Below are 225,111 nucleotides of genomic sequence, written 5' to 3'. Positions count from 1 at the left end.
CTCCCCAGCCTTAGATTAACTCCCACTATATCACCAAGGTTACAAATAGGCCTGGAGAAAAGTGTTCTTAGTATAGCGTTAATGTGTGCAAATGGGAAGCTGCTTTTCATGACATGGAGGTAATCAACATTAGGTAAAGGTAGTCCCCTGCGCAAGCACCGAGTCATTACTGACCCATGGGGGGGACGTCGCATCACGATGTTTTCTTGGCAGACTTTTTACGGGGTGGTTTTGTCATTGCCTTCCCCAGTCATCTACATCTAACACCAGGAAACTGGGTACTCATTTTACTGACCTTGGAAGGATGGAAGGCTGAGTCAGCCTTGAGTCGGGGAACATTACCTGATAAATAACATCCCATTAAGCCTTTTTTAAAGGGACAGGTCTTTTTTCTTCAGGAAGCTATTTTTTATGTACGTATTTACAATCTACCTTTCTGAGACTCGAGACAGATTACACAACATAAGTCGATGTAATCAACAGGATGGGACATCCAATAAGCAATATAAATGACATAAATAAAATAAACAAATAAAAATAAGTAATAGGATTAGAATTGCCGAAATCTGAAACCAAGCAGAAATCTGAGATAAAGCTGAAACAAAGACTATTAATATGATATGTTAAATGATGCAGAAACTATAGTAGGAAAAATATACAACAGATAGCATGTATGTACTATACTCAGTGGCACAGTCTACATCCCCCCCCCTTAACGTAGCTTTCTGAACCATTTGTTACAGTATAGCCCTTTTACCTGTGTAAGAATGCCCTCCTGAATAAATCAATTTTGCAGTTTGAGAAATGCCTTCATGACTTTGTCAGGAAGTCATTCCATAAGGTGGGGGCCACAACAGAGAAAGCATGTATATGGGCAGTTGTTGATCTTGCCCATTTGCAATATGGCAGAAGACCCTGCTCGAAAGAGAAAAGCTGTCACGGTGGAGCATAGGAGGAGAGGCGGTCCCAGAGATATGATATTCCAAGGCCATCAAGTGCTCTGCATGTGATATAACCTTATACACCACAGGCTCTCTACAGATTGCTAAGCAAATTTTGAGCTGTAAGTTGCTACAAATTTTTAATGCTGTTTTTTCCACACCATGCACCATTGGTTCTTAGGTCTTGCTATGGACTCTCTTTAAATAAACCACACAAGAGGGTTTTTTTTTATAATGTGCTTTTAATACTGCAAGAAAAAGAATATATTAATTGAATATTTTCTTCATTCTTTTATTTTTTTAAAAAAGACATGGATACATGATCAAGGACTGTATTATAATATCATACAATACATTAGGAAAAAAGCTGCTTTGCAAAGAAGAATACAGGCGTGTACTAAACTAATCAAAATGTTTTGGACTTCCACATAATATTGACAGCCAGAATTATATCTCCATATATTAAGCAAAAAGCATTCTTGTAAGAAAAACATTCTCATGTTCTACAGAAAAGGGTTCACAGATGAAGGCTTGTATCAAATTCAAATGTGGACAGCCTCCTTCGTAACTATTCTGGGCATCTGCCTTGTGCTGTAGCTGAGAGGTCATCCAGAACCTAGCCAGACAGATCTCGATCCCTCCTCTTCTCACCAGCTTTGTCTCATCTGCCTTTATAAATCCACTCCTGGTGTCTTGGCTGTGCTAAGTTGCCACAGTAAGAGCCAAGCTACAAATGACGCCTTACACAGGTTGGACAGTTGTCAGCTTCCCTCAAGTTTTGATGGGAAATGTAGGCATCCTGGTTTTACAGCTCGGCTCTCCATTACAGCTGCAAGACCAGGACGCCTACATTTCCCATCAAAACTTGAGGGAAGCTGACCAGTGTACAACCTGTGCCAGGCGTCACTTGTAGCTTGGCTCTGAGTTCACATCATCATAGGGGTTAAAGAGTCCTTCTCATATAATTCTAGGGTTGCCAAGAGCCTAGAGGAAAAAAAGATCTATCCTTTTAATGGAGGCTAAATGTGTGGAAATGGTCAAGTGAAGCTTCTTATGGCATGGAGGTGAAAAACATCACCTGGTAAATAACATCCCATAAAGACTCTATTAAGGAAACAGGACATATTTTTCCCCTCCAGGTTGTTGGCAGCCCTACTTAAAGCACTGGAACCAGGAGCAGGAGTGGTCAGGAAACCCACAGAGGGATCCTGTGCTCTGCCACTTCCCTGATGACAGAGCAGATAAAACCAGCAATTATTCCATTTACACAGACTCAAATTTATTTTGTTTCTAATTAAGCAAATGACTTGCCTCAATCTTTCCAATTATGCATAATGGGAGCATCTACTGGTGCATTTTCATGGACAGAAGGATTTCTGTCTCATCTCTACAGCATGACGTTCTTGCCCCTTTCCACTGTAGCTCAAAATGCTCCCTGAAATACTGTTCAAGGGGCCCTCTGTTCCCCAGCAGTAGCATTCCCTGGAGGGAATCAGTGGAAGGAACTTCCATGCATGGAAATGCGCCTGGGGATCCAAGATATTATATTTTCGTTGGGGGAAGAGGAAGGGGGGGGCGGATGCTCTCAGAGGTACCAAAATTAATTTCTATACCAAAGTCTATACTACAAATAGCTGACGCTCCTACAATATTGAAAAAATATTCTTGCATAAGAGACTCTCAGTTCCTCCCACTATTTGTTTTTAAATTAGGCCATTAAAGTTTGGTTGGTGCTCTCTCTCAGTCTCTGGCATAGTACATTCAGTCTGGTGCACAGTCTTTTTATCTGCATCTCAAGTCTCACGGCTCGTTCACTCATCCCTCGTGTGGTTTTTCATACATCTTCAGTCCCAGCCTCCCAACCATCAGCAAGCTTTAAAGAAAAAGGGCATCAGTTCATGGCCTTACCAGGAAAGTACAAAGCAACCTCCTACATATCAACTGCATTCAAACGTCACAAGCAAATCTCAGTTCATGTGTGTCAGGAATGAGTCACAAACTCCTCAGGCTCACATACATCCTCTCCTCACTGTCCTCTCTCACGTACAATATAGAGGCTGAACAAACAAATCTGGCTTGACAGACCAATCTGGTACAGCGACAACTTATGGTTTGTTCTGTTGGCTACAAACCAGGATTCAACCAATTTAGAATTGGTTGGTGAGCAACTGAACAAAACATAATGAGCTTTTGTGAGCCACAGCTCTCTTCTTCAGATAGTGAGCTGTGGCTCATGAAAGCTCATACCCTACCACCAATTTTGTTAGTCTTATAGGTGCTATTGGACTCTTACTCTTTTCTACTGCTACAGACAGTCTAACACGGCTACCCATCTTGATCTAAAACAATTTTGACATTTCTTCCAAATCAGGTGTCATGACAGGCTTGGATCCTAACCTTCCATTCTAAAGGTACTTCCATTCACAAATAAGGGAGAGGGCAAACTTTTGCCAGACCTCCCCCCCCAGCCATGTCAACACCCATAGTATTCCTGGGTGCCCACTGTTTCATGCAGGCACAATTTCAGGTTTCACAGAAGACTAAACTGAGATGATTGAGGCAGAAAACTTGCTAATAGTAGGATCGAAGCCACAATCGTCACACTTCCCAAGCCACAAAGCAAACTGAATAACCTTTGGTCAGCCACTCAGCCTCACAGATAATTGTGAGGATGAAATGAGGAGGGAAAGGGGAAAAGTAAAAGTACACATGAGCCCAAGGATTCCTGGCTCATTCCAATCACAAACAAAATGGTCACATACCATCTCTGTTAGTTCAGATGACCCATACCACAATAAATACTTGCCTCACACTTCAACAGTGCTAAAACACTCCATGTCCTCCTCTGTCCCACTGACTAAGCCACCTTGTATTGTGCAAGAATATGACTATGGGCTGATCCTACAAAGCAGCTGAGTGGCTGAAGATTCAAACGGGGCGGGGAGTTATGCTAGGAAACAGTTTTTTCATGAGCAAAGATGCTAAAGAGGAAAGGAGAACATTTTGGGAGGTGGCCCTGGCACCTCAGACTTCAAAGACAAAGGAATGAGCAAAGCAAACCTAATATTATTTAATACAAAATCTCATATACTACAAGATCACTAATCCAAACGTTATTCATATAAATGATCAAAATGCAATTTTCAAAAAGCAAAATTGTAACTGTCTATATAGAAGCCTCATTTACTCCCAAGTAGGTGGTGCCTAGGGTTTCACCTGAAAATATGAGAAGCACAAAACATGCAACATAATACCTGACACCAGCAATCAATCCTGCAGGCATGAATTTTCCTGAGTTGTAGAACCGCATGCCCATAATGCCAGCTAAAGTTCCAGAAGTAACTAGTTGAAAGATAAAAGCCAAGACAGGATTAGCTGCCGGGTGTTTTGAGAGAATGGAAATTGCAGAGAAGATTACTATCAAATATGAAGATTACTATTTTCCTGAAAGAAAGAAAGAAAGAAAGAAAGAAAGAAAGAAAGAAAGAAAGAAAGAAAGAAAGAAAGAAAGAAAGAAAGAAAGAAAGAAAGAAAGAAAGGAAGGAAGGAAGGAAGGAAGGAAGGAAGGAAGGAAGGAAGGAAGGAAGGAAGGAAGGAAGGAAGGAAGGAAGGAAGGAAGGAAGGAGGGGTCAGAAATGCGACCCCTGTGAACATTTCAAATCACTTAACAATCTTTTTCAACTGAACTATTCTTTAAAATGTTTTAACCCATCTTTTAAAAAATTATGTGTATGAAAGACAAATTCTAAAAAGTTTCTTTCTGAAAAACACCATCCTAACTACAGCTTTCATACAATTTCACTTCTATTTTGCATCTAACTTCTGAGAAAACTGAAGGCATCACGCTTGGAAGAGTTATTGGGATACCATCAGGAATCTGAATTCAACTTCTAGAACACATTCTTAGGCCTGTCTAAATAGCAGCTTCTTACATTTCTTTCTTTCTTTCTCTCTCTCTCTCTCTGATAGTGTATAAATGAGAACATGGGAAACATCCTAGGGCAGGGGGCCCCAACCTTTTTGAGCCTTTGGTCACCTTTGGAATTCTGACACACTGAGGTGAGCATAAGCACAAAATGTCAGAGAGTGATGTTATGTATAACTCTAACGGTTATACCATAAGGGCAAAATCCCCAATGGTCCTGCCCACTTTCTAAAAACACTTGGTGGTGCCAGGATAAGTGTCAATAGGCACCATAATGCCCACAGGCACCATGTTAGGGACCCTTATACTAGGGAAAGCACCCACCCAAAATAAGCTGACATTCGCTGAGGAGAGTAAATTTAGTGTTGCATTCTCTAGTTCCTCACAACTCACTGCCCGCTGTGTGAAGCAGTGAGCAACACACACAAGCCTGGATTGCAAGAGGCCGCAGAGGCCCCAAACATATTTCTAATCTGAAGGGTAACACCAGCCTGGCCTTCTTGCTTGGAATCCTGACTAATTTTTATAAATAGAGGCACAAAGCCTCTCACACCCAAGTCAGGTTAGCTGTCCATGTTACAACTGTTTTTAATATCGCATAGTAAAAATCCAACAGCCACTCATTTGTTGTGCGGACTCCAGAACTCTTCCCTCAATAAGAGCTTCCATTTGAGGACATATGAGGTGCACCTGATATTTATTAATTGTATGCCACCTTTCTGACTAATCAAGGCCACCAAGGAGGCTAACAGTTAAAACAAATATAAACAATAGAGGCATTCAAAACATAGTAATAAGATTCTTATCTGTTCCATGCATGCACATTTTCAAGGCACACTTACTCAGGGATATCCAAATTTTCTTTGGGTCTTGAGAGAGTTGGTAAGCACCTAGTCCAGCTAACCCACCAAAGAGAAGTCCTGCAGCTAAAGATGGAACACTGCCTTGAATAAACAAAATATTTATTAAACAGAAGGCATACACTGGATAGATGCACTGAATTAACAGACAACATGTTCATAGACAAACTGATGACAAAGCTTTAATTGTGGCTTTTAAGATTTCAGTGTATTTCACTATAGGATACTTGCTCTCTGTGACTTTTTAATTTTGCCACCATACCCAATTTAAAGCTCTAATAAATGAGGGGTAAAATTATCAATTGCTTTGGTGTCTTTTAAGTCTTCAGTATCTTATTAGTGTAGAGAATAATCCTGCACTACATTAGGAAGGTGGCCTCAGAAAACTGCTTCTAGTCCCATTATCAGTTTATACACAGAGAGGTTACCTGCACATTGAACTTAGAAAGCATTGTCACCTTTGGTTACTGTGCAATGGTCCCATTAAGTAGGCTTAAGGGGGCACTCAATTATCTGCAGCTACTGCTGCCTATTCCATCTGCAGGTCAAACTTAACAGGACTGGAAGCATCGGGCATAGTTAAAGGTACCGAATGCTGACTACTTAGCCCCATATTCCTGCTACACCATAGGACTGATGCAAAACTATTGGTCATTTTCATAATAAATGCTCTACATAATGACCTTGTAAGTAAATGCCAGTACTAGGATTCAAAGGAGCAAGTTCCTTTCTTCTTGAAAGGCCTTGAAATCCTGTTTCCCTCCCTTTCTATTGTTCTGCTTGTACTCTAATCATAGGCAAGTGCCAGATAGAGAAGTTCAGATGAAGGACACAATAAACTCCAAACTGTCCTCTTGGGTGTATCTCCTCCACTACCAAACAGGATCCTTCTTGACACTTATTCTCAAGGGACAAGTGTCCAGCCAGCATTTTCCCTTCCTAAAGTGCTTCAAGAGGCTCACATGGGAGCCCCCACAACATGAAAGTGTTATTGTAAATCTATATACAGATTTTCCTTTGAGGTTAATGGGACTCCTACATGCAAGGTCAGAGAAGTATGTGTGCTTTAAAATGTTTTCCCCCCTTGCAATATTTTGATCTCCATCACTGCTAATGCCAGTTCTTTTCATGCTAAATTATTCATTTGTAGAAAGAGGAAAAAATCTTATTGGGTGGGAAAATGCAGTTATTTTTCTCCACAAACATAAACAAAAGCATTACTAGATGTATGGATCTAGTGTGTGGGAATTTTTAGCAGACTGAAAAGTATTTCATGTGTGACAGGCAGGGTTGCCATCCCCCAGGTGGGGCCTGGAATTCTCCTAGAATTACAGCTGATCTCCCTACTAGAGAGAACAGGTTCCAGGTAGGAAATGACATCTTCAGAGGGAAGACTCTACAAAATCACATCTCCACTGAGCTCTCTCATTTCACCAGAATGCAATCCCGAATCTCCAGAAATTTCTCAAGCCAGAGTTGGCAACCCTAGGATATATACAGGTAGTTCTCTCAATCAGTGTTAATAGAGGAAGGTTGCTTCATTACAGTCTTGGAAACAGTATGGCTGCAGCTGTATCTGCAGATTCGCCAAGTTACATGCCAGGTTCTCTGTGCGAGCTGTCATCCCTGACCCCTGGGGCACATCTGCACAGAGACCCTAATGTGTGATCCAGCAGCTCCACATTGTCGGAAAGATAGGGACTAGCAATGTTATTTACACTAGACCAAAAGCAGGGTGTAGCAACCAAATATCAGTACGCAGGAACCGATAGTAACTTGTAAGTTTATCATGTTAAAGCACATCTTCAAATGGAAGACAGTCCATTCGTTGTGACAGTGAATCAGCATCTTACAGCAAGAAGTAATAAAGGCAGTTTATATCTATATACATATTGACAGTTATTTTCTTTTTTACAAGAAAGGTTTCCATTTCAGTCCTCATTAAAAAGAGAGACAGAGGGGAGAAAAAAGATGATTAATCAGTAGCATACCTGCTTTCGCATAGCCAATTATTCCACCAGAGGCCACCAAAACTGCATAGCTATAGCCAATCCAGTCCACTGCCATTCTTGAATATAAACAAGATATTCCTAATTACAATTTTTTAATAATCAAAAATTGCTGATACAACATCCCCTTGGTTGAAAACCAAGGCTGTATTCCTAAAAGTATTTCCCTGAGAGTTAGCCCCACTAAATAACATCGTACTTATATGTGAGTAGATGTGTTTAGGATTGCTCCAGCTCCTGGGCTAAATTATACAGGACAACCCCTATAGTTTCTATGATGCCCCCTTTTACAACTCATATCCCCTGGTTGCCTAAGGGCAGTTTTTACTCACTGCGTAGGCCAGGCAGCTATTTACAAGCCAGCATATTCTTGTTCGTTTTGAGTTCTCTTTTAGCTTATTTTGACTGTGCTCAACAAAATTGTCACATCTGATTTTTGTCACATTTGATGTTTTGAAGCTAACATCTACTTTAAACAGAAAGCTTAGCTTAGCCTCAGATTGACTGATGAGTTTTGTGTACATATATGTTATTTTGTCACTTTCCATTATATACCTATGAGGAAAATAGTAAGCATCTCCCAGGAAGAAGTGTACTTCTTTTTCAGCATTCAACTTATTACATGTTTTATTGAAGTACCTCGGGGAGAAACAGATGAAAGTAAAAACAAGCAGACATCATTCTTCAGAACTACCCTTGAACAAGTCAGCAATCTCTCTCACAGGGCTGTTGTGAAAATAAAACACTACGAGCTCCTGAAGAAAGGATGCAACATAAAATGAAATAAACACACTCTTTAACTTCAAACCAAACTGTAAAAAGAGCCAAATGCTTATTTTATACAATAAATAGCATCATGACAGGAATTATAATCCCAGGGGGGCAACTATGCTAGTCTGTAACCGCAAAATAATACAGGAGTCCAGCGGCACCTTAACGACTAACAAAATATAGCGCAACGCAAGCGTTCACAAGTTAGAGCTTTTTCCATCAAACACGCCGCAGTAATTTTTATTTAATCTTTAAGGTGCTGCTGGACTCCTGTTCTATCCATTCATTAAATGAATTGCACAGTTGTTATTCAGGGTGATCCAAACGTTTTCATTCATCAGCCATGCAATAGGATTGATCTCTCTTTCAAAAAAAATTCCTCTTGGGAGATTAAAAACAAAACTGAACATCCAGGATAAGGAGCAGTTCTGTGTAACTCAAAAGTTCACATACCACACTGCAAGCACATGTTGGTGAGATGAACTCGGCCAGATTCTAAAAAGACCTCATTCAAGTATTTTACTAACCCTGTGAATGCTTCCTTGTGCACGGAGAAAACGGCTACTTAAACAGTAGCGGTCCCGCAGCACTACCAATCCCTCTCTCCTTTATGGCTAAACTTTATATCCGTGCACCAAACATCCAATGCAGAGTTTGCTCGCTGGGCAGCATCATGTGCAGTCTATGTTTTCAGATATTTTTGAGAAAGGGGGAAAAAAGGGTTACGGAAATGGCCTTTCAGCAACGGGCAGGCTTCTCCCGTTATGCAATTACTTACTCTGCACCAGCCAGTGGAACGTTCGCGGCGCACAGAGAACGACGCCGCTAAGCCCGGCCTTCCAATAGCGAAGCCTCCCGAACGTGGAGGAAGAACTACAAAGGGACTCCGTCACGTGACAAAGGAAGCTCTGGCATGTTGCGATACCGCGGCGGAGCAACGCATTGCCCAGAGTTTTCTAGAAGAGGTGACGTCAAACTTTAGAATAAATTTTCCTGGAAGTTTTCACGAGCCCCAAACCATTTAAATCCCCAAACCGTAAGATTTTTAGACATCTCGCTTAAAAATATCACCCTTTTTTTTCGATTCTGAGAAGTTTTAAAAGAGGTGTTTTTTAATGCCGTTTTGCTTTGCAATTTTATAATCTAGGGGTCAGCGACCGTTCATAATTCAAAAAGATCCAAAATTCTGAGCAAGCAATCAACAAACAGCTATGTAATTTGTTCGCCTAGTTGTAACTATGAAACAAAACAGTACTGATGATTGACACATCGACTAATCTATAAAGTTTCTCATATCCAAACACCGGTTGTTGCAAGCCTTTCATTAGGAAGCGACGCAATAAAGAATGAATATACACAACTTTAGTGCACCTGCATACATTTGTGCATGGTTTGCTCTTGCATTACCAGCAGCGATCTATATTGGTTCCCATCCTGTAAACCAGCGGTCCCCAACCTTTTTGGTACAAGGGACCAGTTTTGTGGAAGACAATTTTTCCACAGACCAGGGGCGGGGCGGGGGGCGGGGGTGAGGAATGGATTCGGGATGATACAATTGTGCACTTTATTTCTATTATTACACTATAATATATAATGAAATAATTATACAACTCACCACAATGCAGAATCAGTGGGAGCCCTGAGCTTGTTTTCCTGCAACTAGATGCCCACCACTCACCTCCTATGCGGCCTGGTTGCTAACAGGCCACGGACCGGTACCAGTCCGCAGCCCGGAGGTTGGGACCCCTGCTGTAAACTATCTCTAAGAAGCCCTCTGGTCCCACAAAAATCATTTCCTGAATTTTCCTTCACACCCAGATTCTTCGCTAGCATCTCTTGCCTAATATAAACCTTAACTCGCACATTTCATTTTCGTTTTTTAAACAGCCACGTTTGGCTCTAGAGACATACATTGCTGCAGCAGGCCCTTACTAGACTTTCGCCATTGTTACATGTCCAGAAAGTTACAAACTAGTTATCTCTAGATCCAGATTTTGGACCTGGCTTCAGGGATGGATAAGACAGGCTGCATTCAATAGCTGTTTGGTCTGTATTGTATTGTTAAGGGAAACTCCAACAAGATAATTATGGAAAAAGTAAGACTTGTAAGTTTATTATTAAAAACATTCAGTTGCTGCTGGAGTTCCTTCCTTTGTGAGGGTGAACTACTTGAATCAAGTTTCAACACAGATTTTATAGGGAAAAATTCAGCAGCAAATACCTTCTTGTCATGAGCAAAAAATACAAAAGCTGTGTTATACTGAAACTTCTATACTTGGTAAGAACAGCAACTTCTAGGGACAGGGGAGGTGAAATTGAGAGAGCCTTTGGGGAGGCAAAGATGAATTTAACATGCCTTCTGAGGAGCAATCTCTGCAGGCTCTGTCTTTTAAAATTACCCTTGCGCAGAGAGGTGAAATTAATGGAGCCTTTGGCTCTGTCTTTTAAAACTATGTTCTGGCTAACATTGTGTCTCCCTACACTTGAGGGTCCCGTGTAAAATGTCTCATGTAGAGAGACTCAGGAAGCTGCTTTCACATAAGAACATAAGAACATAAGCAAAGCCATGTTGGATCAGGCCAGTGGCCCATCCAGTCCAACATTCTGTCACACACAGTGGCTAGAAATCCAGTGCCATCTAAAGGACTGTCAGTGAGGCCAGGACACCAGAAGCCCTCCCACTGCCTTCCTTCCAGCATCAAGACAACAGCGCACCACCTCCCCACATGACAACTGCCAAGTTCATAATTATTTCACTTAAGCCTAGGGGCAGATATTATCCTCAGAATTCTTTTCGGTATTCCCTCCCCAGCATTTCAGCCAAAAATTTATTCTCACTGCAGCTTGTAATGGTAAAAAAACAATTATAACAAATTAAAAATATATTATTTAAAATGTTCTGAAAGAGTACTCAGTGAGGTCTGGACAGAGGCACCAAGAAGGGGGTACCTGGTTGCTGCTGCTGCTTCATCCTCCCTCCCTCCCTCCCTCCCTCTCTTTCTGCTGTAAGGAATAAATCCTATATAGCCATGGGCACACGCATGGCACCACAATATGCTAACATATTCATGGCAGACTTAGAGCAACGCTTCCTCAGCTCCCATCCACTGGAACCACTACTATACTTAAGATTCCTGGATGACATCTTCATCATTTGGACCCATGGGAAGGAAGCCCTTGAGAGATTTCATCAGGACTTCAATAACTTTCACCCTACTATCAACCTAAGCCTGGACCACTCTACACAACAGGTACACTTCCTGGACACCACTGTACAACTACATAATGGACGAATAAATACCACCTTATACCGGAAACCAACAGACCGATACTCATATCTACATGCCTCCAGCTTCCACCTTAAACATACCACTCGGTCTATTGTCTACAGCCAAGCCTTACGTTACAACCGTATCTGCTCCAATGCTCTCGACCGAGACTCACACTTAAGAGATTTACAACAAGCATTTTTGAGACTACAGTACCCACCAAATGAAGTGAAGAAACAAATCAACAGGGCCAGACTAGTACCCAGAAACAGTCTGCTCCAGGACAAACCTAAAGGAACTAACAACAGAACACCACTGGTTGTCACCTATAGCTCCCAGCTCAAACCCATCCAACGTATCATCAGTGAGCTACAACCCATCCTGGAAAATGATACCTCTCTCTCAGAAGTCCTGGGTGGAAGACCTTTCCTTGCCTACAGACAGCCCCCCAATCTTAAACGACTTCTCACTTACAATCATGAATCGGCCAGCAGAGTCACCAGCACAGGTACCAGGCCCTGCAACAGACCCAGATGCCAGCTCTGCCCCTATATCTACCCAGGGAATACAATTACAGGACCCAATGGCATCAACTACACTGTCTCTGGCTCTTACAGCTGCTCATCCTCCAATCTGATATATGCCCTCATGTGCCAACAATGTCCTTCTGCTCTGTACATTGGACAAACCAGCCAAACTCTACGCAAAAGAATAAATGGACACAAATCTGACATTAGAAATGGAAACGTCCAAAAACCGGTGGGAGAACACTTCAATCTACCAGGACATTCCACCAAAGACTTAAAGGTCGCTGTGGTTCAACAGAAACCTTTCAAAAACAAAATCCAACGGGAGGCTGCTGAATTGGAATTCATATGCAAATTTGACTCTGTCAAGCTGGGACTGAATAGAGACTATGAATGGTTATCACATTATCACAGGTAACAGATTCCCTTTACAGAGGCGTGGTCTGGGGGAGCCCAGTGACGCCTGGTGTGGGCTTTCGGGGACCACAGTTCTCTTTGTCAGATGCAGCTGGCAGGGAGAGCTGTGGTCATCGAAGGCTTATACTACATAGGAATTGGATACCTTCACTGCTACAAACTAATAGGGCAAACTGACTGCACACCAAAAGGAGATGTTTACATTTCCAAGCAAAGGAACGTTTTGACTGCCTCCATGCTAATTGCATTCTGTCTCCTTGTGATATATGTCCCCTTCTTTCTCCCCTCTCTCCCCTCCTCTTCTGTATTTGACCAGTTCGGATCATGCATCTGAAGAAGAGAACTTGATTCTCGAAAGCTTATGCTACAATAAAATTGGTTAGTCTTAAAGGTGCTACTGGACTCTTTTTGACAGTGTTTATTTACTACCTTTATATACCCTTATGTCAAAAATGTTTAAAGAAATTTACCGTCTGAAAAGACAACTTCCAGTCTCATCCCAATTGAAATGATCTTTCCCTCCTTGATTATTGGAACTATCAGTTGGAAATTTTAAAATAGTCAGGAATATTTTTCTTTACTGTGTTAGGTAGGGGGAAGTGCTCTTTATTATTTGATTTGTTTACATGCTGCATATAATAACAAAAAAAAACCACTACAACCACTACAATTTCAGGCTTTCAGGACCAGAGGATATGAATGCTCTGATCTGGGCTGATTTATTGACCAACTGGCATTTCTGTTCCACATATCAAGAAAAAATGCTGTTTACAGCTGTTTACAAAGCATAAAATCTACAAAATACAAAAAAGCCAAAAATAAACTAATACATTTCTAGCCCTCCCCTTCATCCCAGTTTGAATCCTACCGGTTAACATCTATGTTGGAAAAACGGGGCAAATTTCTTGCATTTCCTCCTCAGCACACACCACCCAAAAAGCTGAGCCTGAGAATTATATCAGCTCAGATCTAGGTATGGGCATTGACCAGATGGCTCAGTGCTGAGACAATAGGTTGAGCTGAACCACTACATACTGCAGGTGAGGTTTTTCAAAATTTCTAATTGTTAATCATTCTATGTAAGCTGAAAACTAGCACAGCATGCCAATAGCTAGTCTTAGAACCTTCTCTCTAATGTATTGATATTTTATCAGGAGAATTTTTTTACACAAGAGAGCAATCTGTAACAACCCATTCTAACTCTTCAGGCCAGGCCTCAGGTGGAGATATTCCCAGGAGCTAATAGTATGAGTTCCTTGCCCTGCAATTACCTCTAAGTAAAAAAAAAAAAAAAAGCAAGAAATCAGCCTTTTGTACCTCTAAGTAAACATGCTTTGGAATGTACAGTAAGATGGGTACATGTTTGTGCATGTGTTGCACAGTAATACATTTCTAAACTCCACAGAGATCTCTCTGTACCCTTACCTGTTTCCCTATTCCATAAACTTTGTCCCCATGTCACCCACACCCTTTCTCCACCCCACAGGCTACTCACATGCAGTTTTCTTACTTGCCACTGCTGTACAGTCGGAAACACTCTCATGTTTTGATGAGCATGGGTTGGCTTTACCTGTCCTCACAAAGATATGGAAAGGGTTGCAAGTAATGGGCATTTGGAATTCCTCCAAAAGCCGTAATTAGGCTGCAGGCCTATGTTGTACAATAATGGTTTAGAAGTACCATATGTGTTCAAAAGTGTCCGTAAAGAGCATTATGAATGGCATCTTGCAAACTGTGTTGAATTAAATAGATTCTTTAAGAAAAAGCCTGTCTTCATTGTTATTTGCAAAATCTAGTTTTTGTGTTGACTTTTGAGAGATTCTTTTATTGTACAGATAATATTTCAAGGTACTCTTTCCTCATGACTCATAAAATAATCTATGCATTTAGAACCAGTGCATAAAACTTTTTAAAAGCCCACACTTGCACCTCAGGACACAGTCCTCTGATTTAAACAACAGAGTTGCACTTACCATAACTGCTGTTAATTGACGTCTTCTGTGCAGGCATGCATGGGGACTACACACACGTAGGCCTGTCAATCGGTAGTTTTTTGAAGCTAAAGTCCACTAGGGAGCGCTCGCCTCCCCAGTGCGCATACATGGCTTTTCCCACTGAAATGGCACTGGGAGGCAGCGCTCCCCACCCTCCAGTTTCTCCTGAGCCGCCAACCCCTCAACAGGTAAGTATTGAAGAGCACGGCGGGGTAGGAGGGAGGGGGTGTGTGCCTGCACAGAAGTCAATGAACAGCAGTTACGGTAAGTGCAACTTTGTTTTCGTTGTCCTTCTTCTGTGCAGTCCCACATGGGAGACTACCAAGCTTCTTACCTGGAGGTGGGTGTGATCTTTATTGAAACAATGAATGGAGTACAGCCTGTCCCACAGCTGATTCTCGTCTCTCCATCACATCAAGGGCATAGTGCACGTGGCTGCACTGCAGATGTTGCGCAAGGGGACTCCAGGATCACAACAGAGGATGCCTGGGCCCTTGTTGAAAGAGCCTTCACTTCTAGAGGACAGGGTAAGTGAGCCATAACGTAGCATTGTCTAATGAATCTACCTCTGAATCTTGCTGACCATCCTGGCAATTAATGGAATGAGGGGAAACACGTAAAAGTGTTTTGGCTGAGAATAACATTGCCCTTTTGAATGGGAGATCTTCAATTTTATTTCTTGTCTCCAAGGGTAGGGCTGAGGTACGTAGCCAAGCAGGCCTTCTCAAGACCACAGAGGATGCCAAAGCCCTAGCAGATGTGTCGGCTGAGTTGCGTCCCGCATTAATCTGCTGCTTGGAGAGCTTCAAGGCATCTTCCTGGATGACCTTGGCCAATATTCTTTGATCATTCAGGTAATTTTTCAAGGAAAGATGTCAGTCGATTCCATAGAAAGATTTGATAGGCTCCCATAATAGCTGTATAATTTGCTATTTTCACATTGAGATCTGCAGAGGAATACAACTTCTTTCCCAACGAGTCCAGCTTTCTGCTTTCTTTATTGGCTGGAGCGGTATGGATTCCTGTCTCTGGCATTCTTGCATCTCTTCTGTCACCAGCGATGACAGAGGGGGGTGACTGAACAAAAAAGTGCAAATGTCCTCCCTGGTCTTATAAAGACCTCCTGACTTTTTTGAAATCGGATGGGTCAAAGCCAGCTTCTCACCTACAGTATTGATTAACTCCACCAGATCCTCGATGATAGACAAGGCCACGTTAAACGGGTTCCCTGAGTAGAGATGTTGAAGAATCTTGTCCTTCGGTTTGTGGTCTATAGCTGAAACTTCAATCTCCAGTGAACGCGCCATCCGCAACATCTATTCCAAATATAGGTGATAGTCCTCATTAGGAGAGATTTGGCCAGTTCCCATGACCGCTTCATCGGGGGAAGGGTCTGACTCTGGTCTGGGACTCCATTCCCTACCCTTCTCTGAAAGCTGGTAAGACAGCGCAGATTCAGGAATCTCATAGTGGTATTTGGACTCTTTGTATTCCTCAAATGTGTTGAAGCCCAACACTATTGAATGTATGCAATAGGGCTCTCCAAGATCCAGACCAAATTTTGAAGGAGCTTGATGTGACCAAGTTTGCCTATGGGAATAATAGGACTGCTGGTCCTCGGGGTCCAATTGCCATGGCTGTTCAGGAGCAAAGCCCTCTTGCAGTTCCCCCTCCTCAGCCAAGGAGTGATATGATGGGGATCTTGAATGAAAAGATAGTGTCCGAGGTCTGTCCCCCCCACAACTGTTGTTGGTTCGGTGTAAGTCTGCAGATGCTTAGCCTTCTTGCAAGGAGGCTATACAAACTGATGCTGTTGCAGATCGATCTACGTTCTTCGGATCCATGTTCTTCGGATCCGTACCTTTCGGATCCGTACTTCTCGGATCCATATCCTTCGGATTCGAGTTCTTTGGATCCGAACCTTTCAGAGCTGGTCTCTTCATTTCTCATCCCTTTGACTCTGTGTGCCTTGGATCTGAGCGTTTCTTCTTAGACTTCATCACCATTGTTGGCATCGGTTTGGATCTCAGTGGTAACTTTGACAGTGGCCTGTGGTCACAGGAAACCTCAGTGAGACTGAGTCTCGAGTGCCTGGAGCCAAGGTCGGTTCTGAGATGGATCTGATGACAGAACCAATGTTGTCGAGTGGGCAGACAGGCAATGGATCCGAGTCGGCTCCATGGCCAGAATAGAGGCTTGGATCAAGGTCGGGCGGTCTCCTCTCTTCGGTGAAGGTGCAGATGAGGTCTTAGGAATATCTGATGCCTTCATCGCCCTCTCCCACAACAGAGCTTTGAGCCTCTTGGCCCTTTCTGCTCTGGCCTTGGGGGTGAAGTTCCGGCAGTGCTCACAACTTTGCACATTATGCCCTTCCCCTAGGCACTTGAAACAGATGGAGTGGCCATCTGTTCTAGTCATTTTCGTGACGCAAGTCATGCACCTCTTAAAGAGAGCTTTATCAGCCATAATAAAAATGATCTCACACAATTCTTTCTCCTTCCTCCTTCCTTCTAGGCACCAGCGGAACAAGTAAAACCTTCCCGTTTGGCGGCAAAGAAGGAACTGGAGGGTGGGAGCTGCCACCTCCCAGTGCTGTTTCAGCAGGAAAAGCCACACATGTGAACTGGGGAGGTGAGTGCCCCCTAGTAGACTTTAGCTTAAGAAACCTACCGATTGGCAGGCCTGCACATGCACAGCCCCCATGTGGGACTGCACAGAAGATGGACAATGAAAATAAAATTGTTTTTATTCCCTTCAACATTTACTGCCATGGAAGCTGGCTACAAATGCTATCAAGGACCCCCTTGTGAGGACATTATGACTTTAAGTTGGTAGTGCTTGGTTCTACACATCCCAGAGGGCTTAGGCTGGAGTAACTCTTCTTAGGCTTGCACTGTAAGTAATCGAGAATCACAGGTGCTACTGGACTCTTTTTGATTTTGCCACTACAGACTAACACGGCTAACTCCTCTGGAACTGTAAGTAATGTAGTTAATACAAGTTCATCTTATGTTGTACTGCATCCTGGATCCAGAAAAGTCATTCATAAAGAATGTAATATGGTACCAGAAGTGTCTGATTGCATATTGCAGTACAGGATCTGAGAAACAAGGGAAGCTGGAAGAAACTATAAGAAACAACAAATAGAAGAAGATGGTCTAAGAGCAACAGTATTACAGAAATATGGCGATCACTGGAGACCCGTAGTGTATGCTTCCGGAGCCTTAAAAAAAACTGAATGTCAATATGCTCAAACCAAAAAAGAGACTGTAGCAAAACAATTAATGTTTTTGTATGGGGAAGGCTAACATTGGCAGAAAACAGACCACAAACCAATTGGAACATAGCAGACACACCTCCTAGACTACAGAAACTGTTTTTTTGTATTACAGCTATATGATTTGCAATTGGAATATAGCCTTGGCAAGCACTTAGTTATTACAGATACTTTGTCCAAAGCGTATAAGAAGACTGTTGAAGCAAATTCTGAATCTGGCATTGGATATGTAAATCTGCTGAAAAAACATTTCCAGTCTCTGACCAGATGTGGTCAGTAATTGCAAAAGTTACTGCTTGGGATGTTACCTTGCAACAAATCATGCACATCATTAATTCTGATGGACCCACAAAAAACTTACCACATCCTTATGACCATTTGAAGGAGACCTATATGTGCTAGATGGAATTCTGTTTAAATGTACCATGTTGGTGGTTCTAAATCTCTAAAGGAAGAGATGGTTAATCAAGTGCATGAAAGACATGTAGACATGGAGAAATGCAAGCAGCATGCTAGGAGCATCTTACATTGGCCAAACATTAATTCAGACACAGAAAAGCTTATCCAGAAGTGTACAATGTGTCAAAAATACAAAGACTATCGGCAAAAGCAACCCATGCTGTTGATTCTAGAGACCTGTGAGCCATGGTCTAAATTGGGCATTGATTTGTTCTTTTATGCTGGACAAAACTATGTATTGGTTCTGGATTACTATTCCCATTTTCCAGAGATTGCATTGTTATACAACATCACTGCAAGTATGTTATTTCATGTCTCAAATCTATGTTTGCACGACATGGTGTACATACTGTAATCATGTCTGATAATGTGCCCCAGTTTGACTGCTATGATCTCAAAGAGTTTGCACACCATTATAGTTTTTCGAGTGCATTACTTCAAAGAATTCACAGTCTAACGAGCTGGTGGAAAATGGTGTTAAAATTATTAAAAGAATGAGTAAGAAAGCAAAGGATTCAAACACAGATCCTTATTTAGTTTTGCTGTTATAGGGCTGCACCTTTGAAAATAGGGCTATCTCCTGCTGAATTGTTGAGAGAAAACTCATAATCAGATTGCCTGATTACATGGACACACACTTGAAGCACAAAAATTTGGTAAATGCATGGAAGAAAGAGTTGGCTACAGATGCAGCAAAATCTGAATCAAGAGAGCTTAGCAGTGATCAAGTGCATCTGACAATAGGTGTGGACAGAAATTACCAAAAAGAAGCAGAGGCTGAAATGCTAGAAATGCCCCATAGATCTACAAAGCTGAGGAAGCCAATCCAGGACTAATAGAGAATTGGTGTGTGTGGAGAATGCTGTCAAGTCATAGTTGACTTATGGTGATCCTTAGTAGAGTTTTCATGGCAAGAGACTAACAGAAGTGGTTTGCCATTGTCTGGCTGTGCAACCCTGATCTTCATTGGAAGAATTCCATCCAATTATTAACCAAGACCAACCCTGCTTAGCTTCTGAGATCTGATGAGATCAGGCTCACCTGGGCCATCCAGGTCAGGGCAGAGAATTGTTGAGTGATGAACTATTTTCCTTTGTGAAAGGGAAAGATGTTAGGACGTGAGGACTTCAAGTGGGTGGTGCTTAACCGGTTCTACACATCCCAGAGGGCTTTAAAAATGAGCAGAAAGATCTGGCTGGGGTAGCAAGTTACTTGTTCTAAGTTATCTAGATATTTAATAAAAGTTCATCTTATGGTGTACTGCATCCTGGATCCAGAAAAATAATGTTACACCCTTCCTGGACATGTGCTGTTACCCACAACTCTTGGTTCAGCTCACACCATGGCAGCCATTTTAGAAGTTAACAATGCCTCACTTTGAAGGTGAACTCATGGGTCTCCTTAATTAGGCTTTGCTGTTCCCTTGTGTTATGCTAATGAGCAGTCAATACCTTGAACAAGGCATACAGCCGGGGTTTCATCTTGAGTCTATCAATCTGATCATGTCAGCAAATGCACATCCTCCTGACTGGAAAATCAGTTTACTTCAAGCCACCAGGTGGGCTTGATAGCTCTTACTGACTTTGCCTGAACATCTTCTACCAGGCTACCTCAGGCTTGGGTGAAGTCTCCACCATCAGGCCCTTTTGTCTACCAAGGATATACCCCCTACCTGAGTACAATCTCCTTTCCTTGCCTTTCTAGGAAGATATTCCCCCTCCAGGAAATCCATAGATGTTCATCCTGAGCTCACCCCAAATTTATTTTCCCAATAATTTCTGAGATATTCCTTTTTGTGCTCACTCATATGGCCATCACTGCTCCACCAGCAAACATTTGGTAGGCTGCCAATTCTACCTCCAATGACTTTACCTTTCATTATTTTCTCAGAGCCTTTGGGAGCATCTACCTACTTCCAGATTAGGTCTGGGAGGTTTGAATCCCCATTCTGCCATGGAAGTTCACTGGGCCAGCTACACACCCTCAGCCTGATCTATTGCATTGGGCTGTTGTGAAGATAAAATGGAAGAGAATGATGTAAGCTGCTTTAAGTCCCCATTGGGTGAAAGGGGGTATAAAATAAATGAAAAGTCTGCTTTCTGGATCATTCTAGTGGCTCACCCTCATGACAGCCTTCACAGGGGTGGTTGGAGCTCACTCGAGTTTCTAGATCATTGCCCTTTGGTTCAGCAGACATGTGTGTTATGTGCCGTCATGTCGCCTCTGACCTGTGGGGACCCTATGAATTAAAGACCTCCAAATGACTGATAGGCAAGCTCTTTCTCTTTTGCTGGATATGGACCTTTCTTTTCTTGCAAAACTCTCTCCTTTCCCCTGCTTTCTCCCTCCTCCTTGTGGCTGTTTCCTAGAGCAAAAATCTTGCTCAGCTGGCAGCTTGGCTTTCACTTTCTCTTCTCCCCTTGAACTCTTAATTTGCATATTCATTACACCTAAGCACTTGTACTCCTGCATTTTCCTAAATAAAATCTGAAACTTGTTTTGGAAAAGGACTGGTTGGTTTCAATGTTACTAGTAGCTTAATAGAGGCATTTTGAGTTTGCTTGCCCACATTGTGCTCCCTGCAACTGTCAAGTGTGTATTTTCCAAGCTAGCCAGGCTGTGTAAGTAGGAAGCAGTTTCCCCTAACCCTAACATTGAGCTTAAATTTCCCCAACTTGTTTGCAGTTCTGGGTGAATTATCCTAACCCAAACCCAAATTAGAGAGTTGACATGTGTCTAATGAGACATATGAAAGGGACGGGAGCACGTGGTAACAAATGTAAGCTTCGTTGTGTCCCCACTGAGGAGAAAAATAGAGTATAAATGAAGTCTATAAATAAACCCTGTAATATATTGTAAGTAGCTGTGCTGGTCAGCAGCAAATTTCCAAAAATAAAAGTAACGTAGTACCATTCATGAGGTCCAAACAAAATAGCACAAAACAATCTGCAAGCCTTCAATGTCTACAGAACTCTTCATCAGGGTGGATGTTGACAAATAAAGGAGGGGAGGGGAGAAAAAATTTTCAGGGTGGTGGAAAGGCCAGGGCCTGCTATTTCTAGTCTTAAAAAGGAGATCAGGATGTGTTGCACAGTTAATTGGATTAGATAGTGCTGGGTGAAAACAGGGTTTCGCGTTGCACAAATACACGTAGAACAGAAAGGAAAAAAATCAGCATTCTCCCTTTAAAAATGTAGCAGTTAATCGAATTAAAGGATTTGTATAACTTCTGGTTTTGAAATTGTATGAGCTAGTTCAGCTATTTCCTACAGAAGCTCTGCTGTATACTCAAGAAGTTAGAATTGACCCATCTGGAAGATCTTCCCCATTAATTTCAAAAGGGGAAACAGATTTGCATGTGCCAGCAGTCTCAGAACACACATGGAACTGTTATCGGTACGACAAATTAAAATGAAAGTTTTGTTATAAATAGCTGCTTTGGGGGACTCAAATAACCAATAGACCCTGTGGAGAATTCTAGATTTTAATCATCTCTCAGGAAAAAAGAATAGATTTTAGAAATACGATAAATAAAACATCTATCCTATGCAGGAATGTGAAAATCTGTAAACTTGCAAACAAATGTGAATACTTCTGTATGAACTTTTTATTTGAAATGTAATTATTTGCCCCTTAAAAAAATCTGAAGTTATAAGATCTCAAACTATTAACGAGAACTATGATTTAAATAAAGAGACTATTTCATATCATAGTTTCTGTAATTGTCATAAATGCTGACCAAAAAGATTACATGTAAATGGAAAAATTGCTTTAGAAACAAAGTGGAAAACATGGTTAATGATAAATTAGTAAGATCAAATGATAACAAATATGCATTCATTTCAATCTCTGCAATATCTTTTTCTTCTTTTGCTGTAAATTTGTAGATTTTAGTTTCTTGGAGGCTCCTTGGCCATCTCCCTCTGCTGTCTTATCACTGTTGGTCCAGCATATCTTCTTTTTTTTAATCAGTGGTTCTTCACCTACTGAAAAAAAAATCACATTATTACTAGCTAAAGTTAGAAGTCTAATGCTTTAAATGCTCTCATGTGAGAAATGTCATTTCTCTTACCTTTTACAAAATAAAAATGATTTTAAAAGCTTATTTCAATTTTTAATTGCTTGAATTTCAATACACCTGGTCATATTTATCTAAATCAAAATTTAAATACCATTAACTTGTGTGTTTCTGATCTCTGTAGAGTTCATCAACTGCATTTGTTTGCTCAGGGCAGAAAATTGCCCATTTCAGAAAATATGCAGTCCCCTGAAAGAAACCAGTTAGTTACCTTTGGCCTTCTGTACTGCAAGATAATGTTTATGCCGGAATCTGACTAAGATAGATCTTTCAAACTTCTCATCAATGTGTTACATACAGTTGTAAATTAACAGAAGAAAGTAAATAAAAACCTTCTATGGTACTTTGAGATGAAGATGCTTTGACTTCAGTAGAGGTCTGTTTAGCTTCTGAATCACTTTTGAGCCACACTGCAAGACAAGTGAGCCTGGCTTTGGTATTGACTTCACATAGCAGTGATGGAGAGCTCTTAATCTGAAAAAAATACAGATAAGTAACCATGTTTTTCTGTAGCACAGAATACAACAACTTCTGGTGGCATATTATCTGTTTGCTGTATGTATGGTCTTGCTCTCACTCCATTGTTATCTACCTAAGTAATTCCACATTTTGGCACTATTAACATATCATGTCTAGTATTTATGCTTTGTTTACAGATTTCTGTAATCCTAGTCCTATTACTTATCAGATGTCTTAATTCTATTGACAGTACTGACTTCCCTTGTGTAATCTGCCTTGATTCTTAGTGAGAAAGGTGGACTATAAATAACAGAAAAATAAAATAATAAAGACTAAGGATCTATCTAGAAGAGATGCTGGGAAATCCATGGTCAGATCTCCAGCATGATTTTAATTGCTAAGGAGCAGTAATCCCCACCCATTTCCCTATTTTGTAAGGCAAAAAGCCATAAATCAATTATAACAAGTAATCCATGTTTAGTACGAAAGTCCCACTGATGTAAATTGTTCACTGCCAGAAAAGCATGCATAAGTGTCAGGGGATTTCTTATATCCACATTTGTAGTTTAAGTACAGTTTTGAAGTTGCTATGTTCAGGCAGACTTTGGCTCTCCCAGAGCATGCTGGGATGAGTCTTAGCTGCCTCCCTCCCTTTGCCCCTCACTTCACCTACATGTAATGGCCTTGCTGAATTAGCAATTTGGCTGGAGATAGTGGGAGAAGGGGATGTTCTGGAGTGCCATGATTTACAACAGAAGATGGCCTCGAGACTGTGCAGATGTTGTGACTTTGATTCCCCTTATTGTCTCTTGAATGTACCCCTGTTGGTATGCAAAATGATAACAAGAGGTGCCATAAGAGGGTTAAATGAAACACTTAACAGATCCTTGCTGGCTCTAAGTCTTTTAATTATTTTGAATAGATACATTTGCATTTCAGTAGAAGTAACCTGATACTTCTTTCTCTTTGATAGTTTGTAAGAGGGTATATAAGATAGTGGACTTGCCTTGGGTGGCATGCACTATCAGAGGGATCTGTGGTGCATCAGTTTATTTGTGTCCTCTATTCTAATAAACTTTCTATAGTTTGCCAGAATTACTTCCCTTGGGTGTTGATTCCTGTTAACAGGGCCTCCCAGTATTGGAATAGGGGTGAGTCCCCTCAAGAGTGTCATTGAAATTGCTTAATAAGACTAAGTGCTCTTCTTAGAATGAAGTACTCTTTTCCACTGGTGTTGCAGTTACCAACCTTATCAGGATCAAGACTCCACATCTTAATGTAGCCATCACTTGAAGCAGTCACCAGAACATGTAAGCCTTCCCTTTCAAAACTGTGGATATCTTTTATTCTATGACATAATAGTTGACATTTAATACCACAACAAAATCAGTAAAAAATTTTAAAAAAATATCATTAGGAAATAAATGAACAGGCTAATATACCACTTATGGTTTCAAAATAGTTTGGTAACCTGTTGTAATGCTCTTTTTATAGATAATACACATATTAAATAGGAACAGGAAAACATATGCTTAAGTATCTTGCACTGAAATAAGTTAAATTTTCAAGCACTTAACATGCACATTTTCATTATAAAAAGTTCTTGCATTAAACAAGGGCTCAAGGAATATTTAACGAGTTAATTACAACATTAAGCCAAAACATACCAAGAAAAACAAGAAGGTGCCCTTGAGTTGCAAATGATTCATGGCAACCACATCCACACAGAGCGTTCCAGGCAAGAGGTAAACAGAGCTAGTTTGCCATTGCCCCAGTCTTCCTTGGTGATCTAATCATGGCCAACCCTGCTTAATGAAGTTGAGCTATTGGGCTGCTAAAATATACCAATACTCTTCCTGTGCTATAGTAAATAGAACGTACCTGTTTTCATGAGCTTTATATTCACAAAGACAGTTCTGTGATTCACAGTCAAATAATCGTACGAATTCTTCATCTCCAGCAATAGCAAGTATGCAATCCTTTAAGAATAGGTAACAGAAAAAAAAGTCAGAGATCAAAATGGATTTATTCTTAATGCTTTTGCTATTTCCAGCACCGGATCTAGGGTTGCCTGCACCTGGGGCAACCCTAGGCTGCACGCGCGCGCTCCCTGCGCTGTGTGATGACGTCACTTTGGTGATGTCATCGTGCAGGGCGGAATGGCAGAGGCAGCATGCGGGGCTGGGAAGCCGCCCGCGCCATTCAGCTCCTCGCTTGCCATACACCCCCTGCCCTGCAGGGCAGGCAAAAGGCAGTGCAGCCACTCGCGCCATTTGCCTTCCCTGCAGGACAGGGGGCGGCTGGCCGCCCCCTGTCCTGCGGGGCAGGCGAATGGCGCGGGCGGCCCCACAGCCCCCCGCGCTGCCTTTTGCCTGCCCTGCAGGACAGGGGGTGCGTGGCAAGCCGGCCGCCCCCTGTCCTGCGGGGCAGGTGCAAGGCAGTGCGGGGGGCTGCGAGGCTGCCCGCGCTGCTGCCTGCACCCTCTGGCTGCTGGCACCTGCTCCCGGCACCCCCTCCCTGGTGGCGCCCGAGGCAGACTACCCCCCCTGTCCCCCCCCCTCGATCCAGCCCTGGCTATTTCAGCACCATTTTCTACTTACTGTAATAAATCTTACTGAGGATACTCTCTTTTCTGTAACAATGGTGCCAGAGACAGCAGCAGTTTCAAGTTTGTATATATCCACTTTGTTTGCTATAACCACCACATACAATTCTCCACTAGGTGACCATTTAACAAGATGTGCATCTAAGTAATCAAAGGAAAATGAGATTGGATTTGTAAAAGAAAGCTTTTAAAGGACAAAATAATCACTTACTGCAGAAGAGAAAGGAAATTCTAAATACTGGTTCTTATCAATAGGCTAGACTAAGTTTTTCATAACTCCTCAAAGATAACTTGATGTTTAGTCCCCCCAACTTTATAATGTCTAATTTAAGAGTTCCCTATCAAAGCTATTAACCTATGTCAGTTTTATTCATAACAGGACTTGAATATTATCTCTCAAGCAAATTTTTCTCTATGTACTTGATATATTGCAAATAATGAAAATAATTTAATATATTCAAATCTGATTTGGTTCACACATGAAGGAAAAAACATGGTCTCTTCCATGCTTTAATTCTCTCCCTTACTTCCTTCTCCTTGGCCAACCACAGTTTGCCATGAAGTGTGAACTGATGAACTAACAATAGTTTAGTGATAGAAAGTAAGGAAGGGAATCCTATCATATGAAGAGTGGGATGAAGGAACAGGGGTGTGTGTGTAAGCCTATCACGGTTTGGAAGATCAGGAACACTGGATCAGAACCAACCCTATATTACACATTGTTTTTATTTTTTACATTAGATTTGGCTAAGGCAATGGAAAAGAGAAAGGTTTTCTGGGGATTCTATATGTACATTGGCTTGGATCCAGAGATGTGCAAGTGGAAACATAAATGGACAGCGAAGTTCTGGTTTTGCAGTATCTTCCAGAAGACCAAGTGTTTCCTCCTTTATATATTATGGTGGAAAGTGCTATCAAGTTGCAGCTATTTACAGGAACCCTGTAGGGTTTTCAAGGCAATAGGTGGTTTGTCATTGCCTGCCTCTGCGTAACGACAATGGAATCCCTTGGTGGTTTTCTATCCAAGTACTAACCAGGCAGAGCCTGCTTAGCTTCTAAGAGCTGATGAGACTGGGATAGTCTGGACCAAGCTGCTATTGTGAGAGGGTTTTGTTTTCATTTTGCATGTCTGCTTGTGCAAGAGCTCCTGGATCCAAGCCATCCTCTGGAAAATACACTGAACTTCTCCAAGATAGCCTTTATTTTTCCAACAGTGACAATGTTGGTCCAGTTAAGAATGATGAAAACTGACTTTAAATGATATGCAATTTACCAGCCACCTCCCATGTAAATGAAGATTTTATACAGAGGGTAAATATATTTGATCTCAGCTTTCACGTTAAAAAAAAATTCACTGCTGATTGCAGGTTTTGTTTGTTTGCTTTTAATTAAATTATTTGCCCAGCGCCGAGTTGTCACAAATGCAACCACTGAAGAAGCATATAATTGCCAGGAACACTCCTCCTAACAGAAGCACCAATCTTAGCTATAATGGGAGAAGAAATGGGAGATGCCTCTGCAAGTGATGCTCCAAGGGATGTAGCAAAAGGTTGGGTGTGGGAGACTAACAGTGCAATCCTAAACAGAGTTACTGTAGCCTAAGCCCATTGAAACCAGGATGGCATTGTAAGAACCAAGGACTTAAACGGACATGGATGGAGACTTCATGCAGGAGTCAGAAGAGAAATATGATTTAGGAATACAATGATATTTACACCTAGAATATTGCCAGTCAGAAAGCTAGAGGTTTATAAAAAGCATTTACTGAACATTTTGGCATTAGTAAAGAATAGTCTAATAAACTTCTGAATGGACGAGCAGAGATTTTCACTGTTTGTATTTGCGTTACAAATGTAACAGCAATAACCGTGGTATCGTTTAATGATGTGAGACATTATCTACAATGTCTACCCTGTTCTATACTGCGGCACACATTTAAATGCATACAGCAACAACAATTTGATAAATATAGCAAAGCAAAAGCAACACACTTACTTTGTTTTAGATTTTTTATGAAGGCTGATCTTCCTTCTACAAGGTTCCAAGTTCTGAAAAAGACCAAGGGGCTGAATAGACACACGTCTTTTTGGAGCGGAAATAAGAGCCTAATTCTTTAAAGATCAACAATTTAAAAAATGAGGCAGGGGAGAGTAATTTGGGGGGGAAATTGAAATATACGAAATTCTCACTTTCCTAGCAAATCTAAACTACTTTCATTGATTGAATAATGTAAAATGAATCATTTATTACATAGTTAGCATATAAAATTGTACTATTTGGCACATTTATGGAATTTAAAAGAATAAAATATGAAATTGTCCTTGATACTGACTGTACTAATCTCACACTGTGTAATCCGCCTTGAGTCTCAGTGAGAACGGGAGTCTATAAATGATATAAATAAATAGATCTTCATTTTCTATAAGAAAAATTGCAAATATATCCAAATGCATAAGAAAGTGGTTCAAACTGCTGCACTCTCTGCTACCATAGTACATACAACTTTAAGTTTTGCCATGTGAAAGGTAGGAAAAAATAAAAGTTGAAGGCAGAAAAATTCTGTAGCAGTCAAAAGAAAGTATTAGTTGAACAGAAATTCTCTCATGGCCTTGCTGGCAAGTTTTGATATTAAGCTAAACTCACTGGAAACACTAAACTGTTTAACAATATATTATCATTAACCACATTTACTGTTGATCAAATTATTTACATTTAACAAAAACATTCTTGAACATGTATATATCTACAGAATAAGTTTTTCAGTTTCCCCCCAAATTTCCTCCTGTTTCCACTGAAAAAAAAGAAAGTCCTCAAACTTTTTATACTGTACATTTGGAATGAGTAAAGTACTTTGTAAGACAAGGTTTTTCTCACTCAAAAAGAAAAACACTTCATAGGAGTTTTTTTTTCAGTGCTCCCCTAAATTTCCCAATTTTTAAACTAGAAAAATTGAAAAACTCCTCTATCCATTTTGATAGTGAAAAATAGTTGCCAATTACAAGTGATCTTCAGACAACCAAAACCGGTCCCTGTGGAGAAAATGGCAACTTTGGAGGGCAGACTCTACCATATTATACCCCACTGAGCCCCCTCTCCTCCGCAAAACTCCAGGCTGTACCCCCAAAATCTCCAGGAATTTTCCAACCCAGAGCTGGCAACCCTACCACCTTGCCTTAAGAAGCATTTACTCATTCTAAAAGATGAAATATTTCATAGGAGTTATTTTTCAGTCGTCCACTGAATTTTACCAATTTTTTCTGTTGGAAAAATGGGGAGACCTAAAAAATGGAGGGAGAGGGGAACAGTCCTCCCCCCCCCCCCCACACACCTGATTTTTTCTGGGCCTTCACATCTCTAGTGTCACAGAACATTTTTTCCAATGAAAAGCAAGCTACCAGCCTCTGCATTTTTTCGTTGTAACTATACCAAGGATCATCAGGGGGAAAATCAGAACTTTTTGGTGCAAAGCAAATAAGGTGGTAGACTAGAAGCATGGGAAATAATGACACCATAGCTCATGCTTTCCCTTTACCTAATTCTAGGGAAACATGGCTGAACGGATGAGAAAAGGCTACAGCGGGACAAACAAACAAACTATAGCACCTTCTCTTTCCTGGCACTTCCATTTTGTCTCTTTTAAAATGTGCACTCACAATATTCAAAGGTATTATAAAGTCAGACTCTGGCTCCTGTTTCACTGGAATGTGATAAGAGACACAGGAAGCAGCGTGATTCTGTGTCAGCTTGAACAACCCACAAGGATCGAAGTCCTGCCTCTGCCTTTCCTAGTGATTGCGGTCTTTTCAGCTGGTGTTTTGGACCCAATCCTGGCCATTCAGGGCCAAAATTGGGCCCAAAATGGCAAAAAGGGGCTGAAAATGGCTGAAAAGGGGCCCAAAATGGTCAGGATCGGGCCACTGAAGAGTGTGAGAGTGATCTACCATCCATCAGAGGCCTGATCCGGGTCGCTTCAGCCCCAATCCAGGCCGAAACGGGCCCAAAATGGCTGAGAGTCAGGTGAGCAGGGCCACCTGACATGTGACCTCTTTAGGGAACTGCCGGAACTGCGTTCCTGTGCATTCCCCCTCGAAATGAGCCCTGGTCCTGATCAAAGGCAAGTACAACCAATGGCATCACCATAATTTCTTCTTTTAGTTGGTTTAGCTGGTTTTAAGAGGAAGAAGGCAGAGAGAAGGAGATTAGTGACTAGCTTTAGGGGAAGATTTAGCTCCTTTATCTTTAATTCCAATATAGAAGCAAGATTTTCAGAAAGTGCAGCTTTTGTTACCACTGCACAAGCTCCACCACAATTCCCTCTTCTTCAGAGCTGTTAACAGACACAGCTCTGTCCACATTAAGCCATGTTTGTATCTTATTGATCAGTGAAAAAATTGGACATAAATATTTTAAACAAATGTAAATAAAGCACCTGGAGATGGCAAAATGTAGACTACACAGCTAAAACATATTAAAAGTAGCTGCAGGCAGGGCTGTGGGTGGATAGTGGACATGAAAACATTTGAAGACAACTGGTCTAGCTGATGAGCCCTCTACTGAGTGCAGGATGGTTCTTTAATCATTGGCTCCAACAGCCAAGGGCTAGCCGGCACAAGGAGAGCAAAAACTGTACAATGGGACATGGCTACCACCTGAGTTCTGAAAATCTGGAGAACCCCATAATTTGCCAAAAAGAATCTAAAATTGTTAAAAAGGGGGGGGGATTCCCCCCTGCCCAAGACACACAGTTAGTTATACTGCCTTGTGTGCAGACATTTAAAAAACAAGCTGGCTGGGCTTCAGCTTCTATTGTGGCTTACAGTAGCAGCCACAGCGCGTGCCAAGGCATGCGCCTGATAAAATTGAGGTGGGCCTTTGGAAGGGGCTGGAACAAAGAAAACAACACAGAGATGGTGATCAGGGGCAGGGGAGAAGCGAGAGGAGAGGGAGGGATGAAATTCAGACACCTCCCCACTATGGGTCCCCCTTCTTGTCGTACATAAAGATTAACCCAGCTGAAATGTTCTGGTTTAGCCTGAAAGACCACAGCAGGTGAAAAGCCTAGACTACACTGTGTTTGTTCTTCAGACTATGCTGTGTTTATTCTTTGCCACTGCCAAAAATATCCCTCACGTTGTTAATGTCCTGGTTTACAAAGTAGAAAAAGCAGATTGTTAAGGTGGATTTTTCTTTTTAATTACACACTGTCACAAAAATCACCCCTTAAAACCTGTTTGCCCAGTGCTCTCTTTAACAACATTCTATATTTCATTTTTAACTTTGCAACCAGAGATTTAATCTGCATAGCTGGAAAGTGTATTAACAATGTATTTTTTTACACAAAGTTCTAATCACACAGTACTTAGAAAGCTAGAATGAATGCTTTTCATGGAAGGAAATGGGTGAGCATTCTTAAGCAGCCCAAACTCTGGAGAGGCAAAACCTCTGCTCAACATCTAACTGCAGTGGAAGTCCATTAAATAACCATCTCCTGAATGCCTGGCTGTCACCAGCTACAGTATAGCTTCCTGACTGGCATTCTGTCCTTTCCACAGCCCAGAGCTTTTGTTCAGCAGGAATGCAGTGGAACGGAGTTCCGGAACCTCTTGAAAATGGTCACATGGCTGGTGGCCCCGCCCCCTGATCTCCAGACAGAGGGGAATTTCGATTGCCCTCCACGCCATGTGGCGCAGAGGGCAATCTAAACTCCCCTCTGTCTGGAGATCTGGGGCCGAGGCCACCAGCCATGTGACCATTTTCTCCGAGGGCAACCCACTGAGTTCCACCACCTCTTTTCCCAGAAAAAAAGCCCTGCCACAGCCTCTTTTCCAGTTGCTTTGCCCAGTCTTTCAGCAAACCAGGAGAAAGCATGCATGTGTTCTGCTTTTGCTAAGTGAGGATACAGTGGAAGACAGTGCAGGCACAGAGGGATAAGCATGGTGTGAAACAAAGGGGCAAAAGCAAAGGACATGCATAGTTGGGGTTGATCCAAAGTTGCCCATGTCTCCAGAAGTGTCCTGAAATAAATTCACAAGGTTTATATGGACATTAGTTATGAATAAGCTCGTTGTTATACCTTATTTAGCCAATTAAATTAAGATCCCAAGGAACAAATTTCTTCCAATTAAACATACCATATTGCACTGCAGTATTTTTTTCTCCTGATATTTGCAACTTTTAAGACTTACCGTAATGTCCTGTCTGTTCCTACTGACAAAGCCAATCTTCCAGAAGGATGAATAGAAAGAGATGTCACATGTCCCCTAATAAAAAGGGGGGAAATTGGCTGTTATCCATTGCTCCCGTGGACAAAGAAACACTATCTTCATTCATAATATGAAGTTCCCCACACTTTGAGATCTGCTGTCTTGCTTTTGATCACTATGAAGGTCTAGAGCAGAGCAACTTCATTTGCCACTACTTCAGTAGAGCCCCATGGTGCAGAGTGGTAAACTGCAGTACTGTAGCCCAAGCTCTGCTCACGACCTGAGTTCGATCCTGGTGGAAGCTGGGTTCAGGTAGCCAGCCAAAGATTGACTCAGCCTTCTATCCTTCCGAGGTCGGTAAAATGAGTACCCAGTTTCCTGGGGGTAAAGTGTAGATGACTGGGGAAGGCAATGGCAAACCAACCCGTAACAAGTCTGCCAAGAAAACGTTGTGATGCGATGTCTCCCATGGATCAGTAATGACTCAGTGCTTGCAAAGGGGACTACCTTTACCTTTACCAGTAAGACTCACTGCCTGAAAAAAAAACCATAATGGGTTCCCACAGTGGTAGTTTCAGGTCATATGAGTAACTTTGGGATTTATCAATTGCTTGATTTCAATAAATTAATGTTTGGGTATTATTTATTTATTGCAGCATCAGTTTTCTTATTTTAATTACTGCACGTTATTATATAATATATATATATATATATATATATAATATAAAATTATATTATATAATAATATAATATATAAAATTATATTATATAATAATATAATATTTTATAATAACAGTAAAAAGAAGGGAAGAAAGCAAAAAAGAGGTGTGTTTACATTGGTTCACAAAAAAACCCAGGAGGATGTCTTATCTATAACGTTTTAATTCCCATACAATAATACAAATTGCCCAGGCTCAATTCAAGGTGCTGATATTGACCTTTAAAGCACCATACAGCTTGGGGCCAGCATACCTTAAGGACCACCTTCTCCCATATGAACCTATCCACCATTCCAGTCATCTTTGGAGGTCTTGCCTTGAATGCCCCTGACATCAGAACGTAGACAGGTACCAACCTGAGAAAGGACCTTTCTCAGTCGTGGCGCTGAAACTTGGGAACTCTGTCACCAGGGAAAATCGTCCGCTTCCTTCTAGCATATTCTTCTGCCAGTGGCTGAGGACTTTTTTGTTTGTTCTGGCATTCCCTTAGTGATTCTCATTAACCCTTCCTCCCATGTATGTATTGTTTTGTGTGTGTACACGCACACATATTTGTTTTTAATCTTTTGATTGCTTGCTGCCTGGGATCCCTACGTTGGGTGGAAAGGAGGCTTAAAACTTAATCCCTACAAGACAGGTTCTCTGGGTTAGTAGAAAGGCTGACCAGTGATCTAAAATCTCCCATCTTGGATGGGGTAACACTCCCCCTGAAAAGTCAGCTTAAGAATACTGCTTGACACAGCGGTCAGCTTAGATGCCTAGATTTGGCCAGTGTGTCAGCTGCATCCATTTCTGGTTCTGACAGATCTAGCCACAGTGATCCATGCCTTAGTTACATCTCAATTGGATTACTGCAATATACTCTATTTGGGGCTGCCCTTGGAGATGGTTTGGAAGCTGCAGCTAGTGCAGAATGTTGCGGCTAGACTGCCAGTCAGGGCCAGCTATCGGAAACATGTGACCTTGATATTACAGCAACTACACTGGCTACTGATTCACTGCCAAGCCCAATTCAAGGTACTGGTTCTACCCTTTTAAGTACTGTAGGCCGGAGTAGGCATGCCACACAGCCTCCATTAATTGCTCTTTACATTTCTACATTCCTGATCTCCTGGTCAGTTGGCACACCACAACAGTAATCAGGAAGTAGTTGTAATATGTTTTATCTTGTTCTCTCACCCTTCACAGAGCACAACATTCCCATACACTCTAAGTAATATTCTTCTACGCTCAGAGGCTCATGATGTACCTTTCTTTCCGTTATGCTTCCTAGATAAGACAAAAGTCTGATCGCAGCATATTTTGCTTAGTTGGCTGAGAATGGAATGTGTAACTTGTAACTGTTGCTATAACCATATTTGGGCATCCGGGACTTCTTGAATACAAGCTAATAAAACTCTCGCCTCCATCTTTGGAGGGACAGACTTTGCATCCAGATCCTGTCTCGTGTCGTTACTACAAAGTCCAACATGGCTTGGGACCAGGGTATCTGAGGGACCATCTCCCATATATTCCTGCCCAGGAGTTAAGAGCACAGGGAGAGGCCCTCCTGACTGTTTCATCAACCAAAGAAGCTTGGTTGGTGGGTACACAGGAGACACTCTTTTTGGTGGCAGTCCCACAATTCTGGAACAACCTGTCCAGGGAGATGCGCCTGGCCCACTTACTTTCTAGCTTCAGAAGGCAGCAGAAGACTGTTTTATTTAGGACAGCTTTTTAATGCAGGTTGGATTTTAACTCTGTTTTTAACTGTTTTAACTCTGTTTTTAACTTTTTTGATATATTTATGTAAGCCACCTTGAGCACCTTTGGAGAAAAGATGGCTAATAAAAACTTTAAGTAAATACATTTTTAAAAGTGTTTTAAAATAATAATAAATTAAAAATTAAAAAATGTATTTGTACATCATCAATGGTATTATTCATTTAGTATATATTTATTTTGCCCTTCCTCCAAAAAGCTCAGGGTACATAATTCTCACCATTATACTTTTACAACAACCCTGCCCAACAGGTTAAGCTGAGAAAAAGTGGCTCAGTTACCCAGCAACTTTCACAGCGCAGTGGTAATTTGAACCAGGGTCTCCTAGATTCTAGTTCAAACACTGTATTTTTACAATTGTTTCATGCTCTTTATTATTATTATATATGCTTACAGCATATTTGAAAAAGTTATGTAGATACAATATTTTTAATAAAGAAAAGAGCACCTACCTGTGTGCTTTAATTGATTTCAGACATTCCCATTTTTTGGTGTTCCAAATGCATATCAAACCATCCTCAGCACCACTCAGTAAGTGTGTCTTGCCATAAAATTCCAAGCAGCTGATGGTGCCTGAAGATTAAAACAATTAGCTCTATTTCATACACTGCAGACCTTCTGAACATAAATGCATTAGATATTTTCAATATGCTTATTTAAAGTCAATAGCTGGCCTATATATTCCCAGAAAATGTGCGCACACTAAACTAGTTTGGAAGATTATGGTTTTCATTCAGTTCTTTTAGATGTTCTGTTTAGAAGTTCTAAATACCTGTTAATTTCACTGGAATCCATGAAGTTTATTTCCAATAATTTTATCAAGTATTGGAAATAAATTGGAAATAAATAATTGAAATAAATAAATAAACTGTATGTGCTGAATTACAGACAGTGCACTGGCTGTTAAGTATGTATAATCCTACTATGTAATTTCTGTATCATTTAATGCAGGGGTTCCCAACGTTGTGCATGTGGGCACCTGTCAACACCTTTCCTGGCACCCACCAAATATTTTTAGAAAGTAGATGGGGTGTGTGCACCTCTTGTCTAGAAGCGCTTCTGATCAGCTGTGCAAATTTTAAAAAGGTTGTTTCAGCTGCAGCTGCCAGCACAGTGTTGCTTTTATTCGCTTTCAATCCTCTTTTCCAGTGTATTTTTAAAATTACCTCTCTTCTCCCTTACACTTGGCCTTCCTTTGCATGTGTGGCTCCACTTCCTGTGGCTGCCATTTTGTAGTTGCACCCACCATCCCATGTCAGAATTCCAAACGTGCCCCCAGGCTCAAAAAGGTTTAAACCTTTGATTTAATGTGTCATGTTAAAGTTTATGCTTTATTTCAGCTGTTTAAGATTTCTGCAATCCAAATCATATTGCATTGTTTAACAAATGTCCCAATCTGTTGATTCTATTGACCTACACTGTGTAATGAGTGTTGAGTCTCAGTGAGAAAGGCGAAGAATTAATATTATATATAAAATAAATAAAATTCAGAGTTACATTGTGTGCATACAAGTGATCCAGTCTGAGCTGGCACCAGCATTCTCTTTAATGGAAGTTATTATTTTCATCTGTAGTCTACTGTTCTCACTGGGACTCAAGATAAAAAAAAACCTTTTCAGTCAATCAGTAAGCAGATTATAAAATATGGTAACATTTGAACCTAGTAGCAAAGTAATACAACATTATGCAGCTGATCTGGGAAAGTATTGTTTTCTTCTCCATTGAAATGAATGAAAAAGCTAGAGGTGCGTCATGCGCACACTGGTGGTTCAACATACACAATGAGCCTTGGGATCAGGGCAAGTCTTTTCTATCCGGTGACCTCCTACTGGGGGCCAACATTGATACCCAGTTCATTCCCACCACATGCAGCTAATTCAGGAAGAATAAATTCCTCACCATTGTGTTGAAGCAATGCCCCATGTTCTACCCTCTTCTTCAGGTCATAGATCTGCATGGTTTCATCCCTGCTGCCAGTGACGACGTATCTGTCATTCACAGCAACTGCTGACAATGAAGCACTGTGGGCATGGTGGGTGAAATCAGGAACAACTGCCCAGTTCTGAAAATAAACAAAAAAGCAAACAAACTTTTCTGGTGGCTCCATCACAAAAATATTTGTAGGGATTTGCCTGTTACATTGCATAGGCGCTGCTGGCCTGGGGCTCAGCTTCAACCAGGCTTCAGGAGCAGGAAGCAACAGGGTAGACTTTGCCTACAATCTTCCACACAGGCCAGGAGCAAACCAGACCTGGCAACACTGCAGGCTATGGTTCAGACTATGGTTGCCCGCTCCTAGTGCGGTCTGACAATCTGATCTCCCGACGACTGGCATCAATTCTCCTGGCTGTTTTAGAGGGAGGACTTTATGGCAATCTCCTCTTTAAATCCTGCCCTCCCACCCTGCACCCCTATGGTGCTAGGAGCCACCCAAGCCCCAGGAAGGAGCCAGGCCAAAGTGAGGTAGAGGAAATGCAGCAGCTCTGTCTTCTCATCTCCTTTTCCTGCTCTTGGGAGGATGGGACATAGAGCCTTTTCTCCTTACTCTCCAGAAGTTTTAAGCCTCTTGAATCACCAGTGATAGTAAGTCAATGCGATCAACTGGATGAGACATCGAATAAGCAATGTAATAGAACTACATAGTTCTTTTGAGTGTTTCAAGACCTTCACTTAACCTTATGTGGTTATAATCCTTTCAAAAGATCTGTATGGTTATAATTACCCGTGTTTTGCAGATGGCATCCTGGGGCTTAAAGGAAGAATGGCTTGCCTAAGTTCACCCAGTTCATGTTTGAGACAAAATTCAAACTGGGGATTTCCCGATAAGTCATTTACTCTATACTTCTTCAGTTCTGATACAAGTACCTGCTCCCAAATAAGAGGCACACGAATAATCAAACACATACCTAAAAAGGCAACTTCAAGATGACACAGAATACATCTCACTGAGGCCAAAGAAGCTTACTCTCAGATATTCATGCTCAGAATTGTAGCTTGCTCTTAAGGCAACAAAACTTGGCCCAAGAATTCTGCCCCTATTTTGCGTCTTGTGTTTTTTGTAGCAAACATGCTACTGTCTTATCACAACACTATTCTGTTTCTGTACAAGCAGGTACACAGAGGCAACACCTTCTTGTGACATGTCCCCAGTACCTGATGTTCAAAAGTACAGTGCCTTTGAACACAGAGGCTCCACACAGTTCCTGCAACTCGTATTTGATGGATCCATTTCCCACAAATTCCTTATTAAAAAGGAATGATTTACTTATTTATGATTTACTTCTCTGATTTACTTATCAGTTCTGGGGCTAAATAAAGGTTGGGCAGTAGTAACAGAAAGGCTTGAAAAGCTGGACTAGCAAATGCAAGTAGCTGATGCTAAGCAAGTCTGATCACCTATTTATCTGGGTTGCTGCCTCTGCATCCCACTTGGGCCTGGGATACTCACACAACCTAAGAGGCTGCCAACTCTGGGTTGATTTAGGTGGGGTAACTGTGTCGGTCTGCAGTAGAAGAGTAACATTTGAGTCCTAGTTGGTCTCTTAAGGTACTACTGGACTTGGAATCTTGCTCAACGCTGGGCAAGTTCTAGGGATTTGGGGAGTGTGTAAAGGGGGTGGAGGTTGGAAAGGGTTTCGGGAGGGAGCTCAGTGGGGTATAACGCCACAGCCTCCACCACGCCATTCTTCCAGAGAAACTGATCTCTGTCGACTGAGAGCCGTTTTAATTTCAAGAGATCTCCAGGTCCCATCTGGAGGCTGGTGTAACTAGAATCGCATGAGTTTTTCAATTCCGAAGCAGTAGAATAGACAGTGCCATTGAAAGCACATACGAGGACAGCAGTTGTGAAAATATTAAGACAACCCCAGCAGGTAGAAAACTAGCACATCAGGAAAAGGATGACAGGGACAGAACCGTTTCTTCCTTACATGCTAGTTTTCTACTTGCGCGAATTAAAAAAAAAAACTCCACAATTCACACACACACACACACCCCGCAGTCAGCAGTGGTGCGGTCCACTCCACCCCCGCTTCCCGCCTGGTTGAGTAGCGCGAGGCCTCGGGCTGTACGCCGCTCCCGCCCCTCAGCAACCGCGCAGAGAGCCCACAGGGCGGGGCTGCGCGCGAGAGGGTGCCGCAGAGGCTTCTGGGGAAAAGGCGTTCGACCAGACGCCCTCGGACTAGTCGCCTGTTTGTCTCGCTCTCACGCACGTTGCTAGCGCGCGCGCCCGCTTGCCTGTCTGCGGAAGGAGCCGAGAGTTGCTAGCGCCGCGTGGTAAGTTCGTCTTAATCATGATCTCCGCTTTGGTAACTTCGTCCTTCCCCCAGTATTATAAATTACCTCAGCCGGCCGTACGGCGAACCCGAATAGAATCTGTTCGTAGCAGCCCCCTATCAGCTCCATAGTTCGGCCTCGAGGCGGCGCCTTGATCCTGTAGGGGTCCTTCGTTCCCTCCCTCCTTTTTCCACCTCCCTCCGCTTAGTGAAGGAGGGTGTCTACTTTGCCGCCTGAGTCGGGAGCGTTCGTTGCTCACCGCGGCTGTGTCTTGATCAGGATCCGAATGGGTGAATCCGGTCTCGCATTCTCGTCCCCTTCTCCGAAGTTCGACGTGTCGAGTTGCAGGGAGGCAAACCAGTTCTGACGTACACCAAACAGGCAATCTCTAGGGCGGCCTTAGACGGAAGTCCCTTCGAGGAGAAGGGGGGGAAGGGAGCGTTGCGAGATCCGAAAGGCCCCGTATGGCGACGCTCGTGAGGGCAGGAGACGTTGGTGACGGCGGATTTAGCAGCGGCCGGTAAGGAAAACGGCTTTCGCCGGCCCCCCTCCCCACCAATGGACGGGGGAGGGGGGTGTCCGTCGGTTCGCCTCCTCGCAGATTCCCCGTACCTCCCCCCCCCCCTCCGGGGAGGCCTTGGCGCGCTCTGGATCCTCCCCTTTCCTTAACGCCTCATGGCTGCAATCCTGCACGATCTCGGGTTTAGTCGCGGGCGTGCCTACAATGGGGTTGTTAATGGCCGCGATTTCTAAAAAAGAAAGACGAGAGGAAAACCCAGCTGTAGTAAAACCCAAGAACGAAAAGACGTGTAATCCCATTATGATGACCAGCCAACCACAACTTCTTGCACGCTGCTCGGTGGTATTTTTGGTTTGTCGTAATAAAGGGATTACTGAGCTTTGTTTTTGGATTTTACTAGGGATCAGCCGAGTTGCTTAGTATTTGTCTGCGCGCACTGTAGGGCCCATTGTTTCCTAATGGTTTCGTCATAGATGCGGTAGAATTGCATTCTGAAGTATAGCTATTTTGAAGCAAGTCTCAGTTTTTGAAAAAGAGAACCTGTGAATATGTCGAAGCTGCTAAGGTGAACCTGATGTTGAGGGGGAAATCAAAGGTGACAGGATAAAAATTAAGGCAAATAATGTGAAAATTGAATGTTAGAGACATTGAAGAATTCTTGTAAAAATTGGCATATGTGTGTAGTTTTAAGTATAAAAAATGAAAGGCTTGGAAAAGGAGGGGGCTTGCCTTTTTCCCATCCAGATTTTTAAAAAAAAAGATATAAAGAAATCTGATTGTAAAGTACATTCTACTTGCATGAGGTTAATTAATTTAAAATGATTCCACTACCTCTGAGAAGGAAGAACCATTGCTAAGTAGTACAACAGATGTTTTGCGTGTACAGAATCTAGGCACAATTCCTGATATCTCCAGTCAATGAATCTCGGGTAGCAGTACTGGAAACAACATAGTAGTAGTATCTGCTTGAAAGTTCAGACCAGCTTTTAGTAGCCTCCCATCTACCTGTTTAGCTCCATTAATGCTAGAGTAACCGATGTTCCCTCAGCTCAGATTACAAGGATTATTATATGTCAGCAATGGGTAGAGATATGAAGGTCCAGAAAGAGAAGGATGTGTGGGTTTTTCCCAAGCCATCACATTTCTGGGTTTGTGGGGGATTTCATACTGCTGTGGTCTGCTTTTTTATGAGAGCACCTCTTGTTTGTTAATGTGTTTTGTACTCTAAAGGCATAGGTCATCTCTTACTGCACTCTTAATAAGACTACAAGTAGTGCTTTGATGCATCAGACCAGGGTCTGTTTATTGATTTTTTTTTTGCAAGAACCCCAGCAATTGGAAGGTGCTAGGTGGTCCACCACAGATTGGACATAATGGTCTGTAATTTTCTGCCTCTTTCTGCTATAAAGAATTCCAGGAATTCTGGGAACAGATGGTTACTTGCCCTTAGTCTTTGTAGTAGGCCAACAATTTAAATACAGTATAAAAGGAGGTGCTTAGTTTACTGAGTGGCTAATGTTACAATATTCAAATACTTATTAGCAGTAACCAAATAGCAAAGCTCTCCTCTCCCCCAGTTAATATAAGCCGTATTGTTATAAATGATGATTTGTATGACTCTGATTTGTATTTTGTTTATTTGTATTGCAGTGAAAACATAGGTTGCTGAATGACCGTGGAGGGAAAAGCACCAAAAATACTCCTGTGCAAATAGTTATAGTAACTGTAGCCAGAGATATATTGGATCACATTTTGTTCTGGTACTCATCGTCTTCTGCAGCCTCATTTCTCTTAATTCGGCAGTTTTTGTAGTACATTGTGACTGGTAAGTTGCATAAACAGCAGAAATTGAAATTCAATCTGAAGATGTAGCTCTGCAACAAGTCTTTTTTTAAAAAGATTATTATGTGTCTGGCAGTATTTTGAAAATGGAGCAGTGTAGTACCTCTACTAAAATATATTTTATCAGAGCTAATATGTTTGGCTGTCTGTACTGAAGAAAGAAAACCACCATGTTTAGTCATTGTAACTTTCTCTGGCATGGTGGTACAGCTTGTTTTACCACATTGGTGTGGTAATATAACAGATTTTGGTATAGCAGTTGTGTTCCATCTGAAACTCCACCAGGCTTTTTGTATTTGGTGGTGAAGGTTTGCTACACTGGTAGAAAACTTCAAAATTACAATAGTTTTTTAAAGATTAAATAAAACATAGTTGTTGGTTTTGTTATGGAGCAACTTTATTTCATGATAGTTTATCAGCCATTGTTTCTTGACAGTTGTCTAAATTGAAGAAACCAAGTTATCAGAGTAGATACCTTGCCAGATGAGAAATGGCTTAGCAGAATCCTTTTTCTCTCCCTTTTCAACCACTTCATAACAGCTTTTACTGTAGTCTCTACTGTTTATGTAGATGATATATGGCTTGTTATGTAAGATGAGCTAGAATAATACTGAAATGCTGGCAAGGTTGATGTACAGTAGAAGCCCTGCCATAAACAGTCATGACAGACTTTGCCTATAAAGGAAAATGGGAGTGGGGGAGTCACATCTGCCATGCCAGCTAATGCCAAGGGAATTGCCATTCTGGCAGTAGAAGTGCCTTTTTCCTTCATACATGTGAGTAACTTACTAGGGATGAGGCATCAGAAAGTGACAGCTATTATGTAGACTTGTTATTAATTTTAATCTGGAGAGCCGGGTTTGATTTCCCACTCCTCCACTTGAAGCCACCTGGGTGACTTTGGGCTAGTCACAGTTCTCTGGAGCTCTCTCAGCCCCACCCACCTCACAGGGTGTTTTGTTGTGGGGATAATAATGGCGTACTTTGTAAACCGCTCTGAGTGGGCATTAAGTTGTCCTGCGGTATATAAATCGAATGTTGTTGTTGTTGTTATATACCTTAGTTAATCTACCAAATCAGACAAAATGTCCCATCACCAAAAAATCTGGGACAAGTGGCATGACGACGTTGCCACAAAAAAATCCTGGTGCAGTACTGAAAACTGGCTAATCTTGGTAATGGGAGAAAACGTTGGGCCATTCTGAGGAATCATGTGATACTGACAAAGAATGACATAATAAGATCTGGCAGGATGCAGTGGTTGAGAGTCTTGCGCTAGGATCTGGGACACTCAGGTTCAGATCCCTATAGCACCGTGGAAGCTCACTGAGTGACCTTGGGCCACTCACACACTCAGGTTAACATGACCCACAGGGTTGTTGTGAGGATGAATTGGAGGCAAGGAGAAAAATTATGTAAGCTGGTTTGGGTCACCGTTGGGGAGAAAGATGGAGTATAAATACAGTAAACAATGAACTGAAAGGCAGACTCTTGCCAATTGTATTTAAGTGAAACTTTTGCACAAGATTTCTGGAGTCTTTTAAAAAGCTGAGCATATAGATTAAACTTACAATATTGGAATTAACGTGTAGATATATCTGTCTTTCATAAAAGTTTACTTTCTTCTCTTTTAAAAAAGAGCACCAGAAAGGAAAGCTGCTGGTGTTTCCTGTGAAGAAAGCTTTTAACAATGGCTAGCCAGGTAAGATCATTTGGTGAGAATGAGCCCACTGTCTTTAACTCCTGTGAGGAAAAGGCATAACCATGCCCAGAGCTGTTGGCAGATGTCAAGCTTAAAACTGTGTATGTGTGGGGTGAGGGTTGCCCTATGCTTTCTTCAGATACATTTCTGACAAGCCGCCTTTCCCCTGCTGTGGAAATCTTAAATTAAGCAGCTAGGGGCTGGGATGTGGGGTGGGGGTCATGAAGCATTGCTTTCTGTGCTGTTTAAGAGTTAAGTTCTTGTGGTGGGACTTTCCTATAACACTCACTATTTAGGATGCTACACTCGTGCACTAGAAGTGAAATGCCACTATCCATGTAAGTAATTATAATGTTGTTTCTGTATCCCTAAGGTGAGGGATATTATCTGTGTTACCTTGGCTACTGCCCCCTACTCTCCTTTTCCTTGCCATACAACAGCCTCTGCTGGCTTCTTTCTTTTTTAAAATGCAACTTTTTTTGTTGCATGTTGCTGTCATGAAAACTGGAGGAGAGTTCTCCATGGCTCTGTCCTGCCCCTGATAGTTGACCTGGAGTAATCTCACATCTTGTAGTGTGGAAAACCTTCTTGGAGAAGAAGGGCTCCTTGCAAGGAGGAGGCCAAAGCCTCTTGTAGGTAAAATTTGTGTTCTGGCTCTGCCTCTCATTTATAGGGCCTCTTTGCTCTACAGTGTCTCTGAGCAAATCTCAGAACGCTTAAGCAAGGTCCTTTTGTAAAGCAACTCTTAAACTACATGCTTGGTCAGCCTCTAATGGTTAATTTTTTTTTTAAATTAAGGAAACCGAGGGAGTCAAAATGTTGGCGTGAAAAGCAGTCACTCCTTTAGCCAGCTTGACCAAGTCAGGGGAATATGGCTTTTCATACAATCCTTTGGCTCTGTTATTTTTGCCAGGCATTTTCCCCAGAGGCTGCTTTCCCTCATGGGAGGCGGAGGGAGAGATGGGACCCCAGGCTTCTGTCAAGGGAAAGGTGAATATGGGGAAATCACCGAGGTGGTGATCGGGAGAGGGAGGGAGGCATTTAATTGTGATGAAATACTGTATAACTGTTTTTCATTCTAGCAGGATACAGTGGGAAAGGCCAAAAAAGAAAGCCTGCCTCTGTGGTGGAGATCCCCCCACAAAAAACGGAAGAAAAAGAGTAAAGCAAGAGCAGGAAGACCAGATTTTTCTAGTATTCCAAGCAGGTGAAGAAACCTTGAAAAACTGACAAGAAAAAAGCTGGCTCTTGTCCATATAATAATCTCTAAATCAAATAGCGACAAGTTAATCAAAACCAACACATTGGGTTACTCTGAAAAATCCTTTTGTAAAGTAGAATGAGTAGAAATTTAAGATAGAAGTCTACTTAACAGAGCTGCTAAATATAGTTAGTAAATTTCAGAGGCTCATTTGATACGAATGTGATCTAAAATAATCAGGCAAGAGGCTTCAATAGACAATGGCTCCTGGACTGTTGGAAGAATACTGTATTCAGCATGAAGAATGATGCATCTGATGGTAGACATCCAGAACATACAAGAGCATTCTATCCTCTTGGGTTGGTCACTGCTTCCCAGAAGGTTTTCTGATTATGCCTTCCTCTGTGTCAATATGCGCTTTGTCCTTTGAACTCTTAATCTTTAAGATGTTTAATGTTTTCCCATGTACAGTGTTATATCTACTTCACCTTGGAGGACACACGCTGAAAACACAACAGCCATGCCAGTGTCTAGGAAGTGAAAAAACATACTTCAGCAATAGAAACCATTTGTAGTAGCTTACACAGTTGAGATTGGTATTAGGTTTCCTTCAGTAGTCACACACTATATTTCCATGCACCCTCAGTTCCCCAAATCAGTTTGTTTTTTAATACTGCCATAGAGTAAAAAGCAATTGCTTTGTGTTTAGAGGAAAATTCGCTTTTAAAAATTGGTGAAATGTTTTAATTTGTCTCTATTCTTAATTATTCATCAGGTTAATGATTACAGTAAGCTTTTAACTATTATAATACAGAATGTATGTACTGAAATTGTTCATGTTAGGGTATTTTCTTTAACATTTACTGATAGTAAAAGTTACTGGTTATGAGCTGCTTTCAAAGAAAAAACTATGCCCTTGCTTGAAGCAACGAACATAATATTTTGGACGGTTGCTTCTTAAATCGGATATGTTGGTTTATTGAGACCTATTAAGTTCCATCTTCTATTCCTTGCTTCTGTTTCAGTAAATAAATAAACTGGGGGAATAGAGATGGATTTTAGGGCTGGGTGCAACAAAGTCATACAGTAGAAATAATTGGGTCTAGAATGTTTCAGTCCTGTGCACTCATAGCTCACATTGCCATGTGCTGAGAGCTAGGGTAAGCAGATTGCATCACACAAAAGATGCTTCTAAATTAGATTCTTTCAAATTATCAGATTGCATGCTAACATAGGAAATAAAAAAGCTGTAACTGTTAGCTGATTTGGGGTAAAGCTTCTGTTCTAATATGGGTTCTCCCCCTCCCCGTCAAGTTACATATATGGTGGCCCTGATTTTTGGTAGTGAATGAAGCTGGGGATTGGTGACAGATGTAGTACAGAAAAAATGTTTGAGCATTGTTTCTTTGCTTTGAAGATTGCTGTCAGGAATCACAGAGGAGGCACAGATGGCAAAGTGAGTTTGCAGATCTCTTAAATTTATATTTAGATTAACTTTGTTCAATTGACTTCCATAGGACTAAGCAAATTAAATAGCACTTATGGCTTGGGTGGTAACAATAGCTCATGCTGAGGCAGCATCCCTCATGTAGTTTGGTCCAAAGTAGATTTTCAGAACAAGTGTTTTGTGGATTGTTGCTCAAACATGATCAGAGACACTGTTTTCTTCTGTGCATGGTGCCAGTGAATGCACCATGGACAAGGACAAACAAGTATTGGCTGGATCAATCCTAGGTAGGTATTTGAGTGGTTCACTGTGGAAGGTAACCTAGTGGATACAGGGCCCTGAGGGTTATGTTGCAGCAAGACTGATGTGTGTTTTTTTCCCCCTCTCTCTTCTAGGCCAGAATTTCCTAGACAAGAATTTGTTAGGGCAGAATTTTCCAGGCCAGAATTTGCAATATTTGTAGGAGAGATAACTCCTGAAGTGGATGATTTTTTGCTCTATGACTACTTTTTCAAAAGATATCCATCTTGCGTAGACTGTAAAGTGGCCACAGATCTGCTAGGATATTCCAGGTAATCATTGCAAATTCAAAATGTTAGTAGTTAGAATTGGATGCAACTGTGGTTCTCTATGCCTGTCCTAGTAAACTTCTTTATATCCAGAAACAAATGGTTTAAGCCTTCCCTTACCAAGGGTGACTGAAGGTAACTGAACTAGCAGTGTTCACTCTTGTCTTGGCTACAAGCCTGGTGACTCAATGGATGAAGATACAGCAGGACCACATAAGCCCTTAGCAGATATGAAGGAGTGTAAGGGAGAGACCTCAAGGAACAAAATGAACCCTGCAGGAAATCCCTTAGTCCTAACGTGGCTGCTTGACGAGGATTTCAATGAGTTGTGGAATGGGAGGAGAAAACAGAGATGAGATTGCATTCAATCTCTTGAACCAATTAAAACCTAAAACTTGAGGTTTGTGAGGGAAATCATATAATGGATACTTTGGAACTAATTATAACTTCATATAGAAGCCCCCTTGAGTTTTTGGGAGCTCTAATAAAATACTGATTTTTTTTAGAAGTCGCTTACTGACCTGGTCCTAAGTGTGTCAACAGGTAGATGCATGCATGTCCATTGTTTCAAGGAGCCATTGTAAAACACAATGATAAATGTTTAAATACTGTTGGTTGTGTTTGTGAAGTGCTGTCAAGTTAGGGACATGGTATTGGTCACATTAGGATTGCACTGTACTTTTGCAGGCCTCAGTGTGACTTCAGAAAAAAATGCTTGGTAGTATAGAGTTGTACTCACATTATTGAAAAGATTCTTGATCTGTTTTTGGTAGCAGTCATTAAAGAACCTGCAGTGGACAAATTGAATTCAATGCAGAAAGTGTGTTAACCAATACTAAATATAAGGAGTAAAATACAAATCATAAAGTTTTAGTATGTTAGAGCACTTACTCTTTAATGGATGGAAATTAATTCCCTTGATTAGCAAACATTTGAACAGGCAACTTTAGAGTTTACCAACATGACAGTGATGAACGTTTAGTGTGTCATGTATTGCCACCCTATTTGGTTTGTTCTGGTTTCAGTAGGCAATTAAATCCACTGTGGAAAATCTGAAAATTGTGAGGATTAATATGTGTAAAGCTCATGCTGGGATAGGATTTGATGAGTAAATCTGAGTATAAGCTCCAGGTCCTTTCACTTGTTAGATGTTTGCTAAAATGGCAAGGGAAACAAATGATAAACGTGATCTGCTAGCATGCTAAACTTGATGGCAAATTAAAATGTTTGCTGATTTTAACCAAACCCTGTGTGTGTGTGTGTGTGTGTGTGTGTGCCAATGGTCTAGGGGTTATGGCTTTGTGAGATTCTCTGATGAAGGTGATATGATGAGAGCCTTGCAAGATTGTCAGAATGCACCTGGTCTAGGTGGAAGACGAATCCGGTTGACTTTAGGAATTTCTAAAAGGTAATAAATGACAAACTGCCCATAAATATTAACTGATGTCTTAAGATCTTGTTGTTTATATCAGATTAGTTTTAGACTTGTCATATTGCCACTTTTAATACCAAAGGGTGATGGTACTTGAATTTCCTCACTTTGTTTTTTGTTGGTATAGCAGAAAAGCCTCATACTTACAATTGTATGATTTTCAAATATTCTTATCTCTATCCATGTTTTGTGCATTCATAGATTTTATTAATATTTTTAAACAGCATAAAAACTAAACTAAAAAATAGAAAATTGGATAAAACAGTTATAAGGAAATGTTTTCCCTGTGACAGAAACATATGGATTACATAGTGCACATTCATTCTTAATTTTACCATAAACAACATCTTTCCCCTGTACTTTTCTTTTTTACCTCTTAATTTTCAAAAGCATAAATCATCAGTTCATTTTTTTCCATTTTGCCCAAAAAGTCTAGAAGGGGTTTCCAAGTAGCCATGAATTTAGATAATGTCTTTTCCCTAATCAAAGAAGTAAGTTTGGCCATCTCTGCAAGCTCTTATCATCTTCACCAACCATTCCTATGTTGTAAGAAATGTCGAAGTTTTCCATTTTTGAGCATATAACAGCCTTGCAGCTGTTGTCATATACAAAAATAAAGTTTCATGAGTAATTTCTGTTTGTCCATTAGTCCCAGCATAAAACCCCCTCTGGTTTCATTTGTATATTCATCTTTAAAATTTTCTGAATAAATGAATGCTTTTGTATTCAAAACCTTTTGATTTTGTTACACATCCACCATAAATGATAAATGTCCCCTCATGCTTTCTTATTTCCAACATCTGTTGAAATAATTTATACATTTTAATTAATTTATCTGGTGACATACCAACGATGCATCATTTTATAAAATTTCTCTTTCAAACTAGAACTTAATGTAAGATCCTTCAACTACATATTTTCTCATTGTTCAATTTGTATATTATATCCCAACGTTTTTTGCCCGTTCCGTAACCTGTTCCTCTTTCTTCCAATTTCAACAAAAATTTATACATTTTAGCAATAACATATTCATCATTCATACATAATTCTGTTTCAGATATTGTCATAGATTGATCAAATCCGTACAGCCTTTTATCAGCTTTAAACCTTTCTAATAATTGTGTGTCAATGAACGATTGAAAACTGTATCCATGTGCAATCAAATCTCTTGATTTCATTTCACATTCTCCTTGTAAAAAATCAAATAAGTCACAGTATGTAAACCACGTGTTTGGTTATCCTTTCCTGTCTTAAAAAGGCTTCCTCTGTTGAGATCCACAAAGATGTTTTCAGACACAGCCTACATTTGTATTTGTTTCATACTCAGAATGGTATGCCTAATATAATGATTTTTAAAATCCACATTAACTTTAACTTTGTCATACAATAAATAGGTATGCCATCCAAACCTTAAATTGTCATAATTCTAATAGCCTTTTATTTCTCAACAGCACCCATTCTTTAAGCCATACCAAACAACAGGCAGCAAAATATGCTTTCAAATCAGATAGCCCTAAACCACCTCTTTCTCTTACATCTTGTAATATTTTAACATGTGGTTACTTCCCTTGCTTCACAAATCTTGATATATCTCTGTCATTGTTTAAATGGTTCATCATATGTCAATACTGGTATTGTCTAAAACAAAAATAGCATTCTGGGTAAAACATACATCTATTTGTCCATGTTTTGTATCTAAATTTTCCCCTTTCCCAGTGGTATTGTCTGATTAGTAACATAATCTACCTAAGAAGCAAGTTTTGTACTTCTGAAAAAATGACTCTCCTTCCTTTTGGTGTTTCGTGAATAAGGTTATCCACTTGTTTTTTTTTTCTTCCTATTCATAGTCTTACTAAAGTTAACAAAAAATAAATACTGTAATCTCCCACATTCCTACATAGAACAGGAAAAAACACATTTCTATGGGCTCACTTAAATTTGTAGTCTGTCTCTGATCAATTAAGCAAAGGCATTTGGTTCAGTCATTTGAATATATTTTTGAGAATGTGACAAATGGCGTACATAAATGAAGTCCCCATTTATGTCTTTAAAGACCTGTGCCTTTAAAGCAATAACAAAAGCTTGCAATTTCTGTTTATCAATAGACCTACCTATGTAGTTTATTTTTCTGTATCTTCCTTTTTAGGAAGGTGACTTTTATTTATCCTCCTGTCTATGTTGATTCAGTCTGTTTAGATTTGTACATCTGAACCTGTCAAATTTTTATCTAGCCCTCCCTAAAGAATCATATATGATTCTCCTCTCTACCATTTGATCCCCATAGCAACCTCTTGAGGTTGGTTAGGTTGAGAGAGACTAACTAGTTCGAGGATACCTAGTAAGTTCCTAATTAGAGATGGGCACGAACCTGAATATGAACCAAAAAAACCCCACGAACCAGCTCGGTTCATGGTTTGTGGAAGCTCGTTTCCACGAACTGGTCTACTGGTTCATTTGGTTCGTTTTAAAACAGCAATACCCCTTTCTCTGCCGCTGCAAAGCAGCAGGGAAAGGGGCATCTAAATACGTGGATCAGCTGCTTGTCTGGGAGATCCCCAACAAGCAGTTGATCATTTAAACAGCGGGGCTTGGCTGGCTGCGAGTTCCCAGCCAGCCAAGCCTCACCTGCAGTTTAAATGGCCATTTCCCCGCTGCTGGGAGTGGCCATTTAAACAGCCCGTTTAAATGATCAGCTGCTTGTTGGAGATCTCCCGACAAGCAGCTGATCCGTGGGATTAAATGTCTGCTGCTGCTGAGTGGCTGGAAAGGGGCTTTTAAACCCAACGAACCATGAACTGGTTTGTGAACTTGCCCCAGTTCGTGGGAGTTTGTGGTTCCTGGTTTGTGAAAATGCCACGAACGATGAACCGCTTGGTTCGGTTTTTTTGTGGTTCGTGCCCATGTCTATTCCTAATTGAGGGAGTACAGGAATTCGGAACTCTCAAGTCTTAGCTTATAACTTAATCCAAATGGCCACAACTCAGCACCAATTGTTTCTACACAGGAAAAGAGGAATGTGGTGTGCTACTTCTTCACCTCATGTTTTCTGCCATGAATAGAGAACCCTGTGATTAGTTCTGTCATGTACAGTGTGTGCGCTTTGGAGAAAGCAGAAGCACCATGAGTCTTTTGTTCCTGCATTTTTTTTTAAAGCTCAGTCAGTGAACTTTGAGACCACCTGCTTCTTCAACAAGTCCTGTACATGTGCCAGGAACTCAGGCAGAGAGTGAGGGTCTAAGTTAAATGAGAGCTTGCAGATCCACTTTTAAATCAGTTTAAATCCCATTGATTTGGGGAATGTTTCCCATTTTAGGGAAAACACAGTGATTACCAGCCCTTGTTTTTTGAGAATTCTGGACCCTTAGTCTGAAGTTAACACCTTGCTTAGTATTTTTATGGTCTTATGTCCTGTTTTTGAGAAATACTAACTTGATTTTTTTGTCATGTGCTTCAGATTAAAAGCAGAATTTCAGCGGTACCAGCCCTATAGCTATAATGACTATTACCAAGACTATCAGAACTACTATCGCCAGTATAATTATGATAGAAATGAACGCTTTGATCGCTATGAACGCTTTGAACGATTCGATCGAGGCAGCCGTTTTGGTGATCGTTTTCCAGACCGCTACCCTGAGCAGTTTAATGACCGTTTTCCTGAACGTTATGCTGAGCGCTTTGGTCCCCGTTTTGGTGACCGCTATGGCGACTATGCCGATTATGGTGATTATCCCGAATATGGAGAGTACGCCGATTATGGTGACTACAATTACAGTTATGCCTCTTATGAGAGGATGCAACAGACTGGAAATATGGGACAACAGTCTATGAATCCAGCTGTATTTCAGGTACTCACAAACTTAAAATCAAGGGGTGTTTTCAGGACTTAAATAAGGAGAATGTAAATCTTAAACATGATTGTTCACTGGTTTTTGATGTTTAAAGCCTCTGCTGATGTTTTAAAGGGAGGCACTGAACGGACAGGAAGAAACTGTATCTGAGTGCCCTAATTCCAAATCATTATCATAGTGTAGGGTCTCCAGCCTGATCCTCTGCAGGTTTGCAGGAAGCAACAGCTGGGGCTTAGTCCCAAGCAAGCGTGTATAGAATTACAGTGAAATAATTTTGTTACTACTTTGAAGTTCATGCAATTATTTAACTGATTGCAGATGATTTTTTTAGTAGTCGTGTTTCTAAACATTGGCTTCTTTGGATATTTTATTCTTACAATAACACATTCAAAATGTAACTCAATTTTAGTTAAGTTAAATCAGAAGTTTTGTAACAATTCACTTAAAAGAGAGAAGAGCCCAGGGATCTAGACTTTTCTTTTTAAAAGTAGAAGGATTTAAAAAAGAGAAATAACATATTTTGTGCTTTTTTCAGGAGGCTTCTGCTATGGTTATGAATGATGATTTAATAACAGAAGGTAATTTTTTTTAATATTAATAGTACTTTTGTGGAATTTGCTTATGTTGTTGCATTTGGGGCCCCTCTTGAAAAGGTAGTAGTCTGTACAAATGCTTTTGAAGTGTTACTTTAGGATAGCCAAGCCAGTATTATACGAAGAGTAACAAAGGTAGGTGTATTAAGATGAAGGCATATAGCATAGGATTCCAGAAGAGCATAGTATACAAACAGCATTCTTTAATATTAAAATACTACTTAGCTGTCCCACTTCCTGTTCTTGCTGCATAATCTTTCCATTAATCTACAAGTTAGTATAAAAATGGCCACACAGCCCAAAAACGATATCCTTAGCTCTCCTAATCAGATATTGTCTCTTTTGGATTGCAGTCTTAAGAGGTAGGTAGTTGGTGATAGTGTGTGGTGAGAGGCCTATAGGTACTTCTTTAAAAAAAATATCTTGGCAAGTGTTTTTGTTATGCAATATTTAATGTTTTCCATTTGTTGAAAACTACAATACTCAGCCTTTCAGCTTTCCTCCATATAGCAGCTTTCTTAACAGGTATTTGCTTACTCACTTTTTGTTGTTTGAACAGATCCACAGCTTCATGTAGATGTTCACAGAATGAACAGAGAATTTATGGTGAGAAGTGAAGAACTCTTTGACACACTGATGAGCTGTCATTGGCAACCCCTGGATACAGTCACATCTGAGATACCTACTGCTTTCTAAAAGTGTCTTACGTTAACACCATAGCATGACCGTTAAGACGAAGGTGCTAAATTAACATTTCTTTGACATTACTTTAGAATCTAAGTTTTAAAGCACAGTGATGGATTTTTTTTTGCTATGCTTTGATGGCCTTTGTAATTTTTGTTCATCACTCAGTATCTTGAAATCATGTAAATATTCTAGAAATGTAAAGAGTTACAAAGTCTAAAAATAGACTTGTCTATGTAAATAATAAAACTTTGTTTCTGCAAACATGTAATTTGGAATCTCTTCATCTTTCTGGCAAAGTATGTAATACTTCTAAACATCTGTGGCTGGATCTTCTGTCAGTTGAGTCCTTGAATACTAGCTAGCCTTGTCTATAGTTAGAAGTGTGTAAGAGATGAGACAAAAGATTGAGCACTCTCCTTTCTTTTGCTTTCTGTGGTCAACCAAATTCCACTGGGAAATATATAGAAGGACATAACAGCGATAGCTGTGCCTTGTCCCACGTTTAGTAACCAGATGTTGATTGGCTTCAGGGTTAATTTTTTTAGCTATTTAAACAAGTACATGATGTAATCCTCAATTTTCAGTAATTTAATCTAACTAGTATTCCGGAGTGAAATCTGGAACTGGACATCTGTTTAAAACCAGGATGATGGAATGGGGTATGCACAAATAATCCTACAGAACACCACATAACAAATACTGCAAGGAGTGGGACCTGCAGGAGGCATCTCATTTTCTTCTCTACCACTGTTTCCTCTTTCTTGAAAACTCCCATGGTTTTCCTTTCCTTCCTTCTCTCCTTCCCATTCATCTACCAATATATCTTTTTTGTGCCACCATGTCTTTAGTTTTCCATCTTTCCCTCTAACAGCCTCTTTCCTGGAAACGTCTGGCCCAGTTGCACAGTGCCCCCATCTTCAGCTATATTTCTCTCTCACTCACCCACACTGTCTTTGACCACAATAGGAAACCAGAGCAACATGTTTCTTTCTCTCCATTTTATCTTTGCAACAACCCTGTGAGGCAGGTAAAGCCTAAGGGTTACCTGGCCAAAGGGTTACCCCGTGAGCTACCACAGCAGAGTGGGGATTCAAACCTGTCTCCCCCAGATCTTCATTTGATAATCACTGCACTACACTTGCTTTTGTGGGTTGTCTGCTGTTGAACAATAGGACACAGCTTCCCTGGGGGAGTCATGCAGGCTGCACTGCATGGTAGCAGGTTGTGTGGTGGTCGCTACTCAGCCTGATTAGTTCTTCAAAGACTAAACCAGGCCTGGAAAGGGGCCCTATCCCCTCTCTCTGCCTTTAACTGACAAAAACCAAGACTTGAAAGCTAATGATAATGTTTTGCCTAGCGAAAGCTGCTGAGGACATTAGTTTCTTGACCACCCTCCATGTATTGCTTGTTAAATTTCAGGGTGGTTTTTTTTTTTTTGGCAGCCTTGGGGATTTGAAGAAAGATCTGTCTTGTCTGTTTATACCCCCGTTTCCAGATTTAAGTTTTCAGATAAGTCCATGTTGAGAACTATATAAGTTGATAAGGCGATAGTTCTCGAGTCTAAATCCTTTACACTTAAGTGGTGTAATATTTCATAGGACTGACTATATTAAGCAGCACAGCTAGTTTTGAGGGATATCTTTATATACAACTTGAGTTCTTTAAAAACAAGGCTTTATTCTAGTGAGAAAATGTCCCAACAAATGGAGGTAGTGATGCAGAGCTATAAAATAGCTCATGTAACCCTACTAGATATTTTAATGTGAAGTGCTAGTTTGATTTCCTCAGAGGGTTGACTGACATCTAATAAAGTACTGCTTGTAAGGGGGAGAGGGAGAAAATGTAAATTGATGAAATTTTCGTTGAAGAGAATCTGCTTTCTGTATATTAGCAGAATGTGTCTAAAGATTGTTCTTTGACCTCATATATTTTATTCAATTAAAACATATGCTACCTTTCTAACCAAAGTAGGGTTCCCAAGTCAGCAGATAATTAAAACATTAAAATATATAAACACAATAAAATAGGTATATAAACAAACACCAGCGTGAAGTATATGGAAGACCATGACAGAGGGAGACAGTCAAATTGCCCTATGGAGGGAGTTCCATAGTTTTGGCACCACAACAGACTCTCTCAGGTTGACACCTGTCCATCTTTAGATGGTGGGAGTGGCCTGCAGGAAGGCCTCCAAAGCTGTCCAGAGTTGCTGGATAGGTTCATATGGGAGAAGGCAGTTTTTAAGGTATGCTGGTCCCAAGCTGTATCAAGGTCAATACCAGCACCTTGACTTGGACCCAGAAGCAAATTTGGAGCCAGTCTAAATGGAGTAAGATGAGTGATATGGGACGTGTGACTCCAGTCAACTCTGGCTGCAGCTTCCAGTCTTCAAGGGTAGCCATGTTGCAGTAATCTTTGTAAGAGGCCAAGGAGTGGAGCAACAAACAGCCTGGTACAGCAGAACCACAATGGAGTTTTGTGGCACCCTGATCTAACGGTAATACCTCTTTTTGTCAGGTCCATCCAAAACATCAGACTGGGGTTTGAAAGCTCTTTAAATGATACCATGGAGAGGAAAATTATGTAAGCTACCTTAGATATCCCTTGGAGAGAAGGTATAAATGAAGTAAATAATATTTTTTTTAAAAGCATGCGTGCATGATAATGTAATTTTTAAAAATCCCAACTTTTCAGTGGTTCAATCCAGCTGCCTCCATTTTGTCTTGGGGCTTTCGTTGTTTACAGATAACTCCATAACTTGAAGCAGCTTTGTTTACCTAACAGGCACAAACTTAGACTCCAATTTTGTCCCCATGACCACTTGTAGTAATATTAGACGATTCTAATATCAGCCCATACCATCATAAAGATACTACTATACTAGAACCTTGCTCACTTAGCATGATTTGCTCATTCTCCACCCTAATATGATCCATAGCTTCAGCTGTCATAGGGCCTTTTGCTTCTCATGCAGATTGGTCTGTTTGTCTTATGTAAAGAGTGAATTGTTACTAATCTGACAATGGCAGTTTCAGAAACTAGTGGGGAGATATTTCAATCTCAACTTTCTGGTGCTGATCTAAAGGTCCTCATTCTTTAATAAAACAAGAAAGGGAGACTCCAGTATGAAAATTTATTATGAAATCTTATCGATCCTGAGGATTTAATAGTTTTCTCACTCGCTATAGCTTTTAAATCAGCTTTAGCGGTTTAATTAGATATGTATATCCCAGTTTTCTCCCTAAAGCATCTCACAATATCATATACCGCCTCCACTTCATCCTCCCATGCATGCTGCATGGTAAGCTTAGGATGACAGAGGGGGGATTTGAACCTGTCTCCCTGATCTTCATCTAACATTAACTGAACCATGCTGGTGTAATTGTGAATGGTCACTATGTTTTAACACATTTGAATTTTACATTAGAATGTCACTCAGTACCTGACTTTGTTTTTTCTATAGCCAGCTGTGTGTGCATTCATTTTATTAAATATATTATACCTTTCCTCATGTCTATATGTGCCATCACAGATTACCACTTAAAACATAACGGTTTCAAACCCTCTTTTGAAAAGATGATGGCAGTCTATATCCTATATACATAGCATGATCTTTAGGGTGCCACAAAAACATGCCTACTTGGTTAACCAAGTAGAGTGCATGCAAGATATAGTCCTGTCAAAAGTTAAGCACTTTTAAGTTCAAAAGCGTGCTTAATTTTGTCAAGATGTTCCACATTACAATGACAGTAATCACATGAATGAGTTTAAATTACAAAAAGCGTATGCTGAAATAAACTGTTTAAGTCTTTAAAGTATCACAGCTCTCTTATTTTACTTGATCGGTTTGCTTGATTTGTTTTGTCAACCACATATCTGGCTAGAATACATGGGAAAGCATTTATCTTTATTCTCCCACTGAAATCTATAGCAGTTAATAATGTGCTAGGTAAATTATTTCCTTACTTTATTGGGTTAGCAAAGATTTCAGGAGGATTCAACCCCCAAACTAAAACGCAGTAAATCTGGAATCAGATATAATTGACCACATTTCCAATCTCAAGGGCTCCCAGTATCAGACGAGGATGGCCAGCTGTTCCCTTTCTCAGACCTCTTTTTTTGAAACCTGCCCTCTAAAATATTCAGGTTGTTCTGGATATCTCTGGTCGGGCCTCATTTAGCTAGAGGCATGCACTTAAGAAGCGCCCCCCCTCCCCATTCATAGATGCCTTTCCCCCAACTCCTCCCTTTCCTCTATTCCCTTTGGTAATTTCCCCTATAAAAACGTGGGATCTTGTTTCCTCTTCGCAGCATCTGCGCACACGAAAGCTCAGATTAAAGATTAAATGTTGTTCATCTCTAAAGCGCCACTGGTCTTCGCTTTTTATTTTGTGACGTTTATACATGTCCGCCGCACGCCTCAGATACAGAAATTTGAATGTCAGACTACAGGCCCTTCGCGCGTCTCCTCCTCTCTCACCTTACCCGCGCTTTCATTTTAGAATAGAGAAGTATGTTCTTTGCTATCGCGAGATTCTGTCACATTTCGTATAGAGGCCTTCAGGCCTAGGCTCTTCCCAGCAATTCTTTTCGGAACTACATCTCCCATGAGCGCTATCAAGGGAGAGGGTGGCGAGGGGACGAGGGTGTTGGCGCGATGTCGGGTCGCGGTTTAGTGATGCAATCCTGTGTTGGGCGGGTGCCTTGTGGTTGGTCGGAAAGGAGGGCGCTCGCGCGGGCTGGACGGCGACAGAAGCTGGCGGGGGGGAGAGGGAGGGAAGGAGCAGAGCCCTGGGGGCCGGCTCAGTGCGCGCGCTCGAGACACTGAGGGAGAAGCGGGCCATCCCGTGAGGGGGGCGCGAGGCAGGCCGCGCGGCGCGGAGCATCGCCATAGAGACCGTGACAGCACAGAGCGGGGCTGGGGGCGAGAGGAGGGAGAAGCAGCAGCGGCGGCGTGAGAGGAGAGCGCGCGGGCGCGGGGCAGGGAGGCCGGGTCAGGCCGGGGCCGGGCCTCGGTCTACGCCGCGCGCTCGTGGCGGTGAGAGCCAGTGAAGGCTGAGGAGGGCCTGAGATGGATCCGGGGGAAAGCGGCGGCGGCGGCGGCGGAGATGGTGGGAGCGGCGGCGGGAAGATCCGGACGCGGCGGTACCATCTGGCCGCGGCCTCCTCGAAGCCTTACCCCAGAAACAAGCAGGTGAGAGGCCGCCGCGAGTCCGCAGGGGGCGGCGGAGAGCGAGCGAGCGAGAGGAAGTCGCGCCGCCAGAGCCCCGGAACTGGCAGGGGGCTCCCAGGTGGGAGTCGCGGTGGGCGGCCTGAGAAGGAGCCGCGCAGGCCACGTTCCGGGTGAAGGGCCGGGGCGAAGGGGGGGGGCTCCTATTTTCCATGTGAGGAGAACGAGAAATTGTCTAGGGATGGAAGTCTGTGAGGGAGGGAAGGAAGGAAAGCGGAGAGGTTTTTCCAGGGGAGTCCCCATTGGATTCGATGTTTCAAGGGGGCGGGGAAGGTTACGGGAATGGGATTCCCCATCCTCCCTTTCCGGACGCGAACGTGGTTGTGGTTTCTACCGTCTTCCTCTAATCTTAATTTCTATTGAGGAAAGAGGGAAGAAAAACGGCTTTCTCGGCATCGGCCTTTTATTCGCGATGGAAGGTACTCCCATCGGTTTTTAGTGGGAAAGATCATCGGTGTTTAGAGTGGTGGTAGAAGAGCAACATTTACGTTCAGTGGCGCCTGAAAGACCAACCAGAGTTCCCGGGTATGAGCTTTCGAGAGTCAAAGCTCTCTTCGTATGACTCGAAAACTTGTACCCTGGAAATCTACTTGGTTTCTAAGATGCTACTGGACCCGAATCTTGCTCTTCTGCTACAGACCAAAACGGCTACTCACCTGAAACTACAATAGGAGTTTTCTCGGCACAGATCAGGAGAAAACTGTTCCCTCTATTTAGGGTTGACATTTGGGTGTGTGTCTACATGCATGAAGTGCCATCTAATTTTTCAGAAGCTGTGACTTGATTATATGTCATTAAGCACTTTATTTTTGAATATATGATTTTAAATAAATTTTAGCAAGACTAGAAAAGGGCCTGAGCTGCAGTGATTTTAAAGCTGCATGTGATATGACTGAAGACTTAAATGTTTTCATCTCATCCTTAAATAACAGTTAAGATGTTAATTGCAGACATGTGGTCTTGCCAAAAGTTCAAGGCATGGATGTGTGTATATAGTATTACAGTTATGTTGAATGACTGGTAAATAGCGATTTGTTATGAATTGACGCTCTTACTAAAACTGATTCATAAATAAACACTATTAAGTTGTGTGAAGATGGTTACTGTTCCAATATGGGCTGCAGTTAGCAATTTTTTAGTGTGTGGGGGGGGGGGGCGGTAATATGCATTTTTAAAGGACCTGTTACTTTTCTATTCTGTGATGAGGATCCCCAAATTACTTTATATAGCTAAATTTTTCTCAGTCTTTTCATCCCTTAAATCGTAATTAGTTCTGCTGCTTAAGAACATTGACTCATGGAGCTTCAGTGGGAGAAAGGAAAGTACAGGATAGGGCAAGACCTTGTGGATTTAATCAATGATGTAACATTATCTAAATCAGAAAATGTAATTTATATATATTGGCATATTAATTGGCTGAAAATATGTTATAGATAAAATAAAAGTTTAAAGAACATAAGCTGAAATTACACAATAAAAAGCTACTCTTTAAAGAGTTTTCAAGTGTTATGTATATTTTAAAAAATTCTTGTAATAATGTTACATTATGGAAAGCAGCTTTCCGTAAGGTACTTTAAAAGTACTGTGCATTTACAATGAAATTTTAATGGTTCTTTAATTTTTTAAAAAGTTTACAATATTTATATCCCACTTTTTGCACAGTCAGGGCCTCTATGGCTGCCAGTGACTAAATAAGCACTGGAAGGTTAAAGCCCCTGGTGTGATCAAGGCTTCTTCATGTCTTTATATATAAAATTGGGGGGGGGGGGTGGCGGCAGGTGTCACTGGCATCTACACTTTGAAGTATTCAATAGTTAGGCTTCAATTCTTATATATACTCATAACTCGAGGGGCATAGTTTTACTGTCATTATACTGTTTGGATTATATAGGCAAACAGTTTATCAATCAACTTTATGATCACCATACAATTATATATTCAATTTGAGAAGTTTATATTCAGTTTATATTCAATTGAGAAGCTGTTTCAAAAAGGCAGATTAATTGAACAGTTGATTAGTATATAGATCTGTGTATAATTGTGCAAATCTCAACTCAAGTAGTTACCTTTTGACAGTAGAACATGTAAATCTTGAAAGTCTAAATCCTTGTAAGATTAATCTGAGACCTTAAGTATTTTACAAGTCAGTTGTGTGAGAAAGAAATGTAACAGCGCCAACACGTTATGTTCCTAAAACACATTAACTTCATGTATCACCCTCAGGTAAAGACCATGTAATGCAGGTGAATTGGCAACTGCATACAATTTCCTTGATGGTTGTTTATTCCCCAGAGTTTTTATCTCTAACAAATCCTTTCTGTATATAAACAGATTCTTCCCTGATTTAAACATTTTCTTTAAGTTTTTTTGTGAAACTGAGTAAAGTTTTTAATGTTCACCAAAAAAAACCCCCTGATTGTATGAAAGTAATATTAATCTAAACAGTGTTTTTGTGGAACAATCATTAAAGTGTCTCCCCAAGTAAATTTGTGGAAGTTGTGTGTCATCAAATGGGGAAACCATTCTTAGTAACTTGTTCTTGATGAGTAGTGTACTGGGACACCTTTGCATCTTGCGTATGATCTGTTCATTTAATTTACTATATGTGGTTTTTATGGAGTGAATACCAGTCTCAACAACTTAGAGCATGTGGTTCCCAAACTGTATTTACGGTAGAGTTGCTTTTCAGCAGATTGTATCTGAGGAATTTGTGGCTTGTTAAAACAAAAAACAAACATAAGTATTTATGTCTTTGGTGGCAAAGGTATAAATTTGTTGTCATTTTTAACTTTTGTTTCTCAGATCTGTTCTTTTATTAATGTATTTTTCAAGAAATTGTTTTTAGAACCTTACAGAATTTTATAAATAAAAGAGAGAACAATATGCTTCAGTCCACTGCTTAACCTTCCCCTAACACCCCCAATATATATCTGTTGCATTAGAAACTATTATATTCTTTATTGTGATATATATATTCAATCTTTTGTGTATGATAATTGATGCAAATACCAGAATAGTGGTGTCAAATAAGCCTGCTCCACCAGGAAAGTTGGGAACTTTCTGTCATTGATCTGTTGCCACACTGGCATTGTTCAGACATAACGCATGATTTGGCACTATATTTGCTTGTTCCTTCATCCCTAGGACATCTGAATTTTTAGCAATTCATAGTTTATTTTATCTGAACTAGGAAACTATATTTTGTGCTTACCCTACAAACCTTGTTTGTAATCTTAGACCTGTCATCTGAGCACCATTGAAAACATTTGATTTCTGAGAACTCCCTTTTATGGTTCTGACTATTACAGGATTGTATAAAATAACAGTCAGTGGGCCAGTTGTGGTACTATTTATTTGTAGCTTCAGATTTCCATTGTTTTCAGCCTTTTCCTGTATCTTTGTGGATACACAGAGCTTGCCCATGCCCATCAAAAGGTAAAGTGGGGAACGGGGGAGTATCTGTGTCACTTCATTTGCATTGTTCCTTACCTTCTTGGTTTTGGAGACATTTATGAAGTTTGAGTCAGTTTTTCCAGCCCGTTTCACCCAACCAGCCAGCTATGCTGCATAGTTAATCAACTGTATCACTTGGTATTTGGGTTGCTGGTAGAATGAAAACCTTGTGCAGTATTGATGCTGAACTCAGTGAGAAGGGGTAACATGGGCAGCGCAATCCTGAGGCCCACTGGGCTGCCAGTGGCTGCTCACCAGTGTAACTGTGGTGCTGCCAGTCTGCTTCCTAGGGACTTTGCGCTGTGGGCTGAACCTGGCAAGGCGTGGCCAGAAGAGAATGCTCCCCAGTTGTCTTGGCAATGCTGGCAGAATCCACTAATCACAGAATGGCTGCAGTTGATGGTGCCGTGTGTGGCAGGGAAAAGTAGCCAGTTTGCGAGCTGGACTGTGTTTACCGTTGCTATCTCTGCCAATGCTACTCCTCCCCTCTACAAAGAGTAGATGCACATGGCAGAAAGACCCCCATGATCAGGCTTGCCACATTCCAGCAGAGGCACCTGCCTCGAGAGGAGCCCTACCCCATAAAGGAGTGTACCACTAAAAGTGCAGACAGGGCACCTGCCCACCCCCTCACCCAACCCCCATTACTGACGGCCAGGCTAGCGGTTGAAGCACCACTTGCTTGCAAACCACCACCACCACCACCACCCGCTTTGGCTAGAGGTTATATAGGGTGCCCAAGGAACTGATTGGGTGCAGTGGAGAGGGTGGGCCACCACAGGGGCACACACAGATTTGTCCCAACGGTAGTTAGCATCCTATGCTTTGCTGAGCTGCTTGGGCAGTGGAGGGTGCAGTGGGAGGGCAGTCGACTTTTCCCATACATAGCCTATGGGCTATGCTGTCGTTTTTCATTGTGTAACTTTCTGCCGCTGCTTGAGGCATTCTTGGGCCCTTAAAGAGCAGACTAGCTCGCCACCCACCGCATGGCACACCTGCGTAGGGATGTATGTGGCCGGGTGCCAGTGGAAGGCCCTGGTGGAGCAGTGATGGACCACTGTGCCAGCAGGAAAGGGAGATTATGCTAGTGTAAATCCAGGATATGCTGGCGTAACTCCCAATCTTTATAGAAAGGGATTCTTCTGCACCGCCCCAGTATGCTGCAAAACCAATGTAGTGGCTGTCCCTAGAATTAAGACTAACCCAATATCTGAAGCAGCTACCAATCCTTTTAAATATCCTAGTAGGTTTGTCTTAGGATCTGGTGGTATATTACTGATAAACATTCTTTGCCAAAATAGATTGTTTTCAGTATGTCAAAATCAATCTGCATGTCCCTGACCAAGTTTTCGAGACACATCTGATACATTTCTGTATATAATCACTAATTTGTGTAGGATACCTCAGCAAAAACATTTAAAAGAAATTTGTTGTGAAACTCATCCAGATTAGTTTTTGAGGCAACGTATCTTTTTTGTAGTCAAAGGATCCTCCCTCCCTCTTTTATTTATTTTTTAAAAATCTATGCTGCCTTTCCACCCAAATAGGGTCCCCAAGGTGGCAAATACCAAAACAGTTCCACATTAAAATATTTGAGACATTAAAACAGCATTTAATATAAACTACATATAAGAAATTTAAATTCAGTACAATATATAAACACCCATAGGGAGGAGGGCCAGTAACAGTTAGTGGGGAGAATGGCAAACAAAACAAACACGTTTTCACCTGCTAGCAGAAGATAACAGTAGGAGGAGTTCCAGAGTTTGAGTGCCATGACCAAGAAGGCCCTTCCTTGGGTTGCCACTCATCTAGCCTCAGCTGGTCTGGACAACCGAAGCAGTGCCTCTGAAGATGACCGGAATGAATGGGTAGTATTACAGCTCTTCCTTACGTTACCTTAAACTTACACCTCAGGAGTGCCCTGGTCACAACCAGCACTCCTCCTTCTTTACCCAGTCTTACATCTCGAGAACTCATTCCCCTTTGGGGTTTGAATCCCACTGCTCACGCCACCTGTGGCTTTTGCCTTGTGTGTGTGACATATATTGCTGCATGCCAAAAGTTTCCTAAAAGGTTTTCACTGCCACCAAAAGCTTTTGCCTTCAGACCTCCTTTTTAACTAGTATTATAGGAAGGCTTAGTTGTAGATAGGAGTATGGCAGAGAGGTCAGTGTGTGGAGGTGACTGTGTTATAAAAAAGGGAACCTTTTTTTGCTTAATCTTAAGTATAGACTTTATAAGTACATAAACATGATAATTGCAGAGTATTGATAAGTGTATAGGTTTCATAATAGATTCATAAGCTTGCTGATTTCAAAAATAGTTATATATTTGCAGACCCAGTCACAAAGACTAATTTTCCACACATATCTTCACCAACAGAATAAACACATCTCTCATCCACGTAGACAGATTCACTCAGGCTTTTACCCGCAGTTTGCTTGACCTAGAAAGAATAAACCCACTCTGATGCATACTGACTGACCCAGGATCATGTACAGTTTGCCTGACTTAGGTAGAATTTCTCAGAACTCCACACAGATTAACTAAACTTGATTGAATGAACACTTTTTCTCAGCTCTCTAACTATAAATGCAGTTCACTGCCCCAGGGTACAGCTACTGTCCAATCTTAGCATATTCCATTCACCAATCCAGCTCCCCTCCTTACTTCAGAGACCAGCATTTAAATGCGCAGTAACCAATATTTTTTTAAAAAACTCTTTAATACACACAATTTATATGCAAAACATTACAGGTAGGTTCATAAAGGATTAGTGGTGGAGAGTACCCTCAAGTCATAGTTGATTTATGGTGACCCCTAGTGGGATTTTCATGGCAAGAAACTAATGTTTTTGCCATTGCTTGCCTCTGCAACCCTGGTCTTCATTGGAGGTCTGCCTTCCAATTAATAACCAGGGCCAACTCTGCTTAGTTTCTGAGATCTGACAAGATCAGGCTCACCTGGCTTATCCAGGTCAGGGTCATAAAGGATTAGGTGATCGTTAAGGTAGGTAGTGGTACATAGTGAAAAAGAAATGTGTCCTGTAGATGCAGGAGGAAAGATGGTTAGTAGAATGGACTGAAGAGGACAACACTGAAGCTATATTTAGATGTAATGATAAATCATGGTTGTTGCAACACATTCCGATTTATATACCAGATGTAAATAACACATCCCAATTTGTGTTTTAATATTGTCACCTTTGTGCTTACGTAGCTACAAGGGGTATTGCTACTAATCAGACTGGTGTTTGTGAATTCAGATGCCAGAACAAACTTCAGTTAATACAAACAGATTAACAAACCAACTAAAATCTCTAGCTTGCAGTCCCAGTTTGTTACCAACCAGCCATCTCTGGTTTGTTGAATCATCTGCATCCAGATGGCAAAGTAGTTTATTTAAATATTTATACCACTTTTCCACACAGTGAAGACTTGGACAAGTTTATAAGTATGTATAAAACAAAAATGTGTACCCATATGATCAGAACAACTAATACCAGTTTAAAATTATCACAAACTAATGGGTTTGCTCTAAACATGGGAATATAAATTATGGGTTATTGTAGTGCCTGAATGCAGCTTAAGTTAAAATTAGAGCTAAATGCTTTCCTGTGGTAGTTATAGTATTGTATCCTCTTTTTAGTTAGTGAAAAAATAACCCTCCGAGCGATTTGAGTTGTACATTCCTAATCTGTTATGTAACAGGGCACCTCATTTTGAGCATAGATGAAAATCAGAAAATATTCATGGTAGTTCTTTCTACCTTTCAGAGTTATCTTATAGTGTGAGCTACAAACTGCTTTGGAGAACTGATGGTTATCATGACGAATTCATTACCATTTTAGAGGCGAGTTTCATAAACTGCTACATAAGTGGTACAGATATGTGACTCTTGGTGCAAGGACCAAGTTGGTACAACATTTGAGTTGGTCTAGGTTGTTGTGTTGGCCTGATTGAATGAATTGATATTGCTGGTTGACAAGAAGAATTGCTAGAAACTATAAGCAAAAATCTTACTTAGCAGGAATCCAGGGAAATGGGATGTGATTATTTAGATGTCATATAATCTTATTACATGGTTTCTCTGCTTATGTGATCTTAAATTAAAGCTGTTCTGTGGTCATTTCTCTTGTTCTAATCTTTACCTACTAGTAGAGGTAAAGGTAGTTCCCTGTGCAAGCACCAAGTCATTACTCATCCATGGGGGGACGTCGCATCATGATGTTTTCTTGGCAGACTTTTTACAGGGTGGTTTGCCATTGCCTTCCCCAGTCATTTACACTTTACCCCCAGGAAACTGGGTACACATTTTACCGACCTTGGAAGGATGGAAGGCTGAGTCAACCTTGAGCCAGCTATCTGAACCTGACTTTCTCCAGGATCAAACTCAGGTCGTGAGCAGAGACTGGGCTGCAGTACTGAAGCTTCCCACTCTGCGCCACGGGGCTCTTCAAAAGGCCAAAAAAGTATACTTTGTATATATTCTAGTACTTTCCTCCAACATTTGGAAATAGTCATAGTATGAATGAGTCATTCGTCTGATGTTCTTTGTCCAAATCTTTGTTGGTAGTTTTTTATACCATTATTTTGGCTGTCTTGTAAAGTCAGTGATAGAAAACTACATTTGTTAAGACTTACGATGGTGAATTTGAAACAGCTTACTTCAGTAAATCCAATCAGTTTGCTATAGATATCATTGGGAATCTCTGACAGAGAGCGGATGGGATTTTAGGTTCATATAGTGCTGTCCTATACAGATTTCTAGCCCAGCAGACTATCAGCAGTTTTTCAAGGCCACATCAAAAGAGCTTTTCCAACTCTGACTACCTGACATCCTATAACATGCAGTAGTGGAGCTGTACTTGAAAACTTATGAATAAGAAGCATGAATATAACATCTGGCTAATTCTAGGGACAAATTAGGATATGCTCTTAATGACTCTGGAACTCTGAGGGGTGTGCGTGTGTTTGCTTGGCACCATGACTACAAACATCAAAGTATAAGCCACCCATGAGGCAAAGGAAAATTTAAGATGTACAGTGCATTGTGCTGCAAAATTTTTGTCTGGCTTGTACATTCCCCACCCTTGTTTAAGGGTGTAGCCTGAATTAATTTTGTTTCTTACAATGCTGAAAGTCCTAATACTCAACACGAGTAACTCCTTTTGAATTATTAGAATTTGAGTAGTCATGTTTAAAACCACATTGTAGGATACATTTGGTACCCTTTGCTGTGATCTGTTTGTTATATTTTAACCTTCCAAATCTCTGCAAAGGTATGTTTCATTTTAAACTTCTACCCTTTTTAAGATACTGTTTTTCTTAAAGTATGAGAAACTTATAGTATACGCTCTCTCTCTCTCTCTGTCTCTCTCTGTCTGTCTGTCTGTCTGTCTGTCTCTCTCTCTCTCTCTCTCTCACTCACACACACACACACACACACACACACACAGAAAGAGAGAGAGAGAGAGAGAGAGAGAGAGAGAGAAATTCCCTGTAATATAAAGACAGTGTGGTACATTTGGTTTTGAACTCCCATGGATTCTTCAGTCTTTTTGAGAAACTCAAATGACTTCAGAGGGTTAAAGAGGCTTTACTATGTTAAGCTACATAAGGTACCAACTCTAAGGGATAATTCATGCCACTATTTACAGTATAGCAATATCTATAAAAATTGTAAGCTGGTTGTCCTAAAAATTAATGAAATGTAAGAAAATTTTACTTTCTTAAATATATCTACTGATCAGATGCTTAACTTGAAGATCTTAAAATATTTGTTTTATTTAGGATATTTTAATGCTGCCTCTTCAGAGACCAGATCACAATATTAAAATCAAGCCATAAGTAGATTAAAAACTCCATAAAACAGAAGCAGAACTTTTAAAAGCTAATAAGATAAAACAAGCCTGGGTAAAAGATGTATTTGGTCCTAAAGGAAAGTAAAGTCGGTGCGTTCCAAAGGCAAGGTACTGCCACAACAGATGCCCTGTGTCTACTCACCACCTGCCTCACCTCTGAAGCCAGAAGCAGAGATAGCAAGGTTGGAGAGGCATATCTTAACTGGTGGGTAGGATAGTATGTGAGATGATGTCCTTTAGGTGCTCTGGTCCCAAGCTATTTAGGAGATTTAAGAAATACAGTTTTAATTCATAAAATATAAGCATTGCTACGTGAGACTAGTGTGATCTGTAAAGGATGTTTTAGATGTTTTGTCTGGTCATCACTGCTGGCCTTGCATGCTCCACTCATGCTATCCAATTACATCATAATGTTTGTTGTGTGGGACAGGCTGTCTGGTTTGAAGCCACAAAGATTGAAGGAGCAATTTCTGGGTAACACTGTACTTCATGCCCTTGTAAGTCTACTTTCAGCAGATTTTTCCCCCTTTAGACATGTCTGCATGACAACTAAAGTTTAAAAGTTGGCATTCTGGTATTGATCATGCCTTTGGGCCATGCTCAACTTAAAGAGCTATTGCTGTTCTTGACTAGTGTGCTACGTGGTAGTGAGATGCTGTGTGAGATTTATGTGGGTGTTGGAAAACTACTACCTGTACTTGTCTTCTGTATATCCCATTCTTAATTAAAACAAAATATGTGTGTACTCCTCTCCACTGGCATCTTAAATTGTTGAAATGTTGTGAAATAAAATGTATAGTTCATAATTAGTCTGAAAAGAGCATTGTGGCAGGAGAAGAGCTATACAGGATAACAATCGATGTATCCTCATTTTCATTGTACCCTTGTTAAGGTAGTTTTGGTAAGCATAGCATAGCTAAGTTTGTTTTATGTTTTTCTCAAGTTTGTATGTATGGAAGTTTGAAAAAAAAAAGATTTTTACAATTCATGCTACTACTGCACTTTTTTAATATTTTAAATTGTCATTTAGTGTTAGCTATAGCTTACAACAATAATGATCATTTGCTATAGGGAGGGTCAAGGGAAAAGAGCTTCTCATGGTCATCTTTGTAGTTGATGGAATGTAAACTGTTGAAGAAAGGTTTTTCTTTATGTATATTAAAAGATCACCATTATTAAAATTAAAATATTCCAAAAAAAGATCTTTTTCACCATTATATTGATCAAAAGTGCTTCTTTGCATGTGTTTGATATGTATAAAATCCGTTCCTTAGACGCTTAAATATACCTGATATCTAATACAGCCTTCAGTATATGGGTTGTACCTTAGTGGTTAAGTGGTTGGGTTGTGAATCTGTACTCTGCTAGTTTGAATCCCACTATTGCCATGAGCGCAATAAGTGGCCTTGGGTAAGCCACTCCTCTGAGCCCCAGCTGTATTGTGGGGATAATAATAACGCTGATTTTGAGTGGGGACCAATTTGTCTAGAAGAGTGGTATATAAGCACATTTGTTATTCAGTATACTAGGGCCTCCCAGATGACTGATGTGTAGTTGCCAGTTACTCAAAGAACAAAAGAGAGTTTACAGTTTGTACAGGTTAGATTTCAGTCCAGAAGTTATGGATAATTTTGTGTTTCCAGAGCATGTAGATCCGGGTAGTCAGCTTTACCACATTGCTAACTATTGGTATTATTAGAGCAATGACCAGCTGTGATAGACCAGTTGCATTCTTAATAGTTCTTCTTGCCAAATGCACCTTAAGTCGGGTGCTGAAGTCCTTGGTGAGTTACAGGCCTGTTTACATTGTTATGGCCTTACAGCGAATCCTTATCCTGTATTCCACATCAAAAGCCATATGCTTAAATCAGATGCAACACTTTCTGTGTTTATGTTGATAGGCAGAACCAACAAGATTAGCTTGCCATTTTGGCCAGAATATGGAAGCAGCTATCTAGGCCTTTTCTGTATTAAGAACAATCAGAATGAAGTACAAATAACTATTTCCCATACAGCTGGGGTAACATAGCAACAACCTGCTTAAAACTTTTTTTAAAAAGATCAAGTATCAACAGATATTCTAATGTTATTTCATATAGTATAGTTTTATTTATTTTTTCCTTTTTATCTGCTGGCTGTTTTTCATGGCGTTTTACTGTATGTTTGTACAAATTTTGACTTTATGATTTTGTCAAAAATTGGGCATAAATATTTAAATAACAGCATATATGAGGCCCTGATATTCGGGCTATTCACGTCTGGAGTGTCAGAGTTAAAATCCCAGTTCATTCTAAGCCAAGCTACAAATGTTGTAAAAACAGGCTGTAAAGGGTTACATTATTTGATTCATTTCAACCTGTAATTCTAAATTTAAAGGTGTGAGTTTATTGCCAGTTGGGGTTTGGAAGATGATCAGTTAACACTGACTAGCTTAATACTACAGAATATTTTAGCATACCAAATAAGCACTGTAGCAGCATTTAAAGAGCTTGCTGCTTTGTCAAGTGCATCTCTCCCCTCCCCCATTGAAGATTACCTCCAGAGCCCTCCCCATTACTGTCATACCTATGACACCCCCTTACTATGCATATGTGAACTGGAAAGGTTGCTTTGATCATCCATGAAATAACATTTTACTATTCCCACCCTTTAAAAAAGTTGTGTCGATTTATTTGGATAGAAACATAAAATCAGGCTTTAATCTCTCAAAACCAGAATTTGATAAGTCATCATAAACATTTTTAAACTTAAAAATTTGGTACCTATTTCCAAGATTTGGGGGCCATCATGTATTTTTTTTTTATTTCAGTTCTCTGTAACTTACTTTCATTTTGATTGTTATATCTGTCGTGTGTTAAACATCAGTAAAAAAATTGGTAAGAGGAAAAAAGAAACAGGATTGGTTCCAACATTTCTGTGAGAAAAGAGAGTGATATTTACAGCTTTCCCTGCGCAACCCGCCGTTTCCCTCTGACAAGCTGTTCCTGAGGTTTTTCACATTAGTGAAAACTTTTTTCTTTTCCTCATAAGTGAATATATTGGCAAATGTTTTACCATAACTTGAGGTAAAAAACTGCCATCCATGCCATAGTGTTACATCTCTTCAGAATTTAGTATATAATGCTCCAGCTTTTTTTGTAGCTCATTTGCCCCCATTATTGTGCAGGAAAATATAATTCTGATTCCCAGACCACTGTTTGGGAAATACTACAGCAGTCAAGCAGGCTATCCTTAATTTATGGAGCAGTTCTAAGCAAGTCTATTCAAAAGCAATATTGTTCAATGGGGCTTACTCCCAGGAAAGCACATTTAGGATTGCACCCTTAATCTGTTAAACAAGCAAGTGTGCTCTTAAATTTGAACAAATACTCTTTAAGATGATCTTGCTTCTTTCATGTTACTAGTTTGGAATTGTTGGATGGCTGCCAAGATTTATGCATTACGTTTAATCTTCTGATTAATTATGTTGAAATCATGAGATTTATTAGGTGTATGCTTAGAGAAGGATAGAAAAAATGAGCATGACTATTTTAGACATGTATGAGGATTCTGAACTTGCTGAAAGTAACAAAACTTCAGGCAACAGAAGACTGTATTACCGATATATCAGGTTAGCTCATCTGCTTTTACAGAGCTGAACTTTGAAAGGGAAACATGGCTGAAATTTAACACCTAACAAATAAAAAAGAGGAAACTAGGCTGAAGAAAGTTCAAGAAGGGCCTTGGCTCATTGATAGAATACTTGTTTTGTATGAAAAAAGTCCTTAATTCAGTCCCCTGGCATCTCCAGTTAAAGGATTAGATCAATGGCGATATGAAGAAGATACTTGAAACTTAGAAGAGCTAGATGGGCCAGTAGTGTTTTCATGTGAGTGGCCTCATCTTTCATACTCTTCTCCCCCACCAAAAAAAATTAGAAATTATTCTGCACTAGATGACTGCACTGATAAACTACTATTGAATTAATATGTTGTTTGTAAATTGCAAACATTAATTTAGCTGGAGCGCAGTATACAACAGATTATTAGCAAAAAAAAAATTGGAAAAAAAATCAGGTGATTTCAGGCTGTTTAATACCACTGCAAATAGCTTCTGTAACAGTTCCAGTACATAGGAGGCAGGTTTATAGCTTAGTTAAATTGGACTTTTATGGAACTTCCAAACAGAAATAATGGGTTTGATTTTTTTAAAAAACCAGGGAATTATTAATATTGTGAAGGAATCTGTGAAGAGCATCGTGCCAACTTGGCTTCAGAGATACTTCAGACAAAGTGAAGAGGCATCCCCAAATGAACAAAGGAGTCAGGAGGAGAATGTAAACTGTCATACTGCCTTTGCTGGAAACATCACTGAAGATAACTTGGAAATTGATGGTCGAATCACTCCTGAACCAACCAGAATTAATTTAGAAGGTCAGCTGAAGAGTCTTTACAAGCTTACAGCTTTCTTCTATAAATTTTGTTATTTTTTAAATGAATCGCAAATATATGCCTATGTGTTGATTAATTGGAAACTGAGGAATACTGTTTTACATATTTTGGTACATTCCATTAAAAGTGACTTTTAGATGCTTTAGTTTTTCATGTTTGTCTCCTGGGCGTTATTCTGAAATGTTGGGTTAACGTTTCAGCTAACTCAGTTTTGCCCGCCAACAGCTTTTGGGGCATCATCACAGATACTAAGACAGCTTTGTTTTCTTAATAAGTCTTGTATATCTAGGTCTTCCACCCTTACATTGCAATCCTAAATAGAGTTACCCTAGTCTAAGCCCATTGACTTCAGTGGGCTTAGACTGGAGTAACTCTTCTTATGATTGCACTGTTAATAATCACTGGGTTGATTTTGTTCTAGTTTCTTTAGTACCTATAATCTTCCAAGAGCTGAACTATGAACCAACAAGATCTGTGCCCTGGAAGGCTTGTATTTAAGTTCAGTGTAATATGTATTGTCTCAGCTCCAAATATTTTGCTACGTGAGCAGTCGGCACTTACGCTTCTGTAGGGAATGGTTGACACCAGTTCTCCCCATCCTTGTTTGCAGCCTCCTGAAAAACCACTCTGGATAGTCTCTGACCCTCTCAAACTAGGTAGCTGGGAGAAGAGGCAATCTGAAAACCTTTCTGCTCTTCCTTGCTCAGTAGGCTGTTCGCATCAAAGCCAGAATGCATAATTAGTTCTCATTGCTAGGTCTCATACAGTGATTTAGGAAGCTGTTGCAGCATTAAGTTTAAAAGGAATAACAGTGATAAGTTTATTATTGCCTTCTACCAATGCCAATATACTTACTACACTTGGAAGAAATGTGGTAAGTACTCCCAGACAGATAAATGAAATCTTACATGTATCTTTGAGTGGCTGGTCTTAATATCTTCTATCTGACCAGAATCCTTATATCACTAATAAAGTTGCTGGGTCCTTCTTAACTGTGAGATCTGTGGGTTGTTTGTTAAATAATCATGTGTTATTTCCTTCTAATTACTTGTAAGATAATGATAATTTACTACTGTTACTTTGATACGATTTTTTAATGTCTTCTAGCCATTTAGTATTTGGGGTTTTTTTTTGCTTGTTGTAACAAAGGTTTTAATTTGACTTGATTTACGTGAATGTTGTTCCATGGCAATAACTGCCTGGTGTTCACTTGAAGCTTGGCAATAGAGCTAATGTTGATAGAAAATATCTTTGCTGTTCACACACTCTTTGCTTCAGAGAATGCTAATTTAATTGCTTTGTTCATCTTTAGGTCCCTCAACAAGTAGGTCTGGTTTAAACTTCACAGATATTTTAACAAGACCCTCTCTCCATCGGAGTCACCTTAACTGCACCGTCTTAGATTCCCCACTTCCATTTTGTCAACCCTCCACATCATCTGCATTTCCAATTAGTAATTCTGGACTTTCACTTGGAAAGGAAATAAAAGATTCTACCTCTCAGCATGATGATGACAACATCTCAACTACTAGTGGCTTCTCTTCAAGGGCATCTGATAAAGGTAACAAACTTCATCACAATTTATGTTGGTTGTTGGCTTGTTGTTTATACTCATACATTTTAGTACTTTATCTTATTCCAACAATAATAGTTCATGTGTGAACAAGGACACAGATTAGGTGGTCTAGTTTGGATTTTTAATTTAACGTTCATTTTTCTTACACTTTTAATTCATAGTGTTAGCTCTTATTTTTAAGGTCCTTAGTGTCTTGGGGCCAAGGTAGCTAAAGGACTGCCTTCTCCCGTAATGTCTGCCACCTGCTACTTAGGTCTCCTTCCCTCCTCTCTGTGCCCACATTGATAGAGGTGAGGTGGGTGGCAACTGGAGATGGGGCTTTCTTAATGGTGATACCACACCTTTGAATACTTATTCCCCCTTGAGGCTTTCGTGGCATCTACTTTACTTTCTTTTAGGCATCTGGCCAAGACATTTCTTTTTATGCAAGCTTTCAGCTGAGGGGAACTATCTTTTAAGCTGTTTTTATGGCTTGCTTCTAGAATGAGCGCTGTTTTAAGAATATAATTTAAGCTGCTGAGTTTTATGCCATTGTGTTGTTTTTACCTTGTGAGCACCTAGAGCAGGTCTCTGGAAAGGCAGCATATTTATTTTGTGGTGACCTTTGGTGAGTCTGATATGGTGGTTTAGTTATAATTGCCTTCAGCTTGTGCCAGGAGCTATGGGTTTAAATTTCACGTTCCTCACATTAGGAGTCAGCAAGGGGCCTCTACATTTAACAGAAACATTGGAGGACACGTACACCAGTGGCTGTTAGCCATGATGGCTAAATGGAACTCCCATGTTATACCTCGGTATCAGGTGCCAAGGACAAATGATGTTGGAGGCATGTTGCATTCATGTCTAGATTGCTGGCTCGGCTGTTCATTGTTTTAAACGGTGCTGGGCTAGCTAGATTCTTGGTCTGATCTACCAGGCCTGATCTTATGAATTAGTGTTCATGGGCCTAAAGGTAACCTCTTGTAATCCCAGTAATATGGGCAGAATGAGAAGGAAGAGTGAAAGAGCCTTTTACTGCCCTTCATTGTCCTTTACAGATAGAAGCTGGAATTTAGTTTATTATGAGTGGTTTGAGAAGGTTAATTTTTTTCACAAGGGTTGTCTTAAATGAGCTTTTGCTGCCTGTTGGCAGATCATAAGTGCTCAGGATAAAAAACTTGTCCTAGAGACATGAGTGATGAAATTCCAGGTGGCTGAAATGTCAAATATTCTCATCCCAGCTCTCTGGTCCTGCTCCTGTTGTATTGCTGTCTTCCCTAGATCATTGAGAATCAGTGTGATATAGTGGATTGTTGGACTAGGATAGGAGAGAGACACGTTGAAATCCCCTTCAGCCATGAAGCTCTCTGAGGTGACGTTGGATGCTGTTCTGTTCATGGTTATCCTGTATCAATAAATGCCAGTGAATTTTCTTGGGACAGGATGTTTCCTAGGTCTGATAGGGAAAGATAGACATATGAGTATCTGTATCTCATCATAAATGCCTACATGCATTGAATGTAGGCTCCCTCCCTGTGGAAACATTCTGCGTAGATTACTAAATCTTCCATTTTCCCTTCTTCTCAAACTTAGAAAGGCAGTATGAAGATGTTCTGAATTCACAGCTAATATTAAGACTTTGTAGAAGGCTTTATATTGTGCATAACTTCATACTAATTTCGTTCAAGTTTTCTTGATTTTTCAAAAACATGGTTTATAATACAAATGAAAGACACATTCTTATTTTATTATAGATATAGCTGTTTCAAAAAGTGTTTCTGTACCACCAGTCTGGTCTACAGAAGCTGAAAGACCCATCTCTCAGCACACAGCTACCAGCTCGAAAAAGCCTGGATTTAATCTCTCTGCCTTTGGAGCCCTCTCCCCTGTAAGTACAACACAATGTTTGCTTCAGTCATGCCACTTTATTGTCCACTTTGCTAATTAACTATCTCTGCTTGTCCACAGTCACTTGGTAATACATCTGTTCTTAAGACAAGTCAGCTTGGGAATTCTCCATTTTATCCTGGAAAAACCACGTACGGAGGTGCAGCTGCAGCAGCAAGGCAATCCAAAGCACGGATTACTCCTTATCAGGTAAGAGAGATGCTAGAGAACTGGGGCTAGGAGAATGGGGGAGATTATGCATAGTGATCGTATTTGTAAAACTCCCCTGTTTGTACTATCCATGGCATGCTCAGTTGTGTGCCATATCGATTGTAATAACAGTAATTTTTTGAGTGGCTTGTAGATGGATACGTCTGGAATACAGGCTTGCTTTTTAACTATACAGTAATTGCTATTTTTGTGTTTTTAATGGTGTTTTCACCAATGAACTTGACAGTATTTCTGAAGTCAAATAAATGTAATGAAAGGGAAGGAGTTTTGTTCTATCCAGTATATTTTTATCCAGACCCTTCTTCAAGGAACTCAGGGCAGTGTATGTAGTTTCACTCTAAACTGGCTCAAATGAGCTTTGTGGCAGAGTGGGGATCTGGATATCCCAGATCCTTGTATGACATTTGATTGCTGGGCTGGATCCCCCAGAAACATTCCTTGCTCAAGCAATAAAATTACTCCTCACTATCTCCTTGTCCAAAATGAAAGCAATTGTATCCCTACTATCTTTTCCCTATGAGTTGAAAAAGCATATGTAGCACATAGCACAAAGTATTTCATCTGATACAATTTCAAAAAGAAATTGAAATAAAATCATGCACACCAGCAGTTGGACATTCCATATGGTCATAGTTATTTCATTTAAAATTTATATATATATATATATAATTATATAATTACATATAATTAAAATTATATCAAAGTGCTAAGTGTTGCTGCAGCTCTTGAGCCATTATTTCCACAAGCAGGACTGTACTAGGTACTTTTTCATTTCTTCTTATGGATTGTTGGATTCAAGCCACTATTCTACACTGACTTTAATGTTGTATGTAAACAGGCAGGTTATATTCACAAAAATCCCAAATAGTTAGTGGGGGTGAACAGTCCCCAATGTCCTGTCCATTATCTTTAAAGTCAGTGTCTGTCCAATGACAATGTCGTGATAAGTTTGCCACAGATGATGTATGCAATAGAAGGTGTAATCATCACAAGCTCCCACTTGTCCATGGGCTTATCCTCAACAATAACTTTAATTAATTTAGGGCAGCAAATATGTTAATACATTAAAAACATTAAAACATCATAGGGATTAAAAAACAGTGCCACGTAGCAAGGAAACCTAAACCCTAATATGCCAATTAACCAACCATTCATACACCTGTTCCAACAAGCCGGAATACAACTGTAATCAGTCCAAAAACCAACAAAAGCCACAGGAGACCTCAAGACTACTACCTTGGACATTCACACCTCCTCATGGGTGCTGTAGAGTAGGGGTCCCCAGGCCGCATACCAGTACCGGTCCGTGGCCTGTTAGTAACCGGGCCACACAGGAGGTGAGTGGCGGGTGAGCACAGAGCCGTCTCCAGGGAGCAAGCGAGGTAGGCGGTCGCCATCTTGGGAGGGGCGACTGCGCCTCACCTGGCCGTCCCTGCACTTTTCATTAGAATCACCTTGCCTGGCTGGTGGACTCCCATCATGCCTCTGGGGGATCTCCTCCCGCTCCCAGCCGGCACACACGCAGTTGCTGCCCTGTGCTGTGGTTGGTGTGGCTGCACTTGCTGGAGCTGCTGCCCTGCCTTGCCCTCGTGCCTTTGTGTGCAGGGTCACTGCCGGGCAGCCAGCCGCCCTGAGCGCCGCTTGCCCCAGTCTGCCTCCTCAGGTCACCACTAGGCCTGCTGGGCAGCCAGCCACCCTGAGCATTGCCTGCCGTCTGTCCTAGTCTGCCTCTGCCTGCCTTTTCCTCTCCTCCAGTGGCATGGCCGCTGATGGAGAGTGGAGAAGTGCCATTGGCCTCCTGCCTGCACAGTTACGCTAAAAAATATAGACCTCGTGTCATTGCGGCTGCTGGGCAGCTCTATGTGCTGCGGCCGTCTGCTGGCTGCTGCTGCCCTCTCCAATGACCGGTCCGTGAGTACTGGCCTTATACTGTGTCTGCCACCGCCCGCCATCTCCTATCGCCCCCAGATGGGACCGTCTAGTTGCAGGAAAACAAGTTCAGGGCTCCCACTGATTCTGCATTGTGGTGAGTTGTATAATTTCATTATATAATGTCATAATAGAAATAAAGTGCACAATTGTATCATCCTGAAACCATTCCCACCCACCCCCAATCCATGGAAAAATTGTCTTCCATGAAACCTGGTCCCTGGTGCCAAAAAGGTTGGGGACCGCTGCTAGAGCTAAGCTCAATACCTGCTGCTTTCAGATGTTGGTTCCTTAATGAAGGATAAAGGACAAATCCTGTTAAATACATGACTAATCATACTGGGGCATTTTTCACACCCATCTAACTAGTGGGTTAACCCCTATCTACTGGATCACTTCTTAAGTAACAGTGCCATAGCTAGTGTCAAGACAACGAGGTTGCTGGCCAGATTGGCATGGCTTGGCTCAGCACGCCAAGGTCTGGGCACCTCCAGCTGTAGACGGGACTGTTTAGTCCTTTGTTGGCAGAAATCTTTGCCATTTGATACCTGCCATTTGGCAGGATAAGATTTTCATGCTGATCTACAAGGAGATGGTAGGCCCACGGTTACTGTCTCCATAACCAGATCCATAGAGAGTCATTTCTTACACTTTATTTGTGCTGTTATTTTCCTTTGTGGGACAGAACTGAAAGCTACCTGTGATTTTTGAGAAAATAATGGCCTTAAAATTATTTAACTAAGTCCCATATTAATTTAACCAAAATATTATTTTATTTTTAAAAGTCTCTTTGAGTGTACTTTGGAAATATCCATACTACCTTCCTCAGTTGTAGTCCCCTCTATAAAAATGTAAATTGTAAAATTGGGGAGGAGGGGTTCATAGGGTAACACTCTAGAAAAATGCAATGTACTCTGGTGTTGAATAAATAAAAAGTTTGAATACACATGAAGTCAGGAAATAAACCTGTCTGATTACCTGGGCTACAAAACATACAGTAGATCCTTGCCATTCACAGGAGATCCATCTATAGCATCACCATGAATGGTGAAATTCGCTGATACTAGGAAGCATCCCTGAAGGAAAGCATCCACTTTTCTTACAAAATTTAACAATGTAATGATTGCAATGATAGCTCAGAGGAGTAAAAACAGGCTGGAGGCTGCATCATGAGATCAGACTGTGGACTGCGAATAAGTGAAGTCACAAATCCATGAATGGTGAAGGTCTGTTATATATGACTTGTCCCTTTAAATCTCTTCTAAAACTTGGGGCACCAGTGTAAGAATGTATGATAATTATGTTTGCATACAGGCTGAAATTCAGCATTATAATCATTTGCAATGTTAATGTTTCAGATGCCAATAAGAAGGCAAATGAAAGCCAAGCAGGTGAATGCACAGTCCTATGGAGTGACAAGTTCCACTGCACGGCGTATTTTACAGTCTCTGGAGAAGATGTCAAGTCCACTAGCAGTAAATTGCTCTCTTTGAAAAGCTATTTTTCAGTACATCATATGAATACTTTTTAAGTATTGTATACTGTTAAAAATTTGCTTTGTATGCCTATAGATTAACTTGCTCTAATGCTTATTCAACAGGATGCTAAAAGAATTCCTTCTTCTATTTCTTCATCATTGTCTTCTGTAAGTTAGTCTTCAAACTTTTTTAAAGCAAAGAAACCTTATTTTAAAAATCATGCTGCTTAATTTTGTGTTTTGTTTTCCAGCCTGCAGAAAGAAGTATGCTGAATGTCACGGACTTTCATTCTCCAAGAAAAAAGGTTAATTAATTTTCAGCTAAAATCTAATTAGTGGTGCAAACTTTATTTATCCTTGATATACATGACATGTAACAACCACATATAGATACAGTACTAAAATAGAGGACTTTGGCGCTTGTCTTTTCTGGGTTTGCATGCTTGTTCTCGAAACCTGTAGCCTAGAGCAAATATTCTTGAGAACAGTACAGCAAGCTTTTATAAAACAAAAATGGAATACACAGCAGTTCCTGGAGCCACTTACATCCCATGCTGAGCCTGTATCCATCACAAATTAGCCTGTGTCATCTAGATTAAAGTACAAGATGAAGAAATCAGTAGAGATGTGAGTTTACATGCTAGAGGTGTTATGTGTTAAGCAGTTGAGCTATACTGCACATTATAGGAGAAAGCAAAACCTCCAACATAGTTTTACTAGCTCCCCTGTCTCCTAATGAGTCATTGGCATATCCTGTGGAAGAAAATACAGGATACAGCTCCTCCCTCTAATGTTGTCATCATTCTTTTTTATGTGGCTTGCTTTGTAATATGCAAAGTATAGGTACTCTAGGCTTTAGGAAATACATACTTTTGGAAAGTAGGTTCCTAGAAAATGGTAACTATGTTATGTCAAAATAAAGAATCGTGTAACACCTTAAAGGCTAAAATGTATTGTAGCATGAGTTTCTGGCTACATCTGATGAAGTGGACTTGAGCCAACAAAAACTCCTGCTACTATAAATATGTTAATCTTCAAGGTACCACAGAATTCTTTTTTTGGGGGGGGGGCTTTTGCTGCAGCAGACCAGCATGGTTGCTCCACTGGAATATGTTATGTCAAAATCTGTATTCCAAGACTCACACCTCCCAAATGTTTATACTTCTCACGACACAGAAAAGATAGAATGAAAATTAAGTAATAGAATGTTTCATAACGGTTGTTTCCCTTTGAGATTTCAAATGCTAAGTGGAAAGTATTAACAAAAAAAGCACCATAGAATCCCCCCTCCATTTTCATTCATAGATATTTTTTTGTTTGAAAATAAATTGGAAAAGCAGCCCATGCTGTGCCAATTTAAGAAGGTGTGACTTTGCCTTATTTGCAGGAGTTTATAATGCATTAATGTTTGTGCTGTAGTCAGTTTAGTGATCTGTTGCATTGTTCCCATCTGTTAACCAGCTTTCCTTTAAAGTATAGGACTTCTCTCTTTTTTTGGAAGCAGAGGCCTCAAGTAGAAAAAATAATACTTGGTATAAGTGTTTAGGCTGCTGAGTAACATCTGTGCTGAAATGGTAAATAGTATCTAACAGGCCATACATACTAGATGTGTCAAAGAGAAAACTAATGCTGTACCCAGCTGTTACTTAGTAAAGATAGAGAGATTGTCTATTCATAGTGCAGAAAATGGTTGGCAGCAGTAATTATTGGCCAAGAAGGTTTGTTCGTAGTTTGCTGCCAAAGTAAGAGGACAGACAATAACATACTGAGAAAAAGTTCGATTAGCGTAGTGCAGCTTGCATTCTAAAGTCCTGGCTGTGCTGATTTGCCACTTTCCCACTATAACCAAATCACTTGTTCTTTTATGCTTCGAATTGTTTCATCAAATTTCATAGTGAATGTTGTTTTGGAAGTAGCTTGCTGCTGCTCACTTGCAAATTACATTGAATTCTCAAGAGGCTGTAATCAAGAAAGACCCTTTCAACAAAGCAGCCTCAGTTCTTGTTACTACAGTACGCTTGCAGGTTATACTGTACACATTGGTTTCATTTTAAATAGTTGATAGGGCATAAATATTTTTTCCCAAGTAGCCTAAGTAGCTGCTTACTACTAAATACACACTGACTGTGCAGACATTGATGCCATCCATTTCAGTTCTTTTTAGTGCAAAAGTCTGTTGATTTGCCAAAAAATATAAGGGTGGGGGGCACGCTGGCAGATTATAGTTTGCCAAACTGAACAAATTTGAGGTCAGAAAAAATAACTTTAGGAAGTTGCATTGTATATCACATGTGCAAGCAACTACAGATAACAGTTGTTCAAAAGATGAAGTCTAGGAGCACACTGGGATAGATGAAGATAATGCACAACCCCCAGTTCACTTCCTCTATATCTGCTCCAAAGAAGACAACTGAAAGGGAGAAAGGTCTGGTCTCTAGTCCTGGCTTTAGCAAGATCTGAAACTGAGCCTGATGTTAGCCTCCTGCATCCACTTCTGTATTTGAAAGCAGTGGCTGAGCTGTGAACCTGCTTGCAAGTCTGTTACACCTAATGCACATCCCCTGTTTTCCTTCCTTGTCACCAGTTGCCATTTGTGGGAGAGGGAATTTTTGTTTTTTATAAAGCACATGTGATTTTAGGGTTGCCCGTTGGAATGTTATTGTTAGAATTTTCTATTCTCTAGAAATAACGACTTTAAGATTTTCTATCTGTTCCTGAAGTTGATGTAAAAATGTCATCTAAAATCTGTAAATTATTAATGAAGCTGATTGGAATGGTCATCTCAGACGATCAAGTAAATTGTTAAATCTAGTTGAGATGTATACCTAACTTCTTTTTTTGAGTACAATAGGCTGGATCCGACCATTTCATTCCAGTGGCCTACACGCAGGGCTTTATAGCAAAGACCTTTCCATGCTCTCGCATCAGTGAAAGAGTCCTTGTGATGCATGAACATAACAAGCATCAAAGGAATGACATGATACGCTCCAGTCCATGAATTCAGACTCATTTATTTACTTCATTTGTACCCTGCCTTTCTCCCCAGTGTGGGTACCCGAAGTGGTTTACATTGTCCTCTCCTCCATTTTATCTTCCCAAGCTAATGAGGTGATTTAGGCTGAGAAAGTATGACTGGCTAAAGGTCACCCAGCCAGTTTCCATGGCAGAAGAGGGACGTAAACCTGGGTCTCCCAGATCCTAGCCCACCACTCCAACCATGTACACCCTGGGTCCCCAGGTCACGTGTTTCATTTTGTTGTGTATAAGATATGAGAATACTGTGTTAGTTGCAAATTTGATTAATATTAAGGGGTTTTGTTTTAAGACTGTATTTAGAGCCAATTATGGAATTAAGAGTTATTCAGCGTTGAATAGCTAGGGTTGTATGCTCAATGCTTTCCATTAAAAGGGTTTGTGTAATAACCTGTTTTATTCAAATTGGTTTTGATTCTTCAAATGCTACTTCTTTTAAAGACTGAATCCCATTTTCCTCCGGTCCAGAAGCTTGTGACACCCAAGGCTGTTTCACTGTCAATGAGTCGATCACAATATTTTAAACCATCTCTAACGTCTGCTGCTGAATCAGGCAGGATTCGACAGAGAATAGAGATGAACCATAAAGTATGTATATTTGAAAACATTACACCTTCCTTTACCTCAGAAATTCCTAGATAAATTTGATGCAGAGGCTAGTTTCTACATGTTTTGCTTCATTTTTAATTAATTGGTGTATTGGGTACTTAGAGCAATCTTAGATCCTGACTGTTTTTTTAAGCTGTATGTTGTAAAAATATGCAAAAGTGAAATAAACATAATATATTATACAATGTACTAAATGTCTTGTAAGTGGTTTGTGGGAGAAAAAGGTGTACATATTAAACATTATGAACTTGTTTTCCCTATTGAAAATAATAGAGCAGCTTTCAGTACTGAATATGTAATATAGCATAATGTTCTTTCCTTGGTAGTCTCAAGTTGCAGTTAACAGTGGACTGGAAAATCAGGTTAATTGGTATAGGCAAGAAAAGGATCACATGGCATTGCTGATATGAAGAAATACAGTTTATAATTGGAGTGGTTTATTTTGATGACTTCAGACAGCAGGGGGCAGCCAAGGAGTTCCACTACAGAACCCATTGAAAAAAAAAATGGGGGGGGGTGACCTTAGGGAGACATTTAGGTAAACAAGGATCTGTGGCTTCTTGTTACTTACTCCCATCTAGTCATTCTTCCTAGGAATAACAAATGGGAAGGTGGAGGGAGTGGAGAATAAGATTAATAAATTTGAAGCATATTTTTTTCAGCATATTTTTTTCTTTACAGGGAGTGAAGGAGAAAAATCTGTCAGAACAGAAAAGAGATCTGTCAGAAAGGTATGTGAAGTCTTGACCTAAATCTAAAGAAGCTACTGTGAATGTGTATATCATGGCTTTTTAATTGGTATCCTGTATGATGTTTGTCCTCCTTTTAAAGCCAATTAATGAACATATGCACAATCCTGAAACTTAATATTAATTGAAAAAAGTTAATATAAAACAAGCAACAACTTTGAATTACAGATACAGGATTTGAAATGTATAAGGTGCAGTTCTGAACAGGAGAATTAGAGGGTGGTATTGTGATTTATGGTGTCCAAGACTATTAGGTCATCAAATTTAAAAAAAAAAGAGTTCTAAACAGGTGATAATAAGCAGGTATCGGTTAGTGTTGCTCTAAAAATGAATTAGGATGAGTTTAGCACTGTAGTAAAACCTGGTGATGAACGATCAATTATTACACGGAATATTCAAAAACAGGATGAAGGGGTAGCCACATTTTCCTTTCCATAGAGGAATGGCATAGAAGTCTACACCCTGACCCAGTCACAGCTAGAGAAGCAGATGACTGATTACACAAGCTTACCCTGTAATATTTAATGTTTTTAAATGTATTATTTAATGTTTTTAAATGTTTTTAATGGTGTTTGTATTTGTTATCCGCCCTGAGCCTGCGAAAGCGGGGAGGGCGGAATATAAATATAATAAATTAAATTAAATTATCATTCTCGCAGTTGGCGTAAAAGAATATGAACCACTGAATCTCTCAGGTATCTAAAATGTTAAGAGACATTTCCTTGTAAAAACTTGCTGCATCAAAGAAAAGAGATTTTGCAACTTTTTTCTTACCAAATTAAGTAGCTGCTGACCACTTTGCCGTTGTAGGCAATCTTTAGATTCTTTTTCAGTTGTGTGCAGCCCAAAAAGATTCAGGTTTCCTGCTTCGGGTTTACCCGAAGCGGGGGGGAAATTCGGAAATACCATAATTCCAAAGGGGCAAGCTGCTTCAGAATTATGGTATTTTACTCGCTTTGGTATGCTCCGTAAATATTCAGAACATACCTAAGTGAGAGGGAGCAAGTCTGTGAAGCTGTATAATATGCGGTGAAGCTATATAATATGTATTGGTTCTCTACTAGGAGTGTTTCAAGCCCTAAGTTCAGTACTGCTGCATCCAATGGATTACCTCCAGCAGCGGGAGGTGGTGGTGGCAAAATGAGGCGGGAAAGAGGTGTCCACTATGTATCAAAATCTGCACAAGAGGAGGAGGTAAAAATATTTCTTACTTTGCAAGGGTGGATTGTTTTTGAAGCACAGAAGCGGTGAGATGGAAAAACCTCTTAATAGACTGTGGGCACAAAGCTTTGTACCCCAACATGGTTAATATTGGAATTTGTTGAATGTTGAGCAAAGTTGTATTTCACATTCCTCCCCAACAATGTGATAGTCATTAGAATGAAGTAGTTCAGAGCCTGAATGCACTGTTTTGCTGCAGGAGAATAGAGCACAGAATTTGAGTGCAGGGTTTCCAAGACAAGTAGGATTCCTACTCGGGGGAAGGAGGCAACCTGCTGTCTGAATTGGAATCGGAGCCATCATTGCAACTGGGGAATTCATTTCTTGGTGCTGTAGTGAGAGCAGCATATGACTCCTATTGCTACATTTAATGCTGCTTTGTACAAATGTACTCCAGCTAAGCCATCTCTCGAAGTCTGTATGGGAGGCAAGCACCTTGCTTGACATTGCTGTGGTTGCTCAAAAGAAGCCTCTACTTGTGCTACAGCAGCCAGAACAGGAGACATGAGTAGTAAAGTAATAAAGTCATGTGATATCCAAAGTTTCATCCACTCTGACATTTTTCTTTTCCTGTTCTTTTTTTTTTTTAAAAATGGGGGGTGGGGGGATCCTAATCCTATCCCACTATTCCACTGAGCAGTGTTAATTAATTAATTATATTTATCCCCACATTTTCTTTTGTTTCAATTTTGTAGCCTTCCTCCAATCTAAGGAGCCTTCTTCCAATTTAAGTGACTCTCCCACTGGAGAAGCAGCTTCTTAAGTTGGAGGAAAGCTCTTTAGACAGGAGAAGACTACTTGGAGGATGGTTTTATCGTCCACAGTATTTCATTGATTATGTTAAGAAATTTTTCAAAACTGGCTGAGTTGCTTTCATCTTTTCTATAGAAGTGGGCTGGGTGGGACTATAATATCCATTTTAATGGAACCTGAAAAATAATCCTACAACTGTGTAATTTTAGGAGATGGAGGTGCCAGCACTACCAGAAATATCTTTACCCATCAGTACATCCTCACTGCCAAACTTCAGCTTTGGCCCTCTTGCTAGTACAACTGCTTCTTCATCACCTGTCAGTTCTGCACAATCAGTGGCTAAAAAGGTAATTTCTTTTTGAAGGTTTTGCTTGCTTACTCTCTTACTTCATCCCAATCACTCTGTCAACAAGCTTGAGCCTCATTCTTCATGCTTTCTCTGTCTAGTTGATTAAAATTGTCAACTCTGTGAGTTCAGATGCCAAGTTATATTTGAGTGTGTTACACAGACCTGTGTAATCATGCGAGGAAGTTCACCTTGTTCCATGCAATAGTTTTATAAACGTTACTTTTCTTTCCATACCCAGCAAGCTTTATTATCTTGTTTCCACAACTGCAAATTAAAAGTACCAAGGATACAAGCTGAATTTTCTTAAGTGCTACAGTGTTTGTGTAAGGAAGTTGCAGAATTATTTCTTTATAGTTTTGAACTGCTGTGTGAGGGGAGGAAAGCTGTCAGCAGATGCTTTTTTCCACTTTGGCAATCTCTGACAGTTGCAGTGGCTGAGGAATTAGCAGCTCAAAAATAGAGTGGGTATGGATGACAACTATTTTCATACTGCTGTAAACATGAGTGCGTGTGGCTTGACTCTGCTGAAAGAGACCTGGGATTTAAAGACGTGTGTCATCATATCACAGACTGCCTTTTGCATTTAAAATTTTTATTACAATAGCTAGAAATCCAGTCATTCAAATCAAAGAAAGTAATACAACTGGTTGTACTTGATCCAGCAATCATTCATTCCAACATACTCAACAAATTTATCTTGTTTAGTATTTTCTAACAATTGGCTAAAGCATGTTATTTTTTTTTAAAGAAAAAACAGCTGTCTAATTCCTCTATACAAAAGAACATGAGGAGCAAAACCAGAGGTCCACCTAGTCTAGCATCCTGTTTTACCCAGCAGCCAACTAGTTGTCCTGGGGAACCCAAAAAACAGGGCATTGAGGTCAAGGCCTTCCCCTGATGCTGCCTCCTGGTACTGGCTGCTTCTGTATATGGAGGTTCTCTTTAGTCACCATGGCTAGTAGTCACGGATAGGCCTATCCTCTGTAAACCTGTCTTATCCTCTTTTAACGCTGCATATGCTTGTGGCCATCACTTCCTCCTCTGGCAGTGAATTCCACTGTTTAATTATTTGTTGAGTAAAGAAATTTTCTTTTGTCTGTTCTGAATTTGTTTCCCAGCCGCTTCGCCGGGCTCCCAAGTTCTCGTATTAACCACTCTAACAGAGTTGAAGTTCTGCTTTTGAAAATCTCAAGCAAGTGCTGGGGTGGGGGATGTGGCAGTAAAAAAAAATTCAAGCTACGTTGGGCATGCAGAAATCATCCAGGCCACTTCTAAACTTTAATGTATATGTTTCCTGCATTTGTTAACCAGCAGCTAATACACCCCTTCCATAGAACTATTTAAAATCTTAATTCTTTTGAAAAAATCAGGTGCAACCAGCCAGTAATGCTAGCAGTCCTGTGTTCAGATTTTCATCTCCAATTGTAAAATCCACTGAAGCAGAAGTTTTACCACCTCTGTCTGTAAGTAAATAATGCATGTGTAAACTTATTATAAAAGAAGATAGTGATAATGTAGAGAGAAAAAGACATACATTAATATTGAAAGTCATTGTGTTGAATCCTATGGAAGAGCTCTTGGAGAAGAGTTGGGGATCAGATCTTTCCCCTAGCATTTCTCTGTGTGCCCCTGAATTCTCTTTTGTAGCATGGAAGATCCTTATGAACAAAACGGGGAAAATCACAATGGAAATCACCTTCCATTTCAGTTAGCAGACTGCTGGCAAAATTAGAAGGCGATTTTGTCCGCTTTCCTCTCCTTGCTGCAGCCCCTCCGCCAGAGCAGTTCACGTTGTTTATGAGAATCCCTTGATCCTCAACAGGAAGGGAAAAGAAGACCCACTCTACCAACTCCATGAACGTTTCTCATAGGATCCAACCCTTTGATATCTTGGCAGACTGGCCTGACTGTCTTTTCACATTGATCTTTTATTTTTTGCCAGATCAGCGGCTTTAAATTTAGTGTTCCTGTTGCAAAATCATCTGAGCCTTCAGGATCCAAGGATACTCCAGTTATGTCTGTGGTTAATGCAGGTAATTAAGTTGACCGTTTAAGGGGAAAAAATTTGGCAGAGAAGTAAGATCACCTCTAATATTAAAGCAACATGTTGATGTAATATATTGTAATTTTTTACTTGGGCTCAGTTGGTTCTGATCTTGGTACTGGCCAAACCCACGGTAAAAATTACAATACGATTTCTGCAAATCACAGAATGTCTAAGTAACAACACCTGCAAAGTTTAACATGCTTAGACTAAAAACTGCCTTTAGCATCTACTCTATTGAAAGTCTTCAAAACCGAAAGATCTTGCTAGACGAAGCTTAGGCAGCATGTCTCACAGTTCTGCAATTAATACATCACTAATAAAAAGCTTTGCATGTTTCACCTCCATCATTGATTAGATAATACTTGAAGAAAAGTCTTGGCTGAAGGTTTTAATACATCGGGGATAAAAGAACAACTTGTGAGAACTCACAGTGGAGAGGAAAATCCTATTTTCCTCCAAATCCCTTAGCAGACAACTCTCCTTTAGCATCAGCTTCTCTTCCTTCTCCATGTGGCTGCCTCCTGTGCCTCATCATGATTTGAGCCCCTGCCAGTGACCATGTGCCATTTTGGATTGCTAAGGCAACCAACAATACCATTTGACTGTCAGCACTTTGGTTTATGCAATGTTTTGGCATGTGTAAATATCACAAGTAACCTTTGGGAAGTTTCTTGAGGGGGTGTTTAACCAATTCAGATTTTTCTCATGCTTTCCCTGGGTTTGCAGAACCTTAAGTGAGTACAAATCAATCACAAATGTGGAAGACGTTCCCTCAAGTACTCCCAATCCAGACCATAAAGCCTACTAAAACAAACATTTTCTTCAAATCCACAGCAGTCAATAACATTAGCAATAAGAGAGAAAATGAAGAGTATGATGGTCCCTTTAAGCCTGCAAAAGTCCTGAAACAAGGAAGTGTTCTGGATATTTTAAAGAGTCCTGGTAAGTCAAGTTGATGAAGCGTAATTGTTAACTAGTAGGCAATGTTGCATTTATATGATTTTTCAAGAAAACAACTGTATTGAAAGCTAGCTTATAATTGATGTCAAAGCAGTCCAGAGGTGTAATGATAATTGTTAACAAAGTCAGCAGTGACTTATGCTTATCCTGTTTTATGGAGAAGTATATACTTCAAGTTCCCCCCATTTCCTTTCCCAAGTATGTAAATCAACAAAGACATGAAAAACCCCTGTGGCTCTCTCTCTTCCAAAGGACAAAGGGCAAAAAGACTTCTGTGGCTCTGTTTTATTTGAAACATTGGGTTGGATCCAGGGCAAAAGTTTCTGCTTGTTCTAAGGCTGTAGCACAAGCAGAATTATTTATTTATTTGTTTCAATTTATATTCCGTCCTCCCTGCACCAGCAGGCTCAGGGAGGATTACACTTTATAGAATTCTAATAAAACTTGCATTTAAGAAAGATTTAAAACCACAAATAGATACAATATAAATATTTAAAAATTACAAAAGCAGCACAGAAATCCATCAGTCTCTCACCTAACCGTCACTGAAAAGTACTTAAACAGATAAAAGCACAATCTGGTGGTGGATACTTCTGATAGGGAGGGCCAAGTTCTTCTCCAAAACGGCTGGCGGGGCCCGGCTCAGCCTCGACCTTACGCTTGGTGGAATAGCTCCATTTTACAGGCCTGACGGAAAGATAGCAGATTCTGTTGGGCCCTGGTCTCATTAGACAGAGAATTCCACCAGGTTGGAGCCAGAACCAAAAAGTCCTTGGCTCTGGTTGAGGCCAGGCAGACCTCCCTGGGGCCAGGGACCATTAGTAGATGTTTATCACCAGATCGAAGCGCCCTCTGGGGCACATATAGGAAGAGGCGGTCCTGCAGATACACCGGTCCCTCTCATTACCAAATTGAATCTGATTCAGTACTCTGCTGGCAGCCAATGCAGCTGGTGCAGTACCAGTGTTATATGTGCAGTGCTAGGCACCCTGGTGATGATGTGCGACACTGCATTTTGGATCAGCTGCAATTGCCAGATCAGACCCAAGGGAAGCCCTGCATAGAGTGTGTTACAGTAGTCTAGCCTAGAGGTAACCATTGCCTGGATCACTGTAGTTAAATCGCAGGTCGAAAGATAGGGAGCAAGCTGCCTGGCCTGACATAGATGGAAAAAAGAAGACCTGGCAACTGCAGTGACCTGAGCCTCCATTTTCAAGAAGGCATCTAGGATCATCCCCAGGTTTCTAACCCACGGAACTGGCGTAAGCACCGCCCCATTGAGGGTAGGAAGCCGGGGTCCCGAAACCACATACCCACGATTCAAGTACAGGATCTCTGTCTTTGTGGGGTTTAACTTCAGCTGACTCTGCTTCAACCATCCAGTCACGGCTTCAAAAGCATGCCTTAGGACATCTGGTGCTGAGCCAAGCCGTCCGTCCATCAGCAGATATGACTGGGTGTCATCAGCGTACTGGTGACACCCAAGACCGACACTTCGCACCAGCTGTGCGAGGGGGCGCATATAGACGTTAAACAATAATGGGGCGAGTATTGCCCCCTGCGGTACCCCGCATACCAGCAGGCGGCGGGATGACAGCTTCTTCCCCAGTGCCACCCTTTGTCCCCAACTGTGCTGAAAAGAGACAAGCCACTGCAGTGCTGTCCCCTGTATCCCCACATCAGCGAATAAGAGACGGTAAGGAAGTGCAAGAAAGAGACTGCAGCAGCTACTTGTGCTGAGTCAAACTTATTGTATCCCCAGTTGTGTTTCCACTAGTGCAAGATACTGTGCAACCTACTCCTGAGTTTCAGGAAGTGAACCTAGCAGCTTCTCCATTCTCAATAAGACTCCTCCAGTATAATATAGGACAGGCGGGAGTTTGTTGCACAAGAGCTTGTGTGTGTATGTCATTGTTTATTTATTTATTTGATTTGATTTATACCCCGCCTTCCCCACAAACAAACTTAGATGGGAGCAACAGATGTTGCACAATAGATTATGCAATCCCTTCCACAAGCAGAACTATATTAAAGTAGATTTCTTTTTTTCCATTTACGCATTACTGAGTCTAACGTTTACAGAACCTAAGGGAAACGTTCTTCATGTGTTTTGTTGTTGTGCCCCATTTTCTTAAAATTCTTCATAGCTTCCTACTGGCCACTAATTTATTCAGGTGCAGTTAAAACCGCTTGTTATCACCATTCTTGCAATCCAGTTATAGATTTTTTTTCATGAGATGCACTACTGGGCAATTAACAGAACTGTGTCACTGTACAGCTATTGATTTTGAAATCTATTTTATTCACATTTGTTGCAAGCTACTCAAAGCCTATAAAATTAGAAAGACAAGGTACAAAACCAATCAGTAAAACAGCAAAGTTCTCTTATGCTTTTGGTCTTTTCTGAAGCTGTGCCTTGAACGTCCTGGTCTCGATTTTTTTCCCTCTCTCACCTCACCCTTCATGTCATGCCCTTAGTCCAAGTAAATGTGCTTCGGTTAAAGGCTTATCTTTTTTTTTCATTTATACATAAGTTGTTAAAACTGCTTTTGGAGTAGTGTTTTGAAAATGCCTGAGTAAATGTCTGTTGACAGCTCCAAATTTGCTAGTGGGAACTCTTGAGCAGTGCTTTGCAGTGCAGCTTTTGTGCTCTTGCCGGGGCTCGCACTGCTTCCTCCTTCCCTCCTTTTAAACATCAGTCCTTGCAAGAATATGCAGAATTTTATGAACACCTAAATATTACAATTATAATAAACGGTTTTTGTATGTTATAAACTAACCCGGACTGCTATAAACAGTTTGAAAACAGCTTCAGAAATCATCGTATATAAGAAGATACTAAGTTAATTTGGTTCAATGATTGTTGTATGCTGCTAGCATATGTTGATCTGGCAACGATATCTCCAGTTTTGTTTGGTCATCCTATAAGAGAAGGTGCTTGTTAGAAATTCAGGCTGCCTTTTCTGTTCCTTTTCTTAGGTTTTGCCTCTCCAACCACTTACTCCTCATCAGCAACTCCACCTGTCACAACAAGCACAGTAGTTTATACAAGGCCAGCCCTAAGTAGCTTCTCTGCAGCTGTTTCAGGACTTGGAGATACTTCGAAACAAACGTCAATGTGTTGGCAGTGTGAGGCATGTCTGGTAGAAAACAAGGTGACGGATAACAAATGCATAGCCTGTCAAACTGTTAAAGTGCCGACATCAGATGGTACTAAACATTCTGGTATTTTGACTCCCAATACCACCACCAAATCAACTGTCTCTACGACAGGGACGCAGGGCTTTGGAGACAAGTTTAAGGCAGCAGCTGGAACTTGGGATTGTGACACTTGCTTGGTTCAGAACAAGCCAGAAGTTTCAAAATGTGTGGCCTGTGAAACACCAAAACCTGGAACAGGAGTAAAACCAGCTCTTGTTTTGCCTGTGGTCACAGAAAGTACAACGGCAGTATCTTCCTCTTCTAGCTACACTGATACGACAGTCACTTTGGGATTTGGGGACAAATTTAAGAAGCCAAAAGGTGCTTGGGAGTGTTCTGTGTGCTTAGTGTCAAATAAGGCGGAGGACAGCAAATGTGTGGCCTGTCAGTCTGACAAACCAGGTGAGCTTGCAACATTTGAAAAAACTATCACACTCTTGGTTTAAGTATTTTATCTTGAACTGAAAAAGTGTAGGACACCTCTGAACGTATACTGGCATTTTAAAGTGTAAAAGCAAATTGTGACATCTTGTCCAGCATCCCCTCATTGCCGCACACCCCCAAGACAAGGTTTACAGCCCCCCCCCAGTCCTGCCCCACCAGCCTTAGCACTCACCCAGCAACAAGGGGACAGGCAACTGAGGCACTAACAAAGGTCAGGAACGCCAAGGGAGCCACAGATGCAGGAAGCCCAGGCAAGGCCCTGGCAGCAGGAGGCAGGCTGGGCAGCGGCTCCTGGGTCCTAGCTACCGCCAGGTTCCCAGCTGTGGCTCCAGGGTAGCCCCTTCCCTTGGCCCGTGGGAAGCTCAACAGACCAGCCAGAGGAAGATGGTGCAGGAAGCAGGGACAACCGGCCAGCAACACTGCAAGCAGCAGATCGGCGGTGATGAAGGCGGAGCCAGGCCACTTCCCAGCACAGATGCAGGTGGAGGAAGAACAGCAGCATAGCAAACCAGCAGGCAGGCTAGAAAGGGTTAGAATGGAAATAGCCAGGAGAGGCTGGCAGCAGAGCAGCCACAGGTCTGGCTACCTAAGGCAGCCGGGACAGCTGCTAGGTTGTTGAGGGCAGGACTAGGAACGGAGACTGGGAATGGTGAAGGGATAAAAGGGAAGTCCTACCACAAGCAGGGGTGGAGAGTTTTGAGGAGAGCACAGAGTGAGACCAGAACCTATCCAAGAGCAGTGAGGAATGCCTGCTCTTCTGAGACTCAGGTCACTCAGCTGGGACCCCCCAGTCAACAACACTACGGCTGAACCAGATAAGGTAGGACCAGAGCAGGGGAGAGCCTCACACATCTGTTTTGCAGTATTTCGAATTAAATTCCCTGTTGTCGGCTGTCCTTTCTTGCCAGTATTATAGTGTCCAAGCTACCACTATATGGATGGTGAGCAAATTAGTAAATATTCTCCTTGACTAGTTGTACATCTTTGGGAGTGTCAGTTAACCACCAAAGGCAAAGAGAGAGAATGTAATATTAATCATATAATAACATAATTTATTATGTGATTATATTACATAATATATTACATAATTACGTAATGTATGTTACATAATACATTATTTTTTAAAATTTCTATATTGTGCTACATTATTCCATAAATCTATTTCCCTTATTGGTATTCCTAATAAGTTGCTGAGATGTCTTTTAGCTTGCCACTTATTCTGCCAGTTTATATCTCTGCCTTGGTAAGGGAAGAATTCAAGGATAATTTTGTTTGGTTTAAAAACCAAAGTTTGTTGGCTCCTCTTAGTTCCCAGTTGTGAATACTTATATAGATATTTAGGTGGATGAGAATTCAAGGGACCACTGGTTACTCCCTTCTCTTACTTCTTATTATGAAGGATATAAGAAGTTAATACGTCTAATTTTTCGTAACTTTTATCAAGAGATTTGGCAATAAGATATGTTTCTCTCGAAAAGGAATTTAGGGAGCCAAAACAGCAAATGCCAACAACCAACTCCCTTCTCAGCAATGTGACCACAAGCCAGCAAAGTCTAGCAATTAAAAACTGAAACTGAAAATAAGATAAAATACTCCAAACAGGAGTAACTGCATAGCTACTTTGAAATAACAGAATCACAAAACAAAAACAGAAAAACCAAGGGGAGAAGAAAGGGAGGGGAGAAAAAACAAAACACAAATGTTTAAAAGCCTCTGAAAGTTAAAGATTTGCAGCCTCTAAACAGCACAAAGTATGAGTATCCTACGCTTGCTGCGTTATTCCTATATCTTCTAGAAATCAAACTCATGGTACTGTAAGAATAACAGTTAATGTCCTGACCTAAAACTCTAGGCGGTCTCTGCCCTCTCCAGATAGTGCCCCAGAATCTCCAGGAATTTCTCAAGTGGAGTTGGCATCTCTGTGTCTTGGAGACATTGGAAACAGTTGGTAAAGTGTGTTGGAAATGTAAAAAATCCCACATTCATCAGGGTTGAGGAGTTTAGAATTATGTCTGCCAGTTTTATCATCAAGTCATATATGTGACTTCTCCCATTGAAAAAGCAGCTGTTGATTATGGTTGTTGTGGGTTTTCCGGGCCGTGGAAGCCTTCGACAATACAGCTGTTGATTATGTTTACTTTTTATTTAGACTGGCAGTTACATGACGTGGTGTTTTGACTTGATGATTACTTTATAAATTAAGAGAATTTTTTCACATACTGTTTCGTTAATCAGGAGGTTCAGTGCCTGTGGTGAGTAGCAGTGCTTCCTGTTCACCCAGTCTTTCTGGCGGTTTTCTGGGCTTTGACAAGTTCAAGAAACCAGAAGGGAGTTGGGACTGTGAGACCTGCTTAGTACAGAACAAAGCAGATGCCACAAAGTGTGTAGCTTGTGAGAGTGCAAAACCGGGCAGCACAACAGAACTAAAAAGTAAGTAAAACAGATAAAGTTTCCCAAACAACATTCACTGTATGTGCTGTTTGTACTGTTTGTTTTGTTAAGTCCTCTCCACAAAGAATAGAAAGGGCAGGGTAAAAGAAGCTGGATTTTTATTTCTCTTTATCCTCCCTTCCTGGTTCTTCCTTGGCCAGTCCATCTACAGAAATTAGAATCAAGCCTTTTGTGCATGTTAGCTGCATGAGGAACCTAAATGAGATTTGTTGGCACGCCACCACTTCCAGCAGAATGCACCTTCAATGGAATGAGAGATGCTTCCAGGAATGTACATATAGTGCACATCTTCTATCGAAAATTGATGGGTGGTTTAAAAGATACGTTGTGGAGGATTAATTGGTCTTTGGATGCACACTTCTGCCAAAGCCAGTTTCCATCTTCCACTTTCCATCTCTACGTGCAATTCTCCCCCTGCCCTTAGACCCCAAGCTACTTGCGTCCCTTCATGCTAACTCTAGAGATGATTCTTGCTCCTTCATGTTGATTTCTGCTGGCTGTGAACATTGGCACTATAAGAGTGATGCATATATGCACCCCTTGGTCCCTGCTGGTGGGGGTGTAAGACTTTTTTGGTGCCCAGCATGCTAGTATACAGATCCCTAGTTTGCCCCCGTTAGTCATTCTATTCCAGTGAAATTCATTTTCCAGTCATTACAAACGATTGTTCTTGCATGCTTTTAAAAACAGCCTTTCAGAGAAGATATGAGTAAATCACATTCTTTCTGTTGTGCTTCTATATGCATGTAGATACATTTTCAAAACGATTCTTCCAATGAGCTTTTTCATATCAGTGGTGCTTATCCCATCATTGTACATTCAGACGATGTTTTCTCCCAGTGGAGAGAAAAGTGGGATAGAAATACTGGAATGAATGAATACATTTAGCTTACTGCCAACTTTATGTTCCTTATGTGTTTTTGACTTGGGCTTATTGGCAATCTGTTATCTAGAATGCATTATTCATAAATACAGCAGTTTGTTCTAGTGATGGACGTGGGGAGGGTACACTCTTATGAAGTTAGGACTGACCTGGGAAAGTTTTGCAATATAAAGGCTTCAGTTATGTTTGTAGTACAAACTTGGCATGCAGTTTTGTTTTATAATTTTCAGGTCTTAGTACTGCTACACAAGCTGCTGCTTCCTCGGCCCCATCTGCGCCTTCATTTAAATTTGGTATTCAGTCATCCTCTTCAGAATCGCCTCAGATATTGGGAGGCACAGGGAAAGAATTCAAGTTTGGAGAGCAAACAGGATTTAAATTTGGTATTACTTCAGATCTGGGATACTCAATGAACACTACGACAGGAGGATTTAAGGTCTCTAAAACTGAAGGCTCCAAGCTGGGAACCTTTCCACTGGAGTCTAAATCAGAGGACAGCTTGAAAGAGACCAAGAGTAACAGCACCTTCAACTTTGGGCTTCCCTCTGGTGCTACCAGTACATCCAGCACAGGGTTTCAGTTTGGAATAGCTAACCTTGGGCAGCAAGAGAAGAAAGAAGGACTTAACAAGCCTGCTGTCGGAGGTTTCGGTTTTGGCACAGTCTCTACAACTTCATCAGAGAATACAACTGGAATAAGTGGCTTCAAATTTGGAAATACAGAGGAAAAGGAAGGTTCAGTGACTCCCTTTTCCTTTAAGAAGCCAGAAGGGAAGAAAGATGAGATTTCCTCAGCAAAAGGTGGCTTTGCTTTTGGTAGTGTGGAATCTGTGACTGCCCCACAGCTTGTTTTGGGAAGGACAGATGACAAACAGGAGTCTGTGGCCCCTTCAAATCCACTAGTGTTCGGAAAGAAAGCAGAGAATGAAGAGACAAAGGCACAACCCATCTTTGCATTCAGGAAGGTGGAGCAAACCAAAGATCACAGCACAGCAAAACCTGCTTTTAGTTTCAACCTGGCAAAACCAGCAGAAAAAGAAACTGAGCAAGCAACAAAGACAAGTTTTACATTTGGGGCACAAGCCAACGCTGCAGGTAAGTGCAGAAAATTCCCTACATTTTCAGATTTGAGTTTCCTGTTTGCATGAACAGTAAGGGGTCAATTATTTGGTGAGATGATTTAAGGGACATGCTATTACATGGAGGCCTTCCAAATCCTTATGCGTACTCATAAAATAACTAGCAACAAAGCCTGTTGTGGGGAAAAAATACAACGGGCTCTAGAAAGGGGAGGGTGGGCGGGCAGGTATTCGCTCCTCCTCTGTCACTGATTCCAGCTGGTGAAGGAGGGGGTGGGCATTGTCATCTGCTCCACGCCTGATCTGCCTGATCTCGGCCATGTGAAGGGGTGGTGTGCTTTGCTACCTGCTCTATGCCTGATACATGCCGGGTAAAGGGGGGGGGGCATTGCCTCCTGTTCTGCATCTGACTACGGCTGGGTGAAGGGGGGCAGGCGTTGCCTCCTGCTCCGTACCTGATCCTGACAGGCGAAGGTGGGCAGCGGGCTTTACTACCTGCTCTGCTCCTGATCCCAGCTGGGTGAAGGGGGGGTGGGCATTGCCTCCTGCTTTTGCGCCTGATCCTGACAGGCGAAGGTGGGCGGCGAGCTTTACTACCTGCTCTGCTCCTGATCCCAGCTGGGTGAAGGGGGTGTGGACGTTGCCACCTGCTCTGCTCCTGATTCTAGCAGGTTGAAGGGAATGCAGGCATTGCTGCATGCTTGGCTCCTGACTCCAGCAGGGTGAAGACAGGGTGGGCATTGCCACCTGCTCAGTGGCTTATTCCAGTAGGTTGAAGAGGGCGGGCATTGCTGCCTGCTCTGCTCCTTATCCCAGCTTGGTGAAGGGAAGAAGGGCATTGCCTCCAGCTCTGCACCTGATCCCAGCCAGGTGAAGGCTCAAGGTGGGCATTGCCACCTGCTCCACTTCTGATCTCAAATGGGTGATGGTGGGAGGTGGGCATTGCCAACTGCTGCATCACTAATACCAGCTGGGTTAAGGCAGGAGAGGGCATTGCCACCTGCTCCGCTTTTAATAGCTGCTGGGTTAAGGCGGTAGGTGGGCAAAGCCACCTGCTCCTCTCCTAATCCCAGCTGGCTGAAGGGGGGCATTGCCACCTGCTCTGCTCCTAATACCAGCTGGGTTAAGGCAGGGGCTGGGCATTGACATCTGCTCCGCTCCTAATACCAGCTGGGTTAAGGCGGGGTGTGTGCGTTGCCACCTGCTCCACTCCTGATCCCAGCTGGTTCAAAGGGGAGGCAGGCATTGCCACCTGCTCCGCTGTTGATACCAGCTGAGTTAAGGCAGGGGTTAGGCATTGCCACCTACTCCGCTCCTAATACCAACTGAGTTAAAGTGGGGGGGGCATTGCCACCTGCTCTGCTCCTAATACCAGCTGGATGAAGGCAGGGGGTGGGCATTGCCACCTGTCTCACTCCTAATACCAGCGGGGTGAAGGCGGAAGGCGGGCATTGCCACCTGTCTCACTCCTAATACCAGCGGGGTGAAGGCAGAAGGTGGGCATTGCCACCTGCTCCCATCCTGCTCCAAGCCTGGGCTTGCCACCATGGCACATTTTCTGCAGGGACATGGTGCCTTGCCTAGGCTTCCCTCCATGGCAGCGACCTCTGGTGATGCACCAGGGTATAAAGTGAGTTGTCTGAAATATGCTTACTCAATTATATAGTAAGATCTGTTATTCTCTCTTGCTTTCTGGATGATTGCCCATTTGTTGAAAGCTATGCAAGAAAATGTTTTGTGATGAGCTTGCATCATTTAGAGTATACTGACGTTAACAATTCACAATGACAGGAAATTTCTTCACATTCATGGCAGTATTTTGCCAAGAAGTAGGGGATGTGCTTATGGCAAGGTTTTTGAGCTTTGGTTTGGTGTCACAGCACACAACCAAAGGTTTTTGAAGTGTTTCTGAATAGCCAGATAATCCTGCCAAAAGTGATCAGAGACTGCCCGCTCCGTGCATTCTGTAGTATGAGCTTAGTTATACTGTGGGAATCAAATGCATTTAGACGAGCTATGTTGTCCTCTAGATTAGAGCTTTAGCTGCAGTTTTGCATCTGAAGTAAATAATATATTTGTTTCAATTGCAGAACAGAAGGTTTTTTAAAACTTCCACTTACTTTAGGATAAATGTAATAGCTAGAAATCACCACTGGGCTTGAGATTCTGGTCTGCTGACAAACTTGTTTGACCTTGGTCACGTATTCCCGAAGTCATGAATGTCATTATAGTTGTTAAGTGCACTTTCGTTATTTACATGTTAAATTTGATGGGGCCTGAATAAAAAAAAACCCTACTCAGTTTGTTGGTAATACATATTTACATTTCCAAGCAAATATCTCTAAAATAACTAATATATAATATTTTATAATTAATTTTTGTCAGTAGTCACAAGTCACTGTCTTTGTTCTAATTCTATTAAATTAATACTTTAAATAGTTTTGGCTATTTTTGATCATTTAGTTGGAGAAGTATCTTTTGACTGGTAAAATAGCCATCTCTTAAAGAAATCCTTGCATAGAAAGAGGCAGGAAAACTAGAACAGGAATGGAAACTCAAACATGTAAAGAATTGTATATAGCAAATTTTCACTTATGAGTATTTATGGATCAATGATTTTATAGGAACTAGGTGACTTCTAATTAAGCAATTACAGTCAAGAAATAATCACAGATCATTGAGGCGATGCAGTTACTGTTTTATTTATTGCAAGGTAAGCAAGATAGCAAGGAGCAAGAAAACGAAGATGCAAACTAAAATATTTTATAATGGATACAAGATGGAAAAGAAAGCCAATATAAAAACCTGGAGAAATTGGAAAATGGGAGAACAGGGCAGAGTGTGTGTGTATGTGTTTTTTTAAAGCAACATCAGAAGACCAGAAATTCATTGCAGTGACCGAGTCTGGAATAAGAGAATGAATGAGACTGGATTTGAAGAAGGGGAGATAAATTGAAAACCACTCCAGAATAAAAATGTGAGGAAAGGGAAAGCTAACCTTGAACAAAGATAATGAAAAGGCAGTACAAGGAAGGCCCAGGAATTCAGGTTTAGATCAAATTTAATCTCATGGGAGGATATCCTGAGAGGCAAATAAATATTAAGATGAAGACACATTATAAGCAGAGAAGTAGTTTTAGGTTATTGAGATAACAGTGGCAGCTCAGTCCAAAGAAATAGACAATAGAAGCAATAGGGAAGAATATATATGGTAAAGAAAGATACTATTACTACTCAGAGTTCCTTAAAGATGTAGGAAAGGAAGAAAAATAGAGTACTAAGAGTGACAGAGACACCTTAATCAGGTGATGGAATCAAGCAATCATGGAAACAAAAGAGAACAGAAAGATCTGCAAGAGAAGAATGAGATACTTAGCATTTATATATTGTACTTCTTAGTGTCCAAAACACTTTGCATGCAACATTTGAAAATCTCTTTGAGAATTATTTTGAGAAGAAGTAACGAAGCTAGACTGAAGAGGCAGATTGAAAAGGCAGAATTGGTGGGAAAGAGACAATACTAGAACTACCTACCAAAAAAGTCTGGAAAAATAAAGTTGAGAGAAGTCTCTAAAATAATAAGGGCTCTTTCAAAGAAAATTTCATGAGGAAGATCTGGATGAAGTCAAAAGAACTTCAGTATAAGGGGCCAAGAGAACTAATTGTGTTTCAAGGTGAACATAAACGCAAGGAAAGATCAGAATGTGGCACAGTTAAGACATATTGTGAAAGAATGTTTAATTAAACTGACAGCAGTTGGTGTGATTATCTGAATTTGGGCAATCACTGTGATTGCTTAGGTCCATCAAGCCAAGGTCTGAAGTTCATTCATTAGCCACAGTTAATGGCTATGATTTGATGAACACAGACATCCTGGTTGAATCCTGGCTTGTTCCCCAGTGATGTCCTCCCAAACTACAAAGAGAAGATCATGAAAAACATTTTTGAAGCAAACCAGGATTTGTGTGATCATCTGTGAGCCAAATCCTGATTTCATAAACTAACAGTAGTTAAAATAAACTGTGGTTTTGTGTGATATCTGAACTGAATCAGTAAAGGAAAGAAAATAACAATACAAAGAATTGGAAATGTAAGGGAGCAGAAAGAAGAGTACAGGGGAACAAAAAAAGGCCAAGTTGAAAAAAGCATTAGCATCTACCTTTGGGGGTGGAGTGGAGGAGAGGAATAACAATAATAATAACAACAACATTCAATTTATTTACTGCCCTTCAGAATGACTTATCACCCACTCAGAGTGGTTTACAAAGTATGTTGTTATTATCCCCACAACAAAACACCCTGTGAGGTGGGTGGGGCTGAGAGAGCTAGAAGCTGTGACTGACCCAAGGTCACCCAGCTGGCTTCAGGTGGAGGAGTGAGGAATCATACCCAGTTCTCCAGATTAGAGTCCTGTGCTCTTAACCACTACACCAAACTGGCTCTAATAGCATTAGTGGGAAAGTATTCGGAAGAAGAATATGATTAACCAGTACAAATATGAGAGGTAGAATAAGTTTGCTTGTCACCTAATGCAGTTCTCAAAAAGTATCTTGCATTTGTTGATAGAGCCACTGGAGAACTCTATCAAGACTTCACTTTTTTGATCATGTCCTGCACTGTTGACATGGTCTTGATCTCTGATGCCTGACAAGTTTATTTATTTATTTATTTTAATTTATATCATATTTGTATTCTGCCCTCCCCGCAAGCGGGCTCAGGGTGGATAACAACCTTAAAATCATTTTAAAACGTTCCATATTAAAACATTAAAACATCGTATAAAAATAGCAGCACTCTTTGCCTGGCGGCAGCAATACAACTATTAACAAACAATACAGTAGTACAACTAGATATAGCAGCACAGTAACAGCAGCTGAAAAACAAACAGTGGTGGGCAGCTTTCACAGGGAGGAGGGTAGATGTTGCATCCTCCGGCCAGCAGAGGCCCAACCTCAGCCATGAGCCTGGTGGAACAACTCTGTCTTACAGGCTTGGCAGAAAGGTAGTAAATCCTGCCGGGCCCTGGTCTCAGTAGACAGAGCGTTCCACCAGGTAGGAGCCAGGACTGAGAAAGCCCTGGCTCTAGTCGAGGCGAGGCGGGCCTCCTTGGGGCCAGGGACCAATAACATTTGTTTTTCTCCTGATCGGAGGGTCCTCTGGGGAATATATGGAAAGAGACGGTCCCTCAAGTATGCTGGCCCCAGTCCACACAAGGCCTTATAGGTCAATACCAGAACCTTGAACCTTTTACATGTGTTCGGGCAGGAGTATTCACTCCCTGTCTTTGTATCTTCAGTTCTTGTTTCTAAAATAATGTAATTACTTTTCCTTTCAGATCCAGGATCAACAAAGCCTGCATTCAGTTTCTTGAACCCTAGTTCTTCTAACTCTACTGTGCCAAGCGTTTCTGCCGGCAGTGGTGGCAGCAGCGTATTCAGCAACACGACATCTGCCTCCAATCCTCCCCCAACAACCTTTTTGTTTGGACAGGCCAGCAACACTGTGAGCAGCTCTGCTTTTGGTAATCCCACTGACTCCAGTACATCACAGTCTTTTGGGTTCTCTCAAGAGAGCAAGCCACCAGCGACCACCTCCAGCACAAACACCCCTGTTCCATTTCTCTTTGGGACAGCAACCACTACTAACAGTACTGCTGGCTCTGGCTTCAGTTTTGCAGCTGCCGCCACCACAGCAGCTTCCACAGGTATTCTGAAAACTTGGGAGCATGTGGACTTACAGTATATACTGAAGACATTTGGCTTTCTAAAATGTTGCTGTGGAGGATGTATAGAAAAGGTTGTTTTCGAATTCTGGGCTCGGCCAGGTTCTGTTTGAGTAACAAATTCAAGGGATTCTTGAAGAAAATGATGTAATAAACAGTATTTATGTAGTGCTTTTCCTAAATGTTTGAGTGTTTTTCCAACAGTCTTCAAAACAACTCTAAATTAGCCTGTAAATTAGTAGTTGCATTTTGCCCATATAATACGGTTGGTGGAAGAAAGAAGTAGAGGTTTAGAAAGAATAATTTTTGGTTGGACAGTACAGATTTTGAAAACAACTTTGTTCATCCTTTGTACTTTGCTTGCATAACTCTCTTACCACTACCTCCACAATTGTCACCACCTAACTATTTCAACTACTCTTTGTGTGCCTGCTTTTCTTCCTCATTGGCTGCTGCAGCTGTTATTTCTGATCACAGAAATGGAACTTTATAGTTGCTGTGTATGTGTGCACTTGTTTTAGGCTTTAAAAGTTCAATAAGGGGCTGCTTTTGGCTGTTCTGTGGTAGGAAATCTGACCGGGTGAAACATTTCTATGCACATAAGTTTAAAACTTTGGAGATGTACATAGAAGCAACTGATGTAGAGGCACTTCTCATAGCAAACCTCGCAGTTGACTGGTGCAGGTTTAGCCTCTGTTGATATTTTGCCCTTAACTAGGTTGCTATTATTCCACAATCATAAAAGATCAGATTATTTCATGGTCATTTAAAGTATCTTAAACTAAGATTAGCATCTGAAGAGAAGCATTTAGTTATAAACAAAAGGCAATTTATATGTGCTGGAAACTTCTCTGATTTGTCAGATTCTTAACCACTGAGTGCAGTTTCTGAGTTTATTCTGACCCAATGGAAGAGCATATGCTTTGAATGCAGAAGATCCCAGGTTCAGTCCCTGGCATCTCCAGTTCAAAAAATCTCAGATAGTGTTAGGAAAGATGTTTGTTGCCTGAGAAACTGGAGAGCTGCTGTCAACTAGAGCAGACAGTGCTGAACTAGGTGGATCAGTTGTCTGCCTTAATGTAATGCAGATCCATGTGTTCACTTTTTCTAGGTTCCTCTTCTTCGTTTGTGTTTGGTTCTGGGTCTTCAGCATCTGCCACCGGTTCAGCATTTGGTGCTAGCCAGACACCAACATTTGGTCAGAGCCAAGGCTCCAGCCAGCCCCCTGCTCCAACCTTTGGGTCACTTTCATCAACATCATCATCTTTATTTTCTGCTGGCACTCAGTCTGGGCCACCAGCTTTTGGGTCTGTGTCAAGTACTACCCAGCCTCCAGTCTTTGGACAGCAAGCTACCCAACAGCCTGGTTTTGGTTCTAATACAGCCCCTAGTTCTGGTAAGTGCTAACTGTACAGATCTTGTGCTATAGACTGGTGTTCCTGGTGAACAGTTGTATTTAGTTGTTCTGCGCTCTTTTTTGAGTCTTCTTGTCATGAGTGGTTCATGGGGGGTGGAGGTGGGCATTTCAGGAATCAGGTTTTGATTTGAATTGTCTGATAATATTAAAATAATAGAAATAGAAGATGTTTTAAAAAAATATTTCCATGTGTGCTGGCTTTCATTATGAATATACCTCACATGGAAGATAAAGGCATATGCTGAATGTCAGTTCATTTAATTCAAGACGTCTTGTTTGGTGTAGTGGTTAAGAGCGCAGGACTGTAATCTAGAGAGCCAGGTTTGATTCCCCACTCCTCCACTTGAAGCCGGCTGGGTGACTTCGGGCTAGTCACAGTTCTCTGGAGCTCTCTCAGCCCCACCCACCTCACCAGGGTGTTTTGTTGTGGGGATAATAACGGCATACTTTGTAAACCACTCTGAGTGGGCATTAAGTTGTCCTGAAGGGCAGTATATAAATCTATTACTACTACTACTACTACTACTACACAGCGACACAAATGAATATACAACTACTGCATACTGGTGGTTGGGGCCAGCTATCAGGAGAATGTGACCTTGATATTACAGCAATTACACTGGCTACCAGTCCGCTCCCAAGCATAATTCAAGGTGTTGCTTTTGGACTTTAAAGCCATGGGACTGGGGTTTCTGAAGGATAGCTTTCTCCCATATGTTCTTGCCTAAGAATTTATCACAGGAAGAGGCCCTCCTGACTGTCCCATCAGCGTAGAAGCTCATCTGCTGGGTACATGAGAAAGGGCCTTTTCATTGGGAGTCCCACAGTTATGGAACACCATCCCCAGGATGGTGTGCCTAGCCCCCTCACTACTGTTTTTCAGGAGGCAGCTGAAGACATCTTTATTTAAGACTGCTTTTAATTAATTTTATTTTTTGTGTTTATTGGCAGTCCTAAACTGTGTTTTTAAACTTTTAAAATCCATCTTATGATTGTTATTTTGTTTATATTGTAAGCCGCCTTGAGTTCCTATAAAGTAGAAAGGCAGCTAGCTAATATTTTAAACAAATATTTTTATAAATTTTACAAAAACTTCCTATATAGTTGAGTAAGCATATTTCAGACAACTCACTTTATACCAGAGGGCGCTGTCATGGAGAGAAGCCTAGGCAAGGCACCATGTCCCTGCAGAAAACATGCCGTGGTGGGAAGCCCAGGCCGGGAGCAGGATGGGAGCAGGTGGCAATGCCCGCCTTCCGTCTTCACCCCGCAGATATTAGGAGTGAGGCAGGTGGCAATGCCCACCCCCTGCCTTCACCCAGCTGGTATTAGGAATGGAGCAGGTGGCAATGCCCACGCCCCCCACACCTTAACCCAGCTGGTATTAGGAGCGGAGCAGGTGGCAGTGCCCACCCCCCATCTTAACCCAGCTGGTATTAGGAGCAAAGCAGGTGGCAATACCCACCCCCCTTCAGCCAGCTGGGATCAGGAGGGGAGCAGGTCGCAATGCCTGCCCCCTGCCTTAACCCAGCTGGTATTAGGAGCGGAGCAGATGGCAATGCCCATCCCTCTCCTTAATCCACCTGGTATTAGGAGTGGAGCAGGTGGCAATGCCCTCCCCTGCCTTAACCCATCTGGTATTAGTAGCAGAGCAGGTGGCAGTGCCCGCCCCTGCCTTAACCCAGATGTTATTAGGAGTAGAGAAGGTGGCAATGCCACCCTCAACCTTAACCCAGCTGGTATTAGGAGCGGAGCACTTGGCAGTGCCCACCCCCCTTCACCCAGCTGGGATCAGGCTCGGAGAAGGCGGCAATGCCTGCCCCCCTTCACCCAGTCATGGGAGCAGAACAGAAGGCACTGCCTCCCCCCTTTACCCGGCATGGAGCAGGTAGCAAAGCCCACCACCCCTTCACATGGCCGAGATCAGGCAGATCAGGCGTGGAGCAGATGACAATACCCACCCCGCTCCTTCACCAGCTGGAATCAGTGACAGAGGAGGAGCGAATGACTGCCTGCCTGCCCTCCCCTTTCTAGAGCCCGTTGTATTTTTCCCCCCACAATGGGCTTTGTTGCTAGTTAACTATAAATGATGAATGTATATGGCATTTCCACTCACTGGGGGCTAGCAGAAACTCACCAAATGTTTTAGTAGGGTAATAACTTCCTTCCTCTCTTCTTTCTCAGTTGTGGGGATGGTGAGGGATTGTGGCATGGGATGACAGAGGGGTTCAGGTAGTAAAGGTTCCTCAAGAGGCAGTTTGTCCTCTCTGTTTGTTCTTCTGTCACCTCTTTTAATTTGGACATACAATCTCCAAGCCATGTCCTGCATCTTTAGTAAAGGCTTAATAGGATGTTATTTACCAGATGAGGTTAGGTTAATCCACCCCTCACCCGCACCATGAAAAGTTTCACCTGCCCATTTCTACACATTAAGGCACTGTTAAAAGGACAGGACAGGACTTTCCCCCCCCCTCCCCCAGCTTATTGGTGACCCTAGTTTCAGAAGAGGCTTTCATGGAGAGGACCTGTGATAGAAATAAGAGTTCAGAGTTTTCTTGGGTGCCTCATTCTTGGATTCAGGAGGACAATGTGTGGAATCCAGCATATGCCAGGGAATTCCGATAAGTAGTTGGCGTTGCTCTTATCCCTGTGGAATCTTACTGTCATATTCAACTATAGGGATTAAGTGAACTGCTGATGTTTCCCTGTCACCATGAATTCAGAGGTTCTAGATAAATTTATGATTTCCAGTAGACATTAAAAATAACCGTGAGAAAAAATGCTTGTCACACTTAAGAAACTAATCGTCACTGTCTCACTCTTTTAGGTCCAGTGTTCCAGTTTGGAAGTAGTTCTACTAATTTCAACTTTGCAGGCAGTAGCCCAGGAGTATTTACCTTTGGTGCACCTCCTGGTGCACCAGCACAGCCTGCAGGCTCTTCAGGATTTTCATTCACGCAGCCTTCAGCATTTAACCTGGGGTAAGTAGGGGGTTAAGAACTATGGGTAGGGTTGTGTACTGCTTTTTCGTTAACCGTGCCACACTTTCAGACATGCATTGTCATGGCCTGAGAAATAAATTTTCTAGACCTTTTGACACTATGGGAAAACAATAGAAATGGGTGGTGAGGAGGGAATTATATGCAATATTTACTTAATATACCAATTTAGGATCATAAAATGCATCATTCATAACTTAGCATATAAAATTGTAGTGCTTAGTTTTGTTCAAATAAAACTGCAAATATATATGACCATATCCTTTGCTGACAGAGCGCATATGGAGATCTATCAGTAGATTTTGGAACTGAGTTGTACTCTATTAAAGAGGTCAATGTTAGGGTTGCATATATCAGTGTATCATATTAATTGTGGATAAATTAGTCACATTTAAACAATGAACATGTCCTTAAAATCTCACACAACTGGTATGCACAGGAATTATCGTTTATCTAATAGTATGTTGTCCTACATAAAAAATTTTATAGTACACAATTCTTAGCATATTTTTCTTAAAAAGCATTTCACACAGTCCAGAAGGAAAGTATTTCATCAGAATTTTCTCAGTGTTCCCCAAAATTTCTAATTATTTCTTGGAAAAAATTGAAAAAGTGGAAAAAACATCTATGAAAAATCACATGCATTGGTGTGTGATAAGTGAGCTTGCAAATGCATACTAAACAAAAATGTTGCAGCTATTAGAAATCAATGGATATTGAGTTGAAACACAAGAATAATGTGATAACACTGGAAGGTTGATATTAACCTTTCAGATGAGGTTTGTGTATGCTGCTGTTTTTGAAGCAGAGGTTGAGATCAAGACTCTTTAACTGAAAGATGCAATCTGTAGAAAACGATGCATTTAGTAAAAAAAGGTTTAATAGGGTACTCCAGATGATCTATCTTCATTTGCTAGTGCATGCATTTTTCATGTTTGTTCTAAAATTAAAAGCATTCCGATATATCATTCTAAGTTCCTTACTTTTGATTTTTACCCTCCTCCCAAAGCAGGAGTAATGGGAAAAATATTTTCTCAGCAACTGGATCTTCACTAGCTGCTCGGAAGATAAAGACGGCTGTTAGACGTAGAAAATAAATATTATCGATCGTTACCGACAGCAACTCTGTTACCACAGCTGGTTGACCTGCATTGTTCAATTACTGAATTGTACCTCGTGCTGGGTTTAGCTGAAGCCACGTCTGCCTAAACAATGCTCGCTTTTTTTTGCCCTCTCCATTTAGTTTTTTTAAAACAACGATTAGAATTGGTGGCTGGGAGGACCTTAAGCAAAACTATTTTAGAATCCAGCAGTCTTTCTTCACTGACCTGGCATGGTTTGGCTATAGATGTAAATATAGCCTGCACAGCGAATGGCTTCATATAATACCTCTGTTTGCACCACTTCGTACGCTCATCTGCGTTTACTGACACCTCGGAAATCGTAATTATATCAGTGAGGGGAGTCTGTATAGAGTAGAGAATGTGGATAATGAATGATTTCTATGCGGAGTTTGTGCTGATGTACGTGTGAAGTGAGTGAGTGGCGTGTATCGTGCACTAAAATTTTCTGATAGAGGAAGAATGATTTAAAGGGTGGTCCCTCCTAAGGACTAGTTAGATCTATAGTACTTCATTTAATGATTAGATCCTCTTTCTATTTTCATTCTTACAGCTCCTTATCACCTGTCTCGCCTTTTTCATTATTTTATTATGAAACATGTAAATACAATTCTGTTTATCTGTGTACTACTTTGGCATAACAGATCTGTGAACTTGAAATTTTAATTTTGTGTGTTATCGCAAATTTTTGTTTAGTATTGTCTCAGATTTTATTATGTAAATCTCATTATTCAAAGTTGCCTAAATCCATTAAAGACCTTTAAAATTGGGAATTCTTAAAGTGAGTTTATTGGCTTTTCTGATCCATTTTTGTTTGGACCAAAAACCAGTATTGTACAAAGTGTTAAGTATATATTTTTATATTTACGGAAATGGACTCTGGTGACTTTGGATAATAAGGAAAAGTTTAATATTAAAGCCATGTTTATTACAGTATAATTAACATGTTAAACCATGGGATAAATGCCATCAATAAAAACTATGAAACGTTTGTGCGAATTTTAATGAAGGGTACGTATGGTCTTATCTGAAATGCATTTGTAAAGGATATTCTCAGTTTAAGAGGATATAAGTATTGTGTTTATATCTACATTTAATTAATACTGAGCAATACAAATTGAATGTAAATTCTGTGCTGTTAGGTCTCCCCTAATGAGGATGCCCAACTTTTCAAGTCAAAGGACAATACAATTGCCGGGAGCATTTGGCTGACTCTTAAATTTTCAAAATAAAATTTCTGTTAAATCATAATAAATACATATAATCGTGGAATGAGAGTATCTTGATTAAAATTACAGCCTAGCAATTAAAAAATAAGATACTAATAGACAACTTCAGGCAATTTAGGTTTGAAAAGGATTGTTATAATCAAAGACATTATGAGAATTATTTTGGTAATAAATTATTGGTATTCCTTTCCCTTCACCCTAGTTTTTTGCTGTCCTCTCCAAGTGCCAAAGGAACTTGCTGGTGTCTTATACTGGTGAATTAACAGATGGTGTTCAGATTATGAAATAATAAGGTTGCATGATGCACTTAAGCTCTTCACTTTTGCATACTCCAGCTTTCTCCTCAGTGGGGCCCAAAGCAGCTTGCATCATTTTCACAACAACCTTGTGAGGTAGGTTAGGCTAAGTGTCCCAAGTCTCTCAGCAAGCGGCAGAGTGAGGATTCCATGTGGGTCTTCCTGATACTCTTAAGTGATATATCATGCTGGCTTATTTCTCTACTATTGCAAGAGGGTATTCTGCCCTCTGGGAAATCTCTCCAATTGGTTAAGGAAAGTTGGGTTATACAGCCTGTATTCTGTGAGGCAGAGGCTACCTAATCAATGCAACCAGATGGACAGCTTTTTTGAGGGTTTGTCTTTACTGCTGTGTACTAATACTTGTTAGTTCCTTTACCGTTGATCATTTCTAGGGGTGTGCACCCCCCAAAAATCCTGAATTACCAGAATTTAGCTCACTTTTAGCTTGCTTTTGTATGCTCCATAAAGATTTGGAGCATACTGAAGTGAGGGGGAGCAACCCCCACACACACCCACACACCCCTGGGCCAAACCCACGCACCCCCACCCACCCACCCCACTTACCTGGCTGGCAGAGAGAGGGGAGGCCGATCAGCTGGGCAGTGGGGAAGCGTGGAAATGACTCTTGCAGGGCCTGCACCGCCGCCTCTGCCACCACGGCAGCCATTTGAGGGACAGGAAGGACCTCCGCCGCCACTGCACAGCCCTGCAGGGCAGCGAGGAGGGACGGAGCTGCCTCCTCCGGCCCTTCCTGCCCCTCAAATGGATCAGCTGCCCCCCCCCCCCCCGCCTGCCAGCTGAAGTTTAAAGGGATCTGCCGCTTGCAAGGGGCAGGGAAAGGGCCCTTTAAACTCAGATCCCGTAGCTTCCCAAAGCAACCTGAATGCTTTGGGGAATCTTTGATTTGGGATTTCCGAATCGGGGCCAGCATGCTCGCTCTGATTCCGGAGCCCCGGTTCTTTACTGATCGAGTCCGATTCATGTATTTTCCCCAAATCGGAAACCTGAAGCACGCACCCTAATCATTTCACAAAAAAATACGGGGATTACAGAGGCTTGATGGGATTTCCTGAGGTCTATGCTGTCTGCTACCTGGGAGCAAGAATGACACGACCCGGAAAACAAAGATAATGGCAACAAAGTCAATTCCTGCACTAGTACTGATCCAGGATCATTCTAGTACTTGGGAGAATGGAGTGCAGTACTTTAGGACTCATTCTGTATTTTTGTATACTAAGTCATACAAGATCAGAGATGGTCTTGGAGAATTGTGGTGGACTAGTACCTACTGGGTACTTGTACTGCAGAACTTGTTTCTTTATTCCTTTCTCCCAGTCGTTTCCTAGCCTGTTCATAGTCCAAAAGAATTGATACAAGTGTGTTCCTGAACCTTGTGCTCCCACCCCTTGCCTAGGAACTCTCATGAGAGACCAATGTGTGAAGTAGCTTTTCTCTCCACTACTTTTAATCTTATAGACATAAATTTTACTCTCTTGCTTACATAGGAGAAAGCTCCACATCAACAATGCCCAGCCCTAGTGACCCCAAGCATATGTATCTAAAATATGTAATTAAAATCAAACTGATCCACTTCAAACGCAGTTCGTTGTGTTGGGTGCCCATTAACAGGGCACGTTCTGAAGTCTCGGGGAAGGGTATGGAGGCAATAGCTTCTCAACACATGTAAAGACTTTACACCCACATTTTTCCACAAAAAATATCCAGGCAATTCCTCCTTGGTAATCTTCCCCTGGTGTCACCATTTTGGTGAAAAGGTCCTGAGAACTGGTTACTACAGTGACACACATCTGCATAGGGCCCTTGGATTCCAAAACTGCCTTTTGGAAAAGAGGATGGCTATATTTTGACAGGGTTGCCATTGACAGAATCTCTTCTATAGTTTCCATGTGGGATCATACATAGCACAAATGTATAAGGCATGGAGGGTAGTAGCACATCTGTTGGGTATTATGGGTAGTTCGAGGCAAAAGCAACAGTTGTGATGGGAAGTTGTTTAGATCCGGACACTTGAATTTAATATGATGGATTGCAGGCCTCAGTGTTGGGGAAAGGGGTGGGATAAGCACTATTTCACCAAATTATGCACCCCAGCTTCTTTTAGCTAGGGAAGAAGGGCAGGCCCTCTTTCTTCCCTTTCCGCTGTTACTAAAATACTGAGAGGGGACAAATTACAATATGGAAAACGAGGGGGGGCACTTTTCCAGAGCTATGGTCCCAGTCTTGATCTACTTTTGGCAACTATGTTCCACATCTATAGTTCCAAACATTGATCTCCCCAGCATCACATCTGTTTTTGGCATTTGGTTTAGAGATTGACTAATCTCAGTAATGCTTAACAGCACCTTTTGTAAAAACAGGTATGTTCTAAAAGGCAGCATTTGAGAGAAGTTTCCAACTTGATTCACTGAAGTGCTGGAGAGTAGGGACTCCATTCTAAGGAGAGGCTGGCCCAGCTCTTAAATATCTCAGATACCATCCAGGATCCCTAACCACTGTAACCAGTAGTTAGGACTCCTAGCAATGTCCATTTGCACTATATTAAAGAGTTGCTATTGCATGTTAGTACTTCGTATTTAACTAAAGACCAAGATGAGATTTTGAAAGATCTGAAAGTCTTGAGGCAAGTGGAAAAGATATCCCTTCAACTAAAACATCATCTTGCTAGCTACTAAAATAACTTATACTGGTAAGTATGCTTTTGTTCCAATTACAGAAAATTACTTGTTTAATGGCAAAAATGAATAAAGACAGGGCTCTCTGAGGATGTAAACTTTTATTAAGAAACTGTACAAATTCTTTAAATAAAACTATTTTAGTGGTATTTGCAGTACCTGGGGGTGAAGGGTGTAAGACTGATTAAAGCCACAGAGGCATTAGGGCCTTAAAAAAAAGAAAAGTGCCTTTAGCTATGAATATGAAAAAGGAAGCGCAACATTCTGTAAAGCTGTGATTGTAAACAGCTGATCATTTCTGTATAGTTCAGCTAGCATTAGCTTTTTGTTCTTTCCATTTTAATTCATTTTGCATTACTGAAATAACCAGGCCTTGCCTTGTATGCAATCTCATCTCTGGAGAGGACACTATTACTGAATGTTAGGTTGGTCTGCACACAAGGTAAAACAATGCAGTATTCAGTGTCACCGAAATTCTTCATAATCAAAGCAGTTGTTTTTTATGAGGCAGGGACTAAGGCTCAGTAGTCGAGCACCTGCTTGTCATGCAGAAGGGTCCCAGCTTCAATCCCCAATGTATCCAGTTAAAAGTATCAGGTAAGTAGATGATAGGAAAAACTACCTGAGACCCTAGACAGCTACTGCTAGTCTGAATAGGCAGTATTGAGCTTGATAGACCAATAGCCTGACCCAGTATAAGACAGTTTCATGTGATAATATTTAAGCTAGAAAGGGGTTGAGAAAAGTATCAACTGCAACTGCCATGAAAGGCTATGTACAAATAAGCCTTACAGGACTTAATACTGTGGGAGTGGGGATTGATTTCTTACTATTTCTACAGTCCTATACTTTAATATAGTATCAAATCCCTAATACTTTTTTGCTGATGTAATTTGTTTATGTTTATAGTCCACCTTTCTCTGACTTGTGATAGCTGAGCTACACTTTGCAGCAGAGCCCACCCTGTAGTTCATTATGACCTCTGTTAGATAATGCTGTATTTCTGCTGCCGAAATGTCATTTGCAGCAGAAGCATTTTCCTCACCAGAGGTTTCTATACGTAAGTTAGGCTAGAACACTGCATGTTTTGCCATCTTTCCTCCAAATAGTTCTGGGTGCCCCCCCCCCCCCACTTACAAGTTTGTGAGATAAGGGAGACAGGTCCGAGCCCTAAGTCACATAGTAAGTTTTGTGGTTAAGGCCCACTTGAAATTGTCTCGCTGGCCTAAAGACAACGCTAACTGCTGTGCCACACTGACAAATTCAACAGACAGCCTTTGTTTCTCTCCATATGCTAGTAGCTTCCTCACATCACTCAAGGTATTGCTAACTTATGATTAGTGAAGGCAAAAGTTTGCTATATTCTAGGTAGTGCTTAGTGAGATCATCCTTACCACAATAAATAGAAATTTGTGCTAAATATCTCAGCCTGCATGGGTGTTTTCTTAGAGGTCCCTCTCTACAGCCAGTGTTGAAAACTCTACCAGTATTTTCCAGGTTTGCTTTGACTTCCACTTTATTATCAGAACAAGTAAAATGAACGCTCACTCTTTATCCACTTATATTTCAGGCATGAAGCAATGGGCTGCAATCACTGATTCCCTTCCTGCTAATATACTTAACTTTGCTTGAACCATATTACTGGAAGGTAGAAACACTGGCTTTTCTTCTTTGTTGTGCCCTACTGAATTACTGCTGATCCTTTCCCCCCCCTTTTTGTTTTCAGAGGTCCCCTGCACGTACATGTACATAGGTACACGTACAACAATGTTAACAGCAAGCAGTACAATGTAGTATGCACCTTTCAAGGAAATTCATGGCTTGGTGTTAAACCTTACACTGGGATGCTTTTCCAAAATTTAAACTGCAGTGTATATTTATTACACTTTTTAAAAGGCAATTATGAGAAATAAAAAGCACCACATAGCCCAATAAAATAAATTAGTTCCTTTCTTACAGGCTAACTTGAAACAAGATAGTGAAAATAGCTTATTCTAGTTATTTTATACCTGTGAAAGAGAATTCTAATACTTGTAAAGAAATACATAAAGATGGATCAAACCTAAAAAGCTTATACTGATGTGTAAGCTATTTAGTATTGTATATTTTTAAAACAATCATGCAAAATATATTTCATTAAGTAAATTTAAGCTAGCCAGGCACACAGTCATCAGACAAAGAAAACTACCTATTTATATGTTTGATTTTTAAACAACCTTGCACAATTCCCTTTATTACTTCGGCAATAGTGCTATCCTTTTAAAAACTGATGCAAAGATATGCATAGATTTCTGCTTATACCAAGTTTGATCTGAAACTAAAATAAAGTTTAAGAAGTATTTTCTGTGCTTTTATAAGAAGCTGTTAAGTATCTATGGGAAAGACATGGAACTGCTTGGAGGGAGTGGGTGGCAGCAGTCAAACCATTTAATCTCCATCAAAAACCAAGATTAAACTGCAGTTGATCTGAATTCTTTAGAGTCAGAGCTTGGAATATTTACAAATTCACTAATACCAATATTACCTGCCTACTGTGATGGTTTCTGCTCTATTTAATGTTCAAAACAGCCTCACCATGGAAGTCATGTAACACAAAAAAGTGCATTGAAATAATACAATGATTGTATTTAAGAGACTGAGGCTTTTTGAAGTAGAAAACCCTCGGCAGTTCTCAAGAATAGGAATGTGGCACTGTTACCTTCACTAAAATACTGTTAATACCTTTTGATTACCTCCTCTGATAACAAAAGAGTGTTTGTGTGTGCTGGTCATGAGTCCGTCTACCTTTCGGTATAGGATTCAAACTGTTAGCATCTGTCTCTGCCAATGTCTTTTGAAGATAACTTGTTTTCTTACTTAGTTCAAATACTAAAAATTAAACATTTTTCTCCAAAGTAGTGATGCAGGAAGAAAAAACAGGATTTTCAAGATGGTCACTGGCACTGAAGTGACAGATTCAGAAATCCAACAACACAAATGTTCATCAGCTAGTTTGAACAGTAAAATCGAGGCTTCTTTAGATATCATCTGATACCATTTCTTTTTACCACAATTGTCCCTGCTACAATATCATAGGCTGTTCGGTTATGCTGAAAGAACAGCAGGGTAATGAATGCAGGAAAAAAGGAAGCGATGGAAAAGTTCTTGATCAAAGCTCGTATGGTAGATCTGGAAGGAGAAGAAAACAATGTAGCTGGAGTCTGTCTAGACAACAGTCATTCTGACACACCACGACTACCAAAACATGTAACAGTAATATCAGAGACATGCCTTTAGTTGAGAGGCACATACGAGCCCTCACAAACGAGCATTTGTATCTCAGCTATTTTATGCTGTACAACTTTCATTGTATGTTTTACTTTTATCATTTTACACAAAGTACTGCTCTAAGATAGCAACAGAAGTTGAAAGGAAACATTATCCCAGAAATTCTCTTGATCAGCTGTAAAATACTGCTTTTAATACAGGCATTTGGGCTGCTTAAGTTGTGGTATTAAATTTCACAATTAATTTAGAGGTTTTAATTATTAGTACTGCTAACTTAATTACTGTTGAGCTGTAGCCACTTTGCACAGTGTAATAATCACAGAATGCAGGCTATAATGGAATGGCTCTGCAGACTGAAGCAGGGATGTGTCGTAACTGATATTAGAAGCAACCCAAAAAGCCACATGAAAGTAAAAATGCTGATACAATGGCACTAAGCATGCTTCTTAATATACCTTAATGGTAGATTAAGCAAAAGTCAAAGTAATATGGATGAAAACAAATAGTTATTTATCTAGTTCTTCCAGTTGCTTTGGTACACATGTATGTACAAGTCAATAAAAGTTAGGCAGTAGATATTGAATGAGATGAGCGTGTTGGATTTTAACAACTTTATAGTTAGAGTGGTGGTCTGCCTTGGATATACAGTTTAGGAGTACTGCCTACTTCTGATCAGAGCAGATTTCAATCCCTTCAACAGAATATCATCTATTCAGAGAATGAGATGGCAGGTACCCAGTTCTCAGTGTTATGGTACTTTCACTTCAGAAACGTCTCTTACAGTTATCTGAAAATTCAGAGCAGTAATGCAAAGGTAATAGAAATAATTAACTTTCTTCCTTGGCAAATAGGTTTCCCCAATTCCAAATGAAAGTTTATTATGAGGTGTCCAGTTAAATGTTGTACTGCTACCAAAATGTAATACAAATACAGCACTTATCTGTTGCAGTTAACTGGTGTTTCCCACAAAAAAACATACATTGCTTTACACAATATTAATAGAACAGTTTTTAATTCAAGTAAACTACAGTCTAATATTCACATGACAGTGATACTTACGTTGTCATGCTCACATTGGAGGATGGAATCACTAATACACGACTTGGTGCAATAAGAACAGATGTGTCACATGTCACAACTCGCAGGCCAAGTAAAAATTTCCCAGGCGTTGCCCCACCAGCTCCCCAAATACAAATAATCTGAAAGAAAAAAGGCCATTTTATATATTTTACTATGAGGGGCATTCAAATACAAATTCTGTGCCTCAAAAAGGTATCTTGAATGCAATCAACTAGCAGCCATATTATGACTCATATAATCAGCATCAAGCACATGATGCAGCAACCTCACAAAAGCGGCTCCATGCCCCTAAGCATCCAGCTTGCTTGCTTCTATCTGCTTAGGTGCATCCTAGGCTAGGCTGATTGATCTCACAAGAACCAGCATGGGGTAATGTTTTGAGTGATTCCCTGTTCTGTCATGGTGACCTTGGGGCAGTCAATCCCTCACACTTTCTCTCAGAATTGTTTTTCTGAAGATAAAATGGGAGATGAGAGAAAGCTGTGATAAGTCTCTGGGAGCCCCATGGGGGAGAAATCAAGGCACAATTACTTGTAAACAGGCAGGTTGTAATAAAAACTTGGAGGCTGGCTTTTCTGCATGCTTCCTTAAGTGAAGTGCATTAGATTATTATCTTTTTCAAGTTAACAGAGAAAAGAGCATGCTCTTGAAATAAGCCAATACTCAAGTTTCATCTTAAAACAAGATACCTTATGAAATACATGTCCTATTGACAGCATAGTTAGATACCTCATAGAAGCAGACTAGCAGTCTGTAGACAAGCGCCACTACCATCATCTTCTGCAAGTCTTCCATGGAGGTTTCTTCATCTATTTCCTCTATGATGTAGTGCATTGCAAACTTTGAGATATCCCTGAACATAAAACTTCATTTTAATATGCAAAAAATATTCCACAGAATTCTAACAGGTATTATAAAACAATATGGATTTCCTTAATAAATGGCCAATACCAACATCTTAATTTTAGGTACACAAAGTTTACTAGTAAAATAAACACATGAAATTGCATTAAGATTTTATGCCAGTCAAATCAGATCAATTGGACACTACTACTGGGTTTGGAACCTGTAATCCTTTCAAGAATGTTACAAACACTCATTTTACATTAAAAGGTTCCCCTCTTCCATGAAAAAATGTTTGTACCTACAAAATCACGACAGCTGGAATAGCATAGAAATCCTTGGGTCTGATCTTGCTTTTTCCCAAAATGTCCTGGGGTTGCCATGCAAGGCAGCCCTTGGGTTAAACTTTCTGTAAATCTTACAGCATGATAATCTCAACATCCTAACTGCAATACTATTGCTGTTATAAGGAAATAAGCAGGAACATCTCAACATTTCCAATCAACTAGCGTAAGGCTCTGTTTATCAAAATATACTAAGTTATTTACTTCAAAATTTAAAGAGAAATGAGACATTTTACAAATAATTTCGCTGTAAACAACACATGTCCAATGCAACGGAGACTCGAGTAACTCTGCATAGTAAATTCTTATCAACTTCTGTGCAATCAAATACAGCCCACGACTGTAGCAATGGTTACATCTGCATAGTTTCAAAGCTGTAACAAGCATTACAAGCAAACATGTAAGTGCAAACACGGAAGAATGCAGAGTTTGGGGGTGGGGGTAAATAATGCCTCACCTACATTTAAGAAGGAATCTTAAATATTAACCTTAAATATTAACATTTATTGTGACCAGCTTTGAGCGACTAGAACCCACAAAAGCTTACACCTCAATAAATGAGTTAGTTTTTAACTGGGTCAAAAGACTCCTTTTCCAATTGTACAGACTATTCACAGCATCAGCGGCTACTAATTGATGCATTATACATCAATTATAATGCATCAATTATAATAGTAATTTGTCTGCATCTGATGAAGAGAACTGTGATTCTCGAAAACTTATGCTACAATAAAGTTGGTTAGTCTTAAAGGTGCTACTGGTCTCTTTTTGTTTTTGCTACTACAGATTAACCCAGCTAACTCCTCTGCTACTATTATAATGATGCTATTGTGTTAAATTAGCTTAGCAAAGAAACAGTAGTTTCTTGTCACAATACAGATGCAAAATTAGTCTAATAAAGTTAGAAGGGCATTATCACCAATTGCTGTAGTCATGTACAAACCCAAGCTCTTTCTATGCAAAGGAGTAGCTGTGTTAGTGCAGTATAGGAAAAGACAAATACAAGTCTAGTTGTTACTCTTTAAGATGCCACTGGACTTTTGTTTTATTCTTGTTTGTATACTTTAGTTTTACATACAAATATCATAATAAGACATCTCTCCATAAAGAAAACTAGCACGTTACTGCAAAAGTAGACAAGACATCTCCATTCCAACATCTAGTTTCCTGTTTGCAGTGATGTGTTATTACAGAGGAGAATCTGATGTGAACCCCTACTTCCAATTTGAAACAGCACTACCCAGAAACAGGTTTACCACTTAAAACAGAATTAGGATTAAATTCTTAGGAACAGAGAAGTGAAAATGGGTAGTCATGCAATGTATTGTGCAACTTACTTTATTCCACTGAGGTGCATAATACTCAAAACAATGGTTGCCTTAATAAAAAATAGAATAAAGAAATCCACCATCTCTGCTATAAACCTGTGAGCCAAGGACGGGATAACAAATTCACGACCTGTGGGGGAAAAAAGATTCAGTATTTTAAGTGCCCAGTGCAAAAATGCACAGTTTAAAACAATTCTGCATAGTATAAATAAGAGCGCTTAGTAGGTGCTATGTCAAGTTCTGTATTCACTTTCAAACTACTGCAACTGATGCAATCTGGCACTCATCTGTACTATGCAATCCACACTGGATTTATTTTTCCACAAAACATTCATTATGCTGAGCGTTTCATCCAAGTGGCCAGGTATGTCATCACTACTGCAGAGACAGAGCCACACATCCTAAAGGCACTACAGTATTACCTTGGGTTTTATAGCGGTGCCCCTCTGCAAAATACAAGGCAGCACAGGGAGAACATAGTAAAGAGTCCAGTAGCACCTTTAGACTAACCAACTTTATTGTAGCATAAGCTTTTGAGAACCACAGTTCTCTTCGTCAGATGTATCAATATGCTACAATAAAGTTGGCTGATCTTAAAGGAGCTACTGGACTCTACTATTTTGCGACTGCAGATGAACACACTAACTCTTCTGGATCTGGGAGAACGTTAAAAACAGAAAGACTCTTGCTGGGTCAGACGGAGACCATCGAGTCCAGCATCCTACTTTCCAGCGCTTATTAGCCAGCTGCTTTCAGGAAGCAACATGCAGGATATGATTACAATCGTTCCGTTGTTTTCCCCTGTTTGAATAAGGAGGCTATCATGACCAACAGCTGCTGGATAGACCAGACCTTCCATTAATTACCCCCATTCATATTTTAACATGAACGAAGTCAAGAAAGAGCAATGTAGCTGGCCATCCTGAATAATTATTTACTGGTTTCATAAGCTATCCTCCGTATGCTCTTATTAACAAAGACTGGGAGAAAATGGCACACGCTTCGCATCTTTTAAAAATTCAAATGCAATCAAGAAAATTACAGAGACCATCCACAGTGCAATTGCCAGGCACAAACTGCAAATGGCTCCTGCACTTTTCTTGATAACATATGAATTTTACTTAATTATAACTTATCCTGTGCTTTCCTGGTTCGTTGACCCTGAGTTTGAGAATGTTTTTCTTCATAACCTCCTATGGCCTCTAGTCCAAAAAGAATGCTAGAATAAAAGACTAGCCAGTTTCTCCAGGTGCTGACATTTAAGTCCCTGTTTATTTTAATTTTTTACTTTGCTGTAACAGAGTACCAGGGCAATCACTCTGGCCGTTTTGAGTCAATTTTTTATGGGTTGTACTCGCACTTGCTATCACTATTTTTTTATACACCGCTTTAAAGGACAACATAACAGAAAGGCAAGAAATAAAACTTCCAAATATACACCGCCGCCTTAGCTGCAGGGTTGGCCAGCTCCTGGTTGAGAAATTCCTGGAGGTTTGGGGGTGAAGCCTGGGGAGGGCAGAGGTGGGGAGAGGAGGGGCCTCAGCGGAATATAATGCCATACAGTCAGTCCACCCTCTAAAGCAGCCATTTTCTCCAAATGAACTAATCCCTGCAGCCTGGAGATCAGCTGCAATTCCGGGGATCTCTAGCCACCATCTGGAGGTTGGCAACCCTAAGCCAGGGTCCCACACGTACCCAACCCGAGCAAGGCGCTCCCCTCTATGCTCAGCACAGCCCCGCCCGTCTTCCCCCCCCCCTCGCGGAGGAGGCCCTTTGCCCCCGGCCTCACCTCCCCTGCCTCCCCACCTACCAACCTACCTACCTGCTGGCCGAGCGGTGTCCCGCAGAGAGCTGGCGGGGGCGGGCCCAGCTCGCTGGCTGAGGGGTGCGAGCCTGCCAGTCGCCGGCTGCTGCCAAGCCAGGGGTGCGCGGGAGGGGCCGCTGGGCTCGGGCGCAGCGGCTGGAGGGGCCGCGAGGAGGTAGTAGAAGGGGCTGTAGTAGTAGGCGCTCGGCGGCGGGGCGGCGGTAGAAGCCGTCGCGGCTCCGGCCATGAGCGCAGCCAGCCCGCTCTGCCAGCTGAGGTAACCGCAGTACGAGTCCCAGAGCCATTGGTGAACGCGCCGCGAATACTCCCCCGCGCTCAACGCCTTCGAGTCGTCCACGGCACTGCCGCCGGGAACTTCGTCGGGCTCCGCCATGGCCCCGGCCCCGCGGCCTTCTCCGCCGTGCCTGTCACTGTCCGCAGCCCGCACTGCGCAAGCGTAGGACTATCTTTGAGAGGGCAGGTTGAACGCAGCTCTTCTAGCATAGCGCGAACGTCAAAGGAGGACGCCCAGAATGGAATGTACCATTCCGAGCCTAAAGCTCCTCCCCTCGTTATGTGTTAGATGGTATCATCCGTTTGTTGGCTCTGCCTCCGGCTCGAAACGAAGGCGACGCTGGTGCTGTGAAGCAACAGATAAGGCGGTGGGCGGGGAGAAGGGATGCGGGTGAGAGGTTATGCAGCTCTTCGTTGCACGGGTCACAGCTACATTCTGACCACAGGTGTTTTGCGTGGAAGTAGGATGGTTGGCCAACAATTTGTTGAAATGATGTCGCGACCTTAAATCACAAGCTATTACCTGAGTCCGTTTTCTACAAATGTGCTTGTTTGTGGAATAGTACGAGGTGCTTTTGGTGGAAACTGACAACGCGTGTTTTTAAAAAACTAAGTTTGAATAGGCTGAGGCCAAATATTCTGTTTCTCACGATGGATTCTGACGTTCATTCAGAAAATCTGAATTAAAATGAATTCACGTGGCTTGATTTATGGTGTTTGGAATTACAAAGTCTGAATCCTGTTCCCGAGTATACTTATGGTAGGAGAAAATTTGAGTTATTCAGACTTAAATGCTCTCCACATGATAGAATAACTTGAAAGGAGCGAGGATCTCCTTTTTAAAAATTACTTGTTCTTTGGACCTTGGGAGTTTCCAGGTTCACATCACTACAAACAGGAAACTAGATGTTGGAATGGAGATGTCTTGCCTACTTTTGCAGTAACGTGCTAGTTTTCTTTATGGAGAGATGTCTTAATATGATATTTGTATGTAAAACTAAAGTATACAAACAAGAATAAAACAAAAGTCCAGTGGCATCTTAAAGAGTAACAACTAGACTTGTATTTGTCTTTTCCTATACTGCACTAACACAGCTACTCCTTTGCATAGAAAGAGCTTGGGTTTGTACATGACTACAGCAATTGGTGATAATGCCCTTCTAACTTTATTAGGCTAATTTTGCATCTGTATTGTGACAAGAATTCAAGGAGGACATGATCACTTCCCCCTAAGGTCCCCACCACCTTCACCCCATCTATCAGTTCTTCCCTGTTGGTTAATATTAAGTCTAGTATGGCTGAGCCCCTTGTAGCTTCCTCCACCATTTGAAAAAGTAAGTTATCGGCCAGGCAGGTCAGGCCAGGCAGGTCAGGAAGTTGCGTGATTCTTGTCGCTTTGCAGAGCTTGTCTCCCAGTACACATCGGGGAAGTTCAAGTCACCCATAATTATAAGGTTCTGATGTCTGGATATGCTACCAATCTGTTCAAGGAGGGCAGCATCCATTTCCTCTCCCTGGTCAGGCAGTCTGTAGCAGACTCCAACAACAATACCCTTTGTCCTTCCTCCCCTAATTTCCACCCATATACTTTCCACCAGGCTGTCAACCACATTCTCCAGAACTTGCTGACAATCAAGCCCTCTCCTCACATACAATGCCATTCCACCTCCTCTTCTACCTTTCCGGTTTTTCTTGAACAACTTGTAACCCATCCACTACCACATTCCAGTCATGGGAATCATCCTACCAAGTCTCAGTCATTCCTACTATATTGTAACCCTCTGTTTGTAAGAGAAACTCAAGCTCGTCCTTCTTATTACCCATACTTCGGGCATTGGTATATAGGCACTTGTAGCCTTGTACCTTTGTTTGACCTGTCCTACTCAGGTGGGCCCCTGCTGTTATCACTTCTTTTGAAATCCCCTTGTTGATTGTCCCCTTCCCCTGTGGCATCAGTTTAGAGCTCTCCTGATGAAGTTCTCCAGGTTCTTTCCAAACATTTTCTTCCCTGACCTTGAGAGGTGAAGCCCATCATGTGCTAGAAGGCCTTCTCTAAGGAAACTTATCCCGTGGTCCCAGAACCCAAAGCATCTAGATCAGAGTGTGTTTGTGCTATTTTATCAGCAAAAAACTTAGCAAAGGCCTTGCAGCTAATTGCTCCTGGAACTGTAAAGTTTCAGATTTAGGAGTTAGAAGTTATCTGGATATCTTAAACAATTGGGATGCTTGTGAACTAGCCGATGCAATGCTTGCTGATATCATTTCTTTGCCATCTTCATTTCCCCTTCATAGGTCCTCCAGTGGGCTCTGTAGCATGCTCTATCAGCTTCCACATGAGTTTTTCGCTAGTGTCTTTCTAGACATCTTCCAACCCTCTTTAAGTCAGCCAGCTCCGTGGTAAACCACAGCTGGCTTCTGTCCCAAGGGCCAGAGGGGTCAACAAGGAGCAATGGTGTCTGTAGCTTCAAGGAGCTTTGCATTCCATGTTCCTACAGCAACTTCCATGGCACATGCGTCTGGAATTTTAAGATCCCCCAAAGTCTTTTAAATCTAGAAGGGTCCACCACGAGTCTTTGTGGATGAATCATTTTAACTGGACCCTCCATTTTGCAGGATGCTGGGGCCATATTCACTTTTGCCTTTAGTAGATGATGGTCCGATCATGGTTCAGGCTGAATCACCAATGTTGAAACAAGATTTTCCTTCAAAGGCTCAGTTCAAAATATTAAGTTCAAGGTGTGGCCTCTTTCATGTGTAGGGCCTGTCACTATTTGAGACACGCCCAGGGTTGCCAGGGAAGCTATAAATTCCTGAGCTGGGCCTGATTTGGAACACTCAGCATGGATGTTGAAGTCCCCCAAAACAATAAGTCTAGGTATCTCCAACACCATATCCACTAGCAGCTCTACCAACTCAGAAAAGGTGTTTAATAGGGAGCTGGGCAGTCTATAAACAAGCAGGATACCTAATCTGTCTTTAATTCCCAGAGACTGGAAAACTCAGTCAATACTACAAGAATTTTCAGAAAAATAGCTGTGTTATATTCCTTGGAAGCAATAACAACAGATTCCTGTGGCACTTGTGTGTAAACCTATCAGATTCATTACTGCAGGTTGTAGTAACTGCATTTGTATCTTGCCATTTTCCAAGGAGTTTAGAATGCCATATTTAATCCACCTGATAATGAGGAAAGGAGGAGAAAGTGAGGGATGACTTAAAGCAGGGGTCGCCAACATAGTGCCCACGGGTACTATGACACCTTTCCTGGAGCCTACCAAGTTTTTTTTACAACAAGGTAGGGCCAGATGGGTCTTTCATCCAGCAGGACTTCTGATTGACCTTTGAACATTTGGCTGGGCAGATTTTTAAAAACATTAGTTCAACAGCAGCTACCACCACAGCTCAAGGATCTTCACTGAGTAAAGTAAAGGTAAGTTGTGGCAGCCATTGGCTGGCTAGCTCCACCTTCTGTGGCTGTGCATTTTGTGGCTGTGCCCACAACGTAGTATTAGAATTCCAAAGGTGCCCACAAGTTCAATGAAGTTGGGGACCCCTGGTTTAAAAGGTAGTACTAATTGTTGATCAAGGCCTCCCTTTTCTGTGTGTGGTGCTAAAGCATTGGTATATGGGGATGTGATGATCCCCCGCTTGACAGGCCTGCACACTTCCATTAACTTCTTGGAAGTGATAGGCCAGAAAACTATCGATGTATTTCACTTGCACTATGTAATCCGCCTTGGGTCTCAGTGAGAAAGGTGGACAATAAATAAATATATAAATTAAAATAAAATAAAATATAAATGCTCCTGTACAAATCCGAAGTCACTGAGAGAATGGCTACATTTAGGATAATACTTGGAGAATGAGGCTGGTCCACTAGGCATATTTTCAAGCATATCCTTGTTTTAACACTGGAAGACACATCATAGCTCCACAAAAGTTTTCAGACTTAGCATCAAGTAAGACTGGCTGTAGCACAAATACTGAAAAGCCATGTTTGTAGCTGACATACAGATTATCTGAAGCAAACCAGTATCCCCCATGGAAACCAACTTGTATCAAACTGCCTAAGCCCCCAGGGAATCCTAACTCTCTGAAGGACTGCCTATAAGAAAAACAACACTTTGTTAGTGTGTGATAGCTTGTCTTTTGTAACATCCTTTATCCATTCATTTAGCTGGTATCCACAGCATTTGTATGGGTATATCCATTGGCATAGCCAGCTAAATGTATGATAGAGAATAGAATCCATTTATTTCTTCCAAAGGACTATAGGAATCCATTTAGTTTTTTAATGGCCACTGGAAAGCATAATACAAGGTTGACTGGTTGCTTACCAAATGGCAAACCAAAATGGCTTGGCATAAAGTTTTCCCCAACATTAATAAAAATTCCATTGGGATTATTTGTACATTAAACACAGTTATAGAACATTAACATTATAATAAATACAATAATGGCAGCACTTTATTGTCCTATTGGAGGAGAGTGCCCTCAAGTCAAAGCTGACTTATGGCTACCCAAGCAGGGTTTGCATGGCGAGCCTAACAGAGGTGGTTTGTCATTACCTGCCTCTGCAACCCTGGGGTCTCAAATCCAATTAATAACCAAAGCTGACCCTGCTTAGCTTCTGAGATCTGACAAGATCAGGCTCACCTGGGTTATCCAGGTTTATAGCACTGTCCTATTAATATTCTCTTATTTACCGAATCTTTGCTTTGCATACAAGATTCACATTCATTTTAGTATATGCTCTGATTTGTTTCTTTTTAGAAGAACTGGGAGGACTTCTCAAATGTACTCAATTAGATCCTGGATTTTTTGATGCAAAAATGGAAATGTAGTTCTTCTAAGCAGCCCAAAGAGGATCTGGCATGTGGACTCCTGCTGCTAAACTGATAAGAATTCTTTTTTTCCTCCAGCCTCAGCAGAGACCCAATCTTAACAGGATTCTTTTTCCCTTTCCCCATTTCCTCTCCTCCTCACTGTCAGTGTAAGCACCTAGATAAATTACTCCCACATCCCCATTTTACACAAATATCTACTTGGGCTATTACACACACTACCCCGATATGCATCTCATAACCCTTTATTAAATTTACATAATTATACCAGAGTAAAATGCCAGTTATAAAGAACATAATGATTTTCCTTCAGTCTATTATGCAGAGGAGTTAGCCGTGTTAGTCTGTGGTAGCAAAATCAAAAAGAGTCCAGTAGCACCTTTAAGACTAACCAATTTTATTGTAGCATAAGCTTTCGAGAATCAAGTTCTCTTCGTCAGATGCATGGTACAGAAACTGGTCAAATATCGAAGAGGAGGGAGGAGGAGGGGAGGAGAGAGAAGAGGCTCTAATTGCCTCTTCTCTCTCCTCCCCTCCTCCTCCCTCCTCTTCGATATTTGACCAGTTTCTGTACCATGCATCTGACGAAGAGAACTTGATTCTCGAAAGCTTATGCTACAATAAAATTGGTTAGTCTTAAAGGTGCTACTGGACTCTTTTTGATTTTCCTTCAGTCTATTGGAAATTATAAACTTTATTTAATTTGTTTAATGGCTTCCCATTTTTGCTCCGTGAAATCCTCTTTGCAAATATAATTTCATCTACGTTTTAGCTTTTGATTATTATCTTTATTCTCTATTTCTTCTTGCATTATAAAACTATGTATTTTAAATATAAAACCGCATTGATTTTTTTTCAATATTAGTTCAAATGCTGTTTTCTATTCACTATATATACAAAGAATCCACCATGAAATTTAAGAAGTTAATAAAATGTACTATGAAATGTGATATAAACAAATACATTTTAAAGGCAGATAGTCTAAGTTCTCTATAATATTTTAAGACCAGGTATAACATTTAAAATAGTACTGTAATTAGTTGTTAACAAAATCCTAAAAATATAAAATAAGCGAATATATGAAATAATTTGTTATATAACTATTAAATAATAGTCAATGGATCATTGCATAAAATGAATGGAAATACAAGATAATATGTTGGCTATATTAATCACAATTAAAAATATTTGCATAAAATGAGTGAAATGCATCATAATTTTAGATGAATTTGTATGTGGCCCTAGGCCTTTACAAGTTAAAAACGTACTTATAGCTCTAAAATTTTAAAATTTCTAAAATTACATCTATCTCTAAAAACTCACATCCAGACACAAAAATTACATTTCATTTCAACTGACTGCTTTTTTAAGAACCACATTTGCTTTAATTTTTCTGGTGGCTAAAGCAAAAAGTGTCATCCTGTGGGAAACAAGGGGATCCATGCCTGATAGCATAAATTCTAGTTTGTCAGAATTGGAAAAGAATATAAGCTATCTAATATCTTTGCCAGAAATTTATTTCTGGGCTCTGAGTATATAGGGCAGACCAAAACATAGTGGGGAAGATCTTCCACCGAACTTCCACATATACAAATGCATTGTTCCTGGAGTATTTTTAAACAGGCCTTTTTTCCAGCAGGAACACAGTGGAATGGAGTTCCGGAACCTCTTGAAAATGGTCAGATGGCTGGTGGCCCCGCCCCCTGATCTTCAGACAGAGGGGAGTTGAGATCGCCCTCCGCGCTGCTGAGTGGCACGGAGGGAAATCTCAACTCCCCTCTGTCTGGAGATCAGGGGGTGGGGCCACCAGCCATCTGACCATTTTCTCCCGAGGGCGACCAACTGAGTTCCACCACCTCTTTTCCCAGAAAAAAAGCCCTGTTTTTAAATATATCCAGTGAGTAGTTCCATTGGCATACTTTGGAAGCACAGTGATGCAAATGCTGTTCTGAGGTTGTATGCTGTTATATCTACCAAGTACGAGGCTCTGAGATGATCTTTTTTTATAGTTTTATATCATGGAGCAAATTTTGATTGAACTACTAATGAATAATTGATTAAGGTGTCCCCATTAAATACCTATTCCCACAAATTGAAATTATTCCCTGAGGATCATCACAACAAATCATCTGGAATGGCATAACAAGAGATAATATTGTTGAAAAATTCAGAGTGGGCTTTGTTCTTGCTTTGCAACAGATTAAGACTAACCCGTTTACTAAATGAATTGATATTTGTTAGTAGGTGTTTTTTCCATGATTTTAAAATTGCTAAATGGTCACAAGCCCTGATTGAGGGGAGGCCAAGCTCTGTCCGCATCAGAGCTGCTGGTGACCCCTTTGGCAATACTAAAATTCACCTCAAAAAGATTTTGAATTGTTTCCAGACTTGTATTTGTTCTTTCCAACCTCATACCTCAATGCCATACAATAGTTGAGAAATAACTTTACTAATGTGGATTTTTACAACCGGATCTATAAGAAAACCTCCCCTAATATAATAGAATCTCATTATTATTCCAATAGTCCTAAAGGCTGAGGATTTTAGAGAAGCTAAATGGACGTTCCAGTTCAAGGTTTCACTGTATATTAAACACAGCTATTTATAGGTTTTGCATTGCTCAATTGGAGTGCCATGTATACTCCAAAAAAACCTTTTTGGCCTTTTCTGGAAAACCATTACTTTAGTTTTTGTGTAATTGATAGTAAGTTTCTCTTCTTTGCAGTATTCACCCAGATTATACAAAAGCCTCTTTAAATCCGTTGTTGGGGAGATTACAACCATGTCATCCGTGGACAATAAAATTGAAATTTTCTGATGGCCTATAGTAGGTGAGACAAATTTTGGGCCGGATAATCTTGGTACGATGTCGTTTACAGGTTGAAGAGTAAGGGGGCCAATACTCACCCTTGCTTTGCCCCTTATTCACTGGAATCTCACTAGTTAGCCTGAGATGCCCACTTTGACTTTTGCATGCATATCTGAGTATAACTTGTGGATACGAAGTAGCAGTCTTTTTTCAATATTTGTCTTTGCCAGTTTCTCCCAAAGTTGATCTCTATCTGTAGAGTCGAAAGCTGTGGCCAGGTCAATAAACACTGCACACAGAGCTTTAGTTGGTCCGTTCATTGCTGAATAGGCCAACTGATATAATGTTTGGCAATTATCTATTTTACTTTAGCATAGTAATATTAAATAATGATAAATATGTCAGTAATCAATGAAATGTAAATTAAATGCACAGTCCATGAGAGAGGAGAACAATGTTAACAATAGCTTTTGTCTCTTTCTGTCTCCGTCTTGCAAGAGGATGTCTATGGTATTTTATTTAAAATGTCATACGCCACCTTTCCAAATAGGGTTTCCAATTCAGTTCTTCAAATGGGAAGTGGTGGTGGTGGTGGTGGTGGTGGTGGTGATGATGCTTTCCCTTTCTCAATTGCCTCCCCATCCTACAGAGAACACTTGGATACTGTTGATTCCTCTTTTGAAATCCTCTTCTTGTTCTGAAATAGTAGCAGCCACATGTCTCGTGACTGTCAAAGGCAGTGGTGGTGATTTCTGTCATATGGAGAACCACCAGGAGGCTCCTTGCCTGTATAGCATTGGGCAGGGAAAGACTTTGTGGGAAACACCACGATGAAGAAATGATGGGCCAAGACAAAGACAGGCACAGGATGGAAAGAACTAATGCACAGAAGGGAAGGAAAAAGAAGGGAAGGAAAGGGAAAGGAAGGACACAGGAGAAGAACTAGGTAGGCAAAGGAAAATGAGAAAGAAATGGGACAAAGCCAGCTTCTGGAGGCAAACTGAAGGTCACGCTAGACAAAACATGAGAAAGTCATGGACACAGTGGTGGTGGTTCAGAGCTGACTGCAGGTTTATATAGCTCTTGGGACTATGGTGTCTACAGTGACTCCATTGCAGCGCCCTTCGTCTCTCCCCAGTAGTTACTTATCCATAGGAGCACAGTGTGTCTGTCTACTTCTTCTTTTAGCCTCATTGTTGTTTCTGGGTCTAGAAGAAGTAGAAAAGAGTCAATGCTCATCCCATCTGTTAGGAAATGAGAGATTGTCCCAGAGGCTCCAGTGATGTCATAGGACCTCTGGGATGATCTGCTATTTTCTGACAGGATTGGGAACTTGTACACAACTCAGCATACCTCTTTCACGCTCATTTGGACACAAGAAGAGTTGTGCTCTGTTACCACCAAAAGATAACATGGAAATGTTGGATGATAACAAGATGTGTAAAATTGACGCCCTTCAAAAATAATTGTTTATATTATAAAATGTCAGTCTTGTTTGGAGAGCAACAATTTGATAAATAAGAGAATATGAACACGATATATTTTTGTCATTTGTTATTATTTTTAAAGTTTTGTTTTATTATTTTTGTTATTTTTAAAGTTTTGTAATATTTTATGTATGCATACTCCCTCTGCAGTTTTTATTAGTTTTGGAAAAAAACATTTTTGTCTGCTGTCCCTAAAGATTACCTTTTAAGCAACCTATCAGCCTTGCATGAATGCTTTCCAAGCCATTCAAAAACTCAGTGAATTCCTGTAGTCATTCAGAAACAGCCAGTAGATTCCAGCAGCATTATCTGTCATTTGTTTTAGCATGTTCCAAATAAAATCATGGGATTGTGGCATGCTTACAAAGTAACCACAGTCTATTTGAACAGAGTTTTGTGAGGCCACAGGTTTTAGGAAATCAATCTAGACAATGAATATAGTTATTCTAGGAATCCAACTCTAAAGATTTTACCTGAAATCAGTGAGGCTTTCTCCTAAGTAAATGTGTTTTACATGAGGTTCCACCTGTGAGCTGGAGAAGCTGCGTGTCTGAGTCTTCTGCATATTTATTCGATGTACTCTGGGCCTTAATTCCAAGTATATTTGCATAATATTGCAGGATTAGATTTTCAGTAGTTGTACCCTTTTTAACTGAGCGGAACTTCTGAGTATGCATACTGTCAGGCCCTGTGATTTCTATAGCTCACTTAAAACCAGAGAAAAAGAAATGAGCGTTACGGAATAGTGTGCTATCACTGCAGTATAAAATAATAGTCAGTTTCTTGAAATAATAATTTAGTATGTATATAGATATTAAAATAACTACATACTGCCAATATACTGTATATTGACATTCTATTTCATGATCAGTCAGGATCTTGTTTCCTGATCATATGTACCCATATGACGATTCTCTGGTCTAACTTGCCTATAGTTCTTGCGTGTATTCCAGTAATTAGATATGAAGTGTTGTGGGATTGTTTTCTTGTTTACGTCTTGAATGGTTGCAGTTATAATCTAATACAGTGTTCACATGGAAAATAGTTTTTCAGAAATCAGAATTTTCTTTAAGATAACTTATTTTTAAAATTCACACATGGATTTTATATGTGCAAGGCAGAAAGTGTTTTCATCCTCTCAGAAAAGTGTTGTCAAAATTGTTCATACCAGTACTTTGGCATTCTGCCCCCTGGTGGACATGTAGATTCAGATGCAGAGGAGTTAGTCGTGTTAGTCTGTGGTAGCAAAATCAAAAAGAGTCCAGTAGCACCTTTAAGACTAACCAATTTTATTGTAGCATAAGCTTTCGAGAATCAAGTTCTCTTCGTCAGATGCCTGACATCAGGCATCTGACGAAGAGAACTTGATTCTCGAAAGCTTATGCTACAATAAAATTGGTTAGTCTTAAAGGTGCTACTGGACTCTTTTTGATGTAGATTCAGAACCTTCACAACATTGTTGATAACAAATACAATGTAATTGTGTTACATTTTAAAGGGCGGGGTGATTTTACAATGTCATGAAAGTTTCTATTTCTGAAAACAAAGTCAGTTAACTTGTGTACAACTTGGTCCAGAAGTAACCAGTTTTATTTTAATAAAATTATTATTTTCATAAAAATAAGCAAAAAACAGTTTTTTATTCTGATAGAAATTAGTTGACAGCAAACATTCTGCTGGTTTTCAGGTGATAGAAGTCACTTATGCAGTAGACCTTATGTGGTTTCTTTTACAATACCTGTCCAGTATTTTTTGCTATGATGTTCTGACAGAATTATGTTCAGTATCTAGGAGTGTGCCAAAGTGTAGTTATGGTTGTTGTGGGTTTTCCGGGCTGTATTGCCGTGGTCTTGGCATTGTAGTTCCTGACGTTTCGCCAGCAGCTGTGGCTGGCATCTTCAGAGGTGTAGCACCAAAAGACAGAGACCTCTCAGTGTCACAGTGTGGAAAAAGAATGTGAGAGATCTCTCTGTGTCCACACTGTGACACTGAGAGATCTCTGTCTTTTGGTGCTACACATCTGAAGATGCCAGCCACAGCTGCTGGCGAAACGTCAGGAACTACAATGCCAAGACCACGGCAATACAGCCCGGAAAACCCACAACAACCATCGTTCTCCGGCCGTGAAAGCCTTCGACAATACAACAAAGTGTAGTTACATAATACGTTGATACTTACACTGTGGTAACAATAACAGGTTCTACTTTACAAATGTACAAAAGGGTATTTTTCAAAGCACGTTTACAAATAAAGTTCTTTATTGTGCAATAATTTCTTAGCGGCATACAGCTCCATTAAACTCATTGCTATGGCATCATGCTGTAGATTTTGGATGCAGAATACCTTGCCACCAACACAGATTGATAATTCAGTTTGACTGCAATTTTTTTATTGAAAAGACTTGTGTGCTGCCTTTCTACACTCAAGATGGCCCCAAATAAAAATTTAAACGCAATACAAAAAATTCAACAACAAAAATACCACTTTGTTATGGCAGCTGGATTTAAAGTAATTCAGAACAGAAGCACAAAAATTAAGAACTCTTATGACTTTACATGTACAGGTGACATCTTTGTCCTCCATTAATATGGCTAGAATTGTACATGAATCCTCAAAATACCAGATTCTGTACCATCTTAATCCCAATCCTGTATTAAAATTTAACCAATTTAGTGTCGGTCATTGGTGGGAATTTTTTAGAACGCTGAATGTTTCTCTGTTTCCATCCATTGAGTAGGACCCAGCCAGCTTTTTTGCTGGTGGGCAAAGGAGGGGTCCCCTTTGACCACCAAAAAATGCTGCATTGGGTATCATGAGTCCTGGATGGGCAGAAGTCATGTTTGATGCAGGCTTTGATAAGCAGGTGAATTGACTTGAAAAAGCTGGCTGGATCCAACTGTCTCTCCATCAATATTTACACAGCAAACACAGTGAAGGGATCCTTATTTAAGTAAAGAGTATTTGGCCAAAAAAAAATCTGCATGTTGATGTAGTAAAGCTGTATCAGTGCAGATTACATTTTGATATGTTCTGTGACTTCCATTCTCTTTGTAAGCCAAAAACTAAAATTACCTGTATCAGCTTCAGTGACAAGCATAGTATGTGAAAATATTGCATAAGATGGCACTGGTTTATTCTGTATTTAAAACAAAAGTGGGTATTAAAATTGGGGAGCATCATGATCCTTCAGATCTCACTTCTTTACATAGGAGTGAGCACAGAGCACATGCACATGAAGGAAAAGAAGCTGGAAAGAGACTGGCAACATGCCCTTCTCCTCCCCATCACCACTTTCCCCTACTGTCACAAAATTTGGGAGCCATCCTCATACAACTCTCCCAGATCTTGCTCTTTTTCTACAGACCAGTACGGCTACTCACCTGAGACTCTCATGCTATTACTCTGTACATCTGGTCGCAAGCACAGAGGAGGAGAGAATTTTCATTCTGGCTCCCCCCTCCACCTCTTTGTTCCTGGCTTTCTTGTCTTCCACTCCCTCCCCCACTAGAAAGATAGAAGGAAGGGAATTGGGATAGTAGCTGTAGTTAAGCCTGAGGCCCAGGAAAATGTGAAGCAGGAGCCTTTATACAGGTTCATTCCATGGAAATGTTAAAAGACAAGCAAAATGTTACACCACAGTTTAATGAAAAGCAGCCTTGGGGTGCAGTTTTGAGCAGAGGAGTGGCTGAGGAGAGCTCAGTCTCTTTGCCCACCTACGGTTTTTCTGCTCAAACTTGAAACCCCCAAACTGCTCCTTTCCCCAAGAGATTTTAGGTGCATATTTGCTGTAACAAAGTTTCTGGAATGCTAAAGAGGAACAGGAAGTGGTATCTGTGTGGAAAAACAGAAAACAGGAAAATAATTAAGCATTCTCTTCACTGATTCTCTGCTCAAAAGTGTTTTAGGCGGGTTGCTGCTCTGCAGTAGAACAGCAGCATTTGAGTCCAGTGGTACATTAGGTACAAGATTTTCGGGTTAAGAGCTTTCAAGAGTCAAAGCTCTCTTCAGATACTGCTCAAAACTGCTACTCAAGGCTGATTTTCATTTAATACCAACTTTTGGGGTTCTGTTACAACTAGAGATGGGTACGAACAGCAATACGAACCAAAAAAAGCCACGAACAGCCCAATCTGCTGTTCGCGAACAAACTGTTCATGAGGCCCCATTCTAAACGAACAGGTGGTCGTTGCAAGCCTCATTGCTCTTCGTTGCTGTTTGTCAAGCCAGACAGTCTGGCACCTGCCAGGCTGTGGGGCCAAGTTATTGTTTATTATTGGTACATTTCCTGCTGCCTGCTCAGGTAGGGTTTCTGGGAGTGGTGCGGTAGGGATCTTGATGGCTGGAGGAGAGCCTGCTGGCCCCAATGAACAACGAACATGTTCATGAACAGGATCATGTGCGTCAATGTTGGTTGTTCGTAGATGGCAACGAACACCGAACACCATGTTCGTGTTTTTTTTCTGTTCGTGCCCATGTCTAGTTACAACCAGCTACGTCTCATTTGTGTGCTATACACATCATGAGAAGGGTGGGGCAATTGAACACATCTTTGAAATACAACTGTTTCTGCTAAGTATTGGACATGTATGTTAAAAGAAACATTTTAAAAATAGTGGAGTGGATCCAACCATGAAAATTTACCACTAAGTTTTCTTAAGAAGGGGTGGCAGATTTCACTATTTCCTCCCACCCTCCCACTCCAGTCCTCTTAGGCCCCTGAAATGTTGTTTCAGGCGGGTTAGCAAATCTTCAGGAACAACATTGGGGGGGGTTTGCAGTGGGAGGGAGAATTAACAAAAATTCCCACCATCTTAATTGCACTCAAGTTTTCTGAGTATGGTTAGATCAACCCCAGCATCTGGAGAGTTTTCCACAGTACTCATATTTTGGGTGATTTTATGTTTCATAATACTTGTTATTTAGATGAAGTTAATTGGTGGGAAAATAAGGTGATTTAGTGAGGCTTTTGCAACAGTGTGGGAAAACACAGTACCTTCACGCTTATTAGTGCTGAAGCTGTTGAAGTACATGGTTAAACAGAAAACTTGGATTTATTTCTTGAGGCTTTCCTTATTCCACATTAAGACATTAAAGGTGGATTTCTAGCATACAATATTCCAGGAGTATGGAATTTCTAGTAATTCTTTCATGACCTATATTAATTTCATACTACTATGGGTATTTTGGTCTATCTCACTGTCATGTCACTGGGGTATAAGAGAAAGTTTTATGAAAGGGATGTGTGTAAGGGGGGGGGAGGAATGTATGTATCTCGAATTGCATGTATCTGTACAAGGAAAGTGCCCCTTTGTTTCTATGTAAGAATAGATATGAGAGTGCATATGCAGAAGTATGTATGTTGCTAAATAAATTGGCCATTGCTTCATTGCAACAATGATACAGACATTTTTAAAGGCCAAGGCCTCTGAGATTTTACAGCTGTCAAGACCATTTTTTAAAATTTGAACGACAAAATGTTTACAAATTATGGCACAGTGTTGCTATTTTCTCAATGTTCAGAGGTAAAACACTGAATATTATATGTTTTTAAGTCCCATGTAAATAAACCATGTGCTAAATGAGGTGATAAATCATCTCTTATACAATACTATATTTAAACAAGTTACAGTTTTATTTTTATTCATGTTAGAAGTTTACTATTGAAAAATGGCATGTACTAAAGCCACAACATTTTACACAGATCAACCGTTAGATAGCAAAATCTTATTGGATGAGCGCTATTTGTTGTAATACAGTATAGCTATTACAATTGATATAATCTAAAATTGAAGGAGTTTTGTACCTTGTAAGGTGCGGTAGGCACTATTTATGCCCTGATCTAGTTCTGCAAAGCATATTACCATTAGTTCACTGTTACAAAGTATTACAAGTCATCAAAATAATATGTCAAAGTACTGTGTGCTGAAATTATACAGGATGTACTATACTTCACGTTAGTGTTAAAAATAAACAAGATGGAGTTACTCAAGTCTCAGTCCCTCAGAATGAAATACATTTAGTCTGAGTTCAGAATTCATTCAGAAGTAATCTATGGCTTTTTGAAGATTTGCATGCACAATTTACAAATAGAAATAAAAGCAGAATTACACCCACCCAATACACACACCCACACAAAATAAGATCTACAACTGGCATGTTCAAGTTCAGTATTATTGGGGGCTGCTCTAATGCTCAGGCAGAAGTCTGGAAGTGTATTTTATTGCAAAAACCGACTGCCTTACAGTTGATCATGTGCTAGAAGTTGGTGCCGTCTAGCAATAAAGGTTTAAGGATGAGGAGCACAAGCCTGCAGGCATAACAGGAATATTATATAGGAAACTAAGAGATGTATATAATGTGTGGTGTATCCCCTAAAACATCTGAAAACAATTTTTGCCCCTTACGTGGGAAACGGTTACTCCTTACCATATCTTCATTATATTTGGTAAAGTCCCAACAGGTCACCTCTGCTGGAATAGACTGCTTTTAATAGTCTTCTGGTCCCTTCCAAATTATTAAATAAGAAAACAGCAGCATCTGACAGACCCAAGTTTCTTTTTAAGTTTTAACATTTAGTAAGTGCCTTAAATAATGAGTACTTAGTTGTCCAGGTTAGGATATTAAATACTGTGTGAAAAAGACATGGCTGAAGAGAACGGAAATAGTACAGGGATCAGCAGAAAAGTGAAATACCTATTAAAATAGACTGTTGTTAAAGTAGTGCTTTCTAGAAATATGTTTAAACTAATGAAAAAAACAAAATGGATCAAAACTGATGATACCTGTAAACTCACCCTGGTTGAAAAAAACAGGGATGGATTAAGGAAATATGTAAGTACAACATCTAGTTTTTATTTTCAACTGTATTGCTCAGAGTTGCATTTTTCCTGTTTTTTCTTTAAAAACATGAAGAACTACAGACTTCCTGGGGTCCAGCTTCACTATATAATACATTAATGCTTTCAAACCTAAAAATATCTCACCATATTAAGAATATTTTTGACCAGCTGAAGCATAAAAAGGAATGCACTGAAACATGTGACAAAGTATATCATGCAGACTTTTGGCTTTTTGTATGCAGTGAAACAGCCAATAACCTGAACGGAGTAATTTAAAAAATCTTTATACATTTACGTGACATCATGTAGAATCTATCTGCAAAGAAAGACAAACTGGATGTTGTAAGTATTATCAGGATGCTTACAGAAAAAGTGTACTGGGCTGTACAGAGTGGCTTCCAGACACCTATAACCATGGCAAAAGAAACGTGAATGCCATTCTCAAACTTGTGTGTATATCGGTATACATGGTTTTTTTTCCTACACAGAGAGGATCTGTATAGAGGAAAAACAGCATATGTAATGCAGCCTATGGTTTCAAGGGCACAAAAGTAGCCTTTTGAAGGCCTATAACTGTAGTAACAAACTAGCGCTAGTTCTTCATGCTGCTGTTTTCTTGAGGCTGAATTTCTTTAGAGATTGTGGTCAATGGTTTATGGTTGGCATTAGCAAGTTAACCAACAATCTCTGTAGGATCAGTTACCAGCTTGGATCCATCCCATGATGTTTTGAACTGTTCAGGAACAGGAAATTCTTTCTGCGGGGACACAAGATTGAGACTTTTAAATAGTGGTTATACTGAGAAAACTGATGCAATGTTATTAGTGATAGCTAATAGAGTCGTTTATGACGCAGGCATCTCTTTCAATGCCACACAAAGAAACCATACAACATTTGCACAGTTTCTTAGATAGTAGCTCAAATAAGTATACATCTTATTTGCACAATTTCCTGGTTATTAGGCAGGTTTCCCCTTGATTTTGCAGAATTTGGTCACTGAGAAAAGAAATAGCTCTCTTTAGCATTTCCTTATCTTTCATCATCTAAATTATGCTAACTTTATTAATGGAGCACAATAGAAATGTTGACTGCAGGTAATCTGCAGTTCATATACACTACCAGGCTAGGAGTATTATCCAGCATTAGACTTTGTCGCCTGTGAAAACATCCTTTTTCAATCATTCCACTTCAATCCCACATCCCGTTTGCCATACCCTGCCCCCTGCTTATCTCTTGCCATTTTTCACCCTTATTCTTTTCCGATTGCTCATTAGGAAGTTCCCCTTTGTTACTTTTCTCTTTTCCTATTATAGCTATGCTTAGAATCTTTCCCCACTTAAATAGATTGATTTCTTAAGAAATATGCTTTTAAAAAGAGGATGCTTTCAAATAATGACAACAGCTTCACTGCCTTGGGCAGGATCCTGTGAACCCCACAGTATCAGATCTTTCCCTTCTCCATTCGCCAACAAACAGGCAATGAAGGGGGAGTCTGGGGACTTTTGTAGACAAACATTCCATGTAACATGAGGGTGGGGGCTTCACTATGTATATGCTGGTTTTTGAGCCTGCCTAAAGTGGCACTTTGGATCTCAGCCTCTGAAAAAAGCAGACAACTTCCTTATTACCTGCATTGTTAGAATCTGAGGAAAGCATATGAACAAATTCCCAAGTCTATTTTGTAAATTTTACAAACAGAAAATTGGGACAGGTCATTATTCTTCAGGATCTTTCATCTGCTTTTGATGCTACTGATCTATTCTTTCTTGTCTTCATGACTTACGAAGTTGTTCTTGTTGGTTTTGTTCTTATCTTTTAATCGTTTTTATATGGGAGTCCTGCAGTGTTCTGGTTTTGGCTCTTTTTCTTTTTTAATTCCTGTGGCCCCCTTAATTGTACCTTTATCACCACCTTTCATTTCTATGCTGACTACTCTTCTTGACTTTTCTTCTTTTGCAACTAGTCGTGCTTGTTTGTAAGATGTTACTTCATTTTTGTAGAGTGAATGGATCTAAAACTGACCTATTGATCTCACCTTCCCTTTTTGTGTCTGTTCCTTCATCATTTTCTATTTCTTTGGGACCTGTATTTGTTTGTTCCTTATTGGGGATTATCTTTGACTCCAATATTTTTTTTCATTTGCTCTTAAATATCCTAATATATAAAAAGCAAGCAGTATTGGTGACAACTCACTTTTTATCTCCGCGCAGGTGCACTCTGGCCTACGTGAGGATAAAGAATCGTCGCCAATATGGCCTGCTTAGGAGGGGGCAGGGAGGCCCGGCACACCGGTGCAGCCCTCTCAAGGCTCTGCAGTGGCTGCAGGAAGGCCCAGCCCAGCACGTCTCAAAAAGGCTGGGGTGTCGCAACGTACACTAGAGTGTTCCTGCGCTCTTCACCAGCCTGATTTCTGTCCCAAACAGGCAGAAAGTAGGCTACTATGGAGCACAGGAGCACTCCAGGGCTCATTGCGCTGCCCTGGCAGCATTCCTGCGCTTTGCAGCGGGCCAATTTTGGCCCCAAACGGGCCCAATCTGGCCTCAAACGGGCCAAAAGGCCCATTTTTAAAAATAGTCTTGGTTGCTAGTCTTTAATGAGCCAATCCTAGGGTTAACATTATGCCAGTGGCCACTACAACAGTATTGCTGGCATAGCACAGTTCTGATTCTATGTGTTTCCAGTAGCAAAGGAGAAAGCAAAACAATGCCAGTAGAAAAAAGTGATAATTCATCAACAGCTATCACTACAATATACCAGGCAACTCTGCCACCATCCATCAATCACAGTATTGCACACCAGGATCCTCCCACATTAGCCATGAATAGAAGGACTAATCAATATAAAGCAGTAGTTGGAGTGCCAGGATGATTTCACCGTACACAGCAGACACACTCTAACACAAACAGGGCACAAGTGAGTTGCTAGGGATAGCCCTAGTGCCTACGCCACCAAAGGCTTTTTATTTATTATTATTTATTTAATGTATAGCCCGCTCTCCCCACAAGCAGGCTCAGGGCGGGTTACAACAAAGACAAAATACAGGAATAACAATAACATCAAAAATCTTACATACAGCATTTCAGCAATTCACCTGCTCATCATCTATAAAGAAGGTGAAGATGTGAATTAGTATCCTGCAGCTACTCACATGTCGGGGGGCAGGTGACTATGTGCCCCTCCCCCACAGGTAGGAGACTGGCAGGGAGACTCATTTGGTGGAGTTAGTGTTAGCCTCAACCAAATGCCTGGCAGAACATCTCTGTCTTGCAGGCCCGCCGAAAGAAGATTCTGGGGGCCTGAGTGTCTTCCAACTGAGTTCCACCAGGTTGGGGCCAGGACTGAAAATGCCCTGGCCCAGGTTGAGGCCAGTCAAGCCTCCCTGGGGCCAGGGACCATTAGTAGGTGTTTACCTGCAGATCTCAGCACATATGGGGAGAGGCAGTCCCTCAGGTATGCTGGTCCCAGTCCATTTAGGGCTTTATAGGTTAAAACCAACACCTTGAACCTGACCCGGAACTCCATGGGGAGCCAGTGTAGCTGCTGCAAAGTTGGGAGTTGTGTGCACACTGTATGGTATACCCATCAGGACACGTGCATCAGCATTCTGGATACACTGCAATTTCCAGGTCAGACTCAGGGGAAGCCCTGCATGGATCACTGTCGTTGGGTCATGGGTTGAAAGATAGGAGGCAAGCTGCCTGGCCTGCCAAAGATGGAAAAACGCAGACTGGGCAATTGTTGCGACCTGGGCCTCCATTGATAAAGAGGAATCCAGCATCATGCCAGGACTCCTGACCGATGGGACAGGCACAAATGGTGCCCCATCAAAGGCCAGGAGCTGGATCCCCCCTCCAATGCTCCATGACCCAAGTATAGGACCTCCATCTTCGTGGGATTCAACTTCAGCCTACTCTACTTCACCCATCCAGACATGGTCTCCGGAGCTTTAATCAGAGCTTCAGGAGGAAAATCAGGCCAGCCGTCCATCATCAGATACAACTGGGTGTCATCTGCATACTGGTGATAGCCCAGTCCAAAACTCCGTATCAGCTGGGAAAGGGGACGCGTCTACAGATTGAACAACAAAGGTGAGAGTATCGCACCCTGAGGGATACCGCACACCAATGATTGGCGTACTGATAGTGGGGGTGCTAGGAGGAAACCTCCCCACAAATCACTTTGGTATGCTCCAAATCTTTACGGAGTATACCAAAGCGATTCAAATACCCGAAGCCAAAGCGGCTTGCTGCTTCAGGTTTTGGGTATTCCCGAAGCAGGAAACCCGAATATTTTTGGGGTGCACACCTCTGATGAATAACAATCCAAATAGTTTTCCATGAAATTGACAGCAGAAATTTCTCAAAACCTAGTAAACTGTTTACCCAACAGAGCAAAGTACACACAAAAGTAAGGCAGTACATGAGTCCCATATGCATTTCAGTACCTAGTATCAGAGAACATAGAAATATCATACTTACATAGTCACCATCCTGTGGAATAAGGATGTTCATTTCAGATGACTTCGCACTCACAATCTCACAGTCTAATGATTCTTCACTGAGGTATATATGGCAGCCTTCGGTCTTATTAATTGAAATGGTTGGCACTTTCCCCAATACCTGAAGGACAACAGAAAAACTTTATAACTAATAAAAATATGTGCACCAAGAAGCTGTTAACACCAATACAGAAATCCCACTCCCCAGGTTGGATTGTGTGTCACCTTCTATGGATAATGCAGGAGGCAGGTCATTCTCCTTGTATACCATTGCCTGTCTGTCAGAAACAACTTTTTGACAAATGCTGTTGCAATTTATGATAAAATGGTGTCATTTCTTTTTATAAAGCACAGATGTAAAGTAGGTCTCACCAGCACATGGCAAGGAAAAATAGGCCATGTTACTTTTGTAAGGATCCAATGCTCATACAACTTAATTTAGAGCAACCCAGGCATCTGTCGATATACAGGAGTTAGCAATCCTGTCTGTCAGTCTCTGAAATTGGAGTGTTACAAAACGACTTCCCAGAAAACAAGAATAGTGAATTATTTTCAACAATTCTACCAATGGAAGGAAGGAGCTTTACGGGGTTGAGTCACTGCTTGTCAGGAGCAATGCTCATTCCTCCTTCTATCCTACCTCTTTCTCTGTAAAAGCTTGTCTGAGGTCATCATGAGCAGAAAATGCACATGTGGGTATATAAAATAGAAAGGATGAAAAGTTGTGTAACGTTACTCTCATGGTATTGACTTGGGTACTTGCAGAACTATAAGTAGAGTTCCAAAACTTAAACTGGTGGACTCTGCAAAATTTATCCCTTGATTTCTGCATACAATTTTTTGCCTTTAATTTTCAATTCGGGTTTTGGGGTCTTTCCCCCTTTTCCCCCCATTTCTTTTGAGACCATTTTTACCTCGATCTTTTTTTGGAAGACAATCTTGGGGCCATTTTTCTTTGTGTATGATGTTTTCTTTTGGTTTTCTTTGTCCCACTCACTCCCACCCACCTCCAACCCAGTTTTCAATGACTGGACATTTGTTATGATCAAAGCACTCCTTCCTGTCTTTCCCCTCTCCTGGTTTTGGTTTTCATTTTTTATGAAATGAAATGGACTTAGGAATTGGTGGCAGAGTTGCTCCCCTTTTAGGGTTTCCCATGCAAAGACTACTCTGTGTATTCATTTTTTATCTTTTAAAAAATACAGGCCTTCAGTATAACAAGCATGCGCAAAAATTTTCTAAAGCGTATGTGTGTGGTATAACATTAATGATACCACCAATGACAGCACCCTCAGTTGAAAATCCTGATTTTTTAAGGCATCTGCAGAACAAAAGAAACCAACTCCACATCTGTAAAAATGCAAAGGGAGGGCAGACATGTGGAAGAACCATACTCAAACTGATTCAAGTGCTTGGGGATCGACTGCTAAAAAAATCAGGAATAAGTTGAGTGAGCAAAAAAGTCCTGAGTTTAACTATATGTTTTCTTTCTTGGAAATTGATTTTGGGAGATGAGGTGTGAAAGGCAACAAATTAGAAACACACTGCTTTGCCTGAAACCCAACAATTGGCTTGAGGTAGGAAATGGCAATTCCTAGAAAAGGGATGGGAAGCAGTGCATCAGAATGGCATTGCTTTTCTTTATAAATCAGAAATTGGGTGTGGAGAAAGGCAATTCTTAGGAAGCAATGGCTCCCAGATTCACCTGGTGGCCAGTTTGTGGATGATGCAAGGGAGGCGGGCGGGGAGGCGGCATGGCAGCCACCCTGTTGTGAGGGGCGGGGGAATGACCAGGGGTGCACGCCCAGGCACATCTGGCGTGGGCCCCTGGTCTGGAGGCTTGCTCCTGCCCCTCAGCACTTCTTTACCTCCAGCACTGTGTCCGTGTGTTTTTGCTGCCGTGCCCCCTCCCCGCTCTCCTCCTCCACTTAGCACTCACCTGCAATCAATGGCTCCCAGATTCACCTGGGGGCCAGTTTGCAGGGGAGGAGAGCAGCACATCCGGCGCGGCCCCCTGGTCTGGAGGCTTGCTCCCACCCCTCAGCACTTGGCCCGTGGCAGCATCCTGCCCAACCCTTCCTTTTGTCACAACTTTGGAGTTAGTAGGCTGCGGATTGGCATTGGGCACCGATCCGTTTGGGGGAAAACAGGGCCCTCAGCCTCAGTTTCCCTATTATGAGACCCCCATAAGGGGTCTGGGCAGTGAGGAATGGCCGTCAGGGGCTGTCAGTCTGCCTCACTCCCAGGTGGCAGGGGATGTTTCACATGGGGTCTATACCCACGTGGCATCCCACTGGCTGTCATCCCATGGTTCCCCCCCCCCCCTCAGCAGGGGTCTGAGGGGATGTGTGGATCATCAGCTTGGCAGGCGGGTCAGTCAATGCTCGGATTTGTGCCCTATGTGCGCCTTCGCTCCCTGAGCTGTAATCTCAATAAAGTTGTGGCCTTCTTTACCTCCAGCACTGTGTCCGTGTGTTTTTGTTGCCATGCCCCCTCCCCACTCTCCTTCCCCACTTAGCACTCACCTGCAAGGGAATATGCAAGATCACTTGCCTAAGGGACTAGGATAAAGGAGAACATAACACTATGCTGCTCATTTGTAGGCAAAAGAATTGTAGTTGCCTGTTAGACACATTTCAGGTATTACAATAACTTGTGCTTTCTTTGGAACCAAAAAATCCTCAGGAGAGGGGAGTACTGATGGGACTGAACAAAACTGAAGACTTCCCAGGCTCATTCTCATCATGAACAAATTGCCACTTTTTTGTAGCACTGGCATACATACAGCCCAAGAGTTTACTTAATAATAATACCTAATCTTTATGTAACGTTTCCTAACCAATCCACAAACATGATCTCAATCATTCTTACAACATTCCTATAAGGGAGGCCAACATTATTGTCGCCATATTACAGACTGTGCATGTGCATGAGAGGTGACATTAACTTGACAGATAAGCAAGATTTAGTCCGAGGAACTGCTAACTAGTAATAATCGGTACCTTACATTACTCTCTATATACAGTTTACACTTATGTCTGCTGCAGATTATTCAGGAGACAGTGTCACTATATAGCTGACTTTGGTAAACATGATCTTAAGACTTAATGGCAAAAACTATTCCAAAACCAGAGACTCGTTGATTCTGGCTAACTTTGGGAGCCTTCTTTATAATTTAGTGATGCATTCAGTTGTCATGTGGAACATGCTTTTCTTGTTTGAATTTTTTTGTATCACTGTTCTAAATGAATGTTTACCTGTATCTGAATATCCTTGGAATTGATCACTTCAACAATACCCACAACATTGTCAAACACAAGGCCAAACTTTTTGCAGTTGTCTAGGGAAAAAAGTTGATTATTAATCAGTGATATACTTTATTCCATTACATTGTTTGTCATATAAGAAAGTATATATTTATGAATCTGGCTATATTGACAGTGCAATCCAAAGCAGAGTTACTTTCATCTAAGCCCATAGATTAGATTGCACTGTGGTTCATTTTTATTGATACAGTAGAACATTTATTGGGCCAACTTTTCCACTTCACAAAAACTACAGTGAAGCATAGAATAAAACTGAAAATCAAGAACAAAAAATATAATAAAACTAAAGAAGTAAAAAGAACAAAATAAAACACAAAACTATCTTTAAAGCCTGATGAAATCCAATAAGCCTCAATAAAGAAACAGTAGAAGCATCAATCAGTGCAGAAAAACCTCAAAAAAGAATTCTATCTTCACTTGGCACCTCAATGAAATTAACAGTACCTCATTAATCTACTTGGAGAGAGTGTTCGTATTTTTCTCCTCCACAGACTTCCACAGCAGTACTGATTGTACTTTAAAACATATGACGTGTAAATATCTTCGCTGAATTTAGATTTAGGCCAAGGAGGAAATGTACTTACCAAGTGTAATGGAATTGATTTTTCCTTTCATCTGTAATGTAGATTTGTTGCACTTGAAAATGTAAGCAACTTGCTTGAGTTCAGTGTCAGTAATTAAAAGGTCATTCTTGTCTTCCTGGTATTCCTGTGTTTTTTTAATGACAAATACAGCCAATACATTAATTACTCAGTGGCCTTGATGAGTCAACAATACATCTCTCTCGATAACTACTGTCTATAGAGAGGAAAAGAAAAAGATCTCACAAAAATGGATGAATATTTAACCTGCAGTTCCACCATTTAAATTTCATCTTATCCCCACTATATTGCAAATGGTTAAGGCCACAAGAGTACATCAATAATAGACAATAGGATAATGGTCATGGGATCAATAATTTGTGCGGGTCTGTTCTGGTTTCATGAAGTTTCCTTATGCGCTTTTGAAGTTCAGTTATTTGAAAATGTTAACAAGCAAAGTGTGTTCAGATGTTAATTTTCTAAATATTTCTGATAGAATTTAAACTATCACAATTCAAGAAACCATCCATGGACAGGTGCAGCGACTAGAGGAATTTTGTCACCTTAGGTGATGGCATCTAAATGTTATACTGACTGTATGATTTTGTTCATTGTTAATTCATTTTAAAACTTCCTAATGATGTTAGTTGCAGTTGTAAAGATTCTTCGCAAAGGTTACAATATTATTTTCAGTACAATGGATTACATCTGCATCCGCTGTACCAGAATACATGATAAACAAAAATGGCAGATCTGCATAGTTATATCCCTGATTAGGACTTCATTTGTTCTCATATAAATTTACTGCTGATGAATTGTAATGGTGTTTCATGCAGCGCAGTTGTACTTGATCTCAATGACATTTGCTCCAAGCAAAGAGCAGCAGCATGCCATCAGAACTTCAAAGGTTGTACTGCTCTTTGCCTTAAGCACATTTATTTACAGTGAGATCCCTTTAGAGTGCCATTTTGTGTGGCATACTGCCATGCCTACTGGAGGGTCTATTTACTCCAGAAAAGGGCTGGCAGTGTTTTGTTTTTCATATGATTTACAGGTGAGTTGAACTTACCACCCTCCACTTCTTTCCCTCAAGTTCTAACACAGGACAGTGGCTCTGTTGAGGAGGTGTTTTGGGCGTAGATGGAGTTGAAGTATAGTTTCTTGTAGGAGAACGAACAGGTGTCCCTTGGGCACGAAGTCTGGGATTCTTATGGGTTTTCTGGTCATCAGAGACATGGCGAAGTCCTAAGACCACAAACAACCACATACATGCCAAAAATCAAGAGGGCAGCCATATTAGTCTACAACAGCAAAATCAAAAAGGAGTCTTGCACCATCTTAAAAATCAAAAGATTTTTTGAGGCCACTTCATCCAGAACTGGAGAGAAGACAGTATATGCTCTATCACCTTGCCCAGCAATGGAATATTAGAGACTGGCCTATAGTAATTAAACTTGGAAGCATGAAGAGAGAGGGTTTCCCCCCCAGAAGTGATAGTAGCATAAACTCCCTAAGTAGCTTAGAAACATCAGTGAGGCATCTAATTATCTCCACCATCAACATTGTCAACGCCCACCTTGACAGCTTTCAGCAACCAGGAAAGGGAAGGATTGAGTACGCTAGTCACATCTGCAAGAATTTTGTCCATGTCCTTAGGTTGCATAAACGAAAAAGGATCCATCAATAATCAGTCTAGCTTTACAGACATCCATCACATCTACTGTATCTAATACTGGAGTAGATGAAGGGTATCATGACATGTGCCTTGGACTTGTTTAAATCATTTCTCATGTGATGGACTCAAAGGGTTGCTGTTGAAGACCAATTATCTTTAATTTGGAAATTCTCTTGTGGGTTTCCAAAGGTGCAGTCTTATCACCCACGTTATTCAACCTCTATATAAAGCCTTTAGGAGAAATCATTTGTAGTATGGAACTGGATGCCATGAATATGCAGATAATACCCATCGCTATATCTCACTGTCTAAATTCTCAGGTGATGCTGTAGAAATACTGAGTGTGTGCTTGACGGCTGTTGTCAAATAACTGAAAGCAAACAAATTGGAATTGAAACCCGACAAGATGGAAGTGATGCTGGTTGGGAAAGCAGAGATCTTGAAGGACATCGTGCTTCTGACTTTTGATGGGTTCTAGTTGACCCTGGCTGACTCAGTTAAAAGCGTAGGGGTTATATTGGATCCAGGCCTGCTGCTAGAGAAGCAAGTAAATAAAGTGGCAAAAAGGTTTTTCCCAACTTAGACTAGCCTGGAAGATGCCCCCCTACCTCAACACAGCTGATCTGGCCACTTGGATTCATGCCACAGTAACATCAAGACTAGACGTCTATAATTCACTCTACCCAGGTGTCCCCTCAAAGTCAACTTGGAGATTCCAGCTTGTACAAAATGCTGCAGCTCGTTTACTTTCAGGAGCTAGATGAAGCATGCATGCCATTCCCATTCTGCAGTCACTCTATTGTTTACCTATCAGTTTCTGGTCTCCAAGGTCATGACTATTACATTCAAATCCCTTCACAACCTAGGCCCCTCATATCTGCGAAACCACCTTTCTCCCTATATCCCACCATGGCAGCTTTACTCACCTGAACAGGCCCTTCTGCAGATACTGCCCTGCAGTTGGGCTAAATCAGTAACTGCCCATACATGTGCTTTCTCTGTGCAAGGCTGGATCAAGGGGGGGCAGGGGAGTAGTCTGGCCCCGCCACCGCCAGGGAGGGGGCGCCGGGAGCAGCTGCCAGCTGCCGGAGTGCGCAGGCGGCAGCATGGGCAGCCTTGCAGCCCCCCGCGCTGCCTTTCGCCTGCCCCGTGGGACAGGGGGCGGCCGGCTTGCCGCGCACCCCCTGTCCTGCAGGGCCCACGCCATTTGCCTGCCCCGCAGAACAGGGGCCAGCCAGCCGCCCCCTGTCCTGTGGGGCAGGCGCATGGCACGGGCGGCCTCACAGCCGCCTACGTTGCCTTTTGCCTGCCCTGCAGGACAGGGGGTGCGTGGCAAGCCGGCTGCCCCTAGTCCCGCAGAGCAGGCGAAAGGCAGCGCGGGGGGCTGCAAGGCCACCCGCGCCATTCTCCTGCGGAGAAGCGAATGGTGCGGGGGGGCTTCCCAGCCCCGCATGCTGCCTACGGCACCCACATGATGATGTCACCAAAATGATGTCATCACGCCACGCCAGTAGACTATAAATAAACAGTAATAATAATAATCTGCAAAATGGTAATGAATCATAGCAGGCTATCAGGATTTCTCCTCCCAAGCCCACTAGATTGAAGCAAACAATTTTCCTGAAGGCCAAAGCAGAGCACACATCTGGCAGACCTGAAGGAAAAAAAAGTATCACTGAACAGATCCAGTGGTGGCTGCGAAGTAAGATTTCTTCAGGCCATCACAGCCATAAAGAATAGGCTCTAAAATGCGTTGTAAACTATATTTTGTCAGATTCAGCCCAAATGCTGGAGAATTGCTGCTTTAGATTATCACTGGTGGTGTGTGGATCATGCTTCTGGCGCACTTTATTGAGGCAATGCAAAGTGGCCAGAAAAGTAAACAGGTCTGAACTGAGAAAAGAAATACCAAAGTCTATGATACTAAGCCTAAATAAATGGAGCACAAATAAATGAATAAAAAGTTTTCTAATGTGATTGAGAGCTTCATATTAGCTTATCTAAACACTGCGCCAGTGACACGAATGAATTTAGACATCTTCTGCTTCACATTTAAATACTCTGTCATAAAGTGATAGGGGAGTTAATGAAAACAAGTTTGTTTTGGTGGGAGAAGACACTAAAAGCAGCTGATTGAAGAATTGCAAATGTACTTTTTTCTACACACCTCTGGTAATTGCTTCTCCCTGGTTCAGCTGGGCAAATAAGGCTGAGCGAGTTGTAGTGGTGTCATCTTTTGCATTTTCAGCGTCAAAGACAGGAGGAGGTCCTGGTGGTGGCGGCGGAGGGGGAGGAGGGGGTGGTGGAGGAGGACTCTGGTTGCTTGTTAGCGTAGAAAGCAGAGATGCTGCTGAGGCCATTGGGCCCTGTGAGAGAGATGAAGAAGGTATTATGGGGAGGGGGGTATATAAACAAACAGTGTCACAAATGTATGTGTGTTGTATACATTTAAAAGAGGTCTTCTACAATGTGCTGTATAGGACACCATGAAGATTACATCAGAGATTTCCCACTGCTAAAAATGTAACGATATAGCACATCTGCAGGAAATGCCAGGTGAAAAATGGTTACAGGGAAGCTGTCTTTCATACTTATATTGATGTCATTACAAAACATGAATGGATTCCATTACTTCACTGACATATGAGTGATTAAAAGAAACCTGACACACAGTGATAAGGCAGGAATCTGTAAGGGTCTCAGAGCTATAAATCTGAAAACATCAACATAGTTTTGCTTTCTGCAATACTGGAATAGGAAATTTACAGTGTAATTCTTACGCAGCGTTTATTGCTGTCTAAGCCCAATGCAACTCATGGCATCTCCTGCTGTCATGAATTATCTGGTCCATGTGGTTAAGGCACTCTGCCCTAATAGCCTCTATCATACAAGAAGGCAATGTTGTCAGCATCAAACATTACTTTCCTGGCTGGTTTATTAAAATACATTTCTATCCATCTTTCCATCATAAAGCTAATGAAATCTTTTAAAAATCAAAAACGCTATCACAAATACACAACACTTCAAATAAAACAACCAGTTATGAAGATAGCAGAGTCTTAACAAATTGCCACCAGCAATTACACAAATGTAGAACCTTCTGCTTTTCAAGCTTTTAACTAGTTGCCGAGCTGCTAGATGACCTTTTTCACCTTGTTTGTCTTATATTGTCACCCTCAGCTGAATGACTGAACCTGTCTTTTATCCAAACCGTTAAACATTGTTCAAATTGTTTTATGATTCTGCTCTGAAATTCTGCAAAAGTGGCTGATCAATTTGATAAATAGTTTCTGTTATGATGGTTCAGATGCTAATTTACAGCTTGGAGGACGGAAGGCAATCACTTAGTGGGCATCAACAGAGACTGAATTTCAGAATCTTTGGGGAGGCTGATGCCCTTTCAACGTTTGGTTACTAAATCTCTATGACATAGTTCCGGAAGCACGGCCTTTTGCAAACTGTTTAAGGGGGCTCATATATTTCCAAGGATTTCCACCTCAAGATTCTCCCTGCGTGTAAAAAGTATTCACATCACATACTTCCCTAATGTATGGGAACACAATCCCCTGTGTTTAGTCCGGGCTGAGCTACACGCAGTGCTCACATATAGTTTGTCCCCAATCATTCCTTTAAAAAATAAGGCAGCCACGGAAGCTTCAGCCTAAAGCAGAAGACCTCAGGGGATGCTACTGCTTAACTCTTCCCTCTCCAGGTTCTCCCCTCCCCTAAAATCAATTCACACAACTGTTTTTTTACCATGCAGGAGAAAGCACATGGGATCTATGAAAAGAAAGCCATGAGAAGATAATACTACTTGCCTCCCTCCACATTTATATTAATTTGAAAACAGACTGAATAAAAACAATGGAAGTTTTGATATCAGGTTGAAGAGGTTCATGAATGTTTTTTTTTTCAGTTACTCAATTTTTCTACGAAAGCCTGTTTATTTGATTGCTGCATTAAGAAGCTACAGAAGGAGCAGCAGTGTGCATAAATGTCTACTCTTCAGAAAAAACCTCTAGGAAAAATGTGTGTTAAAGAGGGATGTGAGGTTAGAACTTTACTAATCGATATCAGATCTAGACTTGCATTTACTGTAAATACAGTACATTCTTGAATCTGAGCACTATTTTTTCATATAATTAAAAGCAATGGGAAAGCAGTTTCATCTTCCCACGTATGGAAGGAGGCATCAAGGAGAGAGAGTGCTTCAACAGATATTGGCATGACTGTTGTTTTCCAACCAGATCACTTAGCTGATCTTCCTGCCAAACAGGAACATTTCAGTTGGTCTTACATATTTTTCATTGTCTGCCATCTCAGGCTTTAGAAGGGTTTTCTGGTTTTATGAAAGCAAGGATCTCTGTTTGCATGATCTATTTCATTCACTGGTACTACATCTGCTAGGCAGGGACAAAGCTTTGTTTACACATACAGATAAGCAAATCAGAATGGAGAGGGTACAGTGCCATGCCCCCCCCCCCGCCCCCAGATTGCCAAGGATATGGGCAAAGGTTTGGCTGCTGGACTGAGTTGCTACAGAAAATAAAGAAGGAATAGATGCTGATGCTCCCTCTGCAATAGGCAGCACACCTACTCTGGAGACAGGAGAAACAGAGGCTCCTCCCCATGTCATAGTAAAGAGCAAGCACAAACATGCATGCACACATTTAGGAGATGCAAGAGGGAGTAGTGATGATGAAGGATTAGATCATGTGCCTATACAAGATGTAACCATTGATTCAAAATTTATGATGTCTTTACTGTATTTAAAAGCAGCCATAAGAGACATGATCATACACAAATCTATCAAACTGCTCTCTGCAGTTTGAAGCATATTTTTCCCTAGCCAGAATCTAGTAACAAACATCAGCTGAAGTGAGACAAAAATACGGAAAATGCAGGTGAGGGGGAAAAAAGTGGTATAAGGATCAGGATTTTACTTCTCTCATAGAGGCATCCATTTTTGTAAAAAGAACAAAACAGAACTTCCCTTCCTCTCCTGAGAAGAAGGGAAAATTAATCCAAATGTGCTCATTCTACTAATGTGAGTTTTAATTGCCTATAAAAGCAGGGATGATTTCCCCTATCAGGCCCAAAATTTGGCATAGAGGATGCCTTGGGTGATTTTTACAGTCCCCCAAGTTTCATCTTAACTGAATGCAAGGGAAAGGAAATGGCACCCAGAAATATATTTCCCATTGAAATCAATGACAATTACTACTGAATTAATTTTCTATTATGTCTAACTTTCTGATGTTAAAGAAACTGACTCAAGTCCTTAAACAAAAAAGAACCAAATCCAAATCTTTTTTTAAAAAACACACCACTAATGCTGAACGTTTCAAAAATTTATCATTTATTAATCCAGCAGGTGCTTCAAGCCTTTGCTGTTGCAAACAATTCTTTACATGAAGTGTGAGCAGATGTTTTAAACAATAAATCTTTATAAAATGTATGTTAAAAGCTATTTAACAAGAACAAATGGTTACGACGTAGGTTCATGTCAGCTGCCTCCCTTAGGAACAGCTGCTTCCATTATCACACATTTAGTCAAGTAATGTATGGAAGTATTTGTGCTCAAGTATCTTTCGGTGGTTGTTCTCATTTGTAAATCTCCCGGAGTTTCCCAAGCTGGAGCTGGCAAGGCAACCCTTTGAACCCAAGTCTCTCAGATCCTAGACTGGCACTCCAACCATTGCACATACTGTCTCTGCTACATTTGTAAATAAGATCCATTCTTACCATCAGTGGAACTGTTTGCAACTTATTTATTTATTTGTTTGTTTGTTTGTTTGTTTATTTGTTTTATTAGACTTATAGTCCGCTCTCCCCGCCATGCAGGCTCACAGCAGAGCACAAACCTGATTCAAACACAATACAATATACAATAAATAACATATAGCTAAAAGAAATTTAAAACTGTCAGCAAAATTTAAACAGACATATCAAGCTTGGAAAGAGATACAGATATTAAAAAGAATAATGCCAATAAGAGCCCATCAGGCACCACTACTGTTTACCTCATTCAATTGTAAAAAATCTGATTCATGCCTACAGCTGTGTTTACTTTTCAGCCAACTGCTCCAGTGGACAATGTTGGACTTCAACGTGGATTCAGCTCTCAGCCAAGCCACAGAGTAATTCTGGGTGGCCATGGGAAACTTGTTTTGTCAGTAAGACCTACCACAAAGGGTTAATTTTGAGGCTGAAGTATACACATGACTGTTATTAAATAATAAATACTATTTTTTTCCCAAAATACTTTTGTGGCAAGGAATATTATCACACTTACGTTATTATACTTACTGAGAAATCCATATGTGCACAGTTTGTTTATTTGTTTAAATTGTTCCTAAACTTCAAACCATAATTATGGTGGCCATAAACCAAATTTCAACCTTATCTCATATGACAGGAAGCTATATTCGATACATGTATGTATAATTAGCATATAAACTTTTGAGTATGAATGAGGAGACAGGTGGAGTGAACAGTGACATAAGTAAATCCTTCTCCCACATGCCCCCAAGACTGCCACTCAGTGGGGGTCTCAAAGGAGAAGTTTACATTCTTCTATTAAAAAAACACCAGCACTCCAAACCCTTATAATCCTCATTACATACTTAATATGATTACAGTGCTCCACATTGTTCACACACATGCACACATAAAGATGAGGATTGTGAAGCTCAAAATATCGTGTAACAGTCTGCAGGAACAGGTGGACAATGACACAGACATAGATCTTTTGTTAAGGTGTTTCCGCTGTAAATGTACCCTATGTTGTCTCTGTTCCATACAACATTTAAACCACCTGTCTGCAAGCATTCCTGCTGCCCAATGATACGTAAGTTACAAGATGAAACAGCTGGAAAACAGTCCATCCTATTTTTCTGGCTATTGGCTGGATTATTTATCTGTTCGTCTGAAGTCCTCTTTTTTTTAAAAAAAAAAAGACGACTGCCATTTATCACCTGTTCAGGATTTACTATGCTGCCTGTACATTAGTGGGAGCTGCATTTAGCCACACTGTTTAGATTAGAGAGCCAACCTTTGGTCTAGGATTGTGAGATGGCCCCACTGTGATTAATACTATCACACATGGCAAATTCTGAAGTACAAAGCCCAAATACAGCTGAAGAATACAGTAACATTTTCAGATTCTGCCTTCTTCATAACTGATGTTATTGTACCAAAATAACTAGACTGCAGAATGAAACGAAATTTATGAATGATTTGTTTCATTACAGATTTTTGCTCCTGTTAGTAATGAACCAATAGTGTTAAAATGCTGAACGTGGAAATGAGGCATCATAAATCCTGACATCTTTAATATCAAAGTCAGTTTATAATGCTTTGTACTTTGCACCAAACTATTGTACAATTGTTTGCACTTCTTGTTATAGATCCTGATGTGGCTTCTTGCCAAATCTGAAATACTCAAGACAATAAACGAGACAAAAAATGTGAAGGGGTTCAAATGAACAGTTTTGAGGCCTCAGCCAGGTGGCTAAATATAAACTCCGCTTCCAGATAGCAGATCTATGGGACTGAATACCCAGGGCTAAACTAGACATTACCTCTGACTCGTGTTGTACTGGGGTTCCCCTAACCTGTGTACTTTTTGCAGATAGACATTACTAATGTTCCCAAGCTCACCAGGGCCCAATTCCGCTCATGAGTGTGGCGTGGGAGGAGGAGTGCTTCAGCCTTCCCTCCTGCATCATTTTCCCAAGCTGAAACGGACATTGAAGGGGGGTCATATCGGCCTTGCTGCAGTCAGTCCTCAATTTCTAAGTCATCTCTGCCTGATCTGATATTCTATATTGCTACCCTAAACAGCTCCTGCATAAGACATTTGAGGCACATTTCAGAAGCAGATAATAAGAATCTCAGGATCAAGTAACAGAACCAAACTGGTACTGCAAGCCTGTGGGCTCAGTAGATTCAGGCTGAGTTTTGGGAAACTGCCAATAATGGGTGGTGTGATAAACACTGGATACAAGAGTTAACATGCCAGATGAATGGTAAAGCTATGTCATATTTGCCTTTCTACTGCAGCAGGTCTATTTAATCATGTTAACCTAGCCTAACTTTCTTGAAAATGATTTTATAATGGAGAAAAGTACAGCACGATGCATCAAGCTCTATTTTATAGATTGTAGAGAATCTTTGGTAATTGGTACCAAATTGTATGCATGCTGATACAAATACTTACAATCTAAAGTTCAGCTGCCAGCATTACCAACTATGTCATTGCCTCCTTATGAGGGATGACAAGCAATGAAAGACCTCTCATTTTACACTTGGAGCTTCTTCTACTTTGCAGTAAGTTTCACCAAAGTTTAGAGTTATATCCTTCTAAGCTCAGTTACTTCAATGGACTGAGAAAGGTGTAATTCTGCTTCGGATTGCACTGCTAATTAGCCATTCTCAACAACCAGAAAGAGCTTTGGATCTTACCCTAATAAAACACTCCATAATAAGGCTCTATAATAATAACACTCCATAAAAGAAATATTATTTTTGTACCAGTGGAAGAAAGGGGAAGCAATAAAGCACTTACAGTACTACTCCAAGTAAGCCCAGTAGTATGATATTCTTTGATGTACACTTGAAGCTCCGTCCAGATATTCAAATAGGACTTCACCCAATCAACATGTCGCAAGTCACTGTAACATAAAAAATATTTTAAAATGGATTATATGTTTGAGGGTCCAAACTAACAATTAAAATCCATGACAACTTTAGTATTGACTTTAGTGAGGAAAAGTTTAATTCATAAATAAACAGATATACAAGGCAACTCAAAGGTGTCATTTGCCACAGAAAATGTAATAAGGATACATGTGGCTTGAGAAATTCAACCTTCCTTAGCAAAGCATAAAGCTCACTTACGATTTTTTCTAGATAAGAGTTTTCTTGCAGGATATCCTATTTTTCCAGCAAATCAGACCTTAGTATTTTGGCACGATGAGTTTCTCCCCCTCTGTAATAACTGCAACTGACCTTGCTGTTCTCGGAATGCAGCTTCATGAATATGAAGCCCCTTATTGGATAATGCTTGGGATATCATTATCATTAGGGATGAGGACACAATTTTATTTAACAAGGATGTGATCGAGTCAAAGTTGAACGTTTTAAAGTTCAGATTTAAGCATGTTCTTCCCATTGAAATGAGTCTTCTCATACTGAAATCAATAGGAGTAAACTGTAGAGAAATTAGGCCCCTAGAATTTAGTAGTCTTCCTTTCAAGTCTACGGTATTCTGCAACCTATGAGCCATGGTTTCATGTTCAAGCATCTACCTTTCATGCAGAATGTCTATGATTCATCCCCCAGCATCTCTAGGCAAAAGGGTCAGGCAGCAGGTGATAAAAAAAGACCTCTGTTTGAGACCTTTTAAAGCCACGACCAATCAGAGTGGATAATACTGACCTTGATAAACCAGTCATCTGAATCAGTATAAGGCAGATTCATGTATTTTTATTTATTCATTGGATACTGCATTGTCCTAGCCTGATACCCCAACTCTGGGAGTGCTCATGCAGCGCTTTAAAAATAAAGTGGCCAAATACAACATGCTATCACTCTGAAATTTAAATTCACCTAGAAACGCCCCCCCTTTGCTCTTATAAACCAATCTTTTGTTATGCTGGGATAGTTATAAGAACATTGGTTATGCTGTACAGTGTGTTAAACATACGAAGTAGTTTTTGTAATGGATTTAAAATTATATTCTTTATATTTTGATAAAACTGTTTAAACATATCAGCAGAAATGTAGCTAATTTTGTTGGGTGACTTACCTATGTTTGTAGTCTTTTAACACCCTGTTAGTATAAAAGGTAGCAGCGTCATTCATCTCTTTGACATATGGCCCTGGTTTAGGAGCCTAAAGGCACAGGGTCATTGTGTGAATGTCCCAGGAACAATTTTTTTTAAAAGAGAGAGAGAGAGAGAGAGAGAGAGAGAGAGAGAGAGAGAGAGAGAGAGAGAGAGAGAGAGGGATATGATCATAAGGTAAAACTTTCACTGCATTTTAGATTGCAGAAATGAAGAGGTTAAAATGTGAGGGAAAACAATAGTCTGGATAACTCTTAATTTATTCTTAGCTTTATGCAAAACACCGGAAACATATTTTTGAAGTCCACTTCTAAAGTTCAGAACTCACCACTGCTATCCACCCAAGAGCTGGTACACTTTCACTAACAGCGGACAGATGATTAAACATTTTACTTCCTCGGTTTCTCTCTCGGAACGTCTGAATTTCCTGGATCTTATCTGATATTGGTTTTAGAAGAATGGCTACTTCACTCTGCAGTATTAAAAAATGAATTGTTACTTTTGGAAGAACAGAAATTGGCCCGACCTACAGAGAAAAAGACTAAACAAAGGGCACCCATAAACATTTGTGCATGTTGAGATTCTCTGGCGTATTCCAGGTCGCTGCATACACTCACTAGTTCCTATTTGTTACTTTTTGTGATTTGCTTTCCACCATCAGAAGGCTCATATATAATACGTGTTGCCATTTACTTGGAAGAAGAGCATACTTTCTCTCAGTGCCAAATTAGACATACATTGGTAGATTTTGAACCGATTTCCTGCCTTTTTTTCAGTTTCATTAGCAGCAGAGGAGAAGGTTGAGGCTGTGGGGGCCATGGGACAGAGGCATTTCCCTTGTGCTGTTTTCCTAACTTAAATTTCTACTTAACAGCTCCTAGGCTGCTGTGAAGCAAATAGCATCTCAACACATGAAACGTGTAGACTGAGGTCAGGAAAACAATATAGAAAGAAGGATTAATAAGAATAACCCCATATGACTCAGCCAAAATCTGGATCAAGTCCCACCCCTGCTATTAACTATGAAAAAACCCTGGGTGATCCATTCACAAATTTCCCAGTGTTGTGTCCAGTTGGATCCTCAGTTTGGCTTTTAAAATAAGAATCTGGCACTTCAGTTTCAAATATAAAGGCTGCACAGGCAATTAATAAACTTGCTGATTATCATTCCAGTTTTATTCACTGGCATGTCCCACAGAGTTAAATTTATCTTCCAGTAGAACAGGTGAAGAAACAGCAAAGAAATTCTGTTTAAGGTGAAAATTTTGGTAGTAGCAAGCTATCTCCAAGCCAAAACTACAGAAGAATTATACAGGAAATGCAAAGGACATAAAATGGGGGGTGGGGTGGGATCTTGCACTGACACAATTATCTTATGAATAAGAAGATTATTATCCTAAATTACACAGGCCAAATCTATAAGGTTATTTTTTTTTGCTAAGCTTGTCCTTCATATTGTATAGAATCTGCACAGTAATGGTAGTTATGTTTGACTACAGAAAGTTACTGTCAAACCAGATGGGTTATTGACAGCTATGAATAACACTTTTTTTGTCGCTGTAAGAAAATAATTTTTTACAGCATTTATATTTCCAGTGGCATCTGTCACTTGTTATTTGCTTTCTGGAAAGGAACCAAAGTCCCTGTATTGCAAGAATTTCTACAGGCGCTGGGTGCGGGCTACTTTGAGCTTTTTCAGGGTGCAACTGTGAGCCTGATCTTTATTCCTAACTGTCCTGCATAGTGCCCAAGACAGGTAAAAGTCCCACACCCTGTCAATGACTGGAGAAATCTTGGAGCAGTTTTTAAAGGGTTTTATTATGTGGAAAATCCGTATCAGATCTACCATGTTTTAATGTTAAAAGAGCAAACGCTGAGGGTGGGGGTAGATCAGAGCTGCAGTACAAGAAATGAGGAGTATCCCTTCCCCACATGCAGTTTTACAGATAGAAATAATTTTTTTAGCGAAGGAAAGAGAAAAGACAACACTCACATTTTACCTGCCTTTCCCCTTTATAACTCTGCATAAATGTGTGTATGTCTACTGGGAAAAGTGCAAGTGAAAAGGTTAAGCCCCCTTCAACCTTGCACAATTCCCCTGCTTTGTATTATTAAACACGGGTCACAGATCTCCTATGAAATATATAATTGTGTAATGCACTCAGTGGCTTTATATGGGACACAAGGGGAAGCAGCTGCAGTTAGGGAGGGATTAAAAATCAAGCAGGTTCTCTACAAGTTTCTCAGCCCCCCCCCCCCCCCGCCGCCCTCATGATGTCCTTCCCCTCTCCTTCCAAATGTCTGTACAGGGTTCTGATGCTGGATCAGGAGTCAGGATTAGCACCATGGCAACAGTGAGTGGGATGTTGGTTAAGCGGTGTAACATCTTAGGTTATGTGTTTATTGCCTAGGTAACGACAATTATAACATACTACTAAGGTGGATTCTGCTCTGTATCTAATTAGTAATAACTCTGCTTCTGTGGACTATCTGTAACCAAAAGTGAAACAGCGGGTTTTTTTAAATTAAAAAGCCAACTCCAGGGGAAAAAATGAAATACGACAAAGAGAAATATTAGTGGTTGGGCTGTAAATCAGCACACTGCTGGTTTGAATCTTACTACTGCTATGATCTCAGTAGGTAGCCTTGTGTAAGCCACTCCTCTCAGCCCCAGCTTATCGTGGAGATGATAATAACACTGACTTTGTTCACTGCTTTGAGCGGGCACCAATTTGTTTAGAATCAGTATATAAACACAATTTTATTATTATATTTCTTAAAAACTAGTATCTTCTACCATTTCAAAGGCTAGAATAATTTTTTTTAAAGAGTGCCTAGATATAAACATGAAAGATTTTCAGAGAATGATTGAAGAAATCAATAGGTACAATTCCAAACAACCCTAGAATCAGTGACAAAATAATTATACTTCATTTGATATGAATTTGGATTCTAAATGGAATTATTGAGTTTCTTACATTATTTTTATTTCTTAAAATGTTCTCAGGGCATCCTTAATTCTGTTAACTTGCCATGCTCAAAACAATTCATACTAATTTTGTTATTTTAATACTGGATATGAAGCATCAGAAATCATTCTCTTATAAGTGGCTGAATTTTAGAAAAGAGTTAGAGCTTTCTGAAGAACAGAGTCTGCAGGCAACAGCAGCTAGCTGGTATACATAAGCCGTAATATCAGATGATGGCTTTGTCATGTGATCGTTTCCACTTCACATACCAATATAGAACATGACCATAAAAAGTAACAGAACATTCGTCCTGCTAAGTAATTTATTGTAGTTGATGGAGGATTGGCATGCCAGCTGGAATTACCATCTTTGCTCTTGCTATTTTTGCATGTACAGCAAATAAAGGGCTTCAGGAGGGAAGAAATGTAAACACTACTGGCAACAAAGCTAATCTGAACAAAACTAAATGGAGTGGGCACTTTTTGTGACTTGCTGGATATGGATATTATCTTGCAGGGAGGCGGAGACAGACTATGGGACTGTTTCTTTTGCTTCCTCTTCGGAGTTTTCTCTTCTAGTAGTCAAGTTGCAGTAATGCTCTTTCCACAAGCTCTGCTGAGCTCCCTTGCATATTTAGTCAGAGGACAGACGTTTCCCCCCAGAATATGTTCCCCTTTAAAACAGGCACCCTGCATCCGACATGACAGGAACTCAGTAAATCCCCTGTCTCCATATTACTGGTTCTTAAATTCTGCAAAGCTGCTATGCCATCATCAGGCAACTAGCTGTCCCATTCACAGCTTTACATTACTAAAGAAAACCGTCTAGACAGCTGAATGACACAATTGCTTGCTTTTCTCTAGCATTTACATGCTGTCATCTTCATTTGCTTGTCCCTGGTCTGTGAATGTTGGTAAATTAATGGCTGGCTTTCCTGTTTGGATTCCACACTGGCTTTGAGGCTTTAAATATAAGCATGCTCAAATGACATCATATTGACAAAGTTATGGGGAGCTCCCTTTCTTCTCTCTCCTGACCTGTTCTACACATATCAGATTTTCTTCATGCTGTACAAACCACGTGCAAGTTTGTGCACCATCGTGAAATTAATGATATGTATTTCTTGTTTGTGACACAGAGAAACGAAAAGCTATCCCAATGCTTGGGTCTGTGCTGTTTGCAATGGAAAATGTTACTCAAACAGTTGCCATGCAGAATATATTTTACCCAACAAGTCTTTAGCTGCTTTTAATCCATGCTTCCAGTTTAAAATAAGTCACATAATTTCATATTAAAAAAGAAAAGCAATTCATTTTTGATTCTATAAAAAGCATAAGGTCAAATAAGGTTCTCTTATATCCAAATCACTTGCCACAGATCTGTATGGCAAGCAAGCAACACTGACACAGACACACACATAGTTATGCTGCCTCCCTCCCCCTTCCTCTGTTGCCTGGGAAGCCAGAAAAGGGGGGGGGGAGGGACAAGCTGCTGCAACCTTTAAAATGAGGTTCCAAGATATTCTCAAATACATGCAGATTATTCGGGAATGTAAATACCGATTTATCTGAATATACCTGAATAAACAGTATTTTCTGGGTATATGTTCAGCTCCAGAATACCAATTTACACACCCCTAGTCTGCCCAATCTATGAATTTAACATTTTGGGGCAGCACAGCACCCAGAAATGCTCCGAACCTTGGTTCTGTCAGAACTAACTTGAGAGGATCAGCACTGTCCTAACATTAAAGAAAAGACAACTGAGCATTTATATATTCACTACCTTGTAATGACAAATCTCTTATACATCTTACCTCCTGAGGTTCTTGATATTGTGAGGTTAACAAGAGAAATGTTCTTTCTGCTTGAAAAGCCGCACGAACCATTTCTGCCTGAATAAAAAGAAAAAGAAAGAAGCTGAATGATGAATGTTTAAACATACTACATTTGGGGCATTTCCAGGTATTTTATAAGTGAAACTATTTAATACCCTTCGATTTGCAAAACCGTATTTCCTACTAGCCTCCCCTTTTAAAACAGAGATTTAACATCATAACAAATTAAACAGGTGCAATGCATTTATGACAGAACTTTTTAAGTGAACCCATTTCTTTTATATGACCAGTCTATTGTCTTGTGTTACCAACTGAAGAAAAATGTATTTATATATGGATGTAAAATGCACAATAGATTAAAAGTGAAACAAAATGTCAAAAATCAATTTTTGAAACCAATACTTACAGCAATGAAAAAGGTTTAGGTTAGAGGTTGGGGTTTATTCATTTAGGAAAAAAAGAATACTATATAAATAGATAGGTTTTTAAAAATTATAAATGTACAGAAAGAGTAGAGAGAGAGAAATGTTTTCATCTTTTCTTAAACTAAAAATTAGATTCATCCAATAAAACCATAAAGCAGTAAGTTCAAGACAGACAAGAAGGAGCACTTTTTCACTCAACATAATTAACTTACAGAATTCTCGCAAGAATACATTTCTTTCATTACACAGAGGTAACGTGAAATGGTGTAGTATGTTCTCCGTACAAACTCTGTGAAATGGGTTATCAGGTGATTCTTCTGCACTGTACAGAGAGTTTCCACACCAAGACCACCTTTGTCAAAAACAAGAACTTTTGGTGTAGGAACACCACAAACAGTAGAACTTAGGGTTGTCAGTTCCAAGTTGGGAAATTCCTAGAAATTTGGGGGTGGACCCTGAGGAAGGCAGGGTTCGGGTAAGAGAGGGACCTCTGGTATAATGCCATGGAGCCTACCCTCTAAATCAGCCATTTTCTCCAGGGATATCAATTGTAATTCTGGGAGATCTCTAGACCACACCTGGAGGATGACAACCTAGAAAGACTACATGATGAACCTTGCTTCATATTACAGTAGCAGTGTGAAGAAAGCACTACCTATGGGCCATTTCAGCCAGCCTCTGCATGATTAAGGTGATGTGTAGACTGGCCCCGTGATAGCTTTAGAAATTTTTTTAACAAATTAATAAAGAATAGGTTTATGTGCAGCCATATTTCAAACCCGCCTCCTGGGCAAATTAAGGCACAGAAAAACAAAGACAACAGCAGCAATTCTCCTATATTTAGCCACAGGCAGCGCTTCCGTTTCTTCAGACTACCATGCAAAGTGGCCCAGGAAGTTTTTACAGGGGTCAGGAAGTATCACCTGACTCATTCTGGCCTATTGCCACAAAGAAATTCCATGGCAGATATGGCTGGTGGTTCACCAGTTCAAGAACTTCTGCAGGCTGTAATCCGGGCACCATAAGCCTGTTTCAGTTTTCAACAGCCTGTTAAAAATGAAGAAGCTGCTCTTCCACAAGCTTTCACTTAAGTCAAAGGAAGAAGCAATAGAAAGAATAAAGCTTTGATGAATTATGAGCAAAGAAACGACATGAGACAGCTGCAGAGACAGTGTTTTATCACCGGATAACTGGTGGTACACTATTAGGACTGGAACCTACTGGCACCGAAATAGTTATTGCTCTTGCACAAGCAAGCATGGACATGGGGAAGCAAACAGGAGAGACAGCTATAGTTTTCCGCCATATGAAAGCAACGGTATTGCTTGCGTTGTGTTACATTTCTAGCCAGACTCAATTCAAGACTAGAAACAGCATTTCCGTGTTTTATATGCATAGCACACCTGTGAAATACTGCTATTCCCATTATATACATGGGATAATGAGGCACAGCCGTCTGCCCACAGGTATCCAATAATCCCCTGGCAGCCCTAAGAACAGAATATCAGTCTAAATGCAATCCTCTTTACGCTATAACCATCAGCTTTCGTTACCAGAAACAGCCTCTTTGGGGGCTTTTGAAAAAATATGTTGGGATTTGTTTTCTCACATTGCCTTCACGGCTGGTAATGATTCGATTTGAAATAGATATGACAAGAGTAATGTATGTACAAATTTCCATGGTGTTAAAACAGTAAGTAGGGAAAGATTGTACACAGCTGCCTTCTTGCTTTATTTTTGTTCTTGTTTGCTCTTTTATTTATTTGTTTTATTTGTTTTATTTATTACAAATTTCTATTCCGCCCTCCCCGCAGGCGGGCTCAGGGTGGATAACAACATATTAAAATACAATAAAAATTCATCTACATTAAAACACCATTAAAACAGCAGTGTATTTCTATTAATACACATTTAAACCAGGATGATGAACAGCCTTCACAGGGAGGGTTAAGATTATATACACCCCGTTTTTTTCAGACCGGCAGAGGCCCAGCCTCAGCCATATGCCTGGTGGAACAACTCTGTCTTGCAGACCCGGCGGAAGGATAGTAGGTCCTGCCGGGCCCTGGTCTCAGCAGACAGAGCGTTCCACCAGGTGGGAGCCAGGACCGAAAAGGTCGTGGCTCTAGTTGAGGCTAGGCAGGCCTCCTTGGGGCCAGGGACCACCAGTTTGTCCCCTGATCGGAGTGTCCTCTGGGGAATATATGGAGAGAGACAGTCCCGTAGATACGCCGGACCCAGTCCGCACAGGGCCTTATAGGTCAATACCAGAATCTTGACTCTGATCTGGTACTCCACTGGCAACCAATGCAGCTCGCGTAGGATCGGTGTTATATGTGCCTTATTTGGCACTCTCGTAATATCACGCACCGCTGCATTTTGTACCAGCTGTAATCTCCAGGTCAGGTTCAAGGGCAGCCCCGCGTAGAGCAAGTTACAGTAATCTAGCCTAGAGATGACCGTTACCTGGATCACTGAAGTTAAGTTACAGGTTGACAAGTAAGGGACAAGTTGCATTTTCATTTATGATTCATTCTTGCAGAACTTGAACTGTAAATAGTTTTGTCTGTATTTGTAGATCAGCATAAAAGTATTTTGAGTAGTCAATAAATATCAGAATTCAATATCCAGATTCCCCATATGGCAGAGCTCTGTTGACATACTACCCACCACATTACCAAACGAACCCTCTATGTAGCCTGACATGGATTTAATGTTGAGTATCCAACAGTCAAAGGTGATAAGAGTGAATGTAGTGGCGGGGGGGGGAGGTCCTCCTCACCCGTGCCAGAGCCCCAATGTCAGCAGGAACTTGTTAAAAGGACATCTGATCAAATCTATGTTACAGCTGCCACTTTTGGGGAAAAAATGATTTGCATATTTTAATAATTCAGATAAGGAGTTTTTGTGACCTTTGCAGGTGGAATTAATGTGCAGGAAAACGTGGCTGGCAGAGCTCATTCTTTGGCATGCCTGTTGGCACTGAACTCAGAGCAACTGTTTATATTAACAGCAAAGGAAAGTGTATTTTAAATTTTATGTTGTATCTCAAGCACTAATTCAGTTAGAATATTTTATCCATTCAACAGGCTCCAGTTCTAGAATGCGTGGAACAGCAGAAGTGTTTGGTTTGCATGCAGGACACACATGTTCAAATCCTCGCCAAACTATGAAAATCATTGGATGGCCTAGGGGAAGACACTCTTACAGCCCAATATATCTCACAGCACTGTTGTAAGACTAGGACACCACAGCACACTCATTGGAGGTAATAATAAATGAATAAATTGAGAAGTCAATCACCAGAATTTACTTCTAAGTAACTTTGTTTAAGGCTCAGTGGTAACAGTTCATTGCTGAGTATTCAGGCTGCATGGAGCGCTGCTTCTATGAGCCTATTTGTCATACTCTTTAAACTGAGGAGCCACCAAGGTGCGCAGGGATTTCATTGGACCTCCCTGCAAATCTGACAATTCTATTCCTTGAAACCATGTCTCTGACTAAACTTGTGTAGAGAATTTTGGGGGGAGAGAGTTACACTGGAGGAAGCCGCACACTGCAGATTATATTGGCAGGATTCATACGGCAAACGGAGAGTGCAAAACTGTTCTGTTCTTCCCCATCTCATGCTTGCTAAATGTCAGGTAAAGAGTCTAATTTAATGCATTTCAACTTCCTTTACTACAGGGTCCCTAGTATACTGCACCAGCCATGATGACGCTTCATACTGCCTGTCTGATACATCTAGAAAATAGGAACAACTGAGGTAAAAGCACATTCTTGTTCCTTTTGTTAATGCAAAACCATCATGTTTTACTTGGCTTATATAATCCATTCCATTCAAATATATGAGTGTAAATCAAATGGATCAACTTCCTTCCCATTCAAAAGTAGATTCATTTAAGCATCATTTGCTCAATGCTTTGGAATGATCTCCTCTTTTTTTCTTTTTAAAAGCCACCTTTTGTACAGTATTATACTGTTCTAAAGGCTTTCAAATGACATTTTTGTCTCATTATTTTCCCCCTCATTGTGCATCACCCTATAATAGAAAATGCTCTCTCTAATGCTTACTTTCAAACACTAGAAAATGCTTCTCATAAAAGTGCAGATAGAAGTCCTTTCTCATCAGGGGCAATGACATCATGTCCTCCTGACTCAACGGTTATCAATATGGCCCGAGAACTGCCAAACACGGGCCTTTGGATGTAACCAGATCAACTTGGGAGCATGTGCCTTGGGCTGTTCAGTAAACACACTGTTGTGCTAATCATGAAGAATAAATTTAAGTCTGTGAGGAAATAAAGTGAGATAAATGGTGACAGTATTTTTGGCATATAACAGACAGCAGAGCAGTTTCAGGACTGCATATATTCATTATCTACTAAAATCAGTCCAAGAAATCAACCAGATTGAACTCTTTTCCTCTATCAAATCCTTTGGGTCTTGCACTAAACAATCCAATCCTGTTTTTCCTACGTATAGTACAGTCATCTTATTTTAATTTACCATATTTATACCGGTCTCACATCTTATGCCCATAAAATCATAACATTCACAATCAATAACAACAAAACCACAAAGAAGTAAAGCAACTCAAACATCAGCCCTTAAGTACACAGCTCAACTGACTTTATAATAAGAGTAAGCAGACCACATTTGGCAATCAATGAATCACAGGTTTTATAGCCACATTAATTTGTGGTGGCAATTTTTCTCTGTTTAACAAAAATCTGAACCCCCACCATTCTGGGGAAGGCCTCCATAAACCGCTTCATATTTCCCCCTTTATTCATTCAGTACCACATAGTACTGATGCTCCATGACCAAGAGCAAGAAAGAAATCTAACCAGGTATCTGAGGGCTTTCTAGGCAACAGGTGCTTTCTGAAACAAAATATAACCTCCTATTCAACTCTATATGCGAATGAGGCAGCAGCTGCAAACATAATGCCCAGGACACATGGTCTGTAAGACATGTGGAAGAAAAACATTCATTGTCTGACTTGTTAAGGTAAAGCACAGATGTCAGAGCAACACCAAGTCCCAAAAGGCTACTGTCGTCTCTGTTTCATGATGCAGATTTAGACACTAAGCTCTCAGAAATATTTAACAAGAAGCAAATACACTCAGCAGGACACCTGGAAGCTGTCGATATACTAGATGCATCTATCATAAATCATTAATTTCTTATATTGAATATTCAATATCTGTATTTAAAAGATTTAATTTATGTATCTGACTAAATCCACCTCATTATCAACTCGTAACTCATCCTAATACACATTGATATTGCAATACTTATTTATTTATGTCACATACACCCTGCCTTTCTCTCCAATGGGGTCTGAACTGGCGGAGACTGACCAAGAGAGAGATCTTGGAGTCATGATAGATAACTCACTAAAAACGTCAGCACAGTGTGCGACTGCCATAAAAAAAGCTAATGCTATGCTAGGGGTTATTAGGAAAGGGATTGAAAACAAATCAGCCGGTATCATAATGCCTCTGTATAAATCGATGGTGAGGCCTCATTTGGAGTACTGTGTACAGTTCTGGTCGCCACACCTTAAAAAAGATATCATAGCACTGGAAAAAGTACAGAGAAGGGCAACTAAAATGATTAAAGGGTTGGAACACTTTCCCTATGAGGAAAGATTGAGGCGCTTGGGGCTCTTTAGCCTGGAGAAAAGACGACTGAGGGGAGACATGATAGAGGTTTACAAGATAATGCACGGGTTAGAGAAGGTCGAGAAAGATGTGTTTTTCTCCCTTTCTCACAATACAAGAACTCGTGGGCACTCTATGAAATTATTGAGCAGTCGGGTTAGAACAGATAGAAGAAAATACTACTTTACACAAAGGGTGATAAACACATGGAATTCGTTGCCACAGGAGGTGGTGGCAGCTACAAGCATTGCCAGCTTCAAGAGGGGACTGGACAAATATATGGAGCAGAGGTCCATCAGTGGCTATTAGCCACAGGAGATAGATGGTATTCTCTTTGTGGGGAGGTGGTGCTCTGTTGTCTTGGTGCTGGAAGGAAGGCAGTGGGAGGGCTTCTGGTGTCCTGGCCTCACTGACAGTCCTTTAGATGGCACTGGATTTCTAGCCACTGTGTGTGACAGAATGTTGGACTGGATGGGCCACTGGCCTGATCCAACATGGCTTTGCTTATGTTCTTATGTTCTTATGACTCTAAACAGTGTACAGATTATCCTGTCCTCACAACAACCATGTGATGTAGGTTAGGCTGAGAGAGTGTGCCTTGACCAAAGTCACCCATTGAGCTTCCATGGCAGAGGGGGGATTTGAGTCTCCCAGATCCCCTAGTCTGACCCTCTAACCACTACACTACACTGGCTCTTTGCCATCTGTTCTATATTTACAACAGACATGTTCCGGTTTCATTCCCAGTGCTAGATAGCAGTAATTGTACATAACAAGTCAAGGTTTTTTTGCGAAATAAAATGAGCTGAATTCAAATATCTTCCGCTAGCAGAAGGGTGTTTCCACTAGCATAAGAGCAGGCGGCTGATTTTCTTTTCTTCCCAATGCAGACTCCCACACTTACACACCTCCGGCTGGTTGCTGGGGGAACCTGGCAACCCAGCAGACCAGAAGAGTTGCTTCTGTGGGAGGGGTGTCCAGGGGAAATCAGTTGTCTTTAGGGTAGGGGGAGGCTATAATTTGGAAATATGTTGTGTGTTGCTCCTCTTCTGCCCTTAAGATTCTGCAGCATCTGTCCGCCAGTCCCCTTCCAGCAAATTAATTCATTTAATTTACATTATTTATATCCCCATTTATCTCCCAATGGGGGCTCAAAGCACCTTAACATGGTTCTCCTCTCAACAACCGAAGGTCACCCAGTGAGCTACCATAACAGAAGAGGGATATGAAGCTAGGCCTTCTAGATTCTAGTTTAAGACTTTAACCATTACACAACACTGGCTCTCAATCACATCTAATCATAGTAAGCGGAAACAGGATGGGATATGAATATCTCCTTTGCGTGCAGGAACTGGAGGCTGCACAGATTCGCTTATTGTCACATGCCTCCCCCTCAACATATGTGCAGACACAGGCAGAAGTTCATACAAATATTCTAGGCTGGAGAATTGAGGGAGAAAAACTTGACAAGCCCCTTGTCTATTCTGGAAAGATGATTTCATTCAACAAGGGCAAAGGGCTGTACATTGCATATTGGAGTTACTAAAACTTTAAAAGGTTCTTGTAGGGCTCCAGTGGGAAGGGCAACCACATAACTAAGGTATAGTGGGAAGAAGCACTTTACATGCCTTATGTACAAATAAAGTCATCCTGAGTGTCTCTTCTAAACACATCTACTTGAATGCAAGTCTTACTGAAATTAAAGGGGGCCCAGCTATATACTACTGCCCAGGGCCCATGAACATCTGGGACTGGCCCTGTGTGGAAGCAGCCAAAGAGACAGGAAATCCAGTGTAAATGGGCTAGCGTATCACTCCCCCCCACCACTCTAGTAGGGTTTTCAAAAACATAAAGTCTTTCAACAGACAACGCATTCTTGTTTTGTGCGATTAATTAATAAAAAAGCCGTAAAATGAAGTGTAAGTAGATATTTTGCTGTCTTTTAGAATAAGGCAGAACAGCATTAAACAAAAGTGAAAACTCTGATATAAACAAGCAAGCAAGCTATATTCACTGAATAGATATTAATATTCATAGATTCAGAGGATATGTGTTAGTTATGTTCTTGAAAAATTAATCTCATTACCTTTGGGAATTCTGTTCTCCCTCCTGCCCCCATTTTAAAAGGACAAATAATTGATCAATAATACTTTTTCTCATGAAAATTCTCAATTCCTGCCATCTCAAACAAATAATTCAAAAGCCAGAAACTTAATTATCTCGATATATGGCGATGAGTTTTCGTTCTTATTATGGAACAGATTTATTTAATGTGCTAAATGAGCCAATACAATCTTCAATCATACTAGCATTCATTGTGGTGTAATTATTTGAGAGGCTCTAACATGGAAAAAATGTGCTGGATAAATTTCCAGACCATTCATGGCTTATTTAATATGTCATGTTGTCATATGTCATGTACTTTATGCTGTGACAGACAATACTGGTCCAGCTCCGCCTCTTCTCAGGTACAGCCAATGGCAGTTGGTGGAATGCTGGGCCAGTGACAGTTGAAGTCCATTGGAAGGAAGTTCCTGAGGGAAGAAGGCTTTGAGACTGCTAAAGTAAAGCAGCACAGGGATATAGCGGACTGTTGATACCTGTTCTGAGACACAGTAATCCTTCCTTATTTAACCACAGTATACTTAGGAGTTTTAAAATCATTCACTCCAGTGTTCTATGTTACAAATAAGTTATTCTTGGTTTTCTTTTAACCCTGTCTGGCCTGAAGTTGTTGGCTGAGGGGAAATAAGACACATACAGTATGGTGTAGGCTGATTATTCAAATCCCCTGGTAGTGCAGTAGAGGTACTTAATGAGTCACTGCTTGACACAGCTGTTGTCAAATGGCTGAAAGCAAACAAACTGAAACTAAATCCAGAAAAGATGGAAGTGATGCTGGTTGGAAAAGCAAAGATCTTGAAGGATCTTTGTGCTTCCAACCTTTGACATGACTCAACTTGACATGATCTATTCTCCTGGATCCATGGTACAGTAACATCGAGACTAGACTACTGTAATACACCTAACACAGGTCTCCCCTCAAAGCTGGAGACTCCAGCTGATGCAGCTGCAGTTAATTTACTCTCAGGAGCTAGACAGAGCATGCATATCACTCCCATCTGCAGACACTGCATTGGCTTCCCATCAGTTACCAGGCTCAATTCAAGGTCATGACTATCACATTCAAAGACCTTCATGGCCTTAGCCCCTCATATCTGTGCTCTGGCCTCTCCCTCTATGTTCTGCCACAGCAGCTTTGCTCATCTGGACAGGGCCTTCTGCAGATATCGCCCTGCAGTTGGGCAAAATCAACAACTGCCCGCCATGTGTGTTTTTCTGTGGTAGCCCGTACCTTATGGAATGGCCTGCCTGAGGAGGTCAGAAAAGCTCCCGCTCCCCTGGCTTTCCACAAACTATGTAAAACTGAATTTTCCAGGAGAGCTTTCTACCCAGATTATAGGGCTGTGTTGTAAGAAGTAGACATGTGCCTACTAGGGAGTTTCCACATTGCTAAACATGCCATGTAAATTAGTTATGCTTTTTTCAGAAAGTTTTCATCACTGTGCTCAACTTTGTTTTTCAAATATTATGCTACCGTACCCTATTGTATCTTTTTCACTGAATGTCCTAACTGTTGTTTATTATTGCATGCTGCTCAGTGAATGTCCTAACTGTGAATTATATTGTATTTTCACGTGCACTGTGTAATCTGCCTTGAATGTCCATGAGAAAGGTAGACTATAAACAAACAAACAAAACACTCTGGTCATCATGATAAATGAGTTAGATTCAAATAAATGGTGGCAGCTTAGAAGAGAAAGTAAAACTCTGAGTCCCCCTTCCTCAATAGCCCTGGGCAGTAGCTGGGTGGGAGGAAGTGGCAGCCCGTCTGGTAGAGCTTCTGGGAAGAGGAAAGAGCGGGCTCTGTGTGGACTTGGGTCAGGGCTCTCTGCCTGAGAATTAGAGGTTAGACAGGTGACTTGTGGTTGTCCTTAACTGCCTGGGAAGCCCCAAACCTGTGAAGAGAGGTTGTGGGTGCTAGTGGGTAAGAGGTCACATATGCTTTGTTCAGATTTCCACTTTGTTTCAGGCTTAAGCCCTCCCCTCCCTGTGTACCACAGTCCCAATCCAAACTGGGCTCCCACACACCTGAGAATCTCAAGTTTCGGCAGCAAATTCCCAGTGTGTGTCAGCTTGACAGGATCCAGGACAGACACCAGGTAGACCCATAACCAGTATTACTTATAGTTAAGCGCTTGGCAGTTTCACAGTTGAAAGAAATACTTACATGTATCTTCACATCACCATCAAGGATCTTACTGTTCCTTAGAAACTCAGCTACGCTACCATTTAGGAGTCTGTCGAAAGCTTGAACATATGGTGCTACACCTGTGACAGAAAACAGAACTGGCTGAAAAAGCTTGTGCATTCTGAATGCCTTACTGGGCAAGAGAAGCATGAAATACAACTGCAAAATTATTCCATAAAATTAATTTATGCCACTGAATGGAGATATGGAGATGTGGGCATCAGATGATCAGAGGAAACTCTTGGCAAACCTCAGTGACTTGTTTGTCTAACACTTTGCTGACAAAATCATTTGTATCCAGTTTGAGTTAGACACCACTCTGGATGCAGTGCAAATGTAAGATGTTCCAGAAAACCATCTGGTCATGTGTGTGGATACATTTCATTTACTGCAGCTTGAAGATGTGGCCAGAGTGCTTGGAGAGGTGCAGGCAACCAGGTGTCAGCTCAATCCTTGCCTGTCTCAATAACATCTAATGGGGGCAGAAGAAAGTGACTGGCTGATCCCAGGACAGTGTAAATATCTCACTGTGAGATGAAATGGTTCTGGACATCTTGAAGGAGGCAATTATGAAGCCACTCATTACAAAAGCCTCTTAATACCTAGTGCCAGACAACTGTAATTTCCTAGTCATCATGAATCACCCCATTTGGGACAAGGTGCTTAAACAGAAAAAAGTCTGTATCCTGTTTCCAAATGGCTATCATTTCAAACAGAGCACGCCTCAAGCCATGGCAGCTCTTCTTCATGGCATACCTATGTAATATATTTCATGGAAGCACTATATGGTTAGTGACCATGGTACTTGAAGGACAATCTTCTCTCATATCAACCTGCCCAGAATATGATAGCTGCACAAGCCTCCTCCAGGTTTCCCTACCATCACAGACCAAGCAAAGGGCAATCAGAAGGAGGTCCTTTTCAGTGGTCATACCCTACTTATGGGGTACGCTTCCCAGACAGATTCTTAAGGCTCCTGCATTATTTTCAATTTGGTGCCAAGTTATTAAAGACCTGGACTGATTTTATGTTTCTGCTTTTTACTGAAGCTCAACTTGACTTTCTCTGGTTTTATGCACCATTATGCTTGCTTTAAAAAAAATTATATGTATATCAGTTGTTGACATTTTCAAAGTGGAAAAACAGCTTATATAGTTTCTAAATAATAAATAAACACGAGGCATGAAACTCAGGCTTCAGATCACTGGCTTCTCTTTTGGAATCCAGGAGAAAGAAAACATCATAATCTGTCTCCACAATATACTGATAGTGGCCTACAGAAACCGTGTGCCCACAATTCTCCATTAATTAGACCACATATTCCACTATTTCAAGTAGTTTAACCTCACATACAGGGGTTATAGCTAGCATGAGCTTTTCAGAGAAGCACCATATGGTTTTCATGCAGAACAGAGAATGGCTTCAGTGGAAAGATACTCATCTTTAGTGTAAAACAGTACTCTTAACTGAAGTTACTTATGTCAAAAGACTTTTTTTTCTTTTGTATTGCAGTACAGTCTATTTCAATGCCACTTCACATTTTAGACACCACTGTTAGTTCACAAGTGCTCAGCCTGGTAAAATCTATATTGTAACAAGAGATGAATGCCTCCAGTCAGCCCTCATGGTGGTTTTCACATGGGGACAGGCTTGTGTGGTTTCCCTGTTTCTGAGGCAGCTGCCAATACAGTGCAGTGGCAATGGGGCTGCCACATGGCAGGTTTCTCCACTGCTTCCTTGCCCCAGTAGTAGCCATTCCTCCTCCCCTTAGCTAATGGAGGTTTTAGAGAATTGGCAATCGAATATTGTTATATGTTGAAACGGCCCATGAAGAGAGGATCACAGATAGCGTGGCCAGATGCCCCTTTCTTGTTTGAGATCTGTCCTCCAAAATGTCTGGGTTCTGCTTCTGTCTAGTAAAATCAACAGAAGTGGCTCTGGAGGCTAGATTCCTGAGCAGCCACAGGGTACCCATAGTTACCTAAAATTGGAAGAAGGGCTGCTACAGCTAACCAAGCTGTTTAGAGCGAATTAAAGATGAGCTAAAAGAAAGGAGAGCAGGGGGCTTGAAAGGTTCTGCATGAACAGTTGGCACCTGGATAGAAGACAGAACCGGCACTATGGTTACATTTCTATGTAAATTATAGTGAGTATAAAATCTGCATCTATTGATGTAAATTAAAATATGCAATATTTGTGTTCTTGCCTACTTTTTTGCATCTTAGTTTCAGAGTCTTTCTACACAAGACATCTTACATGGGGATGCTCAAGTGACTTACAATGTACTATATCTTGTGTAGAGAGAGCCTCAGCTAGATGTTTTATTAGGTTCTTATAAGTCTGGTGTTGTGAACCCATCTGAGACAGACTCATAAGCAGCTTCCTCAGATGATGACCAGGAGGAGCTAGAACCCATTCAGAAAGGAGACCAGGAGGCTCAGGCACCCATCACCACTGGACGTCCTCCAGATCCAGAGCCTCTTCCATACCCAGCGCCCCTCGATCCTGAGGCCTCAGTCAAAGGACTTACCCCTGATGGCTCAGCTTCAGGCAATGCTACCAATATGTTCAAATCCAGGGCAGTCAGTGTCCTGCCTTGTAGGGACAGGTCCTGAACTACCAGTCCCTTAAATTCTCCCCCATGTGGTGAGAGCAACAGAGACAGCAGGCCCTTGAGGAGACAATACAACAATGGAGACGTGCTGTGCTGGCAACCCATGTTCCAACTAGATTGTTTATTGTCTAAGCGCACACAGTGCTGCGCAGGATGAGGGCTCAATCAAGCCCTGGCCAGGTGAAGCCCAGGAACAGGTGAGGCCACTAGTTCTCCAGGCCAATTAAAACCTAGGCAAAGCAGAGAACATTGCTGGTTCAACTTTTTCATAAGGCTGTAATTCTTAGGTTCTAGTGCCAGATCCTTACCTGCTCCTGTGCTCCAGGCTCTGCTGGGTGATAATTGTCAGGGTAAGTCCTGGCTCTTGAGTAGAGATGGGCACGAACCGAAATACGAACCAAAATTAAGCATGAATCAGGCTGGTTCGTGGTTTGTGAACCACGGTTTGTCAGATCCCATTTCTGACGAACCGCCACAAACTTTTAGGTTGGTTCGTTTGGTTCGTTTATTGGTTCGTCACTACAGACAGCCTGGTGCCAATCAATCAGTTTCCTAGGCAACAGGGGATGGACTTCCTGCAGACCTTCTGCTGACCCAGAAATGAACTTCTGCTGGCCTGGAAGTGACAATTTTCTCACCTGGGTGTGATGTTTTCACGAACCAAACGAACCAGTTCGCGAACCAGGGGCAGGTTTGTGAAAGTTTGTGGTTTGTGAAATTTGACGAACCATGAACCACACGGTTCGTTTTTTTCCAGTTTGTGCCCATCTCTACTCTTGAGGAGACCATCAGTCCAGGAAGTCTGAGGCCAGAATGCCTAGAGTCTATAAACCTTTTGCTCGATAACCAGAAACTCTGCTTTGAGTGAAGGATGTTCTTGAGGGCTAATTTGTGTGATCCAATATAAAACAGAATATAGTTGGAAAGGGAAAAATGGAAGATGTCCTTCAATAATTTTCACTTAGTTTGTATATTCTCAGTATTCTCTGTGAATAAAGTCAAATATTTGAAAAAATTCTTCTCTTGCTCTTTTTTTTCAGTGCTTTGAAAGTTGAACTGTTCTACTTCGCACCAACAGAGTGTTGGTCTTTTGACAGAAAAAAATGTTTCTATAAATGAAGCTATGGAGCAGAGGTTAGGCAGGCTGCCTGCTTTGTATCATTCCTCTTCACTCTCACCTTTAAGCCCAAAGAACTTCTGGGTTTACATCCATGTAACACATGTATAATTAAGTTTGTATATCTTTTCCAGTGCAATCCTATGGAGAGTTACTCCAGTCTAAGCCCACTGAAGTCAATTGCCTTAGACTGGAATAACTCTCCATAGGATTGCACTGTTCTTGTATCAAGCGATTTCATAAGCATTTTAATGGTGGAGAACAAATCGCCCTTCTCCATCCCTCTTCAGAAGTCAGTGCCAGGCTTCACAGTGAGATCATATAATAGCCTTACCAACAGAACCATTCTTTGCACAATTATTCCAATTTAAGCCCATTAAGCTTTAGAATGGAGTAACTGTACATAGGATTGCACTCTACTTCCCACTTTTAGTATTAACTTCTGCTGATTTATGGGATCATAATTTAGAGTTTGAGAGAACACTTTATAGTTCAGTAATTAAATGATTATCACTTTTAGTAGAGGGTGGATGTTACTACAGGTATTTCATAAAAACTTTGAAAAACAGAACAAACTAAATTAAAATATAACATACAGGTCAGAGTTGAATAAAGTCAGTGGTATTAAAAAGACCAAAAACGACAACACCAATAATGAGGACATTGAGCAGTCGTAGTCTAAAAGGTAATGGCCACTTTTCCCTCTCAGTTATCTATTACATTTTGGGAACGATTTGTTCATCATTGATATTCTTTTCTTCTCTTTCTTCCTAATCTATGCTGCCATTTCCTTTTACTTCTGCTCTTTCTTCTGCTCTTTCTTTTTAGGCTTCTTTGACTTCTGTCATCCCATGCCATCCCACTCTTGGCTTAATTCTTCAATCTTTTCCTTTCCAAGTTCTAAATCCAGGGATTGTGCTGACTGTATTTTGGATTTATGCTTTCTTCTTTTCTTTCTCTCTTTCTGCTGCTAATCAGATTTTTGTTCTGTGACTCTTCCATATTTTGTTCTTAGTACTCTTCCGATTTTGATCCTGTTCTTCCCTCCTCCCCATCTTTTCCATTTCTTGCATTCATAGTTGCTTTTAACAGGACTTTTTTGTCCTTTTTAATACATGACAAAACAGCATTTTTAATTTATTTTATGTATAGCCCTCTCTCCCCAATGGAGACCCAAAGTAGCTTACATCATTCTCCCATTCTCCATTTTATCCTCACGACAACAACCCTAAGAGGAAAGTTAGGCTAAGAGAAAGTGACTGGCCAAAGGTCACCCAGCAACTTTTTTTTAATATAGTTTATTTTTTATTTTGAAAACCAAGTAATAGTAAGAGAGGATACAGAAATTGGAAAGGGAGATTGTATAGCATAGCTGTGTAAATCAGAGATAGTTAGGTATAATAAAATATATAAAACAAAAAGTATTTCTCCCTACCATCCTCTTCATTACATTTCTTAATGGAACTTCCATGGAACAGCAAACATTCAAATCCAAGTAATCCAGGTCAGAGATTTGATATCCAAATCTCTACACCAAGCAGCTGAAGAGGACTATGTTTTTTTACCAGCAGAAAGGCTATTCCCAACATGGGGTGTGTGTGAGCTGGACATCATAACAAATGATGCCTCTCAGGTGTCAAAACTGCTAGTATACGCTGCAGTGGACATGGTTGGAACGAGGAAACTGTGTTGAGTAAACCAGTCTGGGAATCTTATAATCACAGGGTTGGAACACAACCCTGTAATATTTTGGAATTTTCAATTTTGTTCTTTTAAAATGTTTAGGGTACATTAAAAGCTATTTTCAGACTAATCCCCACAATGCCTTCATATAATAGGAAGACTATAGTTGCAACATATGGCTTACAGTATCATACCAGTTAGTATGAGTATATTGTTAATAACATTTTCTCCCTCTTTCTTTCCAAATCAATACATCTGTAGCTTGCTTCTGGGGAGTCACTGCTGTGATAAGATGGAAGCAACCCCCACCCCAAAGAAAGAAAAGAAATAAATAATAAAAATGATGTCAGCTTTTAATGACCAAATGTTCATGAACAAGTATGCATGTGATACTAAATACAGAATAGTAGAGTCCAGTAGCACCTTTAAGACTAACCAACTTTATTGTAGCATAAGCTTTCAAGAACCACAGCTCTCTTCGTCAGATGTATCTGATGAAGAGAACTGTGGTTCTCGAAAGCTTACGCTACAATAAAGTTGGTTAGTCTTAAAGGTGCTACTGGACTCTACTATTTTGCAACTACATACTAACACAGTGGCTAACTCCTCTGGATTTAAATACAGATTAAATCAAAAGAAGTGGGAAAATGAATCTGTTGCTGATTTTATTTGAAATTTACATTCTGTAATACATTTCTTCTACTAATGAGGCCCCACCAGCATTCACAACTCTGTACTACAAGGTAAACCAGCAGGCGTGAACTTTTTTAGACATGTACCTGGGATCCATACGTAGCCCTGCAGGGGTCCCACTGAACAGCAATCCTATAACAGGAAGTCATGTGACATCAGAGGCATGTGACAGAAATAAACGGGACGTAAGTTACTGCCTTCTGAAGGGAGTACCATAGCACAATTGTTCGTGAAGCACTGGAGGACTGACTGGCAGCATATGGCTTCCCCATCTTAGGCTGTGCTTGGTAGAGTGAAGAAAGAGAAGGCAAGGAAATGCTTTTTTGTGGAAAGGAGTGGTCTCTTAACATGACTACTTCATTGTTCTTGCTGCCCTTCTATACAAGCATACAAACAATGGCAGCCAGTATGGCACCCTTGCTCTCTACACATGCACGTTAGCAACAGGTCCTTACAAAAGGCACTAAAATGGCAGCTCTATAGGGTCTCGCCAACCAACAGATGGAGCTGTGATACACCTAGGAATCCTGACCCATGGTGTGGGGACCACTGAGTTAAACAATAAAACTTTAAAAAGCTATAGACCTTCACACTTTCTGGACTCTATTATGCTCCTTCTCCTCACATGTCCACTGTTGTAAGAACCAGGCCTTTTACTAGCTTCTATAGAGTGTCTAAGTTTAAGACTTTGGTTCAGCCTTCTGTTCATGCAGATGTTTTCCTAGGCCTGTTTGGTGGAAAGTCCCTAGCCTTGTTAATTGGATGCACCTTTGGGTTACTTAGTTCTTGTGAGAAAGTGTCCCTGAGCAGTCCAGTGCCTGGTGCTGAACTTCGCTCCAAATCAGCACTCCCCACATTTTCACATGCTGTAATGTCAATTAAGTAACTGAGACTTGATTGGTTTCCCAGACTGGTGGGCTGACTTTTCCAGATCTCAAGAAGCCTCAATGTCTCTAGGCAAAATCACTACCTTTACCTTTTAGCTATTTGTTGCCCATCTACAATGTGAGAGATTCTTATCTCTATGCCACTCCACCAGGAAACCTAGAGTTGGCTGGCATGGATGGACTCTTTGCTAAACCTTTAGTAAGGTCAACCAGCCTTGGAACTAAGTCAGAGAATGCTAGATAGTCAGCTTGCAGTAATTTTATTTATTTAGGTATCTGAAATAGCAAGCTGTTTTTTGGTTTTGTGCCTTGCCTGAATGTTGAGTGATTCTTGCTTTTCATGCACTCATGTGTTCTTTCTTTAATAAACTCCAACAATATATTTTACATGCCTGTGCCCAGTGGCACTAGCCTAAGGTGTACATGCACTCAAACAAATCCCAGAAGCTGGAGAGCTTCACAAGTATTTGACTAGAGCTCTTGGATAATTCTAGGGGCCCCAAAGGACTGGATTTGGTACTCGGAGACGGGAGTGAGGTGTCTATGTCGCAACAGCTGTCTAATAAAATAAAACAGATATCCAGTGGCATCACAAAGGCTAACAACATTTATTCCAGTATGAGTTTTATGAGTTAGGTCTCACTTCCTCAGAGGCAATGAAAATTAAATAATATTCTGCAGAGGGGGAGAGAGGAAGGGAAGAGTTGGGGCAGAAAGAGGACTGGTGTCAGTTGTGATTCTATATGTAAGGGACTGTTTCTACCAGCCATCCTGCTTCTGGGTCTTCATCAGCATTCTAGTCTTCAGTCTGTTTAGCAGGTTTCCTTCTGGTCAACAGCACATAGCCTGTCAGCAGGCATTTTTCCTATGAGCCCAAAACATATTGTTTTGTTGACAATTTACTGCCATGATGGGGTCAGCTGAATATCATTCAGATTCACTGGAGGACAAAATGGCACCACCTCATGACATTTAAAGTTCTCAGCTTTCCAAATTAAAAAAAAACTGAATCATACCTCCATTGACTCCATTGACAGTTCCAAACTCCATTCCAGCAACCTTGAGTGAATTTGACAACAACAATTCAAGCTTCACTACAGCATTTTCCAGTCTCTCCATCAAAGTCTGTGTGTCTGCCATTCTGAACACCTAAATAAACACACAAATATCATTTCCTGTTTCATTTCAAATACAAACTTCAGAGAAGTGTTGAACTGTATTAACTTGATCAACTTTTCTTTGACTTTAAGCATGAAGTTGGCATGTTATCATCAAAACTATCTTTTTGTTAGGTACATCATTTTCCAAATATGTTTTTTTAAAAGTAGATTCACATTTGTTTGTCTTTGATCCCCGCTAGATATAAAACGTAAGAACAATTAAAATACCAAGCCTTGGCTAAACTCCAACACTTGCTTAATTAATTTCACAAGTTCCACACATTTCATGTTGTTCACTTAAGGTTGTGAACACTTTATCCTGCTAAGCAACTTGAAGGATACGCACATGTTATTTTCTAATAAACATCTCTCCTAAAAGTGTAAATCCCTAAGAGCTATCAAACATCTAAGACTGAATTAGTGCAGTTCTAGCATTCACAATGCTTTACACAAATTTTCTTAATGACAGCACTGTAAACAAGTATTATTATTAAGTCTGATATTACAGCTACTGGTATGAGTAGAGATAACAGCAGGGTGAACTAACAGGACTCAATTTAAACTAGGGACAGTCAATATGTATAATACTGGTTGAAGCCAGGATGGATTCCTAAATAAACAATAGTCTAGTGACACTCTAAGGACCTGTAATTCTTTTATTCCAATATAAGCTCTCATAGACTACAGCCTACTTCTGCAGATGCAGTTAGTGGATTTTCACTACGCAGATATTTATGTAGATGGATGGGAAGGAAATAACAGCAGGGTCAAGAAATATGAAATACAGTAAGTTCCGGTAGGGCTACTAGCCTTCAGGTGGGGCCTGGAGTAGAGGTGGGCACGAACAGCAATATGAACCAAAAAATACCTACAAGGTCAGAGCATTTGCAGATGATATAATGTTGATTGTAGAGGATCCAATCGACAATATGCCAAAGGTAATAAAGAAGATAAAGGAATTTGGAGACTTGGCCGGTTTCTTTGTAAACAAAAAGAAGTCGAAGATACTATGTAAAAATATGACTAAACAGAAACAACAAGAACTGATGGAATTAATGGACTGCGAGGTAACAAACAAAGTAAAATATTTGGGAATTGAATTAACTGCAAAAAACATAGACTTATTTAAGAACAATTATGAGAAGCTGTGGATACAAATAGAGAGAGATTTGATAAAATGGAACAAGTTGAATTTATCATGGTTGGGCAGAATTGCGACAATAAAAATGAACGTGTTACCTCGTGTGATGTTTCTGTTACAAACTATTCTGATTATCCGAGACTCTAAACAATTTGAAAAATGGCAAAGAAAAATTTCGAACTTTGTGTGGGCAGGCAAGAAACCACGTGTTAAAATGAAAGTGCTACAGGATGCGAAAGAAAGAGGTGGCTTGCAACTGCCCAACCTAAGACTGTACTATGAAGCAATTTGTTTGACATGGATAAAGGATTGGATAACGTTGAAAAATCGCAAACTTCTGGCATTGGAAGGTTATAAGAAAATATTCGGATGGCACGCATACCTATGGTACGATAAAATAAAAGCGGACTCTCTGTTTCTGCATCATTATATCAGAAGAAGCCTATTCACAATCTGGAAGAAATATAAGATCTATCTGGAAGACCAAATCCCTTCTTGGGTGGTCCCGTATGAAGTAATAGACCCGAGAACTGTCGATAACGAACAGCAATGTTTAACTTACAAGGAGATAATACAAATACAACATTTAACGTTAAAAATAAAATCAGAAGAAGAATTGTCTCCTTGTTATAATTGGTTTCAATACAGACAGATCAGAGATCTTTACAAATCGGACTGTTCAAGAGGAGGAATAAGAATGTAAAATTCAGAATTGGAAGAAGTAATGCTACAAGAAGACAAGAAACAAATTTCAAAGATTTATAAGATACTTCTAAAATGGCATACTGAAGATGAAACAGTGAAAGTACAGATGGTGAAGTGGGCAATAAATTTTCATAAAGAAATAGCAATGGAGTCCTGGGAGCACTTGTGGAAGAATACAATTAAGATTACAATGTGTGTGAATATTAAAGAAAATGTGTATAAGATGATATACAGATGGTACCTAACACCGAAAAAAATTGCACTCGTAAATGTTAATATGTCAGACAAGTGCTGGAAATGAAAAACATGAAGGATCACTATATCATATGTGGTGGACATGCGAAGTAGCTAAACAGTACTGGGGAGAAATAACTGAAGTAATAAATGAGATTTTACAAATACAAATAAATAAGAACCCAGAATTGTTGCTACCAAATTTGGGAATGGAGAATGTTTTAGCGCAGAACAGAACATTGTTATTCTACATGACAGCTGCAGCAAGAGTACTGTATGCGCAGAAATGGAAAGTGCAAGAAGTACCTACTGTAGAGGACTGGATTTACAAATTGCTGTACATGGCAGAGATGGACAAAATGACAAGAAAACTTAAAGACCAAGACCCAGACAATTTATGGCAGACTGGGCGAAAATGAAACAATATTTGGAGAAAAAATGGGATGTGAAAGGAGAACTGTGGCAGTTCGAGAACTTTTAAACTATGATACTACAAACAGAAGAGAGAAGTGACTTTACCAATAGAAGAAATGTGTGTTTATATTAATCTAAACTAGGATTATAGTTAACAATAGGAGGGGTAGAATTTATAACTGATTCTTAGAAGTGGGATTGATATAATAGAAAAATATAGCATACATATAGTTACGTAAGGGAAGATGAAATTACTTAGAATAATAAATGTTATTAAGTTAGAATATTAACTTAATTATTATTAAGTCTGAATTATGGTTAAGTATAAGATATGAGAAGTATGCTGTTAATTATGGTAAGAAGTATTAGTAAAATTAATTTGATAAGTTATGTTATTAATTTTGGGAAGAAATATCAGTAAAGCTAATATAGTATGTATAGACTATAGAGTAAATTTGGGCTTAGAGTAAGGAATGTTATGTAGGGATGCTTGACAGTTTAATATAGAATTTGTTAAGTAATAAAGGGGGTAAAGGGTTGGAAAGCTGTTGGAAGTCAAGAAGGAGGGGGGCAAAGGGGGGATTAGGTTAGATTTAATCAGATAGGGTTTAATTGAAATATTGTTTGAAATTATGCTCACCAATAAAAAAAAATTTTTTTTAAAAAAAGCAATACGAACCAAAAAAAGCCACGAACAGCCCAATTTGCTGTTCTCGAACAAGCTGTTCATGAGGCCCCATTCTAAACGAACAGGTGGTCGTTGTAAGCCTCGTTGCTGTTCGTCAAGCCAATCTGGCACCTGCTATCAATTCCCTTGGCAACGGAGGCAGGGATTGTCTGAACTCTGTCTGAACTCCTGCTGTTGCCCTGGAAACCCCAATCTAAGCCCAATTTAGCTTGATAGGCAGGTCTTCCTTTCAAGTGTGGAGCTCCAAATTTGTTACAAAAAGGGAGCAAAGACCAGGGGGGAGGGGGGCTCCAGTTGCTGTTGGCATTTTGATTGAGTGTATTGGAGCTTGATTTTTCTTTGTATGTGATGGGACAGGGATCTACCCCTTCAAGTTCCAGGACTGCTGCCAGGTTCTGGGGCCAAGCTATTATTTATTATTGGTACCCTTCCTGCTGCCTGCTCAGGTAAGGTTTCTGGGAGTGGTGAGGTAGGGATCTTGACTTGGATGATAGCTGGAGGAGAGCCTGCTGGCCCCCACGAACAGCCAACCACGAACATGTTCATGAACAGGGCCATGTTCATGGTTGTTCGTGAGTCCCTGTTCATGGATGGCAACGAACAATGAACATCATGTTTGGGTTTTTTTTTCTGTTCATGCCCATCTCTAGTCTGGAGTTCTCCTGGAATGGCAACTGATATCCAGACTACAGAGATCAGTTCCCCTGGAGAAAACCCCAAACTTCAGTCACCTGGAATATGGATGCAGGAATGTGGGTTAACCAGCGTTAGTTTTCGTCTCTTAAACTGGGATTCTAACCTGGGGAAGGGGAGGAGAGCACTAATTCTACTTAACTCACTTATCATGGTTAGTTTCCATTCAGGATTCTCCATGCAAGAAAGGACGAGTGGGCACAAGCATGCCCTGCAACAAGCTGAATTTACACACATCCCAGCTTAATATGATCCAGCCCTCTAGTTTTGTTGTCCCCTTTCCCCTTCCCACAGTGCTCCACTTCAAAAGCTCAATTGCCTACCCAGTTCCTCAGTCTTTCCTGGATGTGATTTGATGGCACTTTACGCACACAGATAATAAAGGGAAGAAAACTTTAAATTCATACTTCAAAGTAAAAGGGGGGCATCACATACGGTAAAATTCAATATGAGTTTCTGATCAGAGAAATAAATCCTCCCAAAAGGAAACTTGAATTTGTGAAGACAATGTAAGTGTATCAAAAATTAAAATTAGTGATTGTTACATTCTTTGACATTAGGTTTATGTTTATTTATCTCACTTCTACCCTGCTTTTCTTCCCAACAGGGACCCAAACTGGCTTACATCATTCTCTTCTCTCTTATTCTCACAACAAACCCTTGAAGTAACTTAGGCTGAAACCGACTGCTCTAAGGTCACCTAGCAAGCTTCCATGACAGACTGGGGATTCAAACCTTGATCTCTCTGACCTTAGTTCGAAACTATACACCACACCACATAAGCTGTTACTTTTCATGAAGTAGAAGAATCTTGATGAAGATTAGATATTTAGCATAAGATAAATACAGTATGAATTAAAAGATTGTTCTCTCCTAAATTTAAAGCCAACATAATCCCTCCTGCAATAGATTTAGTGTAAACTAAAAGTATAGCATTTACCATAACAACTCCTGATTAATTTGTGGTAGGGTAGGCATTTCAAGGCCCGTAAGATGAATTTGACTTACCCAAACGGGTCCATTTTTTCTCTCCTTTTCCGAATGACCAGCTACCAGACTGTGACTAAACAAGGCAGTATGAACTGTGAGGAAAGCCTCGTAGGAAATGGCCCACACCCCATGGTTTGTTGTTATATGTGTGAACCGAAGCAGTTATGTCCCTTTATCCCAGCAGTTCCAACTAGGCATCACAACAGATACAACTGCAGCAATTCCTGTTATTAATGCAGCTAGTAAAAATTCTGTCATGACAGCAGAAACTCCTTTGGGCTGTATCCATGTATAACTTGGTTTACACTTATGTTTCTTCATGTTATCATGAAAATAAATGTAGCTATTGTTGATTCAGCACTGTATGCATTGGAGACAATTAACCCTAACTCAGGACTGGACAAATCCCAGGCATGAGGTTGCCATGGTGTCTAGAAATTTCACTGTGCTTAGTACTTTCAGCAATCATTTTATTGTAGCATTTCTCAGTACAAAGGCTTGGATCCAACAACTTTTTCCACTGGTGAAAAAGGAAGGGCCCCTTTTCAACTACCAGAAAGCTATGTTTGTGATCATGGGGCTTGCCTGGACACATCAATGGGGGTTGTAGCAAGAAGGGGAATCGGTCAAGAGTAAAAAAGCTGGCTGGATTCAACCCCAAGCTTATTTATCAAATTGCATCAGAATCTTTTGCTATATGACATAAAAGAAATATGCATGAAGTTCTTGTCAGTTGTTTATATGTATATATTGACATTTATACTATTTAATGGTAGTAGATTAATTCATTTCTTAACTAGCTGCTTTTTATACTGACTCCAGTATTCAATTAATCAATAATGGAGTTATGAAAAACAGGGGGAAAGTTAGCCTAGGGTAGGAAGTTAGCTTTTTGCTGTGGTAATTATGACAACGAAGGTTACCCCCATATTTATTTTGTATACTACCACACTCTTGTAATATCTTTAATAAAATTATAAGAATAATCAAATGCTACCACACTTATATCTTTAATAAAATTGTAAGAATAATAAATTATAAGAATATTTTGTATACTACCACACTCTTATAATATCTTTAATAAAATTATAAGAATAATAAAATTGTAAGAATAATAAAATAAAATAAGAAAATGTGAAGAGGTTAGGACTGGATTTTGTAGTAGTAATAATTACCCTAAAGGCTAAAAAATTAGTATGACTCCTAAATTTTCAGGCAGGTGCCTAGAGCCAATGAAGATTTGTCAAGGGCTGCTTTCAGTTATTTCTTCCACCTTTGTTTGTTTGTTTTCCTTTACTTATCTTATTCATGCCTTCAAGATCCAGACAACTTCACAAAATAGTAAGGTAGATCACTTTGAGTTTGAAAATCCTATGGTAGTGACAATAATCTAAAAACATCTACCTATCTAGATATTGAACAAGGCTGAGAATATAACTGGGAACATTTTTAGAAAGATTTCCTTTGTTAAATGGAGCATTCTCATAATTACTTAACAATCTCACGTAAGAACCCGTATTTTCATGAATTATTTTTACTGGGTGTTCTGAAAAGTTTTCAGTTCAATGTATTCTTTTCAATATCAGTTTAATTTCTCATGATACATATATCAATATATGTTTAAAAATAAAACTCTCATCTCCAGATTAACACTTAGTATCCACTAAATAGCAGCTACTAAAAGTGTCAGCCTTTATAAGAATGACTTAAAATTACCACTCTCCTTGACCATTCCTGATCTCTAATTCTGTTTTGAAACATCATGCATATATGATCATCTTTTATGTTTTATTTTCTCTTTGCAATTAGTGAAGTGTAACATTTAAGCATCTCCTCCATCAATGGATATACAGAGTTTAGATGACCCTCCTTGCCATATACCAGCACAGGAGGCCATTTCATGTAATTAAACATTCTTAAGTGCTTGCAATCCATTTAATTACATGCCACTAGTCCAATTACTGGTACAAGCAAATTGTCCTGCTTGAACTCAGAGAACAAAAAAATATACAAGTATACCTTAAATAAGGACTAGTGAAGTTTATTGACCAGATCAAATAAGAATGATCTATAATATCTTCCATTTCATTAAGGATTATACACACACACACATACACACTTGATAAATCTGTAACACTAACACTATTTTTAAGACTCATAGAAAAGTGTTACGCCAATTATTATTTTAAATGAATTATAATTATTTTGAATTATATGTGAGAAAAAAACTAATGATCCTTCTCTGATACACATCAGTGCAATATCTGCTCCAGAGATACAGAACTTAAAATTGTTTCTACAACTACTGAGAGATTATTTGCGTATGTCAGCCAGTACTAAAATTTTACAGTGGCTGTGTCTATAGCTGTGCTTTACTTCCAGAACTGCTTGTCCCTATTCCTGGAGATTTTGCAATGGGACAGCCATAACTTGTGGTCAGCATGAATACTACAACAAATTAAACAGGGAGAAGTAGGAGTAGTTCAATCTTAGTGATGCTCTGTGTGTAAAGAAGTGGCATACAAAATAATTATCCCAGGAGAACTGTGTAAATAAGCTATGATATGCCTATGGTCATGAACTGAGTCAGTGTAAATCAAGGAAGAGAAGATGTGTTCTCCTATCTGTCAGGGCTCTCTCATGTTTTATTTACATAGTTTCTTCAACACAAGAGGAGGACTACTGTGGCAAACTAAACAACAAATCTCTCCTCACTCTAAACATGTTCTCTTGCTGTCATATTTATCCTTACATCATCAAAGTGTGTCAGCCAATGGTAGCGAGTACAATCGAGATGAGAAAGAATGATTATTCTAATGGTATAATTAAAGGAAGCCATTCTGTTTGTCTATCCTCACCTTCAGTTAAGGTAGGGATCCCAGGCCCTCCTGTAAGGGCAGGGAATTCCCTGCTCTTATCCTCCACCACCACTCACCTGGCTAGTGGAGGGGGGGGGAGAGACAGGGGAACAGGCCTCATGGGTGCACTCCTGGGGAGGTGCGACAATGTCACTCCCGGGAGTGGCATCATTGTGCCACCCTGAGAGTGCTCCCAGACCCTACACAATGACATCACTTTCTGGAAGACATCTGAAAAAGTGAATGCTGGGTCATTGTCCCCCACCCCCATCATCAGGAGGGTAAGGGCACCTGGCAACCCTAAGTTAAGGCCCTCACACCTTAACAACAACATCATTTGATTTATATACTGCCTTTCAGGACAACTTAACACCCCACTCAGAGCGGTTTACAAAGTATGTTATTATTATCCCCACAACGATCACTCTGTGGGGTGGGTGGGGCTAAGAGAGCTCCTAGAAGCTGTGCCTGACCCAAGGTCACCCAGCTGGCTTCAAGTGGAGGAGTGAGGAATCAAACCCGGTTCTCCATATTAGGGTCCCACCACCTTAACCACTACACCAAACTGGGTCTTGCTTGGAACTAGCTCACCCCTAAAATCCATAATTATTTTTGACTAAATTATGGTACAATACCGTTGTTCCCTAATAAATACAGTCATTCGTATTGTCATTTTATATGTTACAAATACTTGATTTGAACCAGTGAACTGGAAATATCTAATTGGCTTCCCAAGAATATGGAATATTGTCTGCTTCCTTAAGTATATTCTTTCAGCAAAGTAAGAACCATGGTCTTCACTGGATTCTCAAAGTAAGTAATGCATTAGTGCAGTAGTAAATAATGCACAGACCCTTTTCATTTTTATTTAATTAAGAGAACATCTTTTATTCATTTACTCACACTGGCTGAGGTCTAAGCAGCATTCAGAAGAAGACAGCGAACCTCAGAAGGACGATGATGTCTATATTGCATTTGATGATAGATTACAGAGCTCATTTTTCGTATTATTCTTTATTTCTTGCAATAGAAATTGTCCTGCCCACTTTTTGAAGCTGATTTAAAAATTTTTTACAGTGCAATCCTATACAGGTTCCCCCCAAGGACTGCACTGTTAATAAGCTACACGGTGTTATTAAATCTTAATTTTTTTCTTTCTAAACTTACAATAAAGAAATTAATTTTTCTTCAGCAGCAAAACTAAGCTATACTGGCAAATATAGTATTTTGATCCCATATCTAATATTCTTCAATTTTATAAGGAAGTCAATCTGATGGTTTTAAGTTTCCTGTGGAGAGGAGATAAGTTGGGTTGGGTACAGTTCTAGCTAGTTGATTATTTCACAAGAGCCAGCCTGGTGTGGTGGTTAGGGTATTGGACTAGGAGCTGGGAGACACACATTTGAATCCTTACTCTGCCATAGAATTTGCGGTTGTGACTTGGGCCAATCACATACTTTCTGCCTAACCTACCTCACAGGGTTGTTGTGAGGATAAAATCAAAAACAGAAGAATGTTGTAGCCAGTCTGGGTCACCATTAGGAAGAAAAGTAGGTATAAATGAAGTAAATAAATAAAATTCACAAACCAATTATTCACATCAACTAATGTTCCAGAATTCTGTTTTATCTTGCAGTATTTTAAAAAGCAGTATAAATAATTACATTTATTCGTTTAGACAATTATTTTTCACTAGTAAAGGGTTTTCAATGTCCTATGGAAGTTATTCCACAATTCTTTCCTTAAAACAGAACCCATATTTTCTAATAAACCCTACCCCATCTCCCTTTTCTGAAAATAAAATCCACATTCATAAAATGCAACATAAAACTTCCTAGACTTGTACTAGGGAGGGGAGCAGACAAGAGCTATTTACTCCTTTGAAATTATATAGCATGTATACTTCTTTAAAACATTCATTGTTTCAAAGTGTTATATCTAAGCTGTGTTCAGTGGCAAGAATTCAGTGGCAAGGGTACTAACTCATTATTGGTTCTGGATTTCACACCTTTTTAATGATCTGTTCATTAAGAGATTTACAACACACTGAATGTAATGTTATTCCAGAAGAACATGAGACAAACTGAGACATTCCCAGTCCAAGAAATAATAGCATCACTTGACACATATCAAAACAAGCCTTCAAGCAAGCTGATTTTTTTTAAAAAAATCAAGTCTTTCACGGATGCTGTGGTGTTGCCCCCCTGCACATTGTTGTTGTCCCCACCCTTCACTTCTAATGTCAGTTCTAGTTATAACAGAAAACGGAGTTTTTTCTTTCCCTGCTGCTAGGGACAGCTATCATCACCTCAGGAGTGGGCGGGAAGATTTACGCGCAGATTACTTTACTAAATAGGGTGCTTCCCACTGCTCGCAACCTGATGTAAAACCCCACCAAGGGAGACTGCCCTTTTCTTCTCGCAGAGGAAGCTGAGAGACCAGCATTTCCAGAAGAAGGGGCATTCTGGACCCGGGAATCAAGCAGCATTTACTATATCCTATATCCAGGACATTGTATTCTCTCCCAGACCTAAACGGGCTTAGAACAAGGGCCATGTGGCGAGTCGAGCAGCAAGCCCACGAGGGGAGGGTTGGGCGCGCCGGAGGAAAGATGACCCAGATAGCGGCCCTCGCAACACACGCTCCGCCACAGAGTCCGGAGCGACCCCGCCACCCCCACCCGGCAGCTCCTCTTTCTTCTGCGCCCCTCGCCGCGCTTCGGCCTCCTCCTGCTCGCCTGCCAAGCACAAGAGAAGCAGCCGCCGCCCGCAGGCAAGGCCCCTGCGCACGCTCGCCAGCCGCCGCCTCCCTCCCGCCCAGCCAGCTTCTCGCCCGCATCTCCTGCGCGGCCCCCTCGCCCTGCCCATCTCTTTGGGGCTAACCCACATCACAGCGGTCGGTTCGCTTCGCCCGTCCCCGGCCCCTCCCCGCCACCGGCTGCTCTTGAATTACCTGTTTGGAGGAGCCGGGGACTCTCTTCTCTCTCTCGCTCTGTGTGCAACGAAAATCCCAAGCCGCTGGCCCGCCCGCTCCCCCTCCCTCTCCTTTTCTCTCCCTCCTCCCTCCCTGTCTTCCTCCTCTTCCTCCTCCTCAGCGTGCGCTGGTGTCACTCACAAGCAGCAACGCAGAGATGCAGAGCGGGCAGTTTCCGGGAGCGCCAAATAAAGACAAGTCCGAAAGGCGAGGGCGAGGGAGACACTGACAGAGATGGAGCGAGCGAGCGAGCGAAAGGAGGTGGAGTGTGAAAATGCAGCGGGGGGTGGGGAGAGATGCCTTTCGGCGGTATCTGCGTTTCTCGCAGCCTGAAAGGAAATGGGGGGTGGCGAGAGGAGGAGAGTCTCTAAAGCATCGCTAAAGAACAGGAATCTTGGAAAATCGGGTTGAAGAGGCGTGGGGGGGGGAGGCTGAGTCGGTCAGTGGGTGAAGATGAGGCAAATTCTGCAACAGCCCTGGTGGCTTACTGAAGCCAAGGGAGGCAAGAAGTTTTCTGGTATCAAATCTGGACCCTTTAGCAGTGCAATTGTATGCACGGTTATTCCTATCTAAGCTTCGACTGGAGCATCTCTGGCTCTGTTTGCGCTGTCAATCTCACACCCTCGCAGAGTGTGCATTTTGAAAACGTTAAGCGGTACACACAGATCATGTGGGAGTATGTCCTGTGCACTTTAGTGACACCTCCCTCCCCCCTTCCATCTTTCTGCTTCCCAGTTCCATGAGTTATTGTTAACAGGTTAGAAAGACACGCTGTCAGGAAATGCAACTGAGAAATGTCATCAGTAAACTTGAGCTCTGAAGCGGCCAGTAGCGCTCGCCGCACATGGAATCAGCAATTTCGCTTTGCTTTGCGCCTTCCTTGCACAGCATTTTCCACCCCAGGCCTCCTGCACCAAGCCCACTAATGATAATTTAAAAAAAAAATAGGTAGGAACAAAGAAAGTGGTGATAATGCAGAAGAAGAGGCACGTACCAATTTAAGGTTTAGTTTATTTTCATCGAATAGAAAGGAAAATGTATGGTAGTTGAAACTTTTTGCACCCTTTTAACTAAATCAGATTTTAAAACAATTTAAGATCAATTGTATGCTACAAGAGACACACACTCAGGGACACATATAAGTCTCTCATATAAATGCACGGTGAGGATGGTATGTTCTATTTGCAACAGAAGTTCAGATTTCATTGTGGGAAGAATTATGATACACATCTGTAAAGATGCTGGTGAAAAACCCACAGGGAAGCTGATAGATCTTGCTACAGAACCCACTGGAGGACCTATGAAGCAGAAGTGAAAGCGGCAAAGAAATGCTATTTCTCGGCAACCATTGCATCCGCTAGTTCACGACCCTCCCAGCTGTTCAGGACTGTCCAAACACCTTCTAACCCCTAAATCTGAACTTTTACAGTCCCAAGAACAGACAATTAGCTGTGAGGTCTTTGCTAAGCTTTTCGCTGATAAAATAGCACACATATGCTCTGATCTAGATGCTAGATGCAATGCAAATGAGATAGGAGGAATGCTTAATACACCATCTGGCCTACATTTAGACTGCTTTGAACCAATTACAATGACAGACCTTAACAGGATCCTGGCATCTATGAAAGCCACTGCTTGTGTGCTTGATCCTTGCTCTTCTAGGTCGTTAAAATCAAATAATTCAGACCAGGCTATGGGACAGAGACAGCACTAGTAGCGATATAGTGAAAATCTAGCATTAAATTTTTTTTAAAGGCTACATGATGTCATCGGCGACGGCGGATCTAAACCTGCCCCATATCGCGCGATTCTCCAAGGGATGTGAATGGAGTATAGCACGATGCTGGCGCAGTAAAAGAGGGGATGTGAACACAGACTGCGACATTGCGGGATAGAATCCAGCTCAATTATTACATATGAAAAGTGTAAGGTAGGGAAGTGTGGATTCGGCCCTTGTCAGATCTCAGAAGCTAAGCAGGGTCGGCCATGGTTAGTAATTAGATGGGAGACCTCCAACACAGACCAGTTTTGCAGAGGCAGGCAATGGCAAACCACCCCAGTCTCGTGCCATGAAAACCCTGCCAGGGGGTCACCATAAGTCAGCTATGACTTGAGGGCACCACACACACACACACAGTGTCTCTAACACTCTCAGTTTCAGAACCTTTTCATACACACACACACCTCTCTTCAGCATAAGGCAGTCACCTCTCCCAAGCCCTGGGCTACTGGACAAGAGCCTAACGCCTATTGAAGGGGCATCTACAAACACTGAGACACATTAAAATCAAAAAGAGTCCAGTAGCACCTTTAAGACTAACCAATTTTATTGTAGCATAAGCTTTCGAGAATCAAGTTCTCTTCATCAGATGCCTGATCAGGCATCTGATGAAGAGAACTTGATTCTCGAAAGCTTATGCTACAATAAAATTGGTTAGTCTTAAAGGTGCTACTGGACTCTTTTTGATTTTGCTACTACAGACTAACACGGCTAACTCCTCTGATCTATGAGACACATTATAATTCCTTTAGTTGTGTAGAATAGACTGAGCCAATCTCACTACACCAAACCCTAGCAAGTGGAGGTATTTATGCAGGCTAGTTATACAGGTTGCCTGTGTCAAAAAAATATCAACAGTTTTACAAGAAATCTGACACAAGACACATGACATTTCCCCTTCACTATACTTCCCTTTGCCTTAGAACGATTCCTACTCAAAGTTGAAATTCAGCCCTTCACTTGCACCGCAAAAAAACCTTTTCCTCTCCTTCTTTCCACGCTCAGGCAAACGCTCTTGGATGCATAAAGAGAATCAGTCTTCCCAGCCCTTTCCTTGTTGTTCAAGTGAATTCTCTAAACTGCAACTTCTTTCAACAGTCCTCACACTTAGCAAAAACCACAAGAATTAAGTTTTGACATGCTCAAAAAGAGACAGGATTAAAAAAAAAATCCCCTAGGCACCCAGAACAACTGCAACGTAGAAGATAAATGCTGGTTAATGCTTAGGCATTTATTGTCTCATTTGCTGTCAGCACCTTTTCAATTGCTTTGTGCTCCTGGGTGCCCATTCAAGTAATCCAGCAACGTTTTCCCTATCCCAAATACAAACACACAAAACAGAACAAAACAAAATATTTGCAGCTACAGCACTTTGTAAAACCACTTTTTTCCCTTCAATCTAATAATCAAAGCATTCAGTTCCAAATGCAATTCCCCCACCCCTGCACACAGGCTCTGTGATTGTCTTCTGGTGCTAGGCAGAATTTTATGTCCGGGACCATTCTTGCTGCTTGCAGAATTCCAGACACCTTCCATTAACGGCAGGTGGAATTTCTGATAAAGTACCTCTCTGTGGCCAGCTGTGGAAAGAGTTCCCCTTATGTGGTGGTCCAGTTCCAGTCTGACTCTGGTCCAGGCTTATGTAAATCTTACTGTAAGCCCTTCTCTGGGGTCGATTCTACAGGATCATCAAGGTTGATTTATGCAAACTGGGCCATAAACCTGTTTGTGCATCATTCCAGTCACTTAAGCAGGTCAGGATTCCATAAGGATTCCACTGAGAAAATGGATTCCTCGTTTGCCCACAAAACTCACAAGAATCTAGATGGCTTCTACTGGAAGGATCTAGGATACAGCAACTTTAGAGGTCTGATCCCATCCTCTAAGGTCTTCCTGGAAGGCCCATGAGATAAAGAAATGTGTAAAAGATTTTTTCTCATGTATATCTCTAAGCTAAGGCTGACCTCCTCATGACCTACAGAAGTCTAGCTTTTCTGCCTGCACTTTCTTTTCCATGGATGCAAGTTGGGTGAAGAAATGAAGTTCTTCTTCCATGACTCCTGGCTGCAGCTTGTCTTCACCTTCTGTGAAAGGGATGCCCCAGATTTCCCTCCCCCCTCATCTTTTCTGACAGTATCCTAGACAGACATGTGGTGCAATCCTAAACAGAGTTAGGATTGGGCTTAGACTGGAGTAACTCTATTTAGGATTGCACTGAAAATCTCTTGCCTTTCAGTTCCAACTGCTTGAGTCCACAGTCCAAGCCTACTCACTGTCTATCAACCTCTGGGATCTCCTCAGCCACCTCTGACTTTGTACTTTACAGGTAGGCTTCTGCATCTCCTTGACTGCCTGTACTGGCTGAAGAAATATGGCTCTGACCTCCTCATGCTGAGACTCCATACACTTGTCCTGCTGCTGGAGTCTCTTACCTCCTGCCTCAACTCTATATCCACTGCATCCCTGTGATCTTTTGTTCCTTCCCCTTTTTTTGTATCCCTTATTGTTCAAAAATAAAAAATATTTAACAAAAAAAAGAACATTATATGTTTTATAATTAACACAAATGCAGCATATCTTGCATATTGAAGGCTCCAAATATCATGGGTCAAAACAAATTTGTATTTGATATCAGTTAAGCACGGATACTTTTAATCTGCACTGGGCATAATCTAATTTAGTAAAATGTTTTTGTCCCATTGATTTCAATAGGAGAAGTGTGTGTTTTTGTGTGTGTTTGACCCACATCTTTAGAGACTTGAGCAAGACAAATTGCTCTATCCTCCTCTGTTTTGTTTCATTATTGCATTAATAGATACTCAACCGCAGGGGTCACTTCGTAGAAAAAGAGCTGGAGGAACTCATTAGCATATGCCATGCCTCTTGCCATCACCAAAAGTGTGTCATTAGTATAACTGATTTGCATGTGCCACACCCCCTGACATCACCTATTCTGACTGTTTTGGACCCAATCCTGGCCATTCAGGGCCGAAATTTGGCCCAAAATGGCAAAAAGGGGCTGAAGATGGCTGAAAAGGGGCCCAAAATGGTCAGGATCGGGCCACTGATGAGCGGGATAGTGATCCACCACCCATCAGAGGCCCAATCCGGGCCGTTTTGGCCCCAATCCAGGCCAAAACGGGCCCAAAATGGCCAAGAGTCAGGTGGCTGAGGCCACCTGACATGTGACCTCTTTGGGGAACTTCCGGAACTGCGTTCCTGTGCGTTCCTCCTCAAAATGAGCCCTGCTCAACTGATATCTATATTCTGTACTTTCTAGAGGATAATGAGCATGCTTAGTCCTCATCAAACCACACGAAACAATTTTTCTTTTTAATTTATGAAGTCATATTTATTGACCTAATTAGACAGTCCCCTGGATATTCAAAAATTGTCTCTTGAAGGACTCATTTTCCCGCCGTACATAAAATGGATGAGAGAAGAACAACATAAGCGTTACGTTCCCACTGGGGAAAAAAGTGAAGTATAAATTAAATAAATAAATAAATAGGCACTTGGCTTTAAACTCTGGTATTACAGAGAATGAGTTACAATGCATTTTTTAAAAAAATTAATATATCACAGGGGTGGTACATACTAATAAAGTACTGGTAAAGTTCTGATTCATGTAAGATAGTTTTTGTGTGTGTATGTGTGTTTTTACAGTCGTGTTTTGTGTGTATGTTTTTATAGTCTTGCAATTTCAATGGGCTTACTGGAGTAACTTTGCTTAGGATTGCACTGTGTGTATATATGGATATGTGTGGAATGGGTTAAAGAGGGGACCGCCAAACTGGCAGCATATTACACAGTCCTACATTAGAAATTAGAGGGTTAGGTCCAAACTAAACTGGCAATTTCCACTGATTCTCCTTTCCGCTAAAGACCCATCTCATATCACCTGCTTGAAGAAGTTAGAAAGGCTTCCACTCTTCTGGCTTTCCACAAACTATGCAAAACTGAGTTGTTCAGGAGGGATTTTTGAACAGGTAATAGGGTTGTATTGTAATGAAATGTTTCAAGAAGTTGCATTGGTAAAGGAATAGGGACTGGGTACCATACTACTGTGATTTGTTCTATAAGTATGTTTTCTGCATCATTTAATGTGTCACGTTTAAATGCTTATGCTTTGTTGTCAGGTGTGTTTCAGTTCTTCAGATTTCTGGTTGGCTCCAGCAGGGCCACACTCCCATTGATGCTTGCGATTGGTTAATGTTACTGCTCAACTATAATTATAGGATAGCGATTTTTCGCTATACCAATAATTTTAATATTTAAAAAAAAAAAAACCGGAAAGAGTCAACCTTTGCAGGCACAGTCCGCTTATCAGAAATTACTCCTTCGGCTCTCCTTTGGCAGTGAAACATTATTTACTGTAAAAAAATGGCAACCCCCCCTTGATACCTTCACGGACTTTTTACAACATCCCATCCCAAACCGCTTGTGGGTGATCTTCATGAACGGGATTGCGCAATAGCACTAGGAATGCCCCCCCTTTTTAAAAAAATAAACAGGACGGGGGTGCAGGCATGCCTTGGACAGACTTGGGACCATAAGAATTGCTTGGCAGAGAGGGATGGTATTCCGGAAAGGCAAGAAACAAGGAAGTGGGGGTGCTTAAGAGGGGGCGGTCTCTTTGGGAACAGCTTCTATTTGTTCACATCCATAGTGAGAACTGCGGAAGAGAAGCATTGGAAAGCATGACAACCTCGTCTGAGACACAGCGCAACAGATACGATAGGATGGCAGGATTGAGGTAAGAGTATGTGAACAGCTCTCTGAGAAGCGCATAAATGATGGGAAAATAGCGGCAAACTTGAGCCGTGTGGATTCGGCCAAGATTAGGCTTGCCTGAGCTATCCAGGTCAGGGCATCAGAACAGAGTAGCAAACAGGCTCTGTTTTGAGTTGACTGAAGTACCTTGGGGGGTGCAGGATCTCTTCCTCCTTCTCTCTTTCTCTCTGGATTGGGATCAGATGTGAAGTAGCAGATCTGCTGCCTTGTAGGGTTGCCTCCCTGCCTCTATCTGAGTTCTACTTGTGTATGTGTAGATAAAACAAAAGCTAAAAATACCACACGTCTCCTCCAAAGGGGACCAAGTACTACTGCTGGATTTTCTCCCTGTTTGGGGAAGCAGGTTGCACATAACAATATAATTTAAATTAAATCCATCCATTATGTACAATTTTCTCAACTCCTTGATGTTACAGCAGTCCAATGACCTATTTCGGTATAATAATCAACAATATTCTTTGTATGTATATTGATATTCAAATGGGGAAGACACAACATGGCTGTCACTGGGTAGGATCTCAAGGATGCCTGCTCCATGCCAAGACATCTTAAGCAAATAAGAACACAAGGCCTACTGGATCAGGCCAGTAGTGCATCTAGTCTAGCATTCTGTTTCGCTCAACAGTCAACCAGTCGAATACACATGAGGCTGCCTTATATTGAATCAAACCATAGGTACATTAAAGTCAGTATTGTCTATTCAGACTGTCAACATCTCTCCAGCATCTCAGGTGGAAGTATTTCGCATAATCGGATCATTTTAGCTGGAGATGCTGGGGATTGAACCTGGAACCTTGTGCATGCCAAACAGATGCTCTAGCACTGAGCCGTCACCATGGCTAGTAGCCATTGATGGAACCATGTAGCAGTCTAACTCCTTTTTAAAGCCACCTATGTATGTGGGTATCACTACCTCTACTGGCAGTGAATTCCACAGTTTAATTACTCATTGAGTAAAGAAGTATTTCCTTTTGTCTGTCCTGAACCTATTTCCCAACAATTTCATTAGGTGCCCCTGAATGTTGGTATTATGGATGAGGGATAAAAAATTCTCTCCAGCCAATTTCTACACCCTATGCATAATTTTATAAACTTCTATTATATCTCCCCTTAGCTGTCTGTTTTCTAGAATGAAAAGGCCAAACACGTAATTTATTTTCACATGCCGTTTAGATTGGGCTTTGGCTGTAAGAATGGGCCCAGAGGAAAGCTTTGCCTGGGGGTCCATGGTGGCTCTTTTTAGCAACCCTGCTTGTGCAATATGAGGGTTACTTAAGGATGTTGCAAACTGCTAAGTATAAACCCTCGAAGGAAGTAATCTGTCTTGTTGAATCCTTTTAACATGAGACAACACTTTTCCCAAGCAGAACTTTTCCCAGGGTTCGGCATCTCTGTTGAGAGGGAAGAAAGGGTGTTGAACTGGATCTTAAGACTTCCTTTCACTGCTTAATGATTTGTCATGGAAAGAGAAACCCTCATCTAGCCTTACAGTTAGCAACACCCCATATTCTTTTTGGTCCATCCACACAGAATGGAAGGGGGAGTTTTCTGTATATCATTTTACTGACATCAGAGCTGGATTAAAGATTGTGCTAAGTAAGCTGCAAACTATAGCAGTGCCCCAGTCAGATAGGAACTCCTGCAAAAAAGCAATGTTGTTAATTTGGGAAGATTCCCATTCTGCACAGGACGTTTTTAAAAAATTCCAAGCAATTTAGGGTGGCTTTCTTTTCATAACAAAAACAAATTAAATCCATGGAATAACTTTTATTAGGGCCAACCAAAACAACATAAAACATTGTGCAAGCTTTAGAGTTTACCAAAACTCTTCATTGGGCCAGATGTGTGTGTGTGTGTGTGTGTGTGTGTGTGTGTGTGTGTGTGTGTGTGTGTGTGTGTGTGTGTGTGTTAGCTGTGGCCACCTATACACAAGCAGAAGAGTGCACTATTGGGACAGGAACAATTAAAGAAGGACATTCTGTGTGTGTATGTTCCTATTCTTAAACTTCTACATAAATATTGGCATATTTGAAAACACAATGTATAGATCATACTTTTAAAAACCTGATCATGAGTAATCCAGCATTACATGTTTAGAGGTGAGCAAATTGTTTCAAGATTTCCCCCCCTTATATTGCTGTTTGTTTGGTGCCTGTGCATTAAACAGTGCAAAATGGGAAAGGGCTCTAGACTAGTAATCTGTTGGCATCAACAGCTCAGAGACTGATCTTTGTGCTGGTCTGCATAGGAATCAATAGCACATTCTATCAGTAGTCAGATGACAGCGAATCATTGTCAACCAGAAGTGAACTGGAAGCTTTTTTTCCACACAGATATGTGCACATTAATGTATTGTCAGGCACACAACACACTGTCTGCAACTAGCAACTGCCAAACTTCTGAGCAGCATGTACCTTGTGCATCTTTAGTTTTCTTCAGTATTGGGTAGACACAAGTGAAAAAATTGCGAACTACCCATTAGCCCATTTTGTTTGTGGTGTTCACGTTAAAAGTTACACAGGGCTAACTAAGAGAATAAAGAGGGCCAACAGCTGAGGTGTTGTAGATGCTGTCTAATCCACTTGTGTGAAGACATTGCTGCCTGACTGGGTACTTTCTTGCCACCTAAATAGGCTTGTCACCTTGGATCTAATTTGTTTACCAATTCCTTGTTATCTCCCAATGATCACGTGAAGAAAGAGTCTATAGATAATGAAGACTGGGGTTCTGCTCAGGATAGAATCTTGCCCTGCTCATCCTCCCCTAGAATGATAATGGCTGCAGATAGGGTTGCCAGCCTCCAGGTAGTGGCTGGAGATCTCCCGGAATTACAACTGTTCTCCAGGCCACAGAGATCAGTTCACCTGGACAAAATGGCTACTTTGGGGGGCGGGGGTGAACTCTATGGAATTATGTTATGCCAATGTCCTTTCCCTCCCCAAACCCCACTTTCTCCAGGTTTCACCCCCTAGATCTCCAGGAATTTCCCAACTTGGAGCTGGAAACCCTAGTTGCAGAGTATGCTGAGGTTTATCATTTCACAATAAGCATAAAACATAAACCTTTTACCATCAAATTGTGATAGAATAATGGATTCTGCCACCACCTCCCTTAAGCTAAGGGCAGTGCCTTGCCTTGGTGCAAGCTGCATCCACAGTGGAGTGTTGGTGGGATATTACTTGGACCAATGGAATATGCCACCTCTTGCAAAGTGAAGTGATGGGATATATTGTCGAAGGCTTTCACGGCCGGAGAACGATGGTTGTTGTGGGTTTTCCGGGCTGTATTGCCGTGGTCTTGGCATTGTAGTTCCTGACGTTTCACCAGCAGCTGTGGCTGGCATCTTCAGAGGTGTAGGACAAAAAGACAGAGATCTCTCAGTGTCACAGTCTGTGTCACAGCCCGGAAAACCCACAACAACCATGATGGGATATAATCTAGTGATTGTGCATAATGATACTAATAAAACCACATTATTTTATTTATGGGTTTTGCAAATTACCATCAATAAATATAATCCAATTAATGTGAAAGTCAGTGGTCAGACATGTGAACAGTTGGCAAGCTGATTTATGACATTTCCTTTTAAGCGTCGTCTGTTTTGAAAATGAGAAAATTGTGTTTATGGGTGCTCTGCCCTTTTGTAGTTCTGGAATAAAGCCAGTCCTTAAGAAGGGCAAACAGATAAGTTTACACCTGGCAGTGGATATTCAAGTCAAGGTTTGTAAGGGATGAGCTGTATTTTTCTCACAGCAAACATCTGGGTTGTTTTTATGGACAGGATATGATTTGTGAGCTCAAAGAAATGTAAATTACTATGAAATCCATGAAAATCTATCTTGGAGTGTGGTTTTTCCATTATGTCCCTCTAATTGTCCTCATGCCTTGCTGCAGACCTCAATTAAATGTAAATGTAGTGTATATCTTCCCCATTCAGCACAGTGTAGGGCTGACTTATTTTGTGTTCCTTGTTATTCTCACCCTTCCCTATGCCCTCTTTCCATAATAGTAATAGATAATGTTGATTCCAGCAATTGGAAATATAACTGGAGTTGTTCTAAATACTTTTTTCTGTATGCATCCTTGCGTATATAGAACATGCTACCTCCTGGTTTGTTTCCCTTTCTTTCAATGTTACAAATATTTCCTGATCTTATTTCTTATCTGAATTCTTCTACATCTTTGTGAATGTATTACTTTTGTATTTATTAGTTTTCTACTAACTTTTTCTGCTCTGTGTTCCCTATTTTCTCTAGTTCCACCACCCTGCAAATGTTGGCTAGCATAAACTTGAGTCACATTCTAATTTGTCTGTGTCAAATATATTAGATGATCTAATGTGGAAAGGTAAGATGCTGCGTCACAGTGAGTATTCAGTTTCTTTGGAACTAGGACACCATTGGCTTCAACTTTTCCACCTAACAGCATTTCTTATTAATAGCGTTCTTCATGTTGTCATGGATTATTGATAGTGCATGCTAGCTGTAGATAGCTGCAAATTATGGCTGTTATTATAAAATCAAATTATAGAGGATTATAGAGGATTCTGCCCCCCCACCCCAATAAATTAGGCATTAGCAGCTGAGTAGAAACTGTGAAACTTGAGCTTCAGAAAAACATTGTGGGTCTGGTGCAGTGAGTCCTATAAATGGGTCATTAAATGCATACAGGTGTCTGAAATATCACTCTATATTTGAATTCAACTGTACTTTCTGTAGAGATTTCATTGATTTAGAACTGTGAAAGAACAGTGGACCTACAAAGACATGCCTTAATAAGATAACACTGTACTTGATGGTAACAATAATGGGAAATGTCTCAGAGGATTGTATTTAAAGTAACAGTAAAATATCTGAGTAACTGGAAGTATAAAAATACCAGCAACCATTTCCATTTTTAAAAAATTAGCAACCTATATTTGTTATAAATCTAAATCTTGTCTCCAGTTATAAGGTCCTCAGACATTGTTCATAATAACAGTCAATAGATAATATCAATAAATTATAGCTCTGTTTGGGGATAAATTTCCCATATTATGAAAATCTGTGCACAATATTCTAATCATACATTCACACACAGGCTGCTTCCACACACGTTGAATAATCTACTTTCAATACTCTTTAGTGAACATTTGAAACTGGTTTTCCATGTGTGGAACAAAAAATCCACTTCAAAAGGATTGTGAAAGTGCATTGAAAGTGCATTATTCAACGTGTGTGGAAATGGCCACAATCCATTCCTGGGTTCTTTTTTCACACTTTATCCTAATCAAGAACTTATAGTTCAGATGGTGCTTTTGAAGGTGGTATGGGGTCAGATCTCAATGACTCCCATTGAGTTCTGTGGAGGTTAAATAAACAAGTTAATGGATTCTGGTCTTGGCCTTCGGAAAGCTTTTATGTTAGGTCCATGTCTCTATAAAGTTTTCAGACTTCTTTAAATGATGCTGGAACTTGGATGGAGTCCTATCCTTTCAGATATATTGTTGAGTATTTAGACTCTAAATGAGTAGTGGTTTCCTAAGTAAAAAAATGGCAGTAATGTATTATTCACCATCATGAATTGACACCGAGTACCAGTCTTTCATGACAACTACCGCTGCTTGTGGAAGTAATAAAAAAATTAAAAGGGATATGTAAGTGTATATTGTCTCTTTTGGAAATAAAGAATTTGCCTTCTTTCTAGACTGTCTCTATGGTAAAAAAACAGCCATGGGATGCTCCTGAAAGCAACTGGAAGTGTGAAATGTGCTGGTTATTGTATTTTATTGAAGACCAAATAACACTCTTCAGTTTATTATTTATTTCGATTTATACCCCGCCCTCCCCACAGAAGGGCTCAGGGCAGCTAACAGCATTCACAATGCTTCCTGGAGATCTCAAACTCTGGTTTCATTTCTAAGTACTTTCTTAGGTATTGCCATGCCAGTGAGAAAAATTATTGGTTATGAGGTCCCTGCCAAACTATCTATAACATTGTTATAACCAGTGATGTTTACAGGGATTATATTTTCTGGTCTATGTGAACTGCATTTCAGTGGCATCAGAAACAAAATTAGTAGGAAACTATGTTTAATACCATATGCCCCTACTAATTTTTGTTTGAGATGTTACTGATATGCTGTACTTGTAAATCAGAAAAAAAATGTTGAACAATGTAAGTTAATTGTTTAATCAATTAAACCTTCAGATCAATCATCAAGGCAGTACATTAAAAATCTTTTTAAGGCAACAACTTTTCAAAAACTTGCAGGCAGAAAGTGTAATCTCAGAAAGGGTATTCCTTTTTTTTCTTTCAAAGAGAATGCTTATTCTAATATGATGCCTCATTATTATATTATTATTATTATTATTATTATTATTATTATTATTATTATTATAAGTAGTCTTGAGCATGAGGATCAGCTCAAGATTTCCCCTCTTACAAAGAGACCCAAGGCCTGCCCCAGCTTGCCTTCTCACCATTCTCCCACAAGAACTTTCCACCTTGATAATGTTAGGGAGGCATGAACTATGGCACATATGCAAATAGGGAAAGCCAGCAACATGAATACAAATACAGCGCTCCAGATTAGAGTCCCGCACTCTTAACCACTACACCAAACTGGCTCTCCATACTGCAATATGATTTATTTTTCACCAAAAAATTATTTAATGGAACTTAAATGAAAATAGAATTGAATTACTCTTTTTATTTTTGTTTTCCTTTGTAAGCAATTTCCTGTGTAAGATGGAGAAGATTTGAGAAAGTGCTATCTTGAAATCAATGGTCTTAGAAGAGTGTAGCTCTGTTTAGAATTGCACTGCTATTCATTGTGATTTTAGACTTTCCTACATCTCAAATCAGTGCTAAATTAAAGCATTACAATTAGCAAGAGACATGAAGAATCCCTGCTTAAAACCTGAAAACCAACAGAGGTGGTAATAGTGTTTATATGGTTCAATTTATATAAAGAGATACAATTTTCCTGTTAACAAGGCCGTTTCCACACTACTTACCTTCATCCAGAATGTCACGAAAAAAACGCAGAAGATAGTGTTTTCTTGTGCGAGTTTTGTGCGACATCACGCAAAACTTGCGCAAGAAGAAGCTATCTTCCGCGTTTTTTTCGCAACGTTCCGCGGCGTTCCAGATGAAGGTAAGTAGTGTGGAAACGGTCCAGGTTAGGACTTAGGGGAAAAAATCCCAGCGGGCTATAGTGAAAGTATAGCTAAAATGGATGTTTAGGTTTATTTTCAAGCGGCCACCAAAGGAAACCTGCTATCTCAAACTCCTGGAAAGAGTTTTCTATATCACTAGAGTACACTGAAAAAGTATCACCACCTTCTCTAAAACTGGGTTTCTCTGCACCAGCACTCATAGGAGGCATCTTTTACTCTGTATTCTCCTGCTCAATTTGTCTGCATATTTAGCAGTTAGATGTTGTTTGCTTCTTTTGCTTTATAAAGCACTTTCTCTGGAATTAAGGATGCATCTTTAACATTGCAACATCACATTTTTTTCTTTTTATTTTCTATAATGGCATAGATTTTGTATTCCTTTTTTCCTACCCTCCCATCTCTCAACACCTTTTGCATTTATTTTCTTCCCACACAGACATTTGCTCAATAATTTCCAAAAAAAGCCAGAACTGAGGAAGAAGGCAGAAAAGGAATTAGCTTGTTCATGAAACAAGAGGATCAATACATGGCAAATAACCTTTATGGTGTATTTTAACCACTGGCCCAGTACATTCTTTTGAGATGGGTGAAATGCTGTGAAGTTTATAATCATGCTCATAGCATCAAAGATTCCATTTAATTGTCAACACTAGGAATAAACGTCTCTCACTGTAATCAAATTCTAGCAAGCTCATTATTTCTCTACTGGCTGCTGAGGAAAATGGTGGGAAATAGGGGGAGGGGTCTTCAGCAATACCCCAATGCACCAACATTCCTCCCTGTGTGACTGGAATTGCCTGGGATGTTCTGGTATTTGGGTAAAACATGAGTTTTGCCCAAATATCAGAGCGTCCCTCTCCTGAGGGTGACATCAACATGTCACTGGTGATGTAACATTGCCAGCAAGCCCCCTTATAACCCTAAATTGTAGTTACTGAGGCAAATAGCCATTGATAGACCTGGATCCCTCAAGTGTCTATTACTGCAGGTGGCTTTCGTAAACTCCACAAGTTAATTCTGTATTGTGCAAAGTGACAGGACAATCTGATGGACAGAGGTAAGAACTTCAGTCTGAGACTCTCCTCCTAATTCTCCAGTGACAAGAGACTGCTCTGTAGCCTCCTGGAGGAAAAGCTTCATTTCAGTGATGGTTCACATGTTGGTGAGGTTGCTCTAGTGTACCTAATCAACTCACCCACACCTCTAACTAGACCTCATTTGTAAAAGAAAAGACCATCTGAGAAGTCATTTGAGTACTTCTAGCAGCTTCACTCCTCCAGATCTCCAGTGGCAATGCAAAAAGGAAGAATAGTTTGCAGCCCTGATTATCTTGTCTTTATTTTAGTTTTGTTTTTATTTTTGAAATTTTATAAGCCACCTTGTGTACCAATATTAATAGAAAGGCAGGGTACAAATATTCTAAAAGAATCAAGTACTCAAAACTTAAAATGAAACAGCGTTAACATGGCCCGATTTAATCTGTATGAAACAATGTTCAGTTAATGTTCATATCCTAATAAGGCAGGAATCTGGTTTTGGCACAGCTGTAAACAGACTGAATTCAACAGTAATTTTTATGGATTTTTAATACAAGTGTATAGATTAGAAGATCTGAAACATTATAAAGCAATATACATAATAAATAACATGCATGTGAAAGTCATGTTATCTGCCTTATATAACACTGGCTAGTATCCAAAATATTTAAAATAAATCCAGTGACATTGGATAAAGTCCATAAAAATGCTATCCTGTCTTCCCTTGTATGAAATTGTTCAAGTATAAAAAGATTCCAATACAGTCTAAAATATTAAATTCCATTTTTAGCTCAAGAACAAAAAATTGTAACTTATTGCAGTTTCACAGGACAATGTAAAAGCAGCGTTTCCTACTAAAGGAATAATAGTTGATATAGATAGAGATGAAAGTGAAAACTACCCATTTGTGATTTGAAAGAGAAAACACTGATATCTCATGCCTAAATGTATTACATGGATTAAATTATGGAGTCTGTTTCCATATAATGCATTTAAGACTGGGGCTTCAGACCCAACCTTCTGCATACCTAGTTGGGACCAAGTCCAAGCAAGATCAGTAGAACTTAAACCCAATTCCATGTTAGGGTTATGGCCTGGCAGCTGTTTTTGTATAGTCTAGACTGATGTTGCTCCTGTAAGGTCTGTAAAGGGGAACCATATGGACTGGATGAATTACATGGATACACATTCATCCAGCTCTTGTGGCTCCTATCTGCAGACGTGATTAGTGAGGCCTGTCACCAGGCCGTATGGAAGCGCCCCTCATTCCACACCAGGAATGCATCAATAAGGCCTGTCTCCTAAGCAACTGTGTGGAGTATTCTAACTTCATACCCCAATCCTTAAGGAATACCCACTTACAGGGAAGTAAATTCCACCAAAATTAATAGCACTTTTCCAAGTAAATGGGTTTAGGACAAAGGTGAGAAGGAGAAGCATGAAATTAGCATTTTTAAGATCAAAACCTTTTTAAAAGAAGTGTTAAAAATACCCCTACAAAAGGTGTACTCACTTGAATAAAACTTATGTCATCATTTTAAGTCAATTAGGTTAATATTTTATATACTACAGCTAAATCTACTAAATAATTTATACTATGAGATGAATACATAATTTTACAGTTTCACATCTAAAGTTGTTTTCTTGAGAGTGCAGCATTGTACAAGTTTCAAAATAAATATATATATTTTAAATAGCATTACATTTAAGGCACAATAATAGCATTAATCCTTGAAGAACTGCAATCTCAACAGGTTGTCTCGTGAAAAACTTGCATTTCGCTAATAAATATTTTAAATAGGTAATAAATTGCATATAAATCATCCCCCCAATCCCTTAACACAGTTCTTAAAAGGTTTTAAATCAGCAAATTTCTTCCTGCCTTTATTCTCAAGCCATGAATAGATACAATAAATAAAAAGAGGAGGCTGTTGTAGTAAAGAGCTGATCCTATGTCAGAATCAGAATAGCTGACACTAGCAGTCAAAGTTTCCTAAAAGTGAAACAGGATGGGGGAGAGGGGATTAGAATGTGACAAGCTCATCAAACGAGCACAAGCGATGTGTTCTTTTCCAGAACAGTCTGTGTTACTGATTGTCTGTACAGCTGTTGCGCCCATTAATTCCACACCACTTGCTCCATAGTCCCATTCATACAGAGGACAGATGAGAAAATAACTTTGGTGCCTGTCCACCCTTTTCCCAAAAGGCCACGTTCCTTAGTTTGTTCGATGCCCATAATGAGATCCTAAGAAAACTTTTTGAAATATTTACTCAAACAAAGTTCTGTAGGCCATAGTGAAAAGCTGTGAGGACAGTCAGTGCTTTCAACATTTAAATAATAGTCATCTTCAACTTGATACAGGCTACATATTGCTCACCTGGATATTTTTTCCCTGATATTATAAAAACGCATCTTTTACTTTTTTTTCCTTTTTCTTTTGAAAATGCAAGCTTCTATTGTTAACTTCTGCCATCCTTTCATGATAGGATGATGCCCCCTGACTGATACTTGAAACTGTTAACAATACCCACCTTATAATACTACCCATGGTATGGATGCATACTGTGCAGAGACAATGGATTTTTCTTTTTCTTTTTTCTGTAATACCCTATTGCATTGTAACTTTCCTTAAAGCTGGATTAGTTAAGGTTAATTGCTTTTTCAAAACTATTTCTATTGGAAGGCTGGAAGGTAAATATAGGAAGAATTAAAAGAGAGAGAAAACTTTCTTCGCAAGTCCATCCGTTATTGCATACGATCTGTTTGCAGCTGTTGAGGTTGGTATTGGCCAAAGGCGGCAGCAGCTGCTGCAGCTGTCCCAGGTGCTGCTGCAGTGATTGGTTGCTGGACTGCATAGCCATAACCCCCAGCAGTGACATAGCCTGCGGCAGCTGGGGATGCTGCATAGGGATACTGGTCGTAGGCTGCTGCTGCCGCCGCTGCTGCGGCAGCTGAATACTGAGCATAGGCTGCTCCAGTGTAGTCAAGGTAAGGTGTAGTGGAAGCGGCAGCTGCGGTGGGCTGGACATGTGGAATTACCACTCCTGGTTGCACAAAAGCCTGAGGATAGACATAGTGAGCAGGGATCCTGTTGAGAAACAGAAGACAAAGTCAGTGGTCACAAATAAAAGCCTTACTCCCAAGTTCAGAACTAAAAAACAAACTCAAATTTAGTTGTTGTTATGTGCATAGGGTTGCCACAATAACTAGTTTTGATAGGTAAATTCACCATTACCGATCTCATTATTGAGAAAAAACAACTACGCTGTGTTAGTGCTGACTTAACAGCATGGATCTTAAACTCCGTAAAACCCACAGTACTACTAATTTTGAAATTGTTAGAGGGGACTTGACACATGGCAAAGTTTAATAGACCCATTAGAAGAAAAATCTTGTTTGTTCCAATTACTAGAGTGGAGAATACAGAATTTAACATCACGTACACGTGACCATTTTCTCCCAATACTTACTAATCCATCAAATGTTGACAAAATTCTGAGCCTCACAAGTCGCAATACCTCTTTGTAACTATGCAACAAGTTATTTGGAATATATAATACTTGAACTTTCCCAAGATTTTTATATTTGTTCAACTGAATTACCCACTTCACAAAAATATACTGAACTGGGGAAATAAAGTAAGTTGTGTATCGTGGCAACCCTACTTGAATTGCTATGCAGACTCAGCACACATTAATTCCTCTGCAACCTCAGTCACCCTTATTAAAAATAAAAAACAACACAGGCGACAAAGGAGTTTAAAATAGAAGTTCACAAGTGTGGTAAACACAGCAAGAATCACACTTTTCAAACGAACGATAGTGCAATTCACTCCGTCACAAAAGGCCATTGAAAGGAAGCTACACAGATGCCATTAAAATCAATAACAGTGATCTCTAGGTACATGTGCATCACACTTCTGAAGAGGTTACAAGGTTGTGAAGGTCAAACCTGTTGTCACATATCAGGCCACTGGGTGTCTGCTTTGTGCCAGCCTGTTTATTTTTATGCAAGACATACTTGGGAAGGGGTAGGGAGAACTGGGGCTGGATTACGGTCAAGTAGATCTAATGTTTAACAGAAGCAGAAACATATTTTGAGGGAGGGGGGGCGAAACCCACTATTCGCAAATACATACTTGAATATTCTCCACACTGTGAAATGTTGCTTCTTTTTTAGGTGCTCAGAAGCACAAGCAGGCTAGTTTTGATACTTGTAGCAATGCTGTCACATCACAAAAATAATAATAATAGAACATTTATATAGTGCTTTGAGTGTTCAAAATGCTTCATGTACATTCTTTCAGTAATGTAATAGCAACCCTGTAAGGCAGATCCGTATTATATTCCCATATTGTAGACAAGTGAATGAAACTGAGAAGCAATGGTGTGCAAAAAGCAGTGGTCTTTGACTCATGGGTTAGACCCTCAGGATGGTTATGGAACCTGCTGAGCTACAAGCCCCTGTAAAGATGCCAATTTAAAACTGTTTTTTTGGAAAAACTTGCTGCTAGCATGTTTGTATTAAGAGCTCAACACCTCTTGTAACTCTTTGCATGCATGCCAAGAGGAACAGTAGGACGATGAGACAAGGCCACTCAACAGATTCCTGCTTTTTAAAACACAGGCTTGGGCTCCTCCTTTTCCTCTCACATGACTATGATGTCATACTTACAGCCTAGTGGGCCCCTTGCTACCCCCAGAAGTTACAGGTGGATCTTTGGTCTGGAAAGTTGCAGACCGCTGTCTTAAGATCATCAAGCAATAACACAGCTGAGGTGAGATGTGACCTAGATGTTTCCCAGTTTAGACTCTTTAGCTGCTAGACTATAGCCCTCAGCACCCCACCTCAACCAGAGTTTTAAAAATATGCACGTGTTCCATTATTCTATACAGAAGCAAACAGTGCCATCCTATGCAGTTCCTCCAATCTAGGCCCACTGGGTTCACCAGCAGTAGAATCTTCAAGGTTTTGATTTGCAGATGAAACCATACAGAGAACCAAGCTTTCTCCCCAACACAGATCAGAGTTCTAATGAAATCCCACCCCACCCCCCACACACAGAAAGGTACAGATGCAGAATAAACATTTCAAACATTCATGCAAATGTCAAAAGAAGCTTTTTTCTCCCATAGCTGTTGCAAGTCAGCTATACCTAGTCACCCTATATAAAACACAGTGAATATCTTCAAAAATGTGTTTAAATAAAAATTAGTTTCAGCTTAAAGTTGCCAACTAAGAAAATATTTTAGTTGAAGAATGCTTTGAAGAGTTATTTTTCAGCGTATTTTAAAAGCAAAGATTTGTTTGTTTAGCAATACACTGCTCCCTTTTAATGTTTCCAACTCAAACTTTAAAGTATTAAGAATCTAACTTAAAACATTTAGCCCATTAATATTCTACTATTCCAGCTGGGATAACTGCAAACTGTAAGTATTATGCGTGGGGGGAAAGTGGAGACAGAGTAACAGAGTAAATTTTATTTATCTAGAAGAACTTATACAGCTTTTTATTAAAATGTTACCATATTTTAAAGTGATAAATTATTAAGTCCTCTTTCAAGGTTTTTCAGCGCCCAGTGTTTTTGTGTTTTCCAACTACAATGCTTGAACCAAATTAGCATTTAGGACAAATAACATTTCTCAAATTTCTTGATAATTTCATTGTAGTTTAAAAGTTGTTAATTCCCAAGGATTGTTTCTGCCACATATTTTAAAAAGTGAGGAATCTTTTAATAATAATGTAAAGCTTATCATAGTATCCTGAAACAGGAAAAAAACCCTATAGTTTTCTTCTCTGTGCTTGCAGGAGTACTGTTATGAATTTTAAGGACACTTGTATCTTTCTTGTTAAAAAAGAAATCTAGACAGATAAAGGAATGTTGTCCCAATTTAAGCTCTTGCTACTTGTTTCTTTTAAGCCAAGAAATGAACAGGTGGGAGAAATTATGAAACATTATCTCTTTAGAGCCCCCTTAGTCTACAATATGCCACGAACTGTTTGCAGGCACCCCACCATTATGCCATTTCACATGTGGTGATTGACAGGGCAAGCTGCAGTGGGTCTATTTTTGATCATCTGTCATGCGACAAGAGCTTCCAGCTGAGTAAAATGACTTTATAAGGCCAAAGTAAACTTCCATCTGCTGGAAGGGCTGGCAGGCAGAGATCGCCATGATACTGAAATGCAATCTCCTTTTATGCCCAGTCAGGTCAAAAGGTTAAAGACTCGTTTCTGCCCAGGCATTATGCTGCCTAGGCATCTTCATTCAATAGTCAACAGGGTGTTTTAAGCTAAAATATCATTTAGTACGCAATGCTGCCAACAGTGGAACTGTACCTAATTGTAGATCTCTTTCTGATTTACCTTGGTATATTAGCACGGAAAATTCACCATTTCAACTGAGAACAAATAAGTCTCTCTAGTTCAGTGGAGTTTGCTTCTGATGTTGGGTTGCAGACATTCAGCCCAGTCTTCCAAATGTTTATTCAGAAGTTAAGTGTGTGCCTCATACCAGCTCCATTAGTTTATGGTATTATCTTAACCTAAACAATTGTTTGCTTTTTATGACGGCAAGAACTACCACAAAGTTAATGCAGAACCACATATACGGCTACAAGCTGCATGATTCAGACAAAGACAAACCATGGGTTGACACTACATGAATAAGACCAAGGAGACACTTGGGCATGCTCACTTCTCTCTTGTATGAAGTTCTAATCCCGGATTGTAGGGGAAAGTATAGGTTATGGTACAGGTAGAGCAATAGACTACAATTTGTTACAAAAAGCCTTTAATTATTGATCTGCTCATGAGGAATGGGGAAAAGGAAAGTGGGGGGGAGGGAGTGTGAACCTGAGAATATCCCAGTCTTACTAATGTAATAGTCATAGTTTGTCATCATGTCTGAACTGCGCCCACAACCATGTGACACACAGATCACTGAAAATAGAAACTTAGGTTGCAACACAAGCAGTTCTGCAACAACAACAACAACAACAACTGCTTTTGGAATAAATTCTTAATGAGGGCCTTTTCTTGTACTCAGGGATGAAATATTGAATGATCTTCATTATAACCTATGTGTTTGTGTGCAAAGAAATCACAACCATCATTTAACTATTGCTCTCTATTGCATTTTTCTTTCACAAGCACAGTTCCATTTCAGTGCAATAAGCTTCACAACTGCTTTAATGTTAGTGTTAATGAAAGTAAACTCTCAACACACCATGTGACCTTTTTAACTGCTGGATGCCATTTGAAGAGGCTTCCAGGATACTCTGTTATTGCTAACCAAGAGTGGGAGCATTTCGGGTAGAATCAGAAACAGGACTCAGATAAACAGAAGAAAAGAAACTTCTAGTAAAATTATGGTCATAACTAAATGCTCAAAAACTGTCACTACTGATAGTGCAGAACGTAAGGCATGCAGAGATTAGAAAGCAGATCTTAGATTTTCTGCAGTAGGCTTTCACTCCTCTTCAATTAAAAAAATCATTTCACCAGCAGCTTTGCAAGGCAATTCAGTGCATATGTTCAGAGAAGTAAATGTCGTTTTATTCAAAGGCAAAGGTAAATGTGCAATTGGATTGTAACCTTATTTTCAATAATTGCCAAAAAGCTCTTCAGACTGTTCAAATTTTACTCTTTTTCTATAACAGGGCAGTTCCATATCACACCACTGATGCTGTTTTAGAAAGCTTCTTCTCCCTCTTGGTTCTGTATTGTCCTGCAGTTCCAATCATTTTCTTTTTAAAACATTAAAACATTCTCTGAGTGATTGCACAAAGACATGAAAAGCAGAGGCTGTGGTGAAAATACACTGTTCAGGTCTTCTTGTCCTATGCACAAAGTAATCCCAGGAAATGATAATTGAAATACTAAATGGGCCACCTTTTGTAGTGTGCTGCTGACCTCAATTTACAAGTAAGGAGGAATGGATGAGGGTTCACTAGCACATTTCCAGTGAAATCCAACTCTGCTTAGGATTTCACCATTAAGCAAGCACACACTGACCTGAGAAGGAGCAGGAAAGCAAACAAAATATTTTCCCCCTGTGGATAGAACTAGCCATACAACCACCCCCCTCCCATCTTTCATTAAAGGAAAACCACAGATTGTGAAAAATATCATGGAAATAAGAGGTTACATGAGACAGAGCATGCAGAGCAAATGTGGCATTATCTAATTGCTAGTGATGGTGGCAAATGTCATGGACTGCATGAAATACGAGAAGTGGGAACATATTCCCATCAAAGCAAACCTCATTATATCACAGCCTATTATTTTAAAATGGGTCTCTGGCACACAAAATTATGTGAATACAGTCAACATTCTAGTTACGCTGCTTCTTCCAAGGAATAGTTTAAGCAAGTATTTTTGAACTATGCATAACCAGACCAGGCAGAAGAAACTGAATATATTACAACAGACCACCTGAAAGCAAGATTTCAGTGCCTTCTTGAGCAATATTCGAGAAGTATAAGCAGCTTCTCACACTTAAGATCAAAGTTTCACCACAGAAGGTAAGCCAATTCAGAAAGTTGAGCAACAATTTTGGGTAAAACAGTAAAGTATTTGGAAGTGGTCACTTTAGGGTCTGAATTGATTTTCTTAGCATTCCTCAGCTCTAGCACTGGTCTGTCTCTGAATTTAAACTCAAATATATTTAACATTTTAAAGGATGTTTCTGAAAAAGGGGTTTGGCAAGTAGGTGATTTTCTAATTACAAAACCCTCTGCAGCTATACATGACAAGGTTGCATAATAACGGTGGTGGTGGAGAGTGCCCTCAAGTCAGAGTTGACTTATGGCAACCCCGGGTGGGGGTTGGCAACCCCGGGTGGGGGTTTCATGGCAAGAGACTAACAGAGGTGGTTTTCCATTGCCTGCCTCTACAACCCTGGTCTTTGTTGGAGGTCTCCCATCCAATTACTGACCAAGGCCAACCCTACTTAGCTTCTGAGATCTGACAAGATCAGATTCACCTGGGCTATCTCAGTCAAGGCAGCATAAAAGTTATTAACATTTATGTACAATATGGCATATTCAATTATGTTTACAGTATAGATGACTCCCCTCAGATACACATGTCAAAACGAGACCTATTTTACCTAGTTACAGCTAAGCCCAACGGATGGCTTAAACTTAGTTCACTAGAAAATAAAGGACACATGGGAAAATGCATAAAGGCTGTAATCTAAACCCAATTAAATGGAATATTAGTATTCAAGATAACTGAAAATTCAGTCCTAAACACTAAGCTGAATGACACAGGTCAAAAATATAAAGGAATTAATTTCAACTTAGAAGAGCAAATGGCTCTATATGCACCAAAGTCAAACACCATGGAGTTGCCTGCCCACTTGAGTGACTGTCAGGAGTACATTCGAAGGCCTCTGTCGACTGAGATTGTGCCATCATTGTAAATCGTGTTCACTACATGAACACATGAAGCTGCCTTATACGGAGTCAGACTGCCAGTCTAGCAAATTCAGTATTGACTATTCCGATGGGAAGTGGTTCTCTGGAGTCTCTCAAGTGGAGGTCCTTCACATTACCTACTACCTGATCCTTCTAACTGGAGGTGGTAAGGATTGAACATGATCCACACCATCACAATTTAGTCATTGGTAAAAACAATCCTAAGTGTTTATGTGCTGGTCCAGCAGATCTTAGATCAGTACGAAAGCTGATAAAATAGCCCCTTTGACTAACTGATCTCTGTCCCTCCCATATCAAGACTGGAAAACTGTGTCCTCCTACCATGAAAGGAGCAATCCTTTAGCAAATATATGTGTGCGCGTGTGCGCAAACACATGCACGCACACGCGCACACACCAAACACACACTTACCTATTGTTATAAACTAGTAATCTTGTAATTATGTTATTGTATCGTCTTAACCCAAGTCAACTAGTCATCTTATGAGAATTGTGTTACATTATTTGTTGGTTCAAAATATTAAGACTATTGAAGGAATTATTAAACTGCATAAGAGAGGCCACCTTTTAAAACTTCATTGCATATTTCATTCAAGATATTCACAAGTTAGGAGAAATCTAAAGAACCCATTCAAAACAAATTGCAAGACCAAATCTGAAATTCTTTAAAAGTAGCTGTAGTTAAGGAAGGAAAATGTCAAGCTGTTTTGTTAGATGGAAACTAGATGTTAAATACAATTGTATATTACTATTCTGGGATTTTTAAAAGAAACCAAGAAGCAAATGAGGGGGTGGGATGGGCAAGAGGGAGAGAGACAAAGAACTTTTTCTCTTCCCACCACTCTCTCGCAAATCTGCCTTGGCTGCTCCCCCGCCCCGACCCCCATCCTCCTCCTAATGTAAAAGCATATACTTTTCAGAAGAAAAATGGACCGAGGCAGAAGGGTTAAGCAGTCCCTGAACCTACCACTCCTCCATTTAACTCACTAACTCGCAGTTTGCTTTTAATTTAAAAAGCTATGGGACAAGTTCTGTGGAACTGAATATAATCGATAGTTTGGCCCCTTAATCAGCAACTCAATTATGTGGCTGCTGGTTTCTTATGATGATAAAATACAGTATTTCAAAGCTACTCTTAATAAGCATGCATCCTTAGCTCCCTTTTAAATTATCTTTCTAAAAAGTTTCAATCAGCAAGTATTACAGAGGCAGTACTGTAAAGAAAAATCAAGCAGACTTCACCTTCTACCTTTATGCTTTGTAAGATTAAAAACCAGACTGATTTTAGCAGTAATATACATTTTTAAGGATATGCTAGATATTAAATTTGATAAAGACTTTAAAAGTCTGATTGTAAAGTACAAGTGGACGCACATTGTTAATACAGAGAGCTCCACACCCTTCCCAAGGAGCAAAACCAAAACTAACATGCAAGCAATAAGTTGGTTTTTCTTTTTTTTAAAAAAAGAAATCAAAAAGTCACACCAATTTAGCACTCACTACAAAGTACGGTTAAAAAAAAATAAATCACAGGCTACAGCTCGAAAGCAAGAAAAAAAGGCCCTTTGCTCCCCATGGCAAAGTCAACACTTCTCAACAAAACCAAAGACCACCAAAAAAAAATTTCACTACAGCTCTTTCAATTAAATAAAAGCACACAGTTTAGCTATCAACACCACTTCATGACTGTAATAAATGAAAAAAAGCACACGGATATCTATTGACTATATAGAGAAAAAAACATACATGCATCGTTAATCACCATTTTAGCTCGTTTGTGTGTTTTGAGTCTACTGGTTACAGAGTTTAATTCCAAACAGAACTATTCCACCTCTTATCATCATATCCTTCTCATCAGTTATCTTAACTGTAAACGATCCCTGTCAGATTAGAAAGAGATAAATAACATTGGGTCAAGTTGAAGAAAAATACTGATTGGGGCACACAGTGGGTTGCTTATTTTCTTTTTTTTTTTAATAAAGAAAAGAGTATGCCTTTTCTTGTTTTTACCACATGATCTTAGGGGCACTGGCCTGCTCAAATGCAAGGACTGCAAGTGTCTCACACACCTTGATTCAGCTATAGTACTTATTAAGAGAATTATCAGTTAAGTGATGGCATTTTAAATCTGGAAATTTGAAAAAAATGTAATTTTATTCCCATCAGCAATCACATTGGAAGCCACTGACATGTACACATTATGGCCTGGATCCAACCAACTTTTCCACTGGTGAAAAAGTGAAGGGGGGGGTCCCCTCTGACCACTGGAAGGTTATGCTGGGGACCACGAGTCTTGCACAGACAAAAAAACCCACGTGGAATGGGGTCTGTAATAAGGAGGGGAACTGAAAGAGAAAAAGTTTGGCTGGATCCAGCCCTACATTCCCCCCCTTCCCAAATACTAGTTTAAAGTACACTTACCCAAAAGGCCTCTGTATTAATGCTGGATGGAGCTGCTGAACACCAAAGGCAAAACCTATGAACAAAACATGTCTTATAAACATTGCATTGTCATGAATGATTATAAATACTGGTTCTAAGATATACAAACCAGAAAAGTATGATCCAATGCACCACCGTTGTATCTCTCATTAATATGAACAAAAAAAACTCCTCTCATTAATATGACAATATAGGGTAGATGTTATTTCCGGTAAATATTGCATCTAAGTGCAAGACACACAGTTCTCACAGTGCAATCCTAAGAAGAGATACTCCAGTCTAAGCTCCAGTCTAAGCCCAGTCTAAGTTTCAGTGAGCTTAGACTGGAATAACTCTATTTAGGATTGCACTGCTAGTCTCCTCACCTTGGCTGCAGCTAGCTCAAGAGATTCCTCTCTACCTCTTGCCCCCATGAATTTGCACTCTGTTTCGCAGTTTTGACCATGGTACAGGATTATGCCTGCCTCACATTAAACCTGGTTTCTGTTTTTAAATCAAACTTGAAGCTGGTTTACATAAAATCCAGGTAATGCTAATCTGGTTAGTTAGCGCAGAGGTACACATGAAGGTGCTTTATACAGAGTCAGACCACTGGTATACAAAGATCAGTATTGACTACTCTGACTGGAAGCAGTTCTCCAAGTTCTCAGGTAGAGAAGTCTTTCTGATCACCCTCCATCTCAGCCTTTTAACTGGAGATGCTGGGGATTGAACTCAAGACTTCCTTCATGCAAAGCAGTGAACTACAGCCCTCCTCTGACAAGGTAATACTCTATCCTGGTTAAAAAGACCATGTAAAGGAGGGAGAAGTTAGTTACAGATTCGGGGCAGTGGTAATGAGGAAGCTCTTGACATCCAAAACCACTTTTTCATGTCATGTCTTTGGCTTAATTTAAGTTTGCAAAGCCATGGTTCAGAACCCAAACCATGACTGGAACTTTCAAACATACAACAGACAAACCATGGTTTAGAGCTACTTGTCTTCATTCATTTTCTATCTTCTCAGCATCCAGAGTCTTCTGTTCACCCCTATCTTTATTGTGTAGAGGCCCTTGGAGAAAAAGTGATGGCAACTGACTTGTTGATTTGTGCATCATGCCAAGCCATCATTTGAAAACCTATTTCAACCCATGGGTTTCTGATTCTGATGCTCATTTGTGGGCCAATCATGAATCATAGTTGTATAACTTAAAATCACACCAAACTCTAACCCTACTTAAGCTTCCTTAACTGTGGTCTGGCATAATGTCTGAATTGCGCTGTTATCTCCATACAATTTCTTGTTTCACACATATGTCCACATACATTTCCTGATTTTGGCATCCTACTATATAAAAAGCTAAGTGTGTTCCAGACAACTCACTTCCTACCCTGGTGTGCCTCCATAAGGGCGCTGCTGTGGAGGGAAGCCCAGATGAGGCAGCCAGACCTCCAGAGAGCGTGCCACAGCAGGTAGCCCAGGCCGGGATCAGATGCAGAGCAGGTAGCAATGCCTGCCCCCCACCATCACCCAGCTGGGATCAGGAGCAGAAGAGGTGGCAATGCTCGCCCCTGACTTCAGCCAGCTGGGATAAGGAGTGGAGGAGGTGGCAATGCCCATCCCCTGCCTTCACCCAGCTGGGATCAGGAGTGGAGCAGGTGGCAATGCCCAGCCCACTTTCACCCAGCTGGGATCAGGAGTGGAGCAGGTGGCAATGCCCACACCCAGCCTTCACACAGCTGGCATCAGAAACAGGAGGCAATGCCGCCCCCCTGCCTTAACCCAGCTGGGATGAGAAGCAAAGCATGTGGCAAATCCCACCCCTGCCTTCATCCAGCTGGAATCAAGCATGGAGCAGGTCGAAATGCCCATCCCCCTTCAACCAGCTTGGATCAGGAGTAGATCAGATGGAAATGTCTGCCCCTTCCTCACCCAGCTGGGATCAAGAGTGAAGCAGGTGGCAATGCCCGACCTCCACCTTCACCTGGCTGGAATCAGGCACGGAGCAGGAGGCAATGCCCTCTCCCCCTTCACCCAGCTGGAAACAGGTGCGGAGCAAATGGCAATGCCCACTCCCTTCACATGGCTGGGATCAGCCATGGAGTAAGTGGCAATGACCACCCCCCTTCACTCAGCCAGGATCAGCTGCAGAGCAGGAGGAAATGCCCACTCACTCCTTCACCCAGCCGGGATCAGGAGTGGAGCAGGTGGCAATGCCTACCCGTTTCACCCAGCTGGGATCAGGAACAGAGCATGAGGCAATGCCTGCCCCACTTAACCTGGCCTGGATCAGGCATAGAGCAGGAGGTAATGCCCGCCCCTCCTTCACCCGGCCAGGATCAGGCATGGAGCAGGTGGCAATGCCCCCCCGACTTCAGCCGGCAGGAATCAATAGTGGAGCAGTGGCAATTCCCAACCTCCATCTTCACCTGGCTGGGATTTGGCACAGAGCAGGAGGCAATGCCCACCCCCCCATTCAACTTGCCGGAATCAGGCGCAGAGCAGGCGTCAATGCCCGCTCCTTCTTCATCCAGCCGAGATCAGGAGAAGAGCAGGTGGGAATGCCCACCTCCGCTTCACCCAGCCGGGATCAGGTGCAGAGCAGGTGGCAATGCCCGCCCCCCCCTTCACTTGGCCGGTATCAGGAACAGATGTGGTGGCTATGGCCACCCCCCTGCCTTCATCAGTCTGGGATCAGTGACGGAGGAGATGGGAATGTCTGCCTGCCCCACCCTCCCCTTTCTAGAGCCCGTTGTATTTTTTCCCACAACAGGCTTTGTTGCTAGTATGTAAGAGAACTGATGGGGTAGTGGGATGGGATGGTACTGCCCGATCTTGGAAGCTAAGCAGGGTCAGCCCTAGACAGTACTTAGATGGGAGACCACCAGGAAAGCAATGGCAAACCACCTCTGTTCCTCACTTGCCTTAAAAACTCCTTGCTGGGGTCACCATGTCAGCTGCAACTTGACAGCACACACACACACACACACACACACACAAACCCAGACATTATAATGACAAACTATTTTTTAGCATCTGGAATAAATAAGTGGTGATCATAAAATTACATTTGAGCTCTCCATCTTGCTACTTTAGTCCTAAACGTTCTCTATTACTCATGATATATATGTAGGATCTAAATGAGGTATCAGCAGTAAAATGAGGGTTAAAATGGAGGCATTTGAGAAGTCTCGGATGAACTATCTTAATGTTATCAATGGAAAAAAATTCTTAACAGTTGACTACTGGGTGGAAGGCAACAAGAACATGTTTCAAGACTTTCTATTGAAATTCTGCGCTATACACTCCTTGGAATTTAGTGATACTGTAATTACTACACTAAACATACAGTCCCCTTTAAGATCCCATAATCCCTGATTTTAATTTGCTAAAATCAGAAGTGCTGAAACTGGAGCCCCTTTTATGCGCGAGCTGGTTGTGAGAACTCAGTGGTGAAGGAGAGGCATTTAAAGACTGAGCTCTAACATTTGAAAACAGGTTACAGGCTTAATATCTCAAATTAAGCCCACACATTCTCCAACCTTTACTAAACAGCAGTAGTTAGCAGGACCATGAAGCCAACAACATAGCCTGCGCCTCTTGTCCCCTTAGCAAAATACATTCCTGTGGATAAAATGTTACTTTGGTCTCAAAAAATAACTGGATGCTATTCCACACCTGCTGCTTTATGCCTGACAAAAACGTCGGCCACGACAGATGGCAGTGTGCCCACACCAACTGCTGATACCACCAACTTGTTATGCTAGATAATGTGTGCTTGTATTGAAGTGGTCAATGCTGTTAAGTTTTTAATATGATGAAAAAAAGTGATATTTATTCCATTTATACTCTACCTTTCTCCCCAATAGGGATCCAAGGTGGCTTACATAATTCTCCTCTCCTCCATCTTACCCCACAACAACCCTCTGGGGTAGGTTAGGTCAAGATTGTGTGGCTGGCCTAAGGTCATCCAACAAGCTTTCATGACAGAGTGGAGATTCAAACCTGGTTCTCCCAGATGCTAGCCAGACACTGTCGCCACTACACCATGCTCACTCTCTATATTTGTACATTTTCATATTACCATACCATGATGAATTAATAATGACATTTTTAACCCACTCCCTCCACTGCTTCTGCAACCTTTTCTACCATCCCAGAATCTAGCACCTGTTTGGGGGGGAGTGTGCAAAAATTCTCACGCACAGCTTGGGTGCATCATTCAGCTGTTGTACACAAGACTGTGCATCAATGTGAAAGGATATTTAAAGATCTTTTTGTGTTGCACACAAAATTCCTGGGAAGAAGTAACCCCCTCCCCACAGATGCTTGTTTTCTGACAGCAGCTAAATCACTCCCAGGGTCCTACACACAACTCTTCTGTAAACGTAGGTCCGACCTCAGAATTTTTGGCTCTAAGCTCCAAAGGCACTCTGACGACACTCAAGCAGCACACATTTATGCCAGTACATTCAGATGCAACACCTTCAAAATTTCTTGGTTTTCCTGTGCTGCACTGACACCACATTTGGAACAAGCCATCTTAAACGTTCATTGGGTTGAATGAAGCCTATAATTCATACCCATGGGATCTTGCTAATTCCTCCCTCTTAAAGCAGACCTCTAACCCCGCAAGGTATTCCTGAGGGTCCCTCCATTCCACAGGAGCATCATTTGGAGGGGTCATTTTGGGCACCAGTGAGAGAGGGGAAATGATGATTTAATGGTCAAAAATCCTTCCATCTGCAAAAACTGCAGGTGGGAGTCAAGGAAGTGGTTGGCATATGAGCCTCAGACTGGAATCATAAATGCATTGTAAACCCAGGAAAGTTGAAATGCCATTGTGAATCAATCTTCCCACATTATTATCACAATTCAGAAACAGAACAAAAGTGCATTTCAGATTTCTGTTCTTCCACATGTTCATACCCAATGAAAGGCTGAAAAGAACTGTGAAGTTCTTGATTTTAATCCATCTTGCAATTGTCATTGGTTATGGCAATAAAGTTTGACTGACTGGGCTTTAGAACTGGGTGATGTGATTTGCTTTCTTAGAACTGTGTCCTTTTTAGAAGTTTTGGCCACAATTCCTGCCTATCTATCAAGGTCGGGAGTGGTCCTCACCCATGCTGAAGGGGCTTACGTCTCTGATTAGTGACTGCTTCACACTAGCCTCTCTCTGTAACCTCTCCCCAGCCCTACCTTTTCTCCTGCTTGTAATTTTAAGTATAAAAAGATTTGTTACAGTTGTACAATTCACACATCTGAGAAGTGGACCCTGAGTAAGTTTTGCTGAAATACATTTTGTGAAAGGCGCCACTGGACTTCTGTTTAATAATTCTCCAACTGTTCACCCTAAAGTAGCTCTACTTCTAGAAGTGGTATGAAGTTTGTAGTCTCTGTTTAAACACATAAGAAGGCAAGAAAGGTGGGAGTTGGGATCTTCTTACCTGGCTGCATTATTCTCGGTTTTGCTCCTAGGTATGCTAGGTTCACATTAGCCTTTCTGCCGTCTATGATTGGATTAGGATCCTTGCAAGCCCTTTCAGCAGCAGCTCGGTCGGCCATGGTCACCTTGACAATAAACCACGCAAAGCATTAGACTGTTACGTTCAACTCAGTCCGAAGAACCCAATGTTGAGCTTCTGCCTCTAGTAAAACATTGCAAAGTGAAGATAGACACTCTTTCTGACAAGCTTTCCTGGCTACATTGAAAATCCCACTCTACAGGAAGTTTAGCCTCTGCTTCTTTGTTAAATTAATCAAAGAAATCATGCATGCAATTCTTCCAGAGCAGCTTCAGAGCACCCCAGTTGCACAGCAGCATGTGCCGCTGATAAAAACACTAACAGGTCATATCAGTCTGTAACCAGCTGGCTCCATCCGATGCCAAAATTGCCTTAGCGACTCCTCTTATGCGATTCTTCCCTGAAGGGCATAACCACAACACCCCCTTTCTCAAGAGAAAGAAAAAAAACACCCTCAAGAAACCCCCTTTATACAATACATTCCCAAAAAACCCAATAGCTTTCTGGGCTCTAGGATTGTTCTTTGTGGGCTACCTGCTTTTCCAGCCCCTGTTCAGAATAAGTTCCACTTAAGTGACAGGAAGTTAATCATTTCACGCACCTCCCTGGTAATGACAGCCCCTCCCTCGGAACAAGGCATATATCATCCAAACTGAACTCAATGAGACTTAGGGGAGTATAAATGGCACCGCACGTGTGCACCCCCCCCCCAATGCTACTATAAGGCTGACCTTTGCTGCCCCCCCCCCTTGCTGCCCCTCGCCCCGTCCCGCGCCTCCTGACTTACAAATCCGTATCCCCTGGATTTGCCCGTCTGCCTGTCGGTGATGACCACGGCTTCCTCGATCTCCCCGAACACCTCGAAGTACTTGCGCAGACTGGAGTCGGTGGTGTGGTAGGGCAGCCCCCCGACAAAGATCTTGGTGTAAGTGGTATCCTTCTGGGTCGTGTGCATCTTCCACAAGATGCCTCTAAGCCCTCCCGCAGCGAACCCCGCACGAAGCAAACCCACTCGGCGGCGAGCTGGACGCGCGTCTCCGCCAACTTCTCCCGCGCTCCCCAAGAGTTCCTCTCGCCGCACAGCCCCTTCGCTCTCGACGGTTTGCGTCGCTCCCGGACCTGCTCTTGCCCTCGCCGAGACAAGCCGCGCGAAGCGCCCTGAGGTAGATACCAAGAGAAGGAAAGGGCGGCTGCGAAGGGAAAGCGGCGGGCCCGGCCGCAGGAGACTCAGTCCCTTGTCCGCGGCTCCGGCTCTCCTCTAAAAGCCACCGGCTCGACCTCCCCGAGCTCCCGCCGCTCCGCCCTTTCTCTTTCCAGCAAAGGGGGCGGGAAGCCGGGCGGGGCCGCTCTGGCTATTGGCCGCTGCTCCCCGGCCGTTAGGAACAGCTGCTCGGAGCCAGCGCGCGGCGGAAAGAGGGGGAGGGGGGCGCTGGAAGGGCCGGCCGGGCTCCAGGGGCCGCGTCGCCCCGGCGAACGCCCCTCTCCACGTGCGCGCTGGTCGGGCCGCGGCGGGGTCACGCCTCCCTTTCGCTTTGGGGGCCTGAGAGCCGGCAGAAAGCCGGAGAGGTCTCTCTCCTCCTCTCCGCCGCCTCTCTCAGGTGAGGGGGAAGCGCTCAGCTTGGCCCTGGGCAGCAAGACAGTGGCTGCCTGAGCTGGGTGTGTGTCTGTTCTCCCGGGCAAGTTCTGGGCAGGGCAGCCGCTCTTCACACTCAAGAGCAGGCAGGACATAATAGTCCTCATGACTGCCTGCTTGTAGCGTTTCGTGCTGGGAAAACGGCCTTTATGGCTAGCCGTCATTAATCGCCCTTTTATCTTACTTGTTTATTCGTTTAATGCCATCGTTTGTAGTCCACCTTTCTGGATGAGGCCCAAATTAAAAAGCATGCAGAAAGAGCGGATGCATGCAAACAGTGGCATAAAACTGGATTGCAAAATTAGAGAAGCGAACACGACAAGCAGTATGACATATACAATAAAACAAAAAAGAGTGTTCGTTAAGGCTGCACAAATGAATCCATAGCTTCTCCCCAGGGTCAAGTTAAACTCTCTTGCTGGCTGGATGACACTGGCTCTTGTTGGCGCTGAGCAGGCAGGGCTTACCTAGCGCACCTGGTGTGATTCCACCCCCACCCCCATCTATAGAGTTTTATGTCTAAGTGTAGACATTAATGCTGTAGTCTTTGCTAACAAAGTTACCAACTATTGTTTCTATCAAGACTTCGGTGTGAAAAGCATAAAATTAGTTGGCAAAGCTTTTGCTCCTCACTCAGTGTTCATTTGAGAAAAAAAGTGTTATCTGTAGAGCTTTAA

General features: G+C 40.9%; 7 protein-coding genes across 23 annotated transcripts; 2 read left to right on the top strand and 5 right to left on the bottom strand.

Annotated features, from left to right (window-relative positions):
• Window positions 1-1,181: 1,181 nt before the first annotated feature.
• Window positions 1,182-9,381, bottom strand: LOC129333001 (transmembrane protein 14C-like). Of its 2 annotated transcripts, none has more exons than XM_054984285.1 (5): window positions 9,285-9,381; window positions 7,718-7,794; window positions 5,709-5,810; window positions 4,196-4,283; window positions 1,182-2,814 (listed from the first exon to the last, which is right to left on the bottom strand). In XM_054984285.1, exons 2-5 carry the CDS (start codon window positions 7,791-7,793, stop codon window positions 2,757-2,759), a joined length of 324 nt encoding a protein of 107 aa, XP_054840260.1. In that variant the 5' UTR covers window position 7,794; window positions 9,285-9,381; the 3' UTR covers window positions 1,182-2,756. The 2 variants fall into 2 exon arrangements, with proteins under 2 accessions (XP_054840260.1, XP_054840261.1); XM_054984286.1 differs by lacking the exon at window positions 9,285-9,381 and adding an exon at window positions 9,034-9,252.
• A 12,567-nt stretch (window positions 9,382-21,948) lies between these two features.
• PAK1IP1 (PAK1 interacting protein 1) lies at window positions 21,949-38,829 on the bottom strand. Of its 3 annotated transcripts, none has more exons than XM_054984502.1 (10): window positions 38,616-38,829; window positions 36,174-36,336; window positions 34,727-34,847; window positions 31,777-31,851; window positions 27,587-27,639; window positions 25,587-25,732; window positions 24,868-24,965; window positions 24,235-24,334; window positions 22,860-23,001; window positions 21,949-22,435 (listed from the first exon to the last, which is right to left on the bottom strand). In XM_054984502.1, the coding sequence occupies exons 1-10, from the start codon at window positions 38,676-38,678 to the stop codon at window positions 22,287-22,289; spliced, it is 1,110 nt and encodes a 369-aa protein (XP_054840477.1). In that variant the 5' UTR covers window positions 38,679-38,829; the 3' UTR covers window positions 21,949-22,286. The 3 variants fall into 3 exon arrangements, with proteins under 3 accessions (XP_054840477.1, XP_054840478.1, XP_054840479.1); XM_054984503.1 differs by having other exon boundaries at window positions 21,949-22,432; XM_054984504.1 differs by having other exon boundaries at window positions 22,872-23,001.
• LOC129333108 (tRNA selenocysteine 1-associated protein 1-like) lies at window positions 38,434-52,658 on the top strand. Of its 11 annotated transcripts, none has more exons than XM_054984512.1 (10): window positions 38,434-38,549; window positions 40,720-40,894; window positions 42,551-42,613; window positions 43,699-43,820; window positions 45,232-45,270; window positions 45,657-45,833; window positions 47,119-47,238; window positions 50,717-51,107; window positions 51,646-51,688; window positions 52,263-52,658. In XM_054984512.1, exons 3-10 carry the CDS (start codon window positions 42,602-42,604, stop codon window positions 52,397-52,399), a joined length of 1,041 nt encoding a protein of 346 aa, XP_054840487.1. In that variant the 5' UTR covers window positions 38,434-38,549; window positions 40,720-40,894; window positions 42,551-42,601; the 3' UTR covers window positions 52,400-52,658. The 11 variants fall into 11 exon arrangements, with proteins under 11 accessions (XP_054840487.1, XP_054840485.1, XP_054840491.1 ...); XM_054984510.1 differs by having other exon boundaries at window positions 43,696-43,820; XM_054984516.1 differs by lacking the exon at window positions 43,699-43,820 and adding an exon at window positions 43,527-43,603.
• A 4,511-nt stretch (window positions 52,659-57,169) lies between these two features.
• On the top strand, window positions 57,170-108,476 carry NUP153 (nucleoporin 153). 4 transcript variants are annotated; one of them, XM_054984956.1, is made up of 22 exons: window positions 57,170-57,584; window positions 71,138-71,351; window positions 72,682-72,930; window positions 74,679-74,812; window positions 74,893-75,021; window positions 78,330-78,446; window positions 78,572-78,616; window positions 78,700-78,753; window positions 81,950-82,069; window positions 82,772-82,821; window positions 83,904-84,033; window positions 85,023-85,160; window positions 86,533-86,625; window positions 87,105-87,195; window positions 88,044-88,151; window positions 91,149-91,772; window positions 94,050-94,244; window positions 95,379-96,242; window positions 101,562-101,930; window positions 103,060-103,344; window positions 106,193-106,346; window positions 107,374-108,476. In XM_054984956.1, exons 1-22 carry the CDS (start codon window positions 57,462-57,464, stop codon window positions 107,459-107,461), a joined length of 4,374 nt encoding a protein of 1,457 aa, XP_054840931.1. In that variant the 5' UTR covers window positions 57,170-57,461; the 3' UTR covers window positions 107,462-108,476. The 4 variants fall into 4 exon arrangements, with proteins under 4 accessions (XP_054840931.1, XP_054840930.1, XP_054840929.1 ...); XM_054984955.1 differs by having other exon boundaries at window positions 81,923-82,069; window positions 107,377-108,476; XM_054984954.1 differs by having other exon boundaries at window positions 81,923-82,069.
• A 3,312-nt stretch (window positions 108,477-111,788) lies between these two features.
• FAM8A1 (family with sequence similarity 8 member A1) lies at window positions 111,789-120,840 on the bottom strand. Its single transcript, XM_054985766.1, has 5 exons — window positions 120,391-120,840; window positions 118,578-118,698; window positions 116,783-116,906; window positions 116,033-116,172; window positions 111,789-114,874 (listed from the first exon to the last, which is right to left on the bottom strand). Exons 1-5 carry the CDS (start codon window positions 120,764-120,766, stop codon window positions 114,730-114,732), a joined length of 906 nt encoding a protein of 301 aa, XP_054841741.1. The 5' UTR covers window positions 120,767-120,840; the 3' UTR covers window positions 111,789-114,729.
• A 14,575-nt stretch (window positions 120,841-135,415) lies between these two features.
• CAP2 (cyclase associated actin cytoskeleton regulatory protein 2) lies at window positions 135,416-190,692 on the bottom strand. Its single transcript, XM_054985816.1, has 13 exons — window positions 190,615-190,692; window positions 179,796-179,928; window positions 171,765-171,865; window positions 161,359-161,436; window positions 156,902-157,045; window positions 156,537-156,622; window positions 155,295-155,400; window positions 148,893-149,091; window positions 146,120-146,295; window positions 145,054-145,177; window positions 144,401-144,483; window positions 141,124-141,264; window positions 135,416-137,402 (listed from the first exon to the last, which is right to left on the bottom strand). Exons 2-13 carry the CDS (start codon window positions 179,917-179,919, stop codon window positions 137,319-137,321), a joined length of 1,446 nt encoding a protein of 481 aa, XP_054841791.1. The 5' UTR covers window positions 179,920-179,928; window positions 190,615-190,692; the 3' UTR covers window positions 135,416-137,318.
• Window positions 190,693-205,812: 15,120 nt separating this feature from the next.
• Window positions 205,813-224,064, bottom strand: RBM24 (RNA binding motif protein 24). The gene is made up of 4 exons (XM_054985967.1): window positions 223,589-224,064; window positions 222,724-222,847; window positions 217,273-217,327; window positions 205,813-208,497 (listed from the first exon to the last, which is right to left on the bottom strand). Exons 1-4 carry the CDS (start codon window positions 223,754-223,756, stop codon window positions 208,155-208,157), a joined length of 690 nt encoding a protein of 229 aa, XP_054841942.1. The 5' UTR covers window positions 223,757-224,064; the 3' UTR covers window positions 205,813-208,154.
• Window positions 224,065-225,111: the final 1,047 nt, after the last annotated feature.

This window comes from Eublepharis macularius, chromosome 7, assembly GCF_028583425.1.
Source record: "Eublepharis macularius isolate TG4126 chromosome 7, MPM_Emac_v1.0, whole genome shotgun sequence".
In the NCBI taxonomy this organism is placed as follows: Eukaryota; Metazoa; Chordata; class Lepidosauria; order Squamata; family Eublepharidae; genus Eublepharis; species Eublepharis macularius.
Note: the sequence above shows the minus strand (reverse complement) of the source record. Positions and strands in the feature narration are given on the sequence as shown.

Bases quoted from the DNA above. Each gene is read 5' to 3' on its own strand.
- LOC129333108 (XM_054984505.1), top strand. From the start codon at position 43,574: ATGGGACCCCAGGCTTCTGTCAAGGGAAAG. The intron at 43,821-45,231 runs GTGAAGAAACCT...TTTGCTTTGAAG, and splicing joins TTTTCTAGTATTCCAAGCAG to ATTGCTGTCAGGAATCACAG. The intron at 45,271-45,656 runs GTGAGTTTGCAG...TCTCTCTTCTAG, and splicing joins GAGGAGGCACAGATGGCAAA to GCCAGAATTTCCTAGACAAG.
- RBM24 (XM_054985967.1), bottom strand. From the start codon at position 223,756: ATGCACACGACCCAGAAGGATACCACTTACACCAAGATCTTTGTCGGG. The intron at 222,848-223,588 runs GTAAGTCAGGAG...TTTATTGTCAAG, and splicing joins AATCCAGGGGATACGGATTT to GTGACCATGGCCGACCGAGC. The intron at 217,328-222,723 runs GTAAGAAGATCC...TTTTGTTCATAG, and splicing joins ACCGAGAATAATGCAGCCAG to GTTTTGCCTTTGGTGTTCAG.
- NUP153 (XM_054984954.1), top strand. From the start codon at position 57,462: ATGGATCCGGGGGAAAGCGGCGGCGGCGGCGGCGGAGATGGTGGGAGC. The intron at 87,196-88,043 runs GTAATTAAGTTG...TCAAATCCACAG, and splicing joins TATGTCTGTGGTTAATGCAG to CAGTCAATAACATTAGCAAT. The intron at 88,152-91,148 runs GTAAGTCAAGTT...TCCTTTTCTTAG, and splicing joins GGATATTTTAAAGAGTCCTG to GTTTTGCCTCTCCAACCACT.
- FAM8A1 (XM_054985766.1), bottom strand. From the start codon at position 120,766: ATGGCGGAGCCCGACGAAGTTCCCGGCGGCAGTGCCGTGGACGACTCG. The intron at 118,699-120,390 runs GTAGGTAGGTTG...TTTCCCCCACAG, and splicing joins GGACACCGCTCGGCCAGCAG to GTCGTGAATTTGTTATCCCG. The intron at 114,875-116,032 runs GTAAGTATCACT...TTCTCCTTCCAG, and splicing joins TCCAATGTGAGCATGACAAC to ATCTACCATACGAGCTTTGA.
- CAP2 (XM_054985816.1), bottom strand. From the start codon at position 179,919: ATGGCAGACACACAGACTTTGATGGAGAGACTGGAAAATGCTGTAGTG. The intron at 157,046-161,358 runs GTAAGATGTATA...TTAATACTGCAG, and splicing joins AATATCAAGAACCTCAGGAG to AGTGAAGTAGCCATTCTTCT. The intron at 156,623-156,901 runs GTGAGTTCTGAA...CTGTGCCTTTAG, and splicing joins CTCTTGGGTGGATAGCAGTG to GCTCCTAAACCAGGGCCATA.
- PAK1IP1 (XM_054984502.1), bottom strand. From the start codon at position 38,678: ATGGAGCTGATAGGGGGCTGCTACGAACAGATTCTATTCGGGTTCGCC. The intron at 31,852-34,726 runs GTAGGTGCTCTT...CCTTTTTATTAG, and splicing joins AAATCAATTAAAGCACACAG to GGGACATGTGACATCTCTTT. The intron at 24,966-25,586 runs GTAAGTAGAAAA...CTATTCTTAAAG, and splicing joins CCTCAGTAAGATTTATTACA to GATTGCATACTTGCTATTGC.
- LOC129333001 (XM_054984285.1), bottom strand. From the start codon at position 7,793: ATGGCAGTGGACTGGATTGGCTATAGCTATGCAGTTTTGGTGGCCTCT. The intron at 4,284-5,708 runs GTAAGTGTGCCT...TCTTTCAACTAG, and splicing joins GAAAATTTGGATATCCCTGA to TTACTTCTGGAACTTTAGCT. The intron at 2,815-4,195 runs GTATTATGTTGC...TTTTCTTTAAAG, and splicing joins GGATTGATTGCTGGTGTCAG to CTTGCTGATGGTTGGGAGGC.